The sequence below is a fragment of the Mauremys mutica genome, chromosome 11, assembly GCF_020497125.1.
Source record: "Mauremys mutica isolate MM-2020 ecotype Southern chromosome 11, ASM2049712v1, whole genome shotgun sequence".
Lineage (NCBI taxonomy): Eukaryota > Metazoa > Chordata > Testudines > Geoemydidae > Mauremys > Mauremys mutica.
Genome location: NC_059082.1, coordinates 22,059,577 through 22,300,669, shown reverse-complemented (window position 1 = coordinate 22,300,669; position 241,093 = coordinate 22,059,577). Strand labels below are relative to the sequence as shown.

Here is a 241,093-nt window from a genome sequence, read left to right as displayed (position 1 = left end):
ACCCAGGGGTGCCCCAAATTTTTGGATGCCCTATGCAGCTGCGTCTGTCTAAGGGCAACCCTGTGTGTGTCAGAGAGAGAGAGAGAGAGAGACACACACACACACACACACACACACACACGGGCATTTCCTCTTTAAGTACGCTGACCCCACTCTCAGTACTCTGCCTTATTAATTAGATCAGCAAGCAGAGACAGCAGCTGCAGCCAGGAAGCTCCCTCCGTCCTGAGCCCTGTTGTGTGGTGAGCCCTGAGCCCCCCTCTCTGTGGAGCTAAGGTACAGGAGCGGCAGGAGGGGGAGACCCTGACATTAGCATCCCTCTTCTTCCCCCCAAGCAAGCGGGAGGCTCCCCGGAGCAGCTCCAAGGCAGAGGGCAGGAGCAGCACATGGCAGTGGGGGGGAGGGGCAGCTGAACTGCCGAGCAATTGATAGCCTGCTGAGCGGCTGCGCAGAGGGAACTTAGGGGAGCTGATAGGGGGGCTGCCGGTGCACCCTGGTTCCAAGCCCCTGCCCCCCCCCCCAGCTCCAACGGGCTGCTCTTCCTGCAAGCAGTGGAAAAAGAAGATGGCTGCCAAACAACGTTATAAGGGAGGATTGATTGTGCAACTTTAAACGAGCATGTTGTCTAACTGATCAGCAATGTAATAATGACCAGGATGAGGTTAAGTGAGGAGTTACTGTAATGAGAAAGGAAAGCTTAGGGGAGACAAAGTAACTTTTTTTTTTCTTTTTTAGAAATGATCTGATAATTATCATTATCGATGATCACTTTTCTGCTGATAACAACGTATATTTATAGCCCAGCCTTTAGTTCAGGGTCTGTTCACCTTCTCAGATTGAGAAACATTTTGCTGAATGAGCAGGTCCATTGACATTACTGATTCTACTTAAGGAACAAGGTACTACTCAATGAGAGGCAGGATAATCCAATGGGTAGGGTGTTTGGGAGATTTGTAACTGGACACCAGAGCTTTCCTTCTGCAGATCACAGGTACTTCCGTGATGTGTGCGGTATAAGAAACTGTCTAGAATAGACTAGAATAGTTCAAATCTAGTGCGGACTGGCAGTGCCTGAAAGGTCTTAGCATGTTATAGCTGGCGTTACCATGTTTGGTGGCCCGTGTGAAACAAGGGGTGGCTTTAGTCCAGTTGCTATGGAACAGGCATTCATATCACACAAGGCGCCATCACATGTGACACTGAGTCATTCCTGAGGGCTGTGCAAGCTTGATGGGATTAGTGACAGTTACTGCAGGACTCATATTTTTGTGTTTTAGGCTGTTCTGATTTCTCTGTGGGATTTCTAAGAGCCAGGCAGTACATAACAAGGTAGATGGGGTAATGAGAGACATGCAGAATCCAAAGGATTTTTGCCATCAAATAACAGTTCTTGGTACCTTGGTCATCATCTCATCATGCTAAATCCCAAAGGGATGGGCCCTGGGTGGTTTCCCTTTAATCATGATGGAACTGCTTGGAAATAGGGTGCTACACCGAGCACTTGCGGAGGCTCCGCCTGAGGCTACCAGCCACCTGCAAAGCAGCTGCAGGGCTGCACAGTGGCAGCCCCGCCTTACTGTCGTGCGTCTGCCAACACAACGTTCCATCCAGTCCCCCCTTTGCCGAAGCGGGGTAGGAACACAGGGGGCAGCAGCCCACCTAAAGCAAGTTAATAGCGTTCCAGTGCTTGCTTCGCTTTAGCAAGGGGGAGAAGCGGTGTAGGGATGCTCAGAACCTGGCCCTACCCCCATGAAAGTGTGTGAAATCCATGGGAGCTTTGCCATTCACTTCAATGCCAGCTGAATGTCTCTGCCCCAGCCTGCAAACAGCAGAAAGAGGCGCAGCCCTGCAGCAAACATTATTTTTCTCCTCTCATAACAGTCACAGCTACATTGGCTGCACTGCTGCCCCAGTGTTTCGTGCATGGTTACTATGGGAGGTACAGCAGGTCTGTTTTTTCCAGGGCACCCTGGAAGACAGGCCTTTGGTCCTCCAGCAGGGTTCCTGTGAAAGTAAGAACCTGGAAGTGAAACTGACTCCATAACTAGTCCTAGCCTAAACCCAAAGGGCTTTCAGTAGGGGAGCAGATTACCATGGAGAATGACATGGGTTTTCCAAATTCTTTCCCTTTCAATAGTTGATGGATGCTGCATGACCCCAACCACTCCAGGCTGAAGGGAGTGAAGATTAGCAAGTGCATGTGCCATCCGGAGGAGGGAGTGGTGCACTCCAGCAGGCCGGGATAGCATGGGTTCATCATCACCTTCAGTTTCTGCAGGGAAGTGTTTGCAGCCACTGCCGTGAGTCTGTTGTGTTTCCTCCCTCCATCTGTGCTGCCTTGTAGAGTGTGAGGCTACATTAACAACAACGTGTGAACCCTTGAGGGTTCAGCCAAGTGCTAGTTCGTCATTTAGCAGTAAGGCATTCCCTGAGAAATATCCCACATGATATCAACCTGCTGCTTTAGGAGAAGTTCATGAGCAGATCTGCGGACAACCCTCTGATTAGTGACTGAACGGAGATTTGGGGAAAGGGGAGCTGCTGCTAACGTGCGTGAGCAAGAAACAGAAGGGGCTCAAGGAGCTGACACAGGACATTGTTCCAGTGACCCTGTGCAAGTCTGTTTTAAATATAATGGTGGATTGCTCATTGTGATTGTACTGTACAGTATCACCCAGCATCATGAGTCAAAAACGCCAAGCAAGTCATAGTGGAGTGCTTAGTAGTAGCAGTACCACTAGCAGTAAGAAAACCAGGAAAACCATTAGTTTGGATACTAAATTAGATGTTTTAAGGCATTTTGATGCAGGTGAGCGTGCGGTAGACATTGGCATCACCCTAGGTCTTACTCCGACCACTGTGAGAACAATTCGGAGTAATGCCGACAAGATCAGGGCTAGTGCTCGGTGTGTAACACCGCTTAGTGCTACTAAAATAAGTCGATCAAGAAGTAGTTTGATGGAAAACATGGAGCGTCTTCTCTCAGTGTGGATAGAGGACCAAAACCAGCGGAACATACCTCTAAGTTTGCCTGTGATACAAGCTAAGGCAAAAAGTTTGTATGACAAATTAAAGAGAGACCAAGGTGAGGGATCACAGACAGAGATGTTTATGGCAAGTCGGGGATGGTTTGATCGGTTCAAGAGGCGCTTCCACCTGCACAACATGAAGATGTCCGGTGAGGTGGCTAGTGCCGATACCGCAGCAGCTAAAAAATTCCCCGAGTATCTCAAGAAAATAATTGAGGAAGGCGGCTATTCACCTAAGCAAGTCTTCAATGTCAATGAAACGAGCCTCTATTGGAAGAGGATGCCTGAACGGACTTACATTTCCCGAGAGGAGAAGACAGCGCCTGGATTTAAAGCAGCTAAAGACAGCCTAACCTTGCTTCTAGGTGGTAATGCTGCCGGAGACATGAAGATGAAACCGCTGACAGTGTACCAATTCAAAACACCACGAGCTCTCAAGGGATATTCAAAGGAAGACCTTCCGGTCATTTGGAGATCCAATAAGAAGGCATGGATAACTGGAGCTATTTTTTCAGAATGGCTGACTTTCTATGCTGTCCCAGCATGGAAGGAATACTGTGCCAACGAAAATCTTGATTTCAGGATTTTATTACTTATTGATAATGCACCAGCTCATCCAATCAACCTGGACAACCTGTGCGAAAACGTCAAAGTTGTCTTTCTTCCACCTAACACCACATCACTCATCCAACCCATGGACCAAGGAGCCATTACTGCATTTAAGGCGTATTACTTACGCCGTACTTTCGACCAGCTCATCAGAGGCACTGATGGAGAAGGCAAGCCTACAATTCGGCAGTTTTGGCGTGACTACAACATCCTCAAGTGCATCAATAACATCGGTGAGTCCTGGGCCGAAGTTACTCAGGCATGCATGAATGGTGTGTGGGGGAAGTTGTGGCCTGAATGTGTCAATGACGTAAAAGGATTAAAAGATGTTGTTCCCGCTATGAAGAAAGATATTCTCAGCTTGGCCAAGAAAGCGGGTTTTGATGAGGTGGAAGAAGCTGACGTTACACAACTTCTGCAGTCACATGGAGAAGAGCTAACCAATGAAGATCTGATGCAACTAGACATGATGAGAGCAATGGAAGACGAGGGCCAAGAAGTAAAAGAAGAACCAACCCATCGAAATTTGACTGCCAAACGTCTTTCTGAAGCTTTCCAAATGATTGAAGCTGGCTTGCAGATCCTTAGTGATGACGATCCTGACAGGGAACGCAGCTCCAAAGTGATTAGGGGAGTTGGTAATCTAATGACTTGCTATAAAGAAATTTACCAAGAAGAAAAAAGGAAACCAAAACAACCATCTCTAGATATGTTTTTTCGAGTTGTGACAGTTAAGGAAGAACAGCAAGAGGAGCAGCCGGTCGATCCACCCTCTTCCACCTCTGACTCTACCACCTCAACCAAGCTTAACAATCATCATTGCTGAGTAAAATATTAAATTGTTTGTTTGAAATTGTTTAAAACTTATACTGTACATGTATATAATGTCTTTTGTCTGGCGAATTCTTTTTTCTGGAACCTAACCCCCCAATTTACACTAATTTTTATGGGGAAATTGGATTCGCTTAACATTGTTTTGCTTAGAGTTGCATTTTTAAGAACATAACTACAACATTAAGCAAGGAGTTACTGTATAATCATATGATTACCATCCCTGGCTGAATACAATATTAAATATTATGGAATACATGATGCAGTTCTTCCCTGTTTTACATTTTCTTAATTGGTATTTCTAAGGTGATTTTATATTTTAAATGTACTCTTAAGCCTTCATAAAGTAATCATTCCAGATTACTACATATTTAACTCACTGAAACATTGACATTATTTTAAATTAATCAGTCACAGAGGTTTAGTGTGTTCATAATTCATTGCTTTTAGAAAAAGGGAACACTAATTTACTTTGTGTGATCTCCATAACAATAAATAGAAATGTTTATGAAGTTTCACCAACTTTAAAATATATGTTTCCAAAGATTTTAGGCATAACAAAGGATTTTATATCTTACTAAGGTACTGATTTTGCTAGAGGGTTCTCTTAAAACTACTTCATCAACTAGTCAGAAGTAAATAAAGGGAAACTTATTCTAGTCCAGATATCTGGAAGCAAAGGGGTGCTGTCCTTTTAAGGACTTTCTTAATAGGTGGGTGAAGGGAGAAGGGGATGGACAGAAAGGAAAGGAAGACTTTGAAAGCAAGTTTTTTTTGTACTATAGTAATTAAAATTAAAATGTGTATTTTAGATAAGGGTGGTCTTTTGAAGGATTTATTTTAAAAACTATGTCTGAAGATCCAAGCATGTAAGGCTACGATGAATACTCAGATTGTGCATCTAAAAATCTATGCAAGGATTTTTTAGAGATGTGATTTTATAATCTTCACATTAAATATTTTTAAAGCAAATTTTAAATGAAGGTCCTGTAGACTAACATGTCCTGAGTAAATATTACAGTAATGCACAACTGTTTTTGTCAGTAAATTCAGAAAATGACAGTATATACCTAGGGGTTGGAAAATGCCTGTTAAATGGCTTCATTATTTGAACGGCTCTTTAACTTAAATGGCTCTTTAACAGTTTCAATGTTGTGCTAACATAGGGGTGAACAAACTTTTTGGCCCGAGGGCCACATCTGGGTATGGAAATTGTATGGTGGGTCATGAATGCTCATGCAATTGGGGGTTGGGGTGCGGGAGGAGGTGCAGGCTCTGGCCGGGGGTGCAGGCTCTGGGGTGGGGCCAGAAATGAGGAGTTCAGGGTGAGGGAGGGGGCTCTGGGCTGGAGCAGGGGGTTGGAGTGTGTAGGGGGAGTGAGGGCTCCAGCTGGGGGTACGGGCTTTGGGGTGGGGCTGGGAATGAGGGGTTGGAGGTGCAGGAGAGTGCTCCGGGCTGGGACCAAGGAGTTCGGAGGGTGGGAGGGGGATCAGGGCTGGGGCAGGGAGTTGGGGGTGAGGAGGGGGTCATGGGTGCAGGATTCAGGCAGCGTTTACCTCAAGTAGCTCCTGGAAGCAGAGGCATGTCCCCCCTCCAGCTCCTTTGTGGAGGCGCAGCCAGGCAGCTCGGCGTGCTGCCCCATCGGCAGGCACCACCCCTGCAGCTCCCATTGGCCGTGGTTCCAGTGGGAGCTGCGGGGGCGGCGCTCAGGGTTGGGGTAGCATGCAGACTCCCCTGGCTGCCCTTACACGTAGGAGCCAGAGTGGGGACATGCCACTTCTTCCTGGAGCTGCGCAGAGCCACAGCACGCAAGGAGCAGGGCAAGCTCCCGGGTGGAGTGCCGGAGCAGGGCAAACCCCGGACCCCGCTTCCTGGCAGAAGCTCAAGGGCCTGATTAAAACATCTGAAGAGCCAGATGCAGCCCCTGGGCCGTAGTTTGCCCACCGCTGTGCTAATAGGTCTGGCAGGTTGGATGGCTTTTTCACTTTTAAGTTACTAGATTCCCTCTGGAGGAAGACTCACCAGGCTGCAGCAGCAGCTAGCTGTGGGAGCCTGCAGGAAGGGTCAGATAAGGGATAGGAAGAGGTGGGAGTGTGGACACTAAGACCCAGGGGTGCCCCAAATTTCCCTACGCAGCTGGAGCTGCGTATGCCTAAGGACTGACCTGTGTGTGTGTGTGTGTGTGAGAGAGAGAGAGACATGCATTGCCCCTTTAAGTATGCTGACCCCACTCTAAGTACATTGCCTTTTTTAAGTAGATCAGCAAGTTGAGAAAGCGGCTGCTGCCAGGAAGCTCCCTCCCTCCTGAGTCTGCTTGTCCCCCACTCTCTGTGGAGCTAAGGTACAGGAGCGGGAGGAGGGGGAGATCCTGACATTAGCTCCCCTCTTCCCCCCCCCCCCAAGCAAGGAGGAGGCTCCCGGGAGCAGCGCCAAGGCAGAGGGCAGGAGCAGCACACGGCAGTGGGGGGAGGGGCAGCTGAACTGCCAAGCAATTGATAGCCTGCTGAGCGGCTGCGCAGAGGGAATTTAGGGGGGCTGCCGGTGCACCCTGGTTCCTAGCCCCCACCAGCTAGCTCCAATGGGCTGCTCTTCCTGCAAGCAGTGGAAAAAGAAGGCGGCTGCCAAACAACGTTATAAGGGAGGATTGATAGTACAACTTTAAACGAGCATGTTGTCTAACTGATCAGCAGTGTAATAATGACCAGGATGAGGTTAAGTGAGGAGTTACTGTAATGAGAAAGGAAAGTGTAGGGGAGACAAAGTAACTGTTTTTTTTTTCTTTTTTAGAAATGATCTGATAATTATCATTATCGATGATCACTTTTCTGCTGATAACAACGTATATTTATAGCCCAGCCTTTAGTTCAGGGTCTGTTCACCTTCTCAGATTGAGAAACATTTTGCTGAATGAGCAGGTCCATTGAAATTACTGAGGCTATTTAAGGAACAAGGTACTACTCAATGAGAGGAAGGATAATCCAATGGGTAGGGTGTTCGCCTAGGACTTGGAAGATCAGTTCCCTGCTCTGCCACAAACTGCCGGTGTGACTGCAAAATAGAGATTATAGCACTTCTCTGCATCAAAAATGTGAGAATAAATACATTGAAGAATGTGAGGTGCTATTTAAGTGCTATGGTAATCAGGACCATATAAGTGTGATAGATAGATAAGAGGAGCAGAATCTGTCTGTGAATTTTTTGATAATTCTTGTTTTTAAAGCTGCTAATATGTAATGTACATGTTAGCCTTGCATTTGGGGTAAGTGTGATCACATATAATTCTTTTTACAACACAGTTAAAATTTGGGAGATTGGTAACTGGACACCAGAGCTTTTCTTCTGCGGATCACAGGTACTTCCGTGATGTGTGTGGTATAAGAAACTGTCTAGAATAGTTCAAATCTAGTGCGGACTGGCAGTGCCTGAAAGGTCTTAGCATGTTATAGCTGGCGTTACCATGTTTGGTGGCCCATGTGAAACAAGGGGTGGCTTTAGTCCAGTTGCTATGGAACAGGCATTCATATCACACAAGGCGCCATCACATGTGACACTGAGTCATTCCTGAGGGCGGTGCAAGCTTGATGGGATTAGTGACAGTTACTGCAGGACTCATGTTTTTGTGTTTTAGGCTGTTCTGATTTCTCTGTGGGATTTCTAAGAGCCAGGCAGTACATAACAAGGTAGATGGGGTAAAGAGAGATACGCACAATCCAAAGGATTTTTCTCCTCTTAGAACAGTCACAACTACATTGCCTGCAGTAGTGCCACGGTGTTGCATGCATGGTTACTATGGGAGGTACAACAGGGCTGGTTTTTCCAGGGCACCCTGGAAGACAGGCCTTTGGTCCTCCAGCAGGGTTCCTGTGAAAGTAAGAACCTGGAAGTGAAACTGACTCCATAACTAGTCCTAGCCTAAACCCAAAGGGCTTTCAGTAGGGGAGCAGATTACCATGGAGAATGACATGGGTTTTCCAAATTCTTTCCCTTTCAATAGTTGATTGATGCTGCATGACCCCAACCACTCCAGGCTGAAGGGAGTGAAGATTAGCAAGTGCATGCGCCGTCCGGAGGAGGGAGTGGTGCGCTCCAGCAGGCCGGGATAGCATGGGTTCATCATCACCTTCAGTTTCTGCAGGGAAGTGTTTGCAGCCACTGCCGTGAGTCTGTTGTGTCTCCACGCTCCTGCCTCCATCTGTGCTGCCTTGTAAAGTGTGAGGCTACATTAACAACAACGTGTGAACCCTTGACGGTTCAGCCGAGTGCTAGTTCATCATTTAGCAGTAAGGCATTCCCTGAGAAATATCCCACCTGATATCAACGCTGTTGCTTTAGGAGAAGTTCATGAGTATCCTCTGATTAGTGACTGCAGGGAGATTTGGGGAAAGGGGAGCTGCTGCTAACGTGCGTGAGCAAGAAACAGAAGGGGCTCAAGGAGCTGACACAGGACATTGTTCCAGTGACCCTGTGCAAGTCTGTTTTAAATGTAATGGTGGATTGCTCGTTGTGATTGTACTGTACAGTATCACCCAGCATCATGAGTCAAAAACGCCGAGCAAGTCATAGTGGAGTGCCTAGTAGTAGTAGTACCACTAGCAGTAAGAAAACCAGGAAAACCATTAGTTTGGGTACTAAATTAGACGTTTTAAGGCATTTTGATGCAGGTGAGCGTGCGGTAGACATTGGCATCACTCTAGGTCTTACTCCGACCACTGTGAGAACAATTCGGAGTAATGCCGACAAGATCAGGGCTAGTGCTCGGTGTGTAACACCGCTTAGTGCTACTAAAATAAGTCGATCAAGAAGTAGTTTGATGGAAAACATGGAGCGTCTTCTCTCAGTGTGGATAGAGGACCAAAACCAGCGGAACATACATCTAAGTATGCCTATGATACAAGCTAAGGCAAAAAGTTTGTATGACAAATTAAAGAGAGACCAAGGTGAAGGATCACAGACAGAGATGTTTATGGCAAGTCGGGGATGGTTTGATCGGTTCAAGAGGCGCTTCCACCTGCACAACATGAAGATGTCCGGTGAGGTGGCTAGTGCCGATACCGCAGCAGCTAAAAAATTCCCCGAGTATCTCAAGAAAATAATTGAGGAAGGCGGCTATTCACCTAAGCAAGTCTTCAATGTCAATGAAACGAGCCTCTATTGGAAGATGATGCCTGAACGGACTTACATTTCCCGAGACAAGAAGACAGCGCCTGGATTTAAAGCAGTTAAAGACCGCCTAACCTTGCTTCTAGGTGGTAATGCTGCCGGAGACATGAAGATGAAACCGCTGACAGTGTACCAATTCGAAACACCACGAGCTCTCAAGGGATTTTCAAAGGAAGACCTTCCGGTCATTTGGAGATCCAATAAGAAGGCATGGATAACTGGAGCTATTTTTTCAGAATGGCTGACTCTTTATGCCATCCCTGCATGGAAGGAATACTGTGCCAACGAAAATCTTGATTTCAAGATTTTATTACTTATTGCTGATGTACCAGCTCATCCAATCAATCTGGATGACCTGTGCGAAAACGTCAAAGTTGTCTTTCTGCCACCTAACACCACATCACTCATCCAGCCCATGGACCAAGGAGCCATTGCTGCATTTAAGGCATATTACTTACGCCGTACTTTCGACCAGCTCATCAGAGGCACTGATGGAGAAGGCAAGCCTACAATTCGGCAATTTTGGCGTGACTACAACATCCTCAAGTGCATCAATAACATCGGTGAGTCCTGGGCCGAAGTTACTCAGGCATGCATTAATGGTGTGTGGGGGAAGTTGTGGCCTGAATGTGTCAATGACGTAAAAGGATTTAAAGATGTTGTTCCCGCTATGAAGAAAGATATTCTCGGCTTGGCCAAGAAAGCGGGTTTTGATAAGGTGGAAGAAGCCGACGTTACTCAACTTCTGCAGTCACACGGAGAAGAGCTAACCAATGAAGATCTGATGCAACTAGACATGATGAGAGCAATGGAAGATGAGGGCCAAGAAGTAAAAGAAGAACCAACCCATCGAAATTTGACTGCCAAACGTCTTTCTGAAGCTTTCCAAATGATTGAAGCTGGCTTGCAGATCCTTAGTGATGACGACCCTGACAGGGAACGCAGCTCCAAAGTGATTAGGGGAGTTGGTCATCTAATGACTTGCTATAAAGAAATTTACCAAGAAGAAAAAAGGAAACCAAAACAACCATCTCTAGATATGTTTTTTCGAGTTGTGACAGTTAAGGAAGAACAGCAAGAGGAGCAGCCGGTCGATCCACCCTCTTCCACCTCTGACTCCACCACCTCAACCAAGCTTAACAATCATCATTTCTGAGTACAGTATTAAATTGTTTAAAACTTATACCTGCATTAAATTGTTTGTTTGAAATTGTTTAAAACTTATACTGTATATGTATATAATGTCTTTTGTCTGGCAAAAACAATTTCCCTGGAACCTAACCCTCCCATTTACATTAATTTTTATTGGGAAATTGGATTCGCTTAACATTGTTTTGCTTAAAGTCACATTTTTCAAGAACATAACTGCATTAAGCAAGGAGTTACTGTATAATCATATGATTACCATCCCCACCTTTTAAATTGGATTCCATACTATTAGCTTTGGGCCTATAAGTAGTGCCATGCCCTTTTTGTGATGTTGATCACCCTGTTGATTTTTTGTGTGTGAGATTTGCTTTCGTAGATTCTATCCAGTTTGTTTCCTTTGATCTAATTATTGTATAAAATAAGCCCATTTAAAACTCATTATTATAATTGAATTGTTTCATTTTACAGTATCCAATAATATATTAGGTGCCTCACAATACAGAGGAGACATGGTCCCTGACGGGAAGAGTTTAGAATCTAATACAAGAGTTTACAGTCATTCAAGATTCATTCTTCCAAGACTGAAAGAAGGTGTTTTTAACTAGACTGCATAAGAATATTACTCCTATACACATTTTACATCTGCTGTGTTATCAGGGCCAACTCCAGGGTTTTTGCCGCCCCAAGCAGCAAAAAGAAAAAAAAAAAAACGCGATCGCGATCTGCGGCACTACCACTGCCGCTTCAGTCTTCGGCGGCAATTCGGCGGCTGGTCCTTCGCTCCGAGAGAGATTGAGGGACCCGCTGCTGAAGAGCCAGACGTGCTGCCCCTCTCCGTTGGCTGCCCCAAGCACCTGCTTGCTGGGCTCCTGCCTGGAGCCAGCCCTGTGTGTTATAACCCCTTCGTACTATGGTATGTCCCCAAAGGACCTGCTATGTTATAACCCCTTTATGCTATAGTATGTCCCCAAAGGACCTGCTGTGTTATAATCCTTACAGGCTAGTGAAAAGGGTCCTCAACAAGAAGCAGTTTCTAGTTTCTGATGGTGCTACAACATTGTCAAAAGTGTTAAAACAGAAACTATTAAGCTCAAAAACCATAATTTCTCCAAAGTCCTGTAGCGATAAGGTTCTTACAGTGCAGATGGTGTGAATCATAGAATCAAAGGACTGGAAGGGACCTCGAAAGGTCATCTAGTCCAGTCCCCAGTACGTCTCTCGGCCCGCGCTGCTTCCCGCAGCTCCCATTGGCCTGGTGTAGCGAACCCTGGCCAGTGGGGGCCGCGATCGGCCAGACCTGCAGACGCGGTAGGTAAACAAACTGGCCCAGCCTCCCAGGGGCTTTCCCTAAACAAGCAGCATCCCAAGTTTGGGAAACACTGATCTAAATCATTGATGAAGATATTGAACAGAACCAGACTCAGAACTGAGCTCTGCGGGACCCCACTTGATATACCCTTCCAGCTTGACTGTGAGCCACTAATAACTACTCTGTGGGAACAGTTTTCCCAGCATGCTAAAATCCCCCACTTTTGCTACTGTTCTATAAACTAAGAACAAAACTACATACAGTGTGAAACACTGTTTTGGGAGAAGGACACATGCACTTTAAAGGAAATAATTCAACAGGATTTTTCAATTTAGTAGGAAAAAAATGTTGATTTTTATGCTCAGACCTGAGAGAATTTTCATTCATTTTACAAATTTCTGAAAACACAAGCTTAAAAATGAAAATACTGCTTCACACCAACTACAGCAGCACCAAGTAGTCTGTCCCAAGGACCAGAACACTAATATATTTTAAACTATTCCAGTAATATTAGTGAATGTTTCTCTTATGAATGCTGACATATTTGAAAAAGTAGAAACATTCCTTACTTTCTCTGAATACCCTCAGACAGCTGAACAAAAGAGTATATTAAACAACAGGTGGAACAAATCAGTTACGTAGATACTGGATCCAATGAAGGGGGTTGGGTCCATTATGATTAAGAGCAGTATTCTTGTAACACAAATAGATGTGCAGTAAAACTGGGATGATTGTTCCACAGTTATCCAGCAAATGAACTTCTCCAAAGTATACAGTTAATCCAGTCCCAGACAGATTGTCTTTCTGATCTCCAAGAACAGCTCTGAAAATCAGGTTGTTGAAAACCGCATGTATTGAGGAATTCTAATTTGACATTTGCTTTTTCCAAATAAAGTTCCTTATTTGATCATTTTTAAATGTAAACACAAAAAGCAGGATTGAGATTAGTTTTACAACCATGAGCATAAGGGAGATACACATAAGAGATCACTTTCAGCAGTACAAAGTTGTGCCTTGGTTTTGAACCAGAAATATTTCAGACACCTCAGGAGAGTCAAAATGGAACCACTTGGCCCAGTCTTTCACAGACGTATATTACTGATGTACAGGGAAGTGTTAAAAGGACCTACACCTTTTTTTCTCTGTATGATCAAAAATGACTTTAGTTACAGATCCTGCCACAACAGTAAAAAGCATGGAGGAAGAAAATGAAAGAGAACCCTGTGGTTACAATATAATACATTAAGTGAATGAATAATCCAGTATTATATATAATAATACACTAACTTTGTCAGCCCTACATTCTTTTCTGAGGGCAGTAGGGATTGATCCTCCAGGATCCTCTTTGATTTTCTCTTCTGTTTGCTTCCAGGTCTGCAAAAACCTTCCTAGGAATCTGCAAATTAAGGAAACTATGGGTATGGCTACACTTAGGGTTTGCAGCGCTGGTAGTTTGCAGCGCTGGTCATCCAGCTGTGTAGAAGCAGCGCTGGTGTGTGGCCACACTCACAGCTACCAGCGCTGGTGTGTGGCCACATTTGCAGCATTAGCAGCGCTGTTGGGAGTGATGCATTATGGGCAGCTATCCCAGCATTCAAGTGGCTGCAACGTGCTTTTCAAAAGAGGGGGGTGGAGTGGGGTCTAGTGTGACGGAGCGGGGGGAGAGAGAGAGTGGATTTTTGGAGCCAACACTGTGTGTTTAGCTTCCTGCCTTGAAAAATCAGAACATGTTTCCAACCCCTTAGTTTTAACTCTTAATTGCAAACAGCCTGCAGCCAACACGACTCCACGCTGTTTCATTCACTCCCTGCCTGCAATCTCATTTGATTGTTTACAGCCAGGTACAGATGATCACAGCAAACAGGAGCTCTGTTTGTTTTTTAGATAAGCGGCAACGGCAACGGAGCTCCGCACAGAGCTCGTTCACAACAAAACAAAGAGGCTGCATAACAAAACAAAGAGAGTAATTTAGTTAAAAGCATTCTGGGATACATCCTTATACCCTGGAGGCCAATCACAGCGCTGGTGTGTGGCCACACTTGATGACCAGCGCTGCAGCACCAGCGCTGGAATCCTTATTCCCCATGCTGAGTGAGGTGTACGGCCAGCACTGCAGCCAGGGAGTTGCAGCGCTGGAAGTGCCCTGCAGGTGTGGCCACTTACTAATTGCAGCGCTGGTGGAGGCTTTCCAGTGCTGCAAATCGCCAGTGTAGCCATACCCTATATTGATACTTTCCTCTGGCTCTTCCAGTGTGATTTCTCTTATTCTGCCCCTCGTTTTCTGACTCAAGTCATTCCAGGACTACTTAATGTGTAAAAAACTAAGCAACTATGTAAGGATTTGCAGCAGGATCTGGCTCTTAGAATGCAAGTCCCTCAGGACAGAACTGCCTTTTTATTTGTCTTGCACAGCATGAGCACAGTGTTGACACTGAACAAATGATAAATAATGTAATGTAACCTATTTTTTCACCAGACTAGTTTTTCCTCAGTCTCTAAACTGATTTATCAGGTATTCCTTTAAAATGTTTATTCCCTTAACACATGTTCATTGAAGAGAGCTTCTCTGTGCTGCTATAAAATAACTGACTTCTGTTTCTGATAGCTAGCTTTTAGTAAATGGATGTGTCCCTTTGCTCAATGGCTACATTTATAGGGGGAAAAAAAATCACAGTTAGCTAATGCCTTCCCTATCTGAAAATTCAGGTGGATGTTTTAGAGTTCAAGCATAACCAGCTGAGGTTACATACCTCCTGCATCAATCTCTCAATTCAAAGCAGGTGCTGAAAGTTATCAAGAAGTGTATACACATGGCTTTCCCCCACACACAGACAAATTATAACTAATATGCATTAACACAGTCTCTGGGCTTGCAAGTCCAGGGCTGTGAAACATTGCTTTTTTATTTGACTAATTTATTACATACTAACTTGTTAGGTATTTGATTATAAGTAAGAATTTAAATCCTAGCACTGTGGCAACAAGGTAACATTTCATGTAAAAAATAAAGGGTTCCTGTTTTTGTCTCTGAATTATGTCATGAAAATTTCCATTGATATGTTTAAAACCTTTTCTCTTTAAATAGAGGTTTTTTCCCCCTTAGAACAAGAAAACAAAGAAAAGAGAACTCTCCCCGGGGCTCCCGCCGGCTTCTCCGGGATCGGTTGCGTTACCGCACTTAGCTTACATTATCTTCCTAGCAACTGTTTTAGTCCTATCTAATATCTACCTAATGCCTGCATCTGTAATGCAGATGTTTATGGTCGCTCGGGTCTACAGACTATGGAGCCATTGTCCGCAGGTGGCACCTTACACTTTTTGGATATGTCACAAGGATGCCACAAGATGTTCCAGCAAATGCCATTCTCCGCGTGGCTTGTAACATCCAGGATAAAATTCCACCAACTAAGGGATAGAGGTGGCCCAGAGGCAGACCCCCTATTACATGGGTTCATAAAGTCTGTTCCCATGTTGGACTCTCAGGCCATCAAGCCTTTGCGGTTGTGCAGGAACGGACCAAATGGCAAACGATCGCTACGGCTGACTGTCTGGCTAAGCGTTGAAGAAAGAGAGAGAGAATACCTGGTAGAACTTGGAGAGTTATTTTGTGGTAATATTAGACTAGGACTGGATTTTTAGGCTGAACATTCAGAGGTCAAATACTCTATTCCAAAATCATGCAGTTGCCTTGTATCCTGGTAATGCATCTGTTACTTCACAATTTACATGACAATTAGTTTCTTTATGTCGGGCTTGACAGCTCCCATTAAAGTCAAATGAAAGACATCCATTTACTTTAATGAGAGTTGGATCAGGGCCTTGATAAAGAAACTAGCCGTCATGTAAATTGCAAAGGTATCCGTGTGAGACTCTAGCTATTTATAGAAATCAAATTAAAACTTTCTTTGATCCGGATAAGATGAAAGACAATCATTAGGGAATAAAAGAAGGAAGATGAACCATCAATGGATCCTCTCCCTTTGATATAGAAGAGGTTTCCCATAAAGTCATATAATACTTTAGATTTTAAATTTTTTAAAAAAATATTAAATTTATTCATAACTATTTGAGACGTGAAAGTATCTACTGGAAACAAAGTAGTTTTCTTTACTATGCCTGATCAATTTATAGTCTGCTGCAGGTTGTGATGATAAATTATACTGATTGCAGTTGTTTCCTTGTTACAAATTATGATGAATAATTATGCATTGACAATATGTGGACTTCTTTTAAGTTGATATTTTTCCTGTTTCAGTTTAAATGGCAAGAGCAGGTTCACTGAATCTTCCTTTAAAAATATTTTTCATAGATTTCAAAACCAGAAGAGACTAATGTGATCATCTGGTCTGCCCTGTTTATAACACAGGCCACAGAACTTCCTTGAATTAATTTCTCTTGGAATTAGAGCCTATCCTTTAGAAAAACATCCAATCTTGATTTAAAAATTACTAGTGATGGAGAATCCACCACAATCCTTGGTAAATTGTTCCAATGGTTAATTACCATCACTGTTAAAAATGTGCACCTTATTTCTAGTCCAAATTTACCTAATTTCAGCTTCCAGCTATTGGATCTTGTTATATCTTTGTTTGCTAGACTGAAGAGCCTATTATCAATTTTTTTGTTTCCCATGTTAGAACTTTTAAACTGTGATCAAGTCACCCCTTAACAAAAGGAAAAGTAAACTACCTAGATTGACCTCCTTGAGACTATCACTATAGAACAGATTTTCCAATCCTTTAATTATTCACATATTTTTTCTCTGTGCCCTCTCCAATTTAAAGTAAGAATGGAGGAGTGTGGAGAATGTAGGGCATCAACAGAATGAAGTTGCAGTGTGGTTTATTACTAGTCATCTCATAAGAATGGAGATCAACTTCCCTGGGTTCAATTTCCAATTCTCCTGAGTGATCTAGGGAAGGTCACTTAACTTCTCTGTGTCTCAGTTTCCCCATCTCTAGAACAGGGATGATAATATCCACTTCACCAGGGTGCTGTTACATGTAACTAATTAATGTTTGAACAGTGATTTGACAGCTTCATTTGAGAGTCCTTTAGGGTTCAATCCTGCAAGGTGCTGATCAACTCCTAGAGGTTATGAGTACCCTCAACTCCCATTGACTTCAGAAGCATCTCAGCACCTTTCAGGATCAAGCCCTTGAAGTACTATGGGTTAAATCCATCTAGACATGGAGGACCTTCCTCGTCACTTAAGAGTTGTGTGCCGGATGGGGTGCAAATGAAATGGCTATACAACTACTACAGAACACTACAACACATCTCTTCAGCAACACCGGCTATTGCAAACACATCAGACTTGTCCCCTACTTTCTAGATGAGCTTTCCATAGAATATCGAATCAAGTTCAAGGTCTCAGTCCTTATCTTCATAGTGCTCCATGACCTGGTCTGCTATATTTAAAAGATTGACTAAAGCTCTGGGTTGAAGGCCATGGTCAACAACTCACTCTTCTGACACAATCTACTTTTCTGCTGGAAGGGAAAAAATCATCTATGCAGGAGACAGAACTTTCTTGGGGCCTGGTGTGAGACTGTGGAATGAACTCCCGTAGGAAGTAAGGACATCAAAAACAAACAACCCACCTTACTAAAACAAAACACTCCACTGCAGACACTTCTCCCCTGCAGAGCGGAAGAGAGAACAAACCACATGGGACCAAAGAGAGTCATGTTACTTAATGCAGGACTGGAAGATGCCCAAACACTACTGTGATGTGCTCGGTTTAAGAACCTATATACAGTGACTCCTCACTTAACGTCATCCCAGTTAACGTTGTTTCATTATTATGTTGCTGATCAATTAGACCTTGGCTACACTTGTGAGTTGGAGTGCATTAAATCAGCCCCGGGCGCCCTAACTCCTGAGGTGTCCACACTGGAAAGCATATAGAGTGCCCAGACTCCATGGCTGGAGCACCCCTGATAATCTACCTCCACGAGAAGCATAAAGCTTGCTGCGCCCTGGCTGGAGCACCGCGGTACCAGTGTGGATGCCCTGGTCTATTAATGCGCTCCGATAGGCCTCCATGAAGTGTCCCACAATGCCTGTTCTAGCCACTCTGGTCATCACTTTGAACTTTATTGCCCTGCCCTCAGGTGACCAACAGTCAGACCTGCCCTTTAAATTCTCTGGGAATTTTGAAATTCCCCTTCCTGTTTTCTCAGCAAGTCATGTAGTGCTCTCAGTGCATCTTTCCAGGTGATCATGCCTCCACATGCCAGGCGATCCCCAGTATGGAACAATGGAGAGGTGCTGGACCTCATCAGTGTTTGGAGAGAGGAAGCTGTCCAGTCCCAGCTGCGCTCCAGCCATAGGAATTACAATACCTGTGGGCAAATATCAAGGGCCATAATAGAAAGAGGCTATGACCAGGACGCAGTGCAGGGTTAAAGTGAAGAAGCTGCAGAATGCCTCCCACAAAGTGCGGGAGGCAAACCACCACTCTGGTGCTGCCCCCACGACCTGCCGTTTCTACAAAGAACTGGACGAGACACTTGGGGGCGACCCCGCCTCCACTCCAAAGAGCACCATGGACACGTCAGAGGCCGCAGCAGCACACAGTTCAACAAGGCAGGAGGAGGAAAGCGGGAGTGAGGGTGCTGAAGAGGAGGGGAGCCCAGAGCCAGAGGACAGCCTGGCATCCCTAGATGCATGCAGCCAGGAGCTGTTTTCAAGCTAGGAGGAAGGTAGCCAGTCGCAGCGGATGGTGCTTGGGGAAGAACAAACAGCAGAGGAGGTGCCTGGGTAAGTGGCTTTTATTTTGGGAAGGTAGTTGTTGGGTGAAGGCTCTTGGGGCGAGGAGGGTTGCAGAGAGAAGGGTTAGGGCTGCGTGCATGCCTAGATGCAGGATAGGGCATTGATGTGCTCTCTCACATCGCGGTAATCGGCCTCAGTGATCTCATCAAAGGTCTCATGTAGAAGCTGGGCAATCCGCTTATGCAGGTTCCTTGGCAGAGCCACTGTGCTCCTTGTCCCAGTCAGGCTAACATGTCCACACCACTGTGCCGTGAGGGGCGAGGGGACCACTGCTGCGTACAGGCAAGCGGCATAAGGGCCAGAGCGGAAGCCACATTGTAGTAGAAGACCTTCCCTTGCTTCCCAGCTCACCCTCAGCAGCGAGATATCTTCCAGGATCATCCTGTGGAAAATGTGGGGACAGTGTTCAGTATAGGGGCCCCCTGCAGCTTTTGGCTCTCCCCAAGCACAGAACCCCAGAGGACACGACGGCCCTGAAACAATCAGTCCCCCCTGCCCCTGTGCTTACTCACTATTTCGGGGCTCTTGTGGATTATATGCGCTCGCTTTGGGACAGGCACTTTCTGCTATTGTGTGCACTGTGCTTGTCTAAGTTTGGCCACATCATTGCTCTGTCTAGTGTGAACAATGCTGACTCTGTTAAGTGTTGCATTTTGGCTTTACAGATGCAACCTTGAGATCTCAGCCTTCCTTGTTATCAACCGCCAAAAGGCTGCAAAGAATCAGGAAGCATCCGCAAAGAAGCAAGGAGGACCTTGCCAGCAGTCCCTTACTGAAAATCAAAAAGTACATGAGTGGCGGGAGACCGAAAGGAGGCTCTGTCAGCAGAATGCGGATCGCTGCCACCAAAGCACGGAGCGACTCCTAAGCATTATGGAGCACCAAGTGGACTCGATGCAGGTGCTCATAGCACTGCAGACGGAGCAGATCTGCACCCCTTCCCCGCCCCCCACAGCCCTTGTCCCAAAACTCTTTCCCTTGTGCCCCCATGTCACTGCCAACCCACTGCCCCCAGCATCCAGTTTCTTATAGCCACCAGCTGCCTCCAACACCTGTAGCTTAACCACCCAGCCCTGCAAACTATGACCCTTACCCACTGCACTCAACCTCCATCACCATGCGGTTTAGCCAGCCTGAAGTGCAGCACTCATTGCACAGCACTCCAGACAGGAAGGCTGACTATGATAACAGGACATACGCAAATCTGTGATTGTCCCGTTCCCCACCCCACCCCCTTCCCTCCTCCCACACAGCACAGATGTGTCATGCCATGTGTGTTTCCCCAGTTTCTTTTCAATAAATGATTTTTTTGGCTTTGCAAACATTCTTTATTGCATTAAGTAAAAGATAGCATAGCCCAGGAAAGCAACAGGCACTGCAAGTCAGTGCATCATACATAGCAAACACAGATGCCTACTAGCATTGGAACTCCTGTGCAGGGTACCAAACATTACTGGTGTCTTTCAGCATTGAATTGCTGCCTCAAGGCATCCCTAATCCTAACAGCCCCACGCTGGGCCCCTCTAATAGCCCTGGTCTCTGGCTGTTCAAATTCAGCTCCAGGTGTTGAACCTCGGTGGTCCATGCTTGAGTGAAGCTTTCATCCTTCCCTTCACAAATGTTATGGAGGGTACAGCAGTGGCTATAACTGTGGGAATGTTGTCATTGGCCAGGTCCAGCTTCCCATACAGAGAGCGCTAGCGGCCCTTTAAACGTCCAAAAGCACACTCCACAGTCATTCTGCACTGGCTCAGCCTGTTGTTGAACCACTCCTTGCTGCTGTCAAGGATCCCTGTGTAGGATTTCATGAGCCACGGCATTAAAGAGTAAGTGGGGTCTCCAAGGATCACAGTGGGCATTTCGACTTCCCCTACAGTGATCTTCTGGTCTGGGAAGAAAGTCCCGGCTTGCAGTTTCCTGAACAGGCCTGTGTTCTGAAAGATGCGTGTGTCATGCACCTTTCCATACCAGCCTGCGTTAATGTCCATGAAATGCCCACGGTGATCCACAAGTGGCTGGAGAACCATCAAGAAATGCCCCTTCTGATTTATGTACTTGGAGGCTAGGTGGTCTGGTGCCAGAATTGGAATATGTGTCCCATCTATCGCACCATCTATCTGCAGTTAGGGAAACCCATTTGTGCAAAACCAGCCACAATATCCTGCACGTTACCAGAGTCACGGTTCTGAGCAGGATGCGATTAATGGCCCTCCAAACTTGCACCAACATGATTCCAACGGTCGCCTTTCCCACTCCAAACTGGTTAGCGACCGATTGGTAGCTGTCTGGAGTTGCCAGCTTCCAGATTGCAATAGTCACATGCTTCTCCACCGGCAGGGCAGCTCTCAATCTCATGTCCTTGCACTGCAGGGTGGGGGTGAGCTCAGCACACAGTCCCATGAAAGTGGCTTTCCTCATCCGAAAGTTCTGCAGCCACTGCTCGTCATCCCAGACTTGCATGACAATGTGATCCCACTACTCAGTGCTTATTTCCCGAGGCCAAAAGTGGCGTTCCACTGTGGTGAACATGTCTGTGAATGCCACAAGCAATCTTGTGTCATCTGCGTTATACGAGTCGACATCATCATTGGACTTCTCACTGTCACTTTTTAGCTTGAGTAACTTGATTGCAATTGGTGACATGCTGGTGAGATCCATCAGCATATACCTCACAAGTTTGGGATCCATTCCCGCAGACCAAAAGGGAAGACAGAGCGTGCAGTACAAAAACTGTTGATGGTGCCAAATGTGGACAGGAGCACAGGGATTTCTGGGATGCGAAGCGATGCACCATTGGGCACTGGGACAGGACCCAGAATGTCCCCTGCCCCCTCTCCCCCTTCACTTTCCCTCAAGATACAGCACCAGAATGGGAAGGGGTGCTCTGTGGGATAGCTGCCCATAATGCACCGCTCCCAATGCCATTGCAAGTGCCACAAATGTGGCCAGGCCACTGCGCTTGCAGCTGACAGTGTGAATACACAGCAGCGCTTTTGCTGCTCCAGTCTCTGAGCGCTGGTTTAACTCCAGGCACTCTACATCTGCAAGTGGAGCCGTGGCCTTAGAGAACATGCTCGTTTAAAGTTGCACAATGCTCCTTTATAACGTTGTTTGGCAGCCACCTGATTGTCAGCTGCTTGCAGGAAGAGCAGCCCATGGGAGCTGGCTGGTGGGGGCTTGGGTGGACCGTCTGCCCCACTATCCTCTCCCCCTAAGTTCCCTGTGTGAAGCCACCCAGCAGGCTATCAATTGCCAGACAGTTCAGCTGCCCCTCCCTCCACTGCAGTGTGCTGCTCCTGCCCTCTGCCTTGGAGCTGCTCCCAGGAGCCTTGCTGTGCAGAGGGCAGGTGGGGAAGAGGGGTGTTAATGTCCGGGTGTCCCCCTGCTCCCGCTCCTGTAGCAGGTGTGGGGGAGGGGCCACGACAGAACTCAGGACCGAGGGAGCTTGCTGGCAGCAGCTGCTGTCTCAACTTGCTGATCTACTTAAAAAGGCAATGTACGTAGAGTGGCGTCAGCGTACTTAAAGAGGCAATGTGTGTGTGTGTGTCTCTCTCTCTCTCACACACACACACACACACACTTACTTTGTGTGTCTCTGTCTCTCTGCCATGCTGTGTCTCCTCCCTCCATTCCTGCTGCCTTATAGAGTGTGAGGATATATTAACAACAACGGGTTAACCCTTGAGGGCTCAGCCAAGTGCTAGTTTCATCATTCAGCACTAAGGCATTCCCTGGGAAATATCCCACCCTCTGACTCCACCACCTCAACCAAGCTTCACAATCATCATTGCTGTGTACAGTATTGCATTGGTTGTTTAAAACTTATAGTGTGTGTGTGTTTTTGTGTGTGTGCATATGTGTACATATATATACATGTCTTTTGTCTGGCAAAAAAAATTTCCCTGGAACCTAACCCCCGCTATTTACATTCATTCTTATGGGGAAACTGTTTCGCTTAAAGTAGCATTTTTCAGGAACATAACTACAATGTTAAGCGAGGAGTTACTGTAGAACAGAACAGATCAGAACAGAAGAGTATAGCATACAGGGGCACATCTATCTCCCTTGTATCCTGCAGAGCAGGGTCGCTGGCCTGATTCCACGTTAATTTTTAGTTATAAAGTACTTAAAATAGTCACCTCCTGTGGCTGTTATTTTTTTTCTCCAACTAATAGTCTTTTGGAACTAAATAAAATGAAAAAATGGGAGCAGTTTCTATATAACTGTCTCTTGCATCTCCATAATTTAGATAGCTAATCAGGAAATGAGCTGCATGTAGTGCTGAAAATTTAGCCTGAATCATTACTTAGTGTGAGTAATGATTTTCAGCAATGCAGTCAAAATAAAAGCCAAATCTAGCTCTCTGAATTCTTCCCTTTCTCTCTGGCGTAATTATCCTAGGATTGCCTTGACTAGGAGGGTCAGGCACACAGAAAAAAATAATGACAGTTACATGATCATTACTCACTAGAACACAGAATTAAAAGTTTTCATTAAAAACAAATATTTTGGGGGTTAGATTCCCAAAGTAATTTTACACACCGTTTTTTAAACCAGAAAAGTTATTACAAAACATTTACAATATTTATTAACTTCTCTAATCTATTATAAGAGCTGAGAATGTTTCTCTATTTATAAAACAAATAACATTACTCCAGAGCTAATTGAAGAAAATTTAACTACACCCACAAAAACTAAAATACTATTAGGAATTGTTCAACGGGTTACGCATTTCCAGGTAATTTAGTATCTAAAAAAACCCTGTGAAATTATGTGCCAGTTCAGGCCCTGATTCAGGAAAGCATCTCTATTCAGCACTGCACTTTATAGCATATGCTTAAGTCCCACTGAAGTTAAGTACATGCTTAAGTACTTTCTTTAATAGAGATGGATTTAAGGAAGGGCTGAATCGAGGCTGGTAAAAAGTGCTAGACTGATAATCTTGGAGACTAACGTGTTCTATTTACCCTTAGAACGTAGGCTCTGACAATGACAGCTTCTATTGTCTTGCCAATGCACCTCAATCCTGAGGTGGATGGACAGCCTCCACTGGTGAGAGGTGGACAAGTGGAGGTGTGGTGATGGACTGCAAAGAGTTGTGTTGATGGGTGGTAGGCGGTGGTGAGGTTTAATTATACTCTTGGCTGAGTCTATCAACAAAGATGCCAAATCTTCACCAAAATGAATAAGGGTCACACAATCCAGTCCAATCTGAGGTACAAATGTGTACTACTCAGAAAGATAAAGGCTCTGGGACCTCAGCAGTTGTAGCTGGTTTTGTTCCTCAAAGCAATCATTTCCCTAACTCTATCTGATAAAATACTCCAACCTCTGGATTACAACTCTGTCTTTCCCAGGGACATGATTAAACTCTAATGAAATCAGCCTTTAAACCACTAAATACAGTTTTAAAAAGCTGTAATCTCCTTAAAGAAGTTTTTCATCCCAAGTAATGACTGCTAGCTAGAGTGCTAGGAGTTTAATGAGTTTAACCAAAGAAACTTTTAGAAGGCTCTTTGCAGTCTGTGTAACAGAAGTGCTGTGAAAACAAAAAGGAGTCCTTGTGGCACCTTAGAGACTAACAAATTATTTGGGCACAAGCTTTCGTGGGCTAGAACCCACTTCATCAGATGCATGAAGTGAAAAATACAGGAGCAGGTATAAATACATGAAAGGATGGGGGTTGCTTTACCAAGTGTGAGGTCGGTCTAATGAGCTAAATCAATTAACAGCAGGATACCAAGGGAGGAAAAATAACTTTTGAAGTGGTTAGAGAGTGGACCATTACAGACAATGGATAAGAAGGTGTGAGTAACAGTAGGGAGAAATTAATGTTGGGGAAATTAAGTTTAGGTTTTGTAATGACCCAACCATGCCCAGTCTTTATTCAGGCCTAATCTGATGGTATCAATTTTGCAAATTAATTCCAGTTCTGCAGCTTCATGTTGGAGTCTGTTTTTGAAGTTTTAGGTCTGTTATTGAGTAACCAGAGAGACTGAAGTGTTCTCCTACTGGTTTTTGAATGTTATGATTCCTGATGTCAGATTTGTGTCCATTTATTCTTTTGCATAGAGACTGTCCAGTTTGGCCAATGTACATGGCAGAGGGGTATTGCTGGCACATGATGGCATATATCACATTGCTGCATCTGAACTTGACTCAACAGTGTAAATATAATATATTTGGCATGAATGCTTTAATTATCTAAAAGGTGATTTTGGTTACAATGTGAATCGCTTAGCCTTTTGTAAAGCTAATGCTGAATTCAGCAGCCAAAAACAACAACAAAAAAAGCAAATGATTTCAGTAAACCTCTTTGGCTCCTACTTTTGCATAAACTTTTCTAAAACTCACTGTGTGTATTAGGATTTTGATAACAAAGGAGTTTTTACAACTCTGAGAACTTTGTGACAGGTCAGAAGATTACTAAACCTCCTAAAGGAACCCTAAAAATGTTGTACTGTTAAAGACAGGAATGACTTTATGATATTGTTATATTGCAATGGAAGTTGGAGTAAAATGAAAAAGTTCTCTTTCATGTGGCAGGATGATAAGGTAATTCTATTAATATTTTAACAGATTTGCCTTTATATTATTTTTTTAAATGTCCAGACCTAACATGTGATGTTTATATAATTCTGGAGTTTTCACATCTGTAACCTATCCTATAAATTATTCTCTTCTGTCATGTGGACTATTGACTTCTATTCAGAAACTGGATCAACAGCCAAAAGAGATGTATTTAAAATGCTTACTGGGCTCATCTATTTTTCTGCCATTGACTTTTCTATTTTGGTTCTAATTGTCTCATTCAGTTTTTAGTTTAAAACTATAGGTGGAAGGGAACATTGTAAGAGTGTGATTATAATTAAATGGACTCTTTGGTTAGGATTTTGACTGAATAAAAGATAAAGGACCAGACCCTCAGGGGGAGTAAACTGGTTTCAAGTCATTGGAGTTTTACCAGTTTATGACAGAAGAGGACCTGCTGCAGAAAATTCAGTGTTATAGTTGCCCTATCAATATTTCTGTACAGATCGTTACTTTATGTCTTAATGGGACAAAATTGCAAAAATTGAAACTCATAAAGTCTCTGCACCTTTGTGCATCCATATTTCTATGTGCACAAACTACAGTTGGGCACACAAATTGTGACATGCCTAAATATGCATTCACACACACAAATGTCTGTTTTGTACATGCATTCATAGTAACCATGCACACACAAAAACCACTGTGCAAATTCTCATGTAAAATTGCACGAAGACCACAGGGTTCATCTTTATAAATCTGATGAGTTAATGTCAGTGGCCTGACCATAATTTTGAATTTTGTGCATTCAAGAATCTCAGCTGTAATCTGCACAGCTAGTATACAGTTCAGTTTGGGAGGCAATGCGTTCTAATAGGTATGGCAGGGACCTGGGAGCCTGGATTATGTTTTGGACTCTGCACTAACTGCTTCATGCATCATACATTACTGCTGTTCTGAGGAGCAAGATTGCTCCCTCTTCAGCTTTTACGCAGTATTGCGAGCCATGCTACCAGTGCTAGAAAGAAGGGAATGAACAGAGGCAGGGAGCCATCCAGGGGCGGCTCCAGGCACCAACACACCAACCACGTGCCTGGGGCGGCAAGCCACGGGGGGCGCTCTGCCGGTCGCCGCGAGGGTGGCAGGCAGGCTGCCTTCGGCGGCATGCCTGCGGAGGGTCCGCTGGTCCCGCGGCTTCGGCAGACCTCCCGCAGGCTGCTGCCGAATTCACAGGACTGGGGCGGCAAAATACCTAGAGCCGCCCCTGGAGCCACCACATACAAATCATAGGAGAATTATCTTATTAGTTTTGGCCATATGATAATAAATGACTTGGTTTTTGTTATTGATCTGCTGGGCAACAACTGAAAATTGACAACAGTTGAGTTTTAAAAACAAGGTTCATGAAATGTTAAGGACTTACTGTGTTTGTCTCCCCAGTCTGAATGCAGTTAAATTATTTGGAAATGATGTTTTACATTAAAATTGGCAATTTCCCTCAGCAGGATTTCTTGTTTTGCTGAAAAGTGTCACCATTTGTAATGTAGACAGCAGAGAAGTCTAAAATAGACTATAAACCAGTGTGCCGGAAAGCTGCTTACATTACCATGAGGAGATGTGAACTGTTTCTTAAAACCTGTCAGGAACCCAGGCAGAATGGGATGGGAAAGGTCCTAGATAGAAACTCTACAATGAAGCTGAGAAGAGACAGAATAGCTTTAGGGATAATATTGCTTCCCTTATTCCAGTGTTTCGCAGACTTGGGACGCCACTTGTGTAGAGAAAGCCCCTGGCGGGCCGGGCCGGTTTGTTTACCTGCCGTGTCCTCAGGTTCAGCCGATCGCGGCTCCCAGTGGCCGCGGTTCGCTGCTCCAGGCCAATGGGAGCTGCTGGAAGCGGCGCGGGCCAAGGGACGTTTCTTGTTTAGTGTTAGAAGAAAGTGAGTTTTTACCATTGTCACATGACACTCACCATATTTTCCCTTTAGCGAGGAGAACAAAGCAGATGCTTCTCTGTAGAAGCCACATAAAACAAATTCATCTCCCAGGTGAAGGATAATCTTGGTTCTTGATTACGTGATGCCCAAAGCTTCCCTTTGATGCTGCACATACATAGCTCCTGAGCTGCAGAAAGAATGTCGTAAATCAGTGGTTCCCAAAATGGGGTTCATGAACCCCTGGGGGTTCGCAAAATGTTACAGGGGGTTCTTGGGAGCAGATTCCCTAATGGCGGTCAGAGCTGTCCCTAGGAACCCTGGGCAGCACGGGGCAAGCAGCCTGGAGCCCCTGGACTTCCGAAAGCTAAGCAGATCAAAGCAAGCATATCTATCACACGGAGGAGATTTAAACTTCAAGACTCCTTATAAGAAATGGAAAGAGAGGTGGATATTTTTTGCTGTTTTTAAAATTAAATAGGCAGCTAGTGGTGTTTTTTAAATTATTATGAAGAACAAGTTTAAGCTTTGGTGTAACGTGCCTTGTTTGCCTGGACTGCTCAAAACCTGAATTCTTGTGTAGGAGGAACTCTTTGAGTTGGCTTCTTAAATACCTTCATGCTGTTTCACATCTGATACTCCTTGATGAAATATAGGAACCTTGTCTTATAACAGGCTTATTCAAAGTGATACAAGCTACAAAAGTGAGATCTTGGAAGAGTTTTGCCATTTTCATAAGGTAATAAAAATACTGTAATGACAAATAATTAATAATAAATAGTGTGTAATAAGCATGTCATAAAAACAAATTTATATTTCCAAGATCACTGCTTTTATAATTTGTACTCAGGTAAAGGAGAAAATCCCTGGAAATATTCATTTTTAGGAGGGGGTTCGCAAGACACGATATTTTAGTGAAAGGGGTTCACAGGTTGTTAAAGTTTGGGAACCACTGTCCTAAATTAATTCCTGTTGCTAGGATACTTGCTGCATAGGCCAGCATGGTACTGTCCCTACTCTTAGGCAACATTTGGAGCTAGGAGTGTGATTCCCAGCTCAAGTAGACATATTTGCACTCTCTCATCAAGCTAGTGTGCCTAAAACAGTAGCCCAGATAGTGGTGAATGGCTGCATGGGTTAGCCATCCAGAGTACAAGCCCACCCAGACCCTATAGGTACATACTCCCGGGTACCCCGCAGCTCCACTACTATATTTAGCATGCTAGTTTGGTGAGAGCTAGCGTGAACGTTTGCTTGAGCTGGAAACGTACCCTTGGCTTTAAGTGTAGATGTAGCCTGACACTGCTGAGCCAGAGAAAATGTTTCCTTTTTTAAATTAATCCATAAACAAAATACAAATGTGACCCCCTGAGCTACAGGTGTCTAGTGTAAAAGGAGACACTGACAACCGCTTATTGTTAACAGTGAGTGGAACACCAAGAAGATTGCCTCCTGAATGGTTGAAATTTCTCAGGAAAGCATTAAGTGACCCTGTGCTGCAGGAGCCATGTCGCTGCCATTCCGAAAGGAGTTAGAAAAATATAAGAATATCAATGAAGATGAAATTCTCAGCAAACTATCAGAGGAAGAGCTGAAACAACTGGAACATGTTCTTGATGACCTTGACCCTGAGGTAGGTAATGGGACAGAAACAGGACTGGTGTTTCAAAATGAAGTAAGAGAGATTGAGGCTTACTTGTATTCCAGGCACATAGAGGTGATCACGTGTTCTAAAGGATAAGGCACTAGACTAGGAACTCCGAGACCGTGGCTCTGTTCCCCGCTCTGCCACTGATGTGCTGTCTGACATTGGGCAAGTCTTTGTGCTACCTTTTCTCTATTTAGGCAGTAAGTTCTTCAGGACAGAGATTCTCTTACTATGTGTTTGTACAGTGCCTAGCCTAATGAGGCTTTAGTTTGGTTAGGGCTTCTAGGCACAGCTATAATCAAATCATCATCATCATCAGTTTCTGAACATCACATTCTTTTGAACTTCTGAAATATTCTGACTCTGTATTTTCAACTTACAAATTTTTTTTAAGTGGGGAAAATTTGCTTTGCCAAGACTTAACTGAGCCAAACACTAGTCATCTCCACTCAATTATACATCAGCCATATCTCTAGAGCTCTACATTAAGAAAATACGGTAGTGTTGCAGACTTGCAAATGGCATGCACAGTATGCTTAGAAACCTGTGACCTGGAGAAAAGATTACCTTTCACTTTAAGAAAGATGGGGCTGAGGTCACTGATATGGCTGTTGCTGGGAAGCTTGCACTGTGGGTGTTTGCATAATATCAAAGCTTTCAAATTGACCTAGGAATTTAGCTATCAGTTTGCTAGTTTTCACCAAAAGAAAATACTGGTTCCAAATGTTGAACAAGATAAAATGGAATGGAAATGGAAAATACTTTCAAGGACCCTACAAATTATTCAAAGACATTCCATACTGCTAGCATTCCAGTCAACCCAGCTCCCTGGCCAGTAGAAATGATTTTATTTTCTAAACTAGCAGACCAAATCTGGTTCACACTGGAGGGAAAATAAGAATGACCAAAAAAAGGTTAATCATTTCAAGTTTCTTAGCACTCTATATGAAGATTAGCCAGTAATGGCAATGACCAACCATATTTTTTACAGTAAGTACTTTCTGCACACTCAATTTATTTACTGAATATTAGACTCTTATAGTCATCTGTACTGGGATAAAAGGGGGGGGGGAATGGAGAAAGAAGAGTGGAAATAGAAAAGAACAAAAAAAAAGAGGGGAGAATTGGAAAGAGAAAGAGACACCGAGAAGAGTAGGTAAAGTTAGAAAGGGAGGGAGGTTAACTCTTTCCTCTACCCTTCACATGTCCTGTTTATTTCAACTGTCAGCTGTTCAGGTCAGAGACTGTACTACTCTATTTCTACAGAGTTTGCACAATGGTCCCTTAGCACTACTGTAAAAAACACAGTTAATAAGGGGTAGGAGATATTTGGCTGAGGGTATGTCTACATTACCCCCCGGATCGGCGGGTAGTGATCGATCTATTGGGGATCGATTTTATCGCATCTACTCTAGACCAAAATCGATCCCCGATCACTCTGCTGTCGACTCTGGAACTCCACCACGCGCGAGAGGTGGAAACAGAGTCGACGGGGGAGCGGCAGCGGTCGACTCGCCGCCATCCTCTCGGCCAGGTAAATCGACCTAAGATACGCTGACTTCAGCTATGCTATTCGCGTAGCTGAAGTTGTGTATCTTAGGTCGACTCCCCCCCCCAGTGTACTTGAGAGTACTTGAGAATGTAATTTTAATAGTTACATCTAGTCAATACATTGCTGTAAAGAAATGGCTCCACTTAAAAAAAAAAAGTACCTTATAGCAGAGTTTAAATTCAGAACATTATACAAACATGGCATCACTCTCTCTACAGTTTGTGAGCACCTACAGGATAATAGGGTTATAAGGAATAGCCAGCACAGAATTGCCAAGAACAAATCATGCCAAACCAACCTAATTTCCTTCTTTGACAGGATTACTGGCCTAGTGGATAGAGGGGTAACAATAGATGTGATATATCTTGATTTCAGACAGGCCTTTGATGCAGTCTCACATGACATTCTTATATGCAAACAAGGGAAATGCAGTCTATGTGAAATTACTATAAGGTGAGTGTACAAATGGCTGAAAGACTGTACTCAAAGAGTAGTTATCAATGGTTCACTGTCAAACTGGGATGGCGTATCTAGTGGGGTCCTGCAGTGGTCAGTCCTGGATCTGGTACTATTCAATATTTTCATTAATACTTGGATAATGGAGTGGAGCGTATGCCTCTATAAAAAATTTGTAGATGACACCAATCTGAGAGTGATTACAAACACATTGGGGGACAGGAAAAGAATTCAGAACGACCGTGAGAAATTAGAGAGCTGGCCTGAAATCAACACGATGGAATTCAATAAAGACAATTAGGAAGGAAAAATCAAAGGCACAACTACAAAATGGGAAATAACTGGCTAGATCGGGGCGGGCAAACTTTTTGGCCTGAGGGCCACGTCGGGTTTCCAAAATTGTATGGAGGGCTAGTTAGAGGAGGCTGTGCCTCCCCAGACAGCCAGGCATGGCCCAACCCTACCCCCTATCCAACCCTGCCCGCTTCTCGTCCCCTGACGCCCCCCCCGAGACTTCTGCCCCATCCAATCCCCCCTGTTACCTGACAGCCCCCCCGGGACCCCTGCCCCATCCACACACCCCTGCTCCCTGCCCCCTGATTTCCCCCAGACCCCCTGCCGCTGACTGCTCCCCACCGCCCCATCCAACCCCTCCTCTCATTCCTGACTGCTCCCCCCAGGACCTCTGTCCCATCTAACCACCCCTTCTCCCTGTCCCCTGATTACCCCTGGAACCCCTGCCCCTGACTGTCTCCCGCCACCCCATCTCCTTCCTGACTGCCCCCCGGGACCCCTGCCCCCATTCAACCCCCCTGTTCCCCCCCCCTCTGACCTCCCCAATCCCTATCCACACCCCTGCCCCCGACCACCATCCCAAACTCCCCTGCCCTCTATCCAACCCCCCCTACTCCCTGCCCTCTTACTGCGCTGCCTGGAGCACTGGTGGCTGTCGGCGCTATAGCCACACCTCCCAGAGCACCAGGACAGGCAGCCTCGCCACTGCACAACACAGAGCACTGGGTCAGGCCGCGGCTCTGCAGGAGCTCACAGCCCCACCGCCCAGAGCATTGCACAGTGGTGGGGCTAGTCTCCCTGGCCAGGAGCTCAGGGGCTGGACAGGACGGTCTCGCAGGCTGGATGTGCCCACGGGCCATAGTTTGCCCACCTCTGGGCTAGATGGTACTGCTAAAAAGGATCCAGGGTTATAGTGGATCACAAATTGAATATGAGTCAACAGTGTGATGCAGTTGTGAAAAAAGCTAATACCATTCTGAGGTGTATTAACAGGAGTGTTGTATGGTCGGACATGGGAGGTAATTGTTCCACTCTACGTGGCATTGGTGAGGCCTCTGCTGGAGTACTGTGTCCAATTCTGGGTGCCGCACTTCAGAAAAGAAAATATATGGATAGCCTGGCCAGAGGAGAGCAACAAAAATGATAAAAGATTTAGAAAACTTGACCTATGAGGAAAGGTTAAAAAAACAGGGCATGTTTAGTCCTGAGAAAAGAAGACTGAGTTATAATTATAAGAATTATAAGTTTTCAAATATGTAAAGGGCTGTTATAAAGATGACAGTGATCGATTGTTCTCTATGTCCACTGAAGATAGGAAAAAAAGTAATGGGCTTGATCTGCAGCAAGGGAGATTTAAGTTAGATACACTGCTACCTCGATATAACACCACCCGATATAACACGAATTTGGATATAACGCAGTAAAGCAGTGCTCGGGGGTGCGGGGTGGGAGCTAGTGCACACCAGTGGGATCAAAGCAAGTTCAATATAACACGGTTTCGCCTATAATGCAGTAAGATTTTTTGGCTCCCAAGGACAGCATTATATCGAGGTAGAGGTGTATTAGGAAAAACTTTCTAACTATAAGGATAGTTAAGCTCTGGAACAGGCATCCAAGGGAAGTTGTGGAGTCCCCAGCACTGGAGGTTTTTAAGAGCAGGTTGGACAAACACCTGTCAGGGATGGTCTAAGTTTAGCTGGTCCTGCCTCAGCGCAGTAGTCTGGACTTGATGGCTTCTTGAGATCCCTTCCGGCCCTACATTTTTGTGATTCCCTGATTCTATGAAATGCTACATACCCAAAGCTTCCTCATCAAGGGCCAGATTCTCAGCTAGTGTAAATCGTCATAGCTTAAATGATGTCAGTGGAGCTATGACAATTTATGCAATCTGAAAATCTGGCCACAGGTGTCTGTGTGTTAACAGTATCATGCTGTCATGAGACTTGAGGACTTCTTGAGGACCTCCCAGACCAACATTTTTATGATTCTGTATCTGCCTCTCATATATTTTGGTAGAATGCACTTCTGCCGGCGGGCTTCCGACAAAAAGACCAGACCAATAAAGCTGCCACAGGCCCTTTCGACAGAGATCGACTCCTTTCATACCTGGAGAAGCAAGCACTGGAACACAAAGACAGGGAAGACTTTGTGCCCTTTACAGGGGAGAAGAAAGGTAATGGTTCACCCTCACCAATGCCTGCAATAAGGTGGTATTTGAACATATTAATTACCAGCTGTGGGGCCTCTCAGGGAAATTAACCAGGGGGAGGTGGACGGCGGCCAAATCATAGGCTTTAAATTTAGAGCCAAAAATACTTTTTAAAGCAAACCAAATAAAACACTAGTTTTATCTGTGGTCTAGTGTCCTGCCCACAAGACCAGGAACCAACAGCTCCGGAGTTCTAATCCCAGTTCTTATAGCAACTCCCTCTGTGGGCTTGGGGAAGAAGGCGCCAGTCCAGCCAGGTGCTGGGCACTGTGCCCCTAATTCAGCAAACCACGTAAGCACTCCCATTGACTTCACCGGGTCTAGTCATGTGCTCACAGTTAAGCATGTGCTAGAATACTGTTATGGATCAGACTCTTAAACAGACACTGTCAACTCAAATATCACACTCCTTTCTGAATAACAGTTACCTGCTATTGCTGTAAGTAACACCTACGATCACTGTAAAGGAAAGAGATTAGAGCAAACAGTTCTTTTTCCAGTTGGTTTCTTTGTACATTTGACAGCACTATTCACACATTCAGTTTCATCATTCCTCCTGTTTTTATAGGGGTTTGCCAGATAGCCACAGAGGAGAGAAAAATATTTAAAAACACAGGAAAGAGTGATTGTAAAACCCCAAACATTGGCAAGGTGACTTAGGCAGGAGTGGCAACTACTTTTAATTCACTCCTTAAACAGCTGACTAGATTTCAAGTATACTCTGTCCCTTTAACATCACTGCCTCATTTTCCTCATCTGTACATTGAAAATAATATTAACACTTGCCTAAGGCCTAAGTATCAGCAAGGTACTTAAGCATGTGCCTAACTTTAAGCATGTGAGTAGTTCCATTTATTTCAATGCAGCATGCTTAAAGTTAGGCATGTGCTTAAATACCTGGCCAACTCAACAACTAAATGATTAACAACCTACTCTGACCCCTAAGAAAGTAAATGGCAAAATTATTGATTTTAATGGGACCAAGATTGGGCTCTAATTACTGTTTACAACAGTGCTTGGAAGATAGAAAGTGCTTAGGGTGACCAGATGTCCCAATTTTACAGGGACAGTCCTGATATTTGGGGCTTCATCTTATATAGGTGCCTATTACCCCCACCCTCTGTTCTGATTTTGCTGTCTGGTCACCCTAAAAGTGCTATTTGTATGCTAAGTGTTGTTACTATTACTACATTTCATGTTCCTCCTTTTTAAAAAAAAGGACATAAAAACATCTTTTCAAAGAGCGATGACACCTAGATTTCTCTAACAAGCATTATTTTAGATCATTGCACATTGTCATCCCTATTTTCTTCCCCAGCACCTTATCCAGTTTTTAATTTTAATGACATAAGGCCTGATCCTAAGCTCATTGAAGTCAATGAGATACTCACCTGACACACACAACACAAAAAACTGCTACCTGTGAGGTGCAAGATTTCACACGACCCTCAGGATTGCACTTGCTCTGTGTAAGGCTAATCATTGCGTTGTCCACCACTGGGTCACTCTGCAATGAGATATTGGGTAGTTTTTCATCTTTAGGTTTTCTTTGGATACTCTTAAAAACACATGATTCTTCAACGTGTCCAGGTTGTATTAACCCTGATTATTAATTTGCAGTTTCTGTGATTTAGTAACATCGCTGTTACACAAACCACAAATAACTGTACTTCTCACCTATCCCTCAGCATAGAATCAGCTCAGCCTTTCTTGCACACAAAGCTGCTGTTATCTTAGTTATTTAGTGTAAAGTAAGTACATCACAAATGCTGATTCAGGGGGTTATTAGAATATAGTTATACCAGTGTTTTTATGCTAAAGCAATTATTCCCTTGCTTTCTCTTATGTCCCTCCTTTGGGCTCTTTGTCCCAGACTAAGTCCCCGATGTGAGCCTTAGCAGATTAAAACGTATGAAAAGAAACCTCATGGCCACTGCATTATGTAACTATTTGGCAATTATCTAAACAGGGAACTCTGCTCTAGTCTCAGAGAAGTTGGTGGCCAAATCCCTTGAAAATATCTGTGCCTTCCTTTATTAAGACTGATTATATTCCTAGATTATTTTAAGGTTTATCTAACTTTTTCAATGATGACAATTATGTCCCGTTCAGCACCATAGCATCCGAGAACTTGGTGGTTTGTCCACCAATTTGTGTGCTGGTTTTAGTGCATGACATCAGGAAAGAATCATTCCCTCATGCTGGGACTGCTGGAGCCTGCGTGTGCTGTCATCTGACTGAAGTGCATGTCTGTAATTTGAATCCAATAAAATGTTACTGAGACACTCATCTACCACATAAACAAGCACTGTGGGCTTTCTACAAGCTGTAAAATGAGTCTTTTCTAATGTGATGCTGATCAAATCTGATGAATGTTGTGTAAGGACCAGGAGCAAGTAGGACTGGCTGTAGATCTTAGCGCCAGCGTTCCTAGTCTCAGACTTACTTAGCTTGGCAAAACTCATTGAATAAGTAACTATGGCATGATTGTTTTGAAAGATTAATGGCTAGACTCTCAATTACATTAGGGGCTTATCTACATTGGGAAATTGACTGGAATAGCTATTGCTGTAAACTATTCTGCAATGGCTGTTCCAGGAGAGCTTCCCAGGGGGACACTCTATTCTGGAATAAAAGTCACAAGCCCTAAGGCCCCCTTAAACTCTACTGCCAATATAAAGGGACTGGAAAGTGGGTGTGCATATAATTTAGACCCACTTTCTGGCCCCTTTACACTGCTGGAGCAGTATAAAGAGTCATTAGTGAAAATGAGAATCAGGCCCTACAATTTCATCTTAATTTTAAGGGTACCCTGTTAATTAAAAATTAAGATCTTGGATCTCCTGTTCTGGAAAATTAGAAACGGAAGGCACAGAAGCCAATATGCCATCCAGCACAATTCCCCTTTGAGGAATGTCTGTATGTCAGTGGGATTCAAGTGCATCAGGCTTTGTTTAAGGTTTTGTCACTATTTTGCACTTTGCTATTTGTCTTCCACTAGGAAATATATTCTTTCAAGATTAACTTTTGGAGGAAGCATTCCACTTGCTAAGTGACATTTCTACATGTTGCTATGGGCGTGATGCAAAGCATATCCTGCCATGGAAAGTCTGTGGCAAGCTGAAAAGAAAAAGGAGATGTATTTTAAAATCCAGCTCCTCCCCCTTCTCCTCGAAGAGTTTGTGGTCCATCATTTTTCCTTATTCAGTGTTTCTGCCTTCTTTTGTTAGCTTTTCATCAGGGAGTTCTTGACAAAGAAGCATCCAGCATCAACCAGATAGCTGAAAGATGAAATGTAGTTGCCTGCATTGGTTCTTATATGTTTAACACTGCCATAAGGTTTTGATTATGCGACACAACAAGCCAAAACAAATTCCAAAGCTAATGGGGAGACATTCAGAGGAGTCAGAACACAGGAAGTATTAAACACTAGCTCAAAGCGGACTTAAGGGTATGGAGAGTTGCCTTGTAGCTTATTGTAATCATGTTATGTGGGACTTGCAGAATTTGGCAAAAACAACAGCGCGTATGGCTTGCGTTATAGTTTTGGGCCTCTGCCATAGGTTAGCTTGTGAACTTGCTACATTAATTGCTTTAAGGAACTAAAGGGTCAATCCTGTAAAATGTTGAGTGCTCTGCGCCCAGTTCAGCAAAGCACTTAAGCATGTGCTTAATTTTAAGCACGTGAGTCATCTCATTGATTTGAATGGGATTGCTCATGTGCATAAAGTTAAGTGCATGCTTCAGTGCTTTACTGCATAAGGGTTCAAGTATTCAGCACCTTTGAGGATTGCACCCTAGATGGCCAAGAATTCAGTTGCCACAGAGACCACATCTCCGCATATGCTCCATGGTAGCAGTTATCATTGTCCAAATGGTACTGGTTGTCTGTCCCCAGATTGGAGCCTAAGAGTGTAGAAAATGGGCACTGCTTTTGTAGGTTCCTCATCTTTGGAATTTGCTCCCCCTTGCAGGCTGCCAAAGCAGAGGTTTGGTGACTTTCAAGAGCTGATGTGAAACACACCTTTTTAGTCTGGCCATCTCACTAGCAGGGGGTCCATTACTGTTGAGCAGCAGTGAGATGGTGGGAGATACGTCTGATTTGTGTAGCCACAGGGAATGGCAATCTGGAATGTTTCCTTTGTAGGTTTTTGGACTAGCTCCTCTCTGTAACAGATGCTCTAGCAATTCTTATATCAGAGGCAATAAACTCCAGTTCAGGAGATACGCCTGCTGACCCACTACATTATATAAATACAGCTGGATCAATTGTCAGCCATGTTTGTACAATTATGGGGCCTGTCCCTGCATCACTTGTAAGTTAATGAGAGTTTGGTGCCCAGGAAAGGCAGGATTAAGTCCCAAAATGTTAAACACTGACGATGATACTACATAGGCGCAATCATATTAAAAAGGAATCTTTTGGGAGGACGCAGGAATGAGACTATGTAGGGGCTGTATTGTGGCTAAAACTCAACAAGGTTCAGGAATGGAAAGGATGATCTTGTGGCTCTGCCACTTGACTGGCAATCAAGTAACCTGGGTTCAGTTCTCGGCTCTGCCACAGACTGCACAAGTCATGTCATCTTTCTTCCCCCCCACATCTCCTGTATCTAAAAGAAGTACAATAATCCTACCTTTCTCTCTACCTTTGTTTAGACTACACACTCCTCGCAGCAGGGGATCTCTCTTACTATGTGTATATACAATACCTAGCCTGTTGGAGCCCTGACCTTATTTGAGGTCTCTTGGTGCTACCAGAATACAGATTTATTTATTATTAACAACATTTCCCCTTCTGCTCCCCTTGCAGAGGTTGGCCCTATGTGACACTAACAAACAGTAACTGAAAAATAACCCAGTTATTAAACATTTTAAGATATGACCATTCAAATTTAGAATGTAAGTAGTAAAAGTTGGGTACATCCTTGCCTGCATCCAGTATTGCTGTTTCCAGTCAGTCCTGCAGCATTATCCTTGTTTTCTATAGTATCTCCCGCTCCTTGCCAAACAATTTAATATTGGGTCTGATCCAGCTCCCATCAGAGTCAGTGGAAAGACTCCAACGGATCAGACCCAGGAGGACTAGTGCTGGGAAGGGAAGGGGAAATCCACACTCTTTGTATGTGACTAAATGTGAACATTTTTTCAATCAGCTGAAAAACAAAAGAAAAAAGAAGGAAAATAATGACTAAACAAGAGCTTTTTTCACCAAGCTGTTGTCATCAGCCCCCCTATCCACAAGAAGAGACCATCGATCTTTCATGTACTCATAGTGCCAAGAATACTGTCAGCGTTCAGCAATAAAAATGAGAGTCATTTTCAGAATGAATATGGGCATTTTTCCCAACCCTAGGTGCTTTTCTGATAATGGAGTCAGGTTTAAGGGTTATACATAGCCTTCGGGAGGAGAAACCTAACTAAAATATCAAACAGCTGATACATGTGAAAAGTTTAAGTATTTTAATAGGAGATTCTGGCTGGTGGAAGGTTTTGTTTGGAAAGACATTCTTATTTATTTTGTTTTGGGATGATAAACAAAAGTCAGTTTTTACTCTCCAAAGCTAAAATACTGTTGGCTGCTTTGTCTGAAATGTTGTCAGCTTCTTCAGGCTTTTTGGAGCTTTAAGACTTATGTTCAGAGTTGACTGTAACCTCTAGCATAGACTCCCTTACAATATTGTTAGCGGTGAAGCCTATAGTTAGGGTTGCCCAACAGTTTCCATTATAAGACCCTGTTTTCAGTTACTTACAACTTGGCCAAATTTATACTGCTCAGGCTGAAATATCCATGCTGAGTGTCTACTCCAGGCTGATTTTTTTTTGAAAGTTTCAGCTAAAGTGGTCTAGCTGTTGCCAAGAACAACATTGGGAGAAGGGGGGAGATATTGTTTTGTCGCTCCAAAGTACATTTTCCCAGCCATTTAGTTGAGTCTCCATGTTTTAGAGCAGGGGTTTAAAATTGTATGGTGAGTGTCACCCTGGTGTCAGGGCTGAGCCTTTTGTGATTCCCATGAAAATTTGCCTGAGTTATAAGCCTCTGAAAATCTTAGTTTGCGCATGCTCAGTAGAGACGTGGTAGAGTCTGGCAGCTAAATTCTCCATATGACTTTCCCTTTCCTCTTGCCCTGCCATGCTCATCTCCTTCAACCTCAGAGACTGCTTCTGCCTATTTGACTACCTCACCCACTGAGGCAGACTAATATTGCCTTATTCTGATCTGAGGTCCCATGGGAAGGGCCCTTAAGAACTGTTCCAGGATGACTTGGTCCATCATTTTCTCTCCTGACCTAGTCTTGGGGCCTGCCCACGAGCCACAAGGTCCCATAATCTTTGAGCCACTACCCATTGTTGTTCCCCCCAGGGAAATGCTTCAACCCAAAACTGGATTCTACAGGTCTTCGGTGTCAGTCTCAGTCTATCTAAGAGGCAGCCTTCAACACAAGCGAGGTGCCCACCTGCTTGTCGCTTACTGCTCAGTGGGCTTCCTGTGTCTCGCCCATCAGGAAGGTGCTGTGTTCATTCTTTTCCTGCTGCACTTGTCATTCTTTCAAAGATACGGAGGAAGGCTCCGGATCATCACCTGGCCCCAGATTCACAAGACCAGTTACCAGCCAGACTGAGTTTCTCTCTCAATCACCAATCACATTTCCCTAAGTCCCTTGGCCCAACTGCTTCTGCAGCCACTCCTCTTGCTGGAAGTGGGCGTCTTACCACTGCTGTTGAGTGGCAAATTGTACCTTTTGTTGCTTTTGCAGACTGCCCATCAACTGCAGGACTATAGCCTGGATCTGCCGCTATAACACAGTTGTCTGCTGCTGCTGTTGCACCATCACCAATAAGCTGATCACCTCCCCCATCTTCTTAATTACCCAAGCTAGATGGGGTCAGTCAATCCTCGAGGCTTCACTTTCCCCCTTTCTTTTTTTCTTGGCACCAGCAATCCTCCTCACTCTTCCCCTGTATCAGAGACTAAGTGCAGTGCCTGCCTTCTCCACCACATATAATGTGGCAGCTTCTCCCAAGCTCTCAGAGACACAGTGCAGCACCCACAGTCCCTTTGAGGCAAGTTTCCTGTCCAGACTTAAACAAAACTGCTTCCTCTCCCAGAGGATTCTGGTAGTGATAGTGTTAGTGGTCGGTGAAGCTGCTACTGCTTCATCAGCCAGTGCGGACTCTCTGACCCTTTATAGACTCAGATGCAGCTCCCCCTCCTTAACTGGCCCAATTGGAAGCACTCGTTCTGGCACAGCAGAGCTAGACCTACTTCAGTTACAGGGGCCAGCCAGCCACACTGTGACAGCAACTTTTGTGACTATGAGAACTTTTGAGTGCTTGATTTTGCAAACTTAACGATCTTTAAATATAAGATTGTTGGGGGGGGGTTGTATGTTTATTTGTTTGGTTTTGGATAAACTCTGATACAGGGTAAGTACTTCCTGATGGAAAGGTGTATTAATGTGACAGGAGTTATACTAGACTGTTTTTATATTACTAGTTTTCAGCTTTCAACCGAATTGAGCCTGGCCAGTTTTCTTGTTTATAACTCAGTGTATTGCTGGTAAGAATTCATTTAATTACATTTTAAATCGAGTATTTTTAGAGAGGAATTTAAGCAAACATCAAAAGGAAAGAATACTTTACTTTAGATGGAAAATGTGAATCTTGTGTGTAATTTATGTCAGGCAGAGTTCCAAGATTATTGAATTTCACATCAAAGGTCACTCAAGCATTCTGTAATCAAGAATAAATAGGACTTCATTTTTCAATGATTCATCAAATGTAAGAAGTAATAACCAGAAAAATTTAAAGCAAGAGAACAAAAAAGACTCAGGCTGCAATCTGAGAATTACATATGCCTGATAAACGCTTTTTATACTTTATATATATATATATATATAAATACACACACACACACATACACACAAGCTGCATGGAAAAAACATGAACCAAAACTCCCATTTGTATTTTACACTCTACTGTTTTCATCATATGGATTTCTCACTGTGCAACAGGACATTTGGCCTACAGTAAGTGGGGCGGTACACAGATCCAGAAGTGTGTAGAGAGGCACAAAAAAAATCAAATGCACATTTTGTTTAGGTTATACAAAAGCTGAGTGTGCAGTAAGCCATTCAAAAGATTATTTCATCAGCATTTTATCAATATAGGACTTTGGAATGGCAGCTCTGACCTACTCTGTAGGTCCTTATTGTTGAACATAGTTATGGCCATGATTCCTCTCTATGCTGTTGGAATGTGGCTGAGAGGTTGAGCAGTGTTGCTAGGAACTATGCAGTTGGACAATTGGCACAGCCATTTCTGGGGTCTAGGGGCTCTCTAGCCCCTGATGAGGGATATGAGGAGCCCAGGCAAGAAGATATAGACAATATTGTCAACATTTGTCAGCCCTGCTGTCCTTGTTTGGGATTTCATTTCTGGAGTTTAGGGCATTGTCTAGCTAGTTCATGCTGCTCAGTGCAAAGTCAGTAGCCTACTGGTATCACCATCATGGATGAAGACAGGTCAGGTCCCCTCAAGGTCTTTAGTCTACCTAACGTCAATGGGCTTAAGTGGCTGTCATGTTTCTTTAAGGAAACATACTTGACAGGCAATGGCCCACTCTACTGATAGTTTATGTAGATATTCTGATTACTTTTGTTTTGGTCCTCTACCATTGAAAATGTGGGTTTGCTCCTTCTAGGTCATCCTGGTGCACAGATGATTCATGACAGATGGGTGCATGGTGACAACCAGACACTAAGTTTGATCAGCTATAGCCTAGGGGGATTTAAATCTTACGGTATGGCTAGGAGCATTTGCGTTTTCTTCAACATAGCATCTGCAAATCATATCTATCAGCACAGTTCTGAGTTGTGGATAATCTGACAAATGTAACCTGCCTTCATTCAGAAATAGAGTTAAGTATTTCTTGCTGCAAGTTTTCTATGTACTACACACCCAACACTTGCACTTGACTGTTTTCTTTGATATTGCTGGGATGTCTCTGAATCATGTCATCTGTAAAATGAGGATACTTACCTACCTCACGGGAATGTACCGAGGGTGAAATACATTTATGCCTATGAAGTGCTCTGAGATCCTTGGGTAGAATGTGTGACAGAAACACAAAGTATTATTTTATCAGTCACTTGTCAGCTGGCATTTTAAGCAATTCTTCATGTAGAACAGAGATTTTTTGTAATAAGAATGGAAGAGTTTGTGGGCAAGAAGGGAAGTAAACTTCTGGGCCAGTCATCCTTGAGAGTATGTCTTCAATTTTCATTTCAAGAGTTTCTGAGCCCATTCAGTCTTTAAATTCATTGCTGGAGGCTGACAGTATTGAGATTGGTGCAGACAGACTTGCTGGAAGAGATAAATGAATCTGGGTATTATCTGCCTAAAAATGCTAATCGGGACCATCATGGAAAAAGATTTAAGCCACAGAAGCATGCAGCTATTGAAAAGCAAAAGACACAGGAATGTGTAATTGAAAGGAGCAATATCAGAACAACATTCATTTATGGTGACAGAATGGCATCACTGAGACAAATGAAAATAAAGCTGTTTCGGAACAGTGTCAGAAAGGCCCAGGATGTACTCCAAGCATTTGATTTACGGTGTCAAAACTTGCAGAAAATAAGACAATTTAGAACTGACAATGGACCAGATCCACCTCGATCCAAAGGTCATTGCAGTCTCAGTACAAAGGAATTATCTAAAGCCTGGTAGAAATTTAGTTGTTTAGGACTAAGGCACAACGGGAACTGCTCAGCTGTATTTCTGCTAAATGAGTCTAAAAGCATTATGGACAGTAACAAATTGGGAATCGCTGACTTACCAGATCAATGGTATTATCCAGTGCAGTTACTCCACTGCTTACAAATGACAGTTGTCTGTTTTCAAAATGTAAATGAGTATAGTAGTGAATACAACATAAGCTGGTGGCGTGGCTTTTAATGTTGTCCAGTTCCTCATGAAACTGACCTAGATTTTCCTCTGATCCAGCTGTCATAGACTGGAAGTACCATAGAGATTGATGGTTTTGGCCTTTGAGAAAAGCTACATGGAGCCACCTGCTAATGCCTATATAAGAGCAGTGTCCAGTGGGGGAAGAATTGAAAAGGTCTAGGATAGGTTGTACAAGGGTCTGTGGCAGGGAAACTTGGTCATTTGAGAACATGTGGTTAAATCTTTGCAGAGGTGGTCATGGGAAGACCGATCATATGATTGGCTGATGAGCCAGAGGGGGCAGAATGCCTTTGGGAAAGTTGGAAATTACACAGAGGCAGTTGGGGAATTGAATCCTCCTTCCCCCTGGTACCTGTGTGGTAAGCTCAAATAATGGCTGTAGCTTATGGGAAGTAGCAGCAAATACATCTGCTTCACTCCTAGTTTTGTGCCCTGTGGTCCTGGGATCAGCATATGGGCCTTGGGAAATGTCCTTTTCAATGAATATCAGAGAGTGCTGGATTAAATAAGAAATCCACAGGGCTACTGAAGGAGGAAGTGCAGTCCCTACGAATGGTTTCACAGCTTATGTGCCCGTGAACAGGCTTCTGTTGAGTGGAAGGTTCCTGCAGAAGGATTTTTTGTATTGCCTTCAATTCTTCAGAAAACACTGTCCTTAAACAGACCCACATCTGCCTGGGATTAGCACCCAGCCTGGTTCTACACCCGTACAAGTGTAGAACCCAATGCCCAGTGGTGAGTACTTGAAAATCCCAACCACTGACACTGCAGAGTATCAGTTTTATCGATAGCAGTTTTTATCCTATTCAAAATGATAATGCAAAACGTTTCCAGGTACAGATAGAAGGGTCACTTCCTGTAGCTGACTGGCCCATGGGTGGTCATGCCTAGTGATGAAAGCAAGAGTTCAGCCTACCAGTTAGAGCTGGGCCCAAGATGGGCAGAGTCCAGGAAACAAGCCAAGAGTCAGTACCAGAAAAACAGAAGCCAAATGCCAGAGCCAGAGGGTAAACCAGAGCCATAAGGCAGAGGGGGAGCCGTGGATCAAAGCTGGAAGTCTGAAGCCAGAGGGGAGCAGGGGTGGAACAGGGTTGGAACAAGGGCTGAAAGAAAGCAGAATCAAGGACTGGACCAAGAACAAGTACAGCTGCAGGCAAGGTAGACATTGAGAAGCTGCTGACCTGCTCTGGGGGCCAGTATTATAAGCTAAACCAGCAGCCAATCAGGGGCTCGGTCAGTTCCAAGGCATTGTAACTGGGCTTATTGGTTGCCTAGCAGCAAAGTTAGTCAGGGAGCAGGCCAGCAGCTGGTCCTAGCTGATCTGGTCCTTGACACCCCTCTCTAGTTATCACAAATAAACGGATCCCCCTTTTAGGGATGTTGCAGATAACACTTCTGCAATCTTTAGGATGGATCTCCTTTTCCCAAACCATTCTGTCCAACCTGTACATGGAATCCTCCACCACTTCCTCCCCAGCTTTTAACATTTCAGCATCTATCGTAAGCCTGGCGCTTTCTAACTGTTCAGTTGGCTTATAGCCTTAGTTACTTCCTTAAAGGTGATTGCTTTTAGTGATACAGGTAAGTCCACTGTTTCATCACATCTCTCAATGAGTGTTAGTGGTTCTGACTGGTTAAGCACAACCTGGAAATGTTGCATCCAATGGGCTCTCTCTTCTTACTCTGGTTAAAATTGTACCATCTCGAGCCTTCACAATGCCACAACAGTTCAAGAATTGTGATGTCAATTGTTTAGATTCTAGAAAAAGCTTTTTTAGAATTGAATTCTCTTTCTTGTATGCCTCCTCAGCTTCTTTTACTTTATTTTCCATCCGTTCTCTTCTCTGGCTGATATTTTAACTTCCTTGTCTTTGTCTGCATAGTCTTGTCGCAGAATAGCTCTTTTGCTGCGGTCCTGTGCTTGTTGAATTCTCTTCTTTAATTCTTTCCTCTCTTCAACAAACCACCAGGGATTGGTTGGAGCCATTCTTCTTTCTTACATCTTCTTGCCCCCACTGTACTCCTGGCTGCATCAACATTTGCTTCTTTGAAAAACTGCCATTGTTCTTCAGTGTCATTCATCGGTGGCTTTAACTCTTCAAATCTGTCGGTTTAAGGTTGTTACTGGCATAAGGCAAGGTTGCATATTATCCCTACTTCTCTTATGCATTGTTACAGACTTTGTGATGAGAACAGTGATGGCTGCTGCCAAGAACACTGATATTGTTTGGACAAGAGATAATATGCAAGACTTAGATTTTGCAGATGATATAATATTGGATCCCAACTTGAATGGAATGAAAAGACTCTTTTTGAGCATAAAAGCAGAAGTGGTCAAAGTGGGACTTTGTATCAGTATATAGAAGACCATGATCATGGAGGCAGGAGAGAATGCTGTCAGCATTATCAAATGAGTGACCGATGGAGAAGAGTTTAAAAGAGCTGATGACTTCGTCTATTTTGGAGGTACAATATCTGCTAATGATCAGCTCACTAAAGAAGTGAGGGCAAGAATCAACAAAGCCAGGGGGTAGTTTTTCAGTTTGTCAAACAGCTGAAAGAGTAAGAAGATACATCTACAGACTGAAATGAGATTGTACAATGTTAATGTTCTCCCAACGCTGCTGTATGCCTTGGAAATGTAGCAGATGGTGGAAGTACACAGCTGGAACTGACTGCATTCCGCCAGAGTTGTTTAAGACTAATCTTGGGGATTCACTGGCGAGATCGTCTAACCAATGTGGAAGTGTTGTGTTGCACAGGTCAGCAGACTGCAGACTCAATAATCAGACAGAGACAACTACAGTGGTTTGGCTGTGCCAACGGGTTACCCCATTGCAGAAGCACAAGCTATGTCTTAGATTGGATCCCCCCTGGAAGGAAGAGAAGGGATGGAGGACAAAGAATACCTTACTGCAGGATGATCAAAAAGAATGTGACCATCATGCAGACAGCTTACCATAGAGTCAAATATCTTACTCTGGACAGACAGTAGTGGGAAAAATGGATTGTCGCATGTGCCACTAGGCACAGGAGATTCCAGAGCTAAAGTATAGATTTTAGGACCTTTGCTTCCACAAAAATAAACTACCCCAACATACAGTAGAAATGTGCTGAAGGTGTAGAAATTAATAGGGAAACATACATTGGTGCCCAATATAGAACAATACTGTTTACATAGGTCTCCTCCCTGTATCGTCAGGATGGGGAGGAGTTGTCACAGTAATTCAATATTCACTTTTGGATTTTCCCCCCTCAGGAAAAATATTTATCCCTAAAGAAAAGCCCATAGAAACTCACACCGAAGAGAAGGTAACCCTGGAGCCAGAATTAGAAGAAGCCCTGGCCGGTGCCTCTGATACTGAGCTCTATGACCTTGCAGGTTAGTTAATGTGTTTGTAAGTATACAGTCTTCTTCAGCCCAGCACTGCCTGGCCCTTCCACCAGGAGTTTGAGTTGTCACAGCATGCTCTATTCTTACACTGGTTAGACCTGTCTATCGTCAGCCTCTCTATTACTCACCCTATTTTTAAGCCCGTATGGAATCTAGGCCTCTAAAATGCGCACAGATGTTAGAAATGTGGAGCAAACACTGATGCATAAGTGTTAGTATGGGCTCAAGCCTGCATCGTTCTAATGGTATCACTAATGCGCTTAGTTGTATGCACTTCGAGCAGGGGGTGTGATTTGCAGCTTGAGGAGACACTTGTGCCAGCTATCATCGAGCTAGCATGCTAAAATCAAGTGTAGATGCCTCAGCATGAGTGGCAAGAGGGGTAAGTGCGGACCCACCCAAGACCCTAGGGACATTCTCGAGGTGGTTAGCTGCTCATGCTGCTGCTGCTACATTCTATTTTTAGCATGCTAGCTTGATGAGAGTTAGCATCAATGTCTCCTCAAGCTGAGACTCATACCCTCAGCTCAAAGGGTAGATATGCCACGAGTGTCTTTTCACTCCAAGTGCATTTAATTTCCACTGTATCATTGGAGGTACTCAGCACCTTCTAGAATTGGGCCTTCAATATCATTCAGAGCATTTGCAACTGTTTTCACTATTTTGTAAAAGACACAATGTTGTGTACGTGCAAACATATTTCAAATAACCAGAATACTGCCCCACTATACCCAATGTGCATCTCACACAAAATATGCTATCTACAAAGTTTCTATTTCATATTGTATCCTCATTTCACACAGAGGGTTGCAAATAGCCCATAATGGCAGTGTAATAGTCACAAGTGAGATTATCTGTAGACAGTCACTCTCTTCAGTGTCTGCATAAGGAAAATCTGAGTGGTAAATCTAAAGGTAAAAATCCACAGTGAGTCATTCATTCTCGAGTCATAGATACCTGTACACAATAGAAAGGTTCCCTCAGGTCCAAGCAGGCAACTAATCCAAGGAGAAGGATCAGATACCCAACCATTATGTTGTTTCTGATAGAATACTGTGGAAACTGCCTCTGTATTAAGATAATTTTTATTTGCTGCTTCTTTTATTGAAGTCTGGTTTCTTTCATCAGCCTATTTCTAGTTCTCATATAAATCCTTATTGCTGGGTCTTCCATTATGTTTAAATGTTTTATTTCTCCCTGCCCCATACTTTAGCACCCACAGAAATCCCAAGATGGTTATGATGTGCATGTATGAATGTAAGTGTACAAGGTTATAGACACATAATATGCATGCTCCACTGGTGCATCTGTAGGAAAGAACCTACAGTCAAGTTCTCTAAACTTTCAACTTATAGTATTAGGTTAACCAAGCCTCACCTATGAACACATATGACCCAAGACAGTAACAACTCTCTGATTGATAATCTAGCTAGGGAACTAAATTGAAATTTGTAAAGTGCATGTTTCTTTTGCAAACTTTATTAACATTGGATTCTACTACCGGCATTTTTATGTTTATAGCTGTTCTTGGGGTACACAACATGGTCAACAACCCACAGTTTGATGAAGAAGGAACCAGCAGTAAAGATGGAAAAGGAAGTGTGAGAAGTAAGTAAACAGATTTCCTCTGCAGTCTGCTTGTGTTCTTAGGTAGTTATATACATGTTGGGGCTTGTTGGTCTAATAAGTTTAATATCACTGGACCAATCCTTGATTAACCCAACATCATTAATCATAAGGAGGAGCTCTTAAATTAAATATAATTTAAATTAAAAATTCATACTATCGACAGTGTGCTACACAAATAAATCACTCTAGCAGGGAGCTCAGCTTTCCTCACAATCGAGGCTTGCCAGATAGTGGGGGCAGAGAGGATTGGGAGTGCCCAGGATAATAAGTGTGGGAGTGGAATGGGAAGCTAAGGCATCCAGGGGCATATGGATGTGGAATTCCAAAGGCAGTAAGTAGAGCATTGGCATCTGCACAGCTACTGAGAAATGACCATGTGATCATTATGCAAGTCAGAGCATCTCATCCAATCACAGTACATACATTTGCCTGCCCTTACAGCTGTGGGCCACTAACTGGGTAGTATCCCTAGCTGAGACAATTCCAGGTTAGTACAACCTGATGCTTGATGTGTTTCTAGCACGGTTCACAATATGTCAGGTCCACCAAGCTACATTCAGCATTGTGAGGAGGGTACGTGAAAATAATGCTTTCCCTATTATTGCATCTGATCTGTCACTTGGGCTTTTTTGTTGGACTTAAAAATAATACCCAGTACACTTTAAATGATATATTGTGTGTTCTTTCTGTGGCTAAGTACATTCTGCAGGAGGTGTAAGCACGCAGAAAAATCATAAGTCATAGATGTTAAAAAAAAACCTAAACAAAATTCAAATTTTATAAATTCCTTTTCATCAGAGATGATTCTGAGCTGCAGAGTTTAGCTCAAGATCTGAACTTCCCCTAATGTTTGGAGTTCTTTGCTGCAGGGGTTTGGCTCAGCCTGTCCGCAAATTTAGGGAGAAGCTGCAAAGTTTGGATCCAATGCCTTTGCACATCCTGAGTTCATGGATGTTCAGATCCAGGGTTCCAATTCTGCGTCCCTCTCTGCATTTCAATACTAGATTGTGATGGGCCTTTGCCTAAGTGCACAGGGAAAGGTAGCCACACAAGAAGTCTCCCCTCTTATATGGGCTGTGACAATAGCAGTTTTTGTCAGCAGGGACTTTTCATCTCCTCCCTTATCTGTGTGAAGAGATGACCCAAGAGTAGGGTGACTAGATGTCCCTATTTTATAGGGACAGTCCCGATATTTGGGGCATTTTCTTCTATAGGCACCTATTACCCCCCACCCATTGTCCCAATTTTTCACACTTGCTGTCTGGTCACCCTACCCAAGAGGAGAGCATGGAGGTAGGCAGAACAGGATTGAGATATCTCTGCAATCCTTCCCAGTGGGAATCTGTGCAAATTGCAGGCTATCCCAGAACATGCAACTGCTTATGGTACTAATTCACATAAACTTGAGACTATTTTTGTTGTATTGGGTCAAAACGTCAACTATGCGGGTTTGCTAAACTATGCTCCAATCACAAATTTAACACCAGAAAGTTGCTCTGTCAGATCGTTTTGTTCCTTGGTCCAAAAGCAATAACTTTTCCTAGCTAAGTGTAATTTTTCAGTAAAAAAGGGGAACACATTTCAAGAGCTGATTGTTAACATGACAAAACAGTTCCCTAGTTAAAGAAATAAGATGAAATTAATGGGCAGTGGCAGGCAGCACAACAGGAGGAGAAAATCACTGCTAACTACTCATGACATGGTAAAGTAAAAAGTCTACTCTGTGGACAGGGTTACAATCTTTAACAAACAGTCCTTCAATGGCTGGTCCTTGGCTCTCAGCTTAGTAGAGTGCTGCTACATATGCAAAAATGTTTTGGGGCAATTTTTAGTTTGAATCCAAAGGGTGGTGAATTCTCCAAGTGCATTTTATTAGCAATCTCCAACATCAGTAACTCTCTGAAGGCTGCCACTGGAGTATTTATGGAGGTATTGGGAGGTCCTGTGGGGAGTGGACTGGGACATCCTCTATAGCAGTGGTCCCCAACGCGGTGCCCACGGGCGCCATGGCGCCCACGGGGGCATCTTCATGCGCCCGCGTCCTGGCCCCCGGGAGAGCACCCGCCGAAATGCCGCTGAATTTCAGCGGCATTTCGGCGGGGAAGCCTCTCGATAATGACACTTGTCGCCAACAAGTGATGTCATCGAGAGGCGTCACTCCCGAATTTCAGCGGGGACGCCTCTCAATGACGCTGCTTGCCGTCGACAAGTGACATCATCGAGAGGTGTTGCTCCCAAATTTCGGCGGGGACGCCTCTCAATGACGTCGCTTGTCGACGGCAAGCGGTGTCATCGAGAGGTGTTGCCGCCGAAATGCTGCCGAAATTCGGCGGCATTTCGGCGGGTGCTCCACCACTGCAGTGGTCCTTCGTCTGCCGCCCGTCAGACGAAAAGGTTGGGGACCACTGCTCTATAGCAAAGAGAGCTGGAATCTGCTCAAATAGTGAAATCCAGTTCAAGGTTTATGTAACACTTAAGTTCTACAAAGAGCTTAGGTGTGATTTAATTGGTGAATTGGCTTTGTCCTGTCCCAGTGCACCAGGATGAGTGTCACCCATTGCACCTCATGGAAGTGCATGTAAACTTTCAGGTTTCAACACAAGCCCCTTGAATAGAACATGACTTTCTGCACTACAAAATAACCATGTTTAAACACAGCTGTGGTCAGTAACACATTCCTTTCTTGGCTGTAGCAGCTTGGGTGGGCAAGGCTTATTATTCATCTCCACAATTATAAGATGGGGAATTATAGGTATTAATAGTGTTGTATGCTATGATTTTTATGCATCTCCTGGAATGATTGATTTTCTTTTATAGTACATGGCTGCCAACATTAAAAATTGTATTGCTTTGGAGCAGGGATATGCAACGGCTTCATAAATCTCGGTGCTGGCAGAAAGCTGCTTTTCATGCTTTGATAGTTTTATTATTTAGAATGTGCGGATGTTGCAATTTTACAAGACCTAATTGAATTTATAGATGGGCTGCTAATGTCAGAGATGGAGGTGGACGCTAAAGGGCCTCATCATCATAGTCTTTGATGTTAGCACTGTGTGTTTAGAGGGAAAGGGGCACTTTCTCAGAATATAACCAAATATATTCACAAGCGTATCTCCCTTTGCAGGCTTTATGGCAGGACCATAAACCCTGGGTTCCTTTCAATATTGCTATTTTATATCCTGTGCAATAGACTACATGCTTCCCTCAGAGCTGGATTCCCATGGTTGGCTCAGAATGACTGCATTGGGAGCTTTGCACATAAAGCTGAGGACAGAATTTGTCCCTAATGATACAGCTCAGGACTCTGGTCACATACCATAGGCTAACATGCTTCCCTTCCCAAGGACAGATGCACAGAAGGGGCTGGAACTAACCTTCCTATGCCTGCAGGTTCTCCGGTGCAGACTTCCTACCATACACTCTCCTTTGTGCTGATGGGGCCAGAACTTCCAGGAGATGGCAAAGATCTGCAGGAAAGGCAGGCTCCAACTCAAAGTAGCTCATAGGATGAAAGGGTGACTATCCACCCAAAGGGCACAGTTTGGGTTTGGTTTTAATTTCAAGGAAAATAGATGTTCATTAGATTTGCTGGAAGGGAATGCAAAGGGGATACATTGCAGCCAGAGTCTCCTCCTGGCAGCACCCTAGCAAGCATAGTGGCTCATCATCTACACCATGCCTGGCCTGGAGGAGGTGCAATATACTCCTCCCTCATGCCAAGTCAGCTGTGGAGAGGGGAGTGAGGTGTGGCCACGCCCTTACCTAGCTCCTACCCTTTGTAAGAGCACTGCAAGGGCACTAGAAAAGAGAAGGCCTGTGCTCCCAACTGGATTGTAGCTGACCCCCACAGAGAGATCTAAGAATGGGGGAAAGAGCACGGTGCTGGTCACAATTTGGTGTATAACACTAATTCTAGTGTATATAGCACAGGGAATGTCATACCATACGCATCATGTCACCTTCATCTGGCTGTGTTAATGGGTCTGCTAGAAAAGAAGTGTTCTAAAGTGTATCTCAATAATTATTCATCTCTGCACTTTAGCTGCACTCACTTTCTTGCGTATAGCTGCACAAACTAATAACAAACAGTGGGAGAAACAACTGAATGTGATACCATTTTTTACTGGCCACAAAAGCATCAGCATCTCAAAAAAACACTCGTCAGAAATCCAGAACCCTTCCTCCACAATGATCCATGGCTCACAAGTATTCATCACAAACATGAGATTCGCCACAGCAACATCCAGCGTGCCTCAACCCAAACATAAGTGAGAGTTTGGAAAAGCCAGTTTAGTTCCGATGATGCATGTTTGATTCGATCCTGTGTTTCAGATGTGGTCAAAGGTGAAAAGGTCAAGCCAATTTTCGAGGAGCCACCTAATCCAACCAATGTGGAAGCAAGTTTGCAAAGGATGAGAGCAAATGACCCTAGCCTCCTCGAAGTCAATCTGAACAACATAAAGGTATTTGGATCGGGGTTGTGGCTTCATTTTCTTTGCTGCAGGAGGTTTCATCTGAGATGACAAGATTTACAGTGTTTTTTTGGAAGCATGGGGTTTTGTTTTCCAACATGTTGCTGCATTTACAATATTTGGGAGGAACAGGACACTCAGGAGACAAAGAGAGGCAGACAGGAATTGTCCCAGTTATTCCAAGGGTTACCAACACCTGACATAGAATTAGCTGCCAATTAGAACTCCGAGCAAGGGCTCCCTTCTGCCTTCATTTCTCTAACAGCTGGTAAAGCAAGATACCTCATGGGGCACCCAGGGGTGCTGGCACAATTTGTATAGTGAGGGTGCTGAGTCATTGAACCAAACTGTAAACCCTGTATCTGATGGAAACTACTTCAAGCCAGTGGGTGCAGCAGCCCCCCTTGTTCCAGCACCTATGGGGGTACCACACAATTGTTGGCCTCATTCAGTTAGCCCACAGATGAAAAGACACTGAACAAGCCCTGCCCCCCACCCTGAGCTGGAGAAGTAGCGTTTGTCTGCACAGTTTAGAGTGGCTGGTTGGATCTAGGAATAGAATAAAGCTTTGTTAGTGTTTGCTGTGAGCTCAGAGGTGGTGACAAATAGCAGCTCATTATTTTTTTCCCTTTCTTGTTTCCTATTGTTTTAAAACTAAGTAATTTTTTAACAGGACCGGCATGTTGAGTTGATTCATTGTATCCTCCTCTTTATCAGTACAGTTTGTTTGGTAGCAATCTCACCTCCAGGTGTCTAATTCCGTATCAAGACTTAGGCTCATGCCCAAAGCTGCCAGTGCCTGTTGTACTAAGGGTTTATGGATTGGTTATTCACCCCTCATCACACTGTTTCTGGGCATGAGTATATATTTGAAAAAAAAATAAGCAATACCAATGATCCAGCAGTACAACCACAAAGCTGTACCACAGCTCAGCACTTACTCTCACCTGCTGGTAAGAAATCCGCAACCAATTAATAGACCTCCTCGCAGCCAGCAGCAAATTTGTGTCCCAGCTAAAAAGCCAGATTTAACAGATACATTCTACACTCCAGCCCGTGGGGCCAAACTCAGGCTTTGTCAGATTGCAAGAGGGAGCTTATGCTGACGATGGGGGCCTGCCAATGAGAATATTATGGCCATGCTTCAACCGTGGAGACAGACAGCAAGAGATTGCCACCAGCCTTAATTTCCAGGATGGTGCATGGTAGAAGAGATGCCTAGAGGATCATCAGTTCTCAGACTGTTTAGGACTTTATAAATAAATCAGCACCTTTCATTGCACCTGGAAATGAATATGAAAAACAGCGCAGAGCAGTATTTTCACTTTGGCCGGCCATGCTTAAAAGGTGGTGGCTGCATTCTGCCCTAGCTCAAGGCGTTGAGCAGTCTTCAAGGGCAGCCACAAAGCTGAGCAAGTTACAGTACTCTGGCCTGACGGGCTTTGTAGAGCACAGGGAATAGCTAAGAAGTTGTACAGAGAGGCAGAGTTAATTAATGTAGCCTATCATCAAAATAAATGTCTGGTGATGTGATTGGCTGTCATGTTTACTGGGTTTTGTCTTAATGTAGAACATCCCAATTCCGACGCTGAAAGAATTTGCCAAGGCTTTGGAAACCAACACTCACGTGAAGAAGTTCAGCCTCGCAGCCACTCGAAGCAATGACCCTGTTGCTGTTGTAAGTTGAAACACAGCTTGAAAAGACAGAATTGTTCACTAAAGCTGCATTTGTCTCTAGGAGAGTGTGGCAGGGCGATGACTCACCGGTGCAGCGCCTCCTGCTGGTCATCCTGGGAATTTGCTCTTCCAGCCCCGAGCTCCAGGCCGGTGTCTGACCTGCCACTGGCCCCCCATGTTCCTCCCAGACCCCGGTGCCCTTTACATCAGGGTTCTGTCCCCAGCAGTAACCCACAGTCTGGGTCTCCCCACCCAGGGGAACCCCCAACCCGCTATCCCCACCTCGCCTCAGTGGCTACTGCCAGTCACCATCTAGCCCCCGTTTACCTGGGCAGACTGCAGTCTGTAAACCACCCGTCATCGGCCAGGGGGGTTAGGACCCGCTGCCTTCGCCTATCTCTGGGCTGCCCCTCTGCAGCCCCAGTACCTTTCATAGGCCCTTTTCAAGGCCTGCAGCCTTGGGGTTTTTCAGGCTGGAGCTCCCCAGCTCCCTCTGCCCTTCCCCAGCACTGCTCCACCTCAGGTACTCGTCTCAGCTGCCAGGCAGCCAGGTCCTTCTCTCTCAGACAGCTAGAGAGAGACTCCTTTTGAGCTCCTGGCTCACAGCCCTTTTATACGGCCAGCTGTGGGCTGATTGGGGCGTGGCCCCAGCTGTGGCTCCTTCCCCAATCAGCCCAGCCTTTCCCTGCTGCAGTCCTCTCCAGGGCTGCTTTTAACCCCTTTTTGTCAGGAGCGGGGTTACTGCCCTGCTAGAGAGGGGCTTGTTTTTCAGATGTCTCTTGTGACTGTGCACAATGGCATTATAACCTGCTCTGTTCTAGGAATACACTCCTCCTCCATGACTCTGTTTGCAATGCTTTTCTAGGTATTAACCACAATTCAGATTCTTGGTGTTATCTGAAGCTTTCAGAGTTTCAAACTCATACGACCTCTTCCCTAACTCTTCAGGCTTTTGCAGATATGTTAAAAGTGAACAAGACCCTGAAGAGTCTAAATATAGAATCCAATTTCATCACTGGGGCTGGCATTCTGGCACTGATTGATGCACTAAAAGAGAATGAAACCCTGACGGAGATCAAAATTGACAACCAGGTAAGGAGCGGGCAGTAAACTGGTGCCTGCTTTGTTTAGTTTCTGGTAGGTTCCATATGTTCTTCTATAATACTTGAGGTTTGGGATCTGTCAAAGAGGCAAGGCAAAATCCTATGGATCAGACTTTCTGCACCTCATTCCCAAGCACATGCTGCTAAGCAATAGAAAACAAAACTGACCAATGCTAAAAAGAAAGCCCAGAGGAAGTTCTCCAGAGATGGGTTTCTCTCTCCAGTTTGTAGCACATTACTGAATGTAACCACTTCTCTCTCTTTCGTGAGAAGATGTTTCCTTTTCTTTTCACTGTGTGTCACCCAACAGAGGCAGCAGATGGGGACAGCTGTAGAGATGGAGATTGCCCAGATGCTTGAGGAGAACTCCAAGATTCTCAAATTTGGATACCAGTTCACAAAGCAAGGTCCAAGAACCAGGGTAGCTGCAGCTATCACTAAAAATAACGATCTAGGTAAGATGCTACAGACATTCATCAGCAATTCTTGCAGGCCAACTCCTGCCCTCCTTATACATTTTGTTGACAAAAAATAATCAAATAGTGCTAGATCCTGAGGTCCTTAATCAGTTGAGAGATTTAACCAGCCTTTATCCTACTGGGGACAATTAGAATTTCAGGAAATAAAGTATATTGGGAATTCAGCAGGATGTTTAAGTATTGCTAAAAAATAAAGTATCTGCAGCAAAGTATGCATTTGCTCATTTTTTGCTAAGTCCTTACTGAGGCAAACCCAGACTGAAGTCAATGGGTGTTTGCCTGAGAAAGGACTCAGTAAACCGTATCATTTAGATCAGGGGTCTCAAACTCAAATGACCCCGAGGGCCGCATGAGGACTAGTGCATTGGCCCGAGGGCCGCATCACTGACACGCCCCCTTGCTGCCCCTGGCCCCACCCCCAATCCACCCCTTCCATGAGGCCCCGCCCCTGCCCTGTCTCTTCTCCACCTCCTCCCCTAAGCGCGCGCAGTTTTAATAAATATATACACTCAGTAATGCACCTCACTCAAAGGACAAAACACGCACTTAGATTTACTGCCTAAGGCTCTGGGAGGGAGTTTGGGTGGGGGAGGGGGTCTGGATGCAGGCTCTGTGCTCGATGCAGGCTCCAGGCTGCGGCAGGGGGTGGGGGTGCAGGCTTTGGGACGGAGTTTGGGGATAGGAGGGAGTGCAGGGGTGAGGGCTGTGGGGCTGAGGGTGAGGGGTACATGATGCAGGAGGGGGCTCAGGGCTAGGGAAGAGGGTTGGGCTGTGGGGTGAGGGCTGTGGATGAGGGGTTCATGATGCGAGGGGGCTCAGGGCTAGGGAAGAGGTTTGGAGTGTGGGGTGAGGGGTTCATGATGTGGGGGCGCTCAGGGCTGGGGCAGAGGATTAGGGTGCGGGGGGATGAGGGGTTCATGATGTGGGGGCGCTCAGGGCTGGGGCAGAGGATTAAGGTGTGGGGGGATGAGGGCTCTGGCTGGGGCAGAGGATTAGGGTGCAGGGGGATGAGGGCTCTGGCTGGGGCAGAGGATTAGGGTGCGGGGGGAATGAGGGCTCTGGCTGGGGCTGAGGGTTTGGGGTTGGAGAGGCTCAGGGTAAGGGCAGCCTGCCTTGCCAGTACTGGCGGAGGGCAGGCACTAGGACCCTGCGGCAGCAGACAGCAAATCTGCTGGGAGCCCTCCGGGCAGCAGGCAGGGGAGAGGCGCGCTGCGTTCTGTCAGGCAGGGACGCAACACAACGCGGCGGAGGGGGGGTGGCAGGCGGGGGCTGGGACCTGCTCCAGGCAGGGTCGCGGCGGCGGAGGGAGACCTGCGGTGGCCGGGGCCGATCCAGGCAGGACCAGGGGGGGGGGGGCGGGAAGAGACCCAGCTCCAACTATTGCTGGAGCAGGGCGCCCAGCCCTGAATATTGCTGGGGCCCGGGCCCCACACAAGTATATAACCTGCCGCCCATGCCCCCCGGCCCGGCCCCGCCCCGGCGGGTCTCGCTTCCCTTCCCCCCCCCCCAGCCCGGCCCCGGCGGGTCCCGCTTCCCTCCCCCACCCCCCGGCCCGGCCCGGCCCGGCGGGTCTCGCTTCCCTTCCCCCCCCCCCAGCCCGGCCCCGGCGGGTCCCGCTTCCCTTCCCCCGGCCCGGCCCCGGCGGGTCCCGCTTCCCTCCCCCACCCCCCGGCCCGGCCCGGGCCCGGCGGGTCCCGCTTCCCTTCCCCCGGCCCGGCCCCGGCGGGTCCCGGTTGCCTCCCCCACCCCCCCGCCCGGCCCGGCCCGGCGGGTCTCGCTTCCCTGCCCCCCCCCCCCCCCGCCCGGCCCCGGCGGGTCCCGCTTCCCTTCCCCCGGCCCGGCCCCGGCGGGTCCCGCTTCCCTCCCCCGGCCCCGGCAGGTCTCGCTTCCCTTCCCCGCCCCGCCCGGCCCCGGCGGGTCCCGCTTTCCCCCCCCCTTACCTGAGCGCGTCTCCGGCGAGGCCTGAGCTCCGTCCCGCTCAGAGCCGCGTGGTGAGGGGGCGGGGCTGTGAGCTCCACGCCGAGCGCAGCGCTCAGCCCAGAGCTCCCAGCCCCGCCCCCTCCCCACGCGGCTCGGATCGGGGCGGGGCTCAGGCGCTCGGACGGAGACTCGGCGCTCTATGCGCCGAGGCTCCAGGAGAGGGGCGGAGGCGGGAGCCTCCGCTTTTCTCTTGGGGGCCCCTGCGGAGCTCCCCTGGGGAGCTCCGCAGGCCGCAGGGAAGAGCTCCGCGGGCCGCATGTTTGAGACCCCTGTTCTAACTAGTCCATTGTGCTGGTGCTCCTTGCCATCCACAGCATTAGCTATTCTGTAACCCTGTTCAGTCTGCACTGAGCCATAAGGCCAGATGAATGCTGTTCATACTAGATAGGCTTTGGTGTTACCAAACTGCACTGAGATGCCATGTTTGTGATACTGGGTTTCTGAAATACAGAACAAAACAGGCAGAGCTGGAAGAATACTTCTCATTGCAGCATGCCAGTATTGACAATGTCTGGCTAGGAACTTCCTTTAATGTAAACATTAAAGCTCTTGGCAAACAGACTGCATTATCCCAAAGCCTTGCAGTGCAAATGTCCGTCATTTTGCCTCTGCTTCCAATGTTTTGCTTTTCCAGATATGATTTTATGAAGTAGTCTATTGTACTAAATAGTCAGTGATAATTTGCCAGTGCAAAAGAGGAAAACTGACTAGATGCAAACCAGGAGAAGGCAAAATTCTGGAGTAACTATCTAAATCAGGGGTCTCAAACATGCGGCCCGCAGGGGCCCCCACATCATGAACCCCTCATCCCCCCGCACCCTAATCCTCTGCCCCAGCCCTGAGCGCCCCCACATCATGAACCCCTCATCCACAGCCCTCACCCCACACTCCAAACCTCTTCCCTAGCCCTGAGCCCCCTCGCATCATGAACCCCTCATCCACAGCCCTCACCCCACAGCCCAACCCTCTTCCCTAGCCCTGAGCCCCCTCGCATCATGAACCCCTCATCCACAGCCCTCACCCCACAGCCCAACCCTCTTCCCTAGCCCTGAGCCCCCTCCTGCATCATGTACCCCTCACCCTCAGCCCCACAGCCCTCACCCCTGCACTCCCTCCTATCCCCAAACTCCGTCCCAAAGCCTGCACCCCCACCCCCTGCCGCAGCCTGGAGCCTGCATCGAGCACAGAGCCTGCATCCAGACCCCCTCCCCCACCCAAACTCCCTCCCAGAGCCTTAGGCAGTAAATCTAAGTGCGTGTTTTGTCCTTTGAGTGAGGTGCATTACTGAGTGTATATATTTATTAAAACTGCGCGCGCTTAGGGGAGGAGGTGGAGAAGAGACAGGGCAGGGGCGGGGCCTCATGGAAGGGGTGGATTGGGGGTGGGGCCAGGGGCAGCAAGGGGGCGTGTCAGTGATGCGGCCCTCGGGCCAATGCACTAGTCCTCATGCGGCCCTCGGGGTCATTTGAGTTTGAGACCCCTGAGTTAGAACTTCCCAGGCCTCTCGCAGTGCATTGCTGAGTGCCAGGGGACTCCTCCATTGCACTGCAGGGAATAAGACACAGGGCCACCCAGAGCAGGGGGCAAGTGGGGCAATTTGCCCCAGGCCCTGCCAGCATTTTGGAGGGGGGCGGGGGAGGGGCTTCAGTGCTGCCAAAGATGCAGAGCGACTGAAGGCCCCCCCCTCCTCCCCGCTGCCAAAATGCCGCCAAAGACCTGGACCGCTGCTGGGTGAGTACAAGCGCCGCAGCTCCCCCGCTTTGCCCCAGGCCCCCTGAATCCTCTGGGCGGCCCTGATAAGACATCACCCCGAGTAGCCCTGCTCAGGGCACAATAGTAGAATGTCATTGATCCATGCTTCATTAAACTGCATCCCCTCAAAATAATCCATTTTCAGTGCAGATCCGTGGTTAATTAAGGTTTACTGTGTTATCCAATGGCCCATACAACCCAGAGATCTATTCTGAGACAAAACTGTTTCCTTTTGGGTCTGATTTGGTATTTTCCTTGTTGTTAGTAATCAGTACCATGTGAAAGTACATTATAAAATGGCTGATTCTTTCATACAGATACGTTTCTCACAAAGCCATCAAATGACTTAACCATGCATATTTGCAGTTAGTGTTAGCATATGGAGCAACAGAATTTTTACTTATTTCGTAACCCCACAAGAGAAACTCTTGCAATTGGAACAGCTGTTGATTTTTGGCTACATCACACTTAAATGAATCCAGTGAGGAGGATCTAGCACTCCCACACAGCCCACAGTACCTGTTTCAATTTAGTTGGAGCAATATGGCCTTTAAAAAAAAAAAATGATACAAGCCGTACTGATAACCTAGATTTAATCATTGGAACAAAATACCAAGAGGAATGGTGGATTCTCCATCTCTTAAAGTTTTCATATCAAGACTGGCCGCCTTTCTGGAAGATATGCTTTAGCCAAACTCAAGTTTCGGAGCTCAATACAGGGATAACTGGGTGAAATTCTGTGGCCTGTGGTTACATGGTTATTCAGACTAGATGACATAGGCCCCTTTTAGCCTTAAACTATGAATCTGTGAAATCTCTGGACACAATCCTGTACCTCCTAGATCAGGGATCGGCAACCTTTGGCCCGCAGCCCGCCAGGGAAAGCCACTGGTGGGCCAGGCCGGTTTGTTTACCTGCAGTGTCTGCAGGTTCAGCTGATCGCAGCTCCCACTGGCTGTGGTTCACCCTCCTAGGTGAATGGGGGCTGCGGGAAGGGCGGCCAGTATGTCCCTTGGCCTGCGCTGCTTCCCGCAGCCCCCATTGGCCTGGGAGGGCGAACTGCAGCCAGTGGGAGCTGCAATTAGCCAAACCTGCAGACGCAGCAGGTAAATAAACCTGCTCGGCCTACCAACGGCTTTCCTTGGCGGGTTGCGGGCCAAAGGTTGCCAGTCCATGTCCTAGAAAATACTGATGGGCCAACCCTCCCATTGATTTGAGTGAGAGTTGAGGGTACTATGCACTTTCCTTAACTGGGTCCTGGAGAAGGGAAGTACGAATAACCCAGTTTTCTAGTCCCAAATAGTGTCACATTGAGACGTGTGCTCGGGTGCTTAGTAAGTTAACGCTGAGAGATGGTTTTTGATTTTACTGGCATAGTTCGTAAAAAGCGAGTGGAAGCAGACCGGCAGTAGCCATGCCTTGGAGGATGCGAAGTGGTATTGAATGCAGCCGACACAACGGCAATCTCACAACATCCACTGGTCAGAAGGGAAGAAACTGGAAAATCATTGTAATGAAGGTTGCTCATTTCTGTTACTGTCCCCTTTAACCATTAACATTGTTAACTTTCATATTTAGTTTAATGTTTATGAAAATATGATTGTGTTATTGGAATATATGAAACTGATATCCACAACCTAGGGTTAAAATATGTCTTACTGAGCATCAGCTGGAAACACACTGAATCTTTTGTAGTCCTTTTTTTTTAAACTCTGTTAAAAAACGATCATTTTACATTGATAAAGGATTCTCTATATAAAATGGGGCTTTACCACCCTGTCCTGCAATGCCTTAAGCATGTGAATAATCCTCACTTGTGAGAGTAGTTCCGTTGAAGTCAATGGCTTGCTCAGGTGAGTAGAGACTACTTATGCCAATACCGGTTTGCGGGATCACGCCCTTAGGTCCCAATCCTGCTTTCAGATCTGTGCAGTTGGAACTCCACACTTGTACAGATCCCCACTGACTGCCGCAGGGTTCCGCCTTTGTGGATCCAGATATAGGATGCACTTGTAAGTATTGTCAAAGCCTATTGTTTACACGTGTTTAAGTTAGGCTGATCACGTCATCAATATTACACTGACGTGTATTCTTATTCCATGTTGTAAAGTAAAAATATTAGTGTTGCCAAACCTAGAATACCTTAACAATGTCACTTCATTATTTTTCTGATCCGTTGAGGATTTTTAAAAAAAAACAGAATGCCAGGTTTGCAGCGATAAATCTCATTAATGGAAACCAGTATACTGAGCAGTGCTCGTTTTGCTTTGAACCATATTGTTGACTGTTTTTTAATTTCTGGTATTTATGTGCATTTATTAGTATAAATGACAGAATTGTTCTCAGGACCAGTTAGATAAAGAGTGAGTAAAATATTTAATCCAGGGTGGCAGCAGCTCTAACCAGAGATGGATAACAATCAGAAGAGTAACATGTACCAATCACCTAGTTTACATTTTTAGCATCTGATTCAACACTCTTTCTTTGTTAAGCAAAGTGCTTAAGCCTGTGCCTGATTCCAATGGGACTTTAGCAATAGTGCTTAAGCACTTTGCTGAATAAGGGTGGACGTAAGTACGTGTTCCAGTGCTCTGCTGAAACAGGGTGTTAACCCAGAATTCTGCACATTGCGCTGAACACATGGAAGATACTTGTGCAGCAGCAATTAAACCCAACAGCATTAGAACAAATCAGTGGGGTATTGTGAAAAGATTGTGTGAAGCGTTTAGTTTGCAATATAATTTCATTGTATTGTGTATAGTTTTATAGTATCAGACATTAATTTCTAGCCATATATATGTATATATATATTGTCTTTGCCAACATCTGAGTCTGTTAAATAGCCGGGGGTTCACTTTGGTCATATTTAAATGTAATGCAAGAACTAAGGAAGGATGCTATTAACTGGTTTAGCTATACTAATTCTTTCAGAAAGCTTAAGGTGTTTAATTGGGGCCAACAACCTGCGGTACCCTTGAAACATTAGCCTCTCTTCCCTCTTTCTGGCCTACACACTCCCCATCATTTGTGCTGGCGAAAGAGTTCTGGCCAGGGGATTGTGGAAAGGGAACGAATGGTGCGCTGACATCTTTGAGCCCGCAGAAGACATTGGGCTGGGGTCTGTAAATCAGGAGGGGATGAAGGCAGGGGAGCAGTCAGGGTGTGTGGGATATTCCCCTCTGAACCTGGCAGATTCCTGAACAGAAATCTGCCTGCAAGTCAGTGCTGCTTCAGACAGTATAAATTCACTCTCTAGCCATCTAGTCTGTGTCATCTATGCCTCTTTTAAAATGGGTGGGACCAATGGCAGCACTGCTCCTGAGGGGTGCAGTGGGGGAGGGCTGGATCTCTGCACTATGGCCCTGGTTGTATAAAGCACTTAAGCACGTGCTTAAGTCCTAATGACTTCCAGATAAGCATAAGTGCTTTGCTAAATCAGGGCCTAAGAGTAGAGTCCGCAGTACAACCATCTTCCCTGAGGAATCTAGGGTTCTGAGGGGCTTTCAAGGCCCTCTCCCTCCTTCAGTGCAGGGTTAGAAACTCCTCCTCCTCAAGGGAAGAATGGGAAAGAAATTCTATGAGAGGACCTTGTGGCATTACGAGAGGGTTTCCCCACCCCCCAGGCAGGATTTGCTGTGAGAATGGATATTGACCCACATAGTCTTAAAAAAAAAGGGAGACCGAATTCCTTCACATGGTCCAGATTGTGCATACCCTTATGTGAGCAGTCCTTAAAACCAATGGGGCTACTTGCATGTGTCACATGATTGTGGGTTTGCAACATCAGGCCCGGTCTAGGGGAAGAAATTTGATTCAAGTATCCTTATCCCCAAAGCCAAAGATTTCTGACATGGACAGTCTTCAGCCTGAAAAGAAATTTGTTCTGACTCCTGCTTTTCCCCTTTTCCCTTCTTTAGGGCTTTTTTTGGGGGGCGGGGGAGGGTAAGAGGAGCAGGGGATTCCCAAGTACATCTGGATATTTTTTTTACATTTTAATGATTTTTTTAAAATCAGTTATGTTTTTTAATGGGATCTAATGTGTTCAGAACAAACGAGCATGATGCGTTTATAGTCTGAACCTCCACTCAAAACGTAAATGACACTGTATTTGCATGCAGCAGTTCTGTAATGGGTGGACTGGTCTGGCTGCTTTGTGATGTATGGCAGCATCTCCCCCTGTGTCTATTTGCGCAGAGCCATTGTGAAGTGGCTACATTCATGTCAGCAACGGTTTGTAACATTCCACTTGATGGGCTAACCAAGGAAACAGACTTTGGGAAGTGCGGGTAGTCCCACCTTCCCTTCATCGTCCATGACTGCAGGCATCATGCACAGATAGCTGTTTTCTAAGAGTGACTCTTCAGGCACTTGAGAGTTTCTCCTGTTAAGAGCCAGATGGTGCCCATGCTGGGGGTGGGTAGGAAAGGGATCGGGGAAGCATTGTGTAAAGTGGAGCTTTCCAGTGCATGACATCCCTTCTCTGGCCTGCCAGCTCTGCCAGCTGGCTTGGGGTCATAGCTGAGCCTCCCTTCTACCCCTTCTTATCTCTTTTGAAGGGTTTGCTCCTGAGGGGGCACTTGCAGGGAACTCAGGAAAGCACAGGGACTGCAGTGGCGACAAGTGACTGCCCAAGAATCATAAAGGGACCTCCCCTTCTTGCACATCCACATGAGGGCTGGCCATGATCTAGCCTTAAGCATTTTATAGTGAACATAGTGATAAACAATGTATGAAAATATAAGGCTGTATTCACTATAGCTATAGCGAATCTAGTGCAGTTATCAGTGGTCTAAATATTAACCTTAAAACAGAAGCAGTTAGCCAGTTAAAATCCCCTCTCTTAGTATTAAGGGGATTAATATTTGACTAGGTCATTTTTAAGTACAATTCCAAGCAGATGGTCATATTCCCAATCCAGTAGCTCTGACACAGAGCATAAGTAGAGGTCCCCTTTTTAAACAACACAGACTGGGAGTAGCTGGGCTCATTTGCACATTGCTTCTCATGTTGATAGTTTGGGTTTTGTTTGTATTTTTTATAATATTTTTCATCGAAAAACTCAACATGTGCATATCCTAACATTTGTGCGTGTTGTAGAGTGCACTAAGGAACGTGAAGTGTATGTGTTAAACACTAGAAGAAAATGTTTGATCTGGAATATAAATGATTGCATGTGCACAGCGTGGTGCATTTTACACAAGGGAACTGGAATCACCAGAATATGTAGCAGTGACTCCCAAACACCTTGACTTTTATAAATAAACCTTCATAAGGAAATTGGCTTTCTGTGTTTACTTGCAGCTGTGCTAAGTGGCTGTCAATGCATTGCCACAGACCCTGGAGTAAGCAACTTTCCTCACCCTCACGGCTTTCACTTGCTCTTGAGAATCATTTAAATTTCACATTCTGTCTCCCAGGTAACAGAACTTTAATGGGAATTAGGCATGTATTTGACAGATGCCCCTCCGGGTTATGCAAACCTGACTTATGCAAATCTGCACTTACGGAAAAAGTTCCGTATGCTAGAAATCAGAGGAGGGGGGTTGTGTGTGCGCGTGCGTAATGGTTGGTTATATGTTTCCGACTTATGCAAAATTCAAGTTACACAAGGCGTTCCGGAATGGAACGCTTGCCTAAGTCAGGGAGCGTCTGATGCTTTCGAAAATCCTTCATCTTTAGGGACCCAAATACCTTTAAAAGGTGCCTAAGTCACTTTTGAAAATGGGCCATAGGCTCCGTAGCCACTTAAGCACTTTTGAAAATGTTACCCCAGAGCTATTCCAAGGCCAAAATGTGAGATACTGACCTTTTTAAGATGACATGGCTCCCAGATTAAGTACATTGCAAAAAAACAGGAAGCAGGAAAAAGAAGGGCTGTTTTGTAGAAGCATGACTAATGTTTTCTATAACCTGTTTCAATTTTCTGCATTTATGATCCCAATAATTTGTAACTAAGTAGTGAATGATAACAGTAGGTTTATGCAAGACAGTGGTAAGTATTGCTTCAAAGGAAGAAGTGCAATTTACAATAAGGTGCTGGTACAAAATCTCATCTGAGCTAAAAGGTGGCTAGATTGTTAGAAGGTTTAGTTGTGAACTCGGTTTGGCCATGGATGTATTGTCCTAATTTTAGTGTTGTGCAAGATTTAAAATCCAATTCACATTCTTGGCTTTGGGATTTTAAAATGAATCTCAGTTGTTCTCATTGCAGACTTCGTTGGACTCTGCAGATGTGTTAGTGATCGAAGTTTCCCAACACGTCTCAGCAGGGATGAAAACTGATCCAACAGAAAGTCAAAAAGAGCTTTCTAAAATCTAAGCAGCAGCTCTCTGATCCCCTACAAGATTAATCAATCATTTATCAGATTAGCAATAGAGCCTCTCACTGGTCAATGGACAGTGACGACTATGACATTATTTTCTTCTGTAGAATATTTTTATACAGCAAATAGCCCTTTGTATTCACAGCAATTATATGTGGTGACACTCCTGTCAGTAGCAGCCTAATGCGGGTTATTGCTGATATGCGTGTGTGGTTGTTAGCACACGGTTGCTATTGCCAAATCAGGAGCTTAAATCAAAAACACAGTATGCCATATTTCACCTTGGAGTATCCCTCCATAGCTCATTTTATGGGGAGCCTGCAAAACGGGCTCTCCATAGGTTTTGGATGGAATACATCTGCCCTATGACTCCCCACTGAGTGTGACCTTTCAGTGGTCACCCTGCCAGATTTTGCCCTTATTAATTTATATTGGTTTCTGCCAATGTGTACAGACATCTACCGATGTTCATTCAATGCTCTACGGGCAATAGGAGTTAGGCACTTTATCTGCTCAGGTGCTTCTGTAAATCCCGCTAGAAACCAATCTGCATCTTTTGGCAAATAAAGGACTGTGTAAATCTGGCCCTAGGGGCCTACCCCATACCTTAAAATACACAATACAATATCAAGGACTGCCTTTACATAAATAACTAGTTAGAAAAACCCTCCAGCCTCCCAGCCAAAGCCCAGTGAGGAGTGCAGCATGCCCGGAAGGCTATCAGATCCAAGATCAGGAACCCGCTCCAGGAATGCCCTACAGCAGTAAAATAGCTCTGACTGAACCAGAGCATGTACAGCGCTACAGATATTTTCTCAATAGGAAAAAAAAAATCTCAAAAACACTTTCCAACTGTTTGGGCTCAGATTTCCAGCCAAAGCTTTTACTCAATCTCTGAAGTAAATAAATCACACTCACGCTAGCTGTAACAAGCCTTTCCGAGTTCGTGTTACAGGCTCAGCCCTCGCCCCACATGACGTTAATAACTAAACATTCACTGATCCTCCCTCAGTTCAACCACCAGCAGATTTTATTTTGCCTGCAATAGCAGGATGACGGGCTAGATTTACTTGTCTAATAAAGATGAGGGCAGCCCTTGGGTACCAGACAGGCAGCCAGTGCAGCTTGGGTGCCCCAATTTAAAACATTAAGGCAAATCCAACTCCTGCTCCCCACTCTTGCAAGCATGCAAGGCAGAAATGCTGCTTTTCTGTTGTGTGAGGGAGGGGAACGAGGGAGTGCAGGCAGCCGGGAGCCAGCACAGGGCACATTCCCATCCCCATGCGAGCCCCAGGGTGGGGGCTGTACTGCTCACTAGGACTTGTCAGAGCATGTGAACAGTGCGGTCACATGAGTCACCCCTAGGTCTCTCTGTCTCCTTAGTGATACCTCAGTGGCTTGGAATGGCAGCGAGAGAGAAGACGAAAGGGCTGCGTGCAGTGGGAGCGTTGTGGGGGTGTTAGGAAACTCCTTGAGGAAAGCGAGAAAGGAGGGAATTGAAGTTGTCCTCATGCTGGCTGAATGGGTCAGAAGGAAGCAGTGAGGTGCTCTCTAGAAATACAAGCTATTTCCTAGTCTCTCCCTAGACCCAAATGGACCCACCTGGCCTAAGCTTTGGCAGTGTCCACCTAGATAGGTCACTAACCATTTATTTCATTGTCATCTGATCTTCTCTCTCTGTTCTGAGTAACCCTGGTTTTGAATTGGACCAGTTGGGCTTTGCTTTGGATTCTTTGTGGTCTTCACACATGCCAGCCTTGAGAGACGGTCCCACCTGCCAGCCCAGCTCTCCAAGGTAGTGCAAGGGGAGGTGTCCCAGCTCGGGATTCTCAACTCATAGGGCACGTCATGTGCAGGGCTGTGTTGACAGATGCAAGTGAAACATTGAATGCCTGTAGATGAGTGTAAGGGGCTTAAGGGGACACTCCTTCACCTTCAAGCTTCAGCACAGTTGCCATCACCCCTTTACTGTGTCTTTAATTGAAGGGCAAGTTTTACCCTTGACCAATTAATGTTACTCCCACCCACTTGCCCAGACACAGGCTGTGAGGAGACAGACAAGAAAAATCTTCACTGACCTTCTAATTTCTGCCTTTACTCCCACCACTAATTTCACTGCCATCTCCCTTGCTGTCTGTCACCTCACAGCACAGCTGCTGTGTGTTTTGATGAACTTCACAAGAAATTACAGGAGGAGCACTTGTTAATGGCAGAAAACAGTGCTAATGCGACAGCTGTTTCTGTGCTGCTATTTGCAAGGAGAGTGAGTTGCGAGAAGAAATTGGTGAGACAAGTGCTTTGAGATCTTTCGGCATAAGAGGTTATAAAGATCAGAGGATTATTGCTCTCTGCCTTTGGCTCCTTCACACAAAGGCAAAGGGCTCTTTGGAGAGTGGTGCTTGGTCCTGCATCCTTTTCACCACATGGCTTCTTTTGAAGTCAGTGAGAGTTTTGGCTGTGAATAGGCTACAAGACTGGGGCCAAAGATTATTCGAGCCCATGCTCTCAATCTGAGTTTCCATTTTAGGAGTCAACGTCTCATCCCGCTCCTCTGGCTTTTCAATATTAAAGAGTAACGTAAAAACAGCAGAAGATTCTTCACTTACAAAAAGAAAAAAAGGGATTGAAGCTATTTCCACAGAATCTCTGAGCATGTGTCTTGATTGCTTGGCCCTCATTCCTGTTGACTCTAAGTTCTGTCCCACATGGGGCCTGAGCACCAATGATTACAGGCCAAAGTAAAATCAAGTGGGAGTTTTGCCTCTACAGAAGGTGCAGAATCCTTCCCATGTGAGTGAAATTCATGGCAGTGTGAATGCAGCAAGCTGAATTTACCCACGGACCTTCGCCTCCCTCTGCTGCCATTCACAGCAATAAGAGCTCTCCATTCATTCATCATTCATGCCCGTCACCCCAGTTGGGGTATGGGCCGCCAACAACAGATCTCCAGAGTCCTCTATCCTGGGCCATTTGCTCTAACTGGTTCCAGGTATAGCCCATTTTTGTGCAATCAGCCTGAAGGTCGCGTCACCAGGTGTTTTTTGGACGGCCTCTTTTCTGCTTGCCTTGGGGGTTCCACCGCAATGCCTGTCTGGTGATATTGGTTGGCTGCTTGTGTAGTGTGTGTCCTATCCAGCCCCACCTTCTTCAACCTGCGCCATCTTTCCTGACTCGTACATGGTCCTCACGTTCCATGTGCCGATGGTAATCCTTCTGGTTGCAAGAAGGGTGATCGGCTTAGTGGCTTCCTCGCGGCTTTCACCACCTAGTGTCATGCATCTTCGAGTTGAAGACCCTTCTTTTCCCAGGATAAAAGCCTCTGTTACCTCTATTGTTGGTGTTTCTGTAGCAAATTAATTTTTTTACGGGGTGGGGTTGCTAGCCCCATGCCCAACCCTCCTCCTTTACCCTGACTTGGGACAGGCAGATGGCCCCGAAGGACCGCTCTGGTGGAGTTAAAGAGCTCCCCACCCTTGTCTTTTTGTGTAATGATCAACAAAAACAAATTTTATCAATTTGTATTGACATGAAAATGTTTGGTGTAGCTTGAATCCAGCATTCCAGTGGCAGGGCTGTGACTCTGCCAAGCCATTTAAAGTAGCTCTGGTCAATTTCCTTCTGTGTGTGTGTCTCAATTTCTCTGTATGCATCCAGGGCACCACATTCTGTTCCCAGGGACAAGTTGCAGCAAACCTCTCTGAAGGCTGGTGGTCAAAAAGCAGCTCATGGTCAGCTCTCATTGCTGCTGGTTGAGGAGGGGAGGGGGCAGAGACAGGGAATGTAACATTCTTATAAATATTCTAATATTTGTATTTTTAATTAACACAATTCCACTAGGTGCCAGTATCTCTGCATAGAAATCAGTAAATCTCTGTTGTAACAGGCTTTTTCTTCACCCTGACATCCATTTAGAAACGGATAAACATCCACTACAGCTGAAACAGAGGAGGCTGAGCTAACACGTGGGGTTTGCTGCTGCAGAAAAAAACAAACAAACAAAAAAAAACAACCCCCCCTCCCCGCCCCCCACACGACCTCCATCTCATTCCTGCATGAGTAGCATTTTTAAAGCAGAGTTTTGCTTGGCAGGATCCAAGCCACGATGAAATGCTTTAAAATATTCATGCTATGCTTGGCCATTCTAGTAAAGCAGATGAGCACAAACAAAAGCAGGACCACGGGGACTCCCTTAATGAGGGTCTGGCTGCCTCCTAGAGCCATCTGCCTGATTTAATCGAGTCTGACATTAGAGAGAGAGAAACTCTGGTGAGCAAGAAAAGGCAACTAGGCTAAAGTAATTGCATAGATTGTTTGCCTCTCTGGTCTTTGCTGATTTCACTTGGTATTGAAAGCCCTTTCAATATACTGAACGGTGTAGAATCCGAAAGCTACATTTCAAATCGTGCAAATTAGATCTCGCATCCTGTGCATCACTACAGGCTCTGGCCCCCACTCATACGCCCTTTGGAGTGCGAATCAAGCTGTACCAGTGAGTGCTGTATAAATGAACAAAGATACAAAGTTATCCGCTGTTAATGCCGTCATGTTCCCATCTGCACAGAACATGAATCTGAGAGTGTTCGGAGCTATAAGATAACAAGGTTACAGAGCTAGGAAATGACTGAGTGGTACCTGTCCAGTAGGCCACTGTTAGCGTTTCCTGCTAGTCCACACACCCAATGCAGCAGCTGCACATGTGGGGGGCTCATTTCACACATTGATTAGGGTTTATTGGAAGTCTAATGGGCATTTCAACCATATCACTAAACCTCCACACTGCTAGGCAGAACAGAAGGATAACAACACGGGTCTGCAGGAACCCACCCTGGAGGGATTTCCTCCTCACTGTTACCTCACAAAGACCTGTTGGTATCTACCTTTGTCCACTAGAGGGCATATTGGCACTTTAATACAGTGCTGTATGCTTTCTAATTTGCTTGCTGGTTTTTTGTTTTAACATTTCTTTAGCTTCATACTGTCCAGTGTATAGAGCATGGGACTAGGAACAGCACAAACTTTAGAAAGTAAGGGGGATCCACTCAAAAATCATCACCTTCTAAATAATTTACTCAACGATTATTGCTGTGTCCCCCCCCCCCTTGGATGTAGGGTGTACTAGGAAGTGTAATTGAGGGTAACTACTGTAATAAGCTTTCCTTTTGACCCATTGGCTCTGTCGTGCATTTTGAGTGACACAGCACCTGTGCTGGGGGAGACCCTGGACCAGATTGCATTCTGGTGTACTTAAGCAGCACTCCAATGAATTCAATGGAATTGTACCCAGTTACTCCAGCTCTCAATTTGTCCCCATATATCATGTTCGCATCACAAATCAGCACTAATGTGGAAGACCTGATGCAGTGGATCATACAAGAGAATGAAAGTCTGATATGCATAAGCAAGTCAGACAAAAGTACCCAACGTCCGGCACAAATCTAGAAAGAAAGGTGATGGGAGGTTATGCTACGTGTCCCTCCCCGTTACAGGTGGCCATCACAAAGACTGGGAGGGTACATCTTTTGAAAGACTATTTTTACAGTGCAAACTATGCAGATGAATGAAAACCAAAATGGTGATAAGTTTTAATTCCAATGTGATCATGTACTGGCATCCGTATGCTATAGCCATAGTCTGAAAAGCAGTTTGACAGTGATTAATGGAAAGTTCACAATTGTGCTTAGTCTCTAAGCAGACATTTGCATGGTCTAATGTAATTTTAGTGGAGTGTTCACATGAAAAATCATAGGTTGTCTCTAATAACATGGGAGTCTCATTCTTTTGCTCCTCTCACTGTGACTTCTTAATTAAATGAGTAAGTCAGTGAAAGTTGTTTTAATAGCTGAGTAATGCAAACACTGTCCTTGATCTGACATTAGAGGGCATGATCCTGCACTCTCCTGAAATCAGTTGGGGCACAATCCTGCACATGCTTAGAGTTAACATCATATGTAGTCCCATTGACTTCAGGAGGAATATCCACAGGCTTAATGTTAAACTCCCTCTTGAGTGCTTAGTGCTTTGCCTGACTGAGGCTTCAGAGTTTCAGGTACCCAAGGAAGACAGGATCGGGTCCATAGTTTGCAATTATAGGACTGTAAGGGAGTGGACTCACCCCTGCAGCACCTCCTGCTGGTTGTCCATGGGAATTAGCTCTTCCAGCATCCTGGAGCGCCCCCTGCAGGCTGGTGATCCGCCTTACCACTGGCCCCCATGTCCCTCCCAGGACCACGGTGCCCCTTTCTCTGGGTTGCTGTCCCCCTGACAGTACCCCCACACTCTGGGTCTCTCCACCCAGGGGAACCCCCCCCCCAACCCCACCTCGCCTCAGTGTAAGGCTACTGCCAGTCACCATCTAGCCCCACTCCACTCCACTCATCACAGGCAAGGTTGGGTTGGACCTGCTGCCTTTCTCTCTAGCTGGTCTTGGGCCCTCAGCTAGGCCCGCAGCCTGGGGGTTTTCCAGGCAGGAGCTCCCCAGCTCTGCTCCACTCCCAGTACCCTGCTCAGCTCCCTAGCAGCCAGGCCCTTCTCTCTCTAGAAGCAGGGAGAGAGTGAGTGCTGAGCTTCTGCCTGCCCTGGCCTTCTTATAAGGCCCAGTTAGTCTGTTTGGGGCATGGCCCCAGCTGCAGCCACTTCCCCCAGTCAGCCAGGGTTTTGCTTCCTTCCCCATCCCCATCCCTCTGCAGGGCTTTTCCAACCCTTTCAGGGCTAGAGCGGGTGCTGACCCTGCTACAAGGACCACAATTTACAAAACTGCCCAGTCCCTGATTCTGGACACACAATTGCTGCATAGGCAACTGTCCAGTTAGCTGCCATTCAAAATCAATGGTCAGCTGATCCATCTAAGTGATGCTTTGCATACATAATTATGACCATTACCCATTCCCTCGCTGTAAGTGTGCATGCACATGTCTGGATGTGTAAGCATCTGCAGTTCTGACCAGTTGGGCCACAGCGATGCTGTTTGTATCCATCTCACTTGGGTTTTGTCGAACAACCAACCGTTCTTATTTTCAGGATGTTAAATGTGAGTTTAAACATTCCATCCTAGGTAAGTGAGGGCTCAGCCTGCTAACGAATTTGCAGCTTTGACTCTTTTAATGGGCTGATCCTGCCATCCTAAACTGGGCAAATCTCCACTGAAGCCAAAGGGAGTTTTTATCCAAATCAGGTTTAACTGCTGGATGGGACCCTGAGGATAAAAATCTAATCCCCAAGACACAGCAGAGTTTGGGGGAGATGGAATTCCCCTCCCAACCTGCAGTGCTGGGCATCTGCATAGAGCAGGGGTCGGCAACCTTTCAGAAGTGGTGTGCTGAGTCTTCATTTATTCACTCTAATTTAAGGTGTCATGTGCCAGTAATACATTTTAACATTTTTAGAAGGTCTCTTTCTATAAGTCTATAATATACAACTAAACTATTGTTGTATGTAAAGTAAATAAGGTTTTTAAAATGTTTCAGAAGCTTCATTTAAAATTAAATTAAAATACAGAGCCCCCTGGACCAGTGACTAGGACTCGGGCAGTGTGAGCGCCACTGAAAATCAGCTCGCGTGCCGCCTTCGGCACGCGTGCCATAGGTTGCCTACCTCTGGCATAGAGGATGGTGATCTAATGACCACTGAAGTCAGTGGGAGCCTTTCAATTGATTACAACGGGTGTTGGATCAGGTCCCAGAACCGTGGGGGCTAATAGTGCCCTGGCCTACTGCACCTCTTCTTAAGGGTTTAAAATAAACCCTTCCTGCTGCTAGAGCAGAGCAGCGTTTATGGATTTCCTGTTACCAGGCTGCATGTGAATCTTACCATGTTCATTGACTGCAAGGGGAAACCAAATCACTGCTTGTTCATTGTCACAGGATAAATGGTGACGAGCCCCTTGGGTTTTCAAATGTGGGATGCAGGCACATGGAGTCCCCTTGGAGTTTCACTGTCACCTAGCTTTAATTAACGTCTCCTTATTGGAAAGGGAAACTGGGAATCAGCTCAGCACATTTAGTGAACAGCCGGCCTGAGACAAGAAGAGCCAGCCTTGAAACAAATGCTGGGGTTGGTGTCCAGTCTAGCATCAAGCAATCTACAGTTCTTTGGGCTCTCAAGAAATGATTCCTCAGGCAGCGGGGAGTGGCATTTGGTAGGTGAGGGCTGGTCGTACATTCTGCGGGACAAAGCAGCAGCCAGGGCAGGATTACAGAATGTGTCATTGTGAATGAATGAGGGGCAGGGGGAGACACTGGACAGAAATGGGGACCCGGTTTTAAACTCAGCATGCCGTTTTCTAACAGGTGCAACAAATAAAGTGAGCATCCTAGGCTGGAAATATTCCCTCTTGCCTTTCCTGTATCAAGTCCAGCTATTGAATGAAGCAGTAACAACCGAGTGCATTTTCTGGGGATAAGGGCTGGTTTGGAGGAATGGATGGTGTGACGAAGTGGGAATGTTCTTGATGTGTTATTTGAATACTGAGTGGGGAGTATTAACCTGGGAAGGCTGCAGGGGAGTTTTGCTAGGACGGCCTTTGGGGAAACGAGGATACCTGAGCATGAAACATGAGAACCCAGGATGGGGGTTGGAAGCCAGGTAACACCTCTGCCCAGGAAACTGGACAAAGGACACAAAGGCGGGGGGAGGAGCCGGGGGGAGGCTGAGTGAGTCGGCTGGAGGGAGTTTCAGTTTGGAGCTGGCTGGGAAATGGAGAGGGGTGCCCCGACGAGGCTTGGGCTTCCCAACAGGGCTGTGACCTCCCTGGGGCCCCCAGATGGACCTAACTAAAGGGGGTCCTGTTGTCTGTACCGGCAAGCCCTGTTTTGGACTGTGTTCCTGTCTAAATAAACTTTCTGTTTTACTGACTGGCTGAGAGTCATGGTGAATCGCAGGAAGCCGGGGGTGCAGGGCCTTGACTCCCCCACACTCCGTGACAGATGGAAACCACCAACTCCAGCTGGTCATCGATCCCTAGGACACAGCCTCTGATGAGGGCTATATCCTTGTAAGATCAAACACATTTTGGGGGGGGCGTGCGATTGGCTGATACAGGCATTGGGTCACACGATTCCGGGCATTCCTAGCTCATTAATAAATACTAATGCTTTGCACTTTGTGTAGCACTTTTCATCAGAGTTCAAAATGTTTCACAAAGGTGAGAACCGTACCCTTCCCTTAGTACAGATGGGGAAACTGAGGCATAGAGAGGTTTAATAATTTGCTCCAATTGACACAGTGAGTCACAGACAGAAATCTGCGAATACAAGCCAGCTCTCTGAAACCCCATTCCACTAGATTGTGTTGCCCGGTATCTTACCCTGTCAGACTAAATTCAGTTACCAGCCATCCGTTTGTTTCCAGTATAATTATTCCAGATCTCAGCCATATTTTCTCTTTTTCTCCCTCTGGTTCAGTGAAGCCTATGCTCACTGTAGACAGTCGAGCTGGGAGATTAGCTCCCATCACATACATATGCAAGCAGCTTTTGAACGTAAGTAGAGCAGTAAAGGGAGCGTGACTCATCCAAGAGCGTCTGGGGGCGACGTTGTCATGACAACAGAGCTTTTAACTTGGTATCTTTGTATTATTCAGACTTTGGAGCTTTTAATTAATAGCTGGATTCCTCTCCCTCCGTTTTCCCAGATTCTTAATATTTCCACCTCATTCACAGTGCAAGGAAGCCTCATCCAGATTTCAAACAAGCCAGCCAATGATCAGCACAATAGAGAGCCAGTCCACAGAGCCCATGAAAGAAAAGATGGCAGCCCCCGGCGTTTAAAGAGAGGCACTAAATAGGGGGCAGGCTTTCCAGACGAGGCCAGGTTTAACCATCATCCCACTTAAAGGGCTTCCCCTGCGAGTCACTGCTCCTCAAATCCTCTGTAAATGGGGGGCTAACAGGGCCGGTGCAAGGATGTTTCGCGCCCTAGGCAAAACTTCCACCTTGTGCCCTCCCCCGTCCCCGAGCCCCCGCCCTGAGGCGCCCCCCCCCCCGCGGCAGCTCCCCCCCTCCGCCCTGAGGCGCCCCTCCCCACCCCCCACACTCCACCCTGAGGCGCCCACCCTGCTCCAGCTCACCCCTGCTCCACGCACAAGCAGGCCTGGAGGCGGGAGAAGTGAAGCAGCCACGGCGTGCTCGGGGAGAAGGTGGGGCAGGGGTGAGCTGGGGCGGGGAGTTCCCCTGTGTGCCGCCACCCCCCCTTACTTGCTGCAGGCGGCCCTCCCCGCGCTCCCCTGCCCCAACTCCCTCCGCCTAAATGTCAGCAGTGACCGGGGCGGCCGAAGATCTGGCCGCCGCGGTCACTGCCAAAGAAAATGCCGCCCCCCAAATCCTAGTGCCCTAGACGACCGCCTAGGTTGCCTAAATGGTTGCACCGGCCCTGGGGGAGAAGCATGGAGGCACCCTCCACGCAGCCGTAAGGACAGCCCCTGGCCCAGAGCAGATCCCCTGCCAAGTCAATAGGGGTGAATGAGTGAGTTCAATGCTCTCCCTTCCCCAGCCCATCCCCTCGTGCAGACACTGGACCTCATGGAGAGCCCTCCGCAGGCAGGATCCCAGGAAGGGGAGCAGCTGATGTCAAGGAGGCAGCTACACAGACAGGGAGAGATCCAGAGTTGGTGTGTCCCTCCACACATGGATCCGGAGGGAACGATCCTCTCGCTGCTTTGGGCTGCAGTTGGCCCTTCATTAGAAGTCTCTGGGGAGCTGTGAGTATGGATGTCGCTGGAAATGAAGTGCTTTGCAGGTGGGAAGTTCTGTGCAAAGGCACTGTTGGGCCTGGTGTACACTACAGAGTTAGGGCAAGGCAAGGCTGCTTACGTCAACCTAACTCTGTAAGCATCCACACTAAAATTTCACTCCTGCTGATGTAACTCACCCATGAGGCCAACTTAACTCCACCTCTGCGAGAGGTTTAGCATTTAGGTCAACATAGCTGAGTTGATGCAGTGTTAGGGTACGTCCATACTTACGGCCAGGTCGACGGGTAGTGTTCGACTTCTCGGAGTTCGAACTATCGTGCCTAATCTAGACGCGATAGTTCGAACTCCGAACGTGCTCCCGTCGACTCCGGAACTCCACCACCGTGAACGGCGGTGGCGGAGTCGACGGGGGAGCCGCGGACTTCGATCCCGCGGCGTCTGGACAGGTAAGAAGTTCGAACTAAGGTAGTACGACTTCAGCTACGCTATTCGCGTAGCTGAAGTCGCGTACCTTAGTTCGACCCCCCCACCCTAGTGTAGACCAGGCCTTAGTGTAGACATTGCGTTACTTACATCATCTTTAGTGGCCTCCAGGAGGTGTCCCACAAGGCCCCACCTTGACTGCTCTGGTCACTGTTTTGAACTCTGCTGCCCTGCGGCCAGGTACATGCCCCTCCCCTTTAAAGCCTCACAAATTTCTGAAATTCCATTTCCTGGTTGCCCGGCTTGCAGAGCTTATCTAGCAGCTCTCGAGCATGCCTAGCAACTGCCCAGCTGACCATGCCGACTACACGCTGCAGACACACTCCTGTCCGGACTACGCGGGAGGTGTTGGATCTCCTGGGTCTGTGGGGAGAAGAAGAGGCTGTGCAAGCACTGCTCCGATCCAGCCATAGAAATGTCGGTATCTATGAGAAGAACGCTCGGAGTATGGAGAAGAAGGGCTACAAGAGAGACCAACAGCAGCACTGCGTGAACGACAAGGATTTGCAGCAGGTGTACCAGAAAGCAAGAGAGGCCAACAATCACTCTGGTGTGCACATTGACTTGATGGAGATGCCACCACCACCACCCCCAAGAGCCCAGTGGATACCTCAGGGGAGCACGAGTCACAGGCCCCGGCCATGGACAACGAGGTGGAAGTGGAGGAGGAGGAGGAGGAGGAGGAGGAGGAGAGGGGACAGCCAACCGGCAGATCCAGAAGGGCAGTGAGCCAGGACCTGTTTTTGACTCCTGGATAGTCCAGCCAGTCCTGAAAGTCCAGCACAGGTGAGCCTGATGCAGGGGAAGGAACCTCTAGTCAAGATGCAGTTTGCTTTGAAATTGCAGGGATGGAATCCCCAAAGCAGCAGGGCACATCCGTTGATTTACTCTTTTTCACTTGCGCTGGGAGAGGTAGAGAAACAACCAAGGGAGGTAGACTTGCTATCTGCTTCTCAGTCCCCTGTAGAGTTAGGCAGAGGCCCTGCAGAACAGTTTGTTTATGTGCACTGGGGTGTCCCGTGAATCCTCCATGGAGATCTCAAGGAAATTTTTGTGCAGCTAGTCTGCAATTCTCTGCCCAGGTTTTTGGGCAGGGCTGCCTTATTTCTTCCACTGCGGTAGGACACTTTCCCACGCTACTCAATGATTACTTCAGCCAAGGCCGCCCACAGGATGCAGGGGGCCTGGGGTCTTCGGCGGTGGGGGGGGCCCCGCTTTGGCAGTAATTCGGCGGCGGGGGGTCCTTCTGCCAAAGTGCCCCACCACCAAAGTGCCCTGAAGACCCGTGGTGGGGGGCCCCCGCTGCCGAAGACCCGGTACTTTGGCTGCGGCGGGTCCCGGAACAGAAGGACCCCCCACCGCTGAATTACCGCCGAAGCGGGGCCCCCCCGAATTACCACTGAAGACCCGGAGTGTAAGAAGCTCCGCGGGTCCGAGCCCCACAAGAGTTTTCCGGGGCCCCAGGAGCAAGTGAAGGACCCCGCTCCAGGGCCCCCGAAAAACTCTTGTGGGGGCCCCTGCAGGGCCCGGGGCAAATTGCCCCACTTGCTCCCCCCCCCCCGCCCCGGGCGGCCCTGACTTCAGCAGGCACAATTGCAGTACACAGGGTTGCAGCAAATAGCCCTGGTCTGCAGCCAGATGCCTGCAGAAGCTGTTCCCTTTCAGCCTCCGTTACCCTCAGGAGTGAGATATCAGCTAAAATCACCACCACCTGTGGAAAAAGGAGCCAGTATTCAGTTCAGTCGACCTAGCTTGCAGGCATGAGTATGTGCAGATATCTCCCTAAGCTCTTCTTATAGCCCAGGTATCCAGCTGCTCAAACCCAGCAGACTCGTACCACTTCCGCCCTGCACCCGGCAGAAACTGTCCCCCCCTTTGCGTCACAGATATTGTGCAGGACACAGCAGGAAGCTATAACCACCGGGATATTTTTTTCACCGAGGTCCAATCTCATGAGTAGACAGTGCCAGCGACCTTTCAAACATCCAAAGGCACATTCAACTGCAATGCCGCATCTTCTGAGCCTTCAGTTGAAGCACTCCTTGGTGCTGTCGAGGTGGCTGGCTTTATAAGCCACAGGAGTAAGGGGTAGACCGAATCGTCCATGATCACTATTGGCATTTCAACATCCCCAGTGGTAATCCACCAGTCTGGAAAGAAAGTCTCTGCTTTCAGCTTTCTGAACAGTTCTGTGTTCATATAGATGCACATGTCATGCATCTTCCCTGACCAGCCCGCATTCATGTCAATGAAGCGTCCCCGGTGATCCACCAGCACTTGCAATACCATAGAAAAGTAGCCCTTTCTGTTGATGTACTCTGTGGCAAGGTGGTCTGGTAGCAAAATTGGGATGTGTGCGCCATCTATTGCCCCTCTTTGGGAAACCCATTGCGACAAATCCATCCACTATATCCGGCATGTTGCCCAGAGTCACAGTCCTTTGTAGAAGGAAGCAATTAATGGCCTTGCATCACAACCACCTCCACGGTGGATTTCCCAATTCCAAATTGATTCCCAACTGATTGGTAGCAATCAGGTGTTGCAAGTTTCCACAGAGCCATCACCACTCGCTTCTCCACTGTCAGTGCAAATCTCATTTTGGTGTAGCTGTGCTGGAGGGCTGGGGTAAGCTCAGCACACAGATCCAGGAACATGGCCTTGTGCATCTGAAAGTTCTGCAACCACTGCTCATCATCCCAAACCTGCATTACGATGCAATCCCACCAGTCAGTGCTTGTTTCTCAGGCCGAGAACTGGCGCTCCACCATCTGCAGCAGCTCTGTGAATGCCGCCTACAACTGTAAATTGTTTCTAATGTCCCATAGCAATCTAGCTTCCAAGGAGTCATCATGTTCCCTGTGATTCCTCTAGTGGCTCTGCAAATACTGCAGGATCAGACGCTCTGAGCTCACAACACTCATCACAATAGTGCAGAGCTGTGCAGGATCCAGGCTTCTGACACAGGTGGCAAACAGCGAGGCGAAACATGCAAGTTTGTGAAGATTTTTTAAAAGAGGTGTGAAAAATTATAGGATGCAGATGACATTATGGGATGGAGAACAAGGCATTACGGGACATTGGAATCATGTTCCCAGTCACTCCTGTGCGACTTGTTTGGCCCCACGAGGCTTTGCAAAACCTTCACAAAACACCTTGTGCTAGATGGTGGCAAGTTGCACAGTGGGGGCATGTCTACACTTACCTCTGGAGCGATCGATCCAGCAGGGGTCAGTTTATTGTGTCTAGTGAAGATGTGATAAATTGACCGCTGAGTGCTCTCCCATTGACTCCGGTATTCCACCAGAGCGAGAAGTGCAGGCGGAGTCAATGGGGGAGCGTCAGCAGTCGACCTACTTCAGTGAAGACACCGCAGTGAGTAGCTCTAAGTACGTCGACTTCAAATACGTTATTCGCGTAGCTGAAGTTGCGTAACTTTGATCAATTCCCCCCCCCCAGTGTAGACCAGGCCTGGGATAGCTACCCTTAGTGCATGGCTCTCTGTATCAATGCAAGTGCTGCTAGTGAGGACGCGCACTGTCGACACAAGGAGCATAATGTGGACACACAAAAGCGGTTTAATTATTGCCGCAGGTGTGTGCCAGCATAACTTAGGTGGACATAATTTTGTAGTGTAAACATGGCCTTAGTTTCTCAGCTCTGATCCTGGTGGCCAAAAGCGACACAAACCCTCTCTCCTCACCCTCAGGTTTATCTCCCTTCCCTGCCTTTTTGTTATGATTTAAACAGACACTCTTTCCCCAGGGGTGTTTCCATAAACATTTGAGATCTGCATGAACAGTTTCACTTTACCCGTCCCTGGCCAGTCGAAGATCCAAACTCTGCCCTCTGATGGCTGCACATGGTTCCATTATTGTTAATGGGGGTGGGGGCATCTCAGGGCACGAGGTGGCCTGTGCCAGCCGTTCTGGAATTAGTACCTCCTGCCAGTCACTCAGCTGCCCTTAATTCAAGAGCACTCCCAGCAGTTTGCAAATGAACTGTATCCCAGTTCTGTGCAACAATCCGGAAAGTTTGGATTTAGCGTGGGCAGAATAGCTGGGACTCCTGCTTGTTTCAATTGCTGTAATAATTTGGGTTCTTCGCAACAGATTCAGCCCGAGACAGAGCTCCTTCAGCTGGGATTTAGTCTACATCTGGGAAAACTGGGACAACTGGCGATTAAGTGACTTGCACAAGGTTAAAGATTTAGCACGATCCTGGGAGATGCTGAGGGCCCATTGTCTCTAGCAAGAGACAAAGGTGGCTCAGCATCTTGTAGGATCAGGCCCTTTATTTGATGTCTCCTCATTGTAACATTTTCCTTTTGGTCTCGCAGCAGCATGTTAGCAGACAGTTCTGTGAACAATGTGAAACAAAATGGTGTTACGTTCTTTTTGAAATTTAAATAGTTTCCAGAGACACTGGCTGCTGACGAGAAAGAGACTCTGCACTCTGGGGGCTTAGATGCACACCCACAACCTCCAGGCAGGTCAATCGGAGCTGGGCACCCACAGCTGAGAGCAGGGTTTACTTTACATGCAGCATCCCCAGGGGTTTAAAAACCAGCATCAATTCACCATTATGGTATGCAACACACATCTGTTATGGCTTGTTTTCTGCGAACTGTACTTTTAACTGGAAAGACCTCACACTCTGCTATTTATTTTGTGTTCAGATGCAGTATAATATGCTCTTTGCTCTCCCAGGAAGCCCTTAGTTTTGTAGGGCAGCAGCCTAGATAATTATTGCATAAAAAGGAGACTTTTTTTGGTGGAGGTGGAATATACTGCAGGGAGTCCCATTACTGTGAGATGATTGCAATTCTTGTGTTCTGGGCCATCAGTTTCATGAGAACTGTGTACCACTGATGCACTAACTCTTGGGATTATGTATATGAAGAGAGTGCTCAGATGGAAGGAGCAGTGGGAAAGAGAGAGGGTCTGAAATCTACCCCAGTGGCTGTTAGAGAGAGGGAATGCGAAATGTGAATCAAACAGGGAAGGGGGAAAACTAATCCTGGGGAAATCTGTCCTTCCTGGCCAGGATAATTAGCTGGAAAAGGCTTCATAACAAAGGAAATGCTGGTTACAACATTGGTAGATGTGCAGGTGAACGAGCCCCTGATGGCATGGCTGATGTGATTAGGTCCTATGATGGTGTCACTTGAATAGATATGTGAACAGAGTTGGCATTGGGCTCTGTTGCAAGGATAGGTTCCTGGGTTAGTGTTTTTGGTGTGTGGTTGCTGGTGAGTATTTGCTTCAGGTTGGGGGCTGTCTGTAAGTGAGGACTGGTCTGTCTCCCAAGATCTGTGAGAGTGAGGGATCATCTTTCAGGATAGGTTGTAGATCCTTGATGATATGCTGGAGACAGACTAACACAGCTGCTACTCTGAAACCTGTCACTAACTTCGTTCATCCTAGGGGCTGAGCATGCCACCTCTGCTGCACTCACAGTTGACAACTGAAATGGACATTCACTACCAGTGCAGCTAAAGAAAACTTTTTGCCAAAGTTAAAGATTTAGGAACAGATTCTGATCGCAGTTACACCAACGTAAATCAAGAGTAATGCTGCTGGTTTGAATTTCTCTGGCTTTGCACAGGTGTAAAAGGGATCAGAAGCTAACCTTTATTCTTCATTCAGTTCACGAAGGATTTTATGAAAACATATTTTGCAGCATAGGTGAATCACAAGATAGGTTTGTGACAAAATACGAAATGCAGAGATAGGAAGAACTTACTATACTACACCACTAAGGTGTCAGAGAAATAATAGATGTACTAGCTTGCAAAAGCAGCAGGAAACCCATTACCTTAACATGATAAGTGCCACCTTAAAATGAATCCGTGTGTACAACTAAAAGGCTATTTTTGTACATAGGTAGGAGAAATCAAAAAAATGTCAAGCATAGGGGCTTGCAAACAAGATAATCATATTCGTAAACTAATGTGTTTGCCACTAGGATACTTGTTCAATTAGTGCAATTAGGTGACTAAGAGATACAAGTATGGTATGACGACGTCCATTAAATAGAAATACATTTTAGTCTCATCATTTCTTGGAAGACTATATTCAATGGCTTGTCTAGTGTTTAATCCCAAGAGGCTTTACCTTTAAAATCCCAAAGTCATGGCAGGTAAACACATTGAATTTGTTTTATTCACTTGCAAGGATTAACATTCAATATGGGAAGCTTCCCTCTTTATACAAACAGGTGAAGAAGTTATTGCTGCAGAGATACTGTTGTGTACTCTTACAAGAGTGGAATCAGTGAGACAGCCCAAGCAAGGGTGAGTAATGATGCGTATTTCCCGGAATGAGTGTCAAAAAAGAGCAATCATGAAGAGGCTGGGACTGCAAAAATCTCAAGATTTGCAATGCTGTTAAATGAAAAATTATTCAGTGGCAAAGGTAGGTATGATTTGGAACAAAGCTTTTAAGGAGATGAGCCCAAGCCCTGCACTGGAGCAGCCCAGATGGTGCTCAATAGTCCAGATAATTGCTTGGGTCAATTCAAAGTCCATAGTTACAAAGGCAAGAATACAAGCGTATGAACACTATTTGTACATAAGTAGTGCCTAGAGGCCCCAGCTGAAATCGGGGGGCCTGGACTGGGCATTACATAAACACATAGTAATATACAAGACAGATAAAGGGTGAGAGAAAGGCAGTATTATTATTTCCATTTTACAGATGGGGAACTGAGGCACGGAGGGATTAAGTGACCCGCCCAAGGTCACACAGGAAGTCTCTGGCAGAGCCAGGGAATGCACTCCAATCTCTCGAGTCCAAGCCCAATGCCTTACACACAAGACCATCCCCCGTCTCTGTTTGACACCTTACTCATTAAAACAAGAATCCTTCTAGATCAAACTACTGCTATTATAAAAACACATGGAGGAAGTTGCAACAATATTTGGAGAAAATGGTCTGCTTAAAAGAGAAACCTGATTTCATGCCATTCATTTGCACTTCTTGATTTACTCTAGTTATCCCAGAATGCATCAGCTTCATTTTTTAAGAGAGAGGTGATAAAAATGTTGCAAGTTCACAAATCAAAACTGAATATTATTTGTTTTTCACTGCCCTTGCTGGTGTATTGGGAAAAATCCTATCCTTACACGACATACATTTTTTCAAAGACACTAAAATAAAATCAATAACTGGCAATTAGCATGGTCTTTAATCTGATACTGCAATAGCTGGACAGAAGGGTGTTAAGTTTTTGCAAAAAGTCCAATACTGAAAACAAGTTTTTATTTATACTTAAACAAACCTAATAGCTGTGATCACTATGGATTGCGAAGGTCACTACATAAACCAGTCCCAGTAATTAGTATTATTTGTTTTTCTTTCTGTAACAGTATTAAGAGAACAATTATAATGTACAGAATGATTAAGCATTTCAATTAATATTACTTCCTCTTGTCAAGTGCATTCTGGAAGGACTGTTGTGCAATTTATGTGGTTAGTCTGCAGGGCACAACTTCGCTTCCTACACAAAGGTTTACTTTACTTGTTGAGCATGGAACAAATCTTCATTTTAAAATCTATGCTTTTTGTCACTCAGAGTATAGTCTGCAATTTGTTATTTAGGTCATTTTAAATTCACAGCCTGAGTCTCAAAACTACTGCCGAACACTGTCTACCTGGCCTCCTATTCCTTTCTAATGCACTTATCACTGCAGTGTCTAACCCCAGGCTCTCTCAGGCTCTATGAGTCATTTTTCTAAACATTTACAGAAATTACTAAGTGCACTTGGTATCCATGAGGGAAAAACACAACTTTACAAAATAATGTTCTCATCAGACCCATTTTATACCCAAGGCACTTCCAGCCTTCAGTGATGATGATGTTCTTGGAAGCAGGTTCTTGGAGATTTTAAATTAGATTATTGAATATATGTCTCCTCTGATCCTGCTTGGTCTGATCACAGGAGCAAATTTTACTTTAAATCTGAGATGGTCACATATCTAAAACTTTGACTTTAAAAGCATCCTTTTTTGATTACTCTGCCTTCATTGTTAAAACTCCTCAATTACTATTGACTAGGTATGTGAACCATTACATGGATTGGGTAGAACCGTACTTGTAACAGAAGAAATGAACACATGTGCGATAGCTGAAGTTAAACCAGTAACTGACTGATGAGAGCACATGGGAAGTGGGCCCATTTTAACCACTTAAGGAGGTTGCTATATTCTGTATATTTTAGTCTTCAATTTATGGCTTCCATATTATCTTATCTAGCAACCTTCCCTGCCTAATATAGCCCAGATATCAAAGTCCATGGGCAGGGCTGCTGAGAGCGGGTTCGGGCCCCGGTGAAAAATTTTTTTCAGGCCCTCCAGCAAGGGCAGACTGGCTAAACAGGGCCAACGAAGGCAAGGAAGCTGGGCCCCGGGCCCCCTTCCAGACTGCTGGGCCCCGATAATTTGTACCGGCTTTCCCCTCCCCCCCCCTCGGCCCTGTCCATAGGATGGGGTTCTGAAGGAAGAAGATGCTGCTAGGATCTCCTTGTAGCAAACCCCTTACACTGCAGTGAAAAGGTCACATAGGGACTGTAGGGAGGCGCCCTGGCTCCCCGCCGTGCCTGAGAAGGACGAGCCAGACCAGGCGTCGGAGTGAGTGGAGCCGCCGCCTGTCCCCGCCCCCTGGAAGTCAAGGGGCGGGACAGGAAGTATAAAAGCGCTCAGTTAGGTGGAGGCTGCTGGAGAGGACAGATGTCGGTGCTCGAGCTCCCGCCGGGGCCAGCCTCCCCTCCGCCCGGTATCCAGAGGAGCCGCCTGAGCTCCCCTCCGCCCGGTATCCGGAGGAGCCGCCTGAGCTCCCCTCCGCCCGGTATCCGGAGGAGCCGCCTGAGCTCCCCTCCGCCCGGTATCCGGAGGAGCCCATGGTCTGGGACCCACCGGATGATGCTGGCGAGGGACAGGTACCTAGGGAGGGGGAGATTGGAAGTGGCCCGGGGGTAGCCGACCCCAGTCAGGCTGCAGATATACCTGAGCCTATGTCAGTGTGTTGCGGTCAGGATCCCCACTGACAGCAGCGAGTCTTTGCCGCTGCTAGGGCCCCGGGCTGGGACGCAATGGAGCGGGAGGGCCTGCGTCCCCCCTGCCACCCTTCCCAGGGTGGCAGACTCCCCTGGCCTGAGGAGGCCTTTGCTATTGTTTAGTTCGCTGCTCAGCCCCTGCCTAAGGGTCTGAGCCTTACCTGGGTTTGTTGCCCTGCCCTGAGCCAGGGCTTGGGCTATATAGACTGCTACTGTTTAGCTCGCTGCTCAGCCCTGCTGAAGGACCTGAGCCTGAACTAACTTGTTGCCCCGCTTGCTCAAGGCCGGGCTTATAGACACTGGGTTTACTCGGGCCCTGCTAAAGGGCCGGGACTCGGCCATGGGTAGAGACTATTGGTTTGCTCAGCCCTTGCGGAGGGGTGGACTGCTGCCTGTAGGGAGGCGCCCTGGCTTCCCGCCGCGCCTGAGAAGGACGAGCCCCATACCAGACCTTTACAGGGACCATCCCTAAACCTGGCAGATCGCTCAGGATCTATGGAAGGCCAGGACCAATCATGCAGGGACTCTGTACTTCTGCAACAGCTGAACTCCCTTGTCTCCCTGGCCTCATGGCTCCATTGGGACCCCATTGCCAGAGACCCTCGCTGGCCACAGCTCCAGAGACAGGATTATACAGCCCGAGGCAATAATATCTTTTCAGTGTAAGGCCCATCTCAGCATGCCCCCCCGGAGCTACATTGCGTGTTCCTCTGCTGCAGAGTGTGTGTGTGTGTGTGTGTGTGTGTGTGTGTGTGTGTGTGTACGTACACACTCCAGGACTCTGACCAAAGGAAGTTATGTTCTCAGGTCACAACAAGACATCACACATGGATCACTCATATCAAAACGCAATGGCCTCTTCAAAAAGGGACAGACGCAGAGGGGATGGGCCGACGTGGCTAGGAACATCCAAGGGCAGGATTCTCCCAGTGTTGGTAGGGAGAGAATGATGGCTGAATAGACAAGTTCAGCCCCTTCACCTGCCCTATTCCCAGCTCCACCCCAACGTATGTTATAGCTCACATTATACCCACTGAGCAATGCAATGACAGTGAGTGTGTACGCACATGCAAGAGCATTTTAAAAATATTAATATATAAGCAAATACTTATGTGTTCTCTTCCCAAGCCAGGAGCTCTTTGCACTCTTCTCAAATCCCCTCTTCCCAGGCCAGGAGCTCTATCCACTCCTCTGCCTGCACCCCTCCCCTCAGGTCAGGGCTGTAGGTACCTTGTGTTGCCACCTCTGAGGTAAAAAACTCGAGGACATTGGGATGATCCCGAGCTCATAAACTGGACAGCTGGCACCATGTACAGAGCACCTTGACAGATACCTCAAAAAAAAGAACGGCCCTGGGAAAGCCTGGAGAGGTGGTAACCATACGGGATCCTCCTCCCACACTCCCCACCCTGGGCAAGACTCTGGATACCCCTTCTTCTCCATCTCCAACACCAGGGGCTCTTTATCCCCCAACGGGGACAGGGGACTCACCCCCTGGCAGAGGTACCTTCCCCTCTGGATTCCAAGTGGGACCTCTCTCTCTTCCCGCCTGTGATGAAGTGGGAATTTTTTGTAATTTTTTTATGAATCCCATGTGTGCCTCAGGTTCCTGCTATATTTTATATTGCTACCCATTTTTTTCTTTGATGTATTTCTCTGTACGGGGATGCACAGGCAACCAATTTCTTTCCTTATACTCAACCTAGTTCCACAGGCCAACACATCTTTGTACTTTTAAGGGGTTGCAGAAGCACTGTAGGAAGCTCAACACACAATGTTGTAGGTTTCTCCCTCAAGGATTTTAAATCCACTTCTTAGCAGGCTATGATAGAAAGACTGTCTGGATAAGCTAAAGGCAGGTTCTGTCCATTTGCTGGTTCGCTAGCAGTTCAATCCATCATAAAAGTACCTCACATTTAATTTCTTTTGAGTTTCATTCAGAAACTTAAGAGCTAAATAAACCTGAAGTTAGTCCTCATTTTTCTGCCCCAACTCAAACTAAATTTTTCCCAAGTGGAAAATGTTGAGTAAGCATGGAATGAGATTCGAGAAGGGAATGAGAACACAGGCCAATTCCTGTTGACAGTTACAACTGTGTAGCCATATTGACTTCAGGGAGAACAGATTTTTGCACAAGAATAGTTTTTGGGCCCTTCTGCTTTTTCACACCTGGTATAAGCAGAATCTCATTCACTTTCCTCCCCTAAACTCTGAGCACTTTAAGACAAAAAAAATTAAAAAAATAAAATAAAAAGCATGATCTGCTTTATTTACACATGCAGATGAAACAGGAAGCTCTCCCTTCATTCTACACCAGCCTTAAACAAACAAAAGATCCGATGTAACCAGGGTGTCACTACAGCAGGCTTGGTTGGACTGATCTTTTGAAAGATCCTTAATGATTCTTTTAAAATGCTGATTTTCAGTGAAAGTCTTTTTGTTCAGGGGGACAGAGAACACAACAGAGAATAGCTCTGTTTTGTCAACTCCTAGTCATTTAAAAGCTGAAAGGCTTTAGATTAAGTTTGTTTAATGTTTGTACCGTGATTTTGAAGAGCTAACATAGTACAGATGCTAAATATTATGACTGGGCAACCATCTAAAGATCTGTGTCCAGAGCCAGTGCAACCATTTAGACGACCTAGGCGGTCGCCTAGGGCACTGGCATTTGGGGGGGGCGCCATTTTCTTCGGCAGTGACTGCAGCAGCTGGATCTTTGGCTGCCCCGGTCGCCGCTGGCATTTAGGCGGAGGGAGCTGGGCAGAGGAGTGCGGGGAGGGCCGCCTGCAGCAAGTACGTGGGGAGGGAGCAGGCACGCAGGGGAACTCCCCACCCCAGCTCACCCCTTCCTCACCTCCTCCCCGAGCACGCCGTGGCTGCTTCACTTCTCCTGCCTCCCAGGCTTGCGGCGCCAATCAGCTTAGGGGGGTACCTCAGGGTGGGGGGGGGGAGCTGCCGCAGGGGGGATGCCTCAGGGCGGAGGGAGGGAGCTGCCGCAGGGGGGGCACCTCCGTGTGGGGGCACGGGGTGGGGGGGATGGCGCAAGGTGAAAGTTTTGCCTAGGGCGCGAAACATCCTTGCACCGGCCCTGGCCTGATGTGGTGAATCACTGGAGATTAACTACACAAACTGGGTATCATCCCACAAATAATATTTGGGTTCAATGTGAAAACAGTAATTCATTGTCCTCAGCCAGTGCAACACTGGGAGGAGGCTTTCAAAGCAAGACAGCCTAAAATACAATGCCATCCTGTGTAATTTTCCCACTACTATTTCCTCTATTTCAGTAGATTTTACACCTGTGTGGTTTTCTTTTAACATAATAAAAGCTGGCTGCCTCCCAGACTGCAGTCAGAGTGAGATAGGGTGTGTGGTGTAGAGGCCATAGCTTGGGGGAAACACCTGCAGGGCTTGGCTTTGCACTGTGCCCGGGGAGAGCTGAGGGTAGATGCACAAGGCTAAAAGAGGTGAGCAGGATGGGGAATGTTGTAGGGTTCACCCTCATACAGCTGAGCACTCCACTACTTAGGAGGAAGGAGGCCTATGAGAAGGACAGTGTAGCATCCCTCATGCTACCTCTTACTCAGAAGTATTTGAAGAATTGAGTGTAGTGAGAGTAGAATAAACTTGTTAATTTTACATAAATAAATAATATGTCAATATGTGTGTAGATAATGTTCGATGACTTCATAATTTTTTTTGCAATATGTAGTTCATACTTAGCCCTTTCCCTCCCATTAGCCGTAGGCCCCTCATAACCGTAATCCATCCCTGCCCGTAGCAGATTGCAGGGGGTTCCTGCAGATTGCAGGGGGTTCCTCCAAGAGATGTTCCAAAGCTGGGGGCATCTCACTGATCCTGTGAATCCGTGACATGACACCTCCACAAACACAGCACAGGCTGGTGGGGATGCAGCCTGTTGGCAGAAAGCAGCTCTCCTCTGCCTTCTAGTTCCCCCTGATGGTTGAGTGTGGCACTGCTGAGCAGAGCCCTAGCACAGAGCAGAGGAGAGAGGAGACTGTTCACAGATCTGAGACAGTTTTGGTCTTCACCTCTTCCCCTTCCCTCCCTTCGGGGCTGGCTGAAAGTTGGAGGGAAAGGTTCTTTCTGGTTCCCCATTAAAATTACGGCTATTGGAATATCTGTTACAGAAAAGCAAACTTGACCTGGATTCTCTAGTCCTACACCTTGTGTGGTCCTTCACACCCAGGCTCAATTAGGACCACGTGGGTATGAAATGATACCAACAGAATTCTCCCTATGCTTACAGATGTGGTAGCATTTACACCCTCTCTGCTGTCTCTTTACATCAGAGTCAATGACTGCATGTAGGGCAAAGCAGTGCAGAATCAGACCTTCCCACCACTTTTTGCTTGAAGGCAAGACAGTGAGGGTCAAATTCTTCTCGGTTACACCTAAAGGCAGTGGAGTTGCACAGGTGTAACTTAGAAGAATTTGGCTTCCAAATACCTACACTGGTTCTAATCCTTGCTCTGATGTGGACTCCTTCTATGGCTTTGGACAAGTGGCCATAATCTTTGGATCCCTGTCTGTGAAACATGTTGTAAAACCATAAAGACATCTGTGTCTAAAGACATGGAACTAACCTGACATAGAGAGACAAGGTGGGTGAGGTAATGTATTTTATTAGACCAACTGCTGTTGATGAGAGAGACCAGCTTTCTTCAGGTCTGGGAAACAATTTGTTCCACCTTGTATTTAGATGTGACTCTGAATATGTTTCCCAGACCTGAAGAAGAGCTCTGTAGAACCTCAAAAGCTTGTCTCTCTCACCAACAGAAGTTGGTCCAATAAAATATATTACCTCATTCACCTTGTCTCTCTACTATGTCAGGTTAGTTCCATGCCTTTAGATGCAGATTGTCTTTATGATTTTACAACGTTTCACCCCAGCTACAACAACGCGGCATTTATCTGCTATCACCCTTATCGCTACTCATCTGATGGAATCCCCTCTCCAGGGTCTGTATGTTCTTTTAGGGAGCAGGGATGCCTATGTAAAGTGCCTACCACAGTGAAGCCCCAATCCTGTTTAGCTGCTACTGAAATATAAACAATAATAATGAGTGAGGGAGTCTCTCATCACAGGTAAACTGGGGTGCTGCTAGTATTAATGGCATAATGCACTTTTTGATGAAGAAAAATCCTCTGGACTTTTCAGTTAAGGAAGGTGTTTTATACCAATGGCTCTCATCTTTTTCAGTACAATCTTGCAAAGAAAAATACAGTAAGCTCAAGTTTGACACTAAATGCTAATGAGTTCAGTGATTGTTTCATGCTACATGAAGAGAACGTGCCAGGTCAACTAATCAGGAAACAGCAGAAAATTAATGCTGAGAAACAGAAAACACCTTTTCAATCTCACAAACCTATTCATGTGGCCAGGGGTTAAGAAACTAATTCAGAACAGCCTGAAGCAATTGCCTAAAAGGGAGTTAAGACATGAAGCAGGTTACAGAGTATCTGTTTGATTATCTACAGGACTGGAGTTTACATAAGGTGGGTCTGGATTCTATCAATTAATTCTTCTGATGGCCTTACAGCTTTGGAGACAAATGAAAATATCTATTCAGCTGCTGAGAGCTATCTGACCAGATACCACAGTAAGGAACTACTTCCTGTGGATAACTCCATTCAGGTGAATTAGCTAATTGTGACAGTTAGTTCTGCAATTCTGCCAGGTTCCCTACCAGCAGTGGAGTTCATCTTCAGAAAAAGCAAACTCCTCGTGCCAAAGAATAGAGCAGGCATAGTGGGGCAGTCTATTTTTAAAAAAAATAGTTGCCATGTGTTGTTAATATCATTTGCAGAGACACCACACAAGAACAGATGGATGCTGGACTCTGTGGAAATTAAAGCGGGGGGGGGGGGGGAGAATGGTTGGAGAGGGTTTCAGTAAAGAAAGAGGTGAAAAGAGACTTTCAGCAGTCTCAGAATCAGCATTCATACTCTCATTCATGTGCTGTATTTTGCTCCCTTTTAAATCATCCTTCTAGGGACACAAGATGCCAGGAGTAACAACACTATGAATATGTTGTGGGGTTTGAAATTCAAGGGGCTTGCCTGTCACCAACAGTAAGCAGCAATTTGACACAAGTCTCACCAGCAAATATCTTCTGCCATCACCATCTCCTCACCCTGCAGCTGTGAAACTGAGCTTAGATGCAGTAAGCTTTCTAGAAAACCCTAAAATGGAGTGACAATCCAGAGCAATACCATGGTAAACAGCCATGAGAATTAGAGCTGGTCTCTCCATTTCTTTCACTGAATTATTAACCTTTTCCTCTGTACAATCAAAAGCAGAATCCCCTTTCTGTTTTATTTCAGATTCTAGTGTTCCCCTCCCTGTACTTTGAAACACAATTCACTCCACCCACAGACTGATCTATTTTATTCCTTTCCTTTAGGCATAATCTTTTCTCAGAAGCCCAGGCGATGGCTTTATGTCCCTTTGTCACAGGGCCTGGAAACTCAGATTTCTAATGACTGTCTGTGCCTTCCAGGTGACCTCATTACTCCTGTGTCACACTGTTGTTTAATACCCTGTGGTACTGTTTATTCTACAGTTCAGGTCTGCTTGTTGCTTTGTTTGCTTTATCTTGGGTGCCTGGGCACATTTCTGGTATCCCCATATCGTAAGGCTTACCTGCAGGGTTGTTTAGAATATCTAGCTGTGAGAAACATTTGTCAGCAGAGGCAGCTCATGAAGTTCCAGTGCTTTAACATTAATAAACCCCACCTCAATGCAATTAAAGGGGGGTGGGGTGGTAATTTCATCATGGTGACAGTGATTGAGTTTATCTGAATATTTTGATTTGATAATTGGGTTCCTATTCTGACATCTTAGCTCATTCACGTTCAGTGTAAATCAACATGAATGGTTTATTTTAGCTGAAATAATTCACCAAACTCTAAAGAATTGGGCTCAACCAGAGCTCTGGATACGAGCATCTCTAAAGGTTTGAGAAGTTTGGGTCTGGTTCCTAGCCTTGTGGCCCTAGCCCGTGTCTATTGTTGTAAGGCAAGGCAGGTGCTATCATTTTGTGAGTCTGGTGAATGAAACATAAGCTGCCTGGAACTCGTTCACTGTCTCCTTCAGTAAGGATGGCAAAGGCAGCCGACCCCTACATGCAGCAATACTTAAATAAGCAAGATCAACACTTCTCTAAAGCTCCCAAGCTGTTGCCACGGACTGATTGGCTGGACAGTAGCTAGCACAGCACAGAGGAAGGCTGAGTTTTACAGTGCATGCCTCCTGGAGAAATACTGGTCCTTCTGAAAGATGATATTGCTGACTGGCAAAAACGGGGGACGAGGACTTTGCTTAATATTTGGATACAACACAACAAACAATTCCTAGCTGTAGCCTGACTTCGTACAATACATACAGTCTACAGCAAACATCTGCCTTAGTTATTTAATATCATTGTTGCCACACTACACCAGATAGTTCCTAGAACTTAATTTACACTTTAATATTAGAGAGACAAGGTGGGTGAGGAAATATCTTTTATTGGAGCAACTTCTGTTGGCAAGAGACAAGCTTTTGATAGAAGATATTACCTCACCCACCTTGTCTCTAATATCCAGGAACCGACACAGCTACACCACCACTGCATACTTTAATATTAGTAAATCAAACAAAGTCAACAGTATCCGACTGTAAAATCTCAACACTGTACTTGTAACTGTAACTTTCTGAGCACTTCTTGACTTTGGAACAGCTGAGAGAGAGACTGCACCCCAGAGAATCTATCCCGTTTACTCTAAGCCTGGACAGAACTTCAGGAGTTTAGTTAGTGCTGGGTAAATATCATGCAGGGTAGAAATGAACAATGAAGGTCATACATCACCATCTCTAGTCTCAGGGCTTTGATTCAAGGTGCTCCCACTAACTGGGAACAAGCAATAACCATTTCTGAGGCAGTGGTACAGTATTTGTTGCCTTCCGCTGAGCCAGATTAATGAGGAGTTATTTTATCAGTAACATTTATATTTCATCCCAAACGCTCACAGAAAGCTACACATACTACACACATAGCTTTGCACAGAGAAACATGCACATATAAATAACACTCTTCAACGTAATATTTTCAAAATCAAAACTGGCCCAAAAACAAATAGAGCAGCAGATTAAATTTACTATTGATGTGGGTGTTAAAATAGAACTGGAATCTTGGCTCCATAACCTTTAATAAAAACTAAAGACCTCTCCATTCCAAACTGTTGATGCAAAGGAAATTAAAGCTGCTGTGTTATAAAGGCACAAATGGACTTGGAACACTATGCGGAAACTACTGATTAATTACTGCACATGCTGGTTGGGTACAGATGACTCCAGCTTAGCAGTGACATATGAACCTCGATACACTAAGAGAGGATTTCCAGACACGCTCAATAAGAACATTGATCCTTCAGATGAGTCCCGGGGCACAAGCCGTGCAGAGAAATTGTAGTTCAGGCCTGGGCTACACTAGCAGGGGGGTTCAAACTAAGATATGCAACTTCAGCTACGCTATTCGCGTATCTTAGTTCGACTTACCTGGCCGTCCTCACGGCGGCGAGTCGACTGCGCGGCTCCCCTGTCGACTCCGCTTATTCCTCCTGTCGAGGTGGAGTACGAGCGTCAATTAGTGGATCGATTTATTGCATCCAGATGAGACGCGATAAATCGATCCCCGATACATCGAACACTACCCGCCAATCCAGCAGGTAGTATAGACGTACCCTCAGAAACACTTTGAAAAAGTAAATACGGATTCTAGTGAGGAAGCAGGTGGGACGAATCAGCTGCTCCTAAGGTGACCAGATGTCCCGATTTTATAGGGACAGTCCTGATTTTTGGGCCTGTTTCTTATATAGGCTCCTATTACCCCCCACCCCCGTCCTGATTTTTCACATTTGCTGTCTGGTCACCCTAGCTGCTCCCTAGGCACTCACTGAGGGGCAGTATTTCAGTAAGGCTCAAAGTGCAAAGGGACAAAAGGAGGGAGGAGGACATTGAACTTCTAAACCGGTTCCACTCTCATCCTGTGAAATTTTGTTTGCAAGTTAGAATGTTGGCCTGCCCCTCCCCCCATATTAAAAGGGAGATGCCTCTCTGTGGAAAGAGTGTTACTAAATGGACAATAGGAAGAAATGAAGAGGGCAAAGCACTTTAGAAGGGTAAGGAATAGCACCCAGAAACCCCCAACACACGCTGGCAATGCCCCCTCCCCACTCTCCCATCTCCAATAACACCGTTAAACACATTGGATCCTAATTCTCCACTGCCTTTCACCTAGCGCAAACATTTTCACCTGTGCGCACTAGGGGTAAAACAATACCTGATCAAAAAGATTTCATACCCACTTTGCACAGAAGTAAAGGGCTACACTAGGTGCCGGAGAACATCACCCACTTGTAAAACTGCTTATGAGGCTAAAAGAGCACTTGGAATAGATAACCCCGTATACACACTCAAATGCTTCCTTGGAATTACCTCTGCCCTCCCACCCAAAATAACGCCCCCCTTATAATAGTCATACATACCATGTGGCAAAAACATCCCCCTCTAAAAAGAATCCCCTCCTGGTTCCAGGTGCTGAGCCTTTTTTCATTTTCCACTGGAGGTTAACCTACAAGAGCACTTATATAGCCTAGAAAATGTCACCACTGTTACTGATGAGAGCAAAGTCTCCTGGGGTGCATTAGCTCCATATCAGGTGGGCAGGCAGCTGATGGAAAATTAGCTGGCTCAGAGCTCTGGGACATGAGTAGACTAACAAGTGGAAGAAAAAATGCACAGCCTGAACATTAAGAAAATTGTTTGCTTTTGATTGTTTATTTCAAATGATACATTGGGGAAGCAAATTGGAGTCTAAGGGACTCAATGCTTCCCAGATATGATGGCCCCGATTCTGTTCTCATGCCACTTTTACACCTGGTAATGCCACTGGAGCTACCTGACTTACACTAGTGTAAATGAGATCAGAACCAGGGCCAATGCCTGTTATGCAGGTGGATGAAGGAGAGGGGAAAAATGGAGTGAAAGAAAAATGAAAGAATGAGAATAGAAGACCAGGCCAGGGGATGGCAAGGGAAGGTAGGGAGAAGGAAGGTGTCATGGTGGAGGTATTGGGGAGGGTAAGAATGGTTCAGTAGTTAGTACATGTGACTAGGTGCCTGAAATCCTGGGTTATATTTCTTCTGTCCACTGGCTCCGTGTGTATCTCACCTTGAGGGCCAGTTTTGAGTGCTTCCAAAACAGGGGGCATTTTGAAAATCAGCTGATGGGAAGGCGTTGTTTTTTGAAAGTGAGATGTGATTGTTGGAGACCCTAGAAGATGGGGAGAGGAGGTTAAAATCTAGTTAGGATTTTCAAAAGACTTTCTGATGCCAAGATGGTGAAGAGGTAAAAGATCACCTTGACCTATAAACAAGTTATGTAAAGCTGTCAATAAAAATAAGCACAAAACGAAGTCAAAGGAATTACATGCATTGAGTTTACTTAAGCTGAACTGTGGTGGTAGAATGACCTCCAAGAAGCCTGATGTCCGAACAATAGATCAGAAATTCCTTAAAATGTCAAGATACTCCTGAGTTTGGAGCAGGAGAAATAATCTGGATGAGAGATAAGACAGTGATAGTTGATCAGTTGGAGGAGACCAAAGCATGGTAGCCAGATAGAGTCCCAGCCTCGGAAAGTAGTCAGAGTCTCGAGGACGAAGTTCATCTATTTGTGGCCTGCAGCACATGAATGAGGTTGCACCAGTCAGAAGCTTTTTATTCTATTGTATCTCTTCTCTTCAACTCTTGCAAAGTGCATAGCTAGGGCCCTACCAAATTCATGGCCATGAAAATTGCATCACGGACTGTGAAATCTGGTCTCCTCCCATGAAATCTGGTCTTTTGTGTGCTTTTACCCTATACTATGTAGATTTCATGGGGGAGACCAGTGTTTCTCAAACTGGGGGTCCTGACCCAAAAAGGGGACTGCAAGATTATTTTAGGAGGATCACGGTATTGCTATCCTTACTTCTGCAATGCGTTCAGACCTGGGCAGCCGGAGAATGGCGGCTGTTGGTCGGGCGCCTAGCTCTGGAAGAAGCGCCCCGCCAGCAGCAGCGCAGAAGTAAGGGTGGCAGTACCATACCATGCCATTCCACCATTACTTCTACCATACCATGGCATCCTTACTTCTGCACTGCTGCTGGCGGCAGCTCTGCCTTCAGAGGTGGGCTTCCGGCCAGCAGCTGCCACCTTCGAGCTGTCCAGCTCTGAAGGCATCGCCACTGCCCGCAGCAGTGCAGAAGTGAGGGTAGCAGTACAGTACAATAACCTTGCGACCCCCACACAACTCCTTTTTGGATCAGGACCCCTCCAATTACAACACTGTGAAATTTCAGATTTTAATATCTGAAATCATGAAATTTCTGATTTTTAAAATCCTGTGACCGTGAAATTGACCAAAATTGGCCCATGAATTTGGTAGGGCCCTATGCCTAGCAAATAACTGTTGTGTGGGAATGACTGAACCACTCTTCTGAGGGTCACATCAGAAAGATTTGCACTGCCTTGTGCTGCTCCTTTTTTCAGCACCCAGAAGCAGCTTTTCACTATGTGACATTCCTCATTCATTGATGCTATAAAATTTTGCACTAGGTTTAGCTTCTTCCTTTAAAGCCACTACATAACCATCACTAGGGAAGGTAAAGTATCCACTAAAATCTGATTCTTTCTGAAGCAGCTATTCAGGATCAGCCAGGCCGATACTTTTCTCCATGCTCTGCTTTTTGCTTTGGGTCGCAAAACCAGACATGCGGTTAATTTCTGCCTATCATACTCCAGTGAATAGTTCAACTGAAGTCAATTGACTACATGGCTGATGAGTATATTACAGTGCCACTGAATTTAGTACATCATGGGAGTGAGTTGAAGTCAATGCAACTACTCACATTAGCAGTTTTAGGCCACCTCCATGGTGCCAAAGGCGTGTGCAGAGTTTGTGGGTCAGCAGCCATGGAATTTACTGTATCATAGCATTAGATTATGCTAGATTATAGCATTATAAATGGAAGGAAGGATTGTCTAGTAGTTAGAACATTAAGCTAAGATTTGGGAGACTTGGTGTTCAATTCCCAGCTCCTCTGCATACTATGTGACCTTGGGCAAATCACTTAGGCCTGGTCTACACTACGGGGTTAGGTCGAAGTTAGCCGCGTTTGGTCGATTTAAAAATGAATGCGTCCACACAACCAACCCCGTTCCGTTGACCTAAAGGGGTCTTAAAATCGACTTCTGTACTCCTCCCCGGTGAGGGGAGTAGCGCTAAAATCGACTTTGCTAGGTCAAATTTGGGATAGTGCGGATGCATATCGACGGTATTGGCCTCTGGGAGCTATCCAAAAGTGCTCCATTGTGACCGCTCTGAAGAGCACTTTGAACTCCAATGCACTAGCCAGGTACACAGGAAAAGCCCCGGGAATTTTTGAATTTCATTTCCTGTTTGGTCAGCGTGGCGAACTCAGCAACACAGGTGACCATGCAGTCCCCCCAGAATCGTAGAGCGTAGAACATTTCTACGCTCCCCCTATCATCTCTGTCCCTGAGGTTATCGCAGATTAGAAGGCAAAAAAAATGCACTCGCAATGACATGTTTTCCGAGCTCATGCAGTTCTCCCGCACTGATAGGACACAGCTTAATGCATGGAGGCATTCAGTGGCAGAGGCCAGGAAACAATTAAGTGAGTGTTAAGAGCGGAGGCAGGACGCGATGCTGAGGCTAATGGGGGAGCAAATGGACATGATAATGCATCTGTTGAGGGAGAAAACGGACATGATGAAGCATCTGCTGGAGCTGCAGGAAAGCCAACAAGAGCACAGACCCCCGCTGCATCCAGTGTATAACTGCCTACTCTCCTTCCCTTGTTCCATAGCCTCCTCAAGAACGCGGACAGGGGGAGGCTCCAGGCACCCAGCCACTGCACTCCAGAGGATGGCCCAAGCAACAGAAGGCTGTCATTCAAACAGTTTGATTTTTAGTGTGGCTACAATAAGCAATGTGGCCTTGTCCTTCCCTCCTCCCCCACCCCACCCAGGCTACCTTGTCCGTTATCTCATTTTTTTTAATTAATAAAGAAATAATGCATGGTTTCAAAACAATAGTTACTTTATTTCAAAGGGGGGAGGGTGGTTGGCTTACAGGGAATTAAAATCAACAAAGGAGGCGGGTTTGCATCAAAGAGAAGCACACACAGCTGTCACACCAAAGCCTGGCTAGTCATGAAACTGGTTTTCAAAGCTTCTCTGATGAGCAGCGCGCCTTGCTGTGCTCCTCTAATTGCCCTAGTGTCTGGCTGCTCAAAATTGGATGCCAGGCCATTTGCCTCAACCTCCCACCCCACCATAAACGTCTCCCCCTTACTCTCAGAGATATTATGGAGTACACAGCAAGCAGTAATAATAATGGGAATGTTGGTCGCTCTGAGGTCTGACCAACAACGCCAGTGAGCTTTTAAATGTCCAAAGGCACATTCTACCACCATTTTGCACTTGCTCAGCCTACAGTTGAACTGCTCCTTACTACTGTCCAGGCTTCATGAACGGATCCCCCGAGCAGGAGAGCAGAGTTGCAGGGGAAGCAGTGGACGAGGACGGTTAGCCGTCCTACTGCACCGTCTGCTGCCAGCAGTACCCAGGAGGACCAGAACGGATCCCCTGAGCTCGTCGCTGGGGAGTAGGAGAGCAGAGTTGCAGGAAAGCAGGAGAGCAGAGTTGCGGAGGAAGCGGTGGCGCGTACACCATGCCCTGAAGGTTGCTAGGAGCCGGGCAGGGAGGACGTTCCCAGAACCCCCGGCCAAGCAACATGTCCGACGAGGATGGTTAGCAGTCCTGCTGCACCGTCTGCTGTGAAGGCAAGGAACTGCTGCTGTGTAGCAATGCCAGCTGCTGCAGGTGCTTCTGTGTTGAATGCTTGGAAGTCCGGGTAGGGCAAGATACCTCGGCCAAGGCAAAAGAGCAAGAGCCCTGGAGCTTTACATGTGTCAACCACAAAAGTGCTATGGGGCGTTACAGCGCCGACCGGACTGGAATGTACGGCTGCAAGACTTCACCAGCGACAAAGGACAGGAATATGATGCACCTAAAATCTAAAAAGGCCCGCACATTTTTCAGAGTCACTATTCTTGATAACAGAACGTCAATGATTGCATTGGCTACTTGGATCACAGCAGCCCCCACAGTAGACTTGCCCACAACAGCAGTGGTGATGGTGAGCTGAGCGAGCTCCATGCCTGCCGTGGTACGGCGTTTGCATGGGTGACCCAGGAAAAAAGGCGCAAAACAATTGTCTGCCATTGCTTCATGGAGGGAGGAACGACTGACGACATGTACCCCAAAACACTCGCGACAATGTTTTTTCCCCCATCAGGCATTGGGAGCTTAACTCAGAATTCCAATGGGTGGTGGAGACTGCGGGAACTGTGGGATAGCTACCCATGGTGCAACGCTCCGAAAGTCGATGCTAGCCACAGTAGTGAGGACACACTCCGCTGACTTAATGCACTTAGTGTGGACATACGCAATTGACTGTATAAAATCGATTTCTAAAAATCGACATCTATAAAATCGACCTAATTTCGTAGTGTAGACATACCCTAAGTCTCTCAGTTCTCCATTTGTAAAATGGGGTAACAGCACTGCCTCATCTCACAGTGGTATTTTTAATAAGATGTTAAAGATTTGGAGGCATACTAGGGACCATGTAAGTACCTCTGTCTGGTAGCATAAATGTTAAGATTTTTTTGGAAAGTTAAAACTAATACGACTTTCTCATAAGTGTCACATATGGGAACTCTGCTTTTAATCATTTGTATTTCAATATTATCCCTATGCAGTGGCAACAACCAACCAAAACAAAACAGGAAGACAGACCAGAATGGTCTATTCCTGGGAGAGGTGTAGGGGGTTCCACCTAATTAGGCATGTTTCCTCTTAGCCCACTGGCTCTTGGCAGAACTGACTAGAGCCTCTTTAGTAAATAAGGTCCATAATAGCACTTCAAAAACACCCACTCAGAAAAGTTAATACATGAAATGTCATTGTTATATTCTCCATGGGAAAAATAAAACATTTCGTGTAGTGAATCATCTGCTCGCCACACTGTCAGCTGAGATATTTTGTCATAAAAAAGGTTAAGCTGAAAACAACCCTCTTGAGGTACAGCAGAGAACAAATGGGGTGAAGAGGGAAATCTATTTCCATATTTCTTTTCTTCTAGCTATTTTACACGGGCTGTTCCCCATGACACAGCTGCCTCTGTTATCTTTATTGCTCATTTACATTTTAATGGAGGTCCTGTTGAATATCCAATTACAACCAAATTTGTTACATTTATTAATCTTTCTAAATGAAAACTGCAGAGAGGTCAGAGAAGGTTATTTTCACTGAAAACATACCTCTGTGCATGCTTCAATTTTCTATGAGACATAAAGGCATTATGTTAATCCAGAGCACATCTAATTGAAAGGATTAGTAACTATGGTGCAGTGGGCTGATGTTAAAGCTATTGCAAGTGCATGGCTTAACTGGGAGGCAGGTACACATGAACAGAGTACATTGGGAAATGCAGTTGCGGGGAGGATGAGGCAGTATGAAAGCAAAGATCTGTAATCAAAATTAAAGACACATTTAAACTTTTCCCTACTGCACGGTAACCACCAATGTTCTACATTTCCAGCGCACTCTCAGTGTGAGTTCTCACAGATCAGTCCTTCTTTAGAAATAGAGTCTGTAAAATGGTATCATGGGGATTCCGTATTATTATTAGAAATGGTCAAATCTGGGAAAAATTCCCAGGAAAATGTTCCCTTCCTTTGTCAAAAAAGTTTTGCTTCAAATTTTTCAACCTACTCCATTTATTGAGCTTTTGTCTCACTACCCTGCATCTGGGGTAGTCATTTTCCACTATTTAAAGTGGGTGTAAAACCCTACCACTCAGATGCAGAAGCATGTTACACTCACTTGGCACAGGTGTAGATGATGACACAAGGTGTGAGGTTATGAAGAATCAGGCCCATCGGGTGGAATGGGAGTTAGGAGTTTAAATACCTTTGTGAATCTCACCCACCATCTCTCAGTTACTCCAGTTTAAATTGGCTCAGTGTGCAAAGAAAATGATGCTATTTTCTAACGGCAAATCTGCAAACTCAGCTTGGGATCTGAATGGCAAAATGTGTTATTTCAAATTTACTCCATCACCAGTAACTCTGAGTCAACCACAAATGTTGTAGTAGAGGTGTATTTAAGAATTAGTTGATGTGCCCCTCTAATACATGGCATGTGATGATACATTTCCAGTGATGATGCATGAATCCAGGAAAGAGCCCAGTGGACTATTTTAATTGTAAACTGAGCACATTTAGTCCGCAATTCACTGAGAAACAATACACATGGAATCCCAGAGTGCCATTTTAACAATCTCTTCTCAGAGTAGAGCAGTACTTTATGTGGTTTATGGGGCTAATGAACATATGCTGCCTCCAAACACTTCCTACTTCTGCTCTGTTGCCTTCTTCATTTGAGGATTCATTAACCAGAAAAAGCTGTAAACTCTCTAATATCCTAGGAGTTTCTGACTCAGATGGAAGGTTGGCAAGCAATAAAATGGCAACCCCCCCCGCCCACACACACACACAAATACTGAGTGTACAGACCTGGAACCACAATTCTGAAAAACCATATGGGTGTCCTAGTGATTCCTACCCGGCTGCAGTGCCAGGGGCAATCTCCTCACCTACCAAGCTATTCCAGTGGTGCCCTGAGTGCAGGCCCAGTGTGACCCATGAAATTTTACAGGGTAATCTGTGCATGGCCTCCTCTGAACTGAAGAGGCGCTGACCTACAGGGATTCTATCTTGCTTGGAGCCACATGGCTGTGTTGATTAAGAGGCGGCATTGCAAATGTGGGCTAAATGAGTTGCACATTGTATTTAAGACAAGGGCAAATGTAATCTAGTCTATTTTTAAGCAAACGTAAACTGAGGTCCCACGCTCCTGGCTAGCTGTCGGTGGGGCCCTTATTTGGGCAAAGTTTCACTACCACTGCACTAATACACTGGATTCTATTATTTTTTGTGTCCTCTTGGACCAGATCCTGGGACCAAACTCCCATTGACGTCAATGGGAGCACCATTAAACCCTCTGCATGTTCTTCCATATTACATACCCCCTTAGGCCTGGAGTGTAAATGAGATGTAAAGGTGATCTCTTGCTGCAGGGTGCCTCGAAGGACTGCTTTAAAATTCTCCATCAATTTTACAGACACTCTTAATATTTTTGTACCCAGAGTTGGCTCCAGGCACCAGCTCAGCAAGCAGGTGCGTGGGGCGGCCACAGGGAAGGGGTGGCATGTCCGGGTCTTCGGTGGCAATTCAGCGGTGGGTCCCTCGGTCCCTCTCGGAGGGAAGGACCTGCCGCCGAATTGCTGCCGAAGAAGAAAGTGGCATGGTGGAACAGCCGCTGATCATGATTGCAGCCTTTTTTTTTTTTTCCGCCGCTTGGGGTGGCAAAAACCCCAGAGCCAGCCCTGTTTGTACCCACCTAGGTGCTGCCTCCTACTGCAAACATTTAACATTTACGTAGTCATTTGTGTGCTCTCCAAGCATGACAAGGAAGAGAGGGACATCTTCCCGAGAAACAGTCTCCAGTAGAGGATGAAGAGTGGGTATGGATTTAATTAGGGTCCTCATGCTATCTTCAGCCTAATCACTTCACTTGTGCAGTCAATTGTTTTGCTTTGAGAATTAACCTAAAAAAACCTGCAGTACTTTACCAATCTGTGCTGGGGGATGGGCATGCCCACCCATTTAGTAAAATAAACATTGCTCCTCTCAGGTCCCGGGAGAAGTTTTGCTACCTGAAGAGTATTCTGTAATAGCATGCCACAATTGATGATGAGGGTACTCATCGCATAGCCAAGGCCAGCTCTGCATTTGGAATGCTGTCATACTGCCTGTGGAATGATAGGGGCATCAAAAGAAGCACTGAGCTAAATGTCTGTCGGGTGCTTGTGCTCACAACACTTCCATATAGTTGTGCGACATGATGATATATCACCATCACATCAGGAAATTTGGTCATCTCCACATGTGCTGTATTCAGTCTATCTGCAGGGTCAAATGGCGGGACAAGATCCCCAGTATTGAAATCCTTAGTCATTGTCAAATGTTTGGCATTGAAATCATGCTCATAAAAGCTCAGCTGTGTTATATGGCCAGCTAAAGAATACCCAAGGCCACATTTTATGGCCAGCTACAGCAAGGCACCTGTTCTCAAGGGTGGCCAGCACAAACGAGATAAAGACACACTGAAGTCAAACTTGAAAGCATGTCAGACTGACCCAAGCAACTGGGAAGAAACAGTCCATGACAGAGCAAGGCGGAGGCAGATCTGTCGTGTCATGGTTAACGGCTTTGAAAAGCAAGGCACATTAACACCTTATATGAAAAATGTGAACAGTGCAAAGCAAGGATACAATTGCCTGCAATGGTCATGAACAACCTTATCTTTCTTACAGTAGGGCGTTAGAAGGAGATTTGGCACAAATGGCAGTTATGGTAGGCACCTACATTTCATTGACTTTCAGAAGGAGTCAGATGCTTAACAGTCATTTTACCTTTGAAAATCTCGCCCTTACAGATCAATGCACACCAATTGGAACAGATTCTGGCCTCAGTTACTCCCCCCATAAATCTGGAAGAATGCCACTGAAATCAACACACTTGTGTAGCTGAGATCAGAATCTGGCTTCTAGAATTTAACATGGAGGCAATTAGTGAGGAGAACACCTCATTTTACTTTCTTTTTATAGCACTCCTTGAGGAGATGACTTTGCAGAAGGCTACTTCCCCCATTTCACATTCCACCCACCTATACATCCACACTTACACATTCTATTCACAGGTGGTGCCGATATATAAGTAACTCTGCCTTGAACTATTTGAGAAAGCTTTTTGGAGCTGGGACCATGCCCTCTACTCTCTCTGAGAAGCACCTAGCACATTCTGGGTCCTATGATAAACAAAAGAGAAAGAACCATTACATTGCAGTTACCCAGTGTCATATAGAGCAATTGGTATGATTTGTATTACCTTTGTGCTTCCATGGGAGTCTAGCCTGTAAAACCTTACTCACATGAGTAGTCCTACTGATGAGTAAGGGCTATTGGCAAGAGGAAAGGCTGCAGTATTTGGCCCCATAACATCATTCCTTGTACAATATCCTGACATCTGTGAAAATGTGATGTTTTGAATTAAAATCTGAGTTTAGTTAAGCTCTTGGATATTTCTAATGCGTCTCTGACCTGAGTACAGTCAAACCTCGCAATAACGCGCCCCGCCATAATGTGAAATCGCATATAACGCCATCACAAGTTGGCTCCCCTTTAAGGCCTAATACCAGTGATCCCCAACACCATGGCGCCTGCCGGGACATTGATGTGCCCCCGCCTAGTGCCCAGCAGGGGAGAGAAGCTGCAGCCCTGCGCCTGCCGGGGACAGAGAACTCTGAGGCTGCGGGCGCCGGTGCTCTCTGTCCCTAGCACCGGCGCCCGCAGCCTTGGAGTTCTCTGTCCCCGGCAGGCGCGGGGCCGGGGCTCCTCTTGAAGCCAGAGAGAAGCCGCAGCCCCACGCCTGCCAAGGACAGAGAGCACCGGCGCCCGCAGCCTTGGAGTTCTGTCCCCGGCAGGTGCGGGGCCGCGGCTTCTCTCCCCTGCTGGGCACTAGGCACTAGGCGACACATATCAATGCACCGCGTTGGGGACCACTGACTTAACTGACCGGCTTGAAACCCCGCTATACCGCGACCCCGCATTTATCGCGATGGAATTTTTTGGACCCCAAACCTCGCGTTATAGCGGGGTTTCACTGTACCGATGTAGAATACAACCACCATAAAATCATGCAGAAGAAGTGGAAAAAGAGATTCTCCACTCTTCTCTTCCCTCTTTTGAGACTCCACATTTAGGAACCCTCAGACTAGGGGTGTCAAATACAGCCCACATGACATACTCGGAGTCTCCAGAAACTAAGCTTTCATTTTTAAGAAAGCCAGTTTCTAGCTCTCACGGTTGCAGAGAAAACTTTCCAAATGTGACACAAGTGTAACCGCTGCAGTGATGGCTGCCTGAGCCCAAAGTCAGCCCAGACAATGACTCCAAGGAGCGAACTTCCCCATCCCATACAAATCTGGTTAGAGAGTCAACTCTAAAGCCCAATGATGAGTGTAAATATTAACTATGTGATCACTCATTATTGTAGAGGAGGGCAAGGGATGGGGCAAGTGCAGCCCGTTGGTTTGGGAACTGGGAGTTGCTGTAGGAAAGAACATGCAGAGAAAATAACAAAGATATGGGAGGGAAATAGAGAAAGGAGGCTGGGAAAGGAAAAGAAACAAAGGGTAGGGACAGCAATGCCCGTGGATTCTCCTGCTGAGCAGTGAATGCAATAATAAGGCACTGAACAAGAAATAAATAATACTCAACCTTTAGTTACTACTGATGTGGTCATAATCCCCCCTGGATCTCTATGCAAATGTCTTACTGACATCAGTGAGCATTCCACTGTGTGGAGCATATAGTCCTGAATCTATACGCTGGCCCAAAGATCCTAATTAAGTATAGAATTCAGTCCACTCTTACAAATAAGTGTGACACCTCTGCCTAGACATAGAGAGAGCCTAGTTTTCTATCCAGGCATGAAAGGGATAAGAAAGCACCTCTGCCAGTTCCTCAGAACATCCTTCCTTCTCTTACATTCTTAAACAAAAAAACACCGGCAGGCTGATATTTCCCCAACAGCAATCAGCCCATTGCAGCATTCTATATTATGATCTCTATACTTTACAGTAAATTGAATGTGGTATCATCACTGCTAATAATACATACACTTTTTATTTTTATTTTTTTCTTAAAAATACAACCTCATGATCAAAGCACTTTAGCATCTTTTATGCTGTATTTTTAGGATAAGGATACTTATTACAGCAAAAAATGGTTTAGCAAACAGCTCTAGTTCAAATATTGTTTTCTGTAATCCTCTGTTTTCCTGTGCATTTACCTTCTACTGCAGAGGAGGTGAGAGCTAGTCAGATCAAATATCATTGCCACATCTTAGATACAAGGGTCCCTAAGGAGATAACATGGATGGAAATTTCCTATTGTGCATTTCTGAAAATACCCACTAAGAGTGAAGATCCACAGTGTAATCCATGTTACTTTGTAACTGGAGACAATACCAATATTTAAGGGAGAACAGGCAGGGTAATCATTTCAGAGTCAGAAACAACAATCTCTGAAACATGCAAAAACTTGTGTGACACATCCAGAAAGAGGAGGTCATACATAACCTTCAAAAGGTTTATTATACTAAAATAAATTTGTCATCAGTAAAATACCTTCTGATGAATTTAAAAGAATATTGCATGTACCTAACCTATAAATAAAGCCTCTTAAGACAACTGAATGATATTTGCTTTACCTATCAAACACCTTTTAACATTGATTCATATTGCATATTCAGCTCACCGTATCAGCAATATTAAACAACTTTTCCATTTTGGCTGACTCTTGCTGAAAGCTTCTTTAGCTGAAGTAATTGGTCTAAGAGTAATTCCCTCTCCAGGCAAGTGCCCAGAAGTTTGTAATATACATTGATCAGCCCAAGAGGTAAAAGTTGAGATGAGAGACATGGTGCTGCATACACAGTAGGCATTTTTAGTAAATGCTAGGAGGCAGTTCTTCAGTTCATTTGCTAGGTGGGATGTGGTTGAGCTGCAGAAATTCTGGTCAGGCTGAATTTAGTGGGGAAGTGTATATAGTAAAAACAGTGCAGGAAGTGATAAGTTAATTTTTTGCCATCTCTTTGTTTGGCTGTCACACTCAACTGGACAACACAGGGAAAGCCTCATGTTTCCTCAAACTACAAAATGCATTGTATGACTGAGGATAAATAAAATAACTGTTCCCTGCAATCAGGCTGTGTCCATTTGGCCTTTTGTGCTGCTGCATAGCTGTCCTAACGCTGGCTTATTTAGCCACGGGATTTAATCAAATGAGCTTTTTGGGGGATGCAGAGCTGCTATAGTGACTCCTGAGGCATCCCTCTCACTATCGCTGGTGCAGATTAGCAGAGCAGCCTTTACATTTCTCGAACTTGTGCCTGAAGATTTGAATGGTACATATCGACTCCAGGATCAGCATAGGGTGCAAGGTCACTTTAAATCACTTTTGACACACCTATCTTGACTTATGTGGAGTGTTCCTAGGATCTGGACCAATAAATGTGACTTATTTAAAACCCAACAGACTATCTGATGTATACTGATGCACTTGATTTTTCCAAATAGTATATTTATGTGAATGCAGAGTTGTATTTTATATAAATGTCCAACCAGACGCTTGGAGCCCCATCAATGAATCAGCCTATTCCCACTCTGGTCAACACCGCTCTCTGACTGCCACAACCTCGGCTGCGAACAAGTTTCTGCCTTAGGATCCCTGCACTTGAGTGTGCGCCAGTTGAAGCCAGGATAACTTTGGGCTGAATCTAGCTTCAGGGCTCTGTGTGAGCAAGAACTAAGCATGTAAGAGATGCCACATTTGCTTATGCTGTCACTGCACTGCCAGGTTACATTCACTGTTTTGTGAAATGCTTTATATTAGAATACATTCAGCCAGAAAGGCAAAAGGCAATATATAAGACTGCATTCACAGTGTGCTAGGAGTAAAGCATGCTGTGAATTAGACAGATTTTTGTTGTTATGATGATAACAGTACTTAATAAATTGTGAATCGATTGCTCCCATATCAAAAAAGTGTATCAAACCCAACTGATAGGCCAGTCTCACTCCTATTGAAGTCAACAGCAAAACTGCCACAATGTGTCATGTTACAAAGGTGAAGAATCACAGACAGAATAACTCTCTCTGCTTCTCTCTGGCTACACTTGCAAATTTGCAGCACTGCAGCAGGGTGTGAAAACACACCCTCTCCAGCGCTGCAAATTGCGGCGCTGCAAAGCGCCAGTGTGGTCAAAGCCCCAGCGCTGGGAGCGCGGCTCCCAGCGCTGCACGTTATTCCCCACAGGGAGGTGGAGTACGGACAGCGCTGGGAGAGCTCTTTCCCAGCGCTGGCGCTTTGACTACACTTAGCGCTTCAAAGCGCTGCCGCGGCAGCGCTTTGAAGTGCAAGTATAGCCATAGCCTAAGAGTCTGCCTAGAACCTTGCCAAGCCCCTTCCACAAGACTTCCTGCTACAGATGTAAAGAAATAGTATACATATCCTTACAGCACGCGATGGGAATACATGTTTTCTATGAATTACCTTAGCCCAGTGTTTCCCAAACTTGGGACGCCACCAGCAAAAGGTTGATTTTTTAGTTTCCACATCGGAGTGTTGCTCTTTTAAGACTTCTAAAAGCATGCTCCACACCTCATCCCTCTCAGATTTTGGAATGGCACTTCAGATTCTTAAACCTTGGGTTGAGTGCTATAGCTATTTTTAGACATCTCACATTGGTACCTTCTTTGCATATTGTCAAATCTGCAGTGAAAGCGTTCTTGAAATGAACATGTGCTGGATCATCATCTGAGACTGCTATAACATGAATATATGGCAGAATGTGGTTAAAACAGAATCAGAGGCATACAATTCTCCCCCAAGGAGTTCAGTCACAGATTTAATTAAAGCATTATTTTTTTAATGAGCATCATCAACATGGAAGCGAGTTCTCTGGGATGGTGACCGAAGCATGAAGGGACATACAAATGTTTAGCATATCCGGCACATAAATACCTTGCAATGCCGGCTACAAAAGTGCTATGTGAATGCCTGTTCTCACTTTCAGGTGACATTGTAAATAAGTGGGCAGCATTATCTCTCGTAAATGTAAACAAACTTGTTTGTCTAAGCAATTGGTTGAACAAGAAGTAGGACTGAGTGGACTTGTAGGCTCTAAAGTTTTACATTGTTTTATTTTTGAATGCAGTTATTTTTTGTACCTAATTCAACATTTGTCAGTTCAACTTTCATGACAAAGAGATTGCACTACAGTACTTATTTGAGGTGACTTGAAAAATACTATTTCTTTTGTTTATCACTTTCACCATGCAAATATTTGGAATAAAAAATAATAATATAAAGTGAGACGATACACTCTGTATTCTGTGTTATATTTGAAATCAATATATTTGAAAATGTAGAAAAACATCCAAAAATATTTAGCAAATTTCAATTGGTATTCTATTGTTTAGCAGTGCGATTAAAACTATGATTAATTTTTTTAATTGTGATTAATTTTTTTAATTGCACGAGTTAACTGTAATTAATAGACAGCCCTAATAGGTACTATGTTTGCCCTTCTCCAGTCTTCTGAGACCTCACCCATCCCGCATGTGTTCTCAATGATAATTAATAATGCTTCCAAGATTGCTTTAGCTCAGTGGTTTTCAACCTGGGATACACACACAGACTGTGTCTATGGAATCTGTGAAAGGTTGTCATTACCAAAGAACAATGGTTTTCAACCAGTGGTTCAGAGACTCTGAAATTTTTTAGGAGCCGCAAATGAAAAAGGATTGAAAACCATTGCTTTAGCGAGTTCCTTAAGTAAACTAAAATGAATTTCTTTGGGCCCTGCCAACTTGAATACAGCTAACATATCTAAATATTTGATAACCTATTCTTCCCCTTTTGGATAATAATCTCTCATTTGGCCTCTAGCCCATGGGAGGGTCAGGCCTAAGGTCATTTGCTTAAAAAAAAGTAGAGCTTGATGGAAAAAAGTTTGAGAACCACTGCAAAGAGCTCTCTCTTTTGAATGTGGGCCACAATGCAAATGAGTTCACCCTTCAATCTGGTTTGATAATCTCATCACTGCTATGGCCAAGATCCAAATTCCTAATTTTTTATCACGTCTGTCTCACTGGCTATTCATATTATGGCCATACAGAAATGCTGCCTGTATCACTGCCAGCATAATTAAAAGACAGAATTGCTTTTAGTTTGACTGTTAGAATATAGGAAAATTTATAAATAAAATAATCCTGGGAAAATAGATTAATAGACTTTAAAGTCAGAAGGTACCAGAATGATCATCTAGTCTGACCTCCTGCACATTACAGGCCACAGAACCTTGTTAAAAATCCTTGTTAGAGGATTTGGGTCTTGGGATTTTGGCTGTAGTCAATTTTGTATGTGTTTTTAGCCAATTACATTAGGAGATTACAGCCACAGCCATAAAGTTAATAACAATTTACACACAGCAAAATCAAGTTGTACTTAAAGTTACATCTTACAAATATTTAATGAAATTATAAAATTGTATTATGTGTGCTATCAAAATACAAGTGTTACCTTTCTAAATAGGAACAATTGTATTAATCACTTTTATATTTATCACTACATAGCTATTATACACCTTTGTCCAATCATTATTAACTTTAATGGGAAAATTATGAAGACAGATTTGCATATTGAAATTAAGTGTAATGAGAATTAATCATACATTCATTGTGGAAAGCAATAACATGATGTTGAATGTCAAACCATGGAATCTCACAATTCAGAAACTGACTTGCTACTTGAATATCAACATGCATTTATAATGTGATGCAGGCCGCACTGAGAGAGTATAAGAAATAGCAAAGAAAACTGTTCAATTTTCCTTCTGAAAGCATGCCCTGCCAATGCACTCTGATTTGTTTATGGAAATGTAAGTTGTTTGCATACGTATTGGCAATAATAGCTTAATTTGTTTAAGGTTTGCATATGGCTATACTGGAGATAATGCCATATGTAGACAAGCTCTCACTGAAAGATTCACTATCTCTGATTAACTTTGACTATGTCTACACTGCAGAGCCTTAGTGCAGATGCAGCATATGCTGATACAGGTCTGTTTCTACTGGGGTCGGAACACCATCTCCCAAAACCACATTAGCTATGCTGACAGTATCACTCTTCTATCGGCACAGCTGCATCTACACTGGGTTTTTTGTTGGCATAGCTATGTCGCTACTATACCCGACTGACATACCTATGCTAGTATAAAAATGTAGCCCAAGCCTTCATGTATGACACTCTTATTCTGAAATAAGGGCTTGTCTACACTACCAAGTTTTGTTGACAAAACTTATGTCAACACCCAAAAGGCGACAAAACAAAAATCGCCAAAGGGTGTTCACACTTGTGCCTCTGTCGACAGATCACATTGACATTGGAGACACCATCATTGACAGGGTGAGTAATTAACCATGGGTATGTATCCCACAGTGCAGTGTTGTGGGAAGGAAGAGCTGATCGCTGCACATCTTGGGATTCTGAGTTCTCCCACAGCCCCCTCAGCTGCGGAGAGCAACATCATGAGGAGCTCTGTAAGCTGTCAGTGGAATGGCAAAGCAGTACAGCAGTCTACCTACTGCTGTGTTCCTAGTTCAGGGCAGAATAGGAGCATTCCAAAGATTTGCTCTTTGTTTGTTCCTCAAACAGAGCATCATACAGATACTTCCCGGAGCTTTGATTGGGGGGGAGGGGGGGGGACGGATGCATGCCTGCAGGGCAGCAGAGATCAAAACACTGAGCAATCAGGGTAGGCATTGTGGGATATTGGCAGAAGTCAGTTCTGTCGACAAAACAACCAGCAGTCTCTACACTGGCTCTTTGTCAACAATAAAGGGCGGGGAAAAGACAAAAGTCTCTCGTAGGGGTGGAAGTTTTTTGTCACCAAAACTGGGTGTTTTTCGCAACAAAGGTCCCATTGTACTGTGTACACTCTTGCAGTTTTTGGCAACAAAACTTGCCAGTATAGACAAGCCATAAGAGTGCCTTATTCCTCTTTTGCTTAACCCACATCAGAAAAAACATTATTCTGGAATAAGAACCCACTACTGTGGAATTAATTAGGGATAGTTAATCAGGGATTTCTCCATGTTTAGACAAGCCCTGAGACATGTGCAGAAGTCAGCTAAAAATCTTTGTTCATTTATTTTTATTTCTAACCTGTGGCACCTTACAGACTAACAGACGTTTTGCAGCATGAGCTTTCGTGGGTGAATACCCACTTCTTGCAGCCGACAAAGTGGGTATTCACCCACGAAAGCTCATGCTGCAAAACATCTGTTAGTCTATAAGGTGCCACAGAATTCTTTGCTGCTTTTACCGATCCAGACTAACATGGCTACCCCTCTGATACTTGACATTGCATTCAAGTAACCCCTTAATATTAGTAAAAATATTGTAGGCCGTCCCTCTATGGAACTCCCGTCAGCACTCCAGAGGGCCCTGGGTTATGTTGGCTTGACATCTGTTAATTTATGTTTCTACGCTGTCAGCAATAATTGATGTGATTGCTCAAAACAGCATTTTACCAAGGTCCTGAACATCCCCCCATCACATCCCCAGCCCACTTGCTCCCCACCCCGACCTACTCCTCCAGGCGCCCTTCCCTGGGAACTACTCCTTCAAGTTTGCTACCTGAACCCCAGATCTGCTCCTCCACTGGCCCCCTGCGACTCCACACAGCTCTTCCCCCTCCCCTCCACTCGCTACCCTCCACTCCGCACCTGCCCCTCGCTCAGCATCTTCTCCCCCGTCCCGGCGCTGTCGCTGCGGGGCAGGACAGGACGCAGAACACAGCGAAACTCAAGGCGAAGAGCAGAAGCTTCAGCTGGGCTTCACTTCTCTACTGCGCATGCGCATAGGCTTCGCGCATGCTCCTTAGAGCCGCAGCGGGGGGGGGGGTTGCGCGTGCGCAGACGGTAGACGCAATTCTACCTGAGGCCGCGCACTTTTTTCCCCCCCTGTTGCCCTGACTGCTGTGGTGTCATCGGCGCTTGGCCGGCCTCAGCCGCGGTGACTCGAGTGCCTCCGCAGCCTGCCATGCCCATTGCTCGGCTCGCTGCTGCGGAGGCGGAGCTCGCGCAGCACTGAGGGAGCCGCCGGTCATGGCAGAGTTCCCGCCCGTGCCGCTCTCCCTGCGGGAGGAGCCCCCGGCCGCCCGCTCTGGCTCCGAGTCCGAGTCGGAGGCCGAGCTGTCGCAGAGCCTGGCCCGCACCAAGATCCGCTCCTACGGCAGCACGGCCAGCGTGGCGGCCCCCCTGGCGGAGCGCTACCTGGAGCATCGCCTCAGCGCCGGCGACACGCTGCAGGGCATCGCGCTCAAGTATGGAGTTACGGTAAGGGCGGCCCGGGGGGGGGGCGCTGGGAAGGCGAGGCCCCACTGGCGCCAGAGGCGGGCGGGCGGGCAGGTCCGGGACCCCGAGCCCTGAGAGGGGAGGGCGCCCTGGCCGAGGCGCCGCGCGGAAAGGCTGCTCGGTCCCTTGGACAATGGGCGGGTCCGCATTTGTAGAGGAGGCGTCGCAACCCTTCCTCGCCTCAGAGCGTAAATGCTGGGCCCGGGCCCGAGCCCGACCGCACCACGTGTGCGCGGGCCCTGAACTCGGCCGCGATCTGGAGCTACCAGACTATAACTCATGGGCCAGGCCAGTGGGAGCGGGGAGGAATTCCTCGGCCTGGGTGAGACAGCGCAGCAGCTGCGGGGGGAGGGATCCCTGGCGAGGTGTGAGCCACTTGGGGCCTGGCCATGGAGTGAAGGAAGGATACCCAGCCAGGTGTATGGTACAGGAGCTGCAGGGTGGGAAATCCTTAGCCAGCTGTGAGTAGGGTTGCCAGTTTTGGTTGGATGTATTCTTGGCGTTTTCATCGACATGCTATCTTTAATTAAATATTAATTTTTATTTTCTGGAGACTCTTGGAGGGAAGCCTGGATGGTTGGGAACCATAGCTGTCAGACAGAAGAAATGGGATGGAGAGTGACAGGAATCCTTGGTTAGATGTGAACCAAATGAGGTTGTAAGAGAGATGGGGTGAGATGAGAAGAAGGGGGCATAGAGAGGAAAAATCCCTCCTCATCACATGCAAGTTTTGGGGGACAGTAAGGTGATGGAGGAGTTAATGCCTAGCCCTCCAGGAGCCAGTGGTTTGTGATGGAGGAGGGCTCAGTCCCTCCCAGGCCATGTGTTAAAGCAGAAGTTGCAGGAATAGATGAAGAAATGCTTGGCCAGCTGTGAATAAGAGAAGACCATAGATGGGGAATCTTCATCCAGGTGTGAGTCTCTAATAAATGTATTGCTGCAGTAATGCATCCACAGCCATCCCTTAAAAAAATAATAATCTCAAATTAATATCTACAACATGACAATGTGGCCTAGTCCACTGTACAGGCTCCAGGAACCTGTACATGGTTGTTTCTAATAAGCTTTTCCAGATCAGCATAGTTAGGAATATTTTTTTTCTTGTGAGAGCCATGATACATAAGATGTGCTATACATTACCCATGCAAACCACCACTTGCTGTCTCTAGCATCATGTCATAATAGTTTTCAAACCAAGTTTTAGCTGCCCTAAGGGAAAACATACCAAAAACTTTCTAGCAACAGCTTTTTATATACAGTTGTAATTAACAATATTTGGCTCCCATCGTGAATAAGGTCAAAGTCTTTATTTCCTTTTGGAAAGAAGAGTAACTCTACTTTGAGTCAAATCCTGATTACTCCTTACTGATAGAAGTAATGCTGTGGAAATCAGTGGAGTTACTCTGGGTTTTTTTGGTGTAAAAGCAGAATCTGACTCAAGGCTCTGTGAATAAGATGAATGGGTTTGCCATTAGTTTATTTATATACTCACCATTGTAACTTATCTCACACATTTAAAAAAAACCCTCTCGCGTCTAGTGACAAATGGGGTTGGAAACGTTTAAATTTGGTTTTTATTCAGAACTGGGACTACTGCATTGTAGTTCAATTTAATTAAAATAAATTTGTATAAATGTATTTCTAAATAGGAACTTCAGTATTTCAGAGTGGCATTGTAGCATGGAATACTAACATTAAAAAATTAAGCTCAATTTTTAATTTTTATTTAAATTACTTAAAATACATTTCAAGCCAGACCTGTCAAAGAATACACCTGAAAAAATAGTAATCTAGCCCTCAATTTCAAATGTCAAGATGTACCTTTTTTAGTTCTCCCTATTTAAATTTCCATTGTGACAGTATAAGAAGTAAGTACTAATTTTTCACTCTCATTTGCTATCTACCAGACATTCCTAGCAGTCTCCTTAATTTACCAAGTCTTGAGTAAAGGCTTTAGAGTTTTAACACTCCCATAATGTAAACAGAAGATTTTTTAAAATAGAAACTTAGGACCAACTTTTATTAAAGAATATCTTTGTATAGGCCTTATAAAATGAAAAGTGCATTAGCAGCAATCCCAGTCACACTCGGTTCTGCCTCATAGGGCTAAACCAAGTCACTGATGTTTCTGAGAGTCTCTCTGACTGATGGGAGTTGGATCAGGTCTTACTTCAGTAGGGGCTCAGAGTGGTGTGAATGCAACATCCTCATCTCTTGAGAAGGTGAGGAGGATGAAGAACTTGCACCTCTAACAATGACTTCCTCCAGCTGTTTAAGAAGAGGTATTGATTGTCTTTAAAGGAAACAAAAGGTCCACATATTTGCCCTTCACCAGAAGAGTGCTGGCTACAACATGGGGCATCATGTTTATCTACCATAGGTATCTTTCAAGTTGCTCTTGTCATTCTATCCACATGCCATACAGGGAAAAGGATATCCAAGGCCTTATTCATCTACCCTACTTTAAACAAAAGTTTTCTGCTATGGCTCCCTTCCTTATTGCTCCCCTTGGTTGTAGCAATGATGGGAGCACTAGTGCTGATAGTCACTGTCATCTAGATCTGTTCTGAACAAGGGTAATGTAGTGTAGATGAAGCCTACCACTGATGAGAGATCGAATGGGGGTGGGGGGAGATGTTAATTTGTGATCTTTAGTGTAATCTCTTTAGTAATCTGGGAAAATTTTGATGTTTATAAATCATATATTTGTAAAGATCTATCAAGCTGATTCTGTTAAACACCAAATAAAATTTTTAGTCGAAATATTCTAAGAGAATAAGTGAGTGTGGGTACGTAATTGTGGGAATTAAAAGGATGATGGCTAGAATATTGTTAAATGTTGTTCCTACAAAGCCAAGAAGGTTTGCGCTTTGTGCAATGTAAACATTAATTCCTTGTAGGGTGACCAGATAGGAAATGTGAAAAATCGGGATGGGGGTGGGGTTGGGGGGTAATAGGAGCTTATATAAGAAAAACCTAAAAATCAGGACTGTCCCTATAAAATCAGGACATCTGGTCACCCTAATCTCTTGCAACATCCCTAAATAAGTGACTACTATTTTTATTTTACTGTTTGTTTTCTCCAAACAAACATAGGGTGCATGTGTAATAGGAAAGTTCACAAGCATTTTGTGCCTTGGTACAGCTTCACATATGGCTGTGTTTAAAAAAAAGTTTTTTTTAACCACCAGATTGTCCAGTTCCAGGGTTGAACAACATTAAGGTTAAAATACTTGTACCCTGTTTGCATTACAACTTCCAAACTTCACCTATTTTTACCACAGGTGGACTTATGCCAGTGCAGAGAAATGCTTATGAATTTTCCCGGCATAGGAAAGGTCACAGTGTCAAATTCCATCACATTTACACCTATGAATCCTTATTGGAGGCACTGGAGTTCTGTGAGTGTAACTGAAGGCAGAACTTAGTCAGCAGTTCTCAAGCGACGTACCCAAGACTACTCACAGAATTTTAGAGTGGAGATTAAAACATAGGGGTCCCATACTCGTACCACTAAAATACATGGGCTCTCTGAAGGGCCACAAGAAGATATACTTAAGCAGTATTCCAGGGAGGAAGAACAAACCTTCACTGGCAGAGTTACAGTGAAGCATGATAAACAGCTTTAGGATGCATTATTTATCAGCTGTCGTTTTGCTAGTTCCTTTACAAATGCAAGTCATGGTAGACATATTGGGTTTTAGCCTTTGTGCTACAGTTCTGTAGATTGATTTCTCCTTTAAAGAAAGCTATGCCTTCCAGTTACCAGTGTAATCAGAATTTTGGTATCGAGCAAGTAAATGATTCTGTATGCTTTGGTGGCTTCTGGGGCCTTGGCCCTGAGATGTTCTCCAGACTGGAAGCTGGGGCTCCAGCTCTGGTTTTGCAGCCTATACTACCTAGTGAAACGGGAGCAGTGTAGGGAGTGCACTATGATCCAGCTGACTGTCCCTTGTGGGGAATGTTGGAGAGCAAGAGGCACTTGCTGGCAGGTCCTAACAAGATAGGGAGATTAAAATAACATTTCACATGCTTGGATGTAGCAGAATGTCAGATTCTAGTGCAAAAATGCTAAATTCCATAACATCTTAGAAAATGGCAAATTCCACAGCCATGAAATCCTGGGAACCACAAGGCCCTGATAGAGATGAATGAGGCAGCTCACATTTCTCAGAACTGTTGTTTCAGGCTCTCTGCAGTCATCACTTCATCAGTTTGCATTTAGTTCCTGTTTTTAAGGTTCTAGGGCTAGAAACAATTGCAGACAACTGAAAGCTGAGATTGTGCAGCTATGGGTGACTGTCATGGCAAATTCTGCAGCTGCAGAATCCGTGGGGCCCCTACCCATAATGATAGAAAGATGGGCCCCACTGAGATGTCAGTTTCTATTGTGCGTTGGGCAGGTTACTTGAGATCAAGATGGAGCACCCAGTGGTAGGACCTCCAAGCTGCATTTTGATATTTGTATAAATTGATTGGGTAAAATAAGGAGGGTAGCCACTGTTCATGCTGTAGAATTCCAATGGTTGGTTTTGGCCAGGAAGTGACCACCTACACTACTGTTCTCACAAAATATGGGGCCAAGTTCAGGACCTAATTAGAGATCTCTGCATTTATGTAAAACCAAACACACCAAAGCGGGGAGTGGCATCACAGATTAAACATATTCATTTGATGTCTCCAAAACCCAGGAAGTTCACTATTTTTGGGTCTTTCAAGATAGGCAGTCAGCTATATGGTCTAAACATCTTAGTGTACCCCTGAAGCCCTAAACACCTTCACATGCTGGGAATACTTATACTTTAGGTAATTTAGTTGGTTCTCTGGGGGTTGTTCTCTCAGACTGGCCCCAACATGAATGCAAAATAATGCAGCTTTTTTGCTGCATTATTGTGTATTCTTTGCTGAGCAAAGATGGCCTAAATTTGGGTTGTGAAGAGAATGGAATACTCAACTTTAGAGAGAGGTTCTTTATGTAGAACAAAAAATGTACCCTTAGGGAGACTTCCAGTAGCATAAAGCCTAGTGCATGGACAAAGAAAGCAAAGCAAAAAGGCTGAGTTAATGGCAAGACAGAACATACACCTCTACCCTGATATAACGCTGTCCTCGGGAGCCAAAAAAATCTTACCACGTTATAGGTGAAACCATGTTATATCAAACTTGCTTTGATCCTCCAGAGTGCGCAGCCCCCCCCCCCCAGCGCTGCTTTACCACATTATAGCTGAATTCGTGTTATATTGGGTTGCGTTATATTGGGGTAGAGGTGTAGTTGAGGATAATTGTTCTAAATTCAGTAGCTCCTTTTATATGCTAAATTAAGACAAAGTAATTGTTTCAAGGAAAGTCTTTTTACTTATTAAACTGCTTGACTGTTGCGTGTTTTGAGGATGGTGGCATTCTGTACGTTACAGAAATCAGTACTGCTTCAATTTAATTGTTTTTCTTCTCTCTTCCAGATGGAACAAATAAAAAGGGCAAATAAACTATTTACTAATGACTGTATATTCCTGAGGAAAACACTGAATATCCCAGTTATATCAGAGAAGCCGTTATTGTTCAATGGACTTAATTCGCTGGAATCGCCTGAGAATGAAATTATTGACATTTCTCTTTGTGGTGAAGGACCAGTGACAGTTCAGGAAGAGAGTAGTTCTTCTTCTCCCAGCCCTCAAGAACCTGACAATCAACCTGCTGCACCTGAAGAACTATCTGCCAAAGATTTTCTACATAGACTGGACTTGCAGATTAAGTTGTCCAAACAGGCAGCCAGGAAACTAAAAGATGAAGATATCAGGTAAACTAGACTTTAAAATGAAGCATCTAATTTCAGATTAACACTTACTCCTTTTTAAAGCTGAGTTGTCGTAAGCCTATTTTTTGTGGCATTTGGACAAACACTAGTTATATTTATGTCTATAATCTTTCTGATTTTAGGCTTATTTGCAGCACCCATCACAAATCACATTTATCATGTCGTGTAATGGACTATAGGCAGGTTCTTGGATACTACGATGATTAGGATAGTATAAGAAGCTATCTAGAATAACAGTTGTATCTAAGCCCTGGCTACAAATAAGAGAAAGAATAACATTGTGTAAAAAGTATCAGAGGGGTGGCCGTGTTAGTCTGGATCTGTAAAAGGCAACAAAGAGTCCTGTGGCACCTTATAGACTAATGCTCCAATATGTCTGTTAGTCTATAAGGTGCCACGGGACTCTTTGTTGTTGTGTAAAAAGTGTTGGTATAACACAGATTTCTGATTTGGTAGATGGTTATCCATATAGGCTCTGATTCAGCAAAGTACCAAGCACCCAAAGACCCTGTGGGAGCTGAAGGTGTGTAATGATACATTACTGGGGCCCCCCCCAAGCAAAAATCTGAAATGGCCCCCAATACACATTTGTAGATGTGCCCAATCTCATACAGCTTTCCTTTCTCACCCAAGCAATGCTCATTCCCCCAGTAGCTGTCTCTTCCTCCTTTACCACCCTCATACATTCACCTTCCCTTAGGCCTTGCCTTCACTAGGGAAAAAGATGTATTCTTAGCTAAGAGGAGGCTCTAATGGCTTCATCCCATATCTCCGTACACAGTCCCCTTCCATAAGGGGGTTGGCTCTTCTCAAACACGCACGCCATACATGCTCTCTGGGGGTTCATCATTCCTTCTCCTCTCACATACCTTTCTCCTCCTCTTAGTGCCCCCCCACGGCTAATCAGCCACACTTTTCATGTTCACCCCTTGGAACTTCATTCATTAGTAGCTCCTTGGAGTGAAGCCAGAAATCAAGCCTTGCAGAAGTTGCTCCTCCTTCAGAATTGGGCCCTCTGTTGGCTTCAGTAGAGAGATACAGGCAACTGTCTGCCCAGGTGAGCTGCTCCTTAAATTGTACATGTGAAAAACCACAGTGCGAAGAGGAGGGCATGCCAGCTGCTGAAAAGGAGCAACTATCTACTTCTCCAGCTCTCAGGAAACAGAAGATGGAGGTGGAGCATCTCCTTTCTAACTAACCAATGACAGGCATCTCCCTTCTCTCCCCGAAGAAAGACTTGGGGTACGTCCAGACTACCTGCCGTATCGGCGGGTAGCGATCAATTTATCGGGGATCGATATATCACATCTCATCTAGACGCGATATATTGATCCCCGAACATGCTCCCCGTCGACTCCGGAACTCCACCAGAGTGAGCGGCGGTAGAGTCGACGGGGGAGCCTCGGCTGTCGATCTCGCGCCGTGAGGACGGGAGGTAAGTTGGAATAAGATATGTCGACTTCAGCTACGGTATTCTATGCCGTATCTTACATCGACAGCCCCCCCCTCCTCCCAGTGTAGACCAGGCCTTGGACAGCAGGAGCCCTTGCAGTCATTTAGGCTGCAAGATCAGTGTTTCCTCCTGCAAGGGCCCACGTCAGTTCAGGCCTCTCAAAAACTACAAATGCTGCAGGATGGTACTTACAGCCTTAGTGCTCAGCACCTCACAAGACCAAACCTGCTGTCTCAGATGAACTAAGTTAAAATTCTACATACAAACATAAGAACGGCCATACTGGGTCAGACCAAAGGTCCATCAAGCCCAGTATCCTGTCCTCTGATAGTGGTCAATGTAAGGTGCCCCAAAGGGAATGAACATACAGGTTATCATCAAGTGATCCATGCCCTGTCACCTAATCCCAGCTTATGGCAAACAGAGGCTAGGGACACCTAAATTTTATAATTTAGTATCTTATTGTGCAATTAAATATATTTTTAATGCTGTAAATATACAACATTGTTCCTGAGTGGTATGTAATAGCAACTGGCCATGAAATCCAAATTTGGGTTCAAATTTCCACCCCTCTCCACATTTAGGGGAGTACAGATCTGAATCTTTGTCCATTTCATGGGTTAATGGTATTCATCTGCCACCGTCATTTAACTTGCGTCATCTTTAGCATGGTTGAGGACACTGTGCAGGACATTGCTATCTTAATGGCCTCTGCTGATGAATCTCATGATAAGCCTGCTAAAAAGGTGACATTAACATGCGAGTACGTGTTGTTGACTTAGCAGTTAAGCTGGGCTGACAGAGACCACAGGTCTCCAGCAAGGGTTTTGCTTATTTTAACCTCCTTTGCACACAATAAAATGTTAATGTGTGGGAGGGAATTCATTTCAGGACCTCGGCAAACTACACACATAAAAAGTAGTTGTGTTCAGAGTGACTGGTTTAAAGAGAGGGACATTTTACTGTTCCTGTCTGCTTCCTTATGTGTTTTTTGGGTCATAGCTTGGAAAACACAACTTTATTGCTGCATTTGCTCCCCAGTCAGTCAAAAAAGGGCAAACTACATTCACTTTTGTATATGCATCATTAACAAAATTACAAGAGTACAGATTTTTTTGGGTCATGATGCTGCATGAAGCACAAAAGCACAGCTTGATTATCTGATTCCAGCTTGAACCTCCATTTAGAAACTAGATTGTCAGTTATAGTCACAGGAAAAAGCTAACTTAGGAGGCAGAGTAAGAATAAATATGTAAATTTAATAGATAATGTTACTGAGCTACATGTGGGGTTCTCCCCACAACTTCCATAGACTTTAATGGGAGTCAGGTGCTACAGCCCTGACAATGTGCCCAATATGGTGGGAGGGGGCACTGATTTGATATCTTTCTAGTCTCATTTGTAAGTCTTACAGCATTTCAAACAGGTGAGCACTCATTGAAGTGCAAACAGGTGGGTTTCAATGTATAATCAGATATCTCATGGACTTAGAAGCAATTGAGGCATTACAATTCTTCAAATAAGTGTGCTGTACAATGTTGTAATATGTGTAACTTTTACTTATGATATAGGTGGGATTTCACCTGTATTGAGACACCTAGACCTTCATCAGTACTATAAAAATAAAACTAAATGTACAAGTGTTGCCTTAAGCATATATGGCACTTTATCTAAAAGGACCCCAAAGCACTTTACAGACTGTGGACCAGAATCTGATCTGTTACATTGGTATAAATCAGAGTAACTCCCTTTGGTTTTTATTGGTTACTCTGGATTTATAGCAGTGTTAGTTCAGAATTGGGCCAAACATCAGTCTGTATATAACCGAGAGAGTTTTGTGTATGTACATATAAGTACACTTCCCAAGTCTGCATCGCTTGCTTTTACTGTTGTTAACTACTGAACTCTGTTCATAGCTCTCCAAGTCATTGTTCTCCAGACTCTAGCATGTGCAGAATGGTGTTGCTTGCCTTCCTACATACCCCACCCAAAGAACTTGGGTTCCCACTGTTTCAAGATCCCATTCAAAATTGCCGTCCTTGTTTTCACATCCTGCATGAACTTTTTCTTCTTCACTTTTTTCTAGCATGTGCCTCCTATATCTTGCCATTGTTTAGGAAACCTGCTTTTCTGCAGCTTCTGACACCTGGCAAAATCTAATATTCCCCCCCCCACCATCAGCTCTTCAGTTTTATCTGAAAACATCTTTTCTCCTGTGCATAGAACATCATTGTCCTCTCAGATTTGGGGGGGGGGGGGAGCATGGATTTAACTCTATAAAGCCTTTTAGGATGCAGTTTGTGTGAAAGGTGCTATGTACATACATTGTAATGTTATCATACCCAGTGGATTATGGGACCTTGAGCACAATTTGGCCACTCAGTCAATGTTGCTCTGTCATCATTACATGTTAATATGGTATGACTATAATGAAGACCTTTTTATATGAAGGTAAAAGTGAAATAAGTAAAAATGCTACATTTCAGCTACATTAACCCTGTACATTCTATTTCAAATGGCCTTGGCACATAGTAGAGAGCTTTTCAGATAATGTGAGATTATGGGATGTACATCAGCATTGGAATGTACTCAAATGTCAGTTTGCAAAGATGGAAGAAAAGCAACATTTGTTATGTTGCTACATCTTGAACCAGGGAGTAGAAGAATGGATCTGAGGTCTGAGTAAAGAAGACACCACCAGCAGCAGAGGATTGGCTCCAAAATTCAAAAAAACTATCACCTTTCTCCTGTCAGCATGCCTGGGCTAGCATGACATGCAGGCTAATGGGACATGGCATGTGGTAAGTTGCTCATTCAGTTCTTTCTCCCTTAAGGTGTTTGTTTTTTTGTTTTTTTTAATTTAAATTCTATCACATGCACTCTTACTTAGTGAAACTCAGTTACACATGTTAGGCCTGATTCCTTATGCTTAACAGTTCTGCATGCAGAGCCACTGCAGGATCAGGCCTGATGTAAATGCAATACAAGATGAATACTTGAATTCAGTTAACCATCACCTTCCAAAAATTCTGTCGTTTAACCATGCCCCTTGAAATGACCTCAGTCTTCTTTTGTAGGATTGCTTAGTGGCCAAAGTCTCAGCTTTGGAATACTTAAACCAGTCTTTGCTATAAATACAGCTCTTCATCTTACCTAAACAGAAAACTGAGTAACATGTAGGTTGTGAAGGTGGTCTCTTGAATTAGACTTTAAACCTGAAGGCACTGTATGCCTTGCGTGGATGTTAATTCCATGTGATCTTTAACCACAGCCATTGTTGTGCTGTGTATTATTTGGCTGCTGCCATCCTCCTCAGAGGTGACTGCATTTCTGTAGTAGTGTGTATATATACAGTATTTATGAAGAACTTTGTGATCCTTCAGGGGTCTTTATAAATGTAAAATTAATACTCAATCTCTGGCCACCAAGCAAAGAAATGTAAGGTATAAAAAGGAGAATTTGTGTGGTGGTGGCAGTGCAGGGGCATGGAAGAAAGCAAAATAAAAACAAGTTATCCTTTGATTTTTTGCACGTCTGCTTTTCCCCTGTCTTGGTATTCTTTAAGTGTGTGTTTCCCAAACTGTTATCTACTGTGGTGTCTGCAGTGAACCTATATAATGCAGATGTCAGGGATATGAAGGATGTGTAGTAATTGTTTTCCAGTTTTACCCCTGGCTGGCAGAAAAACAAACACTTTGTAGGACTGAATTTTCCAGAAATTATTCACTAAGGGTTCTATCTTGTCTATATGTGTGTTTTGTAAAAACATCTACTCTGAATGTGTACGCAACTAAGTAAGATATCATGTCTGGATGTAATGCCCTATAAGTTTTATGATGATTTGTAAGCTCTTTACAATATCATCATTAAGAGAATTCTATTGAGTGAATGCAGTAAGTTAGTGCATGGGGTCGGGGCATGATTTTTAGTTTGTGCCTTATGACCACTGGGCTGGAGAGGAGGAGGGGGAATGGATATTTAATGATTCCCTCACATCAGAGTTTAGAATGATAGTGCATTTGAAAAGAGGTACTGTAAAAATCCTTGTCTGCATCTATAAGCAACACCCTGGCTGCTAGCTAACTGCAAACATGCAACATTGGGAACAGAACCTGTAACTTGAAATTCTGTTAAATTGCCTAGTACTCAGCTCATTCACTGTGAGAGAAGATGGGAGCATATATGAGATCCATGATATGAATTTGTTTATTGGTTCTTGTTTTCTTTACAGTTCTCCAGTACCATCAGCCAAAAGAGAAATGTAGAGAGACAGCAATGAACTGAAGAAGCCTTTGAGGATATGTTACATGTTCCAAGAGCTATTAACTCAAGGGCTTTGATTAGTGTTCCTTTTACAACTGTTGGATGCTTGGTACAAGTGGGGTTAAAGTATCAAATGAATGCTCATTGTCATGTGTGCTGTAAGCAGTGACTAGTGTTCATTATTTGTGGGTGAGAAGCATTTGTACAGAAATCTGTGCAGATGTCCTTCTGTACCTGCAGTTTGTGTTGGGTTGAGGGTGGCAGGTGCAAATTGGGATACATAGCACTATAAAAATGTTGTAATGCTTTCTTTCCGTTCTCCTTTCCTGAAGGAGGAAGTGAGAAAGTAACTTATCACTTGTCTTCATTTTAGTGTATTTAAAAATCTCTTTAATAAAACTTTCCATTTTGTTTTTAATGAAAAAATGTGTGGTCACTAAAATCTGTGGCAAACATGTATTAATATTGTGATGTGTGCAAGTGTTCATTTGGGGCACTTGTCTCTCTGAAAGGCATAATATTGCAGCTTGAATTACATCTTCTACCAAAGGGTGAAGGTATATCTTAAATCTGCCCTCGTACAGCCATAACTTGAACTTCTGAAAATTATTGTTTTTTAAATTAAAGATAATAACTTCGGTGGTTTTGAATCATATAACTGGAGCAGAGTTTCTCATTAACCATAGTACTAGGGAGAGTATGGCACTCAGTTTTGAAAGGTCTTCTCATGCAAAATTCCCATTGTCTTCAAGGAGAGCTCCATTTATGGGTGGATATACAGGGTTAAGCCCTCAATTAGTCATCAGCAAGTTTTGAATTTTCTTTGGGGTGACTAAAACAAGCATTCTAAGCTTCCTGGGCTGTGCTTAACATAACAATGAACAGCTCTGCTTGGATTCAAGTCTGTAATGACTGTTACTAATGCTCTTAATTTGGAAAATAAAGCTTGTCCTTGGGCTTGGTCATGAACCATGCACCATATTAGGTGCCAGTACATAGTATGCTATACTGACAGCTACATTGGAGGTCAGAACACACTAATATATACACAACAGAAGTGCAGATACTAAATAATGGATGTGGAGAAAAGTTTCTTATTTGGGTATCCTACCTTTGAACAAAATGAGCAAATCTGCTAACAGAAAATAAGTCTCATTTCCATCCTCCACTTACTCCTATTTACCCCTCCAATCTGATACAGCTGACCACAAGCACACATGGAAGCTGCCTGCACTTGCAGGTTCCAATTCCCAGAGGCATGTAGTTTTCATAATCTGGTAGAGGTGCTGAGGGCCCTGTTACATTGTCAGTGGTAGGAAATGGAGTAAAGCTATGTGGGCACGAAAGCTATGACTCTGGCCATCCCTATATCTCTATTTAGAGAGATTCTTCCAGCAAAAAGCCAGACATGACATCTTCAGGTGGGAACACCAGTTTTGTTTGTTTGTTTTTTTAATAGGAAAGGACCAAATCATTAGGAAAGCTGTTTGCAAGCTAAGCAAATAACAAACAGGAAAAATCCAGGAAGTCCATAAAGCTCTTTCCAATGTACAACCTACAATCACAGAAAAAGGAAAATATTGCTCCCAGCCCAGTACAGTTAGAGTGTAATAGAGCCTTCAGGACCACTCAGTGACATGGTGGCATCATCAGTTACATCTTGTAGCGTATGAAGCTGTTATTTCAATGTTTGCCTAGCCCAGGTCAGAATTTAAGGAGAAACTGTGTTTAGTTAATCTGTGAGATGAGAACCAAAGAGATACAGTGGCCTTCATAAAGATTCCCCTTGATATTCATTACAGCTGAATCTTGTCTCTATCATAAGACATCATTCTCTTGCAGAACAGTAGAATATAGACTGATGCCATTTATTTTTTTAAGGCTGCACAATTCTCGGTGCAAAGTATACTTGATAGGTCATATGTGGACCTCATCATATTGGCCAGTGTAAAATGATGTACAGATCTGCATGCTGTGGTGTGTTAGCCTGAGGCTACAATAAGAGAAGATCTGGCATCTTGTTTTGAGTGCTAGGAAGATCATGTATGTCCGTCCATCATGGAAGGCATGGGATCATGCAGAACTCTGAAGAAATATGTTTGGAAGGGCCTGATCTGGCAGCGTGTAGACAAAACTACCATTGACTTTATAGACATGGGAGTTTGCTTCTATTAGGACTGGAATGTTAGACCATAAGTGGGTATCAATCTATGCAATGCTGAGACACATGAGCAAAACTGCTCTTATTCATATTTCATAAAGCTAGCTCCTTGGCCATTTCAGTTTCACTTCTTGACTATTTAATTGAAAGCGTTTAAATATGAACTACCGTTGTTTTTATACTAAATAATAGAGGGAAACCGCTCAATATTATACTGACGGGGACAGTTACATAATACAGTACTGGTAACAACTTTAGCCATAGGGAAAATTACTAAATTGACCCTTCAAACAAGGCTTTGAAATATTTATGCTTCTCTTTAGCTAAAAGATAATTTAGAAATTAAAAACCCTGAGAGGATGGTAACTGCTGACATTGCTGCACACTAGTTCTCTGTAGAAAGATCATTTGATCTGAATTGGAGATAAATATTTTTAAATCCATGACACATGAACTTAATCATTCATTGTATGTTGTGTCTTTTATTGCCATTTCCTTTATTCTTGTTAGAATTCCAATCCAGCATATTGCTCTTCCACCATTTCAGTATATTCTGAGAACCTGTCAACACAATATACCCTGAGGTTCTTGGGTCTCAGGTGCCAGAGCAATGAATGTCCCTCTAATTAGTGACTAAAAGTATCTATTATTAAATAGAGGTACCATTTTCTGGGATGTTAGTTGCAAGATATTAGATTTATCACTAATTTTTGGTTTGTTTTATGTGGGCACATTTGGGAGCAGGAGCTGATGTAGGCTACCTTCACCCAGGCCTAAGGCACCTGAGCAGGCAACAGACAGAATCCACCGCCCAGGGCTGAGGCCCTTAAGCTTCCGCACCCCACAGGGTGGGAGGGCTCAGGCTTAGGTCCCCCTTCATGGAGCCTTGTAGTAATTTTTGTTGTCAGAAGGGGGTTGCGGTGCAATGAAGTTTGAGAAACCCCGATTTAAAATATTCAAGATAGTCCCTTCAGCAAGGGCAGAAAGATGAAGAAATATTGTAAACGCTAAGATACCTGTATCTATTTCAGTAAGGAAAAAATTGGCAAGATTTCTATAATTATTAAACATTTATGGGTTGGTAGCACCTGAAGATCACAATCAGGTTAGGCCCCATTGTGCTAGAAGCTGTACAAACACACAAAATAACACTTCCTGCCCCAAAGCATGTTATCAACCCTGTACTCTGCTTTTCACAGTTTACAGACTTCAAAAAATCTCTCTTCATCCAACTAAACATAAATAGCATTCACAAGCCAAAGTAACTTAAAAACAGAAGTCCTAGTATTGAAATATTTTGGTACATTCAGTATGCTGGGGAATGAACAGATACCTTTCCGAGTTTAGCAGGGAGGGGATTAATCTCTTTCTTCCAGGTAAAGGTAGAACCACAGTTGATATTCCTGAGTTCAGGGATTTTCAGTGTTCTGGGCCAGCTGTTGACAGTTCATATCCCCATTTGTGGTATGAGAGGGATTTGCTGTGGGAGGCTGGTAGTGAGAATCAGCAAGGAAAGCTCTCTAGGGAGGAGAGCAGGTACTCTCTCTCCAGACTTGGCTGAAGTAAGCTGTGCTCTATAACTACTTTGAGTGAGAGGGAAGCCCTGTTGCATTTACATTTGCTACATTTACTTTTTTTTTTTTTGTTTAAACTAGTCAAGTGCATCAAAGTGTTTAAACTCCACCTTGCTGTTCAGCTGCCTTTCCTATGCTCACCCCCATTCTTATTTTAGGGGCTTATTTCATGAGGTGTTACTATTTTTCTATAGTTTGTGAAAATACCACACAGGCCTTAGTCAAAACTTCCCCTTGACTTCAGTTTTGCCTAAGTAAGTTCTGCAGCATTGGGCTATTGGTCTGTTTGGGAGCACATAAATAAATCTTTCACACAAAGTGTCACTGTGATGGTATAAACAACCCCTAAATCCTGAGCCAGCAAACTTTCAGTAGAATTTACCAGTAAAAAGGTCATTTACAATTGAAAACTGGAGGCCTCAACCAGCATTCAGCCTTATTTTACACTGGCTCCTGACTAGCACCCAGTCTGTTTGTTGTGGGCAATGTGCTGAGACTTACTGTATTAGCTTCCATTTTATACTTCAGAATGGATCAGGTTTTCCTCATCTCACTTAGATCACAGAAGCTAACTAAAATAAAAGTTCAGGATGGAGAAGACCTATTCGTATCTTTTCCCTCCCAAACACCAATTTTAGGAGCTGTAAGCTTCCGTCCACTGCATGGTATTAAAGAAAGCAAATGAATTCAAGAAAAGAGCCATAGTCTCATGGAATGGAGCTAACATGTCAATGCTTTCTCCTTCCTTGTCCAGTCGAGCCAGTCTATGTGAACACTGTGCAGTTGGGACTGTCAGTTGTAGGGCACAACTGGGAAAAAGCTATGCAATTTCTAGCCTATATTCTGTGCTTGCCTCCCCTCTTCACATGGCTGCAAAACCTTCCCACTAGAGAGCGGACGTACCTGTTTTCAGAAGAGACTTTCCCATCTGGGAGGGGGTATATGTGGCTTAAATAGCACTCAGCTTTTGGACTGTGAAATACTTAGAAATTTAAACTAAAATCTTCCCTTGGAAAAAGTTTTAGGTGGGTTGCATTTCACACTTTGCTCTGCATGAATGTTATATTTGGTTGACTTTATTATGGTGACATTTACCTGCTGTTTGATACGACATTTTGTGTATTGTTGTCTTGGTTGCTTGAGTTTTGGCAATTGGCCTACCGTGTTTCCATTTTCAAGACTATTAGGTATCAGTCTGACATTTGGATTTGTCCCAGTTCTGAATCAGCATACAACGCTATCCCTTGCCCATTTTTGGCTGCGGATTTGCAAACTGATTGTGGCATAGTTCTCATTTCGTTGTTAATTAACTGACTTAGGGTTCCCTATCATACCTTGATGCTAACTACAGTATATAACTACCCTTGGATTATAGTATTCCTTGGTTATTCTACATTAGAAATGCTTTGCCTTAGTCTTTAATAAGAGGATTCTTTTCTCCATGCAGAGCATCTACAGCTCCCATTGATGTCAGTAGGACTATCATGTGAATAAGGGTTGCAAGTTCTTGTCTTCAATGTTATGGAGCCACATTGTGACACCATAAGGTTTAAGAGCCTCTTTCATTCCAATTTCTTATTTTCAGATGTTACACTTTTTGAAAAATTTACCTTTGGGGCTGAAATCTCATGTTTATTCTTGGCCCAAAGATACATTTTTATCAAAGTGCTTTAACTGTTTGAGTTATCCAGCTTTTTTGGGGGGGGAGGGGGGGCGGGAAGAGGGAGGAATGGCATTTTTCACATGAAAAGAATAGTTGAGCTGCTTTAAAAAAAATGCATGGGTTGCTCAAATAGGTTTTTTGGTAACAAGGAGTGCATGCAGATCTTAAATGCCGATTAGAAAAAAAGCCATGTTTTTCTACTATCTTTCTAACAATGTACCAAGGCTGGGCACTTTCTAGACATGTCCATGTTGCTGGAACTCTATATTGAAAATCACGCAGCTGTTATTTAAATGATTGCGCAGTATATGCCTTTATCAGAATAAGCGATGGCACATTCAAATAAATGCAATTGCAGTTGCATTGGAATGTGTGAACTATCTCACACTGAAATAATGTTTTTAGGACATGATTAAACCTTCAAGCGCTTGTCATAAAGCCGCTGTTGCAAATTTTAGCATTGTAACTTTTGAAGAGATGTTTTGTATCTCAGATAATTATGGAATGTAATTTCTAATATTAGAAATATTGAAAAAACCAATTATCTTTGGAGTATTTGGCACTGAGCTAGTGCTGGGTAGTTGTGCTGCAGTAAATTTACATCATTGCTCTTTTGTTATGCCTTTCTGTAATATTCCTTACAGATGTTTCTGAGACTCATTTTCATCAAGCAAAAACCGTAGGTGGACTGATTTTCTTCAGACATTTTAATATTTACACTAGCCTTTCATCTGTCAGTCATTGTGTTAGTAATATACAGTTTGAAGTTGTTGGCAACATTTTCTGTGCTGCAATTTACTCTTTTTAAAAAGCCATAGCAAATTATTGTTCTCTTGACTAAAGATAGCTTCAAATGTTTGAGAGTTCTACTGTAGCTGTCAGCATTCTGCCTTAAAGTACCATAACTTGTTCCACATCAGATGGGATAAAAAAAAATAAGCTCCCTTTGTTATGGGACCATGATATAAACCCTTCTGCATTACCAGAACTGACAGCTCCTTGCCTGTCCGGTCCTCTCTATTAGGTCAAGCTACCAATTGTCAAACCTCACCCCCCAAAAAGAAAAACAGAACACCTTGGACCCATTTTTTCCCTCTGAAAACAGCTCTGTGCAATGGGGAAAATACACTTCCTTCATGTCCTAACGTGGCACTGGCAGCTTATGGGTGTGGTGGCTTTTCTTAGGATAGTTATAGAAAGGGTAAGGGGTTTCAAGTTCTGAATATTTTGCTAGATATGGAGGTACTCCAGAACTGTGCATGTATTTCTATAACAGAAACTGACCAACCCTTAATGAGACAATCATTTTTTCATTTTTTAAAGAAGGGGTTTACAGACCCCCTCCCCAACTTAGAAAGGTTTTCATAATTATTATTTCCCCAGTAGCCTCCCACCCCCCACTGTCTTGTTTCTCCTGGAATTTTTGCAACTCAAACTTGGAGCCTTATGCTAGCATGTGAGAAACAGTGGGTGAGAAGCCATCTAGGCAGGGGGATTTAATTAGATGGAGAATCTGAACTATTCTTAAAATGGCCATTGTTATACAGTGACAGCCATTTTAAATGGTTTTAATGGAATTGGGTTTTTGGATAAAGGTTGTACGAATACAAATCTGGCCACATGGAAGGATTCATGATCAAATCCAAAGAGGGATGTATCTTATCCTAAAAAGTAAATTTAACATATGCGTAAAAGGTCTAAGTGCCTGTACAATATGTAAGAATAATTCCAATCCAAGGGAAGAGAGCCCTAAAGGTAAAAAAACCTCCAGTTCTGTCAGATGGAGTCTTCTGACCTTCAGGGTTACATGGATATGTATAGACTCATCACACTGCCTCAGAACAGCTATAATTTTCTGCAGTGAGTGGTCTTTTCTTGTAGGGTGTGGTTTTTTCATTCTTTGCTGCTGCTACCAAACCTCCCCTGAGCAATTTTTACTGTGTTGAGTTTTTTGGACAGCAAACATCCAATACAATTTTGTTAGTGGCATTTTCATTTGGTTTTCATCCACCATCAACAAAAGCAGTATCAGAGCTTTCTAGTGCAGCAAAAATATGACCAAGCAGCCAGTGCTCAACTTTTACAAAACAAGAAAAGTATTTTACTAGTGAAAAGAGTGGATCAACTTTTATGACCAAATCCTACTTGCAGGAGTCAGGCAGGCATATTACTGAAATCACCCGGTCTACTTGCAGAAATAATATAAGTAGAATTTAGGGATTGATTTGCACCCCGTTAAAGGCAGTGGGCATTTTTCTTTTGATTTTACTGGGCTTTGGATCAGACTCCTGGATTGTAGGTTATACCAGATGCTCTCATCTTAAATTATAATTTCCAGCATAGCCTACAATACATTCTCGAAATAAAAAAGTGATACCAGCAGATATTTAGACTTCTTAGAAGTAATTGTAACTGAACTTATTTATTACAGAACCTGAACAGTAATCAGCATTAAAATTTGTTTATTAATGTATCTTAGATTTGTGTGTTTCCTCCCTACTTGAAAACAGATGGTGCATAAGAGAGCCTTATTACATGGCAGAAGTCCAAAGCATTATGGAAGGACATTGTTTATTCAGAAAGCATCCTCCTTGTGTTGTACTGTATTCACTTGGGTTCAGAGCAGCTATGCACATGCAGACTTCACAGTGCAGCAACTGTCTTAAAGTGGCAAGGACTTCACTGGTTGTTTTAGAAGGCTTCAGTGGCCAAGAGATTAATGTAGTGAATCTGGTTGCTGTTTCATTTGAATATTTATAATAGGAATAGAAAAATGCAGCATATGATCTCAAATTATTCATTAAGAATACCTACATCATGTTACACTTAATAGTTGTTATGGGCTGAATAAATCGCTCTCTCAGCTATCTTGCTGCGGTATTACTGAGATGTGCCTCCTGTACAAACACTTCAAAAAGTTTGAAAAAAATGTGATAACTGCTTCCAACTGAAAAACAGCCTGTTTCATAATGATGGTTCATCTCACTTTGAGAGCTTCTCTTTTAACATTATGGAGAAGTATTTGTCTTTGAGTCATGCGAGATTGAAACATCTTCAAACTCTGATTTATTTTTTCCATTTTAGTTTAACTCCATCTCATTTACTGTCCTAGACTGTCCCACTGTGATACTGACTGGCAGTCCAGTAATATTGACCAGTGCAAATTATTCCTTCTTGGTTAAATAGTTTAGTTAGGCCATAGAACCTGGTCTCTGGCTTTCGCTTCTATTGAAAACTGACAGTCTCTCTTTTATTGCTGATTTAGGGCTAGATCATGTTAGCTGCACACAGCCCAGGGTAAAGGGAGGTGTATAGGCATATTGTCCTAGGGAGAGCCCTGGGTGGTGTTCAAAAACTCCTTTGGTGCACGGTAGGAAAAATAGTAATTTGCAGCTTTCCCTTATGTATTGCACCATTCTGCTGGCCAGTGGGGAAAGCTACAGTCTGGGTTACCCCTGGTGGAAGGAGGACAACAGATGACATAAGAAAACTATTGAAAGAGAGGTCACTGTCACTGATACAGACTATGATAGAGAAAGAATCGTGGCATTAGACTGACAGATAGTAGTAAGACTGGGTTACCTCAGGTACCACGTGCCACAAGTTACAAGAGCAGCTAATAAAAATAAATATGCAGTCTCAGGGTGGAGCTCTCCACCGTCATAGCACCGTGCACACAAACGCTTATGTCGGTGCAACTTATGTCACTGTGGGGGTGGTTTAGTCAAACCCTTGAGCATAGGGTGATCAGATAGCAACTGCGAAAAAATGAGATGGGAGTGAGGGGTAATAGGCACCTATAAAAGAAAAAGTCCCAAAAAATGGGACTGTCCCTTTAAAAATGAGACATCTGGTCACCCTACCTAAGCCCCTCAAATTAGAGTCTGTCATCCTGGGCTGGGAGGCTCGGTACCACGGGCTGTGTAGACATATTCCAAGTGTCCTCTCCAGGGAGGATGTAATTTTCAGGAACGAAGTGTGACTATTTCTAGCAGTATGTATAGAGACTTCGGCAGTCATTTCTCTAGTACTAGTTCTCTTTATAGTCATCCATTTTGATTGCAGATCAGTTTTAGAATCATGAGATGTATGAATGTGCCATTTTTATATTGTCCTCTAAATTTGTATGTGAAAGGATAAGTGTACTTGTTAAAGTGAGCCCCTAATTAATATTAACAAATACCACATTATGCAGTTGGGTTGCCTCAGAATCCATTTGATAGCAGTGCATTTTTGTGCATTACAGGCTGTGGAACCCAAATCTTGATTTTCTTTGCCTCATTGTTGACTGAATTTATAGATGAATGCTTTTTATACCTGCAGCTTACCAACTAAGTCCAAATGACAGCCATACCAATTTCTTGGCCTCTAAGGTGGTTTGCTTTGACACTCCTCTTTCTCAATTTCCTTCATTTTTTGTGTAGTCTAAAGATACCTGGTTCCTTAGTAAAAGTGTTTCCAGTTGAAATACAATCAGTTCCATGTAATCCACAAATTATACAATTATGATACAAATGGATGGGGGGAAATTAAGACTCTGAAGTGTCCTATAGTCTGTTCCTTTTAAGGAGCACAGAAAAAAATAGTAAATTTTCTTCCCCAGGATCTCCTACTCATATCCTGTTTAGCTACTGTTGCATTTTTAATCTGAAAGCTAACAAGGTCTACTATGTTTACCAGCAAAATAAAATGGGTCAAAATTTTAATGAGCTATCCTTCCCCTCAGAATCAAATTGATTCTAGATGTAAGAGTTTGTGCAAATCTTTGAAACAGTTGCCTTTGTCTATAATTTACTCTTCAGACTGGGTTTTGATTTTTGAATGTAACCTTTCAGACTTCTCCCCCGTAAAAAGAATACTCAGACTAGACAGTATTAGAGAGGGCTTAAAATATATCTCACATCTTCTCTGATTGCCAGCTGAAGTGTGTGTGTGTGTGTTTTGGAGGGCGGGGAAGCGAAACCTCATCCCTCTGCCCTGGTCTGCAAATAATGTAGAGGTAGAGGGCCAGTTCAGTAGCTGGCCAGAGTAGGATGGAGGTTTTTGCTCAGCTAATCATTCTGGGTTACAGGTTTGCTTTTTCCTGCTCCCAACATTGGATAGCCTTAGAGAGTTTCCTTGTAAGTTTTTTGGGGGCAGGGATTGTCTTTACTTCGTGTTTTCACAGCACCTACCACCAGGATCCCAGTTATATTACACTAGTGCTTAGAAACTCCTACAGTAATAATGTACAACACCCTCTTTCCAAGAATATTCACATTCACGCCAGTGATCTAGGAAGGCAGGGGAGAGCAACATCACTGAAAATGGGACAGGTTCTGCACTCACGTGTCCCTTATGTTGCTTCCTGCAGAATTGGGGATGTAGTGAGTGTAGAGTTTAGCTCACTATTCCTGTTTCCTAGCGCAGGTTATGATGATGAAGAGTATTGTGCTGCTACTGCTTTTTTTAACCTACTTTCAATTTCATATTCTTGTTGAAGCCATTACTTAGTATCTATAATATTACTATACAATATACATAGTAATGTAACTACAGCTGTAGAAAGTGGTGAGATCATTGTGTTTCTTCATGGATAGATGTGGGTGTCTGCTTTATGACAGCAGTTTCCTGATAAAGAGACGTATGTCAATTATACATCTTCCTAAACTGACTGTGATGTTAATTTTCCCCACTACAGAGAGGAGGATGAGGAAAGTCCCTATGCAACTTCTTCCTATCACCAATAGATGACTGACACATGATGACCTGCAAACATGGAAAGAAGATACAGTTCTTAAAGAACTAAATAATTGATTCAAAAGCAAGCCTTTCAGACTGATTACCATGGTGTACTTTTTACAAGTCATGAATGGGTAATTTCATTGACTAATTGCACTGAAATTATTTGACCTCTTCTGCCTTCTGCAGGTTAATTTCCTTAAATTATATCAATAAGAGGTGTAAGCCTTCCAAAACTAGCAATTGCCTTCATATTTCTTCTGTGTAAATTGTAGCATGTTAGCAACAATATATCCTTGAGGTCATCTTTATGCAGGATGCAGTGATCTTTAGTATACAGTTTGTAAATACTTGTTAAGATAAAGTGTGAGATTATTTGATTAAATATTTATGGAGAAAGTTACACTTATCACTGGCAAATTTAACAATATAAAATGACTGAAATTTTATTATATTTACATCTTGATTCTGCAGTCCCAATGCAGGCAAATTTGCCACGGAAGTATTGCCTGCAGCAAGTTGTGTGTGTGTAAGTGTGCATATATAAATAACATCTGTGTGTTCCTGTAAAGGATTAATTTTAGCCCTTGATTTTGATTGGGTAAATAAAGCCTTTAGGGGAAAATAAACTATTTGTTTGCAAACTTTTTGGGAAAAAGTTATAGTAAGAGGTATTTTTCTTTGTGTTATAGTGACATTTGAAATGTTCATAAGTGTATTCTTGCGTGCAAATATATTTTCAGTGTAATTTTATTAAACAAAACCCCCCATAATAAATGACTATTCTTCATTATGTAGTCTGTCTGGTTTTCACTAATCCAATATAGGTAGGACTTTTCCATCAATTTTTAAATGGGAATTTCAGAGCAAAAAGTGTGTGGTTTTTATTGCTTCAATATGAGTAATAATCCATCTTCCTGAAGTTGCAAAGATTCTTTGCCCCAGCTTTCTTTAATTTTACACTGAAATATCAAAATTGGCAGGTTCTTGCTTCTCATTTACTTGGAGGACTTTTGCAATCTTTAGAGGACTGGAAATATGATAGGGGAGGCCTAAACCTTTTCATATAAATTGCTTCAATTTTAATTAGCCTATTTCAGGGGGAAAATTGGCCACTTTCTTAATGAGGACTAAGTAGTTGATATTCTCACTAACCCACCAAGAGGGCCAATGATTAGGAAATCTGCACTAAAAGCTAGAAACTGAAATAGCTACGTCTACTTCACAGGGACAAATTTGACATTTGTACAGAGCCTGAGGAAACATACTTTGTGCAGAGATATGCAAGGGGTGGAGTGAGGCGAGGGAGTAATCCTCAAATACACATACACAGAGCACCAGCATAGCCATGGCCGATAAACATACCCTCATACTACATGTGGGTAGCTCTCCATTTCTTCCTCAAACTCCTTTTCTGTGCTGCCCTAGATTTGCAGTAAGCAGGAATTGTGGGGTCCTTGATCTCTGCTGTCTAATGCAGAACTGCCATGTGCCCCTTGGGGATGGGGATGAAGCAAGATTTCATTCTCAGATAGCGTTAAATCTCTAGGTATCCAGAGTGATATGGTATATAGTACTAGAAAAGAAAACTGCCCAGGGACTGGGGAGTGACGGTGATAAACAAAATCTCACCACTTTCTTGACTTTGTCTTTAAAGCATACATGCTTTTAAACTGCCTGAAATATGGAAATCACAGTCTACTAACTTGTGAAAAGGGAATAGAGCTCATGGGTAAAGACTGAACACTAGAGTCATTTAATGGCTGTGTAACTTTCATTGCTACAGTCTGAGAGCAAACGTAGTGCTCATGCTGCTATTCATGTGGTTCGACACAGTTCTGTCAAAAAACTCTTAACTCCTAAAAACATTTGTGCTTTTTTAGTACTGGGCCTCTCCATAGGCAAGACTGTTAACAATGTCATTGTGTTGCATGCACAAGTGAGGCCTAGGATACGAACAAACACATTTTCACTTGTGACTAAACGTTGGGATTCATATCTGCAAAGCAAAAACACCTAACATGCTCTACCCACTTGCGTTGTGAGAGTCAGTGTTCGAATTAAAGGGCTGTATATCTCTACAGCATTGCGTCTGAACTGTGTGTGGCCCATCAAGTCTTCTTTCTTGAAAAAGTTTCTTTGCAGAAATGGATGTGCTTGATGCAGAGATTCATGGGAGCTAGAAAGCTGTCACTGCTCAACCTGTGGTTAAAGGAAATTAGGCTGTTATTTTAAATGAACAGCAAAAGTGGAAACAGCATCAGAATTGTTGTGCTCCAGGAAAGGTGATGATCCCATTGTTTTCCCCAGTAAAAGGATTTCAAATTGCCAAATGTATGACTCCCTAGGGACAGTGTTAAAATTGATCCAAGCTCTTAGCCTAGATTTGGAGCTGCAGGCAACTGTTGAGAGTTTTATTAGTTTCATGGCTTGAGAGGGTTTTTCTTTTGACTAATTATTTTAAAAATACTATAGAATGTATCACTAGATAGGCTTATTTAACATTGTATTGTCAACTCAAGCTCTTCATTGATCCACAATTCAATACTATAAAAAACCTGCTTTAAAAATGAATAGAAATGTATTGATGTAGATTCCCATTAGTATGGGTCTGCATGCTTGAAACTTTGGCCTGGAGAGAGCCAGCCAGCTCTGAATGAATTGACATTAGCTGCAATCTCTGTTCTGAATTTTTTTTTTTTTTACAGTGACTTCTGTAAATCTTATTTATGTTCTTGCTACAGTCATTTTTCTACCTGTTTAGAATTTCTGTTGCATTTAATCTTCACAAGAGACAAAGAATTGGTGTTTAGGTTGTTACTTTCAAGCACAGTAAATAACCCAATTTTTATATTGGTCCTTTAAATTTATATGTGAAGGGATAAGCAGTGAATCAGTTCTAAGGACAGGGAGGTCATGAAACAAGTCTCAGACATGACTATACAAAATCCAATATTGCCAACCCAAAATGTTCAAAAATAGTTTAAAAATAATAAATTTGGGGTTATTTGCCTTCTGGTTTCAGCCCTTAAGGTACACTGAAGTCATTTTCATGACTTTCTCTGCAACCATGAAAAGAATTTACTCACATTCCTATTACCTCACGCGTAACTGTGAAACTATGAAAACTAACATAGGAGAGGAAGGAGATAAATTTTATCCACAATATGCCATCATAGAATAACAAGAGCACAAACAGAATCTCATGAAGCCTCAGAGAAGTTACCAATCCAAAATTTATGTCACTTGGAAAGTGTTGGCTCTTAAATTGAATTAGATTTAGTTGCTACACCAAACCCGGCAAAAGAATGGAAGTCTGAAATTTGTAACCAGGAAAAAAACCTCCCCTTGTAGTGGGCTGTGTTTCCATTCACTCCCAAGAAGGTAGTAAAATACATCCAGTATCTCAGACATTTGTTCTGACACTTATCAAAAGGTGCATTTCAAAGTCTCAAGCTAGAGACCTGTGTAGCTGCCTTTCAAGGCTTTCTGTGGGTGACATCCACCTTGATTGCATTGGCCTCATTAGCACTCAAAGTAATTTTCCCTCTCTTGATATTAACCCCTTCTTATCAACTGTTGAGAATAGTATACCTCCACCTTAATTGAATTGGCCTCGTTAGCACTGACCCCCCAATTGATAAGGCAACTCCCATCTTTTCATGTGCTGTAATATTTATACAGCTTACTGTGGTTTTTCACTCCATGCATCTGATGAAGTGGGTTTTAGCCCATGAAAGCTTATACCCAAATAAATGTGTTAGTCTCTAAGGTGCCACAAGGACTCCTCGTTGTTGGAGCTGCTCAGTGTTTGGGGCGAGGAGGCTGTGCAGGGACTCAGGGTGCCCCGTGATCACCCCACCCCCCCTTTTCCCACAAGACCCATTGTCAACATGGGGAGAGCTGCACTGTGGGAGAGCTGCCCTAGAGTGCTGCTCTCATGGCAATGGAAGTGCTACTGGTGTAAACACTGACACCTGAGGAATTAAGTGAGTACACAAACCAGAGCTTTACTTTCACCCATGCAAGTGTGGACATAGCCTTATTCGGGGAAATACGCAGAGAGAGGGAACCCAGGCTGGTGAGCAAGAGAGGCTCAGTGAAATGCCAGTACTGAGGTGGTATCCCAGAAGGGGGGTCCAACCCATCACATCCACAGCTAACAGCTAAGTACTGAGATGAACTCTTGGTCCCACTGAAGTTAATGGGAATTTTGCACTCCTGCATTGTGAAGGGAGGCCAGACTATGATTTCAGTTACGCCTGGCTAAATCCCTAGTAGTTACACTTAAATCATTGGAGTTACTACAGCTGTTCCAGCTGTACAACTGAGATGAGAATCTGTTACTAGAACCTTAATTTCAGCCTGTCTTTCCCAAGAGCTCAGTTAGCTTGATCTTCCACTGTCCCCCGCCCCAGGTAGGTATTTACATCTGTCGGGGGGGGGGAGGGGGGAACTCACTACCAGAGCAAAATTGTAGTACTTTAGCTACTCCCACTGGTGAAAAGTGAGACTAAACAAAGGTGCAAGGTAATAGAGCGTCATGCCTCCTGTATTAACCAGGTATCCTGTAAACTGAAGGTGTTATCTGGGGCCTTGACTGCATCACCAGTGGTAGCAACAGTGGAAGCTATAGTGCAGATAGGGTTCAGGCCTGAGTATGCTACAACTGGTGGTGAAATGTGGCTGCAAAGTTTGCTGGTGAGGACACAGCTATGGCTACTCCCTTTGGGGCTGATCCTACAGTCCTTGTTCGGCAGAACGCCCATTTACTCTGAAAGAAGTTTTGTATGGACTCTAGAAGCTGGCCTGTATGCTTAGCTGCATTGGGCATATATGTGCCAAGATTGCTCTGCCATACTGACCCTTAAACACTCAGTTATAAATAGAGCTTTTCCTGGTAATAGCGTTGAAGTCTAAAGCTATTCAAAAGATGGCTGCCTGTAGTAGGCTCTTACCTCTTCAGTGTCAGGTTTCAGTTTCTCCCTTGGAGCTGTGCCTCAATTTCCAGCCTGTTGCAGGGTCATTTGGGGGTATTCTGGGTGCTTTTGGTCCTCCAGCCAAAGCCAGAAGTCCATTCCTTCAGGGGTGGCCAAAGAGTCCAGAACAAAACAGTTCCTTCAGCCCTCCCCAGGCTAAGCAGTTTGTTGGTGCAGAAGTAACAGTCTCTGAGCCCTGCTAATGGGACTTCCATAGTCACTGAACACCCTGGCCTAGGCCTATGAAACAAGCCCCCATGCCAACAGCAGGCCTGAAGACCACACCATTGCTGTGTTGCCCCTCCCCTCCCGTTTTCTCAGCCTGCCTCTTGATAGATTCTTTTCAACAGCCCCTCTTGACTAACTTCCCCTGCTCTCTCAGTGCACAGCCAAACCCCAGATCTGCTCTCTCCTTGTTTTTCTTTGACACTTGAAGGAAAACTGCTCCTTATATTCTCTGGCACTCCTCCCAGCATGCCTTGCAGCAGCCAACAAGTTCCAGAGTCCCTCGTGGGACTAGCCAGCCCAGAATGCCCTTGTTCCACAATGAACCAGGAGTAGGGTATGCTTGACCAGTAGGTGGCGTGAAAGGGTCAGAATGCACTCTTACGCTGCCCAAGGTTTGACCTGAACTTAGCGTTGGGGACCAGATCCTGAACTGGTGTAAATCTGTGGCATTCCATTGACTTCACTGGGGCTATGCCAAATGAATTAACCCCAGCTGAGGAGCTGCGTCTGTGTATGTTACACAATTAGCCTGTTAATGTCTTAGATTTATTTAAATGGCAAACATTCACTTTCTTTGGCCTGACCTTTTTGAACATGGATTGAAAAAAAAAATAAAGCATTTGCCCTATTCAGATGATGTCTGTTGCTGGTTTTTCAGACTGCTGTATTTTATATTTCATACTTTAAAACGTGAATATACGTCTGTGACCGAGTGTGTGCAGAGTTTATTTTAAAACTGCCTCACTATGAGTTCCTCAGTATACTGTTTGTACACATCCTTTTATTCCGTGAAACAAAGGCTTCTGCCACACAGAGTGAAGGTTCCCATAAAATGAATTAAATTGGTGCTCTCCCATTAGAAGTACTGTCAATGCTTTTCCTGTGCTTTTGAAATAAAGGCCTCCCGTGGAATTGTTCAGTGGTTACCACATATTACTGTGGAGTTTCGTCATTTTGAATGCTCTGTGACTTGCACAGAAGGCAGCTGCTCCAGCACACACCCTGATAGCTAAATGGTAATAAAACTATACTTTAAATATGTTGAACCCCAGGAAACAGAAAATAAATGAAAGGACTTTGTGCTTACCAGCAATGTCTCTTTATTGCTACTGCAGGGGGAAGTTTCTGCATTTGGTGAGGGAAGGGTCCTGTAAAATCCTGAAATGTTTTATGTGTTAGGACCTTGGCTGTCCTTGTATCAGCCAATATGAGTGACAGTTTCAAGGGGACTGTTCTCTTTGTATAGTCCTTGTTGCTTCTCACTATGCCTCTATTGTTACTGCACATGCAATTAACTTTATTTGCTTGGGAAGATACTATTATGTCCTTGTATTTGTATCAATTATATATGAAGGGAGAAAAATATTTGACATGTGAGAGTCCCAATGACATGAACCAAAGTGAGTGGCACAGGGATAGACAATACGAAGAACTTGTTTGGATTGGAGATGGATCAAGGAAGCTGCAGGCTGGTTTTGCAAAACCTCATCAGTTTTAAAACACCAACCTGAGCAGTGGTTCAGGATGTGAATGACCAAAGTTCTGGTGGGGGTGAAGAGCAGCGTGTATAAACACTTCTGGTTTTGATGTACTTTTCTGATGAGCAAACCAGGCATTTGTGATTTCAGCTTTGCAAACCCTTTTTCAGTCAGGGTTTGTAAAATCAAAACCTCAAGGGGCTTTGGACTGGGTTCCATTTGACTCAGATCACCAAAGACAGGGTGTGTCAGATAAAAGGTTTTGGGTTTGGGCCCATTGCTAGTGTGGGCAGAAGTGTGGATGTAGGGCTCACGCTATGAAGTCTGCCCATTGACTTTAGAGGGCGATAGACAGCCCATTATTCCAGCCAACATTATTCTTCAATCACTGCGGCCTATGGTATTCACATTGATACCCACGAGAAAGCTCCTATTGATTGAGTGAGGCAGGATTGGGCCCTTCAAGAGCCAGTCAGAGGGAACGATGTATTTAGTCCATTTCAAAAGAAAAAACAAACCACCCTCAACTGCTGTAGCTTGTAGCAAAGTGTTTAATAAAGTACAGTATCAGAAACAATATACTAATAGAAAAGCTCATACTGTGAATACTGTATATTTTGTACTTCTTACAATTGTCAGTGATAATTTAGATAGTGAAGGATTTTTTGATGCATCCAGCAGAGATACAAACAGAACAACATAGACAAATTTCTTTTGTGGTATTAGAACTAGAGATGTGCAAGGATGGAAAATATTTCCCGTAGTGGTAGTAGAGAAAATGCTGGCAGAACATGGCCTACTGATTTCCACCAAGTGCCCTGTTGCAAGTAATGTGCTGCAAGTGTTGCATTCATAAAAGGCTATTAACCTGCAGTACCACTTATAGCTCAGACCACTCTGTCCTTCATTTAGCACAAGCCACAGCTGTTCTGCAGCATAGGATGATGCATCAGGCTGGCCCTGTCTTGTCATATTATGAAAGGTGACGTGACTGCCTGAACTTGACTTGATGTGCCACCAATCAAACCAGCAACTGAAACATTCGCATAACAAGTTGGACCAGCTGTCTGGGGGAGAAATGAATCCAGCAGAAACAATGGTTTAAAAATGCACATCAACTCACCAAAGTAGTGCTTATCAAAATGCTTATCTACTCAGCTTTTCATGTTGACTTCAATGGGACTACACGGGCAAGTGAGTACTCAGCAGGAGTCTGGGCCACAGAATGAGATCTGACTATCGTTTAGAGCTGGTCAAACAATGGGATGTACGTTTTTGGAACAATTTTCTCAAAAATTTCATCCTTTTTTGGTCAAAATTAATAATTTTGCAAAAGTTCAAAAAGTTTCATTAAAATTGTGAATTATAATTTTGGACCAGGTCTGTTGTGATTGCCTGTAGACTAGTCACATGTTATTGGCTGTCCGCGCCTTTCTTATGATGTCACACCCCTGCGCAAGCTTCTGACAATACACAGCTAGGATCTCATCCTTGAAAAATCATTCAAAAATATTCTGGGACCCATGATGTTGACAGAAGAAGAAAGGTAAACCAAGGGAGGGAGAGGACAGTGGCAGGCGGGGGGTGGGGGGGAGGAAGCAACTGTAAGGAGGAAGAAGAAGAGTCTGGATTAGTAAAATAAAAAGATTACAGTCTTGTGCTATTGCCTCCCAAAGTGCCAAGAGTTACAGCCACTTTTAACCCTCTTTCTCTTGTAACCCCCAAATTGGAAACGAGTCAATATTTCCAATTTGGTTTTCAAACAAGAAAGTGGGTGGTGGGCCACGAACTGCTAGCAAAGGGTAACTGGTCTTTTGAGGGGCATGAGGAGGAAAAAGGAGTCTAAATAGTCTAGGGAACCTTAAAATGGGGAGCGGGCGAACAAAAGGAAAAAGTAAAAGAGAGAAGAAGGGCTAGGAATACCCCCCCCACACGTTCATTTGAAATAGCAGGGGAACCTTTTCCCCATAATTTTCTCTTATGCTGCCACTAGGTACTGTTTTTCATAGCAGAAGGGTACACGGCTCACATTACTCAATATTCTTTTGGATTTTTTTTTAAATTATAATTAGTGAGCAAAACTAGAAAGCAATAACCCACACCAGGGTGCATCTAAGCAGGGTCTGGTGCGCTTCGTGGATGCTTGAAGGCACTGATCAATCCATGCACCAACAGCCTTCTAATGCACATATTATTATGGCTCATTGCTATAACATTTGATTGAAGTTTGCTACTAGTAACATTTAAAGGTGTTTGCACTATGCTGGCAATTGGCCAGAGTTCATTCTGGCCGCCAGGCAAAATGTAGTTCAGATCTTTTTCCTTCTAATTCTCAAGAGTGCTGAGAAAATAAGGAAGTAGGTAGTCTCCCTATGTGACGCTAACCCAGACCTTGGGGTGATCAAGGGCATATCGTTCAGCCACAGCTCTCTACACAGCCAGACAAGTATTTACCTATAGTCTCCATGGCAGTCAAGTGAACATCCCGGATTTTAAAAATAATGTCATATGGGGTTAATCTCAACCATCCAGGAGGAGGCCAATGAGTGCAGGAGACAGAATTTTCCCAGCAGCTAGACTAGAGAACTCACTTAATCCCACAAAAGCTAAGCCTGAGAACTGCCAGAACTAAATTCAAAGCTCATTGCTTTGCCTTTGCTTTTACATACAACAGAGAGAGAGTTTCCCCATAGTGCTAAAGGAAATAATATCACCCAATACAGTTCAGAGGTCAATAAATGGACCAATGGCCTGATTTTCAGAAATGCTGCACTCCTGCCACTCCCATTAAAGTCCATCTCATCATTAAAGCCACATGTTCCTAAGCACATCTCTAATTGCAAGATCCCCTAAAAATGATTTCATTATCTTTACATTTTTTACTTAGCAATTCAAAGCTATTCACACTGTTATCAGGCTACTCACATCAAGAATGCAGCTATTTATACATGCACAGAGAACTGACAGTTCTCAAAGGATGCACTAAAGAACGGCTAAGGGTGTTAATGACAATGGTTGGCAGTGGAGACTTCAGCTCTTTCCTGTACCACCTGTATGAAAGGCAGTTGCAGTGTCAGAGATACATTAGTTAGTTAATGGCACACATACTCTGTGAATGTGCAAACACAAACACTGACAGGAAAAACGCTGATACACCAATGATTTAAAAATAAGACATTCTAGACATAAAATAATACGGAGACTAATGACAATTTTATTACGGAAATTATTTTCAAATATTTATTTGTAGAACTAGTAACTGTCATTCATGTTCTAATAATGCCCTTTACAAATACATACAGTAGCATCTTTGAAAGCTAATGGAGTGAGAGCAGAAGGATGCAGTGTCAAAATAACTTTCTTTCAAAAACACATGGCTTTTCTACCGGAGCAAACAAATGCAGATAGTAGGTCAAAGAGAACGTTTTGTAGTTTACCCTGTTAAGTATAAATTTGATGTCATAATTCGGCCTTTGGGGTTGATATCTGTGTAGGAAAATACAGTATGCAGTCAGTGTACATAGCAATAGAGCTCTTCACTTTTGCCTAGAAAAGGTTCAGTACAATGCAAACAGAGCACTTTCTAATGATATCCTCAAAATAACAAATCTGAGGTCACTGAGCTAGGAGTGGGTGACGCTATACTATAGTTTCCTACATGTTGGGCAGTCAAGTGACTTCACCATCCTGCCTGTGTTTTTACAGGCTGCCGTATATGCGCTTGATCACATCCGCCTCTTCTTTGTCCAGGATGCCTTTGTCCACATAAGCATCAGCTTGCTGATCAACGAAATCCCTCAGCTTTGAAAGATCATAATCTGCAAAACAGGAATTCATGAACACCACGAGCTTTCCCCGCTTTGCTGTTTCAACTATGAAACGATGTAATTGTAAACATTATCCACCAAGTCCATTCTCCGTCACCTGGGAAAGAATGGAACTCACTACAAATGAATCTTGGCATAGTAATAAAAAACACCCTTGTGCAAAGTCCTCTTATATGTGAGACGCAATAAGTATTATTCATCTATCTTTCTTGCTCTGTAATGGTTTTTTTAAACATAGATCATCCTTCAAGCCAGTGGTTCAATGTGCTGGAAGTCTGTGCATGCAGTTATTGTTGTTAAGGCCCTATTATGTTCCCAGTTATCATGGACTTCACAGAAAATACTAAACTGACCGTTTCCCAAAGTTTGTGTTCTTCAACTCTCTGACAGCTTTTTGCTTATGCCAAACTACCCTTCCTGAGAACAGATGTAAGAAATTCAAGAAATCAAATCACTGGGACTAAGTGGAAAGGATATGATTATTCAGCTTTGGCAGGTTACAAGAATAATTTCCAGATTTGAAAAATATTGCAGTGAGTTGTCTGTATGTGCCAGTCCACATTACAAGGACTGAAAGACGCTTTTCATGTTCTGCTGCACTGCTAAATGATAAACACGGGAGCCTAAACCAAAGAATTTGCATCTATACAGCATAATGCAGGCTGAACACCACTGAACAAAACCTTGCTATGATTGAAAATGTGACTCTTTTCCATGGAAGAAGTGTAGCTTTAGGCACCAATTCTGCAAAGAAATCTGAAAAACTCTTTCTGAGCAGCCAGTGGGCAATCTTATCTCTGACATCAGATATAATACACTAATGCACACACAGAGGCAAGATTCAATGGAAGAATCAATGGCTGGCAGTCTGGAGAATACCAGTGTTCTAAAGATTTATGTTAATTTAAATGAATGAATATCTTTCCTAGAAATGTATTCCTCTTTAATTTTTACAGTATGAATTATTTAGTCCATGAACAGAGCCATCAGAATTCTCATAGAAAATGTATTGTGACTTGTTCAAATGTGTATTATCATATAAATATGGATTTAAGGACTTCTTCCTCTATCACTATTTGCACAATAGACCCTAACTCCTTTCTCTGCCTTCTAATGGTTGAATGAGTAAAGAGGGATGATGTGCAGGGACACTTTCAAAAGCAGATGAATTTATGCAATTCAGTTTTTACAATTACTGGGGCAGTGGTAACAGTGCAATAACAACAGTGCCAAGAGCAGGGGACTGGGAGTCAGGACTCCTGGGATGAAATCTTGGTCCCATTGAATCCGATGGGAGTTTTGCCACTGATTTTAATGTGGCCAGGATTTCACTCCTGGTTTGTGTTCCATGGTCTGTTACTGACCACAGGTAAATCACTTAATCCAGCCTTCCCTCAGTGTACCCGTTTGCATAATAGCTATAATAACGCTTTCCCTACCTAATAGTGGAGCTATGAGGTTTCAGTAATGTTTGTAAAGTGCCGTGAGATTCTCAGACGAAAGGGAAGTGAGAAATATTTATTGTAATAGTCTTATTTATTATTAACCATTTCTATTTGCCTCAAACCTTCCCCTTTTGAACATGATACTGCAGGTATGGCTATCAGTAACACTTTACCTCTGACCACCCTGACATGGAACATTTCTTGTGGACCTAAATTAGAAGGACTGAACACTTTATAATCTTGGCTTGTGTTAAAGTGTCAATACTAAAAGGCTGTAGTTCCTGGGAATTTCTGTGAGAGCTGTGGATAAGGCAGGCTATCCAGGTAATGATTCTGAAGGCACTAGTTTAAGACAGGGCCAAATGCAGCCTTGCTGTGAAAGTGACATGACCGGTGGAGTTTCACTGGGGCTGAATGTGGTCCATAGATGTCAGACAGCAGAATAGGCCAGAGATGGGACATGCTCTCTTCTTAATGTGGAACAGATACTATAGTTAACTGCATACACATAAAAGGAGCTGGTGCCCTGTTAGCACAAATTTCACATTTAGATTAGGTTTCAATACTAATCCCATAATTTCTTGCTCTGGAGACAAGCTAGATTATCATAAAACATTTAGCAAAGTTGAGAATGAGCAGACTAATTTGCAGAAAGTGAAAGGTAACACAAGACAGGCCTGCATTTAAGAATATATATATGCCAGGTCCTTGCAAAACATGGAAGATATTAAACACACAGTCTATGAACCTAATCGTACACTGAGAACTCTTACTGATCCCAGTAGAAGCAATGCATGTGTAAAGACTGCAGGATTGGGCTTTTAAGAGAGCACTTCTTCTTCGGCTGAGACACTCTGCAGTGTTGTCAAGCTGTTCTTGGTGCAAGACTGCATGGGATAGGCAAAGATGGCTTTGAGTCTTTATGATCCCATGAGCTGAGGGCCTCCCAGAGACCAATCTAGTTCTCAGCATAAGATAGAGCAGCCCTGAGGCTGCTCTAAGTAATGCCTAGCTGAACGTAGCCTCAATAGCATTAATTCTAGGGGTCAGCAGGACTTATGGATGCCCCAGCCATGCTCCTTTTTCCCTGGACATGCATGCACCTTTATGCAGGGGGCAGGATGGAAAAGCCCTGTATGAGCCTTCATAATGGCTCTATGCCAACTGAGGATTCCTATAGTCAAAGGAAATGCCTGGAGACCAGATCTGCTGCTTTGCATGACCAGAACATGGCAAAATAGCCAGAGCAGGGTAAAGGCTCTGGTTTTTAATATGCAGATAACTCATTAGCATTAATGTAAGTCTTAGATGCCTCCATGATGAAAATATACCGAATTCTTCAGTCTTTACTCAAGCAAAATTCCCATTGATTTAATTTCCAAACCCCCCAGATTCACTCTTGTTTTACATTAATATTTGCAACTACAGAATCAATTACATGGAAATTTGATGGTTTAATTAAATGCTAATTGAAATTGCAACAGTGAAGATTTTATCCAATTTTGGCTAATTTGCATATGTAAAATGGCAACATTATTATATTTTCCTCTCGAACTCAGCATATGTAATCTATGTGATATGCCTATTAACTGCAATATTACAATACTTCTTTACACCTTATTGGAATATGTAAACAAAAAAAAATCATCTTTCACCCACATCTGAAACATTACACTGAACTCTGAAATGGCCATACTATATTATACTGAGGCTAATTTGCATATACAAATAAAGTCAATTGCTGGTATTTCCTAAAAATAATCGTTGAAATCTTTCTACTCTATGAATGGTGAGAGTGAGTGTTATGAAACTTGATGGCTCTCTCATTACCTAAGTATTTTGTGAACAATTCAAAATATGCTGATTTGCATATACTAATTAGGTAACTCACAGCTATATTTCTGAGGACTAAAAATTACTATAGAGTTAATCAGAAAGAGGGCAACCTTAAGGGCTGGGAGCTGTGCAATTTACACCAGCTGAGAATCTGGCCCTAAGAGCACGGATCTCAAAGGTGGATAGAGCATTCAAAAAATGGTCTGATCCACCACTGCACTGCTCATTTTATGCCAGTGTAACTCCACCAATTTGCCTGGGTCTTCAGCTCCCACCAGAGCTGGAGACAGCACGGATAGGCCCACAGCATCAGGGAGCCATAACTGTTATGTTAACAGTTATGGCTCCCTGATGCTCTGCCTGTTCCCCTGTGCTCAGCAAAGTTTGGTTATAGAAGAGAATAAGGCCAGAAATCTAGCCCCATTTTCTATTAATGGTCACCTAAATCACATGGGATTGTTTCTGTTTCCTGATTTGATGACTGACTTTTTTTAAACAGAAAAATAGCAAATAGCAAATAAGGGCTGATGAAGTCCCAGAGGGAATTTTCAGATGAATAATCACTTCTGTTAAAATTCATGAAACATTCTGGACTTGCAAATATTTTCCCAAGTAAGCTGACTCATCCAAATACTCACAAGCAATTACTAATACAGGCCCATGAGTGGAGCAAATGTGCCATGTTTATGCACAAATGTATTTGTGAATCACTTTTTGTATTATTCCACCACGTCCAATTTGCTAGTTTGAAAGTAGACAAAGGATTGACAAGCACATAATCTTGAAGTGAAAGATTATGGCCCTGTATGATTCAGTCTGGGATAAACTTACTCAGTTTGTACTCCATTTACCACCACTGCTAGATTTTTGAATGAGCAGTTGCCAGAATACACAGTATAGAAGGGGTAAGCTAAGGGGTAAAGCATCAGGAGATTAAAGATTTGATTCTCATTTACTTGTAGTTTAAGTGTAAATGAGAACCAGGCCCTAATAGTATAAAATATAATGATGTTCAAGATTGCCATTGTGGATCCATTAATTTAAGGAATTCACATCAGTACATCTTACTGCTTTTCCAGACAGATAAAATGCTATAATATCTGTAGTCACAGTCATTTTCAATTTGCAGTAATGCTGGGGAAAAGGTTACTGTGAAGAGGAGTGAGGGGCTGCTCAGGAAATGGGAAACAGAAAACAATCCCATGTGATTGAACGCTAATTGCTGTAACAAACACACTGATAAATGGAAATATTTATTGGAATTGGCATGAACATTCTAAAGTAAAATGTAAGCCTGCCACCAACTATAACTGTTGCTGTGGGTTATGTAGAGAGGATTTTAAGAGGGAAGGAGTTTAGGTGAGACAAGTAGGTCATTATTGGTCAGTCCAAACATCTTCTACTGAGCTTCAACAAAGGAAATGAATGTGTCAAGCTGCAGTCAGGCACTGATTAAATAGTGTCCATCTTACACTTCATCACACATAGGGGCTGATGAGAGAATGTGGGGCAGACCCAGTCTCAACTCCTGCTCCTCCTTGGCTGGTGGTGGAGAGCTTCCTCTCCCTTTCCAAATGCTTTACACACTTTCCCCCACCATGCCTTGTGGTTTCTCCTTACCATGGACAAGATGATGGTGGAAATCCAGTCAATAGCACCAGGGCTGGGACAAGAGCTGGGATGCTGGTTCTGTATGATGCTCTGAGGGAGGAGATTCCATGGACAAGCCAAGTGGTCCTATTATTCCTGTGGATCCTGCCCTGGCCCCTCTACCCCTCCCCAGCCTTTCCACACTGTTGCCAGCCCCGTCTCCTAGGAGAAGCAATGTATTGGAGAACCAGCCTAAGGAAGGTTGAGCAGCTGTTTCAGTCACTGTTCCTCTTCTACAGAGCTTTACATGTGAAAGATGCACAGTGCCCTTAGAGCCAATCCTAGGAGCAATTAATAACGCCATAATGCTCTTATCTTGCAGATGAGATTCCTAGATGTTTTCACCTTGACTGTTTATGAAACAAAAATCTACAGGATTAGAGTTTCCTGCTACTTGCACAGCACTAGCACAATGGCATTGGGGTCTCACAGCTGCATGCATATATTAGAAAGATCCTCTTCATGAATGCTAAAAAAATAATCCTTAAAACATTTCTATTGATCTCATGGTGTAGGACTGACATTAAATGCATGTTGCAAGGCTTACTTATTATTCTCTGGATTTCGGTGAGTGGGTTCTTAGGTGGGGAGATGAGGGGGCGTAAGGAGTTTATTTCCAGCAAGTTAGTCAACATCAATTTTTTATTCAGGGCCAGTCTAGACAGGCTAGTTTTTATATTTTGTAGTAGTTCAGTGCAATATTTAAATATATTTCCATAAGATCATGGAGCTTTATAACAGACTGTTTCTATTATTTGTACACATTCCCTACATTTGGGCCTAGACTACTTGACAGTGATCCTAGCATCACTAATTATGAGGCTGTGATCCAGACATGTCCATAGTCTCACATTTTATATTTCTATGATTCAGCTCAGCTCATCATGCTAATTTATACGACGTAGTTTATAAAACAAATTGTAATCTGAATTTCGTCCACCCCATATGTGCAAGATTATTCATTTCATACCTTCTTTATTTCCCTGCTTGTTGTGCTTCTTCAGCCATTCTATATTCTTCCTGATGGCTTCCAAATACGCCTCAGCTTTCCCTTGAGGAACAGATGAGAGATAAATCAAACACCCTTCATCAATGATTGATGCAGCTTGTTTAACTGAGAAAACTTGGTTACAGTGAAGGCAGATTAAAACTGTTCTTAGTTTCCATTTAAGGGACCAGCCCTGTCATCCTTATTCAGGCAAAAATTCCCATGCACGGCTAGCAGATCCTGTCTGTGAGGGATTAGTCAGCTCTGATACGAATTTATGGCCATTTTCTCACTTTGATTTGTGTGTGCAACTCCTGTTGATTTCCAGAGCTATTGCATGCATGGACTGGGGTCAGTCTGTGGTGTTTAGAGCACAACAGCTGTTAAACAAAGATTAAAGTGTTAAGACACTGGGGTATGATTTTAATAAGACTGAAAGCTTTGTGCATCAACTCACATACTAAAAACATCAGAAACCTCTTCTACTGACTGGTGTCAATGCCATCAAATGTAAGATTGTGATGTTCCAAAAGGCATAAGAAAAAACCTACAACCTGAAACGCAGGCACTGTATTAGCTGAGAAAAGGAAAGCATGAAAACTATATAATCTTGTTAGAGCCTTTATATTCTGAATTTTGAAATGGTGTCTATTTTTAGCCCCAAGAGCACACAGGTCAAAATTAGTTCAAGGATTACCTAACAAGGCCCTGAAGGGAATGTTATAGATAATGGATTCTGAATTCTTAACTTGGCTAGAGCTTTATTGATGTAACGTGCTCATATTTGTCAGGAAAAGACTAGTGCGATTAGCTTGTGGAAGGCTGTTACTGCCTACTGTGCATGTCTGATCCCATCAATAAGTGGATACAATAGTAAATATGCTGAAACCTTTGAGCTAGGAGTGCAGAATTAGCGTGGAAGGAAGTCAGTCTGTGAAACAGCAAAGCATGTTAGAGGAAGAGACAAAGGGTCAAATTCTGATTTAATTTATACCTGTGCAGGTCCATTGAGTTGAATGTGGTTGTGAAGGTCTGAGAGCAAAATTTGGCCCAAACTGGATACATCCTCCATAGACATCCCACCACTAGCTAGGGTACCCTGCCTCAGATTGTTAAGTTCCATTCTGCAGTAGTGGACTTCTCACTGCTACTGGACGCTCAAATAGCCACAGCAACAAAAATACCCACTTCTCTCTGGCTATAAGAGTCCACCCCATCCTACTGGGTGCCAAACTAGGCATGGTGACTCATGAACTGTGACCTCTAGGTTTGAGTATTGCAACTCGTTATATCTAGCAATGAAACCATATATGCTGAAAAAGCTTCAACCAATACAAATTACAGCAGCTCCCAGCTTGGCAAGCAGGTTGCCATGAACATATCATCCTGGTTCATCACCCTCTGTAATGGTTCATCAGTTAACACATAATCCATTTCAATGATTCTATTCTGATATTCGAAGTCCTCCATAAGACTGACCTCAGTTACCTAACATATCACCCGTCTCTGCAACCACGACCTCCCATGACAGCTACCTTCTACTGGAACAATGAAACTGTTGACCATTGAGGAGGCTTGTGAGTGTAAGAGACAGACCGTCCATGGGAGATGTAACTAGACTATAGAACTCACCTCAGCAACAGATACCAGTGACCCTGGAGCTTGCCACTCCCATAGTTAAATGCAGAACACATGCAAAACTTAGCTTTTCCTCAGTAAGTCCCACACACACACACACAAACCACCATCACCCAAAAAATCCTATGAAGAAATCAAAGTATTTTTCCTACAAGCTGCGAGGGAAGAAATGTATACTGAGAAATTGTTGCTGTTCTATTTAAGTACTTGGGAGGTGTTGAAACATGATAGTGATGGGCACTATGGAAATGCCTTGACACAAGAGATTTAGCTAAAAATACATTTGTGCTTGTCTTTGGATTTTGGACCATTCCATGTCTGAAATACACACTGGTGAGACATGCTGTTTTCTGTGTGGTATGCCAGCTGAACTGTTTTTTTTTCCATTTACTATGGATCTCTGTGGAAAGAGTAGCCTATGGTCAGGCTAACCTGCCATTGTATGCAACATTAAATGTTACATTGAGGCAGCTGGCATGATAACCTGTATCAATGCTCTGTTTCCTCTTTGAGCTACTAATTTGCTGCTGGAACATAAAGTTCTGCATAACTTTGAAAAGGCAATTGCTTATGCGGACAATGGTTGTTAAAAGCACCATAACTGTCTAACAGTGGGTCATCCAAATTGCTTCATTCTGGAGAACAGACAACTCACTGCCTTTCAATATCAGCTTCTCATAACACAGATTGGAGAAATCAATATGCTCAGTCCAGAATACTGAATGCACCAATGATCTTAGGTCACTAAAACGCAACAGATGCAAAGAAGCAATATCTCACTGCACTAGTGTATTAAAATGCATTTGATCTGATTTCTAATGTAGGCTATACATTCTGTAATAAAAGATTGTGGCCACAATTCAGCTAGGCACATGGATCTGTGTATTTAAAATTAGGCACATGCTTAAGTACCTTTCCGAATTAAGGCCTATGTGCAGAGGTTTAGGAATAGTATGAAACAAAATAAAATACATTTTAGGAGACAAAATGAGAAAATAGTACTGTTGCTAGTGGCAATCTTTGAGGTAGGTTCATATTTACTAGATAATGCACTAGCTGCATACACACTGCAGTCACAACTACATTAATGAGTTATCTTCACCCAGCCATTGGGAGTGCTAAAGAATCATTTTAAGAATCATTCATAAAATGGTAATTAACCAATTTAATAAATTAATTGATATTTTTTTTGCAGATAATGGACTAAATTAATGATAGTTTGACCTTACAGATGTCAGCAAGCAAGCCTCTTTAAGGAGGCTGTTAATCACTCCAGTATGAATTTCTTTCATTCATACCTAAAAACCTTAAATTGCACAGGGTTAAAAATCTTAGAAAAGAAAAAATACCATTTTAAACACATATTGTCTTATTTTCATAATTTAAAAATAAGCATTTCTGGTTCTTTTCTGAGCACCTTTGGGATTCAAAACAGATCAAAGGCCCAATCCTGCTCTCTCACTGGACTCAACAATATAATTCCTATTGACTCCACTGTACATGGCTCCACTATCCATGCTCTTTAAAATACATTTTAAACAAAGAATTGGCACTGAGAAACTTCTCAGGGCAGAGAGACTGTCTTCCTCTGCTTTACATGGAGCCAACCACATCTAGTGCTTAAAAAAGTACTAAATGATAATATATATGTGACTATACTGCATTCACATTTAAGGGATCTCTTCTTCCCTCAATGTGTACACGTATCTCATCTACCTTACCTAGAATTATGCTCTTGCATAAAGAGGCTGCTGATATTCCATTTCAGTCACTAGGGTAGTTTAAGGATACTGATAATCATTCCAGGCTGTTTAGAGGATTGGTGGCAAGGAATACAGACTGCTGGATTTAAGCCAAAGTGCTAAATTAGAATTGTCATTACTCAGTACCAGCTTATCTGAAAGGCCTGCACAATTCCAATCAGTTTAGGGGTCAAAGACTATATAAAGAAAGAGAACTTCACAGTGCAGAGGAGAACTAGGGAATTCACTAGCTTGGGTTGAAATTCATGAAGGTCTGCCGCCCAGCAGTGTTGGCTGCATTTCAGAAGAGTAGGTTACATATGCATGAACGGAATTGTATTAATATTAGGGCTTGTTGAAAATTTTCCATCAATGGGAAATTGTTTTTTGATTAAATAAAAATGTTTATGAAAAATGTCTGCGTTCAACGGAAACTTCTGATTGTTCATCAAAACACCATGCACATGACAAGCATGTCAGCTCAGAAAATGAGAGTTCAGACCCAAGAGTTGAATAGGAATTGGTCCCATGCCCGCACAGAGTGCTAAACACAGGACCAATGGGCTTGTCTCATTACAAAATTATTCCAGTGGTGATATTATGCTGTATCCACACACTTGTGCCACTCTGCTGTGTATGTAATCCTCTGCTAGTCTGACCAGGAAAAAAATCCAGTCATTTGGTGCACAAGCTAATAGCAAGAGTACCTTTTGGTTCTTCATTGTTTCCTGCTGTATTTTGTTCTTCCACTTTTGTGGAATCCTTCAATGTTTCATATTGTTTTTCCATTTTTGCTGCTTCTTCCTTTGTACTGTCTGCCTCTTCATTGCTCTTATCTAAAGAAGTTGCAATCAGAACATTCCCTTACTTTTGTACCATAGGTACCATAAGTGTTTTGAAATCACGTCATTCATTGCTAAACATTAGCATGTTCTTTTGGGAAGTTCAAAGACTTTGACTATTGATTCAGAAAGAAACTCATAGAAGCCTGAAAATGGTGCATCTCTAAACGTCATCTCCTGCCTTGGTCACTGAAAATGCCTACCTTTTCTCTTGCAACCACTACTTCAAGTCAGTCAATTAAGATATCATAATATACATTCCTTAAGGGCTAGTTTCAAAGTTCATGGAAGATTAGGGGAGTTTCTCCATTGACTTCAATGGGCTTTAGATCAGGCCACACAATCCACAGAATGGGGCCTGTCTTTATTTTTTTCTTGTACTGCAGTGAGTACAAAGAAATCAAATCCATCGAAGTCTAGGGCCAGGTCCTCCAAAGCATTACACAAGGGTTGTCCTTGCATATGGGTAATACTCTCTGAAGTAACGCTCATCGCCAGTGGAATAAGGACACTCGTGAATAAAGATTTGGAGGTTTTGGCAATTATGTGTCAACTCCTCCCTCCCTTCCAGCAGACAGATAGTTACAGCCCTGCACTTTGCAGGCTCAGACCCTTAAATTACCAGTCTGACACCTAGTTAAATTAGTTTACTGATGTAAGCAGAGTCAGGATGAGCTCTACCCTAACATCTGATGGTAAATTGTGGGGAGTGTGGAAAGAATCTCAAGTATTTGCATTGGCATTTCAGTTATTTGCATTGGCACTCCCACCCCACTTAGCCTAGCACACGGCAGCCTGGGATGGTTATTTTCACAGCTGTGGGATCCCCAATTTCTTTGTTATTGGGGCAGGAAAAATAAAATGTCACCCTGATTAAGTAAATGAGGAACTACAAAACTGTCTTATGATAAAGGGTTTCATTATCAACTAAATAGCACTTGCTAGACAAGGGACATGGGTTCCAAAACCCAGTGAATTGAGAGAGGCTGGGGACAGGTATCTGTACTTGGTGGTGCAGGCTCCTTGTGTGAGCCAGAAGCACCAGTTCCACCTATGCCTCTCTCCACTGTGGAATGTCAGAGTTAATTTTTTGATTCCCTTAAGAATCTAGATACAGGTTACTGAGCTGAACTCACTTTGGACTAGTGGTGCACTGGCACTGGGGCTCCCCTACTGTGAGTTGAAATCACTAAGAGCTGAAATCACTAAAGAACTGGAATTGCTGAGCTGAGAGCACTAAGTACTGTGCTAACTAGTGGGGGAGCCTGAAGCTATACCGCAGAGCGGAGTGGAGCAGTTCATGGAGCCACGGAGTGAGTGGAACCGAGCAGTTTGTGGGGATGGCTGGTGGACCAGAGCAGCTGGCAGAGCGGAGCAGCTGTGGGACGTGTGGAGCGGCCCATGGAGCGAGCAGAGCGGAGCAGTTTGTGAGGACGGCTGGAGGAGCGGCACAGCTGGTGGAGTGGAGCCAGTCATGGTGAAGGCTGCAGCAGAACTCCATAAAGAGGCGAAGCAGTCGGCTCTGGCCCACGTAAGGTGCCCCTTAACACCCTGTATGTGCCGCCCCCCATTTCCACCCTCGGGGGGGGGGGGTTAAAACTCTGCAGATAAACTTTTGAACTCTGGGGTGGCACTGACCAGAGACTTTTGTGTTGTTGGACTTTGGGGTGATTGGACTTAAGACCCTAAGGGGGAAAGGACAGTGCCAAATGTACTTGGAGGTGGGTTTTTTTTGCTTATGGTTTGTGTATAGTCCTGTTTGTGGTGTCTCTTCAACGTGATGCCGCATTGTGTCCCTCCTTTATTAAAAGGATTTTGCTACACTCGGACTCTGTGCTTGCGAGTGGGGAAGTATTACCTCCTAGAGGCGCCCAGGGGGGTGGTATGTAATTGTCCCAGGTCACTGGATGGGGGCTCGAGCCGGTTTTGCATTGTGTTATTGACATGGAACCCCTGGATACTGAACCCGGCCCTTGTTGCTGCCAACTCAGAGGGGCAGAAGGGTTACACTTATAACTAAATAGGTTGAACAACAATGTGTTATTAAATAGTGATTGCAAGGAGATAGAGGAATAGAGTAAATACCTGCTAGTAGCTTGTTTTTGGTGCTGGTCAGGGGGCTTTCAAGTTTACTCTTTGTCTGCAGAGCTATCATTGCATCCAAGTTTTCTGGAAAATGAAAAAAACCTAGTTACTCTCATACTGAAAATGATAGTGCCCAGATTATCCACCTGTGCAAGAACACAGTTAAATTGCCTGTAGAAAACAAAAGGGTTAAGCAAGGAATTAATAATTCTTGTCACTGAATATATAATGTAAAGGCAACTGATTACCAAGTAACAGAATAGCTATTTGGCTACAGAGAACTTTGAATATTTTTAAGTATAAAATATGCTACAGCATGATAATATGGGCACCAAATAATACCAATATGCATAAAAGACAGCATGAGAATGTAGATCTATTCAAATTAGAGTATTTAAATCATCCAGACTCTTCTTCTTCCATTTTAATTCAATGAATGAGCTGACAAAACATAAAGACCACAGTGTGCCTACCAACTGCTATTGGTGTAAGGAATGGATGTGTGCAATTACAAGCATTATCTCAATCAAAGCTGCAAGCAGCATGTTTCTTTTTCCTGGAAGGAGAATATTCCCCTGAACAGTTTCTCTGAAAAGTGCTTTTATAGTCTAGGTGGGAAATTAGTCCAGTAAAAAGGTTTTATGTGCTATTTAAAGTGGAATCAATTTTTAGAAAGTTGACTAGATTAAAAACAGCATTTGTACAAGTGCCTCAGAAAACAAACATTTATTAAAAACTTAGCAGACTATGGTGACTTTACGCGGCCCTAGGAGACTGTAGAACAATGCTTTCTAGTACTTTAAAAACCTTTAAGGCTAACTCTTGTATCCTACAAAAGTCAAAGCAGAATTTGGCTCTTAGAAGGAAAAACATTAACAACTCAGATACGATCAGTACATACTAGTACAAGAGAAACAAAACCCTTTAGACATTGTGTTTAATTACACACATGCAAATGCAGATTATCATGTAATTAGTTATGCTTTCTCATTTATATTGTGGCATTAGTCTAGAATTTGCTTGTTCTTTCAGCAACCTTTTAAAAGTACAATTGAACATTAATCCACAATTCTATACTTAAGAAGATAAGAACGGCCCTACTGGGTCAGACCAAAGGCCCATCTAGCCCAGTATTCTCTCTTCTGACAGTGGCCAGGTGCCCCAGAGGGAATGAACAGAACAGGTAATCATCAAGTGATCCATCCCCTGTCGCTCATTTCCAGCTTCTGAAAAACAGAGGCTAGGGACACCATTCCTGCCCATCCTATCCTCCATGAATTTATCTAGTTCTTTTTTGAACCCTGTTATGGTCTTGGCCTTCACAACATCCTCTGGCAAGGAGTTCCACAGGCTGACTGTGTGTTGTGTGAAGAAATACTTCTTTTTATTTGTTTTAAACCTGCTGCCTGTTAATTTGATTTGGTGACCCCTAGTTCTTGTGTTATGAGAAGCAGTAAACAACACTTCCTTATCTACTTTCTTTGCACCAGTCATGATTTTATAGACCTCAATCATATCTCCCTTTAGCCATCTCTTGTCTAAGCTGAAAAGTCCCAGTCTTATTAACCTCTCCTCATATGGAATCTGTTCCATGCCCCTAATAATTTTTGTTGCCCTTTTCTGAACCTTTTCCAATTCCAATACATCTTTTTTGAGATGGAGTGTCCACATCTGCACACAGTATTCAAGATGTGGGTGTACCATGGTTTTGGGGACTACTGTGCTGCAGGAGGTAGGATCTTTTGGATGGGATGTAAAATTGAGGTCCTTGTGCTTATGATCATTAAATTCTGGATCAATTTTAACCATGCAAATAGATTTGCTCTATACATTTCTCTTGCAGTTTCAGTTGGATAAATTATTCTAATTCACATTCTGTTTTATGCTGTTGTGAAGTATTGCCACTTTTTTTAGGCCCTAATCCAGTAAGCCATTTAAGCATATGCTTAACTTTAAGCAAGTGAGTAGACATTTGAAATCAACAGTCTATTCAGCTGCTTAAAGTTAAACATATGCTTATGTGGAATGATTGATTAGGGCCTTCCATGCTCCACCCCAGAAGTGACAGCATTTTAGTGGCAGGTGAAATGATCCCTATATTATGGAGAGACCAAGAGTTCTCCATGGTTAAAGTTACAGTTAGGGTTCCACTGAAAGGCTGATCTTCAAACTCCTATATAAATCTGTAGATGTATATTTCTATGTTACCAAATATGAATGAGAAGAACATTTTAAAAGATTTTTAGTTACAAACTTTTTAAAAAATCACTTCTTTTTGAAACTTTCACAGACAGTGGGATCTACATAGGCACAAAGATGCTTTAGGAGCACAAGACCCAATTGGCTCTCACCACACTAATTGGCTCTTACCCAACAATTTCAAAGTGGTTTATGACAATAATTAGTGTTACTATCCCATCATAATATAAACATTTAGCAAGCTACTGTATTTTCAGTTTGATATATTGGGCGTTAGCTGTGCAAGCCATTAATGGGGATTGCAATGACACGTTCTCACACACAACAGTGATATGATTGCCCAAGAGGCCAGATTCTTATTACACAGGATTGGTTGCGGCCTTTTTTTCAAAATTAATTTCCCCTCCCCCCTAACAGTTTTCATTTTTTCAAAGCACTTGTGTTTCCATCAGATGTGGATGGACCACGGTTGAATAATGTTTGCTTTGAGTTACATTAATGGCGTGAGTCATCTTCAGAAATGACATGTGCAGGGCCAGTAGCTAAGCAACTGAATGTCCTATTTGGTGGTCTAACAAGATCTGATGACTTTTCTAGTCTGGTTACCCTAGCAACCTATTTGTTACAGAGTAAGAATTCATAAAGGTGTTGACCTTATGTCAGCTTGGCCACCTCTTTGTAATGATACTAATCAAGGCAACAAAACAAGAGCTAAGGAGCTAATGGATGCGACCCAGGTTAGTAAAACAGCTATCCCAAGGGCAATAGGCTTTGAGACTGCTATTACCTACCATGAAGGCATTGCTGTCTAATGGTTAGAGCCAGAAACCAGACCTCAAGCAGATCTGGTTTCTACTCCCAGCTCTGCCGCTGGCTTACTCTACATCAACGTACTGGCAACTATCAGCACAAACTCTTATGCTGAAGCTTGCTACAGTATGTAAAACTGATTTCTTTACCTGTAGTTAAGATTGCTATCAGGCGCCATGATCATCACATTCTGTTTAAAAACCCAGCATTTCTATGCTGCATAGGAACAACACAACAGAACAAGTCTTTTTGCAGAAGTGTTGTTTAATATCATACATTTTTGCCATCAGTCAACTTTCAAATTAAGTTGACGAACAAAGTTAGAATGTGAAAGTGCCTCCTAGGCACAGGTTGATTATGCAAAGAAATTATGTCTTTCCAGGAAATGTTACAACCCCCCAGAAACCATCATGAAAAGATAGATCTGTGTACACAGGGAGAGAAGTATCAGCTTTGGATTTCATTATTCATTCAGCTAAACATTAGCATGGGCAGATTACTCACTGCCCACTAACAAGCCCATAGTCATTTAAGTAGTAATAATTGGCTGTCACCACACTAATTGGCTCTTACCCAACAATTTCAAAGTGGTTTATGACAATAATTTACAAATGGGAAAGTGAGGCAGACAGGTGTAAGACTAAACAAACTGAATGCAGAGTTTGGCCCTTAATCAGCTTCACCTAGGTCTCATCCCATCAAAAAGGGTTATATGAACTACTAGTAGCTAGAGATGGGCCTCCAGCACTGAACTAGAGGTGGGTTGCAGTCAGGGAATGGAGGCACCACTGGTTTTGCTGATGGATGATTCACTCTTGCCCACAGACAGGAGAAAGATCAGACTGCTGTTCTGTGCCAGCTATAGTGGCTCTCAACACTCAATTGAAGGGGACAAATAAGCAGGCTGGTAGCAGGGCCTGAGTGAGGGAAGATATCAGCATCTGAAGGACCTAACTGGCTCCTACTACTTCAGTTGACTGCCTGTTCTCCTCAAGTGGGTTCAGGGAAGCAGCAGGAAACAGGAAGCTCCCTGAGAAGCTGGTGTTAATCAGTCCAGGCTCCTGGGGGTGCCAGAGAGGTATATAAGAGGCTCCTCCTCCTCTCTCTCCCTGCAGCTCCTGCTGCTTTCTTTTATTCCTTCTCACCTTTTCTCCTGCCTGCCTGTTATGTCTCTTGTGCCCTCCTTCCTCCAGCACAGCACTCCACCATCTCTGTGCATCTCGAGCAGAGAGAATACATATGCACCAGCAGCAGATACAATTTTCTACACTCTGGGTCCTAGTGGTGCTCACACATAGTCTGGCACCTGAGGCGGCCGCCTCAGTTTGCTTCATGGTAAGGCCAGCCCTGATGAGGGGGACATCACAGTGAAGAGTTTGTTTGTTTGTTTGAGGGGAAAGCAGTGTCAGGATTTCCTTTGTTGTTCCTGTTTAATCCCCTCCCACAAAGGCTGGGCATCAAGCTAACCCCTTCATGCGGCTCAGGATAGCTAGATGCAGCTCCCTCCAGAGCAGTGGTTCTCAACCTATTTACCATTGTGGGCCGCATATGCAGCTCTCTCTGTGTTGTGTGGGCCACCTCCAAACAATATATATACTGCCTGCATGGTCCTGAGGATGTCACATGGGCTGCAGCTGTGTGCTGATTGGGCTGCAGGTTGAGAACCACTGCTCTAAAGGATTTTAACATCATCACTCTGGGGATAGTAAGATGGGAAATCTCTCAAGAGCCATATGATGCAATTTCTGCTCCTATCTAACCCCCTCCCTCTCTGGGGCTGCTCATGCTGCCTGTGCAGCCCATTAAATAACATTCTGATAACATGCAGCTTGCGAAGGGTCCTGGAGTGGGACAGGGGTCATGTAAACCCAGCCTGGAGGAACTTAATTTGGGAAATTCAGATAAATGGCACCCTCCCCCCAATATCCTGGTCCTAATCCCACATTTATGGTTTCAGTGCTCAGATGTGCCTACAGAGACACAGACTCCAGAAGGCAGTCCTTACGCTGAGCTGTTAAACAACAACAAATGGGTAGGCAAATGGTCCTTTCCCCACAAACAAAAAACAGGTGACAGGGTGCAAAGCACTGGGCTTTCAAGAATCAGAGAAACCAAATTAATGCATCAACAGAGAAGCTATTAGGAGGGCTGCCACTTATAACAACAGATCCAGGGGGTAGAGTGGGAAGAAGTCAGCAAAGAGACATTGAAGAAGAGCCATGGCATTTGCAAGAACAGAGGAATGAAATAAAATATCCTCCTTTTAGTTTAAAGGGTGTTACATGGAGTTTGGAGAGTCAAGGAGGGAGGAGTGGTTCAATGAGAGGGGGCTAGTAATACTGAAACAACTGAAAAGACGGTTACTCACCGTAGAAACTGGTGTTCTTCGAGATGTGTTGCTCCTATCCATTCCATGTAGGTGTGCGCGCCGCGCGTGCACGGTTCTTCGGAACATTTTTACCCTAGCAACTCCGGCGGGCCGGCTGGGCGCCCCCTGGAGTGGCGCCGCTATGGCGCTGGATATATACCCCAGCCGGCCCGTCCGCTCCTCAGTTCCTTCTTGCCGGCTATTCCGACAGTGGGGAAGGAGGGCGGGTCTGGAATGGATAGGAGCAACACATCTCGAAGAACACCAGTTACTACGGTGAGTAACCGTCTTTTCTTCTTCGAGTGATTGCTCCTATGCATTCCATGCAGGTGATTCCCAAGCCTTACCTAGGCGGTGGGGTCGGAATGAGACGTGGCAGAATGCAAGACTGCTGAGCCGAAGGCTGCATCGTCTCTTGATTGCTGCACCAACGCATAGTGCGCTGCGAATGTGTGGACGGATGACCAGGTGGCTGCTCTGCAGATATCCTGGATTGGAACATGGGCCAGAAAGGCAGCTGAAGAGGCCTGTGCCCTGGTAGAGTGGGCAGTCAGTCGAGTAGGTGGTACCCGGGCGAGATCATAGCATGCTCGAATACAAGCCGTCACCCACGAGGAAATTCTTTGCGAGGAGACTGGTTCGCCCCTCATACGCTCCGCAAGCGCGACGAAGAGCTGGGCCGAACGCCTGAAAGGCTTTGTGCGCTCAATATAAAAGGCGAGGGCCCTACGGACGTCCAGGGAGTGAAGCCGCTGCTCCCGAGACGAGGCGTGCGGTTTCGGGTAGAAAACCGGGAGGAAGATGTCCTGGTTAATATGGAAGGCCGACACGACCTTCGGGAGGAAGGCAGGATGTGGCCGGAGCTGAACCTTGTCCGCGTGGAAGACAGTATACGGGGGCCCAACAGTCAAGGCACTAAGCTCGGATACCCGTCTCGCCGATGTTATAGCGACGAGGAAGGCCGTCTTCCACGAGAGGTGAAGCAGGGAGCAAGTCGCCAGAGGCTCAAATGGTGGACCCATAAGCTTGGCCAGCACCCGGTTCAAGTCCCAGACCGGCGTAGGACGTCGTACGGGTGGGTACAAACGGTCCAGGCCTTTGAGGAAGCGGGATACCATATGGGTGGAAAAGATGGAGCGACCCTCAATCGGAGGACGAAAAGCCGATATCGCCGCCAGGTGTACCCTCAAGGAGGAGACCGCGAGGCCTTGCTCCTTAAGGGACCAAAGGTAGTCCAAGACAACCGGAATAGGGACGAGAAAGGGATTCTGGCCTTTCTGGTCGCACCAGATAGCGAACCGCTTCCATTTTGCGAGATAGGTGGATCTCGTTGAGGGCTTTCTGCTTTCAGTGAGGACTCGCTGAACCGCCTGCGAACAGCCCCGCTCCGCGTGAGTCAACCAATCAGGTACCAGGCTGTAAGATGCAGGGAGCGGAGGTCCGGGTGGCGAAGCCGGCCGAAGTCTTGTGTGATAAGGTCCGGCCACAATGGGAGAGGAATGGGATCCCGGACGGAGAGCTCGAGCAGCAGGGTGTACCAATGCTGTCTCGGCCAGGCCGGAGCAATCAGTATGAGACAAGCCTTGTCCCTCCGAAGCTTTAGGAGCACCCGATGAACGAGTGGGAACAGAGGGAAGGCGTATAGGAGGTGGTCCTTCCATGAGCGAAGGAACGTGTCCGACAGGGAGCCGCGGGCGCGCCCCTGGAAGGAGCAGAACCGGTTGCACTTCCTGTTGGTTTCTGAGGCAAAGAGGTCTAGTTGGGGAAATCCCCACCGTCGGAAGATCGTATACACCACATCTGGGCGGAGGGACCATTCGTGTGCAAGGAAAGATCTGCTGAGGCGGTCGGCTAGCGTGTTCTGAATGCCCGGAAGAAACGACGCTGACAGGTGAATCGAGTGGGCTACGCAAAAGTCCCACAGGCGAAGCGCTTCCGTGCAAAGCAGGGAGGAGCGTGCTCCGCCCTGCTTGTTGACATAAAACATCGCCGTCGTGTTGTCCGTCAGCACGGTGACACAGCGGCCGTGGAGAAGGGCCTGGAAGGCCTGGCACGCCAACCGTATCGCCCTGAGCTCTCGGACGTTGATGTGTAAGGAGAGCTCCAGCGGGGACCAGAGGCCTTGCGTGTGAATGTCGCCCAGGTGTTCCCCCCAACCCATGTCCGAGGCATCTGTGGTCAAGGTGACGGAGGGACATGGCGGGCGGAATGGTACCCCTGCACAGATGACCTGAGGGGCTAGCCACCAATTGAGAGTGTCGAGGGTGGCCCTCGGGACTGTGACGATCGAGTCCATGTGGTCGCGATGTGGACGGTACACCGAGGCCAGCCACGTCTGGAACGGACGAAGGTGCAACCTGGCATACATTGTCACGAAAGTGCACGACGCCATGTGGCCCAGGAGGCGAAGACAGGATCGCGCCGTCGTCGTGGGAAAGGCTTGGAGATCCTTGATGCAAGCCACCAGAGTTTGGTACCGAGTGATCGGAAGGCAGGCCCTGGCCAACTGCGAGTCCAGAACCGCTCCGATGAACTCCACCCTTTGAGCTGGAGTTAAAACAGACTTGTCGAAGTTGACAAGCAGGCCCAGGTCTCGAAAAAGAGATAGAATATCGGTCACCTGGTCCGCTACCAGCTGATGTGATGGGCCGCGAATCAACCAATCGTCGAGGTACGGATACACGTGCACCCGACGACGACGGAGGGCCGCGGCAACCACCGCCATACACTTGGTGAATACCCTCGGGGCGGTGGAGAGGCCGAAGGGAAGCACCGCAAATTGGTAGTGCCTGCCGTTCACCATAAATCGGAGGTATCGACGATGAGGGGGATAGATCGCGACATGGAAATATGCGTCTCTCATGTCGAGGGCGGCAAACCAGTCTCCTGGATCCAGGGAGGGAATAATAGTCCCCAGGGATACCATGTGGAATTTGAGTTTTAGCAGGTACCGGTTGAGCTTCCGGAGGTCCAGGATCGGACGGAGACCTCCTTTTGCTTTGGGGATGAGGAAATAACGGGAATAGAAACCCCTGCCCCGCCGGTCGGGCGGCACCTCCTCTATGGCACCCAAACTCAGCAGAGTCTCGACCTCTTGTAGGAGGACTTGCTCGTGAGCGGGGTCCCTGAAGAGGGACAGGGAGGGAGGGTGGGAAGGAGGGGGTGAAATAAACTGGAGGCGGTACCCGGACTGGACCGTACGCAGAACCCAACTGTCCGATGTTAAGTGGGTCCATGCCGGGAGGAAATGGGAGAGTCGGTTGGAAAACAAAGGGGAAGGATCCAATGGAGAGACTGAAGAGCCGTCCCCGGGCGTCCCATCAAAACGCCTGCTTAGGCCCTTGAGGGGCCTTAGAGGACGTTTGGGACTGGTTGCGCCTGTTGCCTGATGGTCGGCGGCGTGTCAGGTTGGTCCGGCGACTATTATATGGTCGGGATCTGTTCTGGGTAAACGGCCGGGATGGTTGTCTACGAAACGGTTGTCTCTGGGTCGCTGGCGTGTGCATTCCCAGTGTTCGTATAGCCACGCGACCGTCCTTTAGGGTCTGTATACGGGCGTCCGTTTTCTCAGAGAACAATCCGTGCGTTTCAAACGGCAGGTCCTGGAGGGAGTACTGCACCTCCGGGGCCAAGGTGGAGGATTGTAGCCAGGAAATCCGTCGCATAGTGACCCCAGAGGCAAGGGTACGGGCCCCCGAGTCCGCCGAGTCTAGCGCAGCTTGGATGGAGGAGCGCGCGGACTTTTTACCGTCCTCAAGGAGGGCGCTGAACTCCTGGCGGGAGGTCGTCGGGACAAGTTCGGTGAATTTTGAGAGCGAGAGTAGCATCTCGTAGGTATAGCGGGCCAGCAATGCCGACTGATTGGCAATGCGAAGCTGCAGGCCCCCCGCCGAATAGACCTTTCGGCCCAAGAGGTCCATACGTTTAGCGTCCTTGGATTTGGGGGTTGCAGCCGGTTGACCGTTACGCTCCCGGTCGTTTACCGACTGGACCACGAGGGAGTCCGGAGTCGGATGAGTATACAAATACTCGTACCCCGTGGGGGGAACCGAGTATTTGCGTTCCACGCCTCGGGCAGTAGGTGGGATGGACGCTGGCGTTTGCCAGATGGTGTTGGCGTTACGCTGAATTGTCCGAATAAAAGGGAGGGCCACTCGCACGGGGGCCTCAGACCCAATGACGTTAGTAACCGGGTCGTCATTTTCTACAACCTCAGCAACTGGAAGGTCGATGGACTGCGCGACTCTGCGGAGCAGGTCTTGATGCGCCCTTAAGTCTATAGGCGGTGGGTCCGCCGTTGACGACCCTGCGACAGCCTCGTCCGGTGATGAGGACGATGACAGACCCGGGCCCGCAGGTTCTGGCGGTGGCTCGTCCACCAGTGGAGCAGGAACATCTGAGTCTGGCTGCGCCACCGGGAGTGGCAGAGAAGTTCCTGGTGTAGGCGAAGGCGGGGCCTTACTGACAGTCGCTTCCGGCACGCAACACTCAGAACCCGAAGGCCGTGTGGGCAAGGGTGGGCCTTGCGACTCATGTTGTGCCCAAGGAACCCAGAAGCCCCATTGTTGTGGGCCATAGGCTTGACCTGGGGTATCCACTCTGAGGCCTGCGCCGCTGCCGCCCTGGGATACGACCGAAGCCTGGCGTGACCACTGGGGGGCCGATGCGCTCAACGAGTGTCCCGTGGACGGCCGGTGCGCGTCTGCTGGTGGTGCCGCCGGTCGATGCCTGTCGTCGCGGTACCGGGAGCACGACCGGGACCAACGGTCGCATCGGTGCCGGGACGGTGATCTGCTACGGCTTCGGCGCCGGGAAGCGCTGCGATCGCGGTGTCTGGAATGGCTGCGGTCCCAGCGCCTGGAGCGGCTCCGGTCACGGTGCCGGGAGCAGCTGCGGTCGCAGTGCCGGGAAAGACTGCGGTCACCGCGGTGCCGTGATCGGTCCCTAGAGGCAGACCTTCGCCGGTACCGACGACTGGGACTCCGAGATCGGTACCTCGACGCCGAACGGTACCGTGAACGGGATCGACGCCGAGACGAGGAACGGTCCCGAGGTGTGGATCGGCGCCTGGATCGAGGCCGGCGAGATGGTGACCGGCTACGAGAGCGGGACCGACTGAAGACCCTTGCGCGGTGTTCCTCGGCGCCTAGGGGTTTCATCATGGCCGGTTTCCCAGCAGGGGGTACAGCCCGCACCGGTGGTGCCGGGGGCCGGAGGCTCGGCGCCTCTGTCAAAGCAATAAGCTCCCGCGCCTGTGAGTATGTCTCCGGCGTGCTAGGGAGTCCAAGCTCGACCGCGGGCGGTGCCGGGGAGCAGGGAGTGGCCGGGCTCAACGGCTCTTCTGGTGCCGGAGCTGCCGGGCCCGTGCACTGGGAGTGCACCATCAGCGCCGGAGCCACAGGTGTTGGTAGTGGCTGGGCGATCTGTCCCGAAGAGGAGGCTTTAGCTGCCGCTGGTGCCTTCTTTTTGCGCACCGGGGACGGAGAGCGGCGCCATGACGCCGGTGCCGGTTTCGGCGGACGGGATGCCTCTGAGCTGTGCCGGGTCGGTGCCGCCGGCGTGCTACGTACCGAAGCCGATTTAGGCGCCGCCGGGACCGGTGCCAGTGGACGCAGCGCCGACTCCATCAGGAGCTGCTTCAGCCTGGAGTCCCGCTCTTTTCTGGTCCACGGCTTAAAGGCAGCACAAATGGGGCACTTGTCGGTACGATGAGATTCCCCCAGGCAGCGCAGGCAGGAATCGTGAGCGTCCCCAACAGGCATCAACCGTTGACAAGCCGAGCACGGCTTGAATCCCGGAGTCTGGGGCATGAGCCCACACCGGGTGGGGGAAAAAGGAGGGAAACCCCCCTAATTCCTTAACTACCTTAACTAACTAAACTATGAACTATACTAACTAACTATATACAATAAATGGAGAAATTGCTAGGGATGTGGAGGACTAACAGAGCACTCCACAGTTCCAGCTAACCGTCACGGGCGGGAAGAAGGAACTGAGGAGCGGACGGGCCGGCTGGGGTATATATCCAGCGCCATAGCGGCGCCACTCCAGGGGGTGCCCAGCCGGCCCGCCGGAGTTGCTAGGGTAAAAATGTTCCGAAGAACCGTGCACGCGCGGCGCGCACACCTACATGTAATGCATAGGAGCAATCACTCGAAGAAGAAACCTCCTTATAGTAATTCAGCTGATGAGGTCCAGCCTCTGTGGATATGCTATGACCTCACATGTCACTCAGATTTCTCTCTTGGCCCAAGATGTCCATATCTATACACTACAATATGGGGCAAATCCTTTCAGAATCTCAATGCCATGTCCTAGGCCGGCAGCCACATGCTTTTCATTCTGGGGCTGCCATTGGCTCTTTCTGGAGTCAGATCTGGCACTTTCACCAGACTGAAGAACTCCCACTTGAAGCCTCTGGGGCTTTGGGTGGGAAAGGAATGTAGGATCAAGTCATTATTGGAATTTTTGTTCTGGGACAACCCACACAAGCGCCACAGGGTCTCTAGGGAAAGCAAGAAAACCATTTAACCTGTTTTGCTTTTAATTAAATGCCATCCCATAGATTGGCCAAGGGAGACTGACCCCCAATAAGAACATAAGAACATAAGAATGGCCGTACCGGGTCAGACCAAAGGTCCATCTAGCCCAGTATCTGTCTACCAACAGTGGCCAATGCCAGGTGCCCCAGAGGGAGTGAACCTAACAGGCAACGATCAAGTGATCTCTCTCCTGCCATCCATCTCCATCCTCTGACGAACAGAGGCTAGGGACACCATTCTTACCCATCCTAGCTAATAGCCATTTATGGACTTAGCCACCATGAATTTATCCAGTTCCCTTCTAGATAGGAGTGGATGGATCCAGACCATCCCTTTGGTGCCTCTTTATGGTGCAAAGGAGTGGATTTGGCCCTCAGGGCGCAGGAGAGCTGGTTGGCCAACACATCCCTGTTTTGAGATGGAAGGCTTAGGGCCAAACTGAGAGGTGATCTACCTGGTGCTGAAAGTTAAACATTGGTGAGTGTGTATATATAAGTAGATGTAATTTGTTTGTTGATGGGGACAGAAGGTTGTAGCAAGAAAAGCAACTGGCACTGCGTAATGAGGGGTTTGATAAGACTTAATTATATTCATGGGGTGCCCTCCTTACATCACACTTGCTTATACACTCATGCCACAGCCCTCATCCTTCCTTCCCCTCCTCATGTGCGTATCCTACATTGTCAGGGAGGCTTTCACCTGGCAATTCAGATGCAGTAATAGTGAGTGAAAGAGGAACAAGCTTCTGGAAACTTTTCTGCTCTCTGCATTACGCTATTGGCTCAGTCCTGATCCAACCTAAGTAACTGGAAAGTTTACCATTGGTTTCAATGGGAACATGTTCAGGCTCAGTGTCTGGGGTGGCTATATTGAGGAGTACTGCACAAGCTTGGCAGTATACTCAGCTGTGTCCTTGTGTCTCCCAATGAAAGGCCAGGTTGTGTCTCCTGGGCACTGGCCTGTGTTGTGGCGGAGCTCTGAGGGGCACTGTGTAGGAGGGCCAAGGAAAGAACATCCACTTTAGCACCCCAAGGAAAGAACACTCACTTTAGCATCCCAAACAGTAGCAGAGAAAGCATGAGAACAGCACAGCGAGTCAGTGCCCCCATGGGATCAGAGGTGCATTTCCCCAGGGGATGCAGGGTTTGGGGTCTGCACTCCCTGTGTCCTCAAAACTTTCCACCAGAGAAAATTGTTGCAGCTGAACCACACGGAAATTCCTGTGTCTTCTTTCCCCTCCCAGTGGGATTTCCTTCAGAGGTACAATTTGGCTCCAATATAGTGTTACAGTAAAATTGTATTATTAGTAATATATTTAGAGAAGGGACAAACTAGTTTAACAAACTCCGGGTATGTCCACCCAGATGATTGCTCATACGGAGGGTGTGTGCCTACCTATGAACCACCTACCCACAGCTGGTATGTCATGTCATTTGGACTCCATCTCTGAATTGCCCATGAGAAACAAATGACAAGGCGAAGGGGAGTTGCATGGAGACATCTGTTCATGTCCACTTCCAATCAAAATAATCTCCTACTCAGTTGTGGAAGGGGCTAGAGAATCTGACAGTGATTCAGAGCTGAAGGAAGGAGGTGTGAAAGAGGTGGCTCTGGCTCAGAGTTGAAGTAAGGAGGTGGTTCTGACTCAAACACTATAAATATTGAAGAGATAAAGCCATGTCTATTTTTCCTCTTAGCCACCAAACTGGTCTGCTTTTGGTTCTATGTCCGGCCTGTTACAGCTCTGTATGTGCCACTGCTGCATCACCTCTAACCACAACATGCTAATTGCTTTACTCAAGGCAGGTTAAGAGGGAAATCCATCGGAGACAGCAAATCCACAGAACACTTAAATGTGTTTTCCTTCTCACTGCTCTGCTTTCATCTCTCTTCCTCGGCATGTATCACTATTCCCCTTCACACTTCAGTAGCTACTCAGGATGCTGATAAGAGGGCACTTGTACAAAACCCAACCAGTCATCCTAGGTAATAACGGCCAAATCCTCCCATTTATATATGTATGGAATTACAGAAGAGGCAATCTGCCTACACATGAATCCTTGTTTCCTCCTATTCTCCCTTTCGGGCTCTCTCTCTCTCTGATTCTGCCTTTGTCCCCTTTCCCTCCTCTGTCTCCAAGCTTTTATCCATGCTATTTGGAGCAGCCTGATATTTCCCACCCACCAAGGCCCTGTCTAGATTGGGAAAATGTAATATGAGTTACTTCTGCTCCAGGTACTGTTGCACAGAGCAACATGGCCCCTGACTCCTCCTTTATTCATGGGCAATCTATATTCCTGGTGCAAAGATGCCACAAGTGACTATGTGGTGGGAGGAAACATACTATGTAGATGTATTTTCTTATCACACAGACCATGCCTCAAAATTCCACTTTATGTGGATTCTCTACAAATTTGCTCCCTTCCATGCTGTACAAAAGCATGGGACGTAGACCCTTAATTTGGATACTGAAGATAAACTGACCCACCTTGGTCATCATTGGAGATACAATATAAGTCTCTCTCACTGGAGCTAAAGGAGTAACTCCATTCGCTGGTTGCACTATTAAGCTATTATCTTCTGTACACTAGCCACTAGAGGGGACATGATACATTAAGGCAGCATGTTACACAACACAACCTGCACTTGAGGGATACATGGGGTTAGAAGTTCACGTTCTAGTGCAGATTTTATTGAATTGGGATGGCAAAGGATAAGATTGCTACAATATTACCCCCATAAATGCTATGCCAACAGGTAAAATGTAACCCGTTCTCTAAACAGTATAGGTTAAGTGTTAAGTACCACAATGAAGTCCGATTTGTACTCTAATGCCTTATAAGTATTTGTCCAGCTTCTCTTAAATATTGGAGTATAATGTAAACAGAGCTTTATTACAAATATTTTCCATAATGATTATAAAGGGACTCATTAGTTTTAGGGATTTATTTTGAAGTGTGGTAATTCATTACCATATTTAAATGAATTGGAGCTCTTTTGGGAGCCATGCTATTTGTTTGGAATCCTGGGAGGCTTTCCCACTAAATATTTATTAAAACTAGATGATTTTCTGTATGCATTTAGCATCAATAGAAGAGTGGGATGACAGATTAACCGGCACCCATCTTCACCAGCCCAACCAGAAAGAAGGAAATCTGAGCCTCACAACCAGTTCTAAAGCACCACATTACAGTTCTGGATTAGCTTCAGATAAATTAACCACAATTCAACACCCTTAAAAAAAAAAAAAAGATTCAGAGATACCCTTCCACCTTAAAATGAGCTGGAGGGAGAGGAGAAGAACCCACATACAACACACTGGAGAGGAGACTCTCTCAGCACACAGAGAAACTCCCTTTGTGCCGTTCAGCCTGTGCATTACCTATATATTTATCTCATAGTTACAGAGACATGTCCCGGATAGGAGAGACAGGCTGTCAAAGGGAAACTCCATCATGCTTCTACTCAGCACAGTGAAAGAAAACTATAGAAGGAAAGTGATATGTTGTTCATATTCCAATATTAAAATGGTGCATTGCATAAAGATCTATACAATGTGGCATTGATCCTGTCCTGCTGAAGTCAATGGGAGTTTTGCCATTAACTTGAACAGGAGATGAGGCCAGCCAGCATCTCTCAGGAGGCCCTCAGCACCTTGCAGGATTTGGGCCTTTCGTGATCAGTCTCAAACTCTTTGTAGAACATCCAGAATCAGCTAGTTGTTAAATAAATAGAAGCCTTATCTTCAAAGTATAAACATAATGAAATATGTGTCCTATTTGGCATACAATAACCCAGTGTTTCCCAAACTTTATATTTTATAAATGGAGATATACCAATCTCCTAGAACTGGAAAGGACCTTGAAAGGTCATTGAGTCCAGCCCCCTGCCTTCACTAGCAGGACCAATTTTTGTCCCACATCCCTAAGTGGCCCCCTCAAGGATTGAACTCATAACCTTGGTTTTAGCAGACCAATGCTCAAACCACTGAGCTATCCCTCCCCTCCCTTGGGACTTGGGACGCAGCTTGGTTAGGGGAAGCCCCTGGTGGGCCGGGCTGGTTTGTTTACCTGCTGCGTCCGCCGGGTCGGCCGATCGCGGCTCCCACTGGCCGCGGTTCACTGCTTCAGGCCAATGGAGCTGCTGGAAGTGGCAGCCAGTATGTCCCTCAGCCCGCGCCGCTTCCAGCGGCTCCCATTGGCCTGGGGCAGCGAACCGCAGCCAGTGGGAGCCGTGATTGGCCGAACCCGTGGACACGGCAGGTAAACAAACTGGCCCGGCCCGCCAGAGGCTTTCCCTGCACAAGCGGCATCCCAAGTTTGGGAAACACTGCAATAACCCAACTTCTCCACTCTGAAGGGCTCTTGCTCCTTTGCAGTGTTCAGAAACTGCATGGATTCAGTCTCTACCATAGGTTTTCAAAGCAGTTTAGAGGACATTAGACACATATCTACAATTAGCTTTAATGGCAGACAACATGTCTAAATCTCATAGACTGCACTGAAAATCTCACCCTGCCACTTTAAATACTGGATTTTGAGCAATGTGTGTTATAGGGGTGTAGACCATCTGCCTATTTGCTTTATTATTTATTAGCTGCTGAGGGGCATGAAGTGTAGAGAACAGCTGTCTGCCCTTTCATCTGTGCATCACTTTGCATGAATTTTCACCCCAAGTCACTAACATTCCTACATCTCCCTGCTCCAGAAATTCTGCTGCTCCCCTCCACTCCCCAAGCCAATGAAAATAGATCTCCCATACACCAGAGTTTAATATTTGAAATGTATGCAAGCTTTCTGAAATTTTTCTAAGCCCAGGCAATACAACTGTATCATATCCATGTTGTCCTTTTTATCCTGACACCCTTTATACTCTTTTTTGGCTGCAAATGTTTTTACTAAAATAGCATCCAACCTTCACAAGGCAGGAGTACTCCTCAGAAAGAATTTGTAAAGGGGAGGAGTCTCCCTGGAAACATACTGCAGAGCTTTCACATTGCTGAAGAATTTCCCCTCCCAAAGTGTGGCATCAATAGTTAAAAAGTGGAGAGTGTTGGGAGGATAGCTGGCATTCTGCCAACAGTGGGACAGTTTCCCAGTCTGATGTGTTTTGGATGAATGCACATTTCACCTTCGTTTGTTCCAGCTTCTCTTTAATGTTTCCAGACTTGTGCTTTCTGCTAAAGTGCATCACTGGTTTTACATATATATTGTTTCTTGATGTCTGGCTTCTGCATTATGGATTATATTAGTCACATTACAAGACTTTCAATATGTATTGGTTTTATATATTTAATTATCAGTTTTGTTTTTTTCTCCGTGTGTGTTTCCCCAGCACCATCCTTCAGCTAGATCCTGTGCAACATAGGGCTAAACCTAATAGCATCATTCACTGTTGCAGCAAGACGTTTTCCCCTGGAGTGGGATACAGTGATGATGACATAATGCTGTGGTTTCAAATCCCAAACCAGCTGTCACTGGTAGATGCATTTAAACTCACTGCCTCTGTGTCCATGGAAGAGACACAAAAGCTTATGACTTGATTTAATAAATGATTTATTATTTTTAACATATAATTCAGGGATGTAGTTTCCACATGGCTTCAGTCATAAGACAGGCAAAAGTAAATTATACAGCTTAATGCTGTAGTAAAACAGGGCGAGAATGTGTTTCCATCTGCCCAGATACTCTAAGTATTTCCTCCTTTGTCAAGCAACATGGGATTTGATGCTGCTTACTAATTCTGGTCTGAGGGAGCAATTAGATAGCTGTGGATTTTTTTTAATAAAGGCAATTTTTTCTTCTTTCTGACACACATTTATAATAATTATATTTTTTCCTGTGTATGTGTTGTACATTGAGCCCATATCTGTAGCACCTACACTGCACTAAAAAGCAATTGTACATATAAATTCTGGCATATGTATATTAAATCATTTTGTAATGTTTAGATATATAACATTGACTATGCCAGTATACCAAGCTAATATTCTCATATGTTTTCTATCCTTGAACTCCTGAAAATATTTGCTCAATCTATGAAGGTCAAATTTAAAGTCATTTCTCAAGTCAGTCAACAGTAAATCTAAAAAAAAACATTACCACAGAAGCAACTTGAGACCTATGAAAGAGCTTTTTCCACTACAGTAAATTGCTCTGATGGAGCACAAAAAAGATCTCTCTCTCTGTCTCTCTACAAATCACAGGTTTGCAAGGCATAGCCTGACTACATCAGTTGCTAGAATATGTTTTGTCACCAAAAACTCTTAACCTAATCCCTGTCCTCTTCCCCACCGTGTCATCCTGACAATTTGTTCCCAGGATTGAAGTATTTATATATCCAAAGCAAAGCCCATTTGAACAAATGTCCTAAATATTAATAGGCTAAATGTGTCCCTAATGTAACTCCATTGACTTCAGTGGAGTTAGAGCAGAGATAAAATGAGCCTATGATGTTTTGGCATGATACTACAAGTCACACTATCTCTATTTGCCACGACGATAGTGAAACCTCCACAGTGCTTATATCAATCACTTTATTGTATGTGGCACCTTTAATACACATACAGAGACTGTGCAGTAAAGGACCAAACACTGACAGATGTTGTCTGAACATATGACGCTTTTAGCAGCCCCCTAGAATGGAGTGCAAGACTTGTCCAGGGATTTACTACATTATTTAGAGTACAAAATAATCAGAGAGTATTTTCATTATGAGCTACAGTACCTTCTGTGACCAGGTTATTGATAACAAATCCATCCAATTACAGTAGGATCCAGTAATCAGATATCTGCAACTGTCCATGTCATACAAGGCTATGGGCTCCATGAAAGGTCACTGCTGATCCTGGCTCTGTGACAGGCTGATTTATTTAGCTGAGAGGTCAAAAACTTATTATGCAAAACCAGACCAGGGATAGTTGAGAAAGTGATGGGTCAAGGAGAACTCATGCAGATGAGCCCTTCTCCTGCATCCCTGGCTGCTCAGTTTGAATGGCTATGAATGCTTAATGTACAAGAGTATGTGGATGCCAAAAGAGGAGGTTTATGAGAGAGAGTTTATATCATTCCAAGATCTCTCTTAAAGAAAAGGGATTTTGCATAGCCAAGAGTGATATGAAGGGGTTCTGGGAGCTAGCAGCCTTAGAGCCTATTGCTGAGCTGTGACCCAAAGTTACAATGCAGCAAACTTGACAGATGGTGGGAGATTTACGTGATCCAGGTCCCCAGAATTAGGCCCACTCTACTATAGGTGTTTGTGGATGGCAGAATAAAGGTCCTAATATGTACGATTTATTTTGGGAAAATATAAGGGCCACTGAAATTAATGGAGTTACACCAGTATCAAAATGGAGTAACACTACAGTGAATTAGTCTCTACATTTACATCTGATTGATAACCTTTCATTTCATAACATGAAAACAGGGAAACATATGAAATTCAACACTGTTGTAAAGAATGATCATAAAAGTGATGCCTCAATATTCTGAGTGATCACGCCTGAAATAAGACTGGCATCAAGTGGGATGACAATATAATTATCACTGTTAGTGGTATAAGAATTTAGGATGAATAAAGAGTAAAGCATGTGTTCTTACCCAGATACGAAACACCTTCTTCTGGTGTGATTGTTCCATATTTAACCATCATCTTCACAAAATCAATCAATGTCTTCATGATAGTTATCAGGGTTTCTTTTTCTTTTGCCTCTTCTGTGTTAAGGGACAAAGCAAAATATAAGTAGTCTTGGCCAACTCAGAGAGATTTAGTCCTGCAAACTTTTTGTCAAGTTCACAGATAAAAAACATGTCCTGGTCATGAAAAGAAAAGGCTGAGATGGCTTAGTGAAGAGGAGAGGTGTCCTATGTCTTATGTAATGAACTAAAACTGCTACTTCAAAGCTGTTATGGCCTACTGCGGAAAAAAGTACTAGAGTAGTAGAGATTTATTCTGGCCCAAATCTATTCCCCTGTAGCTTACCCAGAACTACTTTGCAAGGCCCCTGAGCTACAAAGCTGTAGGGGCTGCATCTTATTCTGAGGAGTTATTCACCCTCAGAAGTTGCCAATTGCTCCCTTACCCAATTTCACTCATTCTGTAGGGCACAGTGCGTGACTTCATTTGGGGTTGTCAGCAGGGGAGCCGCCCCAATATCTGATGTGGAAGGATGGGCTCTTCTCACCAGGAATCACAATGGACTCTGCAGCCCAGAGCACATGTCCCTGGCTGCGACCTTCATAATAATGCTTGTCACTTAGGCCTAGATTTGTAAATGTATTTAGGTGTTGCTGTGCTAAGGGATTTATGCACTCAGAAGTCTAATCCTATGGACAATCAATTAGGCATTGTGATGCTGAGTCCAGCAATGCATCAATACCTTTAAAAATCTTGGCTTTAGCTTTTCTTTACAGCTTTTTGTCTGTGTATCTCAAAGCACTTTACAAAGGACGGCAAGTATCATTATCTCTATTTTACAGATGAGGAAACTAAGGGTATGTCTACACTGCTGCAGGAAGTGAGCCTTCCAGCCTGGGTAGACTGACTCATGCTAGCAGGGCTCGAGCTAGCACACTAAAAATAGCAAGTGTGGATGTGAATTAGGCAGCAGCTCAGGCTCTCAAGCCCACCTGACCCTCTCCCAGGTGTGATCTTGGGTCTCTGCTAGAACTGCCATGTCTACAGTGCTATCTTTAATGTACTAGTTTGAGTCCATCTACCTGGGCTTGGAGGCTTACTCCCAGCTTCAGTGTAGACATACCCTGAGATAAAGTGACAATGATCACCCAGCAGGCCAGGGACAGACTTGGGACTAGAACCCAGATTATTTGACTCCCCGTCCACTTCCCTAGCTCCTGGACCACATACCTCTCCCCATCTTCTTATTTATCTGGGAAGAGCCTATCACAGTGTTGGCATTATATCCTGCCCTGCACTAGCAAGATAGCTCAGAGACTCCCTGCTTGGGCAGTACTCCTCTGCTCTCCCCAAATTTACGACTCAGAAGAGTGAGCCCCTAAATTGTCAGCCTGACACAGAGTGGGATAAATGAACGCAAAACTATATTTTACCACTTTAAAGTCTATTTAATTAGTCACATCAAGAAGATTGGTCTTCAATGACAATTACATTATTTTCTCATGGTGACATTCACTCATGTGCAGAGGGGTAGCATAAGAGCTATGCAGCACTTACATCCCGTGTACGTCCTCAAAACATGGATGCTCCTCTGCACAGGGCTGTATTTCACCCTCACTGAGTAGCTCTGAAAGCTGATGTCAATGTAGATATAAATATGTTGTCACTTATTGGCACTTTTACTTGAAACTCCTACAGACTATGATGCCTGCATTCTCCCCTCAGGCAAAGACAGTAAAATCAACTGGCTGCTTATTATTTAGAACTTTAATCACTAGTCTTTGTACCTACACTACAGGGCTTTTTTCTTTAACTAAACAGACCTGAAAGAAGCCCAAGATCTAGGATGTGATGCATGGAGTTTATTTATTCATTTATACATGGCACTAACTGCAGTAGCATCTGGATCCTTCGCTTGAATTAAAAACATATCATTAAAATAAATATTACAATCCACATAGCCGAAGCAAAAGACTGCCTTACTGTGTAAGACCAATAACTCCCTGTGCTGGCTACAGCTCGTTCTGGACCACCATTCACTCAAAGGTCTGCCACCACATCTACCCCACTTCCATTGATGATTGATGGTGAATGATTGGATGGAACTTAATGCACTGGCTTGGCAGCTGAGAGGGAGATGTCATCCAGTGATTTTTTCTTATCTGGATTTAGCATGGATACATGGGTCTTAAGCGATTTGCATCATTTAAAACATTTCAGCTTTAATGGGAGAGGAAATCCTGTACTGGTAGGATTAGGACCCTAATTTACAGCGCCCTCAATGCTACAACTCAATAATACCATTTAAAAAAAACCAATCAGAAGGTCCTGATAACTGAGGGCTGGACAAATCTTACATGACAAAGTCTCAATTAAAAGAGCTTGATGTTTCAATAATGCATATTCCACAGTCCTGTGGTGTTCTTTTACAGGTCTCATGTACATTATATTTAACTTCCCATCCCTAATTATACTCCAAAGAGAACTGAAGCCAAAAAAAGAAACAAATGCAGTAAGCTGCTTGCTCTAATGAGTAATTTCTGCATGTTTCTAAGGGGATAAACTCACAGAAATATGGCTGTAAATTGAAGCTGCCTGGGGGTAGACGTGTGGATCTACACTACTGGCGTTTCAACCAAATGTTAACCTAAACATGAGACTGGAAATAGTGGCTGGAAGAGAAAAGGCTTGAGAGGGTGAGATTACTCCAGCTAACAGGGTTAGCCATGGAAGCCAGGGCAGGCTTTGTTGTAGAGCACTCAACCCCCCTCCCACCCTGCCCCAAATTCCCTTTCTAACATCTCCAGGGCAAATCCTATTCCCAAGGTTGGATACTGAGGAGGGTGGGGTGGAGGGGGAAAAAGAGGAATCATCTCCCAAGCTAGAGAGTGGCAGTGGAATTACTCTGAGGTTATTATTGCAGCCTCTGGACTTCAGCAATCTACACTGCTGTTGTGCCATCCCCCACTCAGTGGAAGTTAGGCTGGTAGACTAGCTCCCATTGGTGACCAGACAGCAAGTGTGAAAAATCGGGACAGGGGGTGGGGGGTAATAGGAGCTTATATAAGAAAAAGACCCAAAAATCAGGACTGTCCCTATAAAATCGGGACATCTGGTCACCCTAACACTCCCAGAACCCTTTTGTGCACTGAGGTGCAGGAGATCCCTCTGAATCATGCTTCCCTATATGGAGAGGGTGCAACCATCCTACTTCCACAGTGCAGCAAAACTGCATCAGTTCCACTGTTCTCAAAGCCTGATGTGACTGCAGGAGGTAAAGGTGACTTGCCTTATTTGAATTACCATACTGTGCAATTAGGTGGAGAGTTAACTGGAGTACTCCCCTACCTGTTGTCTGCATTGGCTTGTTGCTAGTCCTCTTGTGTTGTACAGTGTACGGTATAGTTATTCTGAAGTTATCAGGACTTTTCCTAACATAGGCAGGAGCAATTTTGGCTCAGTAATCCAGAACATAAGGAAAGACCCTAAATCCCAGGCTTTGTTAGCCCTCTGTTTTTGTAGTAGAGCAAGCACTAGTAAATAATTATATCTCCAAAACTACAGTATCTGTTCCAAATGCTGCCTTAGATATCCCAGCTTTGTGTTTCCAGCAATTAGAAACATCTTTCTCACTCTTCCTTTGAATAACAAAGGCTCAGGACAAAAAAATGCCTTTTTTTGTTTTGTTTTTTGTTTTGTTTTTTCAAAACAAGACTAGAAGATGAGGGATTAAAGGTCTGATGCAAAGTTGATTGAAGCCAATAGAAAGACACCCAGGCTTTGAAACAGACCCCAAATTTTAGTCCATCAAGCACAAGTAGTTGGATGAAGATTTTCCATTGTGGTTAAAGTTGGGATGTGAGACAAACATGAGATCCTGATACTTGATATAATGTGAGAGATTTAAAACAAACAAAAAAAACCCCGTATTCTTTGAAATTCCCAAAATGCTTAACAGGAAAATTTATCCAGGATAAAAATAACACCCAGATGTGTACAGAAATTGTGGTAGAAAATTTATTCTTGCACCAGAAATGTATATCCTTCCAAGAACTACAAGATAAAAAACAATCGGGAGGCCAGAGAGTGGCCCAGGTGTAATCAGCTGAAAGCTGCACACAGGGTTTATTGTACAATGTCTGAAATGTCCAAGAATCTAATCTAGAAGTGGTTTTATCCTCCAGCAATCACAATGAACATCTTATATCTACAACTGGATAGCAGTCCTTGAGGACAAAACTCCTTGTGATAGGAAATCATTTTGGGGGGGCAAGAATTAATGCCTTTTTAAAAAAGGCTTGGAATAACATCTGTTCCTTATGCTATAAAGTAGCCAGGGGTTGCCAGGAAATTAATACATTTTAATACTCTGGAAAAAAATTACTGGACCACTGGAGAATGTCACAGGCTTGGGCTCAGGGATTTTAATCTTTTCTGTCAATGCTTGAAAGGTGCAGGGACAAAGCAGCACATGTCTCAGGACTGTCCAATGAAGAATACTGGAAGAAAATATAATTATTTAAAGGCACGTCTAGAGAAAGATATGAACATGGCAATGCCACTTTGTATATGGGAAACTCATATCAGATCCATGGGCTCACAAATGGAGACAAAGTGTCTCGGGAGAAGTTTATGGATTGCCACAAGGGTATGACTCACATATTGGAAAGATGTATCTGCACATTCGGCGTGGGGGTGGATCCTGACCCTCTCAGGGCCTGCTTCTTAGCCAGCGATTTTCATGATAAATGGGAGCTAAAGTTTGAGCTAAATTTAATATAGTGTGCATATATCCTCCTTTCTTGCCCATATGCACCCCTGACTTCTCAGTACTTCTGCTCCTCATTCTTCTCTGCTACATTCTATCACAGCTATATACCAAACAAGGCATTGCTACTTCTGCCTCAGCAGCATGAAACTCATCCACCCCCACACAGTTATGTGCATGGCCTTTCGCATGCCAAATTGTCTCTAATATGCACAGCGAGGAATCCGGTCCACTGTCAGGCAGGGCCAGGTGGAAACACTTTCCCACCCTTGGCAAGGGGCCCGGCAGCACTGGGGAGCTGCCTGAGCAGGTTTTTACATTGCTGCCTGTAAGTCAACACACAGCTGCAGGGTGTGACTGCATCTTCTCTCTCGTGGTTTGATACAGGCTGGCAGGGAGGAGGGTGGGATACAAGAAGAGACAGAGACATGTGCAAGGGCTGGTGCCCAGTTCCTTGTTCTTGACAACCTACCGAGCCGCACAGGTCCCTCTCTGATCTGTGGGCAGTGAGAGAAGAGGAAGAACCACCACCACCTCAGGTTACCCAGAGGAAGAGAACAAAAAGAAGAACCCACGCCTTCTGGAATGGACCAGGGGAAAAAAATCCCCCTGCTCCCCACTCATTGCCTGTGGAGATGGGTTGGGAGAGGATCCAGACTCCTGCAGAAAGAGGAATCTGCAGAGTAAGTGGTTGCTGGCTTCGATGGGGAGCGAGAGAGAAAGAATGTTGCTGGCTGGGGGGAGTAAGAGTGGGCGTGAGACAGAGTGTGTGCTGACAGTGTCTGTGGCTAGGTGCCACAATCTAGCTCATAATAAACTGGGACAGAATAATGCCTAACTCCAGAATAGCAAGAAGTGATTCAGGGCTTTCACTGCAATATATAACAAAGTCTGTGGTTTATGAACAGAGTGGGGAGGCTAAGGCCAATTTACCGGCACAATCATTGTGTTGATGATAATGTAGCCTGATTCACTTTTTGTATCTTCTTTAGCTTAGGAGACAAGGGTGTTACTGGAAATATCTCTGGGTAAAACAACCTGCCATCTTAAAGGAAGGAGATGAACAGAAGAAGAATTCAAGGCTCCTGGGTCTCACAGCACATGCCTGGTGGGGCTGCAGAGGTAGCATACTTTGCACCTGGTGAATGAAGTTCATCACATCACTCTCTCTAGCTGATCTAGAAGTGAGGGTGATGGGATCCAAAGGGAGTTGCATTCAGCCTCCTTAAGACTTTGCTTAAGACGTGGGGCTTTGAAGTTAGAGGGAAGGGGATTTCAGGCTGAGAGGAAGAAAATGGGGGAATCCTTTGCACCCAGCTTTTCTTACTAAATAGTTCTATAAACACATGACAGAGAAAATATAGAGTTCACCTGAGTTAAGACTTTTTAGTAGTCCATAGAAGTTTGGGAAATACTGGAGGTCCTCAAAATTATCCTCAGAAGGCAGCTCATTTCTTCTTTCCAAGACACTGGAGGAGGGCCAGGTGTTGTCCAAAGTATCATCAATTTCTCCATTCATAACACCAACTTGAGCAGCAACGTTTGGTGTCTCCACAAACAACATTGAAAAATAAAAAAAATATACAAGTACATGGATATGATTGATATCATTAAAAGACCAACAAACAGCATCATTTTCTTATGCTGTGTCTCAACTAGAGCCAGGACTTCTGTAATTAGAAGGAGGTCAATGAGTTACTCAGTTATTCCAATTTAGGATCTTGTTATAAACTTTTATGTAATGCATTGCTTGCTCATATTTTCTAGCTGCTGGCATTTCTTTAAAAATCTTTTTATTGTTTCCAGATTGAACTAATTATTCCCTGAAGCATAGAACAGTGCATTGGTCTTCTCAGACTATTTGGTAAGTGAGTCAAAACGATTAGCTAGCAATAATTACCATTTTTTCCTCCTGCTTTTCTTCTGTATCACTGTCTGTTCTGCTTGGAGGGTAATCAAGATCTTCTGACTCCTTCTCACGATCTTTTGCTTCATTAGCAATTAACTGCTGTAAAACCTCAGCCACTTCATCCTCTAATGTATAGGCCTGGCTCTCTGTGATCTGTTAATAATAATAGGATTTTTTTTAAATTTAATACGTAATTTGAGAATTGAACTTTATAAACTCATCTTATGTTAGTTACTTATTTGATTACTTAGCTAGCTTCTTCAAGACTGAATGTAGCCAAATTAAGTTAAAAACCTACACAGACATTTCCCCCCACTAAATAAAGGACTGCCTTTTGCTATATATCAGTACAGTGCCTAGCACAACGAGTCACTGAGCTGATTGTAGCCTGTAGATGCTACTAGGAAAGAAAACATATGTGATAGTGTACAGTTATATAAAGATGCAAAATAAAGTCAATTGTCCACAGCTCCACTCAAATGCATTTGCTCTTTTATGTTACTGCTTAACAACTATTTTTTAAACCTGGACTCAGTCCTACAACTAACTGTTCCACACAGATCTCCCATTCAAATCGGTGGAAGTTCAGCATGCAGCAACTGCCAGTTTAATAGGATAGATAATACTACTATTAGATTAAAACATAAGGATTAAAACATGGGTAGAACAGTAGGTTAAAACACCAGCCTGTCATCTCTGGAGACCTAGAATCAAATCCATTTTATGCCATAAATCAAAACAAGCAGCATTTATTGAGCCAGATTTTCAGCTGGTATAAATCACTATAATGTCATTGAAGTCAATGAAGCAATGTGGATTTACACCATTTGGAGCATTGTTCACAAAAAACACAAGGCACTTGACAATACAAAAGAATCCAATGAAAACAAAAGTGAAATGGAAGTAAAAATGAGTGTGCTGCTCTCCTTGTCCTCAGTGGACTTTTATTTACACACCATAAAACCATTTTACAACTTGGCATCTTTCATAGCAAAGCTCAGGACTGGAATAGCAGATTTATTGCAGGGTAAGATTGATGTGCAATGGCACAATTGAATTGAGAAGGTTGCTTATAGCCTGACGCACATGCTTCCTGATTCAAGCCAGTGTCATTAACTTTTCAGTTGCACAGACACTGCATTCAGCCCAACTATTAAAAAATAAGTAAGGGAAAATAAACTGACAAAATAGCTTAGATGAAATAACAAGAAACTTACTAGACCCAAATTTAGAAGCTTCGAGACAATTTTGTCAAATACGCCTCTATCATTTTCCTCATAAATTCTTGTAGCAATCTTCTGGACAATGTCTTCAGCAGTTAAGGGAGTGCCATCTAACTGATGAAGACCATCTGGATCATCTAAAAGGATTACAATTTAACTCTTCACTAAACATCTCTATTTCATTTGATTTAGATAGCTTTTAAAAATATATCTGTACATTGTTTTCTCCTTTCAACACAAACATCCACTTTTCTTCAAATGTTGAAGTAGGGTTACAGTTATTCTTTGCCACCGTGTTTTGTAAAGCATTATATCAATAACACCACAATGGTCTTAATGCACAAGTGCTTACCCTCTTCTGAAAAATGCCTCTCTCTGGCTGAAGCTTTCTAATGAGCACAAATTAGCACAGGGAAACATAATCAATTTCTGCTTGTAGAAAAGTACTTTAAAATCATATACCATTGCTCCCGTATATGCTTGCGTTGTTGGTATTTATTTTAATCATATGGCTTTGTAGAACAAAGCAGGTAACAGCATATTATTTTTTCCTTTTTGGATTTCAGCAAATCAAAGGTTCAATCCTGCAACCCTTATTTATGCAAATAATGCCATTCTAAGCCAATGCAACAGTGAATATGATGAGCAGGCTTTGACCCATGGTATAAATATAAAAACACCTTGAGACAAATACTGCTTACCTTACTCATGGGACTTACTTAACCCACTGAAGTCAATGAACTACTCCTTCAAGTAAAGCAGGCATAATCTGGTCCTAAATCATTTTTCCTTCTCCACTATGTGGAAAATAACAAATGTGCTAAATAATAGACTTAATATCTGAAATAAACAGGTATGCAAATTAGTTAGTTCTATATCACTTACACATTAAGTGCCCTTTCTTTTTACTAATTTAAATGTATACGTTTTTATTTTTAAAGTGGTTTCGAGGTATATCATCATCAGGATACCCCTGCCACTGAATATGAAGGCTCGAAAAAAATATGCAGATTACACATTTGGAACAAATCTATGGAAGTGGTCTGTGAAAATTGCCAATAATTGCGAAATTCTTTGTGCTTTTGTGTCAAGCTGCACTTCCAATGTGGTAGGTTTCTAAAAAAAAATTGACAATAACTTAAATGTATAGGCCTCTAATGAGTATTGTGTATTTTTAGGTAGGTAATTTTGTATGATCCATAATTGCAGTAACTTGTATGAAAAATCAAAGCTAAATGTTACTGAAAAGATTATTATGAAATACCTTGAAATTTATAATCCAGTCCACTTTTAGTGGAGTCATAGTCATCTACCAGCCTGCGGTTCTTGGTGGAGTCTGCATCATCAGGGGCCGGTTGTTGATGATCATATAGGGAGCTTCTTATTGATTCCCTCTCCTTTTCATTCCTCTCTTTTCCTGTTACTGACTTTAGCAGGTTCAAGTCATCAGTAAAGGAATAATTTCTGAACTCTGGCTTATTTTCTGGAAAATTTATTAACACACACGTCATATAGTCTAACCCTCGCAATATTTTACCATGTAGATTAATATAGTTAATAGGGGACATGTTTTACCTGTAGGGACGGTTTTCCTGATCTTGCCTGCCCCAGCTTCAGCAATCTGGTGTGTGAGAACAAATCCGAGATGGGAACTATGAGTACATTGTAATCACACAGTCTTTATTCAGTTATACACAATACAATTTATTTTATCACACTTTATTCTGGAAAAGCCGAAGAGCCTGACCTGCACTCTTTATTCAGGAGTTAGGAAGTTTGCCTAAGTATGATCAAGCCCTTAGGGTTGATGGTGGGTTGTAGTGTTTTTTATTTTGTTTTTTTTGTAACATTGTTTCTTTGGCTTAAGGAGTCTCTTGATGGCAAGTTGTAATATACTGCAGATTTGTAGATGGATGCTGATCCTGCTTTCCTTGTTCACCCCAAAGTCCCATTGCCATCAGTGAGAGTTTGGGTGCAAAAGGATTTGTTGTGCTGTTGGAGCTGATGGCAGAACTTTTGCATCTAGGGCCAGTAAAACTTTCTTTTAGCTCACTATTAATACTTACAAATTACTGAAACTCTAAGACATTTCACCAAAGGCTGCCAATATTCGTTTTACTCTTAAGAGTTTTTGTTCAGCTGTTGAGAGTCTCATCAGTCTCACAACTGAAAGCTCACAAAATTATATTTACTACAGTTACAATGTCAAAGAGCATTTGGATAATTTTTCATTTTACCTACCTGTTCCTCCAATGGTCTCTCTTCACTTAATTCTCTGTTGTATATCCCTTTATCTAGAATACATACATACGTATATTCAGGTTTCAGAGTAGCAGCTGTGTTAGTCTGTATCCGCAAAAAGAACAGGAGTACTTGTGGCACCTTAAAGACTAACAAATTTATTTGAGCATAAGCTTTTGTGGGCTACATGCAACTGATGAAGTGGGCTGTAACCCATGAAAGCTTATGCTCAAACAAATTTGTTAGTCTCTAAGGTGCCACAAGTACTCCTGTTCTTTATACGTATATTCATTTATGGTAGGCGTTATGCACACAGAGGCAGCATAATAGTTAAAAAATGAATTGTAGTTTTTTCCCCTCAAAACACATGCATTGAAAATTGATGTTGAATATAAATCCTTGTGAAATAAAACCAATACATCTGGAAAGAAGGGGGAATAAGCCAAACATATAAATTAGGGTGAAAAATAAATAGTTGTTTTTTTCTCCTACAAGAGAAGGCTCTACATACTGGACTAACCTTATGCTCTCTGATCAGAAAAATAACACACACATTAAAAAAAAACTTGCATAAGAGCTTGACTAAAATAGTAATAGTGTAATTGGATTGGCATAATCAAGAGATTAAAAGATCTATGACATCCAGAACACCACCAGAGAAAGAGAGAGACAAAGACTTGAAAACTACTGCAGGACAGATAAAACAGCCCTTGGAAAAGAACAAAAGGTGAATGAAGAACCGATCCCCACCCCCTACCTTTTTTTAAAAAAAATCTATTTTCAGTTCATAATGCCCCCTCCCACACCTGCAGTACAGGGTGTTGATTCCTTGGGATCTAATCATGTTTAGCCAAGGGAGAGCAAAGTTTTAACTCGTCCTCATTGATTCCATGGAAAAAAGTTTCCCCATCTCGGTGCAAAGGGATAATGATGCCATGACTTACCTCTGCTGCCCTCGGGCTTAGGGAAGCCGTGAACCTGGCTCACGATCAGCGCCAGGACCTGAACCAGCGTCGCCCAATTGAAAACCATCCTTGTGGCCTTCGGGGTAGCTGCTAGATGCGAAGCTGGCTGCAGAGCTCGCAGGCAGGAGGGCTCGCTAGACTGAGGAATGAGCAGGCTCCCTGCTTTACCCAAGCCGACTTTGGGTGTAACCTGAGCCCCGACCCGCAGCACCGACCCCCGCACCAGCCTGCGGCAGAAGCACAGGGAGCTGTCCGCGCCGCGTGGTGCTGAAACCCCAGGAGCTGCCGCGGCTAGAAGCGGGCGGCTGGATTGAGGGCTAGGGCGAGATGCCGTATTGCTCAGCCCCCTGGCAGAAATGGATGAGCTGGTCCCTGTTGATAGCTCGGGACAGGAGTGGGAGGGGACGAGGCGGGAGGAGGGGGGATTGCAGATGGAGGAGCATGCGTGCACCTCCTGGCTCCTCAGCACTGGCTAACCCTGCTGGATGGAGCTCTCCGGGCCAGGGCTGGGAAGGCGCTGCTGCTGCTGCTGCGGCACTAATGAGCTCCCTTTCAAATGCAAGGACAGAGGCTTCCCGTTCTCCTTCTGATCTGCAGGAAAACAAGATCACCGCCTAGCTCGTTCCCGGGGAGGCGCCAGTGTCATCGTCCCCACCCCGCAGGAGAAGGTCAAATCTGACTGAGGCGTTTTTATGATATCCATCAAACTGATGCACATGGCATATGATTCATGGGCAGCGTGGGCCAGGTTTATTTCCTAATTGCATTGAGATGGGACTGAATAGCACGGTTTAATTGTAGGGCAATCTTTAGGAGAAAGCCCAAGGGAGAATCAGATCGTGTTATGCAAAGCCCAGTGTCACTGGAAAGATTTGGTTTGGACTCAACACAGAAAAGCAGCATGTTACAAGCTTTATACTCTTTAAAAATGAATTTCACCCCTCTGCAGCAGACCAGCCCATGTACCACTTAATTTCACTGTACAGGCACATTCATCAATTATTCTTTTTTATTCCATGGGCAGGACACCATGAAAAGTTTAGCCAGCACATCTTAACTATGAAGTTTAGAATAAAGAAACAGGAGCAGAATTGAAAAGAGAAAATAGATCTAGAGGCTTAATTATGAATAACCAGACACGTGGTTATATATGTAAATTAAAATGTAACCTCAGCAAATACTCTTGCATCCGAAGAAGTGGGTATTCACCCACGAAAGCTCATGCTGCAAAACGTCTGTTAGTCTATAAGGTGCCACAGGATTCTTTGCTGCTTCTACAGAACCAGACTAACACGGCTACCCCTCTGATACTAAATACTCTACTGTGATTCCCCTGCAAGCTGAGGAATATATTTCCTTATCTTAGTTTTATGTTAGGAAAAAAGGTCATGGCCTGTACCTGCAGCAGTTCTATTTCAGGACTAGTGAGAATCTCAAATAAGACTATTAGGCCTACTTGAAAAAAATGGGAGATTAATTATGGCAACATCTTCAAAAAAGGCTTCTAATTTTGCACACACAGTTAACTGTGGATGGAAGACTGAAAGTGCAATTGAAAAAATTTCAACATTAACTGATTGCATCTCAATAGAGTGGTGATAGCTGATAGAATTTCTGTCTACAGAACCCAAGTTTAGAAAAGCACTCTAGATAAATTTACCAATCTGGAGCATGCTTCTGCAACTCTGAAATCTGAGAACAGAGAATACAGTGGAGTAGTTCAAACTCCAGCTAGTTCCTTATACTTATTATTATAGAAATACTTTGGAAAATGTGTAGGACCACAGAAGTGCAAATAATGCCATAAGTATTAGTAATGTCTCAGTTTCCTATCTGTCCATTTAGCCATATATCAACCTATCTATATTTGTATAGAAGCCACACTGGATTAATAGCCACCCCTCCTCCATACAATTTTTAATAGAATAGTGGTAGCAATGATGGAAGCTCTTTTGTACATAAGATTCCCTGCACCTTGCTCAGAGAAACTCAAGTGACATTCAGTTAAACACACTGGTAATCACAGGAGACATATCTACATTATGGCTCTCACTGATACTACCACTGTTGGAGCTGTACTAGGGTTAGCAATGATGCAGGAAAACATAGTTACGTTAAACAGAAGCTGCCCCACAATTTAAAACCTCATGGGATAGGCAATTGACTATAACTGGTAGTTTCCAAAGAAAATATACAGCATTTCTTTCCATTTAATTTACAACTGCAATCAGATTTCTAAATAGGTGCAGTATGGGCACATATAATTGAACCTGTTTTTACTTGCAAGTACAAAGTACACCCACAGTGCTACAGACTGTTTCTGAACATTTAGCCCAATATGCCTTACTAATACACTAATAACAACATGCATGAACTACAACAGAGGTTCTCAAACTTCATTGCACCGTGATCCCCTTCTGACAACAAAAATTACTACACGATCCAAGGAGGGGGGACTGAAGCCTGATCCCACCCAAACCCGGCCACCCAGGGAGGAGGTGGGGGCAAAATCCAAGCCTCACCTCCCCTGATGGAGTGGGGAAAAGGGAAGGGCAAAGCCGAAGCTCAAAGGCTTCAGCCCCCGGCAGGAGGCCTATAACCTGAGCCCTGCCACCCAGGGCTTAAACTTCAGTCCCAGGCAGTGGGGCTCAGGCTTTGGATTTAGCCCCCAGGCCCCAGCAAATCTAAGCCAGCCCTGGCAACCCAATTAAAACAGGCCATGACCCACAGTTTGAGAACCCCTGCACGACAACATACAAACACCACAATATCCACAAATAATCATCAGAATATATTGAAGGAATATCATTGTCAGAAAAGTAACCTGGTAAAAAAAAATCCACCTTTTTTCTCAATGTATCTGTGGCTCTATTTGGAATCATCTACTTGTTTTACAGACAAAAATAAGTTTTTACTATTTCCTACTCCTCTTCATACCGCAGACACAGACGGCAAAAAGCATGTGTGGTATTCTATTTTGGCTCATGCATTATCAAATAAGCTCCTATTGTAGAATTGTTTGTTACTGGTGATGACGCATGAGCCAGAAAGCAGACAATTTGATTGTCAAATGCCAGGACGAATTTACAGGAATAGCAATTAAAAAATCCAAACTCTTTATTAGTAAACTGAGTAAATTTGACATGCAGACATTGAGAATAAATATTGATCCCATCAACGTTATTTTACAGTCACATTTTGGAAAATAACCACACTTCAGGTTTATAATTAACAAGAAAAGCAGGAACTGAATATATTACATGAATACAACATTGCATCCTTATGCTATGGGAGCAGTTTTATTTTGTGATCTTCATTTCTCTACCTTAATGTTGCATTAATGCTAAATCTCCACATTAAGCATCCTTGTTATTTAAAAGGAAAGAAATTTGTTAGAAAACGAGTTATTAGCCAACTTGAATCATCCATAATAGAAATACCCCAAATTGGTCATCCTTAACAGTGTGACTTGACTTGACCCCTGATACTACAAATACTTATATGTGTGCATAACTTTATGCATAGCAAGTAGTCCTGTTGACTTCAATGGAACTACTAACTGCACATCAAGTTAGTCATGTATGTAACTCTTTGCAGAATTGAGGTCTTAGATTACATATTCTTCATGGCAGTTTGTCTTTGTTCTGTTTTTACAATGGGGCTAGAGTCTCTAGGTGCTACCACAATAAAAATAATAAATAATAAAACTGAGCTAATCATCCTCCAGAGCTCATGCAAATTCCATCATCTTCACTAAAGAGAATAGTTATTATCTCCATTTAACTGAAGACATTTGGTGTGCAAAGCTTAGAAGCTTTGCCAGCTTCAGCCACACAGTAGGATGTCTTTCTTTTTAGTTGTTTTGTTAATATCAGAGAGGTGCAAAAACAAGCCAACCAATTTAAAGCTTTTATCTTCACATCAAATTTTCTGATCAGACATATAAGGAATATTATTTTTCACCTGCAATCATATAATTAAAAAATGGCTGACAGTTTTCTCACTCTCTAAAACAATTAATCCTTGGGTTGAAATTAAATATGGGATATTTCAATCCAAAAAGAATTTGAGAAAATCATGTAAAACTAAAAAAAAAGGTGTATGTGTCTGCATTTTAAATGGAAGTAGGCATTCAACCTTAGCAAAATGGAGAGCCTGCTATTCTGCTAACATAAGCAAGCTGACTGACTCTCTCGGATTTCAGTGGGACTAGGATTTTCCCCTATTTACTATTCAGCAATGGAAAAAAGCTTTCACATCTGTGTTCAAAAATACATCAACGATTATGTGAGCATAGCTTATAGCAATTGGTGGAAAATCCCATTATACCAGGCCTAGAAATGCCTGATCTCAGAGATCAGAGAGAAATGAATAGACAAACAGTGCATTTGCCTTTAGAGGATGAAATCTAGACTGAGGTTGTCAGTTAGCCACTGCGGTCCGCTCCTCCACGTATTTATGCCATTGCAGTCTTGATGCATGTTGTGTTCCACCCTTAGCATCATCTGTGAGAGTCTCCTTCCATATAAAGAACAGGAGTACTTGTGGCACCTTAGAGACTAACAAATTTATTTGAGCATAACCTTTCATGTGCTAAAACCCACTGCATCGGATGCATGCAGTGGAAAATACAGTAGGAAGATATATATATATACACACACATACACACACACACAGAGAACATGAAACAATGGGTATGTGTATGGTAACACCCATTGTTCCATGTTCTGTGTTGTGATACAGGAGGGCCAGGGAGCAGTGGGAGAGTGGTAGAGGGGAAGTATATAAGCCCTAGGCTAATTAAGGCATGGTTCCCTGTAGACTAGGGAGGGTTGCTAAAGGTTAATTGGAGCACCTATAGTCAATTAAGACCCTGTTAGCAACCTAACAAACCCCCTGCTTCAGGCAGTCAGGAGAGAGGACTGGAGCTTGGAGGTGTGCTGTGAGACTCTGAAGATCAGAAAACTAGAGTAAGGGAGACCCTGCCCCAGCAGCAGAGGAAGACTCCTTCCCCCAGCATCTAAGGACTGAAGGTACCCCATCCAAGGGGGAAGAGGGTAAGGACCCACAGGAGTTGAGAGGGGCTAGGGCTCAGAGTAAGGAGCAAACCCAGACCCCTCCCCTGCTTCTGTCCTTTACCACCTTCATGGGCCACTAGTGGGACTCAGTGCCCCAAGAGCAGGAGCAAGGGGTGGAATCTTAGCCCCCCACCAAGAAAAGTGTTAGTGTCTAAGGTGCCACAAATACTCCTGTTCTTTTTGTGGATACAGACTAACACAGCTGCTACTCTGAATCCTTCCATATAGATGCATGGGAAGTCACATTGTTGTGTTTCAGGGCAGTTCTGAGGCATGGCCAAAGTCTGAGGTATGTGACTGACAAGAGATGGGAGGGGGGGGTCACTGAAATCAGATTAAGCTCCTTCAGTGTCAAGCTGCTGAGGACAACAAGGCTTTTGCTTTTAGCACCTGTTGTAATTTAATACCTGTGAAACTAGACCTAAATGTGATCATATTAAAATGAATCGTATTTTGAAAAGTTGGAGTATTGCATGGGGGGGGAGGGGAATGGTATATAAAGACAGCCAGACTCATGAATTTCAAGGTTTTTACTTTGTCATCAAAAATATTTTTCATGGGTAAGAAATCTTAGGTTTAATTTTAAAAGCAGAACAAAAATCATAAGTGACACTCAAGGGTTGCATTCTGCAAACCCTTACTCATGTAAACAATCTTTGCTTGTATGAGTACTACTATTGAGAGCAACAGAATCATATGAATCAGATCAACTCCTGGGCATCATCCTGGACTTGGACCTCTCTAGGTTCTCCCAGCCTGGCTGTGCCTAAATTTAGAGCCCTGCATGGATACAAAAAGGTGTATCCGCATCGGATCCGCAATCCGCAAAAATTGTCTGCGGATATCCACGTATTTGCAGGGCTCTAAACAGCTCCACAGGTCACTGTGCAGCAGTGATGCAGGGCAGTGGTGTCAAGCACCCAATCCATAGCCCCACTTCTCTCCAGAGACCTTCTGCCCTGCCACCAGCTCTGACCTTGCCATACCTCCTTCCCTGGTCCAGGCAGGGAGGCTATGATTCCAGGTCCTTCTATGCAATACCACCATCCCTGTGGGGGACTTGGACACCCCAACTCAGTTGCAGGGGCTCTAATGCATGCAGCCATTACTGCCTGCTCATTTAAAGAGCACCCCCACCTTACAGTGCTTGGCTCACTCCCCCTTCTGGGAGTTGTAGTTTACCTCCTCCCTCCAAGCAAGCTGGGGACTACATCTCCCAGAATGCCCAGCATGCTGCTGTGTGATTCAGATAGCTGAGCTGGAGCCTGCAGACTGGGTGACAGCTGCTCTGTTTGGGGGTGAGTGTGCTGTAGAGCCATGTACAGATACAAAATTTGTATTTGCATCCACACTGCGATCTGCAAAAATGGTCTGCAGATACCTGCGGATTTACAAGGCTCTATAAATCTTGTTAATTCTTCCTGCATAACTTTTTTCTAAAATATGGTCTTTCTTATCCACCCACTAAAACTCACGTCAAGGTTCTCATCATCTTGCATATCGATTAGTGTACCACCCTTCTCTCTGGCCTTGACAAACACAATCTTGCCCTGGCTCAGATCCATTCAGAATGCTGCTGTAAAGATCCTTTTCCTAGCCAGTAGCTTTGACCAGGTCACCCCTCCCATTGTATCCCTCCACTGGCTCCCCCTTCTCTATCACAACAAACATAAGCTACTTGTCTTCATTTTTAAGGCCTTCCATGGCCTATCACAACCATACCTATTCTGTTTGAATCACTATTGAGATGTCAACTCCAGCCTATGAAGACAGCTTCCATCAACCACTTGTTAAATTTTCAATCAAGCACCTTTTTGTTTTCTTTCATGCTGCTCTTCATGCTTGGAAGGAGCTCCCCACAAACATCAACAAAACTACCTCACTAATCCTCCTTAAGGCTGCTCTTTGCCATGATGCCTCCAACTACTTGAAAATGATTAAGCTGCTGGTGTACTGAGACCCACAGTCTGTCATGCTGACCAATACTGTCTTTGTTTCCTTATATTCCCCCAGATGCCTGTATTCAGCTGTTGTTCTTGTCCCATACTTAGATCGTAAGCTCTTTGGTGTAGGGACTGTCGTTTTGTTCTGTATTTGTACAGCAACTAGCATAATGGGGTGCTGGTGCATGAACAGGGCTCCTGTGGTAATATAAATAATAATGTTAGTGTTTGCAGTATCAAAACCACATGCTAGTTAAAGAGACAGTATAGAAACACACAAGCAGCCATAACATTGTAAATGATGTGTCAGATCCTGGGTCTGTCTGAAGTATACAGAATGCGTGTAGGGACAGTGTGGTGCAGTGGTGGCACCTTTCCGCTCCTGTGATCCTGGGGCCACTGTGAACATGCCCAATGGCCGAGCATAAGCGAGAGCAGGCAGAGGGCTGCTTTCAATCATGTCAGTTGTTCTAAGGAGCTAAAACCACAACAAGAGATTGGCACATGCTTTCCTCTAGCCACACCCGCTATGTCAGCAGGAGGGAGGTAGCTAAGAACCTTTAGGGTAGCTTCATGCCACTAGATAATCCATTTTACATTGATGATTGTACCAGGGCTGACACTGCTCTCTCTCTAACCACATTCCATCAGCTATTTGGTACAGCAGCTGCATCATATCCCTAGAACAAGTTACCTAAGGAGGTTGTGGAATCTCCAAAATTGGAGGTTTTTAAGAACAGGTTGGACAAACACCTGTCAGGGATGGTCTAGATAATACTTAGTTCTGCCTCAGTGCAGGGGACTGGACTTGTTGACCTACCGAGGTCCCTTACAGTCCTACATTTCTATGACACTAAACCGGAGTCAGCAACCTTTCAGAAGTGGGGTGCCGAGTCTTCATTTATTCACTCTAATTTAAGGTTTTGCGTGCTGGTAATATAGAGAAACCTTCTAAAAACATTAAAATGTAAGTCTATTATATAACTAAACTATTATTGTATGTAAAGTAAATAATAGTGCAGCAAGGTGAGCGGGACTGGTGGCGGGTATCCCAGGCCGGCGGCGGGCTGGGTGGGGCTGGCGGCCAGGACCCTGGCTGGCAAGGGACCATCAGTGGGCTTAGCAGGGCCGGCAGACAGAACCCCAGACCAGCAGTGGGCTGAGTGGAGCTGGCAGCCAGGACTGGCAGCAGAGTACCACTAAAAATCAGCCCCTGCACTATACTATTGGATTCAGCCCAATATTTATTGCTGAACCAAGCTTAAAAAACACATGCAAAGAAGCAAGCTTTACCTTTTGATAACTACACTCTTCAGAAGGTTACAAAACAAAAACTGAAACTTAAACTGATTCAGACTTAATAATTTAAAGTTTAAAAGGAGCTTCTTAAAAATAAAAAAAAAATAGGTATTGGGTAGGATGTTTCACTCCTTACTTACTGTCTGATGGTTTTCTTTCAGTGTAAATGCAATCATAATTTTAAAAACAAGATGAAGGATAAGAACAACCTTAATATACCGGTACAACAAAAAGAAAGTATCCTTAAATTAATCATTATTTACAAAGTAGATGCTTATTGCATATTATGGATAATGTGAAATTACTCCCTCCAGACACAGTACAAAAGAAAGCCATCACAACTGAGAAAATGATTCTTACATTGCCAGGCTCTCATTTAATTATGAAATCTGAATAAGTGTGTGATTGTACCTTTTTGTGTGTGTGTGTGTTTTTTTTCAGCCTTATCCATGCTGTTTCCTTTGAAGACAATCACAAAACTCCCATTAATTTCACTGTTGAAAGATCAAGCTCATGTCCTATGCTATACACACATTTCTCCACTTCCAAGAGTGGATGCAACTAAAACAAATTTTTATCTGTAAATGAAAAGCTACTGAGAAAAACTTTAACAAATTGGCCCTGTAGAGTGTTTATTTTGTTGTTTCTGCTAATAAAAGAAAAAGAGAAAAATCTTATTGATATAAAGGATCTGAAAATTCAGCTAATTCTGCTACTTAACTTTAAACTCATTCTTTTCAGACTTACACAGATAAAGACCTATAAGCATGTAACTGATTCGTTACAGCGTTTAGACATCAAAATAAGCATTTTACTAACCTATCCCAACACTGCTTCCCTCTTGGGTTGGCAGGATGGGTGGCCATCATAGGATTTGAGGTTTTGTGAAATCACTTATGAGGAGAGGTTACCCAAAGCAACTCTTGCCATGTTTCAAAGCCTGGTGCGAGCAGTGCTGCCTGATGCCAGGACCCCTCTGTAAAGGCTGAATCCCCTGGCTACGCTCTCCAGCTTAGAAAGCGGTGTTTCGGCTCCACCTTCAGGTTTAGCGGGCTATGTGTGGCAGGGTGCTGGGAGTCAAGGGAGGCCATGAAGCCTCTCAAAGACTGGGGCGTTGCCACTCACCAAGGGTGACCAGTGGCGACAGCAGGGAGCCGCACAGCAGAGGCCCAGCTCTGCTCCCCCCCACGACTGAGCTGTGTCCATATGTAGCCCAGGCACCACTTGCTGCGCCGAGGTGACGCTGCTGAGCGGGCCCCGTAAGCGCTCTCCCCGCTCTGTGCCACCTGCCGCGCGCAAGGGCTCCTGGGCACCACCCCGAGCCTCGGACGGGGGCGCGCTCCGGGCCGTAGCCCTTCAGGCCTTGCCGGGCACGGTCCTCGGGCGGGGGTCGCTGACGTCTCACATCACCACGCCCCGGGGCCCGGCGGGGGGCGGGGACTCGGGCTACCTAGAGCCCAGGAGCCTGCGGCTCTACGCGCCTTTTCCCGCCCCAGCCACCCGCCGTGTCCGCTGTCCGCGCCTGGAGCCTCAATAAAGTTTTTTTTAGTCAGGGAAACCGGAAGTGGGGGCGGGACCAGGCCCTGCCCTTCCGGGAGGCGAGTGGGGGCCGCCGCCGGCGGGGCCGGGCATGAGCGACGTGGTGGAGCGGACGCTGAGCGCGCTGCCCGGCCTGCTGGGGCAGCACGACCCGGGGGCCGGGCCCGGCGGGGGCCCGGGTCGGGTCTCGGCCACCTCGCGGCTGGGCGGCTTGATCCGGAGCATCACCGCGCTCTCCTCCAAACACGTACGGGCCGGCGGGTGGCTCCGCGGCGGGCTGGGCCCCTGGCGGGCCAGCAGGACCTTCTCCCCTGTGAATTGTAGCCGTAGCCTGGGTCCCCGTCCCCAGGCTGAAAGCAAGCGGGGAGGCTGGGCCCGCGGTCCCCCTTCTCACCCTGGCTTCCCGCGCCGGGTGTCTCTCATGCTCTGGGCAGGCGCGAAGCCACGGGGGGCCCCTGCCGCCGAGTATTAGAGCAGGCGGGTTTTCGGTCAAGCAGCTCCGCCCCTGCGTTGTGGGGTGTAGAAAAGCCTGAATGTGGAAGGTCAGCAAGTGTTGGCAGCTGCCCCTGGGGTGAAACGCACCTGTTCAGCCTTGCCCAGTAACATGCTTTTGTTTCTAGCCACCCAGCCTATTGATATGCCCCAATTACAATAGTATCTGGGTGCCTCATAGGCTTTAATTAGGGGTGCCAGGGCTCCAGGAGTGTCCTGGAGTCTTCAGGAATTAAAGATTTTGTAATTAAAGACTGTAATGTGATAAAACAACGAAGGGTTGCCAATTTACCTTTCATATATTTATACTTAGTATCCTTACCTCGCCCCAGGTAGAGAAGTGCTGTAAATCCCTATTTTACACATTGGGAGCTAAGGCACGGAGAGGTTAAATGGTTTGTCCATAGTCACACAGGAAGGCGGTGTCAGACCAGGATCTCAAAACCAGAGCCTAGAGCCCTAACCATTGGACCATCCTTCCTTCCAGTTTAGTACAGGGAGTAAATATGAATGCAATACACAATGATCGGTTTTTGTAGGCGTAGGTGTAAATAACATGATGTAACTTGGCCAGGACAGAGCTAAATCCCTTACTATTCCTAAGAGTGTGTGCTGTACAAGTGGGCAGGACCTTAGTGTTATCTGTCATCCAAAATAATGCATCGTGTCATTCCCTGACACCATGCCGTGTATTATTTCAATACTGATTTAGAAGAAAGAGTGTTACTGGCTGAATTACCAGTATCACTGTCTAGGCACTAGAGGTCTCATCTAAGCCCTAACTAGGGCCAAACATGCTGAGCTTGCAAAATGGCTGCAGAATGTAGTTTCTGTTTTGAATGGCATGTATTAAAACTGTCTACTTTAAAATATTTTCCAAGTCCAAGAATATAAATGAAGTACTGTTAGACCATTTTAAATCAATAAACTTCTGTATACTGTAATACAGGCCAGTGGAAGAGTGAGCAGATGAAAATGTAGATATGGAAAGTATATGATTTTCTGTGCTTTAAAAAAAACAGTATATGGAAATCTAGTGAAACCCTTTGAAGCTGTAAATCTAGTGAAATTGGAAGTGTAATAGCTTTGTGATATTATTTATACAAAAAACAAACGAAGACCATAAGATTATATAAACTATTTTTGATAGAATTGTAACATCATGCTTTCCTTGCCATCATTCATTTTTTTTGTTTTTTGCAAGATCTTTATGCAAGATCTTAAAAATGTTTAAATTTTTCTTTTATAGGAGGAAGAAAAATTAATACAACAGGAACAAACTAATTTGAAGGCAACAGTTTCTGCTCCCACTACAACACTTGTAAGTTTTGGTCGTCTTTGTTTTGAAATTTACCTTTACTGTAGTCTGAATTTAAGAATAGCAATGTGCAGGCTTGTGCTTGGCAGAGTGAGTGAATACTTCTGAGTTTGGTATAGTTGGTATACATTTAGAGACATCTTGCATTTGTTAGCACCATTACTAGAACATGCTGAACTTGTAATACACTTATGTCTACACCTAGGGTTTTGCAATGGTGCCCAAGCAGTGAGAGCACCATTGCAACTGTGCTTGCATGGAGCAAGTATTGCCAATGTTGTATCTTGTACTGTTGTAGTACTAGTGTAGACAGGGAAATCAGGTGATGCAGCTGAGCGTGTCCGATTACTCCTCCCAAGTGCAGTCTTAGAGTGCTCCTGCCTGTCTGTCTGTGCTGTCTCAGAACACTGGTTCTATCATCTGTCAAATTACCACCCTCTGGTTGCTTGAGATTAGTCAAGGGAATTCTCAAATGCAGACCAATCATTACAGATTTCAGTCAAGCATGAGATGCTTCTGTGTTCATATTAATTACCTTTCTAACATTGCATGCAGTTCCATTGTATATGCAATGTAGGAATTATCTATATTTGAAAGTTAATTTGGATTAAGGTAGCATGTGAATATAAAGAGCAAAAGTGGTCCCGGAATAATTCTATGTTTGGATACTCTTATTCTGGAATAGGTCTGTCAACACATCATGATATTCAGGAATAATTATTCCTGAATAATTCCATGTGTATACAGACCCTTAGTTTTTGCTACATTGTCACATCGCAAGATCATATTTAATTTGTCACTCACTATTGGCTTTATAAAGTTGTGGTCCACACTAGAATAAAAATGTTTTTTAATAGAGAGATTATTTAATGGAACCATTTCTCTTCCATTTGTGACTGCACTGACCACTTTCCTCCCATTGGTGATACAACAACAGTGAGATGTGGAATCATTTGTGGTATTGTACGTATGGTGGTACAGTGCATTGTGACTATTCATTTTAATACCCATGATGGTCATAATTTTGTTTTGAATGCAAGGATGCCACTCATAGCTGGATAACATGATCTTTATGCATGGGATTTGATGAAGTTCAGTTGTAGTTTAACTTAAATTTGTTTTGAAACATTAGTATCACATCAAATATTGATAAACTTTTATTTTAGAAATGTTAAATTCTGATTTTAGAAAAAGTAGTGCTTTTTGTTTATAATATATACATGATGTCAAAGTCTCAAACCTCAATATGTTAGAACTGCAAAGAGGAACAGAGCACTTAAAACTATTCTAAATTTCTTAATATTTCATTCTTGGTATTTCAGAGACTGATGAAAGAATGTATGGTGAGACTAATCTATTGTGAAATGCTGGGATATGAGTCCTCCTTCGGATACATCCATGCTATTAAGCTAGCACAACAGGGAAACCTTTTAGAAAAAAGAGTTGGTATGTGTATAAGACTCGTATATCTTTACATTGTGCTCAAAATTGCCACAAATGTCCCCTGAGATTGGGTTGGAAGTCATACTAAACACAAGAACTGGTTGAAAGTTTTCTCCCACTTTTTACAATTTTATTTTCAATATTTTTGGGGGAGAGGGAGGGAAATAATTCAACTTGATATTTCAAAATGTGAAAATACAAAATTATTTGAATTTGAAGGAGCTCTGTATCTGGTTGAAAAATGGGTGCAAAGGGGAAACCATAAAAAAAACAACAACCCTCTGTATTTAATAATTTTGAATATCAGCTCTAGTAAACACCAGAAACATACAAGCATTTTCATTTAAAGGGTATTAATATATAGTTGTCATAAATAAGCTTTTAAAATAATATAACTGGAATATTAGAGAGACAAAATTTAGTGGAGTAAGAGTATTTCCAAATTGAGAGTGCTGGCTGTCCGACATTCAACTGTATTTATGCTTTTGTAGGGTTTTATAATTTTCTTTAGTGCAGTGCCCTTTAAGCATATTATTCCCTGTCTTTGTACACAGAGGCCACCTTGGGTTAGAGGTGGTTTGTGACAAGTGAGGCGAGAGGGAAGATAATGAGAGCACCAATGCAGAAGTCTATGGAGAAATCTGAGGGCTTGGCTACACTTGCAAGTTGCAGCGCTGGTAGAGGCTTTCCAGCACTGCAATTAGTAACTGTCCACACCTGCAAGGCACATCCAGCGCTGCAACTCCCTGGCTGCAGCACTGGCTGTACACCTGGCCAGGTTGGGGTGTAGCGATTGCAGCGCTGGTGATCCAGCGCTGCTCATCAAGTGTGGACACACACCAGCGCTTTTATTGGCCTCCAGGGAATAAGGAGATATCCCAGAATGCTTTTAACTAAATTACTTTCTTTGTTTTGTTATGCAGCCTCTCTTTGTTTTGTTGTGAACTCCGATCGGAGCTCCGTTGAACTGCTTATCTAAAAAACAAACACTGATCACAGCAAACAGGAGCTATCTGTACCTGGCTGTGAACGATCAAATGAGAGGCAAGCAGTTTGCTTGACAGAGAAACAGCGTTGGATGCAAGCTGTTTGCAATTAAGACTAAGGGCTCGTGAACATTTTGTGATTTTTAAATCCAGGGAAGCTAACACACAGTGTTGGCTCCAAAAATCCACTCTCTCTATCTTCCCCGCTCCCTGTCACAGTACACCACCCTCCACCCCCCTCTTTTGAAAAGCACGTTGTTGCCACTTGAATGCTGGGATAGCTGCCCATAATGCAGCACTCCCAACAGCGCTGTAAATGCTGCAAATGTGGCCACACACCAGCGCTGGCCCTGCACAGCTGCACGACCAGCGCTGTAACTCCCAGCGCTGCAACTTTCAAGTGTAGCCAAGCCCTGACTGATGGTGTAAAAGAATTTTTGAAATTTCACGCCACATATTGTATGGGAGGCAGGGCCGCCCAGATGATTCCGGGGGCCCGGGGTCTTCGGCGGCGGGGGGCCCTTCTGTTCCGGGACCCGCCGCCGAAGTGCCCCAAGACCCGCGGCGGGGGCCCCCCCGCCGCCGAATTACCGCCGAAGCGGGACCCGCCGCCGAAGCACAGCCCGGACTTCGGCGGTAATTCGGCGGGGGGGGTCCCCGCCGCGGGTCTTCGGGGCACTTCGGCGGCGGGTCCCGGAACGGAAGGGGCCCCCCGCTGCCGAAGACCGGGCTGCGCTTCGGCGGCGGGTCCCGCTTCCCCCCCGCCCCGGCCCCAGCCTCTTACCCCCGGCTCCCTCCTCACCCGGAGTCAGCGCCTCGCCGGAACAGCCGCAGCGTGTCCCCGGCGGGGCCTGAGCTCCGTCCCGCTCAGAGCCGCGTGGTGAGGGGGCGGGGCTGGGAGCTCCACGCCGAGCGGAGGGAGCTGAGCTCAGCCCGGTGCTCCCAGCCCCGCCATCTGACGGCGGGGCTCAGGGGCCCCGGCGGAGAGACGGCGCTTGATGCGCTGAGGCTCCAGGAGAGGGGCGGAGGCGGGAGCCTCTGCTGTTCTCTTGGGGGGCCCCTGTGGAGCCCGGGGCCCGGGGCAAATTGCCCCCTTTGCCCCCCCCCTGGGCGGCCCTGATGGGAGGCAAAGAAGAGTTTCATATCTCTGTTTTAGCTACAAAGTCTTATCAGTAGATTTGTTTCAAGGAGTTGACTTTCTGATTAATCTGGTGTATTTCCAAGAGGTTGCTGATTCAAGTGTCTTAGTGAAGACATTTCTTGTTGTGTTGCAGAGAAAATAGTTCAGATGTGGGCCAAATTATCTGCATCCACAATAGCAAGACAATATATTGGGTAAAATAACTGTTAGGTTTTCTCTGTTTGAATTTCAGCTGGTATAATTCACTCAAGCGCTGGAGTTGGAAAAACCTTGTATCAGAAACTGTAATTTTAGATCCATGTCCTGACTATTGAAGACCAGTGAAAAGATGCTCAGTGTGATGCTCGTAGGAATTAACACCTTCTTGTGGAAGTCAGGGTGCAATCTCTTTTGAAGTGTGCTTGTATATGGCTTCTGATCAGGAGATTATTTCTTGACATTGACAATCTGGCTAACTGTCAACCAGTTTCATATCTTCCCTTGTAGGTAATATTATTGAGAAGGTTGTGTGAGACCAGTCTTTTCAGTATCTAGATGCCTCAGATCTGGACAAAAAAACAGCACTCATTGCTTTGGCTTGAGGATCTACTAGTAATGGAGAATGAGTAGGTGTCTATGCTGATATTATAAAGTTGTTCAGTTGTCTTTGGTACTGCTGACTCTACAGCTGTATGCAGTGGTGAACAGGGCTCTTGAGTGTCTCCATTCTTTCCTGGGTGGGCAGTCCCATAAAGTTGCATTAGGGAATTGTTCATCTGCCTCAAGGGTTTTCTTGTCGAGTCATCCTCCATCTTGTAACTCCTCATGTTTGGGGTGTGTGTGTGTGTGAGGCAGATGAACAATTACCTAATGCAACCCCCTGGGATATATATCTGGGGCTTCTAGGAGTGTTAGTGAGGCAGCATGGGTTCTCATGTCTTCAGTATGTTCTTCTCCTCTCACTTGATCTTGCCATTGTGTTTGAGTGTTAGGTGGCAATCTAGGAACAAATGAGAACAAGTTAGTTGAGGCTAAATCCAGATATGACACAGGTGATGTTGGTAGGTTGGGAAAAACCTGTGAAGTGGCAAGGATTATCTCGGCTTCCTTGACTGCAGGGTTGTGCCCATCACACCATAACCTCCTATTTCGTTCAAGTTTGCCACTTGAGAGTTCAGGTAGAAAACAACTGCTGTTAAACAATAAGGTAGCACCTGTTATCATGAAGCTGCTTTTTAAAAATCCAGGTCTGGCCAGAAGGCTGTGGTTTCTTCTTTGCAATATGGAATTTGCTATCATAGTCCATGTCTTTATCACTTACTGATACTAGACTACTGCCATGTATTCATTGTAGGTTACACCTGAAATTAATTCAGACACTGAAGGTAGTCCAGAATGCAGTGATCTGATTGTTTAGAGGTTTATCATACCAGGAGACATTTCACCAGTGGTTCAAGACCTATCTATTGGTTCCTTTCTGGAATCTAAATTGTAAAACCTTAAATGGCCAAAGCCCTGCTGGTCTGAGACCCACAAACTATCCCCATATAATAGTTCCACCTTTTGTGATCAGAAGAGATGCTTATTCCATCAGGGTCCTTGATTCTGGAATTTAGTTCCCTCCTTAGTTCCAAATGGTTGAAGTCTGTGACATTCAGGCCATCCCCAAACCCCGTCTTATTTCCTGGATATCTGAGGAGGATGAGGGCATGAATGGAGTTTGAGCTGTGATAGAGGATTTGTTTGCTCTCCTATAATTATATAGGTTGATTTGTGTTATGGGATTGGAATGACCACTTTTACCGACTTTGTGTGTGTGTGCGTGTGTGTTTTGTGTTGTTTTAATTACGTCACAGTACCTAGAGCTCCTTTGAATAGGTCCGTTTTATAATTACCAGTCAAAATAAATAAAAGAATAACTTAATTGAGTAACACTAGAAAATATATAGTGTTGAATTAGTGGAGTAAGAGTATTTCCAAATTGAGAGTGCTGGCTGTCCGACATTCAACTGTATTTATGCTTTTGTAGGGTTTTATAATTTTCTTTAGTGCAGTGCCCTTTAAGCATATTATTCCCTGTCTTTGTACACAGAGGCCACCTTGGGTTAGAGGTGGTTTGTGACAAGTGAGGCGAGAGGGAAGATAATGAGAGCACCAATGCAGAAGTCTATGGAGAAATCTGAGGGCTTGGCTACACTTGCAAGTTGCAGCGCTGGTAGAGGCTTTCCAGCACTGCAATTAGTAACTGTCCACACCTGCAAGGCACATCCAGCGCTGCAACTCCCTGGCTGCAGCACTGGCTGTACACCTGGCCAGGTTGGGGTGTAGCGATTGCAGCGCTGGTGATCCAGCGCTGCTCATCAAGTGTGGACACACACCAGCGCTTTTATTGGCCTCCAGGGAATAAGGAGATATCCCAGAATGCTTTTAACTAAATTACTTTCTTTGTTTTGTTATGCAGCCTCTCTTTGTTTTGTTGTGAACTCCGATCGGAGCTCCGTTGAACTGCTTATCTAAAAAACAAACACTGATCACAGCAAACAGGAGCTATCTGTACCTGGCTGTGAACGATCAAATGAGAGGCAAGCAGTTTGCTTGACAGAGAAACAGCGTTGGATGCAAGCTGTTTGCAATTAAGACTAAGGGCTCGTGAACATTTTGTGATTTTTAAATCCAGGGAAGCTAACACACAGTGTTGGCTCCAAAAATCCACTCTCTCTATCTTCCCCGCTCCCTGTCACAGTACACCACCCTCCACCCCCCTCTTTTGAAAAGCACGTTGTTGCCACTTGAATGCTGGGATAGCTGCCCATAATGCAGCACTCCCAACAGCGCTGTAAATGCTGCAAATGTGGCCACACACCAGCGCTGGCCCTGCACAGCTGCACGACCAGCGCTGTAACTCCCAGCGCTGCAACTTTCAAGTGTAGCCAAGCCCTGACTGATGGTGTAAAAGAATTTTTGAAATTTCACGCCACATATTGTATGGGAGGCAGGGCCGCCCAGATGATTCCGGGGGCCCGGGGTCTTCGGCGGCGGGGGGCCCTTCTGTTCCGGGACCCGCCGCCGAAGTGCCCCAAGACCCGCGGCGGGGGCCCCCCCGCCGCCGAATTACCGCCGAAGTGGGACCCGCCGCCGAAGCGCAGCCTGGACTTCGGCGGTAATTCGGCGGGGGGGGTCCCCGCCGCGGGTCTTCGGGGCACTTCGGCGGCGGGTCCCGGAACGGAAGGGGCCCCCCGCTGCCGAAGACCGGGCTGCGCTTCGGCGGCGGGTCCCGCTTCCCCCCCGCCCCGGCCCCAGCCTCTTACCCCCGGCTCCCTCCTCACCCGGAGTCAGCGCCTCGCCGGAACAGCCGCAGCGTGTCCCCGGCGGGGCCTGAGCTCCGTCCCGCTCAGAGCCGCGTGGTGAGGGGGCGGGGCTGGGAGCTCCACGCCGAGCGGAGGGAGCTGAGCTCAGCCCGGTGCTCCCAGCCCCGCCATCTGACGGCGGGGCTCAGGGGCCCCGGCGGAGAGACGGCGCTTGATGCGCTGAGGCTCCAGGAGAGGGGCGGAGGCGGGAGCCTCTGCTGTTCTCTTGGGGGGCCCCTGTGGAGCCCGGGGCCCGGGGCAAATTGCCCCCTTTGCCCCCCCCCTGGGCGGCCCTGATGGGAGGCAAAGAAGAGTTTCATATCTCTGTTTTAGCTACAAAGTCTTATCAGTAGATTTGTTTCAAGGAGTTGACTTTCTGATTAATCTGGTGTATTTCCAAGAGGTTGCTGATTCAAGTGTCTTAGTGAAGACATTTCTTGTTGTGTTGCAGAGAAAATAGTTCAGATGTGGGCCAAATTATCTGCATCCACAATAGCAAGACAATATATTGGGTAAAATAACTGTTAGGTTTTCTCTGTTTGAATTTCAGCTGGTATAATTCACTCAAGCGCTGGAGTTGGAAAAACCTTGTATCAGAAACTGTAATTTTAGATCCATGTCCTGACTATTGAAGACCAGTGAAAAGATGCTCAGTGTGATGCTCGTAGGAATTAACACCTTCTTGTGGAAGTCAGGGTGCAATCTCTTTTGAAGTGTGCTTGTATATGGCTTCTGATCAGGAGATTATTTCTTGACATTGACAATCTGGCTAACTGTCAACCAGTTTCATATCTTCCCTTGTAGGTAATATTATTGAGAAGGTTGTGTGAGACCAGTCTTTTCAGTATCTAGATGCCTCAGATCTGGACAAAAAAACAGCACTCATTGCTTTGGCTTGAGGATCTACTAGTAATGGAGAATGAGTAGGTGTCTATGCTGATATTATAAAGTTGTTCAGTTGTCTTTGGTACTGCTGACTCTACAGCTGTATGCAGTGGTGAACAGGGCTCTTGAGTGTCTCCATTCTTTCCTGGGTGGGCAGTCCCATAAAGTTGCATTAGGGAATTGTTCATCTGCCTCAAGGGTTTTCTTGTCGAGTCATCCTCCATCTTGTAACTCCTCATTTTGGGGGTGTGTGTGTGTGTGAGGCAGATGAACAATTACCTAATGCAACCCCCTGGGATATATATCTGGGGCTTCTAGGAGTGTTAGTGAGGCAGCATGGGTTCTCATGTCTTCAGTATGTTCTTCTCCTCTCACTTGATCTTGCCATTGTGTTTGAGTGTTAGGTGGCAATCTAGGAACAAATGAGAACAAGTTAGTTGAGGCTAAATCCAGATATGACACAGGTGATGTTGGTAGGTTGGGAAAAACCTGTGAAGTGGCAAGGATTATCTCGGCTTCCTTGACTGCAGGGTTGTGCCCATCACACCATAACCTCCTATTTCGTTCAAGTTTGCCACTTGAGAGTTCAGGTAGAAAACAACTGCTGTTAAACAATAAGGTAGCACCTGTTATCATGAAGCTGCTTTTTAAAAATCCAGGTCTGGCCAGAAGGCTGTGGTTTCTTCTTTGCAATATGGAATTTGCTATCATAGTCCATGTCTTTATCACTTACTGATACTAGACTACTGCCATGTATTCATTGTAGGTTACACCTGAAATTAATTCAGACACTGAAGGTAGTCCAGAATGCAGTGATCTGATTGTTTAGAGGTTTATCATACCAGGAGACATTTCACCAGTGGTTCAAGACCTATCTATTGGTTCCTTTCTGGAATCTAAATTGTAAAACCTTAAATGGCCAAAGCCCTGCTGGTCTGAGACCCACAAACTATCCCCATATAATAGTTCCACCTTTTGTGATCAGAAGAGATGCTTATTCCATCAGGGTCCTTGATTCTGGAATTTAGTTCCCTCCTTAGTTCCAAATGGTTGAAGTCTGTGACATTCAGGCCATCCCCAAACCCCGTCTTATTTCCTGGATATCTGAGGAGGATGAGGGCATGAATGGAGTTTGAGCTGTGATAGAGGATTTGTTTGCTCTCCTATAATTATATAGGTTGATTTGTGTTATGGGATTGGAATGACCACTTTTACCGACTTTGTGTGTGTGTGCGTGTGTGTTTTGTGTTGTTTTAATTACGTCACAGTACCTAGAGCTCCTTTGAATAGGTCCGTTTTATAATTACCAGTCAAAATAAATAAAAGAATAACTTAATTGAGTAACACTAGAAAATATATAGTGTTGAATTATGTAATTTAGTAAATAAACTGGGACACAATAATTTACTTAAAACTAAAATTTGCTATATTGGTGTCTCCTTACTTAAAAATAAAGTGCAGACTGCTTATGGGTAGTTGTCTGGTCTAGGAAGAATATAATTTTGTTAGTATGGAAAAAACCATTCATTTCCTAATGAATTGTCTCTTATATGATGTCATCCTCAGCGCTTTAGATCTGACAGCTTTACAGGGTCCTCTTAACTTTGGACACAACTTGTGGGTTTCAAGTCCATCCTTACTGAACACTACAACAAGCTAAATATATCCAAGCAACCAGATTATAAAAAACAGTTAATTTAAACCCTGACATTAAAAAAATAATAGAGTGCATCTACAAGGCAACCCCCCCACCCACGGCAGTGAATCTCAGAGTCAGTTACTCGGGCTCTGAAACTCACTGCCGCAGGGTTCTTTTCTTTTTCTTCTTTTTCCCTTTTCTTTTCTTTTCCTTTCTAGATTTACCCACAGAGATCATATAATCTGCCAGTATTTTCACCTATGATTTGAGGAGTCAACTCTTGTGTTCTGGATGTCTTAAGTTCTCCTGTTAACATTTGGAAATAGTTTATTACTGGAAAAGGTGATGAAGGTTTTTTGTTGTTTTCTTTTGTAGGTTACTTGGCTGTTTCTTTATTCCTCCATGAAAATCATGAACTGTTGCTTCTGCTTGTTAACACAGTTGTGAAGGTACAGCTTTATGGGAGGTTTGGAGAAGAACATTACACTAACTTTTTAGGCCAGTGCTTTTCCAAGTATAATGCCAATTTAATTCTAAACTATGTAATCATTAATAAAATCTACTTGTTTGTCAGTTAACATTGAAATAGGAAAAATGACTATTCACCTGAGCTGCTTACGGGACTCTAATGTATCCTTTTCCTGTGGTTATAGTTTCAAGTTTTGTAGCAGTATTAAACAAATACAATGAAAATTTCACAGAAAAATTGAACAATCCCCTAATTAGCAGAGCATTAGAGAGCAGCGCTTCACAGGATAGCATAAAAAGTGGAGGCTTTCCCACATTTGGCCTTAGAAATGAAAAGTTTCTCATAGTTTAAATTAGAAATGACCATTTTGTTGTCTTAATGATTGTGACAGGACTTGCAGAGCACTAACCTGGTTGAGGTGTGTATGGCGCTTACTGTTGTCAGCCAGATCTTTCCACGGGAAATGATTCCAGCTGTACTTCCCCTCATAGAAGACAAACTTCAGCATTCTAAGTACGTATTCACTTATAGGAAGGATTTCAGCCTTTTGTTATAAACTTGGAATGTCCTAAAATTTAGATGTTTTATTTCAGTACATAAATATTTCTCAAGTACTGTTTTTGCTCTGAATCCTTCCTTAGTCGCCATTCACAACTTTGTGTTCCTTTTCACATTTTCCTTTTGTTTCCCCCTCCCCTCTTTAGTTTGTGCATTCTTGATTGCACAATGGATGTCTTTTGTTGTGCTTAAGCATTGTTGATGGATACATGTCATGTAACTTTATACACGTCGAGATACTGTTGCACTATGTGGGTTAAGAAGTGTTTGTAGTGTAAATAGAGTAACAAGTTGTACCCTTGGAATTCATTACGTCACAGAAAGATCTGTGCCTGATTTTTGGAGAAGCTGAGCGTGCGCAAACCCCACTGAAGACTTGTGAGGTGTAGGTGCTCAGCCTTTTGAGTATCAGGCCTCATCGTTAATAACATTACATACATGAAAATACAGAGCTAGCACGGAATACATACTAAACTAAAAGGTAGCATAAGCATGATCTAACTCCAGGAACTACTAAACTCTGCTTGCTGTGCCACTGACTCATCATGTGGCCTTTGCCAGATTACTTATCCCTCTCTCTTGTCTCGGTGTCCTCATTTGTAAAACTTGGATGATAATACTATTTCAGAGGCATCATGATGTGATGCCTAGTTAATATTTTTAACTAACTAGCTATAAAAGTGGGAAATGTTACAAAGTCAGTAGTTTTCATAAAAATAAAGTCTCTGTTTCATAATATAGAGAAACAATTTAGGTTAAGTAAAACTTCTATTTAGGGTCAAGTTGCTTGATCTTTTAAAGAAAAATATTTCTCTTTAGGGAAATTATCAGAAGAAAAGCAGTTCAGGCCTTGTATAAATTCTATCTCATTGCTCCCAACCAAGTCCAGCACATCCATGACAAGTTCCGGAAAGCCCTGTGTGACAGGGATGTTGGAGTCATGGCTGCTTCTTTACACATTTACCTTCAAATGATTAAGGTAGGCCGAGAATTAGAAGCCTAATTGAACATATAGGCTGGTTTTTAAAATGTACAAACAACTGTAAAATTGTTCTGTAGGAAAATCTCTCTGGAAGGATGGTCTATCAAATTGTCTTCAGTTAGTTATGAAGGTGAATCGCGGTAATCAGTACTATATTCATTAGCATTCCAACCCTTGACAAAAGCCCCAGCTGACCCGTTCAGAGCCTGACCCTGGTGATCAACACCTTTGGCATAATGGTTTTTAAGTCCAAAGTTTAGGTTTTTTTCAGTGTGTTATAGATTATGCTGAGGATTGCCTGTGAATTCAGTGTACCATTGCAAGGGAAATGCTGTCAGTCGTATTCACTGTCTTGTTGAAAATACAGGGAAAACACTTCAGCTTAATAAAGCAAAAAGGAGTTGATGTTGGGGTTCGAGAGGAAGAAGTGATGGGTTAGGAAATGGAACAATTAATTGAATAATAGCTAATAAGATTATATTCCTGTCATGGTCTTATGGTGTATTTCTGAAGCACTGAACTTAAAGTATTTCTCTTTTCCTTGTCTAGAAAAATGCATCTGGATACAAGGACTTGACAGAGAGCTTTGTAACCATTCTAAAGCAGGTAGTGGGAGGAAAGCTTCCTATCGACTTCAATTACCACAGCGTGCCCGCACCATGGCTACAAATTCAGCTCTTAAGAATACTGGGGCTGTTAGGAAAAGATGATCCAAGGTAACCAGTTTCTTCTATGTAATCAATTCTTTGAAAATAGAAAGAATACACAGTGAGTCATTATTGTGTGGTAACATAACTTTTACTGTGCTGTCATGACACAAAGGAAAATAAAGGATTAATACATTCCATTTGCTCTTTATTAACAAATAGTGTGAAAAGTTATTTATTGAAAAGTTATTATACTTACCTTGTTTCTCAGCTCCTATGTGGGTCAGGCAGCTAATTATGGGATATGTGGTGAGAGACACTTGTGGACTTGAGATCAGAATTTCCATTAATTTGGTAGGTAATATGATCACAGTGAAAATCCAAGACAAGGCAGTGTAAAAAGAGAGCTGTCCTTTGTAAGAGTTTAGTTGTTTGTGTTCTCTGTTCCTCTTAATAAATAAGACAGACTTTTTGGTTGATCGGCAAGGAATGTATTTTTAGTCTATCTTGATACAATAGATGGCTTATTTGAAAGTAGCAAATATCTTGTGAGATGCCATTTAGAGCCAGATTGTAGCCCTTACTTGCTCTAATGAGAATTCATTAATATGAATAGTCTCATTGAAATCATGTGGAGCAGCTTGTAGGATTAGGATTTTATTTTTTCACTAAACAGGTATATACAGGTGGGGTTTTTTTTGTGATTAATTTACTGGGCTTCAAATAAAGTGAGAACTTTCTTTTTACAATTTTTATTTTGCAACAGGACAAGTGAATTAATGTATGATGTTCTGGATGAGTCTTTAAGAAGAGCAGAAATAAATCATAATATTACATATGGTGGGTGAGAATATTTTGTATAAGTACAAATATTTGCAAAGAATGAAAATGTAAGTGTTTAGTTATTGTTCTGTTGACATGAGTAACTATTCTTTTGTTTAGTAATCTGGTGAGGTCATGAATTTGGGTATTGCGACTGGTGAATTAAAAAACAAGGAAATAGAACGTTAGTAATGTTAACACATGAACAGAAATTATATATTCCTGTATAATGTAGTTTTGAAATGTTTTTCAAGTGAAAAATATTTATTTAATGGGAAACAACTAAATATTTATAGATCCAAATTTGCATGCATTCAAACTGCTGCATACTATGTGAAAGTCCTCCAAATTATTTTGAGCTTGCTCTTTTCCTCAGTATACAACATCATGTGCTTGTGAAATCATCAATTGCACAGATGTATTCATTATAGTAGCTAACTTGAAAAAAAATGGTGTTATGCCTTGTGTTTCAGAAGGAAAGACTGGACTTCAGGTTTCTAAAAAAAAAAAAATCCTCCACATGATTAGTTGTTGAGAAACTTAACAAAAAGTGTGTGAGAGAGACATCCTTTCCTTTTGCAAACACATTTGTGATCATAGAATATCAGGGTTGGAAGGGACCTCCGGAGGTCATCTAGTCCAACCCCCTGCTCAAAGCAGGACCAATCCCCAGACAGATTTTTGACCCAGATCCTCAAATGGCCACCTCAAGGATTGAACTCACAATCCTGGGTTTAGCAGGCCAATGCTCAAACCACTGAGCTATCCCTCCCCCCGATCTCTTGAGTTGCTCTCTAGAATCTGTTGTTAAAATTATTTCCAGAGCTCATTGATACTGATGCATGTGAAAGTGTGTTTTGACATAAGGCACTACAGTAAATCTTATAATTGTTGCAAACAGTCATGTTAGTTTACCGTTAAAAAAAATATTTGACAATAGAGCAGAATCAACAAGAAATAATACTTTCAGACTCCTAAGGGCATATTGCAAACTATGGAGAGTTTGAAAGATGTGTGGGTTGGTTTGCTTGTTTTTGCTATCTTTTTCAAGCACAAATATCTAAGGTTCTAGAACACTAAATTAACAACTGTTCTTTTACTCTTAAAAAAAAAAAGTAGTATTTCATGGTTTTAAAACGAAGCCATAAATGTTGCCAGCGATTGATAGAAAATTAAGACTTGGTTTTGAAAGTGTCTGAATAACAGTGGAACATATACCCCAAAGTTCTAGGAGTCTGTTTCCTTGACTAGGTGTATTTTCTAAGCATTAATGAAAGTGAGATGCACATTAAATGCAGAATACTCACCCATCCCTTTAAAAAAATTTTTTTTTGTCAAATGATATACTGATGAAACATCTGTCAAATCTTATAACCATCCATTCACTGTTTCACTTGTATGCCAGGGGCGTGATTTTATGCAGGAACAGCAACATAGACATTCAGGAATTTGTTTTCTTAGTGTATGATGGATTTACACATGCAACTCTCAAGAGAGTTAATGTGCATAAATTCTCTGCACAGTGAGAGGAAATTGGATTCCCAAGACTGAATGTTAAATACTTTAGGGATCAGAGTAGACAACCATATGTAAAAAGCCTTATTTTGGCACTTATCAAGTAAAATGTACACAGAAAACAGAATTTACATGTGCATTCCTTTGCTCGCTATATATTAATTATTGATACAGTGCTAAAGAATCTATGATGCAAGGCAATGTGAAAATGTTAAAATCTGATTACTTTGTTGCAAAATAGCCAGTTCTGTAATATTAAAAGCCATACCTTGAAGACATTCCTAGCTTGTTTCATGTAGCTGCACAGTTAAGTGCACATACCTTTCTAATATTTAGTTTAATTGATAACAATTGATAGATTCTGGTCTGTTCATCCCATGGCTAACCTATATGAGATATGGAAAGAGCATGTGAATTGCTGCCATGGTCCTAAATACCAGTTGGCAATCTAACTTGGATATTGAATTTTGCTATTGACTCACCTAAATTGGTGCCCTAAAAGATTAATTTGTATCTCCTTTTCTTCACTTCACTTGTTATCCCATTTAGCTTTTCCCAGCAGAAATATTTTTTTTCCTCAGAGGAATTATGCCTCTGAGCTCTTGTCCCTTTTGTCTATGTCATAAAGTTTGTTGATCTTGGTTGTTCATAATGACTTCCTACCTGCTGCTGTGATAGTCTAATGAAAATTTTGAGTCTCTATGAAAACCTTTAAAGTTTACTTTTTGCACCTCCACACTATGTAGTCTCTTCAGTGGCTGTATTTTACAACAAATTTCAGGGCTGGGAAGCTGTCTACAAAACTGAAAAGTTTAATAAATATTGTTTGAAAAAGAAAATAACCAAGAATCCAGTTCTTTTCCCATTGAAATCAGTGAGGGAGTTGTCATTAATTTAAGTGAGAATAGGATTAGGCCCCAAGTCCATATGAATGTTCCTTACCTGAAAGTCGGTCAGAATACCGGAGGGTGGAAACTTCTGTTCAACAAAATCAATTCAAACTTTTGTGTACACTAAACATAAAAGGTAAATCAGTTTTAGATAAATTTCTTTCCCTAAAGACTTAATAATCCATTGCTGGGCCCCAAAGTCTTGTCTGTTGTTGACAGAGAAGTAGGTTCTTGTGGTTTTGTTTTTTTTTAAGTCAAACTACTGAGCTTTTGCCCACCCTTTCTGTACTTCATCTATCCACCCTACTACGTAAACTGAACTAGGCTCCCTACCAGATACCAGATGTTACTAACAATAACTGCTTGCAAAATTTTTCTACATTAAGAAATAAACATTATCATCTTCCTCTGATGTCATCTTCCTGGTATGTGGATGATAAAGCAGCGAAAAAACTCCCAGTTACTTGTGCGAAGTAATTGAAATGCCACTCTGCAATGGTGGCTATGTACCCAACCTAGCCATTGTCCAGCTATATTATTTGGCCTCTTCTAAACAGGACAATCTTGAATCAGGGTGAATCATATTCATGGGATATGCAATAGGGCTATTACTTGCCTGAAAGAAGGAAATTTTTTCACATCCAAACAGTAACACTTGTTTAAAATATTTAATGAGATAATATTTAAGATCCCAGAAATCTACATGCAGCATGCATATTAGATTTCTTTAAAATATTAAGCCTAACCCCTTTCTAGAGAAACAGTCGTCATTTGACATGAAGATTTTTTTACTTGTATGTACTAGCTTTTATATGAAAACGCATTGTTATAGAAATGTATATTCTTAAATTATTGCTGTTTAACATTTGTTGTTTTCCCCCCAGCTATCTTATTTGAATGTGTACAAACAATTTATACCATTTGCCCCAAATCTGATCTGCTTGAGAAGGCTGCCAAATGCATTGGAAAATTTGTTCTATCACCTAAAATTAATTTGAAGTATTTAGGTAAGGATACCTGATCATCTCAGCAAGAAGATTTTAATCTGATCATGTGTATGTGATCTTTTGTCATATCTTCATGCAATAATTTATTTTCTAGGACTAAAGGCTCTGACCTATGTTATCCAGCAGGATCCTAATCTGGCACTTCAGCACCAAATGACAATAATTGAGTGTCTAGACCATCCTGATCCTATCATCAAAAGGGAAGTAAGTTGATTTTTGAACGCCCATAAAGAGAGCTTAATGTTTAAAATTCATGCTATATTAATGTCATTTTAGAGTAAATGCCATTAATATTACAGTAGTGGCATCATCAAACAAAGGCATGTTTATATTGTTTGGCCGTGGTAACTGTGTGAAAGGAATTAAATAGAAAACTTGGTCCTGTTTTCTCCTTTCCTTTTCTACAAATCTTTTATTTCATTCTAAAAACATTCCTTAAGAAGATAAATGCCATTATGATGTGAGAATAAAACAACATATTGTGTTTGAGATTTTTGTCCAATTTGGCACTATGTACACCGCTACCTCCTGATATAACACAAATTTGGATATAACGCAGTAAAGCTGCGCACTCCGGTGGATCAAAGCAAGTTCAATATAACGCGGTTTCATCTATTATGTGGTAAGATTTTTTTGGCTTTCGAGGACAGCGTTATATCGAGGTAGAGGTGTACTAAGTTCCTGTCTGCGTGTCATTCCTGTGTGTTGTGATTAGAGTTACTTAAATGTTGTTTCTTTTGTTTTCCCCTTCAGACATTGGAGCTTCTCTATAGAATTACCAATGGGCAGAATGTAACTGTCATAGTTCAAAAGATGCTGGATTACTTAAGACAAAGCAAGGAAGAATATACCATCATCAACTTAACTGGCAAAATAGCAGAATTAGCTGAGAAATATCCTTTTCTTTCATTGAAGATTTAGAGCCAGAGCTTCTGTTACAGCTTCATGTGACATCACTATTCACATCCTCCAAAGATCATTTTGTGGCCTTCCAGGAAAAAGAGAGAGGCCAGGATACTATAATTCTTTATTTCAAATGTAAAAAAACCAGAAGAAATAATGATCTCAACGTTTTTTTTTATTTCATCACAAAGTAAAGGGCACTGAAGCATTTGGGCTTTGCTTTGGAGTTCATCTTTGAAGTTAATATTAATAACCTTCTCTTAAAAGAAAACTTTAAAAAGCATGCACTGTAGTGTGAAGGAGAGAAGGTGTTTTCTGCCTTATTTAATCAGACTTCAGCACTTCCTAACCGTGAGTGTGGTTTTCATAGTAGAGTGCAGCTCTTCCAATGAAATAGATAGTTGTGGAGCATGATATGGCTTTATTTAAAAAAAAAAAAAAAAAAAAATCCCCAATAGTCCAAAAAGCATCCTCATTAAATGAGAACACTGCAGGACAGCAATGGTGCATGCTTTGGGATTCCGAAACACTCAGAAGGAAAAAGATTCACAGTTCCATATGGTAACACTTTTGGAACCACAGGCTCTGGGAAAACTGCCCTGTTTATCCTTTTTCTCCTTCCTTAGCTTGGAAAACGTTTCAATAGTAAAGACTTGTCTGTTCAGTTACTCCATATGTGTATGTACCCTCAAACTTTTTAGATCGCGCTCTCTTTTTTGATTGTAAGTAAAAATAGATAAACATTATACACTAGGGTACATCTTATCTTCCCTTAACGTTCTGGATACATATGCCCCTGACAATGAGTGGTTCATCCAGACTATGAATGCAGTATTTTCGGTAGGAGGAGATGTAATGCACCCTGACATCCCAAACAACTTCTTGAGGCTGCTGGCTGAAGGTGGGTAACTTACTGAATTCTATAAAGAGAAGCCATGCTTTGTTAGGTAATGTCTTGGTTTTATTTTTCTAAATCTGTCTTGAATTCGGTGACACATGCAGCATAATTTTTTAAGCAAAGATTTAATAATGTGTCATTTTCTTTTTAGGATTTGATGATGAAAAGGAAGATGAGCAGCTACGAGTTTATGCTGTCCAGTCTTATCTTTCTTTGCTGGAGGAGGAAGATGCTTTTTATCCACAGAAATTTCTTCAAGTTATGAGTTGGGTAAGGTTGCTGCAGTATGAAAATATGATAGATGTGAAAATTGCCTGTCATAAGTGATGGCTTTTTGAACTTTATATTATTTTAAAAAAAACCAAAAACTTATTACACTGAAATTTATTCTACCAACCACTTGTTTAAGTGGCTGTGAGATTTTCTGTCTTTTCCATAGTAAGGCTGTAAGTGTTTGTGAAATGCATTCGTAACCTTATGATGACCTGCCAAGCTGCTGAACTTGTATTCTGTGACACCTGTGAAAGCAAGCAGATTCCACTTGAACTGGAAACGGAGCAGATGGTTAATTGTACTTATATAGCTATTGGGTTAGCACTGTGCTAGGCAGCTACTTGATTTAATGAACCAAAAATTGGCATCACACTGATGATTTCACTTGCATTTTCACAAACACAGTAAAATGTAATCTCAAGCATTTTCCATTTAAAATTGAACTATAGCTTGGAAAACCCTAATCTGCACTAGAAAATCTGCACCTTGATGACCGATTGTCACAAATGGGTCCCCTTGAACCAGTGCTGAAAACAATTTAATTGCTAGGGTAGACATGACAGGCATTGTTATAGAAAACAGTATTGATTTGCCAACAGAAACCTTAAGTTGAGATTGATGATTTTTTTTTTAATAAATGAAAGTAGTTTGATCTACTGTGCACTAATAATTAAACTGTTTTCAGGATTAGAGGGGATTTGGTTGCTGACCACTGTTCTGAGTGGTAGTCAGTTTTGTAGAGTAGATAGAACTACAGTGAAATGATCTTAAACTGAGGACCAGCCAGCAGTACTCGAAAACCAGCAGACCCTATGTCTTTTTCCACAGTATATTGCTTGTTTTTGTTTTAAGTGGATATATAATGTAAAAAATTCTTTCTAAAGTCCAGTATTTAAAGGAATTCCTTATCTTATAGTGATTTGTTTAATGTGAGGGGGATTTTATGTTAGAGTATTACCATTACATCTTAATTTCCAAGATGAAAGCACTGATGCCTGTGTAACTGAATGTCTGTTATATCTGTGTCTTGCTCATAGGTTTTGGGGGAGTATTCCTACCTTATAAATGATGGTGATCCAGAAGTCATTATAACAAGACTGCACAGGTTGCTGAAGCAGACTTTTGTTACTTCTGAAACTAAAGCCTGGATTATGACTGCAATCACTAAAATGTCATCCCGTATGTCTTGTTCTAAAACAGTTGATAAACTAATCCAGGAATTCAGCACTTCTCTAGACACATGCATGAGGCAATATGCCTTTGAATTAAAACATCTGTGTGAAAACAAGGAGCTGATGAAAAAGTTGCTTCCGCTTGATGCCAGTTGTGATGAGATAATGGTAAGATAACTGTAACATATGTATTCTGTGCTTACAAATTCATGTATTTTCTATAAAATATGTATTTTAAAATTATTATATTTAGATATGTGTGAGAGGAAAGATGCAAATCTATCAAATCACTTAGAATGAGTTGCAATAAGCACTCTTAATGGGATTATTGATAAGTCTTGATGTGCTGGTGATATTAAGAGGCAATGAGCAATGAAGTTGTCATTTGCTATGCTATGTTCATATTTGTTGTTTTATCAAATGGATTTTTTTAGGAAGGCAAATTCAGTCTTTTGTATATCCAGTATTATGCAGCATTAGTTTGTCTTTGTGGTTCTACTTTTTGTTAGAACAGCCTACTAGTAGTTGAATTGAGGTATAGTATTTGGGAATGGAAATGTTTACCTCCCTGACTAATTTTACTGTAAAATTAGTATATTTACATGGTGTTCAGTTAGATTGTGTTGGGATGCAAGTTCTTTTGTTCAAGATTTCTTGTCCAAACATACAAGTGAGATTGGAAAATTGTAGAGAAGCTAATTATGCTTAAGACCTACTGTCCAGATTGATGTTCTGTTTTAACATGTTAACTCAATACCTTCTATATACAAAATACTCCCTTGGACAATAGTGTAAGTATGGAATATATTCACTTCTTAGTGATATAGGTGTGAGAGCTGTGAGATGTCAGTATGCTGAATTATTATAAAATGGAATGTTCCTTTGTTAAGAAACATTAGTTTCATTTAGTGGAAAGATTCTGATTATTACTGTCTTTCTGAATTCAACGTAGGTAGATGCTTCCTTATCTTTCCTAGATGGGTTTGTGGCTGAAGGACTTGGCTCTGGAGCAGCACCATATAAACCTCATCACCAGAGACAGGAGGAGAAGCTTTCTCAGGAAAAAGGTGACTGTTGCTTCGTAGTTATTAAATGTATGATAAATTAGCCAAACAAAACAAATTAAAATGTTAGTATAACGTTGGTGTAAGAACACCATTGATTTAATTGCATTAATTGAACTTTGCTTCAGAGAGCATCTTCCCCAGAATGTTACCTCTCCATTTCAAAATGTCATCCACAATGGTAGGAGTGATTCATTGCTTCATAGGTTTTAAGGCCAGCTAGAACCAGTAAAATCATATTGCCCAGCTCCCTGAATTACGTAGGTTATAGATGTAGTGCTTACAAACAAGGCCTGGTCCAAAGTCCATTGAAGTTGATTAAAATTCTCCAATTTATTTTTCTGAACTTTGGATCAAACCCATAGTGTGCACCAGGACCCTGTCTTTCATTCAGTTTTTGATTATGCAGATGATCTCAGGCTCCTCTGTGATGTTCTTCAGACCCTCTGCTACTTTGTGCCACTTTCTTAGCTCACCCTTGGCCACTGGGATTCATCCAAAAAACTCTTGTTTATTGAAGATTGAACTAAGCTCCCTTTGGGACTTGGCTGATCTCAGACCTGATTATCATGTGTAACTTCCATCTACAAATAGCTTGTTGCTCTGGAGTCCAGAACATTGTCCCATGCTTCCTGGCAGCATATGGGATTTGGGGGGCGGGAGAGGGAGGGGGAATTAAGATAAAGGCAGGGAATTCCAAGTTTTATAGTACTTAGAATTCACATCTTGGCCACACTATTGTCCATCAGAATTTTTTTTTTATTGTTTTTTGGACTTCGTGTGTTAGAAGAAATATCACTTTTGCTTTATTTATATAAATGATGTAGATAATGGGCTATTCCTTATAAAAACCTTAAGTAGAAAGATTCTATAGATTTAAGAGCAGAATTATTTGATATACTCTATCTTTAGTATATATTTAGAATACATTTTGTAGCTATTTTGTGTAAAAATGCACAAAAAATTGTTTTAAGTGAAGCCCCGAGGAAGATTAGAAGTGTATAATGTTGTGGTTCACCGTGGAAAATGAAAGAGAGTAGTCTTGTGAATAGTATGGATAATTCTAGCATTTGTTTTTCTTAAGCACGGTAGGTACTCCTGGCTTTCTGTTAAGTTTTATGGCGTGTACTGTCCTGTTTTTCTGGGAGGTGAAATCTTAACTGTGGAAACAGGGGATATAGAAAAATCACACTTTAAGAAGTATTTAACATTGATATTGGTTGTGGATGCAAATATATTTAGTTCCCCTCTGTTTCATGTGGAAGAATTGAAGGCTGAATTACTGGTATTTACCTTGTCAAACATCCCCAAGTGGCGGTCTGGTGTACAGTTTATTACGGATTTATAAAGAAACATTTATAGAAATCAAATATGCAAACAGTGGTTCTTCAGGTAGTCATTTGTATCGTCTACTAGTTTAGACATCTTTTTAAAAAGAGGTGAAATAGTTAACTTCAATTTAATAATGTTATTGCTGACAGTGTGTTCAGTGACATGAAAACCTTATGGTTCTGTGGAGATCTAAGTGTTTGTGATAATTTATACTGAAGTGTTTTGTGTTTAAAAAAAAAAAAAAAGTAGGATTTGGGTTTTTACTACTCTCTCAAAGAAAACTACTGCAAACACAGAAGGTTATTTTCATTAAGGATCTGAACAGAAAACCATAGCAGCTTTGATGACTGTCCGCATGCTTCATTGCCAAGAGAATAGTGCTATAAGCATGAAACAGTTTAAGAGCTTCTCCTATGTATGTGCTCTAAAAATTTTTGTGTGCATGTTAGTGTGTGAGTGGACAAACTTAATGTGGATTCAAAATACATTAGAGGATGTGCAGTCTGAAGAGCACATGCAAAAGTTGGTTTATTTTGGTCCTGTGCAATGTCTCTTGAAAATAATAATAAAAAAACAGTATTGACAATAATTTTTAGGGGAGAAAATCACTTCTGATGTTTTTCAATTTAAAAAAAAAAAAGTTGTATGTAAATTTATGTATGAACTAAGCAGGTGTATGTGTACATGTTTCTTTGAGAGAGGAAAAAGCCTATCTGTCTAAACCAGTGGTTCCCAAACTTTAACAATTTATGACCCCCTTTCAAATGTCAAGTCTCGCAAACCCCCTCCTAAAAATGAATATTTCCAGGGATTTTCTCCTTTACCTGAGTATAAGTTATAAAAGCAGTGATCTTGGAAATATAAAATTTGTTTTTATGACATGCTTATTACACATTATTTATTATTTATTTATCATTACAGTATTTTCATTACATTATGAAAATGGCAACACTCTTCCAAGATCTCACTTTTGTAGTTTGTATCACTTTGAATAAGCCTGTTATAAGACAAGGCTCCTATGTTTCATCAAGGAGTATCGGATGTGAAACAGCATGAAGGTATTTAAGAAGCCAACTCAAAGAGTTCCTCCTACACAAACATTCAGGTCTTGAGCAGTCCAGGCAAACAACGCATGTTACAACAAAGCTTAAACTTGTTCTTCATAATAATTTAAAAAACAATACTAACTGCCTGCCTATTTAATTTTAAAAACAGCAAAAAAGATCCACCTCCCTTTCCATTACTTATAAGAGTCTTGAAGTTTAAATCTCCTCAGTGTGGTAGATATGCTTGCTTTGATTTGGTTAACTCTTGGAAGTCCAGACGCTCCAGGCTGTTGGCCCCATGCTGCCCAGGGTCCCTAGGGACAACTCTGTCCACCATCAGGGAATTTTTCCCTGAGAACCCGCTGTATCATTTCACGAACCCCTGGTCTAAACTAGGAACCACTAAACTAGAAACCCCTGGGAACCACTGGTCTAAACTAAAAAAAAAAATCAGCAACAGGAACAACTGGTTTTAATAAGGATAAAATCCTGAATGTAGAAACTGGGAAATGACAAATATTAGCTAGAATAACTTGTCTTTTTCTAAAGGAGCTAGATTTTTTTTTTAAAGTTTTATGATCCATCTTGATAAATGCCGTTCTGTCTGTATTGCAGCTCTGAATTTTGAACCTTATGGATTGTCGTTTACTTCAAGCATGTCTTCATCCGGCTTCACTGGCCGGCAATCTCCTGCTGGTCTTTCTCTTGGGTCAGACATGTCTGGTAATAGTGCCGAGATAGGACAGAAAGAGTGAGTTATTTGATCTTTGAACTCAAATATAGAATTTCTTGTGCAGTTAAACCTATGTTCTTGTCAGGGATTGAATTTTTACTACTTGTTTAATCACATGGGACTTAATTTAGAACAGTGACTCTCAAAAACAGCTATTGTGCAAAAAGAAATCACTATGCTAATCCAGTCTACAAAAAAGAAATAATCAAGGATACCTTTTTTGACAGATTAGCTAGAAGAAATTTATGCAGTGAAAGTGCAAGCTTTTCTGAATCTTACTCTTCAGACAGTACAAAACTCTGTAATAAAGGAAATTTCCTTGAGTTTCAGAGATCCGTGAATAATTATAGTTTCACACAAATTAGTTGTTTATTAAATGGAACTTAACATCTTTAAAATATCATGGAACAGCTGGAGGTTCCTTATAAGTACTGTTGAAGAACTTCTGAAATGTGAACGTGTCAGAAATTCTCTTTTTATTAGCACAAGGGAAAAGATAAAACTCTACTCATTCGTTGCACTTACAGCCATAGAATATTTACAAGTCTGGCAAGTCTTGTGCTTTATCTGAGAGTCTGTCCAGAGTGTTCAAGCAGATTCTTGTGCTGGTATTAGGCTCTGTTGGTGTTGAGGTTAGTTTTAGTTGAATAGAAAATTAACTCATCTCAGATTTTTAAAATAAAGTCCAAACATACAATGATGTGCATCGTTTACAAAGTGCTTTACATCTTCAAATACGTTACGGGTTTTCACTACTAACTAAGTGCAACACTCCTATGAAATAATGTATTCCAGTCTCACTATACTTCTCATCCCTGGCTTCTCATTGAACGCCCTGTCAAATTCTAGATCCCATTCCCAATCTTCAAAGCCTTACATGGGATTGGCCCAATTTATCCAAGGAAGTCCTCACTCTAGATGATTATGATCTGTTAAAACAATTCAGTTCCTCTGGAACAACAGAAATCTTAACATCAAGAATGAGACGTGTGTGTGCAGGAATCAGTTTTCTCAGCATCTGGCCCATGTCTGTTAAATCCCACTTCCTGGATCTTCCTCACCTTTAGTGACGCCACCTAAATTACATATGGTCAAATCTACAACCACAATATTTATAACAAGTGAAGGAAAGAGAGTTTTTTGTAATAGCTGATGTATATAAAAACCTAGATAGCTGAGAGCAAACTGGGCATAATATCCACTTCTTGCTTATTTCACAGCAGGGACTGAGTGTGTATTTGCGTGGTGCTTTGCTAGTAGCAGAGAAAGTTGCTAGCATGGAATGTCCATGCAGATAGAAGAAGGCTAGTTTCTATTCTCCTGTCCATTGGGATGTTAGAGTGCAAAGTGTATGCAAATTTACAGAATTCTCTGTAAAAATGGCTTTGCTTTTTGGAATAGCACTTTCACAAGCTGACCCTGCTTTATTACATATCCTTTTAGGACCAATTGTCTGAAACTTGATGGTGTGAGGAAATTATGGGGGAAAGAAGGCTATCTCCCAAAAAAAGAGAACAAAACAGGAAAAGAAGATAAAACACAACCTGTTCCTCCAGATAGCATATTAATGGGACATGTAGTCGATCCTCCTCTGATGCAGTCTGAGCAACAAGTAGTCAGCCTTTCAGAGGAAGAAAAGGAGAAGCAGCAGCTAGCATCAACATTGTTTGTTGGGCTAGGGTCAAACAGCACTATCAGTCTGGTAGGTGATTTTTTTTATAAATTACAAGTTACAAAGTTTACAAAATAGCTGTATTTAATTACAGTTATTTATGTACAGCTGCTCTCAGATCAGTGTTCAGTAGTATTTAGAATGTGACATGAATTAAAAAAAGGAAACTGGAAATAGCTGTCATTACCTAAAGAACCTGTTTATTGGGGCTTCTAAAAAGAAAGGAGCAAAAAATACTTAAAATGACAGATTTAAAAATCAAGCAACTTCTTCGGTTATTAAATGCTTTGGAATGAATTGTCCTGAGTAGTCAGAACTCCCCTGTTTCACACTGCTCCCCTGTTTGCTTGCCCTGCCTCCTCACAAAGCTCAAACTATGCTAAGCTTCCCAAGTATTCGCTACCTTTAACCCAGCTTCAAAGAGCCATTGGAGGTTGCAGAGCTCGCATACCTGGCAGTACGGTAACTGTTTTCCATAACTTGTGCCTGGGTGTGGTAGAATGTGAGACGTAAAATCACTCACCATTCAAAGACTGTTCTACTAGTGACCTTTATCAGCACTGCTTATTCAAATCTTAGTATCTTATCCCTGATTTTCTGCAAAGTCTGTGTGTACATGTAGATACTTTTCGACAGAAGATAAAGAATTTCCTAATTGTACAGGAACCACAATGATGCCTGCACTACTGAACAACTCCAGTACCCTCAAAGTACACACCTACCTTGATAGAGCACGACCCAATATAACACGAATTTGGATATAACGCGGTAAAGCAGTGCTCCGTGAGGGTGGGGATGCTCACTCCGGTGGATCAAAGCAAGTTCGATATAACGCAGTTTTACCTATAACGCAGTAAGATTTTTTGGCTCCCGAGGACAGCGTTATATAGGGGTAGAGGTGTAACTTCTTAAGTGTCCTAAGCAGTGTCCAGTGCATATTGTAAAACAAATTTTTATTTAAAGGTCACCTCTGTTGGACAGTTAACTTTTATTTGCCCTTTGTCCCTGGTCCTTCCAGACAGGCTTCACTCTGTTAATTAAACCAGTCACCAAGTCAAAGAAAAGAAATAAATGTAAAAATCTCTTCTGTTTTTTTTCTTCAGATGGGGAGAGCAGACACCATCACTCAGAAGTTAAAAAAAAAATCAAAAATAAGTGAAACCCAGAATAGCGAAGAAGCATCTAGCTTCCAAAATACTGCTACCTTGCCTTTCAGTCCTTTACCTGATACAGCTCCTAACAACAACAAGGAAAACTTTCAGGGCAATGAACATCTCAGATTAAGGAAAGTCTCACTGAGTTCTTCCGAAGTTTTGGAAGCTAGTGTATCATTTGATACGTCTCAATCCCTAACAGAAGCTGGACTGGATGAGAAGCTTTCAAACTGTAGACTATCGACATCCTCTTTGTTTGCTGATAGTAATATTGAAGTTTTTCAGCCTCCCCAAAATGTTCCAGATATAGTTGCCAGTAAGGCCCCCTTGAGTCTTTGCTTACCAGAAGAACTAGCTGGTCACCCTCATTCAGAAATAGTAGCGCTTTGTAGCCGTGACATCCTGACTGTGTACTCATGTAAAGTTTGGACAGATGACTGTTCACTGCTTGTCCTGTTTGTTGCCAACAACAGCACCTCACCACTCAAAACGGTGAACCTAGTGTTTGAAAGTACAGAGCATTTTAAGGTAAGAAAATGAATTGTTGTTTGTACAATAGAAGAGAACCATTGGTTTCCTCTGTTTTTTACTTACGACATACAGTGAGTTTTTCTTTTCAGGTAGTTCAGACAGTTGATAAGCTTTTAAGGAATCAGACATGTTACTCTTCTTGTCCTCATGTAGTGAGGCCAGTCACTACATGATGTTTTAGAGATTTCTTTAGGACTTCAGCTACATCTGGGATTTGTACAGTAACTCCTCACTTAAAGTCGTCCTGGTTAACGGTGTTTTGTTGTTACGTTGCTGATCAATTAGGGAACATGCTCATTAAAGTTGTGCAATGCTCCCTTATAATGTCTTTTAGCAGCCGCCTGCTTTGTCCACTGCTTGCAGGAAGAGCAGCCCTTTGCAGCTAGCTGGTGGGGGCTTAGAACCAGAGTGGACCGGCAGCCCCCCCATCAGCTCCCTGCTCCCCTAAGTTCCCTGTGCAGCAGCTGCCCAGCAGGCTATCAGTTGCTGGCAGTTCAGCTGTCCCTCCCCCCACTGCCATGTGCGGCTCCTGCCCTCTGCCTTGGAGCTGCTCCCAGGAGCCTCTTGCTTGCTGTTTGGGGGCGGGGGAAGAGAGAGGGGGCTAATGTCAAGTTGTCCCGCTCCCCTCTGCTACCCACTTACCCCATCTCCATGGGGGGCGGGGGAATACGACAGAGCTCAGGACAGAGGGAGCTTCCTGGCAGCAGCAGCTGCTGTCTCAGCTTGCTGATCTGATTAAAAAGGCAGTGCACTTAGAGTGGGGTCAGCGTACTTAAAGGGGAAATGTGCATCTCTCTCTCTTTCACTCACACATGCGCACGGTGTGTGTCTGTCTGCCATGCTGTCTCCCCTCCCTCCAGTCCTGCTGCCTTGTAGAGTGTGAGGCTATATTAACAACAGCGGGTTAACCCTTGAGGCCTCAGCCAAAAGCTAGTTCATCATTTAGCAGTAAGGCATTCCCTGGGAAATAGCCCACCCCTTCCACCCTCTGACTTCACCACCTCAACCAAGCTTCACAATCATCATCGCTGTGTACAGTATTAAATTGTTTAAACTGTATGCTGTGTGTGTGTGTGTGTGTGTGTGTATGTATATGTATATGTATATGTATGTATGTGTAGCCTTGTCTGGTGAAAAAAATTTCCCTGACGCCTATTCTCCCCCCGCCCCTTTACATTAATTCTTATAGAGAAATTGGATTAGTTTAGCATTGTTTCACTTAAAGTTGCATTTTTCAGGAACATAACTACAACGTTAAGTGAGGAGTTACTGTATATTGGTTGGTAAAGGAAGATCATGGTAAAAAACGGTTAAGGATGTAAAAGAAAAATCTTATTGATTGAACCTCAAACCTTTACATGTGTTAATTAATCTAAGGGTATGTCTACATTTGAGCTGGGAGGGGTACACATACCCACACTGGCTCTGCTTGAGTGACTGCTTAAAAATAAATGTGTGTCCACAGCAGTATGGCTGGCTGTTTGGGTTAGCCTCCTTGTGTACGTTTGGGTATGTACTCAGGTGGCTAGCCTGAGCCGCCAGCTGTGCTGCTGAGAACACACTGCTACTTTTAGGCACTAGCGTGAGCAGAGCTAACATGGGTGCATGTTTGCAAGCTGGGAATCACACCTCCTAGCTCAAATGTAGATATACCCTAAAAAATATTTATGGATTGCTATAAATGTCTGTGGATCTTGCTATATTCCAAGATGTGGCCATTCGCACATACCTGAAACATGGTTAGATATGCTCAAAATGACAGTATATGTCAGTGATACTATTGAGCATTGGATATTCAATGTTCATAAGAGTGCTGACTAATCTATAGAAATTGTGTCCTGTTTGAAAGCAGAAGGGTAGACTTTTGAGGTAGGAGGGGAGAGGGAATCCACTGAAGGGGAGTTCAGGTACAGAGTCATGAAATCTGTTTCTGCAGCGGTCCATTGCTAACTGGATCAGTGGAAATAAATAAAAGGCTTATTAGAAGTAGCTTTAACAGGGGGCTGGTAATGGATTTTGATGCCTTTTTCCCGTAGAATTTCTGGTTTGAATCATGCTAGGTTGCAGCCATCACATATCTAGTTGGTTATGTTGTTGTTAGCTGACAAGTGTCCATACCACAGACTGCTACCACAGTTGGCACCTGTGCGGTGGCAGAGTGGCAGTCTCAGCAGAGGCCAAAGACTGAATGTCGATGGAAATGGAATCTTGCAGTTTCACTGTCTGCAGTGTGAACTTGTTTTGAGGATAAATCAAGGCTTTCAGTTTCCAGGGCTGTCAGTTCAACAACTTTCCTGAGCACTAAATTCACTTTGAATAGTTAGTCAAAGTGTATTTCTGTAAAACTTTACCATTAAACCCAAACCAGCAGTACAATAGTCATGGGTAAATTTACAATGTGGTAGATAAAACATGCAACAGTATTATGGTTCTATTCAGCAATGATGGAGTACAGTGGGAGCAGTTCAAAGGGCATCCTCTGCTTACAAGATTTCCTGTTTACTCTCTGCTAAAACAAATGGCTATTTTACAATAAAATCCTGGTAGAGAAGTTGAGTTGACTGTTTGGAATGTCATTGTTTGACTAGTGAAACTGCCATGTGCATTTTCACAGAAGTTAAATGTAATTTAGTGTGCATGTTGGGGTGGGATTGTCCTTTGTGATCCTGATCTCACACCTAATGGAAATCGGGATTGATGCCATTGCAGTCAATTAGGTTACATGAGTGTAAGATCAGAATCAGTCCTGATGTGTTCAGGGATTGTAAACTCTGGATTAGCAATTTCTAGTTGACAGTAATCTGAATATTTTTTATACCTCTTAACTTTTTTCTTTATTTGTAGATCTTTGAGAGTCTTAGCTGTCATTTTCCTGTAATAGAAGCTCAAAGCATAGAAAGCTGCCAAAAGTGTGTGCAGTTGGAAAAAGTCTGTACAGAGGGCATTCTCTCTGGCTCCATTAGTTATCATCTAGAGACGGATACTCACCTTGAGTTTTCACTAACTTTCTCACTGTCAGATTTCATCAGGTAAGTCACTGATAAAATAAGACTGTTTCAAAAAATCTGGTATTGCAGTCGAAGTAGTAAATAGCACAGGATGGCTCAGGAGGCCGATGATGGGAAATAGAGGCTTCTGTCTGTGGGCTGTTGGTTTTTAATCTAATTCAGACTGGTAATGTTAGTACAGTATGTCACCACTTGTTAATGGCCTATTAATATGTGAAATAAGTGTGTTGGCATTAGTCTGGTTCCTAGAGGCCAGTAATGCCATCACAGATCCCCCCATCATCACAACTGGCTCCTTCGTTGACAGTCTCAGCAGAAAGAGCCTGGAATGAATACGCATGGAGACTGAGCAACCTGCTCATCTTTAATAATCATCTGTCCATGTTTAGCATTCATAACAGGGGCAGTGTAAGGAGGCTAGTACAGCAATTACTTTGCTGGCCTAGTCTTATAAATTGAGGATTTCAGAAATGAGGAATGTTAGTCCAACACCTTCAGTGAGCATTAAAGTTCACATTGTTTTCATGGCTTTAAAAATTATATACATAGTGACTTTCACAGGCTTTTCTGCTACCTTCCTTTTTGCTTTTTAAATGTATATTTGAGATAGTGAGAAGTTGTTCTGTTGTAAATTAAGATGGCATGATCTAAATTCCTTGCATTGTACTACAAGAGAGACTGAGATTAGTAATTCAGGCATGAATCTTTTTCTCCTCTTCTTCTCTCCTCCCTCTTCCCCAACTTCTCTCTCCTTGGAGTTTAGGTTTTTATTCCAAATAATTAAAAAAAAACAAAAAAAAAAACTTGTCTCAAAACCACACTGTAAAAGATTAACTCTATTTTGTTCCATACTAACACTTAAATTTTGTTTAGTATCCACTACTTATTTGCTGCCATGGAAAATATGGTATTTTGTGGTGATACAAGGCACTTAGTAATGTTGCCACAAAGGTTTTGGGTAGTAAAGAATGTTAATACCTCTGACTGCAGAAGATAGCTTAGCTTAGTTTTGGTGTCTCCCCAAATAATTATCTTTAGAAAGGATTCAATTACCTAGATTATCCAAAATATTGATTTCCACTGAATTATGAATTCAAGAGCTAAGTACAAATCCCATAAGACTACTGAATGCTTTTTCACTTGGACACATTCACTGGAAATATGAAATATTCTTTTGGAGTGTTGAATGAAACTGATTGGACAGAAAGGATGATACAGGCATGTTGCTTCATCAGAAAGTGAATTGTAAATCTTTGAAACTGAGTGAGTTTATTTTAAATGCAGGGACCCAAATTGTGTGAGAGGACTGACCACTTTTACTGTAAAAACAGCTCATGCTCTTTTATTTTTCATTCCTGAAGTAGTGGAAGTGACATTTTGCGTTCAAGCAGCCAGTTTGTTTTTAAATTAGACTTTGTACTTGAGAGCAACATTTATAAGATTTCCACAGTAAACTCTTTATTTCAGGTGCTTATAACTTGGCAGTTTAAGTGGCATTAGTCTGAAGTTGGTCAGCACTAATGTTTAAGCTAAATTATCTTTCTTAATTTAATTTTTTTTGGTAATGTTTTAATTTAATTTAATTTCTGTAAAAAGCAATTCAGGCTCTTTGTATTGTGGAGTAGAAGGGTTGTGTTTCCACAAGTGCATTTTTAAAATTGTTTGTTTGCTTTGCTATATAATGGTTTTCAGATACAGATTATTTTGGAGATCAGATATATTCAGAATAAATACAGAGGTTGTTTTACTCAGATTTGTGTTAAATTTTTTTTCAGACCAATGAAAATTACCACTGAAGACTTTGGGAGACTGTGGCTGTCCTTTTCTAATGATGTGAAACAAAATCTAAAAATGTCACCTTCTCAGGGATCTCTCTCAATAGCTCTGAATGCCCTGAAGCAGAAACTAAAGCTTCATATTGTTGAAATAATTGGTGAGTGAATTAACATTTATATTCTATATCTTGGTGCTATAAGTGCCCATGGTTTTGCACAGCACATATGTTTTTATCTTCAGTGCTTCCGAAAATAGATATGTTTTCAGAAGTATTTTGAAAGAGGTGAGGGAACTGGCAGGCAAGCTTTGAAGGTTTGTGTGAAATAAGGCATGAAATTGGGAGTGACAAGGGGGCTAATTAGGAATGATGTTTGGTGAAGCATGGGATGAGTTGGAGGTGTGAGAGAAGAAGAGGGCAGAAAAATGTTACATTTGAAAGGACACTTCAATTTGAATTATATTTAATATGAATTGCAGTTATTTCTTTTAGTTTTAAATTTATTTGTTGCCTTTGTTGTTTTTAAGGTAACGAGGGAATAGCGGCATGCCGGCTACTTCCATCAATCCCCTGTCTGCTGCATTGTCGTACTCATGCAAGGACACTGGCACTCTGGTTTAGATCCTCTTGTTCTGCTCTGCCAGACAGTTTATTGTATCAGTGTCAAAAGGTGATGGAGGAATCTTAATTGCAACAGTGCCTGCTTTTCTAACCTAGTGGTGTAAAAATAAATTCATACAAAAAGACTTACAGGGTTACACAAATGTTTACCAAAGCAAAATGAGTTAAGACGATACTCAAAAGTGGTTACACCTTTTTTCTCCCCCTCCGAAACTGGCATATGCCATATGGACTAACAGGAAAGTAGGATGATCTACGATGTATGTGCCTGCAGAAATGTGCTCAGGATTGTACAGTTGCTGACAAATAACCCGATGAAGTATTGCTAACTGTTTAAATGAAATGTATATTTCTTAGTTTATTGTAGATGATTGAAAGTATTTATTTTCTATTATGTAATTTTTGTATGTAGCAACCCTTTACTCTTAGGAGCAGCTACTTAGCACTAAATATTATTTTAAGGAAAACATTACTGCTATGAAGTCAGCTTTACTCTAAAAATGACTCAAATGCTTGTCTGTAACATTACCATTTACTTCATTTATGAGCTTTTTCTAAAGCTGCATTTTAAGCACTATTGGAAACAAGCCCATACTGGCTGTTGCATGTTGTATGTTATCTTACCACAGAAAATACAAGTGCATGCTTCATAATTGTTTCATTGGCTTTAATTGGTCAGAAATACTGCATGGGATCTTTCAGTCATTTACCAGTTAAGGATTTGACTAATGGTGTCCACACAGTCTTTGGAAAATGGGAGAGGTGTCTAAAACTGGGAGTTGGGTGGTGATAGCTGAATTGGATGGAGATCCATTGCTATCCAAGTCATGTGTATGGTATCTGCGGGTTCTTGTCATTTTCATTTTATTCCTCTTCTTCACTTGCCTTTGGTAGAAGCCTGTAGCAATCATCAAAAGAACTGTGCATGTCCCAAAGAGATTTTTCAAAAGGATAGTAGAGGAACATATTAAGACTGGATTTATCATAGATGTGTAACAGAATTGAAGGTGCTGTGTATTTAATTTGGGCTGAAACATTTGAATTTACTTTTTCTTTTATAATGCTAATTATCTATTGATTGGTTATCAGTCTTTGTGAATTATTGCTTATACATGGTTTGGACGTAATTGTGTGGTTATGAATCTCTCTAAAGGCTTGTTTGCACAGAGCAGCAATGTGCACTGTGGGGGTGTGATTTCTAAAGCGCACTAACTGGTCCAGGTAGATCCTGCTGGTATGCACTAAAAGTTCCCAAGTGTGTTTTACTCTAGTGCTGCTTGAAACAGTACTACATTGAAGTGCATTAGGGACCTTTCAGTGTGCACTGGTAGAGTCTACACAGACCAACTAATACACAATGTGTTAGCGAGCTTTCGAAATCACACCCACATAGTGTACCTTGCTGCTTTGTGTCCACAAGCCCTAAAGCTTAATAGATCTAATCAGCCTAGCATGCATGCTGTGTGTGTCTGGATTGTTTCTCCCCTTCTTTGCCACTACCATTCCCAAAACCCAGCATCTAGGCCTTGGAATCCTGTGATCTGCATTTATTTTAGATCACATCACTTTCTCGCACAACTTTACAATAATTCACAAGTAGCTATTTTTTCTTTAAATTGAGAAGAATTGACATTTGTGCAAACAATGCTCGCAAGTGTGGCATACAAAATAAATGAGATTCTACGTCAATTTGCATTATCCTTATGCTATTTTTATATTGAAAAGGAAACCTTAGGAGGTATCTTAATATTCTCTGTTTTCATCTGGCAAACATCAGTGTTGGAGGAAAGAAAAGTATTAATTGTTTTTATTTTGCCTCATTTTTGTTAAATGTTCATAAAATCATATAAAAATGTAATTTTGATACACCAGTGATTAAAAAGATTGTTTTAATAACTTCTTTTAGAGGTTAAGCCAATTGTCTTATATTACCACAGGTACTATTACATAAGAAAAGATCTTTTGGTCACTGCTATTACAATACCTCTAATTGAGGGATTTATTAAAGTGCACTAAATCTGTAAATATATTAAACATTCTGCATATATTAAATAATGTATATTTAATGCTCTGGGACAATTTGTATGAATGAAAGCTTATCTTCATTTCCCTGCTAGTACAGAATGTAAATCAAGTTGGGTGCTATAATTGGATTTCAGTGTATTATAAAAAGTTACAGTAATATCTGTTCTGGCCTATGCATTTTTTACCATTTCTTTAATGGGATGTTGAGTCTCTTCTGATATGAAGCAAACCAGTAATGCCTTCTGTTTACTAGTAGGTGTGATGCTCCTCTTTATCCTTTTTTCCACCTTGGTTTGTTTAATTTAATCATATAGTTAATGCACTTTGAGCTGTAAATATGCAGATTCTGAGAAAACAATCAAGGACCTTATGTTGCTGTTACATAAAGGGGTTTGTGTGCTTGTATCTGAGGTACAGCCTTTATTTTTAGATTGTCCACCAAAACTATTGTGTTAATCTCTCATTGTGTTTACACTTTTCTGTAATTTAATAATGTGCGTGTAATAAAATCTCCAGCCCAGTTTTACAGCTGTTTTAACTGGACATGTGTCTTTGGTGCTGTGTACCTTAACAGTGGTACTATTAGAATAATGGCATTTAATATCATTGAAGAATTGTTCCCCAACATAGATGATTTGTAATTTAATGGCTGCAGGTCTAGACTACCACTGCCAAGAGATTAAATAAAAGACAGAAAAAATGCTCTGTCTATACTGGCAAGCATTGTGTACATAAAAATTAAATGAGATGTGTTAGCAAGCAGAGGCAGAAGTGCCTGTTTTTACAGAATTACAAAAATGTACATGCTGAATGACAGAGTACTAGCCCCCATTAGGATTGTTCTCTCTCAGTGCAACAAAATAGTGACAAAGAACGTAGCATATGTATTTCACTAGGTTTGCTCACCATGGCAATTAGTAATGACAAGTATTCCAGCTTCAAGTACTGTATACAAAGTGTAGGTGTCACATTACCCTTGGGTCTATTATTTCAGCAGCATTTTTTATCCCATGGCGTCTTCATATCGTTTTTGGAATTGAGCCACATGATGATCTAGGCACCATAGGAAAACTGTGTGGTTGAGTATTCATGCTTTCATCATTCGTAGAGTTGATTAGTGCAATGGTGTTATTGCCTACAAAAAAAACTTGACAATGCTTAGGCTGTTGGTATGCTGTGATCACAGCCTATCTTGTGGATATTGTCTCATTGTATCCTTGTACTCCCCTGTCTACCTCTCTTTAGGGCTGGGGCTATCAGCTTTGAGCTTGCTGTTCATATGGCACATGGCTGCTAGAGTTTGGGGCTCGAAATCTAGCCCTGAATGCATCTGTTCTGGAACAAGTCAGTTGTACCTCTCTGCATCTATTTCCTGATCTGTAAAATGGAAGGTGGTGGTCAGATGGACATAGTGGGGTTTATTTAGGTCAGTGGTTCCCAAACTTGTTCCGCCGCTTGTGCAGGCAAAGCCCCTGGTGGGCCGGGCCGGTTTGTTTACCTGCCCCGTCCGCAGGTTCAGCTGATCTCAGCTCCCAGTGGCCGTGGTTCGCTGCTCCAGGCCAATGGGAGCTGCTGGAAGCGGCGCGGGCTGAGGGACATACTGGCTGCCGCTTCCATGGGCCTGGAGCAGTGAGCCGCGGCCAGTGGGAGCCGCAATCGGCCGGACCTGCGGCCACGGCAGGTAAACAAACCGGCCCGGCCCACCAGGGGCTTTCCCTACACAAGTGGCGGAACAAGTTTGGGAAACACTGATTTAGGGAATTCTACAACAATTTATATTGTCCTTACTCTAATTTTTATAATGAAAACCTTTTAAGAGGTTAAGAGTTCTCACCTGGCAACCACATCAGTGCAGTAGGGAAATAAATACTCTTCCTATTTTATTTTGTCTTTTGTATAACACTTAAAAGATGCTCTACAAAATAATATAAGTATTATTATTTATATAATTCCAGTTTTAAATAGCCCACCTTTGTTACTCATGTTTTGTACTGATTAATTCACTATGGTCCCAGCTGTGAGATTTGGAAACCTGAGCCTTTATAAGACAAAGGAAATTTTGCTTTACCTGTTCAAGTTCCCTACTTTTAAAAGGATGTAGACACGAATCTGTTCCACCCGCTCATATTTTTTTTAATTAGGTAGTGCAAACCACAGACATAGTTTCTATATTAAATGTCTGGTTCTTCTTCAAGGGCTTCTGTGTATTCCCACGTGTGAGAGCCAGCCTCTAGAACTGAGGTGCAGAACTATATAAAAAAGCAGTGTCCACTGCGAGGTGCCAGGAGTGTCTCTGTTAAGATGATGTAATCACTACTTCTGTGGAAGGGAGCACACCTCTTTCTTTTGCCTCCAACGCAGAGAGCTAAACAACACTCTCTCATATGTCTGCAGGCTAATTAGTTAGCCTTAGACAGACTTGGTTTGGTAAGATGGTGCTACAATCCATTTCTGCCTAGAACACCTCGCCCACTGTCCTCTGCAGGGCACTGCTTGCTAATCTCCCACAAGTGGGAATGCCCAGAGGCTTACTAGTAACTTCCTCAAAAATTGCCTCTGTGCCTTCAAACTACCCACCCGCCGCCTTCTGTGCCCTGTAGTGCTGTGTGTCGCAGGACTCTGTGGCTAGGGAGAAGGAACCGATGTGTGGGAGGAGTTATATTCCCATATTTAGATTGAGCAGATGACTTCATCCTAGTACAAGGGCACTCCTGCAGCCCCAGCAGATATAGCATTTTTATATAGTTATGCAGCTCAGCACTAGAGGTGCTGTGCTGAAGAACAGCAGTTACTAGTAAGTAACTCATGTTTTTTAAAAATGTCTTCTGTGTTTCAGCAATATCCTAGAGTTATTGCAAGTTTAGAGTTTATGGGCAATTCTGTGACAGAACAGTCTGTCCTGTGCTTAACAATCTGATTGACAATTCTGAAGCTGCCACCATGCCTGTGGAAGGAAGGAAACCACATTGTGCGGGTTGACAGGACATAAAATAATTGTAAGGTGAAATTCTCTCTCTTACTGGGCACAGGATTTCCCTTTATTTCTGCTAATTCCCCTTTCGTCTCACCTGTCACTCTCCCCAAAACTAAGATTTGCAGCCAGTGGAATGAGAGGGAAATATTTTTTTAAGATAATGTCTGAGACCCATCCATCTAGTGTCCATGAAAAGAGCATTAATGCAGCTATAAAGCTACAGTTGCCATTGCAGGCTGTGTAGTCTCATGTGAAGGCAAAGCAAGAGAAAGATAGATGGCATTAGTGTGTACAGGATATAGGAATCACTTCACATGAACTTTCTTCCCTGGACCCGCTCTGTAACTCCCTGCTGCAGAGATTTGTGTTGTCAGCTTCTGAAAGTTTAAAACCAGGGGGCAGTAGACGTGTGTGTCAAACCGAGCACTAATAATGTGCTTAACCACCATTTACAAGACTATCCATATTCGAATGTGGCTGTATTTAAAGCTTATACACTTATCTTTATACACTGTACTTTTTCTTGCATGAGTCTGCATTTATATGCACATCTGCATTTGACCTTTTCCTTGTAATTTATTGGTTTATTAGCTGGCATAGTACAAATTATTTCTAAAAATCCCACAACCTACATACTGCATTCACTTTTCCTAAGAATCTACTGGAACACAGATTCATAAAGATGAATAGATCTGATTGAGAATTTACCTGGAGGTCAGGAATAGCCACCAGGCCTTAATTTAAAATAGGGATATTTTGCTGTGTCTTGTAACGTGTGCAAAACTTCAATGTTGTGTCTGCATTTTAGCACTTATGCTTGAAGAATCGTCTCAGGCTGGCTTTTAAAGCTACGTTGTAGTTAGAGAAAATGTAATTATTGACCTGTAGGATTTTGACTCATAGTCTGACTGAACCAGGATGACACAACTTCCTTTTGGTGTTTTATTGTAAACTAAGGGCTCTTTGACATTTTTTGCAGGTTGCTACAGAAACAAAGACAATGAAATCTTTGCAAATTGGATTTTATATACAGTGTACATCAGAGGGCACTGAATATACTTTAATTGTCCCATGTAAATAGAACTGAGTTATAGAGATGGGAGAAGTTGAACGGTTTTCTAAAGACGACAGATATTTTACAATGTTTAG

General features: G+C 43.7%; 5 protein-coding genes across 17 annotated transcripts in view; 4 read left to right on the top strand and 1 right to left on the bottom strand.

Annotated features, from left to right (window-relative positions):
• LOC123343821 (tropomodulin-2) overlaps positions 1-65,226 on the top strand; it is a 70,031-nt gene extending 4,805 nt beyond the window's left edge. Inside the window, exons 2-10 of the mRNA XM_044979251.1 lie at positions 28,754-28,961; positions 33,295-33,451; positions 46,719-46,841; positions 48,375-48,461; positions 52,815-52,945; positions 54,525-54,632; positions 55,580-55,723; positions 56,045-56,189; positions 61,323-65,226. Coding sequence (XP_044835186.1) covers positions 28,836-28,961; positions 33,295-33,451; positions 46,719-46,841; positions 48,375-48,461; positions 52,815-52,945; positions 54,525-54,632; positions 55,580-55,723; positions 56,045-56,189; positions 61,323-61,357 — 1,056 coding nt within the window. The 5' untranslated portion in view covers positions 28,754-28,835 and the 3' untranslated portion in view covers positions 61,358-65,226. The remainder of the gene's footprint in view (positions 1-28,753; positions 28,962-33,294; positions 33,452-46,718; positions 46,842-48,374; positions 48,462-52,814; positions 52,946-54,524; positions 54,633-55,579; positions 55,724-56,044; positions 56,190-61,322) is intronic.
• Positions 210-10,851, top strand: LOC123343820 (tigger transposable element-derived protein 1-like). 4 transcript variants are annotated; one of them, XM_044979250.1, is made up of 3 exons: positions 215-276; positions 2,138-4,454; positions 10,776-10,851. In XM_044979250.1, the coding sequence occupies exons 2-3, from the start codon at positions 2,683-2,685 to the stop codon at positions 10,783-10,785; spliced, it is 1,782 nt and encodes a 593-aa protein (XP_044835185.1). In that variant the 5' UTR covers positions 215-276; positions 2,138-2,682; the 3' UTR covers positions 10,786-10,851. The 4 variants fall into 4 exon arrangements, with proteins under 4 accessions (XP_044835184.1, XP_044835185.1, XP_044835182.1 ...); XM_044979248.1 differs by lacking the exons at positions 215-276; positions 2,138-4,454 and adding exons at positions 6,746-6,810; positions 7,766-7,821 and having other exon boundaries at positions 8,464-10,824; XM_044979249.1 differs by lacking the exon at positions 2,138-4,454 and having other exon boundaries at positions 210-276; positions 8,464-10,824.
• A 49,058-nt stretch (positions 65,227-114,284) lies between the features above and the next one.
• LYSMD2 (LysM domain containing 2) lies at positions 114,285-138,177 on the top strand. 3 transcript variants are annotated; one of them, XR_006572584.1, is made up of 4 exons: positions 114,285-114,719; positions 120,197-120,534; positions 124,660-124,806; positions 126,237-126,694. XR_006572584.1 is itself a non-coding variant. In XM_044980958.1 (3 exons), the coding sequence occupies exons 1-3, from the start codon at positions 114,489-114,491 to the stop codon at positions 126,268-126,270; spliced, it is 603 nt and encodes a 200-aa protein (XP_044836893.1). In that variant the 5' UTR covers positions 114,285-114,488; the 3' UTR covers positions 126,271-126,694. The 3 variants fall into 3 exon arrangements, 2 of the variants coding, with proteins under 2 accessions (XP_044836893.1, XP_044836891.1); XM_044980958.1 differs by lacking the exon at positions 124,660-124,806; XM_044980956.1 differs by lacking the exons at positions 124,660-124,806; positions 126,237-126,694 and adding an exon at positions 137,347-138,177 and having other exon boundaries at positions 114,287-114,719.
• A 6,434-nt stretch (positions 138,178-144,611) lies between these two features.
• SCG3 (secretogranin III) lies at positions 144,612-191,574 on the bottom strand. Of its 5 annotated transcripts, none has more exons than XM_044979161.1 (12): positions 190,765-191,559; positions 189,821-189,873; positions 189,155-189,200; positions 188,844-189,062; positions 187,574-187,716; positions 186,348-186,509; positions 185,819-186,005; positions 179,643-179,756; positions 160,126-160,209; positions 157,906-158,034; positions 153,801-153,881; positions 144,614-147,890 (listed from the first exon to the last, which is right to left on the bottom strand). In XM_044979161.1, exons 1-12 carry the CDS (start codon positions 190,850-190,852, stop codon positions 147,772-147,774), a joined length of 1,425 nt encoding a protein of 474 aa, XP_044835096.1. In that variant the 5' UTR covers positions 190,853-191,559; the 3' UTR covers positions 144,614-147,771. The 5 variants fall into 5 exon arrangements, with proteins under 5 accessions (XP_044835100.1, XP_044835096.1, XP_044835101.1 ...); XM_044979162.1 differs by having other exon boundaries at positions 144,615-147,890; positions 185,819-185,996; positions 190,765-191,550; XM_044979165.1 differs by lacking the exon at positions 157,906-158,034 and having other exon boundaries at positions 144,612-147,890; positions 190,765-191,574.
• On the top strand, positions 162,972-236,813 carry AP4E1 (adaptor related protein complex 4 subunit epsilon 1). 4 transcript variants are annotated; one of them, XM_044979158.1, is made up of 24 exons: positions 162,972-163,061; positions 185,440-185,569; positions 186,254-186,311; positions 188,521-188,687; positions 202,386-202,457; positions 203,777-203,900; positions 212,250-212,323; positions 212,735-212,856; positions 213,721-213,880; positions 214,433-214,599; positions 215,297-215,370; positions 218,642-218,764; positions 218,859-218,968; positions 219,518-219,657; positions 220,456-220,568; positions 220,717-220,835; positions 221,876-222,178; positions 222,963-223,077; positions 226,068-226,203; positions 227,629-227,887; positions 228,961-229,539; positions 232,387-232,571; positions 234,326-234,483; positions 234,852-236,813. In XM_044979158.1, exons 4-24 carry the CDS (start codon positions 188,565-188,567, stop codon positions 235,010-235,012), a joined length of 3,417 nt encoding a protein of 1,138 aa, XP_044835093.1. In that variant the 5' UTR covers positions 162,972-163,061; positions 185,440-185,569; positions 186,254-186,311; positions 188,521-188,564; the 3' UTR covers positions 235,013-236,813. The 4 variants fall into 4 exon arrangements, with proteins under 4 accessions (XP_044835093.1, XP_044835094.1, XP_044835095.1 ...); XM_044979159.1 differs by lacking the exon at positions 162,972-163,061 and adding an exon at positions 185,032-185,130; XM_044979160.1 differs by lacking the exons at positions 162,972-163,061; positions 185,440-185,569; positions 186,254-186,311; positions 188,521-188,687 and adding an exon at positions 195,700-195,842.
• The last annotated feature ends 4,280 nt before the right edge of the window (positions 236,814-241,093 follow it).

Bases quoted from the DNA above. Each gene is read 5' to 3' on its own strand.
- LOC123343820 (XM_044979250.1), top strand. From the start codon at position 2,683: ATGAGTCAAAAACGCCAAGCAAGTCATAGTGGAGTGCTTAGTAGTAGC.
- LYSMD2 (XM_044980956.1), top strand. From the start codon at position 114,489: ATGGCAGAGTTCCCGCCCGTGCCGCTCTCCCTGCGGGAGGAGCCCCCG. The intron at 114,720-120,196 runs GTAAGGGCGGCC...TCTCTCTTCCAG, and splicing joins CGCTCAAGTATGGAGTTACG to ATGGAACAAATAAAAAGGGC. The intron at 120,535-137,346 runs GTAAACTAGACT...TCCCCACTACAG, and splicing joins CTAAAAGATGAAGATATCAG to AGAGGAGGATGAGGAAAGTC.
- SCG3 (XM_044979161.1), bottom strand. From the start codon at position 190,852: ATGGTTTTCAATTGGGCGACGCTGGTTCAGGTCCTGGCGCTGATCGTG. The intron at 186,510-187,573 runs GTAAGTTTCTTG...TATTATTAACAG, and splicing joins AGCTTCTAAATTTGGGTCTA to ATCACAGAGAGCCAGGCCTA. The intron at 160,210-179,642 runs GTAAGAACACAT...TTCATTTTCCAG, and splicing joins AGAAGGTGTTTCGTATCTGG to AAAACTTGGATGCAATGATA.
- AP4E1 (XM_044979157.1), top strand. From the start codon at position 200,736: ATGAGCGACGTGGTGGAGCGGACGCTGAGCGCGCTGCCCGGCCTGCTG. The intron at 203,901-212,249 runs GTATGTGTATAA...TTTCTTTTGTAG, and splicing joins CCTTTTAGAAAAAAGAGTTG to GTTACTTGGCTGTTTCTTTA. The intron at 218,765-218,858 runs GTAAGGATACCT...TTTATTTTCTAG, and splicing joins AATTAATTTGAAGTATTTAG to GACTAAAGGCTCTGACCTAT.